Source organism: Pinus tabuliformis, chromosome 4_2, assembly GCF_031772625.1.
Source record: "Pinus tabuliformis cultivar Carrire ecotype Pingquan chromosome 4_2, CPIR1, whole genome shotgun sequence".
Taxonomy (NCBI): domain Eukaryota; kingdom Viridiplantae; phylum Streptophyta; class Pinopsida; order Pinales; family Pinaceae; genus Pinus; species Pinus tabuliformis.
Window position 1 is genome coordinate 1,074,950,716 of NC_142304.1, and position 288,358 is coordinate 1,075,239,073.

Below are 288,358 nucleotides of genomic sequence, written 5' to 3' on the forward strand. Positions count from 1 at the left end.
TTGAGAATAATTTCTTGTCTATGTTTTCATCTGAGACCCTTAGTGATCCTCAATGTTTGATATCTACCCTTTCTTTCAATTCTAAATAGAATTTAGGCAACATATTGGCAACGATACCTATAGACATCTCAGTAAACCCCAGGATAACTGAAAATATTCATATAGGAGCTTCATGTTCTTTTAAAGAGATTCAAACTTAGAAAGCCCTATTTTAGGAATACTGTGAAATCTTTTTCTGGTCGTACGAAGAAATTCCAGGAATCGAACCTAGCATAGTTGTACATGAAATAAAAACTTATCTGGATGCTAACCTAGTTAGACAATGATTGCGTCCTATACACACACGAAAATTTGTCACTATCAAAACTGAGGTTGAAAAATTGTTGAAAGGAGAATTCATTTACCCCGTTCCTTTAATCGATTGGGTATCAAATATTGTGCTCGTTAATAAAAAACAAGGAACTATTCGAGTATGCGTTGATTATCGAGATACTAATAAAGCTTGTCCCAAGGAAAATTATCCAACTCCGTATATCGACCAAATTGTCGATGACTATGCTAGAAATAAAATGTTTTCCTTCATGGATAGATTTTCTGGCTACAATCAGATAAACATACTCCCTACTAATCAATATAAAACTGCATTTATATGCCCGTGGGGAACTTTTCCTTATCACAAACTCCCATATGGCCTAAAAAATGTTGGCGCGACTTTTCAGCGAGCCATGTCTTATGCATTCCAAGATATTAATAATATTATTCGAGCTTATTTAGATGACCTATCGGCTCATTCAATGAAAAGGCGGGATCGCCATTACACTTGAAAGAAATTTTCATTAGGTGCAGACACTACAATATTCGCTTGAATCCGCACAAATGCGTTTTTTGTGTGTAATCGGGTCGGCTTTCAGGTTTCATCATTTAAAAAGAAGGAATTTGTGTCAACCCCCTCAAGGTAAAGGAAATTCTGAATTTGCCTACTCCTTCTAGCCTTACTCGACTCCAAAGTTTGCAAGAGAAAGCAAACTTTTTGCATAGATTCATCCATAATTATGCTGAAATAACCCGGGGTTTTACTCGACTATTGAAAAGGGCATTCCGTTTTTTTGGGATGAGCTTGTTGATAAATCTTTTGATGCATTAAAACATGCACTGACCAATGTGTTGTTACTACATCCACCCGATTATCATCGAGATTACTTTATGTATTTAGTTGTATCTGATGCCACCATTGGCATCGTGTTAGTCCAAGAGGATGATTCTAGAAGTGAACATGTGATTTACTATTTCGGTAGGAGTCTCACTAAAATCAAGATTAAATACACACATGTGGAGAAGCTAACCTTGGTAGTTATGCAAGTTGTTCAACGATTCCATCACTATATACTTCTCCGAAAAACAACTGTCATTTCAGATTACAACCCTATGATGTACATTCTCACTAAACAATTGCTAGGAGGCAAATACTCCAAGTGGATAGTTATCTTACACAAGTTTGATTTGGAATTTGAAAAATCTAAATCAAATAAATCTTTGATTTTCGCCGAATTATTGTGTGACTTTCCTGATACTGATATAGAAATTGTAGCAGAAGTTTCTTTTGCTGATGAATCTCTCTTTCTTATTAGTACATCAGATCCATGGTATGGAGAAATCATTATATATCACCAAACACAAACATTTAGGCCCAAAAATACAATATTATTGGCGACACTCTTTACTATCGTGGTGCCGATTCTATATTCTGACATTGTTTGACTTTTCAAGAAGCCGAAAAAACATTAAATGAATGCCACTCTGGAGCGTGTGGTGGTCACATGTTTGGGTATGTTATTTCCCAAAAGATATTACATGTTGGCTATTTTTGGTCGTCAATGTTTAAGGATTGCATTACTACATTTTGCAAATGCCATAATTCCCAAATCTATGATCGCAAAATGTGAGCACCTCTAGCTCCTCTTCACCCTATCATAGTCGTCGGTCCTTTTGCCAAATGGGGCATCGACTTCGTCACTTGTAACCCTCACTCGGCTGGGGGGCATGGGTATATTATCCTTGCAGTCGATTACTTTACAAAATGGGTCGAAGTGATGCCTACATATAGAGACGACAGTGAAACTGCAGCAATTTCATTTTCAATCATGTGGTTACTCTGTTTGGTGTCCCACGAGCCATTGTTACTGACCACGGTAGTCATTTTCGTAACTTTATTATGGTCGAACTATCCACACAACTTGGCCTTTGCCATGATATCTCTAATTTGTCTTATCCACAAGCTAATGGTCAGGTCGAAGTTGTCAATAAATTTTTAACCAATATGATTAAACGAATAGTTGGTATGCATAAAGGAAACTGGCATTCTATTCTCTTTTCAGCATTGTGGGCTTAGCATACTACTATAAAAACATCAACCGGTTTTACTCCTTTCCAAATTATTTATGGTTTGGAAGCAGTATTACCCATTAAATCTAAAATCCCATCCCTAAAACTAGCAATCGAATTATTACCTGCTACCTCTGCAGACGATGAACGCTTTGTACATTTATCTCATTTAGATGAAAATTTTCGTAATGTCATACTCACTAGCGAGGCTCACCAAAAATGTGTCAAAGCTCAGTATGATCAAAACGTTAATCCTCGTTCATATTCAAAAGGTGATCTAGTTTTGGTTTATGATCAAGTGATGAGCCTCATCATTGGGTAATTATATGGGCCTTAATTCACCTCCTATCTTAGTCAAACCAACTCTTCTCACAACTTATTACATGTTTTCATTATATTTTTCTTAATGAGATGAGTTAAAGTGAGATATTATTCCTAGTGAACTAATATGCATTGAATGCAGGTTTGGAAGAGAAAATCAAGGAATTTTGGAAAGACTAAGGTTTGAAACTCAAATGGGACAAGGGAGAGAGATTGTAGGAGGTAAATCCTACTCATTTACTCCTCCCCCATTCAAATATTCCTCCATTAATTCCACCAGCTCAGAGTGCAAGCAGCCAAGTCATGAAGATCAAAAGGTAGTCGAGCAAGTGATAGAAAAAGAGTTAGTTCATCTCGACTTTGGGAACCGAGCCTCCCTAAATTTAAGGAAGTTGTTGGGAACTTTATTTGTATAAGTAGAGAGGCCTATAGCCTCATTAGGATTCAAATTTTTGTTGTAAAAGCTCTCCTTATTTTCGAGCTCCAAACTTGTGGAAGACTTATATAATTTTTTGTTTTGGTAATAAGAATGAGATTTTTCTTGATCTAGCACTGAGTTAACTCAAAGGGATAAAGCTCTTAGGTTAGGGCCCAACCCTAGTAGAAAAGGCTCCTCTAATTATATCTGTATGCTTAGCTCAGTTTCATAGGTTCATGGTTAAACTGTCTTTAGAAGTATTTCATTGCAAGTAGTGTAGATTTGATTAATTGTTTATTAGTTTGCTTCCATTAGTGCCTTACTTCAGTAGCAGGTTAGAAGGGATAAAAGAAGCACCAAAAAGCTTTCAGTAGGTGTCCTGGCCTCACTTCTTCCTTCTGGGATCATGATTTGAGGAAAAGACCCTTATGCAGCCCCAAAAAGACAAATTTCCATTTCTTTCGTAACATTGAGATTTTACTGTACTTGAACCAGCATTTGATCAGTTTTGCAAGTGTAGGATTTCATTGCCATCTCTTCTATCTTCATTCTTACATTAGATCTCATCCATGATTCCATTTTATTCAGCAATTTCCTCATGCATAAGGTAGACAGTTAGTTCATTAAATTCTGGTTTTCTAGCTCATGAGAATTCTTCTTGTTTACATGAATTTTTGGAAATTACACGTGTGATGTAGAGCAGGTGCTTCAGAAGTATAAAGAGATCTCATAGCACCTTCCAACTTCATCCACCCATAGGCATTCCTTGTTTTCATCAAGACCTTCACCAATTTCATCATTTTACATAGAAATTCCCCCAAGCATGTTGAACAAATCCAACCATCTCCTAAACTTGATTTTGGTTTCTAAGTGATACTAGGCCTTTTCTTACTCCATTCCACCCATCAACCACCTTCCCTAAGCCTTCCATCACCTCCAACACCCATCGTTTTTCTCTCGGTCGTATCTTGTAGAGATACAGGGAATCCTATAGGTTTCTAGTACATCCTGTAGGTTTTCCTGTGGTGGCCTGTTTTGAGGCCGAATTAAGGGAAAACCTCTAGGAAGCCACCCAAGTTCACCCAAGGATCTCCCGAACCTTCCATCCTTCCACCAGAATCCCTATGCCACCCGCCACATCACCAAAAGAGATTAGCTTGCACACTTCATTTTTCATGAAAAGCATAAAAAGACAAAACAGATTTATTACAGTCCTTTACATGCGTAACAATGATGTTTGATGTTTTTGACTTCCATGCTTAGGACAATAGCATTTTGTTCATGTTAATACTAGCATTATTGGAAAGCATATATCTTAGCAGTTAATTAGGAAATAGTGTGCATTAGCATTGAATTTTAGTCTTTTTCATTATTACATAGATCAGCTCTCTCTTAGAGTAGATTTCTATTTCTTTCATCAAGGAACCAAGCTTCTTCTGAATCCATAGAAGTCTAGCTTGAAAACCCTAGTGGTCTCTTACCAGTTGAACAGTGAAAAAAGGCAGAACCATCACTTTTACTTGTGTATACAGCATTTTCACCTCCAAGTTTGTATGAACCCCAGGTTGATAAAGTAACGCTGGTAGCCCAAGAGTTGCAGCATTCTTGTTGTAATATTGGTGCTCATCACTTTTTGGCATCGTTGTCGGGGAGGTTTCTGAGTAATATGTGATTACTACTTTCTTTCTTCTATTTCTTGTTTCTAATATTCTTCCATTAGTTTCATTTCTGCAAAATTAATTTAGTTGCTTTATTTTTCATTCTACATTCTCTGCTTTCCTTTCCATTTTGCAAGTAAGATTTCAATTCAGCAAATATTTTTTCATTCAGTCAGTAGTTTTCATTCAAACTGCAATTTCAGTTCTGCAAAGTACTTCCCAAAGTTTGAAAAAACACAAAACCAAACCAAAAACATCTCCTTTCATGCCTCGTAGGAATAGGGATAACTTATAGAAATTTTTGCCAAATACCCCCATTGCATCAAACAGCCAACCTTCCCTCTTCTTCAATGGCCGTGAACTGGAGGAATCCTTAGGTGAGTAACCAGACATATTTGAAGAATCTACAGGGGAAGAAGAACAAGAAAAACCCATTCCTACCGAGCCAATGGTTGAAAACAAAAATGACAGAGGGAATAGAGAGAGAGTTGAGGGTGCATTCCCCTTCAGGGAAACCAATGGGGCCACTAAGATGAAAAATATAAGCCCCTCTGCCCTTCCACATTTCCATGGCATGACCACAGAAGATCTCGACACTTTCCTATTTGAGTTTGTTTTTATATGTAAAACTTATGACTACACAAATGATGAGAAGAAGATGAAAATATTTCCATCTACCCTCAAGGATGCAGCTTTTGTGTTGTTTCATGGGTTTACCTGGGGATAGCATCACAACTTGGGTTCAGATGCAGCAAGCCTTCAACAAAAAAGTATCATGACTATTGTAGGTCTAAAGATACTAAAGAGGAAATTTTTAGGATGACCTTAGGTAATGATGAATCCCTAGAGGATTATGAAGAAAGATTCCATCTTAGTTACAAAAGGGCCAGGTGCACAATTGACCCTGAGTCATTGAAGTTGGTCCTGCTTAGAGGAGTAAGGGAAGACCTTTTGGATACCCTACACATGTTAGCAGGAGGAGATATATAATAGTTACGCGATGAGGATATCAAGATTGTCTTTAGAAACCATTCTAGGGCAACTAGGAAAAAGGGTAGGGGAAGTCAAACTATGGTCAATACATCCTCTTCCAATTCATCCATCAAGGGTGAAATTGGAAACATGCTAGAAGATTTTAAGAGTGAGATGTTGCAAACCCTTGCCGTACATATGGACACTATGCACATTAGGATAAAGTAGGAGGAAGCAGAGAGAGCCTTGGCCATTTTCTGTCCTAGATGCACCAGGAGGCACCCTAGGAATGAATGTCCATTGAATTCTATTGAAATTTTCTCAATCTATGAAGAAAACCACTATAGAGACAAGTTCCCTTCTTTGCTTGGGCTCAAAGTTGTATATCAAGGAGATGAAGGGGTCACTGAGCAGCTCTGCTACATAAACCAAATGAGACGTCAAGGGCCTAGGCCATACTAGCAAGGCATGCAAGGGTCATCCCATGCATATTACAACCCCAACCAAACCACATCCATATCTTCTTGGGGACCCCCTACTCATCCTTCCTGGTCTACACCTCCTCCTTCGTCATTTGCATCTCATTAACATTCCCAGACAGCCAGCCAATCATTTCAACCATATGCTTTGCCACAACCTCAGTGGAATGCACTGCCCCAGGGGTGGAGTCCCTAGTACAACAATGTTCCTGCCTTATTGCCTTCACCACCTGCCCAACCACAGCTATTACACTCTGCTCCCCCTAAACAATCCTAGATTCCTGCCCAGCCAAATCCAAACCTAAACAACAGACAGGCACAACAAGTATAGGGAGGTTGAAGAAGAAAGAGAGGAAAGAATTCTTAAAGTAAATCCACCCTTTCCTGAGAGATTAACTCAACCACTCCAGCCTACCCCAGAAAAGACTGAACTTCTATGAGAATTGAAAAACCTATGTGTCAAGATTCCACTTCTCCAAGCCATTAAATATGTACCTATTTACAACAAGTCAATTAAGGAGAAGTGCTTCAAGCATCTAGGGAGGCGAAGAAGAGATGCCCCTACCATTAATGCCATTGGATAGTTGTCCAACTTAATGCTGGTACAGGAAATCTGTCCAAAGTATTTGGACCCTAGGAGCCCTGTAGTAGATGTGCACATTAATGGCACCATTGTCCCACACACTTTGATCGATCTTGGGGCTTCCATTAATGTGATGACCAAGGACTCCATGCTCAAGATCAACCTCCAAGGTTCATTGAGAAATACCACAACAGTCCTGCAACTTGCACACTGCTCCACAGTGACCCCGAGGGGATTGTAGAGGATGTGATGGTCTCCATTGACTCTTGGTAGTACCCTATCAATTTCCTAGTTCTCAAACCTAAGGCTAAGCTTACTGGTTACCCTCTCATCCTTGGGAGGCCTTGGTTGGCCACTGCCGATGCTTACATGAGCTACAGAGCTGGAAATATGACCATCAAGAATGGGCATATGTCTAAGCAGTTAGTCCTATACCCTCCTGCTCAGCCATCTCTAGAACATGATTTACCTTTATGGCTGGAAGAGGAGGAAGAAGATGAAGTTTATTCTGCCCAAATGTATACCTTAGAAACAACCATGGGAGGAGGACAACAAGATGAAGATGATTTGATTGAACACCTACTCCAAAGTCCAACTCCCAATACATTGTCCCTAGAAGTAGTAAAGGAAACCCAAAACAACCATCCAATTGATCTGTACTTGGTTGATTCCAACCCTCTCCGTGTCAAAACCATAGAATTTGGCCTTGAGAGAACTTTGAAAATCAATCCATCTCTTTATGTTCTCCAAGAGGAGAAGTTGTGCAATATGCTAAAGGAACATCTAGATGCCTTCACTTGGAGTTACAAATAAATGAAGGGAGTACACCCCTTAGTGTGTACTCACCACATTTACATCAAAGAAGGTTGCAAGCCAGTCCGGAAACCCCAAAGGAGGATGAATCCAACTCTTAAAGATATAATCAAAGAAGAACTGCAAAAATTGCTAGATGTAGAATTCATTTATCCTATCTCCGACAGTGAGTGGGTCTCTCGTTTGGTGTTAGTTCCCAATAAAAATGGTAATGGAGGATTTGTGTCAATTACAGGGAATTGAACAAAGCCACAAAGAATGACCATTTCCCTCTACCTTTCATCGACCAAGTTCTAGATGGCCTGGCAGGGAAAAAGTTTTTATCTTTCCTAGATGGATTCAATGAGTACAATCAAATCTAGATCAGCCCGGAGGACCAAGATAAAACCACATTCACTTGTCCTTGGGGCACTTTTGCCTATATGGTCCTTCCTTTTGGCATAAGCAATGCTCTTGCCACTTTCTAGAGAGCAATCCTGAGTATTTATGTCGAGTTAGTCCATGATGCAGTAGAAATTTATATGGATGATTTTACACCTTATGGATGTGATTTCCAGGAGGCTTTGTCCAACCTAGGTAAAGTACTGCACAAATGCATTGAAATGAGCTTGTCTCTCAGTCCCAAAAAATGTGAATTCTTGATGACTGCAGGGACCGTGCTGGGTCATTCAATATCTCAGCAAGGACTACAGGTGAACCCAAAAATAATAGCTATCATCCAAAGGGTCCCACCTCCTCAAAATCAAAGAGATGTTAGAAGTTTCCTAGGGTTAGTTGGATACTACCGAAGGCTCATAAAGGACTTCAGCAAGTTGGCCTCTCCGTTATTTGGGTTGTGGGCCAAAGACTCTGAGTTTATATGGTCAAAAAGATGTCAAGAGGCCTTGGACATCCTGAAGAACAAGTTAACCACTGCACCAATTCTCCAAGGACCAAATTGGGCCCTTCCTTTTCATATTCATGTTGATGCCTCACACAAAGCCATAGGAGTAGCCCTAGGTCAGATAGATGAAAATTTTCCTTATGCCATTTACTTTATCAGTAAGAATATGTCAAAGGTTGAACTGAACTACACAGTAACCGAAAAGGAGCTTCTGGCTATTGTGCATTTATTGAACAAATTTAGGCATTATATTACAGGCTATCAAACATTTGTCCATATTGACCATGCTGCAATCAAATATTTAATGAATAAACCCAATGTGAATGCTTGTATTATAAGATGGTTACTTTTATTACAGCAGTTTGATCTAACTATTGTTGATAAGCCTAGCAATGAAAATGTTGTTGCGGACTTTTTGTCCAGATTGAATATGCCTGCAGGTGAGGAGGGAATGGTTGATGACCAGTTACTGGATGAGCACTTGTTCGCCATTTCAATTCTCTCTCCATCGTTTGCTGACATAGCAAACTATTTGGTATTTGCATAGTTCCCACCGAACTTGTCCTCCAAAGAGAAAAGCAAGATTATAAGGAAGAGCACCCCCTTCACTTGGCACAAATCAAATCTTGAGAAGGTGTGTCAGGGAGGAGGAAGTCTTTGACATCCTTCTCACAAGTCATGATGGGCCTTGTGGAGGTCACTTTGTAGCAAATGAGACAGCATTCAAAGTGTTACAAGTAGGCTATTATTGTCCCACTCTTCATCAGGATGTGAAAATATATATTAGTCAGTGTGATCGGTGCCAAAGGATGGGGAAGCCTACTCCAAGGGATGAAATGCCTCTGCAACCTCAAGTGACTTTCGAGCCATTTGACAAGTGGGGCATGGACTTCATTGGACCTATTGACCCTCCTTCCAAGCAAAAATATTATATCATTGTGTGCACTAACTATTTGACTAAGTGGACTGAAACCAAGGCAATTAAGGTAGCAACAGAGAAGAAGGTAGTTGAGTTCTTAAGGGATAATGTATTTTACAAATTTGGGTACCCTAGAGAGCTGGTCACTAATCAAGGCAGCCAGTTTACCTCCAAAATGATTGAAGACTTGCTCAGCCAGCACAAGATCAAGCATAGAACCTCAACTCCCTATCACCCACAAGCTAATGGGAAAGTGGAGGTGACCAACAGAGCGTTGGAGGGCATCTTGACCAAAGTGGTTAACAACAACATGAAAAATTGGGCAGATAGACTAGTTGAGGCCACCTAGGCCTATAATACCACCTGGAAGGCCACCATTGGATTCAACTCTATGAGCTAGTTTATGGGAAAAAGGCCCTGTTGTCCATTGAGTTTTAGTATAACACATTAAAGACAGCAACCCAACTAGATCTAGATCTCAGCAGTACACAAAAAGAGAGATTTCTCCAGTTGAATAGTATAGATGAGTTCAGAATGTAGGCCCTCCAACACACAGAGGTAACCCAACTTCAAAGGAAGATTTGGCATGATAAGAACATCAAGGATAAGCAATTTCAAGAAGGTGATTGGGATTTGTTATATGATTCCAGATATAAAGACTTTAAGGGCAAGTTAAGGACAAGATAGCTAAGGCCTTATGTTATAGAAAGATGTCATGATAATGGTTCAGTGCAGATCAGAACCATAGATGCAGAGGATATTCCTTTACTTGTTAATGGACACAGATTGAAAGTTTACAAAAGACCATTGTCAAAGCAAGAGTCCATTGATGGGATCAATAAAACAATGATGGTAATGGAGCAAGTCTTAGCTCCTCCCTCATCAAGTCATTGAGAAGAAAAAATAAGGAGACTTAGTGAAAACCTCCATGAGGCACCAAAGTCCCACTATTGGGTTGAAAACCTCTTGGGGCAGCCCAATGGTGTCAAAAAAAAAAAAAAAAAAACAAAAAAAGAGAAAATGAAAAGATCTTTGGTTGAAAACCTCTCTTGGGGTGCCCAGGGCAAACAGCTAGGATGAAAACCTCTTAGAGAGAGACTAGTTGTTTTCAAAAAATAAAATAAAGAGAAAAAAACATGAAAATTTCTATCTGCAGGTGAGCAAGGAGGATGATAATAGAATAGAGGAGAATAAAAAAGGAACCTGTTCCACTCCCATGTTTATTTTCCTACCCATTGTCATTCATCACTCCACAATTTATTTCATTTTTTTCTATCATTTGCTTCAGTTTACAAGGGGACTGTGTTTTCTACAGGTTCCCCTGTACACCTACAGGATCCCTTGAAAACTGGCTTGGGAATCCTACAGAAAGTGACCCTAGGATGAGCAATTGACCTACCATGTCAAAATAATAACATCCCTACTTCACAACTCATTACCATACATGTCTCCACTTTCATCACCCCTGCATTCACTGTTAAAAAAATCAGTTTCAAATATATATATATATATATATATATTTCACAATCTTCAAGAGAAAACACAGAGAATGTAAATGAAACAAAGAGCAGAAGGGAACAACACCTGAGTATTTCTCATTCTCCACACTCCTAGTCTTCCTCTCAATCCATGTCATCATCCTCAAAATCCCAGCAGAAGAAATGATTATAAGTTTTGAGGGAGAAGTAGTTATAGGACGTCCTGTAGGAAATCCTGTAGCAGCCTATCCCACAAAATACAAATAATGATTGCAGCATGCTTCCAGCATGAAGATCCAAGGGTAGAAAAAGCTCTAGAGCAGCAGCAACACTGTAACGAATAAAATATATATAAATAATGTAAAATAATATAAATGATAATAAGCATAAATAATTATAAGTTAAGTAGTAATTAGGTTGAAGAGGCATGTCTAATTGAGACATAACTCTTCATGAAGAGACACTTGCTTGATATATAAGCAAGCTTCTCATATTTAATATAATATTTATATCCTCAATGGATAATGTCATATTCCAAGTCTTTTGGAGTAATTAATCTGTAGAAGGAACTTTATTCACTTCATTTGGTATCAGAGCAGTCGATCCTCTAGCTACTTAACCGCTGCACAAAGCCACGCTCTCCGGTCCAGGCCCTTGGCCATCAATCGTCATCAACCTTGTTGTTGTCATAATTCAAGAGTTTCACTACAATTGGGAGTTTCTCCGTCGTTCGTCAGAGGATATTAGAAAAAAAAAACTCTCTCACAGAAATTAAAAAAAAAAAGAATACAATATCGTATTCGAAAAGTCAAAAGATACTGAGTCAAATACAAGCTATAAAGCGTTTATCTACATATTCATATCCAGGGAATTAAAAGATATATATATATATATATATATATATGAAAAGTGACTTTATAAAATATATTGGGTATATTGAAATATATATAAAAAAAGAGGAAAAGGGAAGAAAATTTAAAATAAAATTAAACAAAATATATATATATATAAAAGTTTGAAAAAAATAAAATAAAAATAAAACGCAGCCTTCCGACCCGGCTCTGCCGTCGAAAAGCCTCAGTCATCGCTGCTTTCTATCTCTTCTTGGCTGCTGACAACACCTTAGCCTCTACCGCAGCCACAGTCAGCCACTGCAACAATGTGCATTTCCCCTTGCTGCCACCCTCTGAGAACCGTCTCACACCATCTGCTCCACTACCCTCACCGTAACCTTGTCAGTCAACTAGCAACACAGTCGACCAACAGGCATTTCTATTCGTCCTCAGATTCATTCTGCTGTAGTCGTTGTCGAAGTTGTAAACTCGCTGATAATTTTTGAAGTAAATCTGAGAAGGCAACAACAATCATACTACTCTGCGTGTGTTTAAATTTGAATTTTCACTAGCAGAAGTAACAACGAAAATTTATATATATTTCGTTGGGCCATAGGAACTCAGGAGTTATATATATCTTGCTGGTAGTTACAATAATTTCACCGCCTGACTGCTTTCCACCATTCGTACAACATACCCTTGTTAAAAGACCTGTGCAGTTGCGTCCATACAAATAGAGTCACGTCCTTCCATTAATCGTACGATTTCATTATTAATGTATGTGATTTAAAATATATATATATATATATTATAAATTTTATGTAATTATAATTTTATAATATATATAAATTATAATTATATAATATATATAATTTATAATTATATATTAAAAAATTATTATTATATTAAAAAAAATAAAGAGAGAGCGCTATATGTATAAAATAGAAAGAGAAATTATATAAAAAGAGAGTTAAAAAAAAATTATATATTAAAAAATAATAAAAAAAAGAATATAAAAAAATCAAATTATATTCAAAACTATACGTACGAGAATGAACAGTAAATAATATTATTTTATTAAGTGGTTTACAAGCTCGAGGTTTTAAAAACAACACATGGTAATTGCCCATGGTATTTCAAAAGTAAAAGAAAAAACAAAAGGGATACAAAATCTCTTTAAGTAAAAGGTAAGTTTTACTTTTTACTTAAAAAGTATGGTGAACATTGTGACCTTGTCATATGAAAAGATGTGACCTTTATATTTATTAAGTGTGACATCATAAAAGTTTATATTAGGTGTGACTTTTATATTAAGTGTAGTGACATCATAAAAATTTATAATAAGCTGGACTTTTATATTAAGTGGGGTGACATTAAAAAGTTATCAAGGGAGTAATTAAGTATATAAAAAAAATGACCAATTTATTATTAAAAAAATGAAGTGAAACTATTATTATTATAAGATAATAATGTTATTTTGAAAAAGGGTCTTAATATGAAATACATACATATATAGAGGGCAACAACATAAAGGAGTATTTTTTTAAAAGGGTATTCAAATTTTTAACAATCCACATTAAAGGAGAATATTTGAAAACTATATATAAAAATAAGGGATATTTTATAATAAAATAGCTCAAGTTGACATATTGTTTACGTAAAAACAACAATCGCAACATGGAGACTAGTAATGAAAGGTTTCCTAGAACCTTTAGTAAAAGAGTTGATACATTATTTAAAGTCAAAGGATCACTCGCAGGAAGAGCTATCATAATCTCTATTAGTCTTGTTGAAGAAAATAATTATGTTAGTCATAAATGTGCTAACCAATTGGTGATTCCTGCATCAAATATAATTGAAACAAATTGTTTTGGCATAGATGATTTGTTCTGGCATAGATGATAAACAATACGACATAAGCAATCTACACCTAAGTATTGGATATTACACTTTTATCTCGCAATTCACCATGAAAACCTTATTTCTTGATGATAGTGACATTGTTTTGGGCTTACCCTAGATGGAAACTCTAGGTTCCTTTATTCTAAATACAAAGAAAAAGTTTTTAACATTTTCTTACAAGAAGAAGAAAATAATGCTCCAAGATTTTACACTAAAACCAAATTCAGTAACACCAAAAGATATCTCGGATATTTCAAAAGTAATTTCTCAAGAAGATAAAAAGTATTACAAAATATGCAAAATAAAATTGACAAAATCATTGTTGACAAATGTGAAGAAGTTTCTCGACTTAAAAACCATAGTGAAAAATTACTGACGCAAATTAAGAAACTTAAGAAGGATAAGAAGTCATTAGAAAACAAGGTACAACAACTTATCAAGAAGGAAGCATCAAATGTAGGAATTCAAATTGATGACAAAATAACAAATACCGATCCAATGAATGTCACAACTCAGGAAGAAGACAAGCAAGTTGAAGAAAAGACACGTTTGGATGTTGCAGTTCAGATGATAAACACACCAAGTGAAGTTTTAGTAACAAACTCAACAACATCATCCCCTGAAGTAAATCATAAAAATTCCACACATCTAATAAGGGAAAGTAAAGTCCCATATCGGCATCCAAATCATGAGAATAGACAAATCAAACATGCTATGTATCAGGACCATTCAAAACAAAAACAACAAACTGATGTTCTAGAAAAGAGTGATGTAACCTCAATCCAGTCCTATGATGAAAGGTCGTTACAAAATTCCAGTGATCAGAATACTATACAGAAGATTAATCTAGAATGATTTGATCTCTTCTCAATGCGACAAATTTTTTTGTCACTTAGAAGATCATATCAGCTTGTGTCAACAAAGATGATTGTTCTGAGAAAGGAAGACTTTCGAAGCCAAAAAAGAGATCAAGCCTTTTTCATCGACAAGCTTTGAGTACAAAGCTTTTTGAGGAAGGAGGCAATGTAACGAATAAAATATATATAAATAATGTAAAATAATATAAATGATAATAAGCATAAATAACTATTAGTTAAGTAGTAATTAGGTTGAAGAGGCATGTCTAATTGAGACATGACTCTTCATGAAGAGACACTTGCTTGATATATAAGCAAGTTTCTCATTCTCATTATCATTCTGATCATCATTCTTATTCTTATTCACATATTTAATATAATATTTATATCCTCAATGGATAACGTCATATTCCAAGTCTTTTGGAGTAATTAATCTGTAGAAGGAACTTTGTTCACTTCAAACACCATCATCTTCAACACTAGGTACCTGCACATCAAGGGAACCATCAAAAAAAAATAAAAAATGAAAGGAGAATAACATGCAGCCAACACACAGCAAGCACCTCAGGTCTTCAACAACTGCAGCAAGGTATTAGCACCATAGGTAAGTATCTCGCTTCACTCTCTCATTTGCATAATGTAGTCAAAAGATGTAAAGGTTACGAGCAAGTTGGTTTATAAGCGAAAGGTGGCCAGTTAACTTGGCCACCTTCGTTCAGTCAACAAAGACAAAACAATTGGTCCTCCCACATGTGGTAGCAGTCAAGTCAAGAAAAGAAAGGAGAAGGAAAAAAGCAGTTAAGGCTACAGATGCATGAAGTGGGAGTTGATTACGAGGAGAGGGGAATGATGAGGTGGTAGTGGGGACCAACGGTCCAAAAATGGAAAACGTACCTTGGTTGCCAATAAACCACCTCACCCAACTCGACCATAAGAGGAAATAATCGTCAATCCCCATGCACTCATGCATTCATTTCCTCGAGGCTCACTCTAGAAAAGTCACTCTCATACCCAGGCAACCTACAGAAGAGGAAAATTCCATCTTTCTCTTGCGCAGGACTTCCTACAGGATTACACAAGAAATCCTACAGGATCGCACAGGAATCCTACAGGATACAGACAAACAGTCTATAGGATTGGCCGAGAGGAGTTTTAGAGGGGAAAACATGGGGGTTGGCTACAACAAACACTATGAGGAGGTAGGCTCTATAATTACTTCCCTTTTTCCAAGTGAATTGAACAAAAAATCACCTAGTATTGAGTGAATTTGGCAGTTGTGTAAGGGAATTGTCTCCACAGTTCTTTCAGTTATTTACTTCTGCATTCAAAAATTGTATCAACCATCTCAACTCCTCAAAATTCACCAACCAAAATGATAGGGGGGTTTAATAGAAGGGAGCCCATTAGCACTATGAGACTCCACCAACACCCTCAGGTGTTAGAAATCTTCACAAGGCATAATTGGATGGGGTATTTTGAAAAATTAAGAGGGTATGATGATGAAGTGGACCGACATTTTTCTCTCTCCCGCATTCAACTAACCAAATTCCATGCCACTGTTGTAGTGAGAGGCCTCTCCATAGCGGTCACCCCTGAACTCAAAAGCAAAATTACCACACTTCCCCTAGGAGTGCCTTGGAGAAAGGAAGACAAGGGAGATAGCCAGACTACCAAGAAGAAATTCTTTTTAGAGGGTGAGGAGCCCATTGAGGACAAGAATGGAGTAAGGAGAACAAGCCTACCATATCCCTGGAACGAAATGAGATACCACCTTATCAAATACATATCATGTGAGGGTAGGTATAGTGTGGTTTATAGATATCACTTTAGGCTTCTTGAAGAATTAAGGTTTGGAGCATAAACACCTCACCACAGGCTTAGCATACCATACTTCCTTCTGCAATCACTGATAGACACAAGCATAAAGGTGCAGGAGTGAAACCCCCAGCAATTAGCTCACCATGGATTAATTAGAATCATTATAGAAGATGCCCTCCACAACCTCAAAATTTCTATCCAATGGTCAATTTTCAGAGACTTGCAGATAGAGGAGGACATCAAAGCCCTCACATATGATGTTAGTCCTACTGTCAGTGAGAAGGATGAAGATGAGAGAGATGAGGAAGAAGAAGAGGAGGAAGATAAAGAGGATGATGAAAAAACAGAAGAGGATGACAAAGAGGAAACAGATAAACAAGATGAGGATCTACAAGGAGAAGGAGAAGGGAAATACATAGGAGGAAAGAGCACTAGGAAAGAGGGGGCAGAAGACAAGGAGCAGTCACCTAGGGTGTCTCCAGAACCCACTGAGAAAGAAGCAGCAGCTTCCCTCACTACTCTTAGCACCCCTATCAAACAAAAAAGAAAAAGACAGAGGCAGACCCCCTTATATTTCAGAACAAGGAAAAGCACAAGGATAAGGCACGAGAAACCCCAAACTCCAACCAAAATTCCCATTCTAATTGAGGACTCACCTAAACAGCGGGAGAAAATACCTCCTCCTATGAAAACTCAAGAAAGAGGATCCTCATTGCAAACCTCTCCTAAGTCTCCTATCACCTATGTGAGAAGGCATGTAACTAGATCCACCTCATCCAAAGGAAAAGAAATCCTACAGGATACACAGCAAGACCTACAGGAAGTAGAAGCAATCCTACAGGAGACTCTGCTAAACCTACAGGAGACTCAAAAATTGGATAAGGAGGGAAGCCTACAGCAACAAACTAAAGAAGAGGACCCAAAGCTAAGGGAACCTAGCCCCCAACCTAACCTTGACTCCTACTACAAATTTATTGAAGGGGACAGGGTCATTCCACAAAAATTTTCTATTCCATTATTCTTTGAGCTTGAGAAGGAGAGAGACAGAACTCATAGATGGATGCAGATTGCCAAGTCCAAGGGGGTGGAGGACATTGGTCACATGGAGGAGAATCTCAAGGAGATGGGCAGAGAACTAAGTAGCTTGAGAGACAGAGAGGCCATAATGAAAAATCAGTTAGAGACAGAAAATGCATGGTTGAAAGGACAGCTGCAAGAAAGAGAGAATCAATTGGCATCCATGGCCAGTCTCTCTTTGGAAGCAATCCAGTGCAGGATGCCAGCTAAATCATATGCCCTATACCTTAAGGAACAATGGTTGCAGTTCCAAATCAAGACCCTAGCACAGAGAGGCACTATGCCATTTCAAGATTATAGACAGTTCATTGATCTTTGTGATCAAAGTACATTGGAAGATAGGGCCAAGATGTCTAAGTTTTATTTGCATAACATGGCCTTAACAGACATGAATGTATGGGACCCTAATGCAAAGCTAGGAGATTTACAGTTGATGGATTTGACATCATGGATGAACCATGAGGAAGCAAGGGCTGCAGAAATGAAGAATATATTGGCAAGAGAACAAACATAGCCTCTTATGATCAGAGTTGAGTATTCCAATCCAATGGCCCTCATTAGTACACATAATTTAATTGCAAATGATCCTCAGCTTGCACCCAGGTATCTTGCTGCCCAAGAGCAAGCAATTACACATTTTGAGGACATGTTCAAGTTTTTAGGGGATGACAGTATGCAAGCTTGCCTAAGGAGATGGAACACATTTCCATACAGTTTAAAGATAAGAGAGTGCCACTCTCCTCAAAGAATGGGAGAAGCACTGAACAAGACACCCATGTAAAAGCAATCTATTCAAAGGCTCAAAGTCAATTTCATTGGCTTGAGACCCAGTCCACCACTACTCTTAGGGAGGCTAGAAGGAAAGAAGGAAGAAGAAGAAAGGAGGCAGTGGGAGGAGGTAGAAAAGAAGGCAGGTTTCTATGCACAAGAAGAGGAAACCATAGCAGAGGCATGGGATGTCAGGGAGGCCACTAGAGCTATGAAAGACATGGATATTGATTGAGTTTCTCATAGGATGGGCAACACTTTCAATAGGGGGTGATGATGAGCCTCATCATTGCGTAATTATATGGGCCTTAATTCACCTCCTAGATTAGTCAAACCAACTCTTCTCACAACTTATTACATGTTTTGATTATATTTTGTTTAATGAGATGAGTTAAAGTGAGATATTATGCCTAGTGAACTAATATGCATTAAATGTAGGTTTGGAAGAGAAAAGAAAGGAATTTTGGCAAGAATAAGGTTTGAAACTCGAATGGGAAAAGGGAGAGAGATTGTAGGAGGTAAATCCTCCTCATATACTCCTACCCCATTCGAATATTCCTCCATTAATCCCACCAGCTCGGAGTGCAAGCAGCCAAGTCATGAAGATCAGAAGGCAACCGAGCAAGTGATAGACAAAGAGTTAGTTCATCTCGAGTTTGGGAGTCAAGCCTCCCTAAATTTAAGGAAGTCGTTGGGGACTTCAGTTGTATAAGTAGAGAGGCCTAGAGCCTCATTAGGATTCGAATTTTTGTTGTAAAAACTCTACTTATTTCTGAGCTCCAAACTTGTGGAAGACTTTGATGTAATTTTTTGTTTTGGTAATAAGAATGAGTTTTTTCTTGATCCAACATTGAGTTAACTCAAAGGGTTGAAGCTCTTGGGTTAGGGCCCAACCCTAGCAGCAAAGGCTCCTCTTCTTGTATCTGTATGCTTAGCTTAGTTTCATAGGTTCATGGTTAAACTGTCTTTAGAAGTATTTCATTGCAAGTAGTGTAGATTTGATTAATTGTTTATTAGTTTGCTTCCATTTGTGCCTTACTTCAGTAGAAGGTTAGAAGGGATAAAATAAACACCACAAATCTGTCAATAGGTGTCCTGGCCTCACTTCTTCCTTCTAGGATCATGATTTGAGGAAAAGACCCTTATGCAGCCCCAAAAAGACAGATTTCCATTTCTTTCATAAGATTTAGAGTTTATTGTACTTGAACCAACATTTGATCAGTTTTGCAAGTGTAGGATTTCATTTCCATCTCTTTTATCTTCATTCTTGCAGTATATCTCATCCATGATTCCATTTTATTCAGCAATTTCCTCATGCATAAGGTAGACAGTTAGTTCATTAAATTCTGCTTTTCTAGCTCATGAGAATTCTTCTTGTTTACATGACTTTTTGGAAATTACACATGTTTGATGCAGAGCAGGTGCTTCAGAAGTAGAAAGAGATCTCATAGCAAGCAACCACCTTCCAACTTCATCCACCCATAGGCATTCCTTGTTTTCATCAAGACCTTCACCAATTTCATCATTTTACATAAAAATTCCCCCAAGCATGTTGAACAAATCCAACCATCTCCTAAACTTGATTTTGGGTTCTAAGTGATCCTAGGCCTTTTCTCACTCTATTCCACCCATCAACCACCTTCCCTAAGCCTTCCATCACCTCCAACACCCATTGTTTTTCTCTCGGCTATATCCTATAGAAATACAGGGAATATTGTAGGTTTCTAGTACATCCTGTAGGTTTTCCTATAGTGGCCTGTTTTGAGGCCGAATTGAGGGAAAACCTCTAGGAAGCCACCCAAGGGTCTCCCGAACCTTCCAGCCATCCACCAACATCCCTAAGCCACTTGCCACATCACCAAAAGAGATTAGCTTCCACACTTGATTTTTCACGAAAATCATAAAAAGACAAAACAAATTTATTACAGTCCTTTACATTCATAACAGTGATGTTTGATATTTTTTATTTCCATTCTTAGGATAGTAGCATTTTTTTCATGTTAATATTAGCATTATTGCAAAGCATATCTCTTAGTAGTTAATTAGGAAATGGTGTTCCTTAGCATTGAATTTCAGTCTTTTTAATTATTACAGTAGATCAACTCTCTCTTAGAGTAGATTTCTATTTATTTCATCAAGGAACCAAGCTTCTTCTGAATCCATAGAAGTCTGGCTTGAAAACCCTAGTGGTCTCTCGCCAACTAAACAGTGAAAAAAGGCAGAACCATCACTTTTACTTGTGTATACAGCACTGTCACCTCCAAGTTTTTACGAACCCCAGGTTGATAAAGTAAAGCTAGTAGCCCAATAGTTCTAGTATTCTTGCTGCAATATTGGTGCTCATCATCAAGCTCATGACAAGTTAGGTGCAGGGAAATTTGAACCCATGTGACATGGCCCTTATATCATAAAATGTGTATTAGTTAAAGGTTCCTATGAGCTGGTTGATTACGAAGGTAATCCTTTGGGAAAGCCCAGAAATGGTCTTTACCTAAAGAAATATTTTACATAAAATTTTGGTGAAGATCTGTACATTATTTATCGTTTTTCTAGGTATGTGTGACAGTTAATGTTTTTACATTTTCTACTACTTCTCCTACTTATCTCATTTTTACACTTGATTTGCAGATGTAGACGTTCTCTCAGACTTACATTAGCTGTGCTGATGGCGCTAGTTGCAGTACTTGGAATTTATCTTCCACAGTCTGGGTTTTCTATTCACCCAGTTATGACCTATTCTCTATTCATGGAATATGTCTCAGTCAAACAATAAACAACATAGCAGAATATAGCGCAGTCATTGAGCTATTAGTTGATGTTGTCACATTTGGTATCTGGCGTTTGATCATTAGGTTATATTCACAACTCATGGTATTACATTTAAACGGTGTCTATATAGTAAGGAGTCCAACCATGTTAAGAGTATTTTTACGAGTGCGTCTCTTGGAAAGGCAATTTGATTATATCAAATATCAACACATTCTAAGATATTTAAACACATTGGCAGATGCACTGGTGAATCATGTGTTAAATAGAAATTTGCAACATTTGTAAATTAAAAACAATATTCATTCATACATTGATCGAGATAAACATAGGTAAAAAGTAGTAGATATTTCATTAAAATAGAGTTTGGATAAAAGTGTGTCTCTACAAAATATTTCATCCGAGGACATAAGGCCCCATGGCCTTTTATTTTCTGAATATACTGACACCAAAAAGTCAAAATGTGGTCCTAAAAACTAGAAAAGCTAATCATGATGATGCTCATGATAACAAATGACAGCACGAGAAACTCGACTTAGCAAACGTTTGACAGGCCCTGGAACCCCAACTACAGTCTCTGATAAGCGTGTGGAATGTCATCAGTCTCAGTCTCTGGGATGTTGGAATTCAACCTCTCAAGGTTATGCTCCAACTCTGTCAAGATATACTCTGCCTCTGTGTTCGTTGCTGCAACTGCTATAGGCTTCTAACCTCGTATATCGTATCATCTCAGCCTGGTTGGTCGAGTTGGACCCACATCTGCACATGCATTTCAGATAATTAGCCTTTGAAGACCAAAAACACATAAAAATTTGAAAATTTGAAAATATGTCAAAATGATAAATTCTCACCTAGATCTCCCCACTGAGTTCCAGCTAGAAGTGGGATATCAAGATCACCTCTATAATCCATCCCAGCATACGGAAATTCCTCAATCAAAACAATCTGTTGGCCTAACCAGTCAAAACAATCTGCCATATACCTCACTACTGGTCCATCACCTCCATGGCATGCCATCAATGCAACCCACCTCATCATACGTGGATCCCTAGAACCCCCTCGTCTGCCAAAATCTATTGTGGTCAGAGGATAGGAACCCTCTCTAGGGAAAAAGCAACAAGAATGGCACCATAACCGAAATTCTTCAGTTTTCCATTCTTGCACCTAGTCAACTAGCCCTTCATATTCACCACCACTACCTCACACCAGTTGTATACCGTGGATTCCCATCATTCCACGACCATCTGCATTTGTGCCCGTGCAGTTAGATGAAGGGCATCACTTCCACACAACTTGCAAACAATGAAAGAAGTGATCCTCAAGGGTAAAATCTCGATGGTATGAATGTCAATTCTCCCATCCTTGAGTGGTGCACCCCTACAAAAGCGTCGTAGATACCCATCAGTACTATCTCCTCCTGTCCTTGATCCAAATAGTGCAAGATTAGTTCCCCGATGAGACAGCCCGGTCAAGAAGTAGATGTCATCGACATCAATGGTAACACGATGATTGGAAATCACAAAGCACCATTCCTGGACATTCTAGGTCCTTACCAACCACGTCATCAGATCCACCTAAGCTTTCATTGTAGGGCTAAGCCAGTATTTCAGGAGACCAAAAGTCCTAAGAGCTTGCATGGTGGCTAGATCTGCCAAAGCTACCAAATCATTGGCTTCATGCTCTCTTTCCCTCCACTCCATTTTGAGCAATCAAATGACCTGAAATGGCCATTTTAAAGCAATTAGAATCATTTTTAAAACTCATCTCATATTTTTTCTAGCTCAAAACTTGTTTAAAAATAAAACCACAGCACCTACGCGGCCGCCCTTTTATGGACAGGGTGCAGCTATGTGGTTTTTTACAGCAGAACTCCGTGTGGAAAATTTTATTGGCCTGTGCGGGCGGATTGAAAAAAACTCGCACAAGGCCGAGGGCACATTTTCTAACAAAGTTTTTCTCTAAAAAAATAAATGAAAGCTCGAAATGAAATTCTAAACGAATAAAAAGCTAATTTAAGGAGAGATTTTCTACCTGGAAGAAACGGTGCGCGATTTCGGCCACTAATTGGCTCAGAATCAGTCCTGGAAGTCTAGTGGTAAAAACTCCTCTCTCTACTCTCAAATGGTAAAAATGAAAATGGTGAAAATAATTTACTTTTTCCCACTTTTATAAGTTTTTTGGAGCTAAAAAATATTATTTTTTATGTTTAAAACCTTTTTGAGAGGGAAAATGACCTTTTTGAGCAGTTATGACGAGTTATTGAGTTTAAATGTGTAGGATTGGTTACAGAGCGAAGATGAATCATTTTGACATTTTAGCATAATTTTATTACATTTCACGCTCTTAAATTATGAAAAGAGAAAATCATGGAGTCTTATTTTAAGCCCTTTTCCGACTCTTTCAAAACGAAAAGATTGTTGAGTACTTTCTTATTCAAACTCGTAAAAGTAAATGAACAACCGTCCACTCAGTATAAGTTTACCCCTTTTATGGACTGAGCTAGGACTGTTTACGAAAAAGGTATATGTTGACCGAACATGGCCAATAGAGTTCTCTTGTATTATTTATCCTTTTTCAGACCTGAGAGACTAAAATGACGAAAAAGAACCTAATGGAGTCTACTTATGTTTTTCTTTTGACTCTCTAATATTGAAAAATGTCGAGCTTTACTTTCTCTGGGCTCATTAAAATTTTATGGTAAAAGCACTGAATGAGTTTTCTTTTTGTGAATTTTTCTAACTCTTAAAATAAAATGACATCAAGTTACTCCTTTACTGGACTCGTAAAAAAGTAAGCAATATAGGACCTGTTAAGCATAACAGGACCAAACCATTCCTTCTTAGGGTTTGTTAAAAACACTTCGATGGACTCATATAAAGTATGAGCTTATTGTCCAAGCATATGTTATCCTCCTCAAGCTTGTAAAAAATAAATAGGTACTTGCCCGTAATGGTGGGGTAAAATTGGGATAAGGTGTCCATTTTACTTTATGATTTTTGGAAAAGTAGCTTGTCGCTCTTGAACACGGCACTCTGTCACACTCATGTCTGGGTTGGGAAATCCATTTGCCTTACAGTTAATTGAACCTCATTGAAATTCTTCATGGTTTTGGGTATTATCGTTAAGTCAAATGTTGCCAAGTCATTGTCATGTCGTTATTTGTTCAAGAGAAGTTCAACCTCAGTTCAAAACCCCTTTGCAAATTCTATGCCTTCAATTGCGTCGGCCATACTTAAGTCAGTCCTTGCAAACTATTTTCAAAACTTGACACTATGTTTCATGTCATAGACTTTCCTACGATGGATCACTTCCTATCAAATTTAGATCTTTATCTAGGAAGTTGATTTAGAAACATTCAGTACCTTGAAGCCTACATGCCTTAATGGCAGGTTTCTCGCTTTCGACGACAGGTTCTCATCATTGGCCTTTGATCGAACGATTCTACAAGTGTTTGACTTCAAATCATGTATTCGTAATTCATAGATTGTACTAGGAGTACCTTGAGAACCATTGTCATCATTGGTGGTTTCTCTCGCACTTGTTAACGGTTCACATTATTGACCGTTAATCAAGTGGTTTCTACCATGTTCGATTTCGAAACATTCACTCGCATGGTTAGATTCGTACTATGGATTAAGAGATGGAGATCAAACAATGGATCTAGTTTCATCAATCCAGGTTGCGAGGAGATTTTATATTCATGATTATGTAGATAGATGGTTGCATCCATACTATGTCTACCATCTATATGATTTTAGTTTTTCCATGCTTGTTCATTGAGTTCGCTTTACTCTGAGTATGGGAATGCCTACCTCAAAGATGATTTTTGATATATATTTACATTATATTCCTTGAATGTTCCTTGCAAGTTTTCGGCCATTGCCTCTAATCCGATCCTTGGAATGATAAAGTGCTTCAATCTTTTAAACTTGTTTTACAGACTTCACACTTTAGGGGGAAATCTGTTACATGTCAATTTTTCACCATGACACTTGATCAGTTTATGGGTCTTTTTACCATTTGTGAACATGTTTGAACCAGCTCCCTCAGAAGTCAAACAACCCAAAATATTTTGATGTAGATGAGAAATTTGAGAAAAATAGTTGTCACACCTTGTTAAGTTCCACCTGCGCCGATTTCTCTAGAGTTTCCCACGCATGCTTTGAAATTAACTCTAAGAATAGTGCAGAGTTGCGCTTTGTCTGCCACTATAATTCAAGAAAGTAAAAATAAAAAGTATATTCTAGAAACATAGTTGGTCGAATATTTCCCAACTAAAAGCTTCCAAGTGATGATTATTCGAACTATAACCCTCAGATGATGCATCTCCATCCCTTTTCTCATGGTAACCTAATCCCTCAATGAAGGAGTCTCATCCTCCTCTTTTGGATTTGAAACTTCCTCCTCTTGGTCTATAAAATGACTAGAGGATAGAGGGATTGAGAAGGTCATAACTCAGAGAAGACAAACTTATGTTGTTGGTTTGAGATTGGAAAGCTTGTCATCTAAGGAGGAGATTGAAGGCATTTGGGAGGGACCTCACGGCATCAAGGAGAAGGTTGTAAGTCTCCTCTTAATCTTTGATTAATACAAATGAACACTTCTCCCATTGATTTCTCTTATTGGAATGATGAATCGTTTACAATTGTTTATAATGTTTATTAAGGCGAATTCAATTCCTAATTTCCTTGATTGTTAGGTTAAATTGTTTGGATTATTATATCGCATGTGATTTTGATTCTTTTATGGTTGATGTTTATAGGGCTTATCAATCATTGAAGAGTTGCATCGAATCACAACAAGGGATCTTCATCGAGCATTTTGTGAAAGAGGTAAGAGGCTCATCCATTAGCTTTAATTCTTATAATTCGAACAAGTTTGACTTAGGGAAAGAGCTAGTTCAATTGTCTTGCTTGTTTCTAGTTTCCATTAAGGATCTAGGGAGATCGCTCTTGTCTGCAAGAGGAATTTTCTGGTGCAACAACGTCTCCCCTATAATGGATTGTAGAGCGTCTCTCGACACAATTATAATGTTTGTTACATTTCTGCCCTCTTAAGTAATGCCTTTTCTTCCAATCATAATAAGTAGAATTCTCTTTTGTTGCACACATTGTTTATCTATTTCATAGGTTTGAATTCGACATGTAGGGGCTAGTGTTCTTCCTTCTAGACCCCACCTCTTTCCCCTATTTCTTATTAATTTAAATTTAAAATATATAAATACATACATTAGCTAAATTGGTCGAGTCCTCATCGTTAAAGTACCTTTGTTATTGATAGGTCACAGATTCAATTCTCTTGACACCCTCAAGGTGAGGCTATGTGGTTGAGCCAACAAGAAGTGATCCCTTTGGGTGGATTTGCTTGGTACAAATATTCCATAGATGTATTGGTCACCAATATATATATATATAGTTGTTAAACAACTAATCCTCGGGGATTGGGTGAAATATATAAATATGTAAATAGAGTAAATAGAGAAATTTGAACAAATAGAAAATATCTTGGGATTAGAATCCCAAAGGTCACCACTCTAATGTATATAATGATATTCATGTTGATGGAAATACACATTCGAAGTATAATTTGTGATTCCTTGGCCTAACATGGTACCAGAGCCATAGGTCCTCAGTTCAGGCATTTCTCTATCTATGCTCTGCCTCCCACATTTTCTCTACCTCCCATTATGGTCATCATACATTCTCTCAGTATCAATTTAGGCATTTCATTGCCTACGATTTACCCTTCACCCCAGCCCACATTTCTCTACCTCCCACTATGGTCGTCAGGCATTCTCTATTAGTGTTAGTTTAGGTGTTTCTATGCCTACGCTTTGTCTCCCACGTCTCTCTGCCTTTCACTATGGTCGTCAAGCATTCTTTGTTAATTTAGTTTTTCCTCTACGTAATGAACAAAGTTTGTTTATGCATGTTAAATAGTCCAATATATTTGGAATACAGCAAAATAATCTATTTTAGGAATAAAAAATATATTGTATAAATGTATGAATGAAAAATATGATTGGTACAAATGTGAGCCCTGCTTATATACTATGCAAGGTGCCCTTTCACAAATAGTCATGTCATTTGAGACATGTCTCTTCAATAACTAATTATTTAATTAATAATTATTATGATTATTATCATTTATAACTATGCTTTAGTGCAGAGCAGATGGCAAGACTGCAGCTTGATTGGTGGCTCGAGCAAGGCGAATAGTGACACTGCAACTCAGTTGGTGGCTCACTGCAATGGCAAGATGTTGCATACGACGGTGGAAAGGATTTTGTGTTGCACAAATGGTGTATGATAATTTCTGTATATAAAGAATAAATACATGATTCCTTAGACGTCAATTAGGATTTAGACTTTGGTTGTGCGGCCTATTAGTAGTGGCGATTGTGTGACCCGTCTAGTGGATGTTGCTGTGCAACCCACGGTTATATCTGCATGCATTTTGTTTTGTTTTTTTTGTAATTTGATTTAAATTTTTGACCTTTTTTAATATACACACACATTGACGCCTTAGATGTCAATGAGGATTTAGACTTTGGTTGTGTGGCTTGTCGAGCGGAGATTACTACCCAGCCTATGGCTAAGGCTACGTGCATTTGGTTTTGTTTTGTTTTCATATATATATATATATATATATATATATATATCTTCTTTTTTCTAATGGCCAAAGGCCTGATGGAAAAATGGAGAACCTGCAAATACTTGTGTGGCATCAAGCCAGAATCAAATGACAACGAACTTGACGAAGGATTGATAGCAAAAGGTCGGGATCGGAGAACAAGGCTATGTGCAATGGTTGAGAGGCCAAAGAGTCGAATCGCTTTGATACCACTAACGAAAAAAATTTATTTACGCACATTAAATAGTCCAAGATATTTGGAATATTGTAAAGAATTCATTTTATGAATAAAGGATATACTCTATAAATGTAAGAATGAAGAATATGGATGGTTACAAATGAGGGTCCTGCTTATATACTAGGTTACGTGCGCCTTCACGAATTGTCGTCTTTTGAGACATATCTCTTCAATAACCAATTATTATTTAATTAATAATTATTATAATTATTATTATTTATATTATTATATTCATAACATTCTACTTGATGTTTATATTGTTAAAGTGTACAATATTTCTCTAGTTAAAATTTCATTAAGACTCGCGTCAAAAATGTTTTTAGGATGAATCCACTCACAGTAGAGAAAACCTAAATCTGCTTTGCACCCCTCTCAACATATTCTCTCATTTGGACACAAGCAACTCATGCTAAAACATCAACAACCCATCTCACACGGGAAAGCTTTCACTATAATATGGTTTCCAAGTCTCTTCTCCCATAGTCTATTGACATTTTTTCAACAATAATGCTAATAATTGTGAGACCTTCCCTCCATTAATGACCCAACTCCTCATGTCCCTCCATCTTCAATCATTCTAAGGCATCTTTCATCTACTTGGATATCTTTCTAAATTTCTCATTGAAATAGTGAAGTCATGGCTGATAGTGGAAGAAATCGTAGAACAAACCTTCTTCACTATAATTAAGTCAATCCAACAAGGCTCTTCAAATTATTGGCTTTCAACCCACCTTGCACTGGATAAAACTAGCCCAAAGTCAATTTTCTCATCTTCATGAGATATTAATATAGGATCATATATGCATATGGTGTAGCACAGATGAAACAAGTTTAATACAATCGTGTCTTTTCCATACTTAAATTGTATTAGGTGTCCTATGATCCAGAAGCTTTTGGAGCCATTGTATCCATCGTGCAGAGTGAGGGATGCACAATATGTCATTATCATGTATCCAAATCGAAATTTGGTATCACTTCACCTCCTATCTAGCAATAGCAAAGAAACACGACATTACTTCAAAGAAAATGGGTACTCTATTATGTGATTGCCATGAATGTTTTTAAATGCGAGCCTGCACAAATTATTTTGATTCCATTTTTTAAGGGAAGTCTTAATTCATTCCTTTTTTTTTAAATCCCACTTATTGTCAAGAGATACACTATAGTTTGTAATTTTCAACAAAATTTGAAGGTTGGAATGTAATAAGACTCTTTGGACAAAGTTGTTGAATGGGCCCTTGCTAAGATATATTAGACTTTTCCATTAGAGATTATTATTGCTTCAGCTCGGGATTTTGTTTAAAATGAATTCCCTCATCTCCATCATTGGCATAATACTCACTGGAAAGGAGAATAACCAATATGGTCTAGAAATATTAGGCACACCCTTGTCGTCAATGATTTATGGAAAAGTCTTTGTGAAGGAGAAGGTGACAATGTGTCTGCCAAGCCCACATTAGATAAAAATCTAGCCATATGGGAGAATAAGAACAACAAAGCTTATGCATTTATTCTTGCTTGTATGAGTGAACATGTTAGTCATCATATTATTCCAATTAAAATGCTTATGATGCATTAAATAAGTTGAAATATTTATTTGAATCACACTTAATTTGAAGTAGTTCAGTTGTTGATCAAGCTCTTCAAGCTGGAGTTGAAGGATGTTGACCCCCTAGCCTTAGCCTCATAAATTAGAGCTATCATGCATGATATGAAAGACAATAGAATTAAAATAGACATCCCTCTCGCAACCTTTTTCAAAGCCCTCTATCGTACATATTCTCACTATCTTTAATCCTTACAGGTTAGTGCCCAACTCAAGGACATTACTTTTGGAATTCTTGTGGAGAAGTTTCGAGGACGCAAGAAAACTTTGGGATAGGAAGACTACTTCTCAGTCCCCTGAAGTAGTGTGCCTTCTACAGAAAGAGAAGAATCAATGACAAGATTCTTTTAGAGGAAGAGGTGATAGAAGAGGACGTGGAAGGGAGAACAATAGAGGCATGGGGGGTATATACCATCAAGGAGGAAAATATGATTTTCGTTGTATTCATTGTAATAGATGGACATGATGCATCCACATGCAAAATCCTTTGGGAATGAATCAATCAAGAACACAAATAAGACAAAATTAAAACACCATATCCAACGAAAGGTAAAGCACCTAAATCCACTCATTATATTGTTTCCATTGCAATATTGGAGTAATTGAAATATATTTCATACTTCATTTGCTTCTTGGAAATATGCATAGTTTCTTGATACAAGTGAAACCTACCATATGACCTTTTAGAAATACTTTTTTGAAGACTTTAATGACAATGTATATGGAAAAATTTACTTTGTAGACAAGTCGAGTCTCAATCAATTTGGACTTGGCACCATTAGGCTTAAATTGCCTAGACTTATTGACTTTCTTTTGCAAGATGTACTCTAACTTCCAAAGTTGTGGAGAACTCAATGTCCCTTGTTCACATTTGCCAGCAAGGACATTTATTTTATATGTTTGATGGAAAAGTTGAGCTAATAAAAGCATCAAACAACAGAGTTTTCATACTAGAATAGAGGAGTTGTTGACGTTGCAACATCTACTCGTGCACAGATCTCCGCTAATAGATATCAGTACAATGAAGGTACATTTCCATCTAGTCTTCTATGGCAGGCGATATTTGGACATCTTAATTATATGTTTGTTTGTCTAAAAGAAATGGCTTTTTGGTTTGCCAACTATTCCAAGGAAATCGAAGCAATGTGATGCTTGTATCCTAGGAAAACATAGCGAACAACCTTTTCATGATTCTATTTCTAGGGCACATAGCAAGCTTGCATTGATTCATTCTAATTTGTGTGGCCCTATGTATATTCCTTTTGCAAATGGAAATAAATATATGACGACTTTTATTTATTATTACACTAGAATGTGTTGGGTATACCTGTTTAAAAGTAAATCAAAATATTTTGAAACTTCCATAAACCTTCATGCATGGATTGAAAATGATGCACAATCACATATTGACTCTTTTCATACTGATAATGGAAAAGAATATACTTTTAATGAATTTGAAAACTATCTTCAAATGGAATTTAACATCAAACAATTGTCCCATATAATCCTCAACAAAATGGTTCAGCTGAGAGAATGAACATGGCTATCCTAAACATGGTTCCCTCAATGATGTTTTTCAAAAATGTAAAGTTGATGTTTTGGGGTGATGTAGTTCTATGTGCACTATATATCGACCTGTTATGCCTTGATTCCTAAGGAACAAATAAGAAAACTTGATGCAAGGAGTTGATGTGTATCTTCTTGGGGTACTCAAATACCACCAAAGTATATCGTCCCTATGATGAGATAAATAAAAAATTATATTGTATATAGATGTGATTTTTCTTGAATCTTCCAAGACTGGAAATATTATTGAGGGGAAACTTAGTCATTTTGATAGATTCAATCATACAAAAACTTATCATGAATTTGATACTAAGATTCCACATCTTGAAGGGGGAATTCCTATCTTGGATCAATCTATGGAATATCCTTCTGAAACACTATCATCTCCCCCTCATGAAGTTTCAGTTGCTTCTTCATACTGGGAAGAAACTTTAAAGGATGTGATTGAGAGGATTGGAAAGCTAAATCTTGATGCAAACCCATCTCAATGAACAAAACAACCTAGACCATCTTAGAAAGGTCCTCCAAAATGGCTCATTAAAACACTTGAAAGTGCTCATCCTAATGAGGTTGGAAATACGGGAACTAGAAGTTCCACTAGACAAAATGCAAGTGATGTAGTTGATTGTGATTCAATTGATGCTATGGAAGTTTCTTATGATTGCAAATTAATTTTGACTATCAATTTTGAACCAACTTCCATTAAAAAAGTTTTCATGATGAATGGAAAGTAACAATGCATAAGGAGTATGATGCTCTCATGAAGAATGGAACATGGAAGCTGGTGGAACCTCCATTTAGAACCAAACCAATTAGCTACAAGTGGGTCTTCAAAGACAAGTATAAATCAAATGTATCACTTGACAAACACAAAGAAAGACTCATCGCAAAAAAATGCACAGAAAGAAGGGGTCGATTATGAAGAGATCTTTGCTCCCACAGCAAAATGGGCCACCATTTGAATTCTCTTTTCCTTGGCAACTCAGAATGGATGGAAGTCCATCAAATGGAAGTAAATAATGCTTTCTTGAATGGATATGTGAAAGAAAATGTTTTCATGTCTCAACCAGAAGGTTTTGTTGTGAAGGAACAAAAACAAAGAGTATGCAAACTCATCAAATCCTTGGATGGCCTAAAATAAGCACCATGAACCTAGTATGAAAAATGACTAAGCATCTTTTGAGATTATATTTCAAACACTTTTATCTTGATGATGCAACTTTATAAGTCAATAGAGTTGGAAAATTTGTTGTTTATCTTGTGGTATATGTAGATGATTTGTTGATAACAGGGAACAAAGATTAATGCATTGCATCCATAAAGAAATAATTGAAGATAGGATTTGTGATGACTAATTTAGGACACCTTCATTATTAGTTGGGCATTGAAGTGACCCAACATCCAAGATATATACTCCTCTCAAAATAAGTACAATGGGGAATTGTTGAACAAGTTTGGCATGGTTGAATTCATTCATTTGTCCAATCCAATGGAACAAAATCTGAAGTTGACATCTGAAGGAGGAAATGAAATTGAGGATGCAACTAAGTATAGGCAGCATGTGGGAAGTCTTATCTAGCTCACCACTACCAGACCAAATATTTCATTTGTTGTTGGAATCCTTTCCAATTTTATGCAAAAGCCTTGTGAGGGACATTGGTCTACTGCAAAAAGAGTTCTAAAGTACTTGAAAGGAACTTAATACTTTGGTTTAAAATATTCACAATTCGATGACTTCAGCTTGATTGGATATTCTGATTAAAAATTTAATTGAGATAAGGAAAGTGGGGTGTTTACTTCAGGTTATGTTATGAGTCTTGGATCATGAGCTCTCTCCTGTAGGTCACGTAAACAGTCAGTTCCAGCAAATTCCACAACCGAAGAAAAATATATGGCAGTTGCAAAACCAACCAAAGAGATTATGTGTCTCTAGAAAATTCATGTAATTTCCATGTCATAATATGTAAACTAATCAAAATCCTTTAAATTTAAAAAGAGGTATATGTAAATATTTTGTAGGGAAAAGGAATAAACTATTTTTTTAATTGTATTTTTGGCATATCTCCATATTCTTGGCATATAGGTTTACTCACATTTCAAGTGTAGACACTTGTTGGATGAAAATTAAGTTATGCACGCAACAAGTACCCATTATGCATACTTTGAGAAAACCCACATTGATAAAAATTGAAGATACATTAAAAAATCATGTTGAACACATTTTTTTAATGTATCTTCAATTTTTATCAATGTGGGTCTTCTCAAAAGTATGCATAATGGGTACTCGTTGGATTCAGGATTTAATTTTGCATCCAATGAATGTTTACACTTGAAAATTGAGTAAACTTATAAGAAGACAAGCCAAAAATACAATTAAAAAAAATAGTTGTCTTCTTTTCCCTGCAAAATTCATAACTCCTATTTTATTGTTTTTCCTTAGGAGGTCACTTTTAGGCTAAAATTTCCTCTAATGCGGACCTAGAGTAGAAGAGTAAGTTGACCAGTCATATGTATGAGTCTGTAATATTTGATTTTTCCATCATTGAAGCCTCCAGTGTTTATCTTCTTGCCTCAACCACCATATCAGCTCTCTAGACTTGACTTAACTTGGAGATATGTACCCACGGATCTGATAAAAATGCAGCAGAGAGAATCTTGACTTTTGTAAATAGACCAGTTATGCAAACCTTACTACTCGGATCATTTCTTGATTTACGTTCACCCCAACTTTGTATAAGAATATTGTGACCCTCTTACAGTCACAAACTCGGCCTCTTATGGTGTGCGTTCGGGCCCTCTATTTTTGCATACCACATGTTCCATCTCCACAATATTTTGATCCAATACATTGAAGTATAAACTCGTTCTCTATATGGTAGTGAACTCATCCAATGGCCCAAGGAGACTCGACCCTTTTTCAAAGAATAACTCAACCCATAAACCTCAACCCACTGGAATGATATTGAAGTTGGGATTCTTCATGGTTTCCTTTAATTTGTTAAGAAATATTATAAACACAATATCAAAAGATAAAATCAACAGATAAGACCTTTTTTTTGGAAATACTAAGAGGGGGGGTGAATCAGTATTCCTTTTCAATTGTTATTTTTGCCAGTTAAATCATTTATATTTAGAACTCAAAATGAACAACATGAATAAATACTTTTATTAATATAATATTTACAATAAATCAAGTACAATGTATATAGGGCTCCAACCAGTTTCCAAGCACCAACTTGGACTTTTTGTGAGGCTTCAACCTCCAGGACACCAACCCTGTCTTGTCAAGGCACCAACCTTGGATTTAGGAGCACCAACTCCAAGGACACCAATCCTTCCAATTCTGAGGCACCAACCCCAAGGGCTCCAACCCTCTGCTATATCTTCTCTAGATATGTTTAGTAGTAATTCTTTGCTCCCAACATCTTCGTCACTGAATTCTGTCTATCTACACCTTCACTGCTACATCAATGACAGCCTGTCTTCATATGAAGGAGTCTTCACAACTCTGCAAAGTTACCTCATGATGATTTCAAATAGGCATCATGATCTCCAATAATGTTTCCAAGATTTGTTGAAGCTTTCTAACAAGATATCTGCGCTAAGCCTCAATGTATGCACAAAAACAATTCTTTGTTTTCAAGCCTCTTTTCTTATTGTCGCAGTAACTGCTTTAGGAGTGATTGTCGCAGTATCTTACTTCCAAGGAACAAACTCACAAGTACTTCAACGCTGATGTTTTCTACTGCTCCCTTCAACTGATGACTGATGAAATCTTACTTGGCTGGTTTGAGGTCAAACAGATCTTCGTCTTCCGCTGGTCGTTGAGCTTCCTCTGCACTCACTCAACCTTTGACTTCCTTCTTCTTCCGCTAAACCTTTTGGCTTCCATCTTTGCTTGCTCGACCTTCGGCTTCCACTTTTGTCCTGCTAGACATTCAGCTTCCTTCTGTCCTGCTGGACCTTTGGCTTCCTTATGTCCTGTTGGACCTTTGGCTTCTACTTCACCTTCTGCATCTACCAGACCTTCGGCTTCTATTGCACCTTCCATGTCTGCCAAACCTTCGGCTTCCTCTGTTTCTTACAGTACACCCCTTGTGAACTTTCCTTGTTCTCTGTTATAGATGCTTGATACGCCTGACTTTTGGCTTCCTTTTTCGCTGGACCTTTTGACTTCTCGATCTTCAGCTTCCTCTATCTCTTCGAGTTCACCAATACTCAAAAGACACGTTCATTGGAAGAGAGGCCGAATTACAATAGATGTTGCATATTAAAATTATATCAAAGAGACCCTTTTTTTAATATTCATACAATAGACTCATTATTTACGAAGGATTTCATAGGAGAGACTGTACCCAATGAGGTCCCACATCCACATCATCAATCGCAATCGCAACTTTCGGAGGTCCCACAATCGCAACTCTTAACATCACCGATGTAACATGGTCGATATTCATACTACCGATGAAATGGACGCAATATAATATTAAACAGTCGTCAATAGATCCGTCGGGTCCATAGCTCCATCACAATCGGCAGTTTGTCGAGTCCACAAGTCTTATCGCAATCACATTTAAATGTCATTACATTTCTTCAAGACTTGTGATATGTGACGGATACGATATTTCTTTAGAATGTATTATAATGGTGCAGCAGGTCTGCATACATATCGCAATCAGTGGATTTCAATGTGGCAAGGCTTTAAAGAGGCTTGCGATGTGGCGGATGTGATATTACCTTAGGGTTGTTACCATACTCTGATTGGGGATTTCAGTGTAACAGGGCTTCAATACTTGCGATGCAACGGATGCGATATTGTATAGGGTTGTTACCATAACACGTTTCGAGTCCGCAGTACATATCGCATCAGGGGTTTTGGGTAGTGGCACATAATAGAGCCATCGATGAATATTGTCGATATTGATTTTACCGATATTATATACTATCGAAAGGGTTCCCATGGTTTATTACTTCCTCCATATTACATATCGCAATCAACGGTTTGCGGGACTTCGACTGGCACATGGATTAAAACTGGCCTTAACCCCCACAGTTGACCATGATCTAAGGGTTGACTATGAGATCAACGGCTAGGATTGATTTGATGGCTTTCGATAAACTCTTCATCTTACTCTTTCATTTCTTGCTCCTATTGCTTTACTGGATCTACTGTGCCATTTATTGTTCAATCACTGTTCAATTGTTGTTCAATTGACCTCCTGCGTCATTTTTTGTTCAATTGTTGTTCAATTATTGTTCAATTGACCTCCTGTGTCATTTGCTATTCAATTGATGTTCAATTGTTGTTCAATTGACCTCCTGCATGATTTGTTGTTCAATCCACTTGGGTCCTCCATCTCATCATATCATCATATATCAAACTTTCATCACTATGAGCATTATGATCAATGGGCATCAATGGGCAATCATGTATCAAAGAATTTTCCATCACAAACACTACTATATTGACATCAATGACAACCTAGATTAACAATCTCCTCCTTTGTCATTGATGGAAATATTCTTCTTCTCTCCCCCTTTGACATCAATGGCAAAGGAGTGCACAAGGACTCCCCCTATCGAACTACTTCTATTCTTTATGAATAGTATATTTTTATGGGTATGTTACTCCCCCTGTCGTGGTGCTCTTCTTTTTACTCAAGATAGAAGGATTGTTGCCTCATCATCAACTAGCACATTATCCCCTCTTCATGTCTCAGAACTTCTTCATAATGCTTTCAACAATGCTTAAAGATGCTCCATTTCAATGCTTCCAAATAAGATCAAAATAGCCATACACCAAATGTTCAAGTCAAATTTTTTATGCTTCTACAATCTGAATTTTGTTGTCTTCACAGTCAGAATTAAGGAGTCTTTATAGTCTGAATCAGGAGAAGATGCCACTGAAATTGTCATTCTCGCTATCTTTCTTCAAATCAAGATTCCTTCAAAGCATCAAACCATATTTTCTTTCACATGTTCATGTAGTTTCAAGCCAGTACAACAATTTCGATGACAAATCGAAAGCATCATCATCTAAATCCGGGATTTTTGTTTTGAGATCACAAGGCTCCCATTGAGGAAAAGGATGTCAATAACTGAGTTGTGAAACTCCCGGCCAAACTTCTTCATGTGGAGTTCCGAGCAAGTTGAAGATCGCTTGAAGAATCTCGAAATCATTCCATCCCATAAAGAGAGGCTCCCTTCTATACAATTCAGAAAAATGCAGCCGAAATTCCACATGTCAACAGAAAGACAATAGGTATCTTGACCCAAGAGAAATTCGGGAGATATGTACCGGCGCACCCCTACCCTCTTCATATAAGCCTTGCAAGATAAATCGATAGCTCTTCCTAGACAAAACCTTGTGATTTTTAGTCACACAAATTCCTCGTCCTCCATTTCTATCCATATAGCTTTAGGATTCAGGCTTCTGTGCATGATGCCATGGCCATGCATAGAAGCAATGCCTTTCACAAGCTCATACATAATTTCGAGATAGCAGTGTTTGTGATAGAAAATTCTTTGGTGCATTATTGCCCATTGATGCCCATTGATCATAATGCTCATAGTGATGCAAGTTTGATATATGATGATATGATGAGATGGAGGACCCAAGTGGATTGAACAGCAAATGACGTAGGAGGTAAATTGAACAGCAAATGACGCAAGAGGTCAATTGAACAGCAAATGACCCAGTAGATCCAATAAAGCAAAAGGAGCAAGAAGCCAAAGAGTAAGATGAAGAGTTTATCGAAAGCCATCAAAGAAGCAAGTCATCGGAGCAAGAGAAGTAGGGTATCGCATATGCACAAGGGTAAGTGTTATCGAAAGAACAAAGAGCAACAATGATAACAAAGGAGTAAAGAAGAAAACAGCGGAGGAGCATAAATAGAGTTATCGAAGGTCACAGGAAGATAAGCCACAGGAGCAACAGCTATCAGAAGAGCAGAAGAGTGAAGAGAAGTCACAGTAGCAACAGCTATCGGAAGAGCGGGGGTATGAAAGTGTGGACTTCCTTGATCGTGGTTGAAGTCCTACACACAATCCTAGCCATTGATCTCATAGTCAACCCTTAGATCATGGTAAACTGCGGGGGTTAAGGCCGGTTTTAATCCATGTGCCAGTCAAAGTACTGCAAACCATCGACTGTGATATGTAAACTAGAGGAAGTAATAAACCATGGGAACCCTTTCGACAGTATAATATCGGCAGAAATAAATATCGGCAATATTCATCAACGGATTTATTATGTGCCACTACCCAAAACCCCCGATGCGATATGTACTGCAGACCCGAAACATGTTATGGTAACAGCCCTATACAATATCGCATCTGTTGCGTCGCAAGTATTGAGGCCTTGTTACATTGAAATCCTCGATTGCGATATAATATGCGAACCCGATCAGTGTATGGTAACAACCCTAAGGTAATATCACATCCGCCACATCCAAGCCTCTTTAAAGCCTTGCCACATTGAAATCCGTCGATTGCGATATGTATGCGGACCCGCTGCACCATTATAATACGTCCTAAAGAAATATTGCATCCGTCGCATATCGCAGGTCTTGAAGAAATGTAACGATGGTAAAATGTGATTGCCATAAGACTTGTGGACCCGACAAACCGCCGATTGCGATGGAGCTATGGACTCGACGGATCTATTGACGACTATTAATATTATATCGCATCCATTTCATTGGCAGTATGAATATAGACCATGTTACATCAGTGATGTTAAGAGTTGTGATTGCGAGACCTCCGAAAGTTACAATTGCGATTGATGACGTGGATGTGGGACCTCATTGGGTACGGTCTCTCCTATGAAATCCTCCGTAAATAATGAGTCTATTGTATGAATATTAAGAAAAAAAGGCCTCTTTGATATAATTTTAATATGCAACATCTATTGTAATTCGGCCTCTCTTCCAATGAACATGTATTTTGAGTATTGGTGAACTCGAAGAGATAAAGGAAGCCGAAGATCGAGAAGTCGAAGGTCGAGAAGCCGAAAGGACCAGTGAAAAAGGAAGCCAAAAGTTAGGTGTATCAGGTATCTATAACAGAGAACAAGGAAAGTTCACAATGGGTGTACTGTAAGAAATAGAGGAAGCCGAAGGTCTAGAAAATGTGGAAGAAATAAAGGAAGTCAAAGGTCTAGCAGATGCGGAAGGTGTAGTGGAAGTCGAAGGTCTAGCAAACACAGAAGGTGCAGTAGAAGTTAAAGGTCGAATGAAGAAGGAAGTCGAAGGTCCAGCAGGACAGAAGGAAGCCGAAGGTTCAGTAGGACAAAAGTGGAAGCCGAAGGTCGAGCAAGCGAAGAAGGAAGCCGAAAGGTTCAGCGGAAGAAGAAGGAAGCCGAAGGTCAAGTGAGCGCAAAGGAAGCCGAACGGCCAGCGGAAGACGAAGATCTGTTTGACCTTGAACCATCCAAGTAAGATTTCATCAGTCATAAATTGAAGGGAGTAGTAGACAACATCAGCGTTGAAGTACTTGTGACTTTTTTCCTTGGAAGTAAGATAACGTGACAATCACTCTTAAAGTAGTTACTGTGACAATAAGAACAGAGGATTAAAAAAAGAGAATTGTTTTTGTGCATACATTGAGGCTGAGCGCAAATATCTTGTTAGAAAGCTTCGACAAATCTTGGAAACATTATTAGAGATCATGATGCCTATTTGAAATCATCATGAGGTAACTTTGCAAAGTTGTGAAGACTCCTTCATATGAAGACAGGTTGTCATTGATGTAGCAGTGAAGGTGAAGATAGACATATTTCAGTGAAGAAGATGTTGGGAGCAGAGAATTACCACCAAACATATCTAGACAATATATAGCAGAGAGTTGGAGCCCTTGGGGTTGGTGCCTTAGAATTAGAAGGATTGGTGTCCTTGGAGTTGGTGCTCCTAAATCCAATGTTGGTGCCTTGACAAGACAGGGTTGGTTCTGTTATGCTCTTAACCTGCAAAGCGATACCCAAACATAGAATTTGCGGAGAAAAGATACCGAGAACACAGAATATGCGAAAAAATATACCCAGAGCACAGAATAGCAATGATTTTATTATTAAGAGAGAAATGTTCACAAGCCTCTTCGAGGGGGCAACCTCCAATAGAGCAGAGCTCGATTACAAAACAAGACACAATCCTCCTCGCAGGGAGTCTCTATCCTTTATATATGACTCATACATGCAATACCACGAGCCAATATCGTGGGTTTTATTAATACCATCTATCTAATACTACCGCCCATTTACCATCTAACTAATACTACCGCCCATTTGCAACTAACTGTGGTCCCGTAATTAATTGCGGGTTAACCACTTACAAATATTAATATGGGCTTTATTGACTCTTGACTATGACGTGATCCCATGACATAAATAAGGGGGTTAGGGTGGGACCCTAACATGCCCTCCCCCTTAAGACTAGCCTTGTCCTCAAGGCTGAAGCTGCGGAAACTGCTGAAGAATAGCGGCTGGTTCCCAAGTTGCATCTTCCGGCGAGGTATCTTTCCATTTGACAAGGACCTCCTTAATCATGCGGCCGCGTAGGTGCTTGTCTCGAGTGTCTAGAACCTGTTCAGGTTGAAGCCAGATTGATCTTTCTTCATCCAACTCAGGTAGACTGGTTTGAACTCGGCAATTGTTCCCAATCACTTTCTTGAGACACGATACATGGAAAACTGGGTGGATTTTTGCTGTAGGTGGCAAAGCCAACTTGTAAGCCACTTCTCCAATGCGCTGAAGTACTTGATATGGTCCGTAGAATTTTGGAGAGAGCTTTTGACAGCCCTTGTCTTTGAGTGATGTTTGCTTATATGGTTGCAGCTTCAAAAAGACCTGATCCCCTTCTTGAAATTGGCGCTCTGAGCGATGTTGGTCAGCCTATTGCTTCATACGGTTCTGAGCTTGATGAAGATTCTCGCGCAGGTGGGCAAGCATGGTTGCACGGTGTTGTAGGAGTTGATCCACGGCTTGTACTTTGGAGCACCCCGTGAGATAATAAGTGGGGCACGGCGGAAGTTGTCCATAGACTGCTTCATAGGGAGTCATTTTGGTGGTGGCATGATAGTTGGTGTTATACCACCATTCCGCCAGAGGTAACCACTATACCCAAAGGTGTTGTTTTTCTGAAGTGAAACACCTAAGGTAGGTTTCTAGACATTTGTTGACGGCTTCGGTTTGACCATCTGTTTGCGGATGATATGAAGTATTGAGTTTGAGTTGAGTGCCTTGTATTCTGAAGAGCTCCTGCCAAAAATTACTGGTGAAGATTGGGTCGCGGTCGGACACAATAGAAGTGGGCATGCCATGCAATTTGAAGATTTGATCCATGAAAGTTTGAGCAACCAAAGTGGGTGTGAATGGTTGGGGTAGGGCGCAGAAATGAGCATACTTCGACAGTCGGTCCACAACCACCATGATGGCTGATTTGTTCCCGGACTTTGGAAGACCTGTAATGAAATCCATGGAGACCTCCATCCAAATTGACGCCGGAATGGGCAATGGTTGTAATGTGCCTGGTGTGTTGACGGTTTCCCCTTTGTGGCATTGACAGATGTCACATTCTGCTACAAAAGTAAGGATGTCCTGTTTCATGCCAGTCCAAAAAAATGATCTTCTGGTGCGAGCGTATGTCTTCTGAAAGCCCGAATGTCCTGCAATGGGATATGAATGCAATTCTGCCAAAATGCGACTTTTGAGGGTGGATGTTGGTGATATGACGACTCTGTCCTTATAGCGAAGAATATCATTCTACCACGAGTAGCCCTTGCTGGAATTAGGATCTGCCTCTAATTGAGAAATGAGTTGGGAGAGCCCGGGATGTGAAAACCATTCCCTGCGAGCCTCTTCAATCCAGTCTGGAATGGGGAGGGATATTGCGAGCAGAGTACTTTCCTCCTCAAATTGGCGCGACAATGCATCTTCTACCCTGTTGTCTTTCCCTTTCTTGTAAATGATCTCATAATCATATCCCAGCATTTTGGCTAACCATTTATTTTGTTGGGGGGACGATAGGCGTTGCTCCAAAAAATATTTAAGACTGTGATGATCTGTGCGGATTTGGAAACGTCGCCCCAACAAGTAGGGTCGCCAGGTCTCAACTGCATGTAAGATGGCCATCATTTCCTTCTCATAGGTAGATTGGCCCAAGTTCTTCCCACTTAGTTGTTGGCTGGTGAAGGCCAATGGTCGCCCTTCCTGCATTAAGACTGCTCCAATACCTGTTCCCGAAGCATCAGATTCAATGACAAATGTTTTGGTGAAGTCCGGTAGTGCTAAGACCGGAGTGGAACACATGGCGGTTTTGAGAGCAGTAAATGCCTGTTGTGCTTCTTTGTTCCAAAAGAAGGAATTTTTCTTTAGAAGTTGCGTCAGGGGCTTCGCTATGCGGCCATAGTTGCGGACAAATTTACGATAATAGCCTGTGAGACCCAAAAATCCTCTCAAGCTTTTCAAGGTCTTAGGTTGAGGCCATTCTTGCATTGCCTGGATCTTTTTGGGATCCACCTTGACACCTTCACGCCCCACAATGTGGCCTAAATACTCAACTTCTGCCATGCCAAACGCACACTTAGACATTTTGACAAATAGTTTATGCGTGTGGAAGAGTTGCAAGAGGATATCTACATGCTGAAGATGTGCTGCCCAAGTGCCACTATAGATGAGTATGTCATCGAAGAAGACCAAGACAAATTTTCTGAGATATGGTTTGAGGAGGTGATTCATAAGGCTCTGAAAAGTAGAGGGGGCATTACAGAGACCAAATGGCATGACCAAGAACTCATAATGGCCTTCATGAGTTCTGAAAGTTGTCTTGGGAATGTCGACTTCCTTCATGCGAATTTGGTGGTAGCCTGAGCGAAGATCCAATTTAGTGAAGAATTGAGCCCCATTGAGTTCGTCCAGCAAATCGTCAACCACTGGGATGGGAAATTTATCTTTGACTGTTAACTTATTGAGGGCCCTGAAGTCTGGACACATCCGCCACTCCCCATCTTTCTTGAGGACCATGACAACTGGAGATGAATAAGGACTAATGCTAGGACGAATGACACCTGCTTCCAACAATTCCTTGATGATTTTTTCTATTTCATTCTTTTGGGTGAACGGATGTCTGTATGGCCGCACATTTGGGGGTTGGGCCCCTGGAACCAATGTGATGCTATGATCATGTTCCCCTCGCGAGGGTGGAAGTTCATGAGGTTTGTCAAAGACCATCCGATGTTTATTCAAAATCTGTTGCATCTCAGGATGAATTGGCGAAGACATGGTGTCTACTACCTGTATGGCATTAAATTGAGCTACCACTCCATGATGGCCCTTTTTTAACAATTTTTCCATCCTATGCGAGCTTATGATAGAGGGGGCTCCCGCCTGTAGTCCACGGAGGGTATGTGTGAAGTCGTTCTGCTTAAAACTCATATATAACTCCTGGAAATCCATTGTGATTGGCCCAAGAGTGCGGAGCCATTCCGCACCGAGGACAATTTCGCAACCCCCCATGTGTATTGCAAACATGTGGGTTTTCAAATGATAATCCCCCATTTGAATTTTGACATTTTCACAGCGACCTTCACATTTCATTGTGCCCCCATCTGCAATCTGGACTTGGAAGTTAGAAACTGCCCGGACAAAACAATGTGCTGCTTCAGCGATCTTTTGGTGGATGAAATTATGGGTACTTCCACTATCAATCAAGACTACTACTGGGCGATGTTTAAGAAAACCCCTGATTTTGAGAGTTTGAGGGGAAGAAATTCCTGCCAATGCATGCAGCGAAATCATTGGTTCATCAGATACCATCTCCTGTTGGTTATCTTCTTCGGTGGCCTCTGGTTCCTCAAGTGGTGGATCTTCCTCGGTGGAGCTGTAGTCAGTGGCATCTATTTGAAAAAACTTGTGCTCTTTGCATTTATGACCCGGGGAATATTTTTCATCACAGTAGTAACATAGTCCTTGCTTCCTTCTTTCGGCCATTTCTGCCGGTGACACCTTTTGAATCTTAAGTGTTTGGGTCATATTGGGAGCCTGTGAGGGACGACCTTTAGCGGGGAAGTTGGGGCGGCTGGATTGGGCTGTTAATGCACGTTCCACCTTACGGGCTACTTGGCAAGCCTCGGTCCATGTGGGGGGGTGGTGGAGTAGAACCTGAGCTTTGATGGCTTCTTTAAGACCGCTGATAAAGCATTCCATGTAGAACTCATCTGTGAGACCCTTAGTGCGGAAAGCTAAAGCTTCAAAAGCAGTCATATATTCCTCCACTGTACCCGTATGTCGAAGCTTAGTGAGACGCCCCAAAAAAGAGTCTTCCTGTTCAAAGCGACTGCGGAGAGTTTTGGCAAATTGGGCCCAATTCTGAAAATGTCCATTGCAGCGTTGATGCCATTCCTTCCATTGCCATCTTTCATTGTCCAAGTACATGGTGCCCACCATAAGCTTAGTTCCCTCATCTGTGATATGATTCAATTGGAAATACTGATCCATTTGTGCTAGCCATGTTGACATGTGAGAACCATCAAATTTCTGCATATCCAACTTGGGAGGACGCTGACTGGGTGGTGGACGGGAGTGCCAAATGTGAGGAGAGTGGCTAGACTCACCCTCATGGTAGTTATGGCCATTATACCCCTCCTCGTGGGCTGGCTCCTTGCCTTCTGGGAACGCCTGCTGTATCTGGTTACTCATTCCTTTAAGCTGAAGTTGTACGAAGCTACTCATTTCTTGAAGCTCATGTTCGATCTTGGACATAGCCGTTTCGAGGGTCTCCATATGGTTTTCAATTTTTTCGATCCGTTCATTGGCCATCGCTTGGGCGCGAGTTTCTACCATACACCAACCTGATGAAAATTTGGGACCACCTAAAAAATTTTACTAAGAAATTGAATGGTACCACCTTGCTCAGCTCGGCGTCCTGATACTGATGGGCTAGGTCACCAATAAGCGTCCCGGAAGATCTCAGACTCTTTTTTTTTTTTTTTTAGAAAACTCCTAACGGAGTTTTCCTCCTTCCTGATCAATACTGCAGTCGCCAAATCCTCAAAATGTCAATGCCGCCAAAAGTCCTGTGAAAATTATATCCAGGTACAGGAACCCTTCCCAACTACTCCGATCTGGTGAATCTGAGAGATCTGAATGGTGGAACAACTGCTGCTGCTGATCTGGAATAGATGATGTGTGATCCCCCGATAGAAAGGGAACTATGGTCTTGGGGTGTGTCAGGTGCTACAGATCGCAATATACATAAGGGTCTGACAGTAGTACTCGGCCCAATGTTTCAGCGCTCTAACTAAGGAGGATCGACCGTACCCTTAGCCGTACAACCCGACTACCCTATCGTACGGGCGAGTAATCTCTCCGAGTGCTGTTCTCGGTGTACTGTAGCCACAAGACGGCCGAAGGTTTATCTATGGCGAGGTTTCAAGGGTGCTAGGGGGCTTCCTATATACCCAGAGGGTACGTGGAAGACAGTCCGTGCGCGGTTCTGTCTAATGCGCTACTACTCGAAGGGGTACCCACAGGGGTTACAAGGGAGTCCAACAGACGTGACCACCTCTTGTATTTCCTGCGTGCATGCCTCCCCAAATCCGCAGGTTTATGCGCTTAACGACAGATCCCGTGGTTTAAAGACGCCGGAACAGGTCTCTAGCCTAAAAAAAATTTTGCTAAAATTTGGAGATCCCACCGAGCCCTGGAAAGTGCTTTGATACCACTTGTTATGCTCTTAACCTGCAAAGCGATACCCAAACATAGAATTTGCGGAGAAAAGATACCGAGAACACAGAATATGCGAAAAAATATACCCAGAGCACAAAATAGCAATGATTTTATTATTCAGAGAGAAATGTTCACAGGCCTCTTCGAGGGGGCAACCTCCAATAGAGCAGAGCTCGATTACAAAACAAGACACAATCCTCCTCGCAGGGAGTCTCTATCCTTTATATATGACTCATACATGCAATACCACGAGCCAATATCGTGGGTTTTATTAATACCATCTATCTAATACTACCGCCCATTTACCATCTAACTAATACTACCGCCCATTTGCAACTAACTGTGGTCCCGAAATTAATTGCGGGTTAACCACTTACAAATATTAATATGGGCTTTATTGACTCTTGACTATGACGTGATCCCATGACATAAATAAGGGGGTTAGGGTGGGACCCTAACAGGTTCCCTGGAGGTTGGAGCCTCATAACAAATCCAAGTTGGTGCTTGGAAACTGGTTGGAGCCCTATATACATTGTACTTGATTTATTGTAAATATTATATTAATAAAAGCATTTATTCATGTTGTTCATTTTGTGTTCTAAATATAAATGACTTAACTAGTAAAAATAACAATTGAAAAGGAATATTGATTCACCACCCCCCAGTATTTCAAAAAATTGGTATCAGAGCCAGTACCTTCACTCAAATCCTAACAGCTTGAAGGCCAATCATTAGAACACAAATGGCGAAGCCAAGGAAGAAAGTCTCCAATCCTCATAAAGATGTGTCTCCCACTACCACCGAAATAGAAGACAATCAATTTGTGGAGGCTCCATGGTTCAATGGAAAATTTGATATATGGAAAGCAAGAATGAGGAATTTCTTAAAGACTCAAGGCATTGAAATCTAGAAACTAGTGATAGTTGATAGCATGATGGATGGAGAATCCAAGGAGTACAATGAAAAAGCAATGAAGGCAATTTTGAATGGGCTACCTGATTCTATAAAGAATAATTTAGGAAAATTTTCGTCAATGAAGGGTATATGGGACAAACTTCATGACCTTCACTCAAAAGGAGAATTGACCGTGACCACCAGTCAAGAAGATGATGAACACCAAGAACGAAATCCAGAACCCATCATAGAAACTGAAAATGAGAATGATGACATCAAGGCTAAAGAAGACCTAGAAGATGAAGAGAATGAAAAAGATTGTGTAGAAGATCTCCTCATTAAACTTATGGTTGCCATGGAAGAGATTATAAATTTAAAAAAGGAAAATGAGGAACTTAAGAAGAAAGCACTAGCTGGTGACCAAGACCAAACAAGGAAGAAAGTTGACCTTGTCAAGCTTCAAGTACATGAAAGGGATGAAGAGCTTGCCAAGCTTAAGAAGGAATTTCATCAAACCAAAAGAAAGCATCATGAAGAAGTCATTTCCATGACAAATCAATTGGATAAAGCAAAGAAATGGGAATATACCTTGTCAAGTCAACTTGAACAAAGGCACAAGAGCTTGAACAAACTTGAAGAAGAGATTGGTCAGTACAAGGTAGAGGTCTCCTCTCTCAAATCTCAACTACAAGAAGCAAGAAAGTTAGCACAAGGAGCTGAGAAGACAATGGAAGCATTGGCAATCATAGAAGGACAGGCTGATGAAGCAGAAAAGGAGAGAAACACCATGATATGTCAACTAAAAGCAAAGGATGGAGAAATCTTCAAATTAAAATCTAACATCAACCTTCTCAAGGCCGAAACATGTAAAGCTACAAGGATCAAGGAAGAAATGGAGAGCAGTCTAGCAAAGGAAAATGAAGAAATCTTCAAAATGAAGTCAGATATCATCTCCCTTAAATTAGAAGCAAATGAAGCAATACGTATTAAGGAAGAGATTGAGAAACAACTTGCTAAGAAGAATAATGATTGCGAAAAATTGGAAGAAGAGATTGTCTCCCTCAAGAAAAAGGTTGAAGGGATGGACAAAACCTTGAAGAGCTCTCAAGCCTTGGATGACATGCTCAGCCATCAAAGATGTCCATTTGATAAATTGGGTCTCGGGTATGCAGGTGAATCCTCAAGCAAGAATGATAATCCTTCAAACAACAAGGATATGAGGAAGTCAGAAATAAATGTTGATGCTCCTAGTTTCAACAAAGGTAAAGATAAGAGTCAAGGTGATAATGAAGGAAGTAATCTTCCAAGAAGAAATGCAAATGTTTCAAGGATGCGAGAAGCAATAATTATCATCAAAGGATCTCAAGGCAGAAAGGCTTCAGAAGTACATCAAGGAAATCTCCATCTCATCATATCATCATATATCAAACTTTCATCACTATGAGCATTATGATAAATGGGCATCAATGGGAAATCATGTATCAAAGAATTTTCCATCACAAACGCTGCTATACTGACATCAATGACAACCTAGATTAACACTTTTTACCTCAATATCTTCTGAAAGTATTTTTCTCCATTAAAGCGCAGTGGTGAAATTTGTGTGATTCTACTCCTTGAACCTGTTAGGGTGTGTAACTTCAACACGAAAACTAGTGATGGCGGCTAGGGTTTCCCAAACCCTAAGCTTATCTCCAAAAACTCCACAAGAACTTATTTTCTCAAAAACACAAGTAAAAGAAATTGAGTCTCCTCACTTGTTCTCTTTTATAAACTTGTAGTCAAATTTGTCGCCATTTTACTCTCTTAACTTCCATAAAATCACTTTATAAAATTAAAATGACTTTTCATTTGCCTAGGATGTCTCCCCCTTTTCACCCCTTAGAATTTATAATGTTTTTCTAGGCAAATCAAGTACCCTTATTAAATTTTCCCCACCTTATCTTACAGGAACCATGTTAGGCTAACAGACTTTATCATATACTTCCCGAGAGATCGGGAACATTACAGTCTTCCCCGTCCAAGATTGCTTATCCTCGAGCAATTTTAATTCGATATGTTTGATTACCTACTCACCTTCCCAAGTGGCATCCTCCACGAGTAAATCCTTCCATTTTACTAGATAACCCTTCACTGTCATATTTCACAACTTCCTCTCCCTTGTTTTTAGGATCACCTTTAGGACCAAGACGAACTCTCCTTCCTTGTCCATTGGTGGGAGTTATGTGAAAGTGACAACCTATTGTTCCATTCCTTTTTAAGGCACGAGTCATGAAAGACGTTGTGAATCTTACATCCTTCAGGAAGCTCAAGTTCATAGCCCACCTCTCCTACTCATCTCATGATTTTGTATCGCTCGTAGAATCTAGGGTTCAAATTTTCTACCCCCTTTGTTTTGAGGGATGACTACTTGTGGAGATAAAGATGAAGGCACACCATATCTCCCACTTTAAAGTTACACTCCACTTTGTGCCTATCTACGTATAATTTCTATTGATTCTAAGCCATTTATAAATTTTCCTTGAGAACCTTTAAAATATCTTGGCTTTCCTTAATCTAGTTGTTGGCCAAAGGTTCCCGACTATCCGCAAATATCCTATATAAAAATGTTGGGGCATCATAACCATATAACGCTTTGAAGGGTGTCATGTCGATGGACATGTGGAAAGTGGTGTTGTAGAAATGTTCCCCTGGATGACCCCACTCTACTCATGCATTTTGTTGGTCAGATACATAATTTTTAGCGATATCCCTCTAGCCATTTGTTGATTGTCTTTGCTTGTCCTTCATTCTATGGGTGGTATTTAGTGCTCGTTTTCATATTGGTCCCGGAAAGTTTGAATAACCAGTAACCTACTATCCTTGTCACTAACGATGGTCTTCAACAACCCATGTAATCATAAGACCTCCTTGAAGAACAACTTAACCCCCTGTGTTGCTGAGTATTTTGATTGTATGGCAAAGAAATGAGATAATTTTGTGAGTTGATCAACCACGACATATATAAAGTCTTTTCCCAGCGTAAGAGGTAGCCCAGTGATAAATTCCATGAAAATTCCCTCCCACTTCTACTCCGTTATAGGGAGTGGTTGTAGTAAACCTACGAGATGAGCTTGTTCTACTTTTCTCTACTAGCAAGTGTTGCATTCCTTCCTGAACCTCAACACATCCATCTTTAGGTCCTAACAAGTGAACCTCTCCCTAATTTGTCTGTAGTTCTTTACACACCCTCGAGTGCCTTGCTAAGGGTGAGCTACGAGCTACCTACATAATTTTCTCCTTGAGTTGTTATTCAGGAACTAGATATATCTGGTTCTTGTAGTAAATGATGTTGAGAAATCAATGCTACTAGAATTAGGGTTTGATTCCTCTTTCTTGATAATTACTTGTGAATTATGTTGGCTTCTTTTTATTCTTTATTATATTATCTTTCATCAAGCAATTACCAAATTATATATGTATAAAGATCACAAGAACAAGAGACAAGATATAGGCACTAAGCCAAGGCAAAACCCCTATCTAGGGGAAAACCTATTTAAACCTCTTCCTTCAATAGATTCATAAGACAAGACGAGATAATCCAAGACTCTTTGACCTAGACAGAGACTTCCTTTAACCACCAAGTCAGCCCTTCCTTCTTCTTCAGATGATAATCTTCCAACAACTTCTACCTAAATCTTCGACTCTGCAGAAACAAAATTTCAACCTCCCTAGCAGAAAAAATTCAACCTCTACAGTAGCAAAACTTCGACCCCAATAGTAGCCCAGTAACTTCACACAAGTGAGAAAGAGATAGCACAAAACTTCGATCTTGTCCTTCTCCAACAATTCCCCTTCTTCTCTTGGAACTTTGCACTTTTTCTGCTCCTCCTTGTGTATCGAACTTGTTGAGTGAGTGAGCAAATGGATCGAACTACACTTATATATATAGCCTCTTCTATGGGTCAAATTTCCCTAATGTAGGCTGACTTCATCAGGCAAGGACCGACTTGGTGTGGAGGCTAAAAATGACTTGATTTACTCAATAATGATTAGTTTTACATGATTCAAAAGCCCAAGAATGGTCTTATAAAATGGACAATGACTCTAATGACTCCAGATATGTTAAGTTTAGGTATGTTCTATGCTAGAGCAATTTATTTAAATTTTCATAGTTAGCAATCACATCAACATTAAGGTAAACTGCAGATAGAACATAAATATAAATCGCAGAAGACAAGCCAAGACAAGAGGACACAAGATGTGGCGCCAGCCGGGGACAAACCCCAATGTGGGGAAACCCTTGATCAATTCTTCTTTTATGTTCTTCAAAGTTCAACAGAGAAAGTGAGAGAGATAGTACATTTACAATAGAAGTCAATATTTTGACTTTTGATATCGCATGAGATCAGTTGAAGACATATTGCTTCAACTAATTCTCTAAGGTGACTCCTTCACCTATCAGAGAGTTTCCTTTCATCCATTTGTTGTACCATACACGTTGTGCCTCTCCAAGTCCAAGATATCAATCCTCCTTTCTATTGTTGCTAAGGTCATCCTCATTCCTGCAACATTGAAGCTATTACATCATCACTAAGATCCTCATTGTTGCTTCTTTATCATATCCATGAGATCTACCTGAAAGTTTGATATCCATTATTGTACTTTAACTAAACTGTAACAGTGGAACCTTATTCCAATACAGTGAGGGCTCTGGGATTCTTTTCATCATATATGTACAGGGACTATTGAGAGATAAGTCCACTAAGACCGTGTTAACGTTCCTTTTTATGTTGGGATTGTCTCTAGGATCATGATACCCAACGAGAGGAAACAAGTTACAATTCTCACTGAGGTTTCATATTGTTGTACGTCTACTTAACCACAAGTGCTTGAGCCATTGTACTTATCACCGAGAATGTTATAATGATACCATCTAGATCTTCTCCATGACTGGTATGCCGAGACTGTAGTATGCTGGGAGAGAATGTTATGCCCAGACTACAACCATTCTTTCTTGCCATTCTTTATGCGAGAATGTCGAGACTCCAACTCACTACAACGACACCATCCACTGCTCCATGAGGTTGTGACTACACCTTAAACCCAAACTAGGTGCAGTCAAACCCTACTGCGGCTCCTTTCTTCATGATTGTGGCTCTTGCGACTTCCCTCTTTATGACTATGGCTCAGTGCGGTTCACTGTGGCTCCTCCATTTACTAACTGCGGCTTACTGCGGCTCCTTAATACAACTTCATGCCTTGACTACAGCTCCCCTTTATGACAGCGTATAAGTCCCTCATGAACAGCGTTAATACGTTTCCATGACTGTGTTGAACTGTGTGTAACTGTCACCACTACTTGTGTATATATGTCTCCATCAGCAGTGTATATATCTCTGCATGAACAGCATATGACCAACGTGTAAATAGGTCTTCATATCTGCGTTGAATATCATCTGCAACTAGGGCATCCAACGTATTCTTTAGTGTCTCTCCAAAAACCCAAGACGTGGAGAGGAGATCACATTAAGAGTGTATGTCTATTCTAAAATGACTTCAAGTCCTCTATATTTATACTAAAACGTAGAGGTTGAATAGACATGACCTTTGGGCTTCTTAAGCCTACATAAGTTGCTAGCCGACTTGACAATTAGTCTTATAATGCAAATAAATCCATAACTCCATGAATACTTATCAGAATCAGATGATCTTTAGATCAATCCTACACCTCTCGATGAGAGGGATTCAATAAAAATATTAGCGGCCATAAATAAGACGACCCACATGGAGTTTGGCCCTAGTTGCCAATTTTAACAAGATAAAACCTAGAAATCCTCAATGGGGACTTTGACCTAGAACATGATGACCCAAGCATGAAACCCATGCTTTAATAAGTCATAATAATAATAATAATAATTTATTTTTCTTTCTTTTGATAAATACATTTTATTATGACTCAAATACAATTATGAAGACCGAACCTAGCTACATTCTTCAACAAATGATATCATCCACAACCTGATACCTGTCATTGTGAATCAACCCCTTTAGAATCTCACAAGAAAAAAAATTCTTCGAATACTCCACAAGCAACAGCAACTTCCAATCATCTACCATCTCTATGAGTGAGAGAGTGGGTAGCATCCTCAAAAGAGCATCTGCCACTACATTTTTTTTGTCTTTGATATACTCTATCTCAAAGTCATATGCTTGCAATTTACTGATCCACTTTTGTTGCCTCTCACTCAGTTCCTTTTGTTCCATACGAAACCTCAGGCTGTTATGATATGTTTTTACCTTGAACCTATTTCCCCACCAGATATTGCTTGAATTTGGCCAATGTATGCATGATAGCCAACATCTCTTTGTCGTAGATCGAATAGTGTCGCTCACAATATTTTAGTTTGTGGCTCTCGGACGCTATGGAGTGAGGATTTTACATAAGAACTGCTCCTATCCCTATCCTTGAAGCATCACATTCTAGCATAAATTGTTGGGTGAAATCTGATAATGCAAGCATAGGGTAAGTACTCATTACCTCCATCTTTTCAAATGTCTCCTATGCTTTCTCTATCCAGGTGAAGGCTCCCTTCTTGGTGAGGTTTTTAAGAGGTCTTGTTAACAATGAAAACCCCTTAACAAACTTCCTATAGTAGATATAGAGACCAAGGAAGCTCTTCAATTTTGTTACGTTCTTTGGGGTGGGCCACTCAATGATTGCCCATATTTTCTCATGGTGGACCTAAACCCCATTATGCCCAATTACATGCCCCAAGTAAAGCATCTCCGTCATGCCAAACTCACACTTGGAATCATTTTTTTAGCTCATGTTCCTCTAGAATTCCCGAAACCTCGTCCAAGCGCATAAGATGGTCCTCCCAAGGCTTGTTGTACACCAATATATTATCAAAGAAAACCAACAAGTAATTCTGCAACTATTTATTGAATACATGGTTTATGCATGACTAGAAAGTTGTGTGGCCATTGGTCAACCCAAATGGCATAACCGAGAACTCGTAGTGCCCATAGTGGCACATGAATGTTGTCTTCGGGATGTCCTACTCCTGAACCCGAATCTGATGATGGCCCAAACAAAAATCGATCTTCGAAAAATATTTGGCCCCACTCAATTCATCCATCAACTTGTTTATCCTATGGATAAGATATCGGTTCTTGATTGTCCACTTGTTAAGAGCCTAACAGTCTATGCACATCCACAAGGTGTCATCCTTCTTCTTAGCCATCACTACCAAAGAAGTTGAACAGACTCGAGCTAGGTCAATTATGACCCAACCTTAACAACTCCTTGATGGCCTTCTCTATCTCATCATTGTAGAACTTGGGATATTGGTAGGGACTGGCAATAATTGTCTGTACACCCTCCTCCAATTCTATAACATGCTCAAATCCCCTATCTGGTGGTCTACCTGGAGGAATGTCATAAAAACCCTATTGACATTTATGAAGCAATACCTAAACATTGTCGAGATGTTGTCACCGTTGGTATGGCAATCAATTGTTTGTAATAAGGCACTCAACTACCCACTCAATATCACCCCACCTCGATATTTCTTCCATATGGTTGGATGACACTAGCCTAGTGGGTATTGATCCATGGCCCTCAAAACTATCCTTTTGTCGTCTACTGGATCTTTGAATTCCATCTCCTTGTTTCATTGATCCATAGTATACTTGCTAATATAGCAGAGCCACTAACATCCTGACACCACATTAGTGTCTGACACATCCACCATGAACAAATCCTCAATCACTGTGTAGTTCCCGATAGTTAGTTGCAGCTTGGGAACATATCTATTGCAGTCCATCTGATGGTTACCAAGTATGGAAACCACAAAACCATCAAACTCCTCAATAGGAATCCCTCTTCATTCTACCATGGTTGCATCTATGAAATTGTGGGAAGCTCCACTATCAATCAATATTGTCACCTTGTGTCTTGCCAAAACCCCTCTGACTCTGAAAGTATGATACTAGGGGAATCCTGACATGGATGCAATGATAGGGGCTTTTCCCTCTGCATGTGAAGTCTCACCCCCAATTGTCTAATGTATCTATCCCTATGCATGTCCCTGCACCAGCGCCTCATCTCCATCATTATTGTCACTCTCAGAGTACAAATCAATATAGTGAGCCTTGCCCACCTTTTCCTTACATGCACACATGTGCCCTGGTGCCCACAGCTGAAACAAAGATTCTTTCTTAACTTCTTCAGGGTCTCCTCATCCATCTTCGGTTTCCCGGTCCACTCCTTCTAAAAGGGCTTAACCAATTTACTATTATGAGGGAAATAGGGTTTAGGAGTGAATTTGTTTTTAGAAGCGACATCCTATATATCCCTATTCTTGTTAATTGTCACTCGAAGAGTAGTGGGTTCAAAGCCTTTGATCCATCCACGTAGAGGCTCTGACAACGCCTCTATAAATAGCATCACCGGTCTGGCCTCTACAATATCAGTGGCCAAAACTACTAGCCTTTAAAACTATAAAATGTAGGCCTACAGACTCCATATCTGTCTAAGCTAGGTCAACTTCTTAAAATGAAGCTCTATATCCTTCCTGTCAAATTGCTCAATGAGCCTCTGAGTGAGCTCAGTATTTGAAGTGATGCTGTTGCGACCCATTGTCACCAATCCATGGTACCACCACTCATGGGCTTCACCTTCCAAGTGTAATGTAGCTATCTTGATAACTTCCTCCTCTATCATCTGATGCAACTGAAAATATGTATCTAGTTTCTATACCCATGACCAATCTGAGCATTTGGATGACCCATCAAAGCAAGGGATGGTCACCTTCCCCAATGCCTCTTGCAGCTCATTATTTTGCCTCAAATATTTCTAAAATGTTTTGGGCTTGCTCTTTAACTGAAGGTGGCACAAATCAGTGAAACTTATAAAAGCCTAGCACTCTCGTCTCAATGCTTTGTATTCCTCCAAATAATCTGCATAGGAACCCCTTGACTAGACTGCTCTATTCGGTCCTCTATCGTCTCATGTAAGAACTGAGGTATATTGGGCCTGAGTTTTTTGCTAAATGAGCATGAAAAGCTTTATGTAGTAGTACAAGCACGACTACCGTCTGCATTGTTAGACCATTCTCCATTTATTGGTTATTTTCTAGTAGAATTTCCTTTGTTTTTCATCCCTCTCATCAGGTCCATCATTTCCTTTTGGCCCCTAGCCAAATCATTTATTGCATTGATAAAATTGTTAAAGGCTTCTACTCCTTGTCACCCATGTATGGTTCTTCTATTTCAGGTGTTTCTTCTACCCCTTTTCCTTTCTCTGGTGTTTTTTCACTTTCACTATCTGGAATATATTCTTCTCTAATAAGGGTGACCTCTCTATGTGTGTGCTTCCTCCTATAATTTATCCCGCAGATAGGACTCTCTGTCATGTCATCACTAACAAATTGCCCTGATACGACTATAACATTCCTGCTAAGGAAATTTCCCAAATGACCACAATTTTCTGAGTTTTTCAGTGAATCTTTCAGTTAGACATTTTATCAAACATGTCATATGCACATTGTTGTAGGTGTTTCTGAATTGTTTTTAGTCTCCCAAACAATGGTTTATAGTAAATTAATGTCACCCAAATGTTGGTCCTCAACCTCAATATATATTAGCAAATAATTTGTAAGAATGAACAACACAAATTAGATTGTAGAATGCACTTTATCTTCTTAAATATTAGTCCACAATTACATAGCACAAACCTTTGATGTTCAGCACTTCATAAAAATGTATATAGCATAAATACACTCAATATATGAGCACACAATGGGCCCTGGATTGGACGAGTAAGATGAACAGTCATTTGTACGAGTCCATAATCTCTAATTTTTCTAGCATTGAAGGCTCCATTGTTTATCTTCTTGCCTTAGCCACCATACCAGCTCTTCTAGACTCGGTGTAACTTGGAAATATGTACCCAAGGAACTGATAAAGCACGCAGCAGAGAGAATCTTGACTTTTGTGAAAGAACCAGTTGTGCAAACCTTACTACCTAGATCCTTTCTTAAAGTATGTTCACCCCAGATATGTATAGGAAGATTTTGGCCCTCTTATAGTCAGAGAATTGGCCTCTTATGGTGTGGCCTCGGCTAGAATATAGGAGAAACTCTACCCTCTATTTCTGCATACCACACATTCCCTCTCCACAGTAATTCAAACCTCGTTCCTTTGTTTTGGTTCTCATTCTTGATTTGGTATCAGAGCCCTGTTAAGTTCCTAATGGCCAATCTAATTAGATCATTTTCTACTCTTGAGCGACGTATTGTTTCTGAAGTTGATTCTAGATCTCTTGAAAAAGATATTGATTCTGAAAAACATTTGGAGATAGTAGAACATCCTGAAAATTGGAATCCTCCAACTCTTCATGCAACTGATGTCTACAAAAATCCTCTCTGTAATATTTTTCAGAAAAAGATGCTCTTAAAAGAAGTAGAAGTAAAAATAAAAATTTATGGTCTGTCTGTTCAAATCGTTTCTCTTTCCTTGTTTACTAATGAAAAAATCAAAAAATTTAGACAATATGCAAAAGACAAAAAATATTCCTATTTACATTTTGGTGGTATAAGGATAGGTTTAGCCCCCCTGTTCAGGCATGGTTTAAATACTCCTTGCATTGTTGAAGCATTTGATACTCGACACCAAAGTTATGATCATGTGAGGATAGGTACTATTGTTGGTAACCTATCTACTGGTTGTCAATATGGCACTATCTTTCCATATTATTCTATTAGTCTTACAGATCCTCATATAAAAGAATGTTAGAAACTTATGGTAGGAGTCCAAGGATTGCAAATGGTTGACAATAGTGAATATCTATCCACAATGATTCAAACATCATTTCAGTTAACCAATACTATACATCCGAAACTCAAACAGCCAGTACTCAGTTTTTGTGTGTCAGTTGGGTTGAATAATGCCTAAGTTGAAGGAGTGCCTTATGATTCTATAGGATTACCAAACGACTGGTATTTCCAGTATAAGTCATTAGCAGATGATAAGAAAATAGGAAGTTTGTCCAGAAGAGCTTCAGTATAAGATGGCCAAGTTAGAATTCTTCAAGAAAAGCCCTCTGTTCAACGTCCTATTGTTCATCCAAGAAAATATGCATTACCAGTTTCTGATCCTACAGAATCCTTGTCTCAATTAGCCAATACTTCCAGTGAACCTGTATTACCTTCTAATGAATTGTATATACCTGAAGTCCAGCCTTTTCTTGCTATAAATAAAATGTTCAAAATTTCTAATTCTCAAATTCCACCCATTGAGGAATGGCAATTCGCGAATCGCAGATATGTGAAAGGACAAAAATGGCCTCCAAAGATGAAATTCTGCACAACATCATCGTCATCAAGGCAACCTCCAACACGAGTTGATTGTGCCCCTTTGATTGAACATAATTCCTCAAATACAAATGATCTAGATCAAGTGTATCAAATTGGTAATTATCTTACTACATGGTGTTCCTATGCTGAAGAAGCCATAGATGATCTAGGTGCACAAAATGAACTCATTTTAGCAAATCTCAAGCTTTTACATGATGAACAACAAGAAGAAAGAGCTGAGAAAGAAGCTAGGATGCAGAAGAAAGAAAGAAGAAGAAAAGCAAAAGCATCCCAGAGTTCAAAATTTACCATAGATATGTCAACCCCAAATTTTTGGGATCAAGAAGAAACAGAAGCTAGCACTTCTGAAACATCTTTCAAGCCATTGAAAATAGAATCTGTTTCAGAAAAACCTAGAAAATCAAAAGCAGAAATTGTGACTCTTGAAAATGCAGCTTCTAAGTTTCCATCTTTCATTATGCCATCAATCCAGAAAGCGAACTTTGTAAAAGAAGTTCACAAATACCCTAGGATAGAAGAAGATTTGTTTGCTTCTAATTCTAGCGGTTATATTTTAGATTTGGATAAATCTACAAATCCAGCTGAATCAATCAGAGTATGGATTGGAGCTTTATATCAAATGCAAGTAACTACCAAGCTCGACAATATATCCATATTTGTTCTAGCAGAAAAAAGAATGGCCGGAATAGTATATGATTGGTGGATTGGTCCACCAGAATCAGAACGACAAGCAGTTGTTGCAGTAGGACTATCTACTTTAGAAGTACTACTGAAAACACAGTTTGTTCCAAAGCCAATTGATGAGAAAAAGCAAATCATTACAGATCTTGCTAGAATGGAATTGAAAGATTTAAAATATCTTGAATCCTTTGGTCAAGACTTTATGGCTAAAGTTTATAAAGTAAATCTTTCAAATGATTCAGTTCAAAAAAAATCATTTTTATCTAAGTTGCCAGGAAATCTAGGAGATCTGATCTCTAAAGATATTGAAGTTCAAAATAAAACAATTGATCAGATTTACTAGGTAGATCTTTTATTTCAGTGTCAAGAAAAAGTTAAATATCTCTGTTGGCAAAAGCAAGCACATGATATTACTCCCAATGCTAATGTATGACATCTTGTTTTACCTTGGACACCATTCAAGAAAAAGAAAAAGAATAAAAGGTATGGAAAATTCAAGGCTAAGAAAATTGCAAATCCAAAACAACCTTTTAAAAATTTTAGATTTATAAAGAAATGGAAACAACGAAGAACCAAAAACAATTGATGTTTCATATGTAAGCAAGAAGGACACTATGCCCGAGCATGTCCAAAAAGCACATCGAGTAAGCTAAGAGCATGTGTAGATATCGAAGAATTTTGTGATGATTGGTCTGTTGTAAATTCCAAAGAAGAAACATCAGATGTATATATGTTGATTGATGCTTCTTTAATAGAAGAAGAAGAAACGCCAAGATATGTTCAAAAAATGAATATTTGTACAGAGTGTTCTGATGATGAGTTTTCAGAAGAACAAGAAGAACTACACTACAGTGAAGAATTCACAACAGAAACAGAAAACTCTGTTACAAGTGAAACTGAGTCATTATGTTGGTCTCCAAGATCAGAAAGAGGCAAAGGACAACAAATAGTCCCTGTTCTACCGAAGTTAAACTCTTTTTGTTCATATGAGAAGAAGATAGATCAGATATCATCAATGCCAGTACCCGAGTTTGATCCCACTGCAGAGCAAAGTTTTTTAAAGAAAATGGTAAAAACAAATAATCTTTTGTATATACCAGTCTCTGTGCAGGTTAAAAATAACTGGATAGATGTTGATGCATTCATTGATACTGGTGGATCAAACAATCTCACCTGACCTTCTCTGTTCAAAGGATTATGGAAACCTCTCCAAAATATTCTGATTTCAGAAACAGTCGGAGGTACAGTTAATCTTACCCACTATGTAGATAATGTTTCTTTAAAAGTAGGTGGGAAGATTGTAAAAATATCTGCTATTCAACATCATGACCCATCAGCGAGTTTATTTTTGGGAATGCCATTTATAAATTCAGTATTGCCAGTGACAATTAGTGAAGATAAGGTTATCTTCAATTTTAAGAAACAGGCAATTTCTGTTCCAAGATTAAGATTTGCAGACTCAGAAGCCCGAAGAGAAAGTCAGAAGAAAACCAGTTCCAGAAAACCAAAAAATGATTCACGGAATTGGCAGGAGGTGCTGCAAATATATGAATCAAAAGAAGCTCTCAAAACAAAGCAGAAAGCAGCCATCGATCCACAATGGTCTCAAGATCAAGTCTCCATATGTAAACGACTACTCAAAAGTTGCTCCGAAGACCCCCAGAAGTTTTGGGAAAAAGAGTAACAATGCACACCAATGGAGTAAAAGGTAAGTTAATTCCTTGTACTCCCTCAGATGAGCAAGAAATCAAGAAACAGATTGAAGAATTGTTAAAATTAAAGTTGATCGAACCTAGTGTTTCTCACTACTCATGTTCAACATTCCTAGTTCGAAATCATTCTGAAATTGTTAGAGGCAAAGCAAGAATGGTGATAAATTATAAGCCTTTAAATGCTATTACACAAAGTTTCAATTATCCATTGCCTCGTCAAGAAGTGATCATGTAGAAAATCCAGAAGAGAAAAATCTTCAGTAAATTTGACATGAAGTCTGGTTACTACCAAATTCAAATCGAAGAAGCAGATAGACACAAAACAGCATTCACTTGTCCTGCAGGTTTTTATCAATGGAAAGTTGTTCCATTTGGTCTAAAGAACGCTCATGCCTTCTTCCAAAAGAGAATGGACTTTATTTTTGGTAAGAATGATTTCATCATAACTTACATTGATGATAAACTGATTCATAGTCCAGATTTACAAACACATTTGGCCCATCTAGAAATATTTCTCCAAGAAGTTCAGAATCATGGTATTGTCCTCCCAGAAAAGAAAATGGTGTTATTTCAAGATAACATAGATTTCCTTGGAATTCATGTAGTAGAAGGGCATATACAGATGCAACCTCATGTTCTTACAAAGCTTGCTGAGTTTCCAGATGAGCTCAAAGATACTAAAATGATTCAAAGATTTCTGGGAGTATTAAATTACATCCATAAATATATTCCCCGGTTATCAGAAAATATTGTTCCCATTAGAAGACATTTAAAATCAGGATGGTCTAGTCAAGCAACAGAAGCAGTTCAAAATCTAAAGAAAGAATGTCAATCTCTTCCAAAACTTCAGCCCCCATGAGATGGATTGCTTATCCTACAAACCGATGCATCAGATGAATTTTGGGCAGCCGTCTTTTTTGAAAAAAAGGAGGAAAGTAAGGAAGAAGAATTATGCGCCTATGCATCAGGAGAATTTCTCCCTAGCCAGAAAAATTATTTTGCCACTGAAAAAGAAACTCTTGCAATATTTAATGGCATCCAAAAATTTGAATTATATCTTCGCCTAGAAAATTATTGATTAGCACTGACTCAATGAATTTTAAATATTTCTTGTCAGCTAAACTATCAAGACAAATGGCAAGAGGAAGATTGTTAGCATGGCAAATTTGGTTTCAGCGATATGATTTTGATGTAGAATGGATCCCAGGAAATTCTAATTATATTGCAGATGCTCTTACCAGGGAGATGAATAAAGCTCATAGATTCAACCGCAGCAAGAAGGAATTCAAAGGAAGTATATTTGATATTCCTGATCAAAAAGATAATTTTGATACTTTTGTACAAAGATTTAAGATTTTAGAAAAGCATTATGAAGATCTCTATCTTGAAATAAAAAAGTTAGCTGGATTCAAATTAAGAAGAAATCAATGGATTCAAAAGTGTCAAGCTTGGCAATCAAAAAATGTTGGTACTTTGCTTGGTCTTGATCTTGAATTGGTAAAGGTATATTCTTTGCCAAACATGAAGGTCAAGCTTTATTTTAGAATGCTGGATGATCTATGGTCCATACAATATACACAATCTATGATCTGGGTTATACAACTTTTAAGTTATTATCAAATGATTGGTAGTATTGATTTTGCATTAGAAATTTTCACCAGCGCCAAGATGATGGACCTCATTGATATCAACATCAAAGAAGAAGTTGGAAAATTCTTACAATCTTTAAGAATTCCAAATTTATTTGAAGAAATGGAAGCATCCTATTTGCAAAGAGTTGATGTGGAATATATGCATTCAGATACATTTCCTCAATATGAGATATTTGAACCATTTACAAACTCGGAAATTAAAGATGGTTTCTGCAGAAAGAGAAAGGTTGAAAGGACATCCCAATGTGTAGAAAGGACTTTGCAGTATATCAAAATTTTCTCGACACCATGGGATTTTCAAAGTCCAGAAATAAGAAATGTCATTAATCCAAATCCTTTTTCGCAAGTCTTTGAAAATCATTTCTCAGAAAGTTAGCATTCGCCAACAATAAGGAAGAGGTAAAAATAATAGTTGAATGGCTAAAAGAATTTCCAAAAAACAAATTGGTAGAAAAAACCCACATTATCAAAAAATTGAAAGAATTGCAGGGAAAGCATCCAATTTTAAAGTTCTCAGTTAATCAGAAAGCATTAATTACAGTGGGAGTAACTTCAGGGAATTGGACTGCAAATACTATATGTTTAATCAGTGTACTGTTATCAACCAGGGTATGCACTTCATTTAATTTTGAATTTGGATGGCAAGAAAATGAAGGGGTTAGTGACCATTGTAAAATTTGGGTACAACACACTATAGAAACAGCAACCAATATGTTTCAAATCTTCAAGTGGGAATTATTGGACGGAATAGAGCTATCAGTGTAGCAGATGGCAACCTTCTCGACAGCTCATAAAGATTCTTTCCTAGATATAGAGATAAATCCCACCGCCTACATCAACAGATGGAGAAAAAGGGATGACCCATTCAAGCTACCCTATCAAAGTCATAATGCTTTCAGAGACGGAATAAAGCTAGAAATCGGACAGTCCTCTAAAGCAACTACAACATCTACAGCAACGGCATCTTCAAAAGGAAAGGACACTTTATTTTTAGATGTGTACCAAGATGCTCAAGACCCCACTGAGCCAGATTACGAAAACGAATATTTAAAAATCCTTAAAGAAGCATATCTACAAAAGAATCAATCATCTGACGAATTTGATGATTATGATGAAGACAACAGTCCCAAAGGACCATGGTAATAGTCCTTTGATTCCATGTAAATAGTAGTTAGGACTTGATTATTGTACAAAGTTACTTTTGCATTATTTTACAGAAATATTGAGTAGACACCATCGGACTATGGAAATGTCGACAGGACCCTCAATTATTTCTACGTTGTGTCATGTCTAGGTTAAAGTAGATTCGTTAGAGAATCTATAAAAGAAGAAATCCTCAAGAACGAAGCCGATAGATTGTTGGACTAAGTGCTTCAAACTTCTGAGATTTCTCTTGTAATGCTCTGTAAATTTTCCATTTGAGTTAATAAAAGCTTTGCGCACCCTTTTACTCTAAGTTGAGTTGTTCGCTTGATATTTTCTTTTAAGTCACAGTAAGGTTGCAAGTGAGATGTTGGTAAAATTGCCGAAGGAGTGCCCAGGGAAGAGGCCGAGTTGCAGTAGACGTATGCAGCAAGTGCTTGAAGATACCGTCTCAGGGAGCTACTTTACTAACCAATAAGAGGTTCCCGTTCCTTTGTTTTGGTTCTCATTCTTGATTTGGGTATACTGAAGTATAAATGTGTTATCTCTATGGCAGTGAACTCGTCCAATGTCCCAAGGAGACTTGACCTTTTTTTCAAAAGAACTCGACACATAAACCTTAACAAAATAGTGGTACCTTGGCACTTCAAAATGGTACAGGGACTCGTTCCCTCCAGCAGTGTGAAGTTTAGTCACTAAATCAACCCACTGGAATGATATTGACGTTGGGACTCTGTATGGGTTCCCTCAATCTTTCAAGAAATATGATAAACACAATATCAGAAGATAAAATCAACTAATAAAACCTTTTTACCTCAATAATTGATAAAATCTCCAAGCAAGCGCCTTTGGAGTCCAAATGTGTTTTAAATCTAGAGTTTTGCTTGCAAAATGTGCAAATCTCTTTGAGCACTCTCTTTTCAATTAGGATCTTCTCAATTTCTTCTCATATTCATCCCTACCATCACGTTGTTTCTATTCATGTCTCTTCTTTGCCAATTTGAGGAGAATGTTCTCTCCATCATTTTTGTTCGTTGTTATCAACTCATTTGTAAAAGAAGTTGATGCATCAGGCTCAATGAAACATGTGTGCTTGGAGATTTTATCAATTATGTCAACATGGCAGAGTGCATATTGAATTTTTCCATCAAGAGGCTCGATGATTAGTGTCTCTACATTTTCTAAACCACTAAGGGCAACAAAATCCAAACCAGTGGGAAATCTAGTGTTAAGGATAGAATTAGAACCTTCTTCAATTGGGGGTACATATGCATCATGTTCAAAACAGTTTCAAAGTTGTTTAGTAAGGATGATCCCATGCCAAACACATTTATTTGCTTCACAACCAAATAGTTATTATTAGCCAAATATAAGTTTTCAAGAATTTGTCGGAAACAATCTTCCTCGTTGTTGCTTGTATCCATTTTAACAAACCTCATAGGAACAACCTTTACTGGTTGTTGGACCTTGGTTGCCGTTTTAAGTTTTGGTTCCTCATCACTTTTACAACTTTCTTCCTCACTGTTGCTTGTATCCATTTTAACAAAATTTGCAAGTGTCTTCTTTACAGATTCTACATTCCAATCTTTTGCACATCCTTTTCTTGGTTAGAACATTCTTCATTGCTAGTTTATTTCATGTCCATGTCAACTTCTATTATAGATGTTGAATCTAGTGTTTCAAAATCCTCTAGCAATTTTGTAAGTAATCATTTTTATTTCCTGTAACAGTTCTAACTGAATCTATGAAAATCCCTTAAGCCCTTGAAATATGTTTGTGATTTCAAGATCTAAGAATATAATGGCAGCCTAATATGACTACGACCAAGTGATCAGAAAATGCGGCTCTGATACCAATATAATATACACCCTATTTCGTTTGATATTGAATAAGAAATATATTTGTAATAAATGTCTTGATAGATATGTAATCGAGAAAATTATTGATATTACAAATGGGGGGGATTATAAATACTAGATGGGGTTCCCTTTAATATGAAGGGTCGTGTCTTGTGGATAAGACACACCTTTACACATTTTCATATATATTATTATTATTATTATGTCTATTACAATTTCCTACTAAAATTATCAATTCCCACAAGATGAAGAAATTACTAAAGGGCACAAGTAGGATGTTCCACTGAATATTCCATATAAGACAAGGAACAAGGTCATATTGGAAACAAACTCCAATCTATTTTGAATAATCATAGTAGGATATTCGATGACCTTCCCACAACAATTCCTCAAACTAGACATCATGATCATGCTATCTATGGCTACCCATCCTCTAGCAATAATATCTATAATTGCAAACTTTGATCTTAAAGCTCTTAGGAGGAAGGGTATGTTATGATCCCCAAATATGTTATTCTCCTCCAAAATATAAGTGAGCAAGAAAACTACCATACCCCTCACATATTTTCTTCTAATCAATAACAAACTTCCTAATTAGGAGCATTCCTCATAGAATCTCTCTCAAATGGATGCATACACACTAGTAACATTCCTCGTAGAAACCCTCTCTTATTAGTGACATTCCTCACATTTTATCTTCTAATTAGAGACCCAACTATCTTCCTGGAAATCACATGTGTCTATCTTCCTTACCTATTCTTCTTGTTAAAACAAAATAAAATAAATAATTATTTTATTAAATATACCATGAGATATGCACAATTCATGGTAAAGAGATAGATAGTCATATTAACATTGACTGAAATCCTCGAAAAGGGATGCAGCACTTCAATGTTTAGTAACGTACTAAGAAAACATCACAAAGAAGCAAATTCTGACTTATTTTCAAATGTCATGTCCTATGGCCCATCTAAATGTCTCTTTCTTTACATAGAAAATTCCTTTGACTACATCTCAAAACCTTCGCTTCAAGAATTTTTTTAAGCAACCTCCCTTTTGTAACATTGCTCCAAACTAATTTCTTAAAAAGGAATAAAACATCTCTAAAAACATGTGAAAGTCATGCTAACATACCATTCACGCTAAAGATTTTGCACAAGGTATATTGTCTCGTAAGCATCTCTTCAAGAACAAGAATCTCAGTGATATCATAGAATCGCAAACATCTCTTTGCCAATGAACGATTATTTACTTGAAAGTTTTATATGAATTGTTCTCCTTTTCCCAAAAGATAGACAGCAACACAAGGCTTACATCTTCAAGAAAACCAGAACTCCAGTCTCACTAGGTGCATTTGAAACTGCCTTAGCATCTGAAAACTGAAAAGAATATCCACCGGTCAACTGCTACTTCAAATCTCAAAATTTCCCTAGGCAAACAAATCAACCTTGTGCATTCTACGAGTATCTTCTCTCAAATTCCTAAAATAAACTTCTCAATAGGCACCCAAATCAAGCATGTATTCATTCCTGTGCTTTCACCTTTTGGTGGGATTGAGAAAGACAGTATTCCAGGTTCATAGGTCACATCTAGCTCCACAGTAGTCAACAGCGGTAAAGGTTGGGACACTCAAATATCAGAAATCAATAGAATATGGAATATATCAGGGACAACATACGGTGGCTCAATCATTTTTCTTTGTGAAAAATATTACTTTTTTTTAAGATAATCTACACCCGGGAGTTTGCTCAACATTGCCTCCTTCAGTTGAGAAAGGACAACAATAGAAGCCTTAACAAGATCATCGACTTCTTCTTCCTTCTGCTCATATATATAAAAGGCACTGAACATGAAAATCAATCCTGCATCACAAACACCACATAACTTAGAACAAGAAGTTTAAAATTTTTCAAGAACTAAAAGATTGGGTGTTCTCTCTTACCTGCACCAAATAAGGTTGGCAAAGGAATTGCTCCAATAACCTTGAAAAAAAGGAGCAAAACCGTTGTCTAATCACAAAAGCCATGTCAACAAAATTAGTGCTTGTGGAAACTTCCATACACGGAATAAAACCAGCAGGAGAGAAAATAACAAAGAAAACAAGAACTATTTTCTTCCATGAAAATTGGGATAAACCATATAATCAGTGTTTGCTCCAGGGAAGAAAATTTCTAGGAGATAATTATTAAGCCAAATCAATAAAATCCATGAAAATTGGAATAAGCAATATAATCAGTGTTTGCTCCATGGAAGAAAATTTCTAGGATAATTATTAAGCCCAATCAATAAAATCCAGCAATTTCTAGCAGCAGATGATACATACACTTCTACGTGAACTTTATTAAATCTCTATGAAATTATGTGTTTCAAAGTGGAAAATTTGATCAGCATCATAAGCGCTATTACAAGTTACCTTCAGAAACAAGGCCCAGTCCTTTCCTTGGGATATAATCTTTAAAATAGTTACTCCCGAATTCCAGGTAGATGACACAGCTTGAGTTGCAAAATGCATTCTTTCTTCAGATATTTCAAAATAATGAGGTGGAATCCTTCTGTTAGTATAACCAAACCTGCAGAGTGAAATTTTGGTTTATGATCAAAATGTTCTAGTCAATTTATGATTGTAGTTACCAAGTGTTAACTTTAAAATTTGCTCAAGAAAAGGTTTTTGAAGTGCTAACATTGATGAAGGTAGAATACTGTGCATGAACAATATCGCAACGAACAGCAAGAGCAACTTGGCCAGGGCTGACATTAAAGTATATCCAGAGGTAAAATAACAATAAAAAACGGCAATTAAAGCCAGCATTATTGCAAACGTCTGCTTCTCGTCTCTCCATAGGAGTATATTTGCAACTGCACAAATAACAAGGTCAAATTTAAATAAATACTGATATTAGTAAACTTTTCATCATGACAACAATTTTGATTGGGGAATTACTGACCTCTTTCATTTCCAATCATTTTGTAAGCCTTGGATGGCTGATCAAAGTTCCGGCTCTTTATACTAGGCATTTCAGCTCTCAAGTGTGAATAGGATTCTATTGTCAAATTAATCCCTTCCTGCAGATTTCAATGATAATTTCTAGTTTTTAGAATGCAATCGAGTTATAGTCATGCATCAGTGAGTAAAAGTAAATATACTTCAGCTTATTGGTGAGAGTATAATGCCAACCTTGAGAGGTACCAAAGGTGTGTAACCCAGAAGCTTCTGCGCTCTTGAACAATTGAAAGTTCGGGTACAACTAAGAAGCCTAATCCTTGAAGGTGTCAACTGAGGAACTGGCATCCCATATGGACCCAGCTTTTTATAAATCCATTCAACCATGTATCCGATTGGCATCACCACTTTCACAGGAATGTGGATTTTGGGCCTGGAATGACAGGTGGCATGACACAATATAATTTTATAGCAAAGATGAAATCAGAAATCAAAAAGCAAAGTAACAGAGAACTCTAATGTAATACGAAAAGTGAGGCTCTTTATATCATTTCTGCTGTAACTGGTAGCAGGTCACATGATGAATATCCAATTTCAATTCTTCAAATCAGTATAGAGTTAACAGTTTAAGATCCTATGAATCAACAGAACCTGGGTTAAAGCCCCCCTTCTTAAAAGTTCCTTTATTACATAGCACTACATCTTGATAAAAGGTGTTAATTTTTAGGGTTACATTGTTCTCTGGTGTAGATAATTGTATTTTCAAACTTTTTCATCATTTACATATTACATTCACCTCATAACATCATAATATCATTAGCAATTATGTAGAGAGAACAATAACATCAACAATGCAGTGGAACAGAAGGAACGGCTAAAGAGAAACATACACAATAGAGACATCAGGATTTAGGTCAGAGACCAGGGTAAAACTCCAAAAAGGGGAAAACCCAACCAGATTCTTCTTCTATTAGATATTCATCAAATGTTCAGCTGAGATACAAAATACAATAATCATGAGGCATCATCATCAGTCACATTAGGCCACTTAAGGCCAATCTAGTAGCAGACTATATCATACTGTCATAAGAGCACAGTATACACCACTGTCGTTGTTACTGGCATAGAGGTTTCGCCATCACTGTCATATTATCCTCAAACCATACATCACTGTCCTAATACTACCATCCATCATTGTTATGAACACACTGTCATTCACCAAGGTCTACTGCCATATTAAGGTCACTATCAAGATCACTGTCATATAGGGTTAGGGTCAGCGTTAACAAGGTCACTGTATATCTAATTTACTGTTATGGAATAGGGTCACTATCATAGTCATCAAATGTCACTGTCAAACTAGGTCACTGATATGCCAAGGTTCACTGTCATATTAAAGTCAACACCATATCTCTCAGTCATCGTCAAACACTGTTGTCTTTTAGATCATTGTCACATTAATTAATTGTCTCTAGAACATCAACTCACTGCCATCACTGTCTCATTGTCACTTAGGTCATTGTAATAATAATTTACCGCCATATCTAGGGTTACTGTCATATCAAAGGGTATTATCATATAAGGTTATTGTCACTATCATAATAGTTCACTACCATATCTAGGTTTACTAACATAGCATCAAGATCATCTCCATATATATATATATATATATATCATCAAGAGTATTGTCTCACGGAATATAATGCCAATGAGTATAGTGTGAGCCTCAGAAGTAAAATGATCCACTTAGAATGACAAATGCAAGTTACAGAAGTAAAGTGATCCCCTGTAGAATACAAGCCACAATAATACTACAAAGATGTGTACAGAGTAGAATGCGAGTCACAGGATAAATGCTAGCCATTGTACTATAAGCGAACCACGGAGCCACAAGCCTCAGTTTGGGTCACTATAATGAGAACCACGAGCCACTATAATGTGAACTATAGGATAGAGTCTGAACCATATAAACAAGTGCGAGCTATAGGTGCAATGTGAGCTACAAGATAGAGTCTGAACCCACAGATAAAATAGTGAGCCATAGTAAGATGTGAGGTACAAGAATGATGTTAGTCACTAGAAGTGTAATGTGAGCCATTTGTGCATAATTCGAACCACAAAGATCATAGAATCAAATGCAAGCCTTAGGGATGCGAGACATAGAGAATAAAGAGAGTGAGCCATAGAGTAATATGAATCCACAAAGAAATGTGATCTAATGTGAGATGAACGAGCCACAAAAATGTCTAACCCAAGCCTAATATGTGTGAAGGATTGTTGACCACTGAAGTAGCACCCAATGATTATATGAAGACTCCATGCCCAAGGATGATCCAAAGAACACTTGTACCATCAGATATCATCAGTCAACAGAGTTTTTAACTCTACTTCTATCTTCTCATCATCTTTCTTGTACCCAGATTCCACACCCTACGAGGAATTGTAATAAGTGATACTAGTAATGATGAGTTTTGAGTCTGTAACAAGCCTATGATGTTGGGATTCGATCAGCAAATGAGTACACCTTGGAGTGTTTTTTTTATCTGGTTAATTATCCCTTCTCTTTCAAAGGCAGATAATTTTCTGGGTTTTTCTCACTCACTTTTTACCCCAAAGCTAAGGTGACAGTTTGAAGGTTGAGCCCCTAACACATCTTAGTGTCTAGAGTCTATGTATATTACCATACTAGATCACACAAAAAAATTTGTGGAATTTGGTTAGGTCTAGGTAGTCATTTTTAAATTTTTTAGATTTCTCGCAGGTCAAAAATTGCAAATAAAATTGTATTTAAATTGTTATAAATGTAGCCTAGAAAAGTTGTATGGGGTATGAGTAATCAAAATTACACCTCTCACCCTCAACTTTCCACTTTGACACATTTTGAGGGGTTAATAATGTGTTTTGGACTCTCAAAACCCACATTTCCTAAGTTTAGTGGAAATTATGGCATTTAATTAGGCTAGAATTAAATAAAATAGAGAGAAATAAATTATTCCATGTAACAGAATGACGTGGAAATGACTTGGAAATCATCCTACGTCAAAGAGTTGAGTCAATGGACATGCGGGAGATGACTGAACACACTACATCATAAATACATCATTATTTCATAAAATTGAATTTCCCAGAGATAAAGCAACAATTGCACATGTGGAGAATCGAATTTATTAGAGGAACTCATGCACTGAAGGAATATTCCATGGTATATTTGGACTAAAGATTAGGTGGGGCCTCATCTCACAGTTATCTCAGGATCTTCTACTCACTCTTGAGGACTACGAGTTGCCCCTGGAGGAATCATGCAGTTCTTGAAGGAATCACGCAGATCTTGAAGGAATCACGCAGTTCATGGAGGAACCACGCAGAACTATCTGGGGATCATCTACATATGTGGCATCACTTAGTTCGAGTTTGCATTTGTTGACTAGAGTTACCACGGTACTTAGATTCACTCATGGATGAGTTTACTATGCCATATATGGAATTTGATTTCCCTTGATGTGCACATATGGAATTCGATTTTGCTCTGATGTCTCTATCTTCTCCACATCGAACTTGACTTATCTTTCCTTGGGATTTTCTCCAAGTTCAGTTCTCACATGCATTCTTCTTTGGGATTTTCTCCCAACTCTCTATATAATGAGGCTATATACTCATATTGTATCATATAATACGAGCTATTGTGCTTGAGGAGACTCTGTGGGATTGTACTCACTACTTGCAATATAATGCAATAGTGTTTGGGGTAAAGCGTGATGGTGTTCTTCTCCTTGCATGTGTGATAAATTCTTGACTTCTTGTTATGCTTCTATTTATTTTCTCATGTCACTATTTCTTTCATGCTTGTTTCAAGTTATGTTAGTATGCATCTATCTCATATTAGCATAAGAATTAATTATTTTCTTTAGGAAAATAAATCTTCTAGTGGATAATAGATGGTATCTCTAAGAACTATTTCCACTGCACTTATTTTATTTCATGTCGATTTAATGATTTGTGGTCAAGTTTTGTAGATGTGGTCAAGTTTTTCAAGCGTGAGGGGAAATTATCGGAGGAATCTGTTGTAGCATTTTTTGGTTTTGATAAGATAGAATAAATTAGTCAAAAAATACATAAAAATATTTTGAAAAAATGTTAAGTTAGGATATGGACATGACAATATTGAATAAAATGTTTTTGAAAATATCTTGATGATGATGTCCATATCAAACAAAATGTTAGGTTAGATGTCTTAAAAAATCAAGAAAATGTTAGGATAGAAAGAAAAGAAAACAAATAAACTCTGAAAATGAGCAAGTCTAAATGCCACTATTATTTTTTCTGCAAAATAATGGTTGTGTGCAGCTTGTCATAAATGCCACAACCCATGACAGTCAAATTGTTTAATCTTGACTGCTTCATGCTTAAAATTTGATGTTATAGTTAGAGAATAAAGATCTGCCCAAACTGTTTAATCTTGGTAGATTAGTAGTTAGGTAGAGAATAATAAGGTGTTCATCAGTTTAATCTGAGCCCTTGGATGTTATAAGGTTAGAATTAGATAGTTTGTTTTAAAAAGAAAGGAAAAAAGTTTGCTAGCTTAAATGCACCCATTAAGTGAAGAAAAAATGATAGGATAAGCAAAGGGTAAGTAGAAGAAAGGTTGCAGAAGTATGATAATTCATTGGACAAAACGTACATTTATCATGTTTTACCATATGTTTCTATGTCCATGATGCAATTACACAAAGCAAATAAAGGTCTACAAGATAAATTAATTAACTTCCCTCGTCCCTATTCATCCCTATATTTACTAATTTCCCCTTCCCACCTTCATACATTTCATATTCATTCATTTTCCATAAAAATCATTTTTCCTAAGGTTAAAATCCTTTTTGCCTAGGAAAGGTGAAAAATCCATGTTAAATCCTCTTTTACCTAAAAACCCACAAAAACAAATAACTCATAAAAAGCATTATACTTAGTCTATTTCCCCTTTCCGCTCATATTTCATATTAACTCTAACTTATAGTATTAAACCCCTAAAAAGTTCCATTTTCCATATATATTAACTCCCTTTATTAAAATACCCCAAAACCATAAGTTTTATAATAAAACTATGTATTTCATAACATATCGCATAATCGCGGATCGCAAACTTTTCAACGTGCATGCACTCTCCCCGCATTGCGATATGCGATTGCGATGGACCCGGACCCAACGCAATATATATCATAATTCAATGCCATTTCGCATCTGCCTCCATCGCAAGTCCCAGCTAAAGCATTACCCTCTGCCATTGCGATCTCCAATATGCGATGGGAACCCAAACCCGACCCAGTATTAACCATGATATATTTTCCACATCGCATCCGACCCCTATCGCATTCCTTTGTGATGGGCCTTCCTTCGCTAAACCCGATTGCGATATGCGATGAACCCGGACCCGATGTCAATTATCCGTCTGAATTCATACAAATTCAAGTCTGCCATACCGTGTTTTGTGAAGGTATTCTTTGTTAAAAAGTTTTTATGATTTAAATGAAGAATCGATCTAAACCTTTATTTTACCATAAAACCCCGCTAATCTCAGTGTTAAACCATAATAAAGCCCATACTGCCATATTTAATCATTGGGCCCCTCCGTACTGCTCTTTCGCTCCACCACTGTCTGATCACGTGCATTCAAATCCAACGACCCTCAGCAATTTCGGGTTGGCTCTCTGTACGGGCATTACCCACCCGAAAAGCGGTATTCCACTGACCTCCCCTTGCTACGTGTTAGGCTCAGATTATATCAGGTGACCCCTCCCAAAACTGCCCGCGCCTCATAAGCGGTGCGATGAAAACCAAAACCACCTCCCGCATAACGACAAAATGACCACTGTTCACTTTGTGCCATATTTCAAAAAGTACATTGTTTTTCCGTTTAAACACAAAAAATCACCATTTTGCTGTGTTTTGCCTATTTTCACAATGAAACCTCCATAAGCCGTTGCGACCAATAAAACCATTGTTTTACCTTCCGATACGCTCTGGACTCCTTCCAATATCCTTTCAAGCTCAATAAAGCCATTGACGACCTTCTCTGTCACCTATGTTTTTCTTAACAGTTTTTGTGTTTTGCAGGTAAAGACTCCTGTTCCAGGCTTACAAAGAAAAAGTCTGCATACAGTTAGAAGACAAATATGAAGATCATATCAAATTACTTTACCATGTGACATAAAATCTAAAAGGATTTACTGTTGAAAAACACAGTAAAAACCTGAAATGCACAGTAAAGGTAAAAAGGAACACTAAAAAGGTCAGTGTTTTAAAAAACGGCCGTTTCGATACCGAAACGGCCGAGTTGATCCGAGTTGATGCCCTCCGGAGTGACTTGGCCTATGAAATGGCTCGTTTGGCCGAGTCATACACAGCGGCCCGTAACCCAAAATAAACAGCGATTTAACCATTTTTTAATGAATTTTTTTGGTGTTTGCTGATTGGTTTGGACTCCAAGCTGTTGTGTGAATAAGTTAAATGTCATTTGGGGTCCATTTCCCCCTCCCAAACCCTATTTAACACACTCAAATGCTCTCTACTATTGATATGCTATTCAAATTTCATGGTAATGTTAAATTCTTAAAGTAAAAGTGACATTCTCCTTAATCTTCATTTTCATCCTTTTACTTAAATTTTTAACATTACCATGAAATGACTCAGGATGTTTGAGAGTGGTTTCGGCCTCATTGGATTTCATATGGAGAAAGTAGAATTTTAGATTTCATTCAAAATCCAACAGACTTATCAGTTTTTCAGGATTTCAGGATCGCAGGATTGCAATGTTTCCATTGAATTTTGTCATGTATTAGGGTATGGAACTCGTATTTAATCAAGAGCACCACTCCCTCTATGTACCTTTATGTTAGTGACATTGGTTGTCGAACTCCTCTGGGATTCGCTCCCAAACCAGGAGCTTCTAAAAATGTCGCTCCCGCTCTCGTTTTCGTTCCTGCTCCCAAGTAACACAAAGAAGAGAAACCGTTTGGATCAAAAACAGTTAAATGATCTAGTTTATGTCCAGTACAACCTCCAGCTCAGACGAAACCATTTGTTGAACAAAAGACCTGATTCAGATCCCATTGTGTTGGAAGACATTGATCCAACATTAGATTGGGTAGTGGAGAGTCATCCAGCAGAGTTTGATCCTGATGAGGATCTTGATTTAGATTTAGATATCGAGACATCAGTTGAACTTGAACATGCTGTTCAGTTGAATGCAGATCCCAATCCACCAGCCTCAGTCTCACAACCAGCAAGGACTCCAGTTGTAGGTGCTTCCTCTGCTCAGCCACGACAGAAGCGCAACCGCATATCTACTCTATCTCAGCTTGCATCTGCTGCAGTTGCACAGCCTGCTAGTGGTACCACTTCTACAGCTGCAGTTGGAGATGATGATGATGACGAGGAGCCATGGGGCCCCTTGTCTGACTCTGATGATGATCCAGGGATTGATCGACATGATCTTGGCTCCTGTGGCAATAGCTACTAGCCAGTAGCTGTAGTACTAGTACTGGAGTCTAGTCACAGTTTACTTTTGTTGTAGAGGCCATTTCTAGCCTCCTTGGTTATGTGTTTTTTGTTTTGAGTCTTTGATCATGTATGACAGTTAACTATGTATTGCCATTGGGTACCATTTTGATATAATGGATTGGTTCATGAGCCTACTTTGATCATATGTTGTCTTCCATCTATATTATAATGCTGTGTGTTTGGAAACATGAATGAAAATCTTTAAAATTATGTTTAAAATCTTTAAAATCATGTTTTTTTATAGAAAAAATAAATATTTAATGTATTTTTTACAACGACCGAGTCATTGAAATCGAGCCGGCCGAGTCATTACCGTTTCGGAGTCGGAGTCGGAGACGATCCTCGGCCGAGTCGGAGTCGGAGTCGGAGTCGATCCTCGGCCGAGTCGGAGTCGGAGTCGATCCTCGGCCGAGTCGGAGTCGGAGTCGGAGTTTTAAAACACTGGTAAAGGTTACTCAGCAGGGTCAAAGGATATTCACAGAGTTTAAAGAGTATCAGATGAAAGATCAAATGAAAGAATTAACCAGCGTAAAAGATACAAACAATCAAGCAACTTAAAGGGCAAAATATCAAACAACAAAGCCAGCACAACCTGAATAAAAGGGACAGCAAGAAGCAATTCAATAGTTGCCCCTATCTTCTTGCATGAAGATCTTTCCTTTCCTAGAATAAATCTTAATCAGTTTTAAGATATTTTCTTAGTTTCATTATTGTATAAATAACTATCTTCTCGAGTTGTTAAAGGTTCAATGTTCAAAGCTCAGGGTTCATTACTTGTTAAGTCGTGACTGTTCATTCTACTTTGAACCTGGTTGCACCTTTCAAGGAAGCTTTTCTAGACACTTGATGTACTTAGCCTTTTTGGAACCTTAATACAAAGCAGAGGATTCTGAATTTGGTTTTACACAGTTTGTGTTATCCTATAAGTTTTTCCAGTTATCAATCATTATGTTTTTCTTCATATGCTTATGACTTATAGAGATATCTAGGTAGAAATAATTGTGTCTCAATTTATTCCTATAAGCTTCTGAACTGATCATCTATTAAGAGAATGGATTAATAAACTATCTATTTAGCTAATCCCCTCTAATCAATAAATCATCAGCATCTTTTGTAAGCTTAAGTATATTGCCTTGAATCTTTGGAACGTAGTTTAGAAGGTTTTCATACTTATGATTGTTCTGTTTTTAAAGTCTGGAAACTGTGATAATCATATTATTTTCTGTCTTCTTACCACTATTTGATCTATATCACTGTGTAAAGCTTTATAGCAGCCCTTTGCTGAGATATTAATATTATCCAAAGGATTAAGTATTTCAATTCTACATCTGTCTTCATTCATTGGTCTTCCAAAACTAAAACCAAAAACCCCAACACAATTATTTTAGATGCTCTAGCATTGGTAGCTGACCTACTACTATCTCAGAGGTACAACAAAATCAACCCATTCTTGAAAAACATTCAAGGAGAACCCGCATGTTTTGAATTCCAAAGTCTCATCTATATCTTATTTGTGTCTTGCAGGGATTCTTTCAAGTTTCTTAAAGCTTTTATTTCTTGCATCAAAATATCAAACTTGTAAAAAATTATTTTTTACGTATTGTACTTCATTTATCAATATCTGGCTATTTCAAAGAGCTAAATCATAGCTAGTCAAAGAAGAGAGCTTGCCCATACTCTCTAGCCTAGCCTCTTGTAGATTATTTTTGTAACATAGTTTGTAGTTATCTTGAGCTAACATTTGTTGTTGTAGATTTTTTTTAACCTGTTCTCTTGTAGCTACTTGCGGGATTCATCATCGGAAAATTACTTACAAGTTTGTACACAGGACCTTGGGGCTCAAATTTAGTGATTACTTCCACCTTTAGGCCAGATTCATCTTGGATAAGGTCGTGTTCTTCTTGAGGAAGGCCGAGTTCATTTTGGCCATCTTTTGCTCTCTCTTGGTCGTGGCCATAGAGGAGGTTTATCTTCTCTTCTTCTTCGAAAAATCTGCATTTTGTTGAGCCTTTGTGGGCCTCAAATTGCAGAAATCTTCAGCGAGGAAAAGTCTATGGTTTGATTCCAATTTATTAAGACTTTCATTCGATTTAAGAGAAGACTTCATCGCCTTTTCCTTCTTGGAACAACTAATAAAATTTATGATTTTGAGAGCGTGGGTTTTACACATTGGTATCCCTATCTCTCCACCTTTTGGAGAGGCTTGGCGGTTTGACTTTGTTGGTTTATTTCATTTTGCATGCATATCATCTAATTGAAAAATTAACACAACATGCATCACACTCATTTTGCATGCACTTAATTTGAACTTACTACATGTTTTAAATCCATAACAAGTTCAAATTTTTTGCATGCAAACACTTTTTATTTGACTTATTTGGCTTGAACATAGTTCCAAATTTACTTATACTTCACCATTAAGCACATTTTACATGCATAAAGTATTTGGACAAATTTTCTCCATAAAGTAACATTTTATTTCATGTCAAGCAAGTACATTTCAAGTAGAAGTTAATTCTCATTGTTTGGTTAATTTATTTACATGCCCCAAACATCACTAAAACTTACCTTCAACTTAAGTTGGTTGAATAGACTTTTAGGGAGCCTCTATCTCTATTGACTCCTCATTGTGAGATCCAAATATTTGGGTGAGAATGAAGTCTGAGGACTAAAGTTCAATTGTAACTTTGCCTTAGCACTAATCAAATAAAATGAACCAAGAAAAACATTCCATCACATTTGCTTTGGTTTAAAGTCTCACATGCAAATCTTATTTCAATAGACAGTTTGGATGCAAGCATTGTAATCTCTTTTAATTTTGCAACAAGTTTAATTTTCTTGTACTTGGAAATTGACTCATCTTTTGGTTTAATTGCTTATTGTCATTAATGGTTGATTTCACTTTCAAGTACTATTATTTTGGCTTGCAGACTTAATTGCATGTTGTCATCTTGGTCTAACATTTGAATTATTTTTGTATCCTTTTGAGGAAGATAGTTTCCATGCTTTGATTTGTAGACTTATTCATCTTGAAAGAATTTATAATATCGTGTGCTAACAATTTAGTGTTTCAGTTTTCAGGGTTATTTTGGCTTTCCATTTGAAAACATTTCACTTCATTTTAACGCAAAGGCAACGCAAAGCCTTGAGGAGGTTCGTATTTTGCTAGAGGAATCAATCTCTGAAGCCGGGGTGTGAGACCGGGAGGTGGAAATCAAAGTTCCTAGGAAGCAAATAGATTACAGAGGGAGTGATGTTGTCCCTAGATGTTGTGATGCTGGGCTGAAGTAGTGACTGCGCAGAGGCAGCAAGGGGCAAGACATTCTGTGGCCGTATCAGTCGGGATCACGTGTGATAGTGTGAGGTACTTCTCACTATTCTTTTATCAGTGATATTCTCTATACTGGAAAATAATAAAACCCTCAGTTGCTGCACCGGTTTTCCGCATTGGGTTTTTCCAGGGACTTTTGTCCAAAAATAACTATGTAGATGTGTGTGATGTTTATTTCTCTCCAATGTTGTATTTAGTTTCCGTAGTTTTTATTTGTGTAGGTTGTAGCGTATTTAGTTGGTTAATCGAATTAACAATTAGAAGAATTAACATCAATTTCCGCAGTAGGAATTGGGTAACCGATTTTTTAGAAGGCTTTGTTCAAGCTTCCTCAATTTATTAGTTTTTCTCAGTTGAATTTGAGTTGGATATTCATAAAACCACTCTTCTTCATATTTCGCCCATAGCCAACCCTATTTTGAGTTAGGTATCCATCAGCCCACTCATTGTTATATCTTGGTTGTGGCCAACCTATTTTGAGTTGGGTATCCATAAACCCACTCCCAATGGTATTAAAACCGGGTATCCAAATTCCATAAACCCATTCTCATTTGTGTTTTGACCTCAACCAACGCAATATTGAGTTGTGTATCTATAAACCCATTGGCATCTATATTCACCAATTCTCTTCATGGCCACCTATTCAACTTAAGGGTTGGTGTTGAGAATAATGCAATCTTCATATGTGGGGACATGTTGAGAATGGTGTAATCTTCACATGTGACCACAACCATCTCATAATGTCATTGATGCATTTCATTAGGCAATAATTATGGCTAAACTATCATTTATTTTAATAGTAGGTTATGATTAAGGTTGACCTAGCCAACTTTGATATGTAGGCTCAAGAACCCTCTTGGAGAGTGTGCCCTACTTATGTGGGCCCATAACCCCTATTTGGAGGATGCCCTACTTGAGTTGTGTATAAATACATAACTCAAACCTCATTTGGAATCCAACTTTATTATTGACCTATGGCTCTCTAATAGAAAGTGTTTAAGCCCATGGGCACCTACACATTTAACATTCTATTGTGGTCGGTATATTTTCTCTTTTATGTCCATTTGTGCATCGCATGTATAGCACACTCATACTTGGACCATTGGTTCATGCATAGCACACTTCTTTAGTACTGGTTTTTCTATTTTTTACCAGAGATTTTTCAATTAGTGTATTGATTCCCCTCAATCCCCTCTTTCTCTTTGCAATCTCAACACTTGATATTCCACTTGCACAAAAAACAACCTTACTAATTGAGGAACCTCAGAATGATGCAAGTCCATACACATTTTGGACGTTCATTATTTCCATAATTGTATAATCAGGTTCATGCTAGAAGAATGGCTTTAGATGTTTGTTATAGATATTCAGTCACAAGCATTTATACTATTAATTCAAGACTCTGTGCAACGTTTCCCAAAAATGAGTATGCCAAACATAGAACTCCATCCTGACCCCAAAAAATGTGATTACTTTCAAGTTATGAACAGTACCTCTGATAACCCAATCCCTCCAGTAACAATGCCATAAATTCCCAGAACCTTATTGGTTCCATATTGGTTATAAAATAGGCCTGCATATTTTGAAAATGACAATTTATTCAGCCAACAGAGCATTGATCAAGAAAAGCAACAAGCAAAAGAACCTAAAATATGAAATTTAGAAAACTATGAATACCTTCCCTGCTGCAGCATCTTTTCCATCAGACACGTTGGAATCTAATGCATGTTCTGCACATATATGTGCATGGGCCACATTCTCCACATAAGTGAAATCGTACATGTTTTCTCCATCACCAATGATGAACTGATTTCAGCATTCTTATATTAGAAATTCATTCAGAAAGAAATAATGGGATGCAAAAAAGAAGATCATAATAAAAAAGTATACTGGTAATAAAATCAATTCAAATGCTTAATAAGATTCAAACTACTGTCAATTAGGTCAAGCTCAGGTGGTTGGGAGGAATGTTGTTATCCTCCGCACAGTGACATGTTGAGCTCTTAATAAGTATATTGATGCAATGGCCTTGAGCCCTATGTTGCAAAGCCTTTAGCTTCTGACAAATCTGGTTTACCCTCGGAACCATCCTCAGAACAAGGGGAACCACCTGGCAGATTTCCTATGGATATGTATTCCATAGTAAAGTGAGAGAGAGAGAGATTTTACCTATTGCTGTTAACTAACTGAATTTATCAAGGAAATTTTCAAGCACTTTAAACAAGCAAACCATGGATTTGTTACTTTTAGATGTGCAAGTTAAGCTTTACATAGCCAAAAGGATATTGTTCGACTCTGGAGGCAGCTGAAATGTTTATCAGATAAATGTTCTCAGCCAATAGAAAATATAGGTTGTAAGATTCAATGTCTTAAAATAGCAGAATTCAAATATGCATTCAAATTGTTAGTTTCACTTGGGGATAAAATGACTTTGCTAATGCTAGATTGTGATTGAGAGGTTATCAGTGGGACAAAGCTGTCCTGACCAGTGTTGCACTAATCGCCAAAAAATCGCGATAAAATCATTTTATCGCGATTTTTTCAAAAAGAAGATAAAATCGGGGGTTTTTTTTTGCCGTTTTTAATGAAAAAATCATGATTTTTTCATAAAAATCGCAATATTTTGGGAAAAATTTGTGGAAAAATAAGTAAATAAATAAATTTTTATGAGGAGGAGGTGACCCAAGCTAACCCTGTCACAAGTAAAGGACGTGGTCTACCTCCTATAGACCCTAGTTCTTCAGCTTCTAGAGCACAGCAGAGTCTACTGCCAACTCCACCGACATCTACATCTAGAGGGACAAAGGAAATCAGTAGTATCAAACTTTAGTTATTTGGTTTATTTCATTGTATACGACATTATGACTCATGATATGAGATACATTATTATATTTTTTGTTGATATTTTGAGGTTGAGTTGGGAGTCATGAGTCAAGACTTACTATTCAGGACATGATTCATTGTTATGTGTGATGTGGCACTAGAAATGATATTAAACATCTTATATATTAGTTCTTTTATCATATTTATGTGTCAATGTATTTATTTTATGTTATGATTTTTTCCCGATTTTTACCGATTTTTTCCCGATTTTTACGATTTTTTCCGATTTTTTCCCGCACCAATAATATCCCGATAACGATTAGTGCAACATTGGTCCTGACTGAAAGTATATTGTTGGATTCTGGAGGCAGCTGAAATGTTTTTCAGATAAATATTCTCAGCCAAGAGGAAAAAGTTATATTGTCATTTCGCATAGTAAATATATGGCCCTCAAGATATCTCATACAAAAAGAATCTTAAGTATTTTGAAATCCAATATATATGCGACTCATGGAAAGCAAATAAAAATTTAAACATAAATATCAGCTTCCAAAAAATAGCATCAAGGAAAACAAAAATTTGGTGCAAAGGATAAAGGGATTGCAGAGATTGGCCATAAATTCAAGGGAATAAGCATGATAAAATTTGTAAACAAACATATATTTTGGAGTTATTCCAAGCTTTTTAGGTCCAAGCCTATGCATGCAAATATTTTCTGACATTTTCTAGTATTTTCCCCAATATTTCCAAGAAGTTTATTTTCAGGCTCTTTGCAATATATTCTATGAAACAATATTTGCAACATTGATTCATACCCAATTAAAACTAACAACTTGGAACACATATTTGATTTCTGACGTTTGAAAGTTCAAGGGAAAAAGCATCAGAAAAACTTGAAAATGCACTCATATACTTTCAGTCAGGACAGCTTTGTCCCACTGATAACCTCTCAATCACAATCTAGCATTAGCAAAGTCATTTTATCCCCAAGTGAAACTAACAATTTGAATGCATATTGAATTCTGCTATTTCAAGACATTGAATCTTACAACCCATATTTCCATATTCTGCCTTCTTTAGCTGATTTCTCTATCTCAGACAAGTACTAAATCTAGCAGCCTGAGTGGGCTTAACAGTTACGAATATATGTTTCATCCTTGGAGGTCACAGGTTCGAATCCAGAAGGGACTAGGGTATGTACACCTCTGCAGGCTAAGCAGTGAAACTGATGCACAGAGGGGGTCACTTGACCCACAAGCAAGGGAATCCAATACATCGATTTGGCATCTGACTAGGATGTGACCTTAGATTAAATTATTATTATTATTATTAGCAAACACAATGAGGTAATTTGCATTTGAGGGAACAGGTGGTCCCATGATAGGTGGTACAGCTGAATTTTTTTGAGTTCACTAGTAATTCAAAGCTACAAAGCTACAAGTCGCTATTTCGTTTAATCTTTCCCACATACAACTGTTAAATTTTACAATATCAGATCTGATTTTATTTCCTAGCAATTTATTTTGTGCCCAAAAAATATATTCACCTACTGAATTATTTTTCTGAATAGCAGCTGAATAAAAATACACTGGTATTTTAACTTAAATAATTTGCAGCGGAAATTTAAATAGAAAATCAGTCACAAAAACAGAAAAAATTTCACCCACTAAATTCTCCTTCAATTTTAATTACTCAAGAAAAGTAAGGGCTCCCTTAACAGGGAAAAAGACCCTCAGAGAATACACAGAAAATAGAGCAAATGGAATGATCTGGAATTAAAGCTTGAAATACTTTTGTATGCTAATTGTGGCTTTTTTTAACTTTATTAATAAAGTTTAATTAGCAATTAAAAAGATGTATTTGCAGAATAAATAACAATAGAAAGACCAATAAAAGCATGTTGATAACAGAGTTCACCCTTCCTAGGCTACGTCTCCAGGTCCGCTTCAAATGATGCAGAACACGTCAAATGTTTTTTTACGTTAACATTGATCTACAACCTGTTGATTTCTGGTAGCATCGGATGTGCTCTAAGCCTCAAAATTTGCAAGGAGGCTAGGACACATGTATTCCAGAATACCCAGAAATCGTTTTGGGAAATTCCACCTGGATAAGGTTTTATTAAAATAATTAATTATTTCTAATGGAGGCCTAAGTCTAAATTTAGGAAATTAAAATAATTAAAGGGTATTAGTTGAACTGGGGGTGAAACTTCTAGAAGAAGACGAGGATCAAGTCAAAATGATATGAGCCATTGATTAGAATCTAGTTTGAGTCGTTGGTTACTCAACAAGAAGATTATAAGAAAAGGCTTGATGGGCATTTGGAAGACACATCGAGTAAGAGGTCAAGAGATCGATTTCTGAAGAGAGCAGCGCAGCAGTTGCCGGAGAAGTGATCAAGGTGATTTCTTGCAGTGCGGGGCAGGGATAGTTTTCTGGTTGGAGAGTTTTCTGATCCGAAAATACTTTGCAGAGGAGGTAGAGAGAGATCCAGTAGAGGCAGCGTAGAGCCACATTGAAGCAGCATAGAGCATGAAAGGAGATTCAAAATTTGTTGGAGGGTCGAGTTCTAGAGCCAGGAGCCGGGGTGTGAGACCGGGAAGGCAGAAAATCGAAATTCCAGAAGCCAATCGATCTGCAAGAAAGGTGACGCAGAGCCTAGTAACTGTGATGCTGAGTTGCGTAGGCTGATACAGAGGCAGTGCAGAAGCAGTGTTGGGCTTGCCATCCAGAGTCTGGTTCAATATTGAATCTCCAGTGATAGTATGAGGTATCACTCACTCATCTCTTTGCCAGTGAGATTCTCTGTATTGGATAGCCAGTAAGGCATCCAAAGATTGTATTCATAAATTATTGCTTAATAATACAAACCCTCAATTGTTGCATCAGTTTTCACACATTGGGTTTTTCTGGGGACATTGGTCCAAAAATAACGGTGTCATTGTGTGTGTTATTTATTTCTTGCTCAAATTCTTGTTTCTACATATTATTTAAAGTTGTGAAGGTTGCAGTTGTATTTGCTTCGATATTTATAGTAGAACACAGTAAATAACTTGCATGGATTAACAAGTAGAAGTAATATCAGTTTGTTGCAGTAGTGATTTAGGGATTCTCAGATTTTCACACGACCTGCAATAAAAATGCCTTTTAGACCCTTCTAGGAAGACAATAGGACCACTGGAACACCCTTCCTGTCTGCTTCCTGCAAACAAAAAGGCTTTACAACCTTTATTGTCCAAAACTCTGCTGGAAAATGCACTTTAAAACAATCTATGCACGCAATACATTACAACTTCAAGCTATGGTCTAGTGGTAACGCATTTGGTTTATATGCTTGAGATCATGAGTCAAAATATCTACAACCTACTCATCTGTGGACATATACTGAAGCTTCATAGCTCCCCTATGGACCCTGTCTCAAATGAAGTGGTATTTGACCTCTATATGCTTGGACTTGTCATGCAACAATGGATTCTCCAAGAGTTTGATGCAACTCACTATCACAGTGAATCACAATGGGATCCAACTCAAGATCAAATAAACTAGTGAGCATCTTCCGAAGCCAAATGGCCTCACAACTCGCCAAACTCATTGCCATGTACTCGACCTTTGCTGAAATGAGCGCCATTAAACACTACTTCTAACCATGAAATCATTATTGATCACAAGCTATAGCAACACCCTAAGCTGCCTTTCCTGTCCACCAAACTCCCAGCCCAATCCAAGTTTGTATAGCCCTTCAATTGCACACCACCACTCCTAACATATCTCAGCCCATACTCCAGTAACTCCTAAGTACCAAAGAACATGTTGCACTTCCACCCAATGCACCATCTTTGGCTCCATTATAAATTGGCTCAGGATATTCACAAAAAAGTCTATATACGGCCTAGTGTTGACCAAATACATCAAGGAACCTATTATGTAAAAATTAGTTAGTTTAGGTTTATTATTTAATTTTCAGTTAAATTATAGGAAAGGGCACGATCATAAGATCATGCCCTTTCCCCAAAGGGTGTCCATGGCGGTATATAAGCCAAAAGCCCCATTTGTAAACACTCATCATCTGTAAATTCATCTTTTAATAAAATATATATATATATATATATATATATATATATATATATCTTCTGTATATCGAGAAGTTTCTGTCTCATCTGGTATCAGAGCCAACACGAGACTGGTAACACCCACAAATTTTGTTGGCCATCTGGCCCCCACGGGTCTTCCATAAAACAGCAGGCGTGTGGGGCTGTGCGTATTTCTCCTGGAGTGACACGTTGAGTCAACGAGAAGCCTGCGTTGTACCGGCTGTCCAACTGCGTGGGCTACGGATTATATCCCTGTCCGACTGCATGGGCTCTACGGATCCCTGTCCGATTGCCTGGGCTCTATGGGATACAGTTATATCCCTGTCTGACTGTGTGGGCTTTGCGGATCCCTATCCAATTGCGTGGCTCTGCGGTTAGAAAGTCCTGGCAATTGTCTGCGATAATAACGCGGAAAAAGAACGAGAAGGGTGAACAGTCAAACGGAACGTGACCTTTCTGTTGGACGTGACTATCCATTCCATTCGATTGATTAAGAAAAAAGTTTTTTTTTAAGCTGTGGTTCACAGTCACTGAGTGGCCGCTACATCCACGGGAAAATATCGGAGCAGATCCACCCGAAGGGATCTGCCCGTCGGCCAATCTTAACAGGCCTAACCCCGAGGGTGTCGAGGAGATTTGACCCCGTGATCTCCCAAACTGGGAAAGTGCTTTAGCAACAGGAACTCGACCATTTGAGCTATCCCTTGGGGCTAATTAAAGAAAAAAGTATTACGTATCACATTATATGTAATTAATTTAATTATATAGAATTAAAACTAAAAAAAAAAAATATTACATATATGTGAATAATATTACTTAATTAAAATTTAATTAATTTAAAATATATATATATATATATATATTATTAATTTAATAATATTTTTTGATTAATACTAAAAAAAGATTATTATTTAAGCTCGCAGATAAATACACGCCCCCACAAACCCGCTCGATGTCGACAATGACAATGAAAGATTTCCAAAAAAATTGTTGGACTCCGAGCATAAGATAAATAACAACCACGATGAGGTCAGTAAAAGATTAGATGAATTCAAGATCAAGCTTGAGGGGCAGGCTGACAATATCAAAAAATAGGCTGACAATATTAAAAATCAAGCTGACCAAATAAAAAATCTTCAGGATACGACAAATCAAATAGAAATAAAGATGGAAAATCAACATGTCCAAACAAAAGCAGACATCAGAAAGGTCTTAACAATGCTGAAAATTCTGTGTAAAAAGGCGAATTGTACACTCGAACAACTACTAAAAGAAAATGAAGAGAATCAAGAAAACATCTCATCAAATTCGACAAAGTCAACAAACTCATGAAAAAGTTGAATCCCCAAAAAAATCAGTGACACCCCACCAAGAAGAGAGTAACACAGCCTTTACAAACAAGCGACTTTGGGATACCTTTACCAATCAACACCCTTTTTTCGCTCAACCATTAGCAACATACCAGCATAGGGCAAAAGTCGAGATGCCTAAATTCGATGGAAATGAAAAAAGCAATGTTGCGTGGATAAACAAATCAAAAGAATACTTTGAGATATATGACATCAATGACGATGACGAAAAGCTCAGGCATGCATCCATGAAAATGGAAGGAGAAGCATATAATTGGTATATGTGGGGGAAAAAGACAACACACGTCATTAGCTGGCAAAAATTTAAAGATGCATTCTTTAAAAGATTCCAAGGTGTAAGAGAAGAAGAGTTCTTTTCAAAACTCATCAAGTTACGACAAAAAGGAAGTGTGGACGAATACACTCAAGAATGGGAGACCTTAGTAACACGAGTACCTGGGTTATCAGGATCTCGTCTAATTCAGTCATACGCCTTGGGACTCAAAACCCATTTACAAGCAGAACTTGAGATGCATGACATTACATCAATAGAAGTAGCATGACGAAAAGCAAAAACAGCCGAAAAGAAATCCGAACCAATATTTTGGTCAAAAGCAGAAAAAACATATTCAAGACGAAGGGTACCCCAGTATGTGGACTCAAATAATATGAGATATGTTCCACCACATCGTCGTGAAGATGAAAAATCTAATGTGGAAATGCATAGGATAAAAGAGGGTAAATGTAAACGCTATGGTGAGAAGTGGGACCCCAAACATAGATGTGCTAAAGGAAAAGAACCAAAGAACCTATATAATTGTGAAGCAACCAATGATTCAAACAGTGAAGATTTTGACATAGAAGAAATAGAAGATGCCCCAAAATTTTCACCAGAATTAGATGACGGGAGTATTCCGCAAGTGTCATTATCAGCCATGACAGGTATATCACAACCTCAGACCTTAAAGTTAAATGAACACATGAAGAAGAACAACGTATTGGTTCTCATCGACTCTGAAAGCACACACAATTTTTTAGATGCAACCGTGGCAAAGAGACTCAATATGTTTTCATTTCTCTTACCAAACATGAAAGTGATGGTAGCTAACGGTATGAAGATTGAAAAGGTGGGGAAATGCCATAAGGTCAATTTGCAGATCCAAGACTTTAATCAAGAGTCTCCGTTCTTCATGGTACCGTTAAGAGGAGTAGATGTAGTCTTAGGTATCCAATGGCTACGAACTTTAGGTACTTATGCCACCAACCATCAAGCACAATTTATAAAATTCAAGTGGGGAGGTTAGAAGTACAAACTACACGGATTCCAAGCACCAGAAAATCAAGTTGTATCATCATTTCAGATGATGACGCTGAGTCGAAAAGGAGCACCTGCTTATGTAGTACAATGTCACCAATTAGAAATGCTATCTGCAAATATGACCAGTAAAGAGTCATCAGAGATACAAGATCTAATTCGGAAGCATGAAAAAGTATTTCAAGACCGACCTATGAAAAAGCCATACCGATATCCGCGTCACCAAAAAACGGAAATTGAGAGATTAATTCAAGACCTTTTAAAGTGTGAGACCTTGATCATCTTGGAATATTTGATCAAGTGGAAGACTTACCCGAAGAAGACACTTTCTGGGAGAATGAATCATTCTTCAACAACATCCGTCATTACGTATGCTTTGAGGACAAAGCATTCTTTTGAGAGGAAGGAAATGTTATGTAAAAATTAGTTAGTTTAGGTTTATTATTTAATTTTCAGTTAAATTAGATGAAACGGCACGATCATAAAATCATGCCCTTTCCCCAAAGGGTGTCCATGGCGATATATAAGCCAGGAGCCCCATTTGTAAACACTCATCATCTGTAAATTCATCTTTTAATAAAATATATATATATATATATATATATATCTTTTGTATATCGAGAAGTTTTTGTCTCAGAACCTATCAGTTTCTTGTACAATGTGGGATCCACCAACTTTAACTCAAAAGCATTTAGCTTCTTCAAGTTGGGAATCATGGGTATAGGCATAAGTCAGCATTGTTGGAATTTGGTTGTCATTGATGTCAACTCAAGCAACAACTAGAAGAAGCCCCGCATTAGTTGAGATAAATGAATGGGAGGATCAGTAAATTTACAAGCGAGACCATCATCAGTTGATTGTACTCGTTATATAAAATAAAATAAATTGTAGTTAGTAAGCAATTAAAAAGCATGATCAAAGATCATGACCATTCACCAAGAGGCACCCAGGATTGTATTTAAGCAAGGGCCTCCCACAGTGTAATCATCATTCAAGTTTACTAATAAATATATATATATTTTGTCTAATGTTGGGTTCATCCACTTCATTTGGTATCAAAGCCACCAATGCGCTGCGTCCATCCGTTGTTCGTACAGTCTGCTACTTGTTTCCTTCCGCCCTCAACACTAGCATCTCTACACGCCAATTCCTCCACCGCCTTCATCCGTTATTTTGTCTGCTGCCCTTCTCCGCCTGTCTTCCCTGTCAAGCATATTCCTCCCTGTACCACCATTCCCTACTGTCAGTCGTTTCAACCTTACTGCATTCTTCCTGGCCCTCTGCTGTCGTCGAGCCCAGTCCACTATATCGCTCATCCCTTCCCGACCCTGTAACTACCGAAGCCATCGACTCACATCCCACGCATTGTTTCCCTGACGTTCGCTCCAGACACCCCTGCCATTGTCACATATTTTTTTTGACCACTGTCTCCCCAACCGTGACGTTCTATATTTGTGATTACGTAGTTATAATTATATTCATAGTTATATAGTTCTTTACATAACGTTAAAGTTATATATAGTTATAGTTATAAAGTTATATAACTTTAATTGTTACATAATTAATATATTTTAAATTTTAAATTTTAAAAATTATTAGAAAAATAGGATCAAGTTAAGAAAAAGAGTTAAGTTGGATAAATATACTCCACCTCGGACCCACTCGATGTCTTCATCAATGTCGATGGCCAATTTCAATAAAAGATTGTTAGATCTTGAGACTAAGGTGACCGGACAAGGCAGAGAATAAAGAAGTCAGCCTGAGCAAAAACAGAAAGAATTTAAAAGGGATCAAGTGTTGAAATTTGGTACCGGAGGACAGGTGGTTCCCTAAAGCTTTGATCTTTGGCCTAGGGAAAAGTGTCCAAAAGAATTTAATTTTTCTCCTAAAGTGACTTTATAATTTTTATAAAGTTAAATCTAATTTAAAAGTGACTTTAAGTGATAAAGTTACTAAAGTCTAATTTTAAAGTGACTTTTATAAAGTCAATGAAAAATTAAAAAGGAAAAGTGACTTTGGAAATAAATGACTAAGTGGGTCTTTATTAAAGTGGGGTGAATTAAACAATAGAAAGTGAGATTTAAATGATCATTTAATTTCAGCCATAGATCTCAATCTATTTCAGCCATTGGATTTAGGGATCACCCAAAAATCACTTAGGGTTAGATTAAAGGAGGAAAAGGTCATTCATTCTTTCATGAGCAGATTGAGAGAGAGAGAGCAAGGGAGATTTCTGGACAGGAAGGAGAAGGGGGCAGCAGCTTGGCACACATTCCAAGGCAACATTTCAGCAAATCCATACAGTTGAATGAGCAAATAGTAAAAGGCAGATTTTTTTGGGCACGATTTTCAAGGAGGCGATTTTCTGCACAAAAATCGAGGTTTGTACGTACAGTCCGTACAGCAGTTTCCAGCTTGACAGTGAGGCTCGAAAATGAGATAAGTTGTACAGTTTGCTTGCTGAAATTTACGCTGAAAATTCTCACTGTAAAAGGCATTTTTTCCAGAAATAAGAAAGAGCTCTCGAACTGGTTTTCCCCAAGAGTTGTAGGGGGTTTTTCTAGGGTCACATTGACCAAAAATTACTGTGTTTAAATGTTTTAAATGGCTGTTTGTACCTGCTCATTTTTATTTCTGCATTTTCCAGCATTCTGTAAAATTTCCAGAATTTGTGTTTTCAACAAAAAAAATATTATTTTTTTTAGTTGTTGAATGTATGGTTATGGGAAAGGGCATTTAACAACATGGGAGAAATAAGGTGAAACTGAAAACCGGGGTGGGAAACAGAAATTTTACATGGTATCAAAGCTTGAGTGTTGAAGTGCAGTTTGGAACAGCAAGGAAGAAAATTACAGCCTGCTGATTTTTCACTCAGAAAATTCCAGCAAGCTAATTTTTCACAAACAGCAGTTTTTATCTTTACTACAATAGTGTCATTTTCAGTTTTAGGACAGCAGGATGTCATTGGGATTGAGGGTGGAGGATAGGTTGGATGGGCATACAAACTACAGCGTTCGGAAGGAGAGAATGCAGAGTATCTTTGAGGAGGCAGAAGTCTGGGACATCATAGTGCATACCGCACAGAACCCTATTGTTGTGCCTACTGATGCCACTCAGTTGGCTGAGTATAATAAAAAAAACAACAAGGGTAAAAAACTGATTCTAGACGGAGTCAAAGATCATTGCATTCCTCATGTGAGAGGAAAGAGAAATGCCCATGAGATGTGGACAACATTGTCCAATCTCTACCAAAGTACCAATGAGAACCGAAAAATGGTCCTGAAGGAGAAGCTGAAGACTATTAAGATGGGTAATGATAGTGCAGCTGGATATCTCACAAAGATTACTAATGTGAGAGATGAGTTGGCAGCAATTGGAGAGGACATTCCACCCACTGAGTTGGTGCGGATTGCAGTGAATGGCCTCCCCCGTTCATGGATGAACTTTGCTGATGGGTTTTGTGCACGTGAGACCCTTCCCACATGGGAGAGGTTTTGGGATGATTGCATTCAGATAGAGATCAGGAAAGGTCAACTTGGGGCAGCCAAGCCAATTGAGCAGGATGAGGATGTAGCACTGTCGGCAGGAGGCAAGAAAGGCAAAGGGAAGAAGCAGGCTTCCACAAGCAATGGTGGGGGCAAAGGCAAAGGTAAAGGTAAAGAGAGTGACACACAGAAGGACTATTCCAAGGTGAAGTGTTGGAATTGTCAAAAGATGGGACACTATGCAGTTGTGTGTCCAGAGAAGAAGAAGAAGAAGGGGAAGAACCAGAACGTGGCAGCTTCAGCAGAGGTTGAGGACTTTGCAGTTCGTTTTGACCGAGAGTTTGGGTTCACTGCGTATGAGTCCCCTAGTGCAGGATCACCTACCACACAGGTTCAGAGGGAGCATGCTTTTCCCTTTATTAGCGGAGCATCTTCGGGTATCTGGTATGTGGACAGCGGGGCTTCACGTCACATGACAGGAGTCCAGGAGTACTTCTCAGAGCTTTCAGAGAGTGGCACTGATATAGAGATAGTACTCGGTGATGATAGAGTTGTTAGAGCAGTCGGTGTGGGGACTCTGACATTTCAGAGGGAGTCCAAACCTCCCCTGAAGGTGTCAGACGTTCTTTATGTGCCAGGGATGAGGAAGAACCTCATATCCGTCTCAGCGTTGGAGGACAGAGGATATGAGGTATTGTTAAGGGGAGGACAGGTGTTGATGTATCCCAGGGGCACTCCAGCTGATTCAGCTAGAGTGATAGGTGTACGCCATGCAAAGGTGTACAAGTTTGCATTCCAGTCCCTTGTGGCATTGAGTAGTAGTACCGACAGCATAGCTAGCAGTTCTAAGCTGTGTGAGATTTGGCACCGCGGGATGGGACATATGTATCATGGAGCCTTGAGGACATTGCGGGAGATCACTACAGGTGTGCCAGATTTCAGCACTGATCACTTTGATACTTGCAGAGGATGTGCAATGGACAAGTTTACCACATCCCCTTTTCCCAGCAGTGACAGCAGAGCGACTGGGATACTTGATTTGATTCATTCTGATGTGAGCAGTCGGATGTCTCATGTTTCCTTGAGTGGATATGAGTACTATGTTTTATTCATTGATGATCACCCCAGGAGAACCTGGATTTATTTCTTGAAGACCAAGAATGAGGTCTTCAAGCGGTTTCCGGAGTTTAGAGCTCTTGTGGAGACACAGACAGGTCGGAAGATCAAGTCCCTGAGGTCGGACAATGGAGGAGAGTACACCCTTGGAGAGTTTGTTGACTATTGTGTGGAGGCAGGCATTAGGAGGGAGTTCACTGTTCCTTACAACCCCCAACAGAACGGGGTTGCGGAGAGGAAGAACAGATCCATCGTAGGGGCTGCCAAAGCCATGTTACATGATCAGGGGTTGCCATTGTTCTTGTGGGCAGAGGCCTGCAACACTGCTGTTTATTTGCAGAACAGGAGTCCACATCGTGCCTTGGGGCACATGACTCCGAAGGAGGCTTTTTCTGGGAAGAAGCCTGATATTGGTCATCTTTGTATCTTTGGATGCATTACATACTCCTACATACTGCAGAGAAGGGTATCTTTGTGGGCTACAATGAGACCTCAAAGGCCTTTCGGATTTACATTCCTGCACAGAGGAGAGTTGTTGTCAGACGGGATGTGAAGTTCGAGGAGGATAGGGCCTTTAGGAGATCACGGGAGTTAGAGTATCTGGATCAGCCAGACCCTCAGCAGCAGTTGAGTCAGTCGCAGGGATCTAGTGAGCAGGGATCAGAAGGATCTGGAGGTACATCTATGAGGATATCAGGTCCGTCAGTGAGCAGTGGCTCACCGAGCCAGAGGGGTGGTGCTCCTGGCAGCATGCAGATCAATTCATAGAGCAGTTCACTAGGGAGTCCACTGATGGACAATTCACACGGTACCTCAACTTCTACAGGTTCAGGGGCAGGCAGGAGGACAGCAGACAGACAGTCAGGAGTTCAGGCTCCTGATGATGATGGGGAGGAGGAGTTTCATTCTCCTATGGGAGAAGTGCACTCAGGGAAGAGGAAGCCCAAGTGGCTTCAGGACACCTTGAGAGATGCCACATTTGTTGCTGAGCCTAAGAGGCCGGTCAGAGAGAGTAGACCACCTGAGAGGTTTTGTAGCTATATGGCAATGGTTACCAGCATCCTTGACTCTGAGCCTTCTAGCTATGAGGAGGCAGCTAGCCAGCAGGTCTGGAGAGAGGCCATGCAGGAGGAGTATTCTTCTATCATGAAGAATGATGTTTGGGAGGTGGTGCCGAGGCCTGAGGGCAAATCCGTGGTTACTTCCAGATGGCTTTACGAGGTAAAGCATGCTGCAGATGGCAGCATTGAGAAATTCAAAGCAAGGTTTGTGGCTAGAGGATTCTCCCAGGTAGAGGGAGTTGATTATGAGGAGACCTTCGCTCCCGTGGCTCGATATACTTCGATCCGCTCCATTATATCGATAGCAGCAGAGATGGGTTGGAAGATCCACCAGATGGATGTGAAGACTGCATTTCTCAATGGCTTCATATAGAAGGAGGTGTACATTGAGCAGCGACAGGGCTTTGAGGTGCATGGAAAGGAGTCCCATGTGTGTAGACTGAAGAAGGCCCTTTATGGCCTGAAGCAAGCTCCCAGAGCTTGGTACTCCAGGATAGATACATACTTGCAAGGGTTGGGTTTCACAAAGAGTGAGGCAGATCTGAACCTTTACTTTATTGTGATAGGTGAGGAGCCTCTCATTCTGGTGCTGTATGTGGATGACTTGGTTATTACAGGTGCAGAGAGACTCATAGAGCATTGCAAGAGAGTTCTTGCGGCGGAGTTTGAGATGAAGGACATCGGCTTGATGCATTACTTTTTGGGTTTGGAGGTGTGGCAGGAGGAGGGGCATTTCTTCCTGGGGCAGGGGAAGTATATTGTGGACATCCTTGGCAGATTCCACATGGAGGATTGTAAACCCATGTCGACACCGATGATCACCAACTGGAAGAAGCTTCATGCTTCGGATTCCGAGTTGGTGGATCTCACATTGTACAGGCAGCTGATTGGTTCCTTGATGGATTTGGTCAACACTAGACCAGATATTTGTTTTACAGTCAACACGATGAGTCAGTTTATGTGTGAGCCTAGGAAGGTTCACTGAGTGGCTGCAAAACACATTTTGCGGTACTTGCAGGGGATAGTGGATTATGGTCTGGACTACAGGCAGGGGGATGGAGTGAGATTGGCAGGTTACACTGATTCTGATTGGGCAGGTTGTGCTTCTAATAGGAAGAGCACTTCACGGTGTTGTTTTGGGTTGGGTTCGGCAGTAGTGTCATGGTTCAGCCGAAAGCAGCAGTCAGTAGCATTGAGTTCAGCAGAAGCAGAGTATATGGCAGCCAGTCTAGCTAGTTGTGAGACCATCTGGCTTCACAAGATGTTGTTTGGCTTATTTGGTCAGTCGTTGAGACCTTCAGTGATTTACTATGATAATCAGAGTTGCATTAAACTCACAGAGAATCCAGTATTTCATGACTGGTCAAAGCATATTGGGATCAAATATCATTTCATCAGAGACTGTGTTCAGAAGGGCGCTGTGAAGCTTGAGTATATTCCCACTGATGAGCAGGTTGCAGATATTCTTACCAAAGCCTTACCACAGGGCAAGCATGACTACTTCAGGAACAAGATGGGTGTGGTGAGGAACACCTTCCTCGGTAAGAGGGAGTGTTGAAATTGAGGACAAGGGGTTCCCTAAGGCTTTGATCTTTGGCCTAGGGAAAAGTGTCCAAAAGAATTTAATTTTTCTCCTAAAGTGACTTTATAATTTTTATAAAGTTAAATCTAATTTAAAAGTGACTTTAAGTGATAAAGTTACTAAAGTCTAATTTTAAAGTGACTTTTATAAAGTCAATGAAAAATTAGAAATGAAAAGTGACTTTGGAAATAAATGACTAAGTGGGTCTTTATTAAAGTGGGGTGAATTAAAAAATAGAAAGTGAGATTTAAATGAGCATTTAATGTCAGCGATAGGTCTCAATCTATTTCAGCCATTGGATTTAGGGATCACCCAAAAGTCACTTAGGGTTAGATTAAAGGAGGAAAAGGAGGAAAAGGTCATTTATTCTTTCATGAGCAGATTGAGAGAGAGAGAGCAAGGGAGATTTCTGGACAGGAAGGAGAAGGGGGCAGCAGCTTGGCACACATTCCAAGGCAGCATTTCAGCAAATCCATACAACTGAATGAGCAAACAGTGAAAGGCAGATTTTTTTGGGCACGATTTTCAAGGAGGCAATTTTATGCACAAAAATCGAGGTCTGTCTGTACAGTCCGTACGGTCGTCCGTACAGCCAGGACAGTCTGTACGGTCTGTACAGTCCGTACATCTGTACAATCCGTACATCCGTACAGCAGTTTCCAGCTTGACAATGAGGCTCGAAAATGAGATAAGTTGTACAGTTTGCTTGATGAAATTTATGCTGAAAATTTTCTCACTGTAAAAGGCATTTTTTCCAGAAATAAGAAAGAGCTCTCGAACTGGTTTTCCTCAAGAGTTGTAAGGGGTTTTTCCAGGGTCACATTGACCAAAAATTACTGTGTTTAAATGTTTTAAATGGTTGTTTGTACCTGCTGATTTTTATTTCTGCATTTTCCAGCGTTTTGTAAAATTTCCAGAATTTGTGTTTTCAGCAAAAAAATATTATTTTTTTTTAGTTGTTGAATGTATGGTTATGGGAAAGGGCATTTAACTACATGGGAGAAATAAGGTGAAACTGAAAACCGGGGTGGGAAACATAAATTTTTACATCAAGGAGTCCTTTCAGATAAGGTGGATCAAGCAATGATATTGTTGATATTATTTTTTTTAGTTGTTGAATGTATGGTTATGGGAAAGGGCATTTAACTACATGGAAGAAATAAGGTGAAACTGAAAACCGGGGTGGGAAACATAAATTTTTACATCAAGGAGTCCCTTCAGATAAGGTGGATGAAGCAATGATATTGTTGACCTGTATTTGTGACAAGATGAAGGTTACACCCAATCAAATACCCCAGAATAATGAAGCTACTCAACATCTCAATTCTCCAGGTTCGTCAAACTCACATGAGAAACCCGAGTCTCCAAAGACATCTTCCATGCCTAATCAATAAAATAGTAACACGAATTTACAAAATAGGTAGCTCTGGAATCCATACACCAATATGTCGTTTTCAAATCAATACCCCTTCTTCACTCTGTCAATAGCTACATATCAGTGAAAAGCAAAACTTGAGCCATCCAAATTTGACGGTAACAAAAAATGCAGCGTTGCTTGGTTCAATAAAGTAGAAGAATATTTCGAGATTTACGATATTGACAATGATGACAAAAAGATCAAGCATGCTTCCATGCAAATGGAATGATGAAGCAGAAAAGTGTTTTGAAGACTTGAAGGAAGTTATGTCTAATGCCCCTGTATTGGCAACTCCAAACTTTTCAAAACCATTTGTAATTGAATGTGATGCTTTAGGTTTTGGCACAGGAGCAATATTAATGCAGGACGGTCACCCAATCACATTTGCAAGCAGGAAGCTCAATAAGCAAAAATATCTCAAGTCTACATACAACAAGGAAATGCTTACTATTATGCATGCATTATCCAAATGGAGACATTATCTCTTGGGAAGTAAGTTCTTAATATGAACAGATCATAATAGTCTTTAGCATCTCCTCCAACAGAAAATGTTATCTACAGAACAACAAAAACGGATAGAAAAGATCACCACCTTTGACGTGGATATATTACATAAGAAAAGGAAAGATAACGTAGTAGTTGATGCTTTGTCAAGGCAAGACGAAGAACCATCATTACTTGCAACTTCAGTTGTTGTTCCCGAATGGTTTAATGAGATTCGAAGTGAATATGCAAAAGATCCAAAAACAAGTGCTATAATCAATAACCTGCCTCATAATTCAAAATTTGAATGGAAGAGTGATATTCTATGGTACAAGGGAAGAATTTATCTGAATTCAAATTCCAAATTTAAAGACAAGATTCTCAAAGAGTCGCATGATTCATTGTTCGATGGACATGTATGATTCTTTAAAACCTATTATAATGCATGCCAGTCATTCTTTTGAAAGGGAATGAATAATGATGTTCAAAATCATGTAGTAGAATGTGATAAATGCCAAAGGAATAAAAATGAAAACATTATGACACCCGAACTACTTCATCCCTTAAACATCCTGAATCAGAAATGGGAGGAAATATCAATGGACTTTATTGAAGGTTTACTTGTGTCTGATGGTAAGGATAAAATTCTTGTAGTAGTCGAAAGACTCACCAAGTATGCTCACTTTATTGCAATAAAGAAATCAGACTCAGCAAAACAAATCGCTAAGATATTTTGCAAAAATGTTTACAAATTACATGGATTCCCCAAGGTCATTGTGAGTGATAGAGATGCCAAATTTAAGGGTAATTTTTGGAAGGAATTTTTCAAACATATAGGAACCTACCTCAACATGAGTTCAACTTACCATCCTCAAACGGATGGCCAAACAGAGGTTGTCAATAAATGTTTAGAAGCCTACTTACGTTGTTATGCCACAGACAAACAAAATAAGTGGGTTCAGTGGTTACATCTCGCTGAATGGTGGTGTTGACCACTCTATGTCAACAACCCCATAGCAGTACACCCCCTTTTTTTCGCAAAAGGAATCTATCATGTTCGAGTGTTTGCATTATTTGGATTCATCATTATCAGCCATATGTACACTGGAGTTTTGTAAACTCATTCTGCATTTTGTAATGTAAATGATCCTAGTAAGACAAATGTATGTAACAACCTAGGTAAGTTTATCTTTCTGATGATGACTTCTATCCTAGGAGGTTTTTTGTCTCACCAATTCATGTGTGTTTCTAAACACGGATGATCGGTAGAGTTTTTCCCTCGAGCCTCGCCCCAAAGCTAGGGAGGATTTTGTCATCAGGATCTTAAACGAGTCCTAGTGTTATTTATCGAGTCTTTGTAAAAGTGATTTGGGAAAAATTCTAACTATTTGGTTGGATCATTTTATTACAAGTCACTTAATCTACTAGATCATATTTTATGTTGCAGAAATGGGTAAATATTGAAGGGTCTATAACGAATGGGTGTTCCCCCTTCATGGGTTAGAAATGTAATATTTCATGTAAATAATATTTTAACTATAATGCTAAAGTATTAGAGGGTTGGAAAAATTAATAATCCCCTCATGAGTCAATTAATTAAATTTTCTGACTAAAATAAATGAAAATGCTAAAGCCAAAAATTTAATTAATTTACGTCCTATGAAAAAATAAATCTTCCAACATTTAAAATTCGTGGGTTTTAAAGTTTTTAATTTTTGGAGGTCCCCGACGAAGGGAATATTGAAAATTTCAAGATATTTTAGACCCTTGGGCCATAGTAGTTAAGAGGGTGAGGTTCTGGTCAAAAGGTACGTTATTCATTTTGCATTCGCGTGCTACTACTTGTTTGTATTTTGGGCATTTGGCATGGATTATGGGGTACATGGAAGAAGGAAGGGTTTTGATCGTAATATTGTTCCCTCACCTTAATGGGGGGTTAATTAATAATTTTCAACCCTCATCCAGTGGGACCACCCTTAATGGCCCAATGGCTTTAGGAGGGGCACTACTTGGAAAACCCTATTGATATAGCATAGCCCCATCTCTCCCTATTCCATACTTAACACTTTCCATCTCACATTATAAGCCCTTATTCCACCTCCATACTTCGGGTTCAACTGACCATGGGTCCTTTGGGATTTAGCACTCCCCTTCCCTATCTACATACCTAGGTCAAGCATAGAACTATGCCCCGAGAGGTTGATGCAACTAAATGAAAAAGAAAAAGCATATGATGGCCACAAAAGAAAAGAAAACAAATATTAAAAAGCAAAAGATGTTTAGGACATTAAAATTAGCATGTGGGCAAAAGCCAAGCATGAGCTGTACCTCACTCATATGGCCATCACCCGGATCTTGGGCCAATGTTGCCCTATCTCATAGAAGACAAGGAACCCCTGCATGCCCTAACCCTTGATGGGCGATGAACTGCCCCATCCTTAAGGGGGTAATAACTGTTATACATCATTCAAAGAAAGCTCCAAAAAACCTTGAGCTACGAGTAGTATGAAGCATAGAACTTCTGATACGCAGAATTATATATATAAATATTTTATTAAAAAGATGGATGGACAGATGATGATCGATTACAATGGGGTTCCTGGCTTATATACTGCCATGGGCACCCTTTGGGAAAGGGCATGATCTTATGATCGTGCCCTTTCGTCTAACTAAACCTAAAATTAACTAATTTTTTACATAACATTGCCTTCCTCTCGAAAGAATGCTTTGTCCTCAAAGCATACGCAATGGCGGATGTTGTTGACAAAATGCTTCATTCTCCCAAGAAGTGTCTTCTTCGGTAAGTCCTTCCACTTGATCAGATATTCCAAGATGATCAAGCTCCCACATTTTAAAAGGTCTTGGATTAATCTTGCAATTTCCGTTTTTTGGTGATGTGGATATCGGTATGGCTTGATGTTGACGGGGTCTGATCTTGCCTTGACTTTTATTGTATGCTCAATTTCCCTATTAGGCGGCATCTTCATAGGTAGGTCTTGAATTACTTTTTCATGATTCCGAATTAGATCTTGTATCTCTGGTGACTCTTCTCTGGTCATATTTGCAGATAACATTTCTAATTGGTGACATTGTACTACATAAGCAGGTGCTCCTTTTCGACTCAACTTCATCATCTGAGATGATGATACAACTTGATTTTCTGGTGCTTCGAATCCGTGTAGTTTGTACTTTTGACCTCCCCATTTGAATTTTATAAATAGTACTTGTTGGTTGGCGGCATAAGTACCTAAAGTTCGTAGCCATTGGATACCTAAGACTACATCTACTCCTCCTAACGGTACCGTGAAGAACGGAGACTCTAGATTAAAGTCTTGAATCTGCAAATTGACCTTATGGCATTTCCCCACCTTTTCAATCTTCTTACCGTTAGCTACCATCACTTTCATATTTGGTAAGGGAAATGAAAAAATATTGAGTCTCTTTGCCACGGTTGCATCTAAAAAATTGTGTGCTACCAAAGTCGATGAGAACCACTACGTTGTTCGTCTTTATGTGTCCTTTTAACTTTAAGGTCTGAGGTTGTGATATACCTGTCATAGCAGATAGTGACACTCGTGGAATACTTCCGTCATCTAATTCTGGTGAGAATTCTGGGGCATCTTCTATTTCTTTTATGTCAGAACCTTCACTGTTTGAATCATTGGTTGCTTCACAATTATATAGGTTCTTTGGTTCTTTTCCTTTAGCACATCTATGTTTGGGGTCCCACTTCTCACCACAGCGTTTACATTTACCCTCTTTTATCCTTTGCATTTCCACATTAGATTTTTCATCTTCACGACGATGTGGTGGAACATATCTTGTATTATTTGAGTGCACATACTAGGGTATCTCTCGTCTTGAATATGTTTTTTCTGCTTTTGACCAAAATATTGGTTCGGATTTCTTTTCGGTTGTTTTTGCTTTCCGTCTTACTACTTCTATTGATGTAATGTCATGCATCTCAAGTTCTGCTTGTAAATGGGTTTTGAGTCCTGAGACATATGATTGGATCAGACGAGATTCTGATAACCCAGGTACTCATGTTACTAAGGTCTCCCATTCTTGAGTGTATTCGTCCACACTTCCTTTTTGTCGTAACTTGATGAGTTTTGAAAAAAACTCTTCTTCTCTTACACCTTGGAATCTTTTAAAGAAAGCATCTTTAAATTTTCTCCAGCTAATGAAGTGTGTTGTTTTTTCCACCACATATACCAGTTATATGCTTCTCCTTCCATTTTCATGGATGCATGCCTGAGCTTTTCGTCATCGTCATTGATGTCATATATCTCAAAGTATTCTTCTGCTTTATTTATCCATGCAACATTGTTTTTTTCGTTTCCATTGAATTTAGGCATCTCGACCTTTGCCCTTCGCTGGTATGTTGCTAATGGTTGAGCGAAAAAGGGGTGTTGATTGGTAAAGGTATCCCAGAGTTGCTTGTTTGTAAGGATTGTGTTACTCACTTCTTGGTGGGGTGTCGCTGATTTTCTTGGGGATTCAACTTTTTCATGAGAGTCTGTTGACTTTGTTGAGTCTGATGAGATGTGTTCTTGATTCTCTTCATTTTCTTTTAGTAGTTGTTCGGGTGTACAATTCATCTTTTTACAAAGAAGTTTCAGCATTGTTAAGACATCTCTGATGTTTACTTCTGTTTGGACATGTTGATTTTCCATCTTTATTTTTATTCGATTTGTCGTATCGTGAAGGTTTTTGATTTCGTCAGCTTGCTCCCCAAGCTTGATCTGGAATTCATTTAATTTTTTGCTGACCTTGTCGTGGTTGTTACTTATTTTATGCTCCGAATCCAACAATTTTTTTTGAAAATATGCCATTGTCATTGTCGACATTGAGCGGGTTTGTGGAGCGTGTATTTATCTGCCAGCTTAATTTTTTTTAATTAATTAAAATAATTTCAATTAATTAAATTAACTTTATACATATATGTATATATATATATATATATATAAATTTTAATTAATTAAAATAAATTTAATTAATTAAATTATATGTATTATATATAATATATCAAAATAATTATATATATATATATATATATATATATATATATATATATTAACGTTATATGTATATGTTTCACGTTATATATATACAAATAAATGTTATACGCTGTGTATATATTCGATAGTTTCGCTGACCGTCACGTTTGCTGGTGGGGGGTCACCTCCGTTGACCGTTCAAAGGAAAAACAAACCTCAAGCGGATATCACCGCAGAGATTACCACGATGGCAGTGGTAGGTCTTCCGGGCAGTTGCACAGCAGTTGGACAGCGGACGGGTGGTGGGCAGACGGAGCAGGTTATGGAAATGTGCGTGAGTGGTTTCTATCACGGTGTGCGGGCTGCGTTTGTAGCGCTGGACGGAGGGTTTTTAACGTACCCGTAGAGGAAATGTATGCGTGGAGTGGAATAACAGATGTAGGGATCACGATGGTGGAGTCGTGGGCGGTAGACAAGGCAGACGATGTGCGGAGAGGGCGGACAGGGTGTCAGTAGTGAATATGGCAGCGGACAGAAGTGATACGTACAGTGACAGCAGTGGATGGATGCCTGAACCAGTATAGGTGAGAGGATTCGACCGCTCTGATACCAATGAAGCATAAAACTTCTGATACGCAGAATTATATATATAAATATTTTATTAAAAAGATGGATAGACAGATGATGATCGATTACAATGGGGTTCCTGGCTTATATACCGCCATGGGCACCCTTTGGGAAAGGGCATGATCTTATGATCATGACCTTTCGTCTAACTAAACCTAAAATTAACTAATTTTTTACATAACATAGTAATACAAGGGAAGAATCAAGAAAAAGTAAAAGGCAATAAGAGGGTTGGAAAAACAAAATTTGAGTTGGTAAACCCATGCATCCATGTTTTCTCCCTCCTCACATCTATGCACTCATGATGTGAAATTTCCCATCATTGCTAGTCCCTTTGACCATGGCACTTGCCATGAAGTCTCCTCCCCTTTGTTCCATCATTATTCTTAACACCTATTGATTAAGGGTGGGCCAAGGACATGTCACTTCCCCTTAGGTGTTGGAAGCACCTAACATGGTTGTCTCTTAGCCACTCCTACCTAGGGAGGTAACACTTTTGCGAGCTTAAGACCCCAAATTTGGAAGGGAATCCTTGTATGAAATGTCAAATCAACCATTACCTACAAGTTTGGTTCACTTAGATGCAAAAATGATTAAATGTACCTAATGATATAAGTTGCAGCACTAGATATTGTGTGTGATTGGCAGGTGGTTCCATCACGAGCTGGGTAGTTTAACTACAGCCCAAGTCTAATAGAGAAGAATATTGACACCCCCGAGTGATGCATTGTGAGCCATGGGACTCTGGACAGCTGTAGAGCATCACTTGTATCCATGGGCACCTTCAGTGCCCACAGGGCTTCTGCACTTTGCCCTATATTATTTATGGGATGATGCACTTGGACCAACATGCCCCCAGTCGGCTTAGCAGTACTACGGGGTATCTTCAAAGTCCTCAACGTTGGAGCAAAGACAGAGATTTGCACCACTTGGAGACCCATGAGGCTCATTTTGTACCCCAAACCCAAAATTGGGGTCCACGGGATGATTTTGATGGAGATCTAGGGGCCAACCCCTAGACCTTGATTTTAGAGGGCCTCTACACCAAAGAAGGCACTCAAGGCCCTCAACAATTGCCCTTAGCAAGCCTACACTAGCATGACATCATCATATCGACTTGTATTTATGGAGATAAATTTAATTTCACAAACGCTACTAGGTCGACTTGTGACCTAGGCTTATGTTGCACATTATTTTATGATTATTTAGGGGCTTATAGGCTAAATAGCATTTCAACCTCCTCATATAAGTAGAGGAGAGTCTCATTCGTAAATCAGCATCATCACTTCTTGGAAATTTTGGCCTCCTTAGAGGAACTCACAGTTGTTCTCTTGAGGATGAATTGGAGATATTGGATGCATTTTGATATTTGGAGCTGATTTTTGATATTCTTTGGAGCTATTCTTTGGTCTAATGCATGGAAATATTGCACGTTATCTTGTTAACTGCTCTTAATTATTTAATGCTATTTATCTATGTCTAATGTATGGAATTATTGAATCTAGCTTATCGTAATTTGTGCCCTAATTTTGTTGAAAATTAATTGAATCATATCTAGATGAATATTGTATGCATTACTCATACATAACATGTTAAGAATTTGTCCTATTGGTGAACTCCTTGTAGCTCTCCCATAAAACTCCATTTCTCCATTGAATGGGCAAATGCTTGAAATCTTGTTGATTGGGCATCAAATTTTGACCTCCTTTGAAACAAATTTAACTAATCTCATCCTTGACTCCATATTCCCAGTGGCAAGGCACTAGTCAAGTTGATTGGTGATCATACTCAAATTTTATCCATAGATTTCTCTCTCCTAATTTGGCCATTTCAAAGCCAAGCTAGCAAACTAGGGCCTGGTGCAAATCCCTATGCAAGTGAGTTTTGGTGGTTGGAGAGCATAAACATCAAGAGGATAGTCTTGCTAACAAAATCTATCCTTTTTGGTGGACATCCACTTTAATTTCATCCATAAACTTCTTGTACTAGTTGTTTGCCTAAGAGGGAAACCCTATTTTTCCTTACTTCAACTTAAGGGCTTTCCTGAAGGTTTTATGAACCTTGGAATAGTTGATATACATTGTTGGAAACCTTTTCTCTTGGCCTTGACCTTTGGATTTTCCAACACTCATTCAATTTATCAAACCCTAGGTATTGTGCCCTCTTTTCTAGGTCCCTTCATAGAAAGTGAATTGCCTCCTCATGAAGCATTAAACTAAATTGTGTTTTTCTTGAATCACTCCTAGTGAGATCATTTCACAAATTAACCCTAGAATATAAGTGGTCTCCCATCCGTGAAAGTCTGTAAAGCGCAGGGGGTTTTTGCTGTGGTGACAGTGGGCCACTACCCCATTATTGTCCGGTTGTCTAGTTTATACCTTGTAGGCTTTCTTTCTCCAAGGCCTGCTGGATTTTGCGCAATAGGAACATTACAGATGAGGAACGCATCCGCATGTGACTGAATCTTGCACGATCCAATAAGATGGAGTATTTAAGGAGTAAGAATGAGTACTCAAGGAGGGTAAATATTCCTAAAGGGGTTTGATTAGTTTCACTCAGTTGAACAGAGTTTAAGCTGGCAGTAACATTGTTACAGTGTAATTGCAACTGTTCAAAACTTGATTTTATTAACTGAAAATGTTAGCTCTTCAAAAGCATGAAGGTTCAATTTTATATCAGTTTTGCGACACCATAGTTTAGACTTGTCACCATTATAATTGCTAGCTTTGTTTTAACTCTTTTTTATGCTAATAATGTCTTGGAGTTTTTATTTCTAATGACGGTTTTCTTCAGGTTGCAAAAGCTTGTCTTGTATCTTCTATTTGATTGATGGGTTATCAGTGATCATGTGATGTATAACTATTAATAATCAAGGTTAGCACATTGGGTTTCTACCTAAGTTGCAGGAAACGTGGGGGTAGGGGTCGTTTCCCCCCTGAAACGGAAACGAAACCAGGAAACGCGTACCGTACGGCCTGGAAACGCGTTTCCGGCCGTACTGGCACGTTTCCCGAAACGGAATTTAATGTGTTGTTTTTTAATTATTTTTTAATTGGTTTTTAAATTTTTTTAGGTTTCCGGAAAATTCTAGAAACCTATTCTAAAGTTATAAAAGAGCAGTTTGTCTCATTCTCTCATCACACTATTCAGCAAGTCGTTTCTCTTGGAGACTGGCAGTTGTTTCAGCTAGGATGTTTTGCTGCAGGAATAGATGATTATGCAGATATATCAGTTTTGGAGGAGAGAAGCACCATGAATCCAATTAGGTGGTGCATTTGTCATGGAGCAAATGGTGTACATTTGCAAAACCTTGCCATTCGTATTCTTTCACAAGTGTCAAGCTCTTCATCAGCAGAAAGGAATTGGAGCACTTATGGTTTTATTCATTCTGTGAAGCGCAATAGGTTGGGCTCACAGAAAGTAGAGGATCTTGTTTATGTGCACTCCAACCTTCGCTTTGCATCTCGTAGGGGTCCAGAATACAACAATGGTCCTTCTAAAGAATGGGATGTGGACGCAGAAAATCCTGATTTGGATCTCTCTCTTGCTACCCTGAATATTGAGGCTGAATCTGGAAGTGGAATTGGTGCATCATCTTCTTCAGCACCACCATCCACTGTTGAACATTGTGCTGCTTCTATTTTTGATGAGGATTGTTATGATGAGGATTAGTCTTTTGTGACTTGTCTTTATAGTTCTTGCAACCTTATAGTCTTTATTGTACTTGCAACCTCATATACTAATATAAATAAACGCTGATTTTGGATTTTCCTATATTTTTATTTTCATTATGTGATCATTCATGAGTCATGAGTAAATGTGATGTAAATTTAATCTTAATGTTTAAATGTAATAAATTATAATCATATAATGTAAATGTATCATTAATGCTTTACGATTGCACATATATATATATATATATATATATTAATAATTTTTAAATATTTTTAATATATATATATATATATATATATATATTATATATATATATATATTATATATATTCGCGTTTCTCTGTTTCCAAAATTTGGGGAGGTCGCGTTTCGTATCGCTTCCCGTTTTGGAAACTCGTTTCCGTTTCCCCGTTTCGTGCAACTTAGGTTTCTACCTAGCAATTGCCCCTTCTATAGCGCTTACCAGTGTATTGGGATAACTTGTAACTCAGCCTTACTTTGCAGAGTTAGATGCACTCCCCAAGCCAGGCCTTATCTAACCATTTGGTCTAAAACAAGCTGACAGACAGATCAGTAAAGTCCTTATAATAAGGTCTTCTTTGCTTGTGATTCTTATGAAAAGAATACAGTTAGCACGAGGTTAATATTTGGGATGACAAACAATAAGAGTAAAAAGACAAAATTGAGACACCTGAAAAAGCCACCCTAGGAATATTATTGCAAGAAAGATGTGTCTAATGCATAACTTATTCACTGCAAACATTAGCAAAAGTTAGATTGATGCAATTATCGATGTGGTGATTGTCCCCACCTTACTTTTTCCTGCCCTTGCTGCTGCAACTACAGCTGGCACCATAAGTTTATCTCCAGGACCAAATATGCTACTTGGACGTATGGCACATGTCAGCAGTCCTTCTCTTCCATTTGATCGCAACACTAAAGCCTCTGCCTCTGCTTTGGTCTCAGAATAAATATCATTGTGCTGCAGTAAGTAATTAACCAATATATACATTAGCCACAATAGAGTACCAGGAAACAAGAAGTCTAAAATTTTTGGGTCCTTGCTGCTTCTCTCAATAACAAAATGAGAAGGTAAGGGGCCACAAATAGTCCATTCAATAAACTGAAAAGATAAGCATATTTTCAAGGAGATTACCTTGTCAGGATATGGTAAGGTCTCATCCCCGTCATATATTCCATGAACACCATCAAATACAACACTTGGGGAGCTAGTATAAATAAGTTTCTTCACTTTACACTCAATACAAGCACTCAGTACATTCCGTGTACCTAAAAAAATTTAACTCTCATTTTGTTAATCTTCAAAGATTGAGCAAGAATGTTTCAGCAACTGTTGATGGGTCAAAACTATCAACAAATGCATATGACATAAAGTTCCTAGTAATAACCTTGGACTGTGACACTATAATGAAGATTGAAATTATTGATTGATGAGTCTGGTGCAGCCATATGGAAGACAACAGATGCCCCTTCGCAAACTGCAGAGACAAATAGGGCAAGGAGTAAAGTTAATAAACAATGTTTGAACAATAATACAATTTACCAGGTTGATGAACTCAAGGTAACATCTAAAGTATGAAAATCATTTAAGGAGATATGCAGCCTTGGACAATTTTGACACGTGATATTGGAAACTAGAACCACCCTTTGCAAAGAAAATTATTGAGGTGCACTTCGTGAGATCTAAAATGCAGTACTTTGCATAAAGTTAACAATTTCTTATTCATACATATGCTTATTTAATACAGCATTGCGGGCAATGCCAATGATACAAGTTATTGCAAGAATGGAACAAATGGAAATGGTTTCATAAACTACGCTTCAATCCATAAGACATGACAATATGTAAAATTTTCCAAATAGGACATGGTATATGAAAAAGTTACAGGTTTTGCAAGTACGGTCAGGATTCAAAAAGTGAAAGAACAAGTGTGTAGATGTGGGACCCTGATCTGAACAATGCTGAAGAGTGTTTGAGGTAACATGTAAAAAACTACCTCAAAGATCATACATACAAGTTCCAACAGATACTAGATACTAAAGACAGGAATGACCTACCATTGAATATACCAGGCTCTTGGCATCATGAAGCAAAGTGGCAAGAAATTATCTAATAAAATATCAACAAGTCTCAAGAACAGGCTTTTAAGGTTACCATTGTAGAGGCCAATATCAGCAAGAACATAATAAAACCAGTAAGAACGTAACAAAAAATCTGCATATCATGTTCTCTTTCAGTTATCTTAGAAATGAGGAGTGCAAAATCACGGTTTCAAGATTTACCTGATAAGGGATCAAAACTTGGGATCAGTTCCATGATGTTCCAATCAAAAAATTGGCATCCAAGAAAGGTGGAAGATGAGAGAGAGAGAGAGAGAATGAAAATATTCAATAATTCGATCAAAAATTTGATAGTTTGGTAAAGCTAATCCCTACAAAATTACAAACCTCAAACCTCCAGAAGCTGCTATCTTATTGGAATACAGTAATAATTTTGAGGGACAATTTGGTTTCGTACCTAGGGATAAAGGTTCTACTACTCTTGCCCAAGCTAGAGAATAAGCATTGAAGAAAACCAATTGGCTTCTAAAGTTGACCTTTTCTCTAATCCTCGAGCTAAAGTTGAAATCAAACCTTGTTAATTTTAGTTAACAATGGTATGTTTCATGCTTAGCACAATTTACTTCAATGTTCCTTTAGTAGCCCAATGACAATTTCCAATTATTTCCAGTAGCAATCACATTAAGCACTAATCACATTGACAGTAAATGCAGATAGAACATAAAACAAAATGCAGAAGACGAGCCAAGACAAGAGAACACGGGATTTGGCGGATGCCAGGGAAAAACCCCAATGTGGGGAAAACCCTTTGATCAATTCTTCTTAATATTATATCAAAAGTTCAGCAGACAGAGAAAGTACAAAAATCAGATTGACTTGCCCAAATCAAAGTCAAATCAGCGCTGTCAAATTCTGCAATCAACTGCAGTCAAACTTTAGCCCTAACGAGAAAGTCAACGCTAGTCAAAACAGCAGTGAATCTTCTTTGAAGCCGCTCCGTCTTCCTTGGTCAAACTTAGCCTGATCAGGAGGTCAATTTCAGCCCAAAACAGAGTGGTCAAACTCGGTCAAAGGAGAGAGAAAACTGCTGTAAATTTTCTGCGGTCAAACAGCAGTCAACCCTGAAGTCAACGCAAGACAACCAGCCCTGAAATCCTTGATTTTTGTGCCCAGCAATGCGGCCTAAGAAAATCAAACCTTTGACCCAAAAACCAAAATCAAACTCAGTCAAAAACACCTCAGTCAACACTGGTCAAACCTGTTTCTGAAGTCTGAAATTTGGCCTGAAATTTATATTCAGAAAATCTGTCCTCCTTGCCACGCATGTGAGAGGCTGCCCAATAGCTGTATGAACCAATCTGATGAAGAGAGAAGAATGTGTGAGTGATGACGATGCCAAATGAGGTGTGAGGTCGCTTGCATTTATACAATTCGATGTGGGTGAAGGGACATGTCCATTGGGCTTCTTGAGCTTGCATTTCGTTGAGGCCGACCTAAACAATTTGCACGTGTGGGCATAAATTCAAAATCACACTTATGCTTGTCCGAATGAGATGATCTTTAGATCAATTTTGGTCCTCTCGAAAAGAGGAATTTAATGCAGTCATCATCTCCATCAAATGAGTTGTCCCAAGGTGGAATTTGGCCCTAGTTCCCAATTTTAACACTCCCTCTCAACTAGGGAGAATTCCACTAACCAATCCATCTTCTGTCATGTATCATCTTTGTCATCTCTACTCTGCTCTGTTGAACCATGATGTAATAATATAGAAGAATTGATTGAGAATGAGTCACAAGACCTTGCCACTCTCCACTGACAAAATCAGTCCAGAAGTAGAACCTCAATTGTTCCCAGATCAAGTTGTTGAACACCATGCATCCTAGACATAGGGAGTACGGCAGTACACGATGGGTCCGTCAGTAGTGCTATGGTCCCTATCCTTGTTTCCCAACTCATTGGACAGATGACAGGTACTTCCCCTAAGTCTCGAACTACATGGGTAGGATGTATGTTGGGGCATTAGTAGGAGAAGGTGAACCATTCATCCTATGCATATGTCAATCGTAAGCGAAGGTGAACCACTCACCCTAGGTGCCTGCAATCATAGGGGAAGGTGAACCACTCACCCTATACATAGCGCACCACTAGGGGAAGGTGAACCACTCACCCTATGGTCTCTCATAGCTCCAAGAAGTACCCCAAGCCCCCAGGAGCTCCCAGAGCTCAGTGTCCAACTCATTTAGGACCCTCATAGGAGGGTCTTTCCACAACTCCAAGTCTATCATGAAAGGCTAAGAATTTGACCTTCCCTAAGGGCTCAGTGAGAATATATGTGACCTATTCATTAGTCCTGCTATGATGGAGTCTTATTGCTCCCCATTGTACCATATCCCCGATAAAGTGCTGCCTGATATTAATATGCTTGGAGCAGTCGTGGAACACAGGATTTTCTAAAAGGTGAATCCCACTTTGGTTGTCATAGTAGATCACAGTGGCATCCAGCACATGCTCAAATAGCTCACTAAAGAGCTTTCTCAACCAAACAGCTTCACAACAGGCCATACTAGCAGCTATGTATTCGGCCTCAGCGGTGCTTAAAGCAATCGATTTCTGCTTCCTGCTCATCCAAGATATTGAAGCAGACCCCAATAAGAAGCAACATCCAGATGTGCTCTTACGATCCACCACACTGCCAGCCTAGTCAGCATCATGTAGCCTCAAATTCCCGGCAGTGTATCTGAAACCATAGTTGATTGTGCCATAGACATATCTCAAGAGATTCTTGGCAGCAATCCAATGTATGTGATGAGGCTCGACCATAAATTGACTCAATGTATTCATAGCAAAGCATATGTCCGAACAGGAGTTTACCAAGAACATCAGGGCCCCCACAAGTTGTCGATACTCGGAAGGATTTGCCAATTCGGGCCCAGCAACACTTCCACATAGCTTCTTGAAATTGAGTTCCATCAGAGTAGACACTAACTTGCATTCCACCATCCCACATCTCTTAAGTAGCTTCACAATGTATTTTCCTTGTGAAAGGAAAATCTCACCTGGCTTTTACCAGACCTCCAAGCCTAGGAAGAAGTGCATCAATCCTAAGCCCTTCATCTCGAATTCAAAAGCCAACTCCCTCTTGCATTGATAAATGAGAGGGTTTGCACTTGTTAGAAAGAGATCATCCACATAAAGTACCAGAATGATTGGCATGTCCTTTTCAACCTTGAAGTATAGGTTCGGGTCAACTTCGCTCCTTTTAAATCCCAGCTTCATAAGATAGCTATCAATCTTCTCATACCAAGCCCTAAGGGCTTGCTTCAACCCATAGAGGGCTTTCTTCAACCTGCATACATGTGTCTTTCAATCTTTAACTTCAAACCCCTCAGGTTGCTCTACATAGACTTCCTCCTTAAGCGAGCCATGCAAGAAAGTAGTTTTGACATCCATTTGGTGTAAGCTCCATCCTTGAGAGGCAAGAGCAATGATAGATCGGATAGTGGTGTATTGTGCAACTGGTGCAAATATCTCGTCATAGTCCACTCCTTCCTTTTGAGAGAAGCCTCGGGCAACGAAACCTGGCCTTGAACTTTTCAACACTCCCATCAACTCCATGTTTGAATTTGTAAAGCCATTTTGAAGTGATCACTGACTTGTTCTTGGGTCTAGGAACAACATCCCAGACATCATTCTTCATGATTGATTCGTACTCCCCATTCATCGCATCCTTCCATACTTGGTGTTTCACGGCTGCTTCGAATGTACATGGCTCAAATTGAACAATGGCACTCATAGCAGCTAAGTATCCCTGGTACCTATTCGGCTTCTTGCTTTCACGAAATGTCCCCCCTTGGTGCAACATGCCTTTCAACATCTTCAAGGGTATCTTTGAACCACAAAGGTCTTTTTCTTTTGGTAGAGAGTTCACCAGGACGTGGGTTAATGGGATCCATCATGCCTTCAACATCAGGCATCGGTTCATCTGTTAGAGATTCATCTTGTTTTCCTACATTATCTTGTTTTCCTACCTAATAGGAAGATCTCTGACTTTCCCAAGGGCACAATCTTCATCGAAAGTGACATCATGACTTATTTCAACTTCTCTTTGACCAGGCACATAGATTCTATATGCCTTCGAAGTTTCATTGTAACCCACAAATGTTCCTTTCTTCCCAGATGCGTCTAGCTTGTTTCTTTCCTTTTTCGGCACATGAAAATACACGGGACAACCAAATATTCTAAAATGAGAAACATCAGGTTTCTTTCCAATGAAAACTTCTTCGGGTGTCTTGAAGTCCAATGCTTGATGCGGACACCTATTTTGAGCATATACAATAGTGTTGGCAGCGTCTCCACATACGAACTTCAGTAGGCCTTGGTCATAAAGCATAGCATGGGTAGCTTCTATGATTGTTCAATTCTTCCTTTCGGAAATTCCATTTTGCTCAGGAGTATATGCAGTAGTAGTCTCCCACTTAATATCAGTCTCACTACAATAGTCATTAAATTCATTTGATTCATATTCGGTTCCATTATCGGTCCTCAATATTTTGATCTTCTTCCCTATATGATTTTCAACCAAGGCTTTGAAAGAACGAAACCATTTGAAAACTTTGTCCTTCTTCAAAAAATAGATCCACGTTTTGCGAGAGAAGTCATCCACAAAAATTGCATAGTACAAGTATCCTCCCAGTTATGTTACGGGCAACATACCAAATAGATCAAAATGGACCAATTGAAGAATGTCAGTGGTTTGACTGTCACTTGAAGGGAATAGTCCCCTTGTATGACTATCTTCCTTAAATCAGGTAAGGCTTTGTAATGAAGGTGAGCAAATCTTCGGTGCCATAATTCGGATTGAAGAGATGTATCACAAGTAATAGCTCCCAAAGGACTTCCTCCAACCTAATAGAGACCTTCAACCCTAAATCCAAGCGTAAATGCGTCTTTCAGGTTCCTTTCCAAACACATACCTTCCCATCAACGAATGTTACCTTGAATCGTTTATCTTCCATCGCAGAAAAAGATACTAGGATCTTTTTCAAATTAAGTACATACAATTCTTCTTGTAGATGAAGGATTTGACCTTGATTTAAGTGAAGAGTAACAATCCCTATCCCTTTCACAAGGTAGGTGGCATTGTCTCCAAGTATGATATGCAAATTAGTCTTCTTTTCAATCAAATTAGAGAGGGTCTCTTTGTACCCACTGAAGTGCCTTGAGGCACCACTATCAATCAACCAATTATCCAAAGTATCCGGAGGAGAGGAAGTAGTGAGGGCAAAAATAAGATAAAATTCCTTTTGCTTTTCTACAACATTAGTTTCCTCAAACTTGGAGTTTCTCATCCTTTTGGGAGGTCGACCATTTCCATATCAAGCACCGGGAGCAGTCCTCTTTCCTTTGTTGTTGAACCTGATATTCTTTTGATTGCCATTCCCTTTGAAATTGTTGTGATTGTTGTTGTTGTCATCATCCTATGGTGTATCCTTCTTATGAAGGCACTCTCTAGCATAGTGGCCAAACCTGTTACAATTATAGCACCTTCCCTTTCTTCCTTCTTTGACTCCTTGCTTGAATCCTTGAACTTGTCTCTTTGGACCAAAATTGTTCTTCGTCTTAGCATGAGTGGAGAATGTGGTGGGCTCGTTTCCATTTGAAGGCTTGTCTCTCTCCATCATCCTCGTCCCATCTTGAGTGCATCTTGTCAATAGTTCGTCGAAACCAGGAATCCTATCATTGTTAAGAATAGTGGTGTTAAACACTTCCCATGCTCGTGGGAGACCTCCAAGAGCAATAAGAGCGAGCTCCCTGTCAACAACGACTTCTCCAATAGATAGAAGATCATTCTTGATTTCAATAATCCTCGTGAAGTAGGATTGGATAGACTCCCCTCTATGCATCTTGATGTCCTTCAGCTTGTTCTTGAGAAAGAGGATTTGGTTTCAATTGTTTGCTTTGAACATCCCAACCAACTTGTCATACATCTCCTTAGATGTGCCTAAATCAGAAATGTAAGCAACCAAATTTTTTTTAATGGAGTCTTCGATGATCTTCTTAGCTTTGACCTCACCTTTCTTATACTTTGTCTTGGTAGTCATTGGTGCATTTGAAGGAGGTTCCACCACATTTCCCTGCACATAGTCCATAACATCATTTTCTTCCAAAGTCAAGTCCAAAGACATCTTCCATGCATGATAGCCAGATATATCATTAAGCTTATTATCAGTCTTGAAGTAAGATGTAGAAGCCATTGAGGCTTGTCCTTGTCCAACAGATCCTTCTTGGTGATTGCTTTTCTCTCTCTTGCTTGGGCTTTGTCTTCATCTGGGCTCTGATACCATGTTAATTTTAGTTAACAATGGTATATTCTATGCTTAGCACAATTTACTTCAATGTTCCTTTAGTAACCCAATGACAATTTCCAATTATTTCCATAGCAATCACATTGACAGTAAATGTAGATAGAACATAAAACAAAATGCAGAAGACAAGCCAAGACAAAAGAACAAGGGATTTGGCGGATGCCAGGGAAAACCCCAATGTGAGGAAAACCCTTTGATCAATTCTTCTTATTATTCTATCAAAAGTTCAGGAGAGAGAGAGAGAGAGTACAAAATCAGATTGACTTGCCCAAATCAAATTCAAATCGGCCCTGTCAAATTCTGCAATCAACTGCAGTCAAAATTCAGCTCTTCTAGTCAAAACAGCAGCATTTCTTCCTTGAAGCAACTCGGTCTTCCTTGGTCAAACTCGGCCTAATCAGGAGGTCAATTTCAGCCCAAAACAACTCGGTCAAACTCTATCAAAGGAAAGAGAATATTGTTGTAATTTTTGTGGTCAAACAACAGTCAACCCTGAAGTCAGCACAGGTCAACCAGCCCAGAAATCCTCAGTTTTTGTCCCCAACAATGTGGCTTAAAAAAATCGAACCTTTGACCCAAAAATCGAAGTCAAACTCAATCAAAAACACCTCAATCAACGCTGGTCAAGCATGTCCCCGAAGTCTGAAATTCAGCCTGCAATTTCTACTCAAAAAATCCATCCCTCCTTGCCATACCCTTTCCTTGGTTGAGGACAGAGTAGTTAGAGTTTACCCCTTCAATTGCCCTAGCAATTTGGCGTAAGAGGGACATGTCGCATTGATTCACTATAGAAACCGCGGACCCCAGGAGGAAAGCTCGAGTGGAGATTGAATCGAAGGGAGGGTCGTTTGTGTATTGAGAAGACCGCACGCCCATTCTTTTCCCCATTCACAGATCATGAAACACATTCTCTGTTGTGTGTTGATATCTTATAATCTCATATTTGAAGGTCTTATTACAAAACAACATGTAATATAGAGAACCTGAATAATTGCAAATCTTTAGAGAGCAACCAATAACAAGGGGGTTGGAGATATCGTTGAAATCCAACTCTTTGAGAGATATTTGTTTTCCAACAGAGTAGTCATCCTTTTTATCTTTTTCAACAAAAATGAAGGGAGGAGCATCTCTCATTAGTCGATGAATGAGTGCCAATGTCCTAATATTCATCATCCAGTCATGTGTCCAACTTAAACGACCTTCCACCACGTATTTTATACGTTGTCGGCATTGGGACAATCTCGTTGAAGCCAAGATGGCGACATGATTTTCCAGAGGAATGTCGTTGTGCTTAGTGGCTTCAATGACAATGTCAACAAAACAAATCATGTTGCTCATCTTCGCAAACACTATCAATGCAACGTCCTTAAAAGCCCTTACTGTTTTTGACCACCGAAAATCCTTCACCAGTCCCTTTAACTTATTGCTATCTCTATGCAAATGGCAACCGAGTATATCTCGAGTCGCAATTTCTTGGCTAGGGATATTTCACTCCTTTGTTTTGCTTCTGCTTTTATATACCCTGTTATTATACTTATAGCTTGATGATCCATTCAAGAGAGAATTAAATTCAGATATCGTATTTTCTTTTGTTTAATATCAATTGTAATAACCCCCCAATGAGCCCCACTATCATATATGGGCAAAAATATGGCGTCATAGTTAATTAACCGATACACGAATTTTTCAGTCTTTCTCATGATCAATTCTAGGTATCCTTTGCTAAAAACTTTTGCCAACGACTCATAGAAGGATGAATTGACAAAGTGACATTTTAAGAACTTCTTGGGGTTATTGAATTCCCTTTCCTTCCACAATTGGAAGTATACATCCACTGGATCACTAGTAAGTTGGAGTCAGGTTTGAGACATTCCAAATACATTCTAGTAATATCAATGTTGGTGTGTTTTACTAGCACCTTATTCTTGTATTCCTCATTGACGGCCAATCTCACTATAAATTCTTCCTCATCAGTTGGTGGATCAAGTTTCCCAAATTCATTTAAGGAAACATGTTGCACAACTTCAAATGTTTTAAGGTCATCTTCATCATTATCATCATCATCATCTTCATAGTCATCTCCGTTTTTAAGATCATCTTCATTCTCATCATAATTTGAAATTGGCATAACCTCTTTCTGACCTTCTGCAGAATGTGGTGATTCTTCATCAAAAGTATTTCCTTCTTTTTTTTCATATTCCCAATTGGATTCGGCTTTTGAGTGGTCTTCTTCTTTAGTTTTCATATACCCACTTTGACTATCCTTCTCATCACACTCGTTGTTGAGATCATCTTCATCTCCATGCGGATCTTCTTCATCATCTTGATTGATATCATTTTCATATTCATCATTACCTCTTATATCTTCTTCTCCTGCCTCACCTTGTTTCGTTTCTTCATTGTCGCTATCATCTTCCTTATTATCGATTTCCTTTAGACGTGTTGTAACTTTTGCACATGATTTTTCTAATTGTTGAAGCTTCTCTTGAATTTTACTAAACTGCTCAATGAATTCAGGGCAAAAACTTTGATATTACCACCAAACAATTGTGATCCTATATCCTACTCAACATGTTACAGAACACAAAACATGTGGCGGCCACTAGATCTTCAACTCCCAATTTCTGTTGTGAGGCGGATAACGTTCAAGGACTCGCATGGTTATATTGTGCAGCGGATAACATTCAAAGACTCGCATGGCTCGGATTCAACTAAAGCAACAAACCTGTAGCTTGTCGACTTTAACATAAAAATACACAAAAGGTATTTGTAATAATAATTTATTAATATATATATAATGTACAAGTGATGTTGAATGTTACAATGAGGCCCTGCTTATATACCTAGGCAGGTGTCCTTTCATGATTGGGCATGTCTTTTAGACATGCCTTTTCACTTAACTAATGACTAATTAAGATAACCATCATTTGATTATTTATCATTTATATTTATTTATTTTCATTTTATTTTATATAATTTATATTCGTAACATTGCCCCTTCCTTCAAAAGGTTTGTCCTCAAAGCTTGCAACTGACGATTTTCTTCACGTTGGCGTTGGTCGTCTCAGCATGTATAATTTTTGAATGATACCCCCTTGGAATTAGGTTATTGGGACACACATGAAAATTCAAGAAGTGCATCACCATTCCGTATGAGCACGAAGGCCATTGAGTCACAAGGTTTTCAATGAAGTAGGGACTCTACAATTCCTTTTCGAGTCATTTGAAGCGTGTGGGCCATAATCGTGAAGGCTCTGAGTTCCAAAAGTCTGAACAATTTGCTGAATCCGCTACCTCCACGCTGTCGCTCCACTGTTGTCCGCACCCCCGACAACCCCCACTACATCTGTCTACCACTACCCGGTGCTTATTTCTATGTTTTGCCCCGGCGTATATCACACTCCTCTGCCCCCGACGCGCTGCCTTTCCCATGTCCACAACTGTGCCGCAAACAACACCCACGTTTTGTAGATTGTAACCACTGCCCTGACATGCCACAAAGAACTCCACTTAGTAAAGTTGTCGTCCCCTGCCGTAAAACAATGTGCCCAATCTAAAGGTCATCCATCGTGGCCTTTATTATTGGTCGATACACCATCCATCGTGGCCTTTATTATTGGTCGATACACCGGAGCATCCGTGGTCAATATACGTAATACACCAAAAATGTAAACAGTTTATACAACGTGGGCTTGGTATATATATATAAGTGGATACGCCGTGAGCAACGTATATACAGTGGGCTCAATACACATATATATATTACAATATTAAACAACGATATAACTTAATTAAAATTTTATTAATTAGTTTATATAAATTGATTAAATAATTAATTAATTTATAAATTATTTAATTAAAAATAATAATAATACTATTATTATTATTATTTTAAAAAATGGAATAATATATATATATATATATATATATATATATATATATATTATTTTTTAAAAATAGATAAACCCTAATTCCAAGGGAGTGTCACTCAAAAATTATACATGCTAAGACGACCAATGCCAACGTGAAGAAAATCGTCAGCTACCAGCTTTGTGGACAAAGCTTTTGAAGGAAGGGGCAATGTTACGAATATAAATTACATAAAATAAAATGAAAATAAATAATTATAAATAATAAATAATCAAATGATGATTATCTTAATTACTCATTAGTTAAGTGAAAAGGCAAGTCTAAAAGCCATGTTCAATCATGAAAAGACATCAGCCTAGGTATATAAGCAAGGCTTCATTGTACATTTTATATATATTAATAAATTATTATTACAAATGCCTTTTGTGTATTTTTACATTAAAATCGACAAGCTACAGGGTTTTTGCTTCACGCCCCCAAACCGAAGTCGTAAGCAAAGAACAACACCACGAAGACAAAGAAGGACATAGGGAAATGGTGTGAATTTCATAAGAGGCTCACTCATAACATGAGTGAGCGTTGAGCCAAGTAGTCAATGGTGGCCAAGCTGAAGGCTTCTAAATCATATACATGTTTTGACTCTAAGTCAGAACCTGACAAAGGCAATGACAAAGGGAAGCAGATTATTGATGCGGAGCCCAATGCCAATGTTGCCACCACCAAGGACTTGGACTAGTGCCTTGTCCTTTGGTCATATGGAGTCTTAGTATGTTCAAGATGAGATAAAACGTCCCTAAGGAGGCTCAAAATTGATGCCCTAGATGCCAATTTTGAACATTTATCTACTTCAAGAAATAATGGAGCTTCATGGAGAATTCAAAGGTATTCATCTACTAGGAACATTCATTACATGCCATACACTGAATAACATATGCAATACTCTACTATAAAGCTTTTCAAAATCAATCTTCAACAATTAGAGCACAAATTTAGCATATTCTAGAGCAGCAATTCCATACATTAACAAATTCAAGAGAAAGATTTCATCAATGTTAGGCACTCACAAGAAAGCATGCAATATATCCATTTGTTACTCAAGAAAATAGCTCCAAAGAAGAAGTGTGAATCATCTCCATACATCAAAATGCATCCAAGGAGTCTCCAGTAGCCAAAGAAACAAGTGCAAGCTCTTTACAAGAGAAAGAATCCAAGCGTGATGATGATCCAATACAAATGAAGTTGAGTTTTATTTATATGAGAGGTCGAATTTAGCATATGAGCCCCCAAACATTATAAAAATGGGCAAGATACATCCCTTCGTCACAAGCCGACCAAGTAGCTTCTACAAATAATGAAATAATCATCCAAATGGTAGCCGAATTGATGACGTCATGTTGATGTAGGGGCGTTTGAGGGGCACGATGAGTCCTCTTGGTGCCAAGATGTTTGAGAGGGCTCCATAAATCATGAACAAGGGGATGGCCCCTTAGTCTCCATGCGAGTCATCATGTGGGGCCCCAAAGTGAATTTGGGGCACAAAAACTAGTCTCATGGGTCTCCTAATGATAGAATAGCCTATAATGCTCCAATACTAAGGACTCTGACACTGGTGCTTGTGAAAATTCAATAACCCTAAATCCTACTGCAGTAACTGATAATGTTTCTTCTATTTGTTAAATTAATCAATCAAATTATTTGCAGTTTCCTACTGCAAATATCGAAACATATACACTATAGCCTTCACAAATACAATACTGCGAAGGAAATAAAAAGACTGGAAGAATAAATGCACACATACACACAAATAACACTGTTATTTTTAGACCAATGTCCCCAGAAAAACCCAACTTGGGAAAACTGGTGTAGCAACTGAGGGTTTTATTATTATGCAGTAGTAAATTTGAGTACAAATCTATGGAAGCTCAAATCTAGCTTTCCATATAGAGAAATTACTGACAAGAGATCTAGTGAGAAGAATCTCACTCCCACCAGCGATCCGACACTGACCTTGGCTCAAGATGAGCTGCCCCTTGTTGACTTTGCATTGCCTCTGCATCAGCCTACGCAAATCTTTGTCACCCCGCTAGGACCAGCGCCTCTCTCGATTGATCAGTTGCTCCCTGGAAAATCGATCCTCCTGGCCCCTGGGCTCCCACTCCGGCTTTTGGCACTGATTTTCGACTTCTCCTCGGCAAAATACAGATCTCCCTCTGAAGCTCTACACTGCCTCTCTATGGCACTCACTGCCTCTCTGCTATGCACTCACTGGACAAGAGAAACTTCGTTTCGGCCCTACTATCCCTGCCCCTCTCTCACTGCTTCGATTTCACTGAATCACTTCCGGCAACACACAGGTGCTACACTGGAAATTGATTTCCCAGCAAAATTGAATTGCACAAGTGTGTTCTCCAACCCCCATCAATATTCTTCTTATAATCTCTCGTTGAGGCTTCAACGGCCAAGATTAAAACATAATCCATGGCTAAGATTAACTAGAAATTGATCCAAGTCTTCTTCTAGAAGATTCTCACCATGACTTAATTAATACACCTTAATTAATCAGCTTTCCTAAGTTTAGACTTAGGTACCATTAGAAAAAGATTAATTATTTTAATTAAGTAGTCTCTAGGAGGAATTTCCAAAAACAATTTCTAGGTTTTGGAGAATACATGTATTCTAGCCTCTCCACAAAATTTTGTGGCTATGACACATGTGATGCTACAAAAACTAACACTCCCTCTTAGTGAGGAATGTGTTCTAGTGTTGTTGCCCCTATAGCGACACCCTGTCTCGGCATCATCTCCTGTGACGTTGTTGATATCGAGTTGTTGCCCACCAACTACTGCGCAACTCTGATATGTGTTGCATCTGTGCTGCTGCTAACCCTATTGAACTATTGTCAACTACTGCAACTCCCTCTCCATCTGTTGTTGCTGCAACTGCAACCACTGCAACAGAAAAGCATCCAAAATACTTTACCAATTGTGGTCAGTATGATGCATCTATCACTTAAGTCCTGACTGTTGCTAGACTTTGCCCTATCATTGAAGCCTCTGCGTTGCTGCTGACTCTGCTCTGTGCCATTTGCACTGTTGCCAACTCTACACTGCATTGCCCAATATCTGACCTGCTACTAGCTACTGGGTTTTTCACTCTGGCACCTAACTGAACCAATGGCCACTAATCCATCCTGCTACTGCGTGTTTTGAGCTCCCATAGCAAGGTATTGATTCATGAGGTGGACCTCCTCAAGAATCCTGCCCATCCTGTAGCTCTCTGGGGCTACAAAACCAAATCACCCCACCTCTCTCCTGGAGGTATCTCGGTGATCATGGCAAACTCTTCCTCCAATCTGGAGGACAGTCTGTCAATCTCCGTGGATGCAGCTTGTTGATCCTGCTTCTCCTCCTTGTCCTTCTTTCTGAGAGGACATTGAGTGTTGCAGTGGCCAAGCTCACCACACTTGAAGCATTTGACCTTGGAAACATCCTTCGTCCTCCTGCGCTGCTCTTGCTGCCCCTTTGATGTGAGGGCCACATCTTATTCTTCCTTTACTTGCTTCGTCCCACTGTTGCTGCTACCAGTGATGGTGGTCTTCACCAAATCTCGCCTCATCTCCTCCTATTGTAGATCAGCCCAAATACAATCCTAGTCTGAGACCTTTTCTCTACCCAAAATACTATGGACAGAGACTTGCCATTCTTCGGAAACGTTGATGAGAACAAACTACACCAATTTTGTAGGTTTAGGCGTTGACCCTACTGCAGACAGTTGATCTCGGATATCCTGAAGCCTAGTAAGGAATGGATCTTTGCACTCCCTTTTCTGCATCCTCGTGCATCTCAGCTTCTCCTCAAGATACATGTTTGTTGCTCAGAAGATCCCTCGTATAGTGTAGCAAGTGCTTCCCACATGTGTCAAGCAGTATCTTTGCTAGCTATGTGAGACACAACGTGATCTCAAATCCCATCGAGAATCAGCCTCTTTGCCTTCGCCATCTCCTTCTAGTAGGCCTTAAGCGGATTTGCATCTACTGGTACATCTACTACATTACCGATCTAAGCTTTGAGATCATACTCATTTAGAAGACAGGAAATTCTTGCCTTCCAGATCACATAATTGGAGGCTCCCTCCAATCGACCCTGATCTCTCAGCCCTGTTGATGTCATCTCTGCAAAAACCTCGAATTCCTCCTCTTATCCTTTGTGCAGCTGCTGCCCGGCTATTCGCACTCCCTTCAATAGTGAGAAAATCTGCACACAACTACCGTTGCTCTGCTAGGAAAATTCGAACGTCTTGGCTAGAAGTCCCCTGAGAAAAGAATTCCCTCAATGTGTAATCTTCCTTCCTCCTGACGCTATTTTGCACTAGCCAACCTACATAATAATTGTGTCCCAGTTGAAGATCTTCTTTGCAAGGAAAAATATTGTGTCTTCCTCTGCCTTTGCTCAGCTCTAATCTAGAAAATTTAATTTCTCTGTCGACTCTCTCAAAGAAATAAATCTGCCTCAAAAACTGACCCTCCTTGCCCAAGGGGCTGCGCTACCTCTTGAGCGTTTCAAACTGCTGTCTACCAAAAATTTGAACATCCTCCTCTTCTGATATTGAGCTCTTCGGCTTCTATCTGTGCTCTGATACCATGTGAAAATTTGGTAACCCCGAATCCTACTGCAAGAATTGATAATGTTTCTTCTATTTGTTAAATTAATCAAACAAATTATTTGCAGTTTCCTACAGAAAATATCGAAACATATACACTACATCCTTCACAAATACAATACTACACAAGACATAAAAACACTGGAAGGATAGATGCACACACACACAAATAACACTATTATTTTTGGATCAATCCCCCTGAAAAAACCCAACTTGGGAAAATCGATGCAGCAGTTGAGGGTTTTATTATTATGCAGTAGTAAATCTGAGTACAAATCTATGGAAGCTCAAATCTAGCTTTCCATATAGATAAATTATCACTGACAAGAGATCTAGTGAGAAGAATCTCACTCCCACCTGTGATCTGACACTGACCAGATGAGTTACCCCTTGCTGACTCTGTGTCAACCTACGCAGGTATGTGTCACCCAGCTGGGACCAATGTCTCTCTCGCTAATTGATCAATTGCTCCCTGTAAAATTGACCCTCCTGACCTCTAGGCTCCCATGCCGGCGTCTGGCACTGATTTTCAACTTCTCCTCAACAAAATACAGATCTCCCTCTGAAGCTCTGCACTGCCTCTCTATGGCACTCATTGCCTCTCTATTATGCACTCACCGCATTGGAGAAATTTCCTTTCGGCCTTACTATCCCTGCCTCTCTCTCACTACTTCGATTTCACTGAATCACTTCTGGCAACACACAGCTGCTACTCTAGAAATCGATTTCCCAGCAAAATCGAATTGCACAAGTGTGTTCTCCAATCCCCATCGAATTTCTTCTTATAATCTCTCATTGAGGCTTCAACGGCCAAGATTAAAACATAATCGATAGCTAAGATTAACTAGAAATCGATCCAAGTCTTCTTCTAGAAGATTCTCACCATGACTTAATTTATACCCATTAATTAATCAGTTTTCCTAAGTTTAGACTTAGGTACCATTATAAAAAGATTAATTATTTTAATCAAGTTGTCTCTAGGTGGAATTTCCATAAACGATTTTTGGGTCTTGGAGAATACATGCATTTTAGCCTCTCCACAAAATTTTGTGGCCAGAATACATCTGATGCTACAAAAACTAACAGTGCTTGCCATCCCATGTCTCAAGGGGTGAGACAAACCTCCTCTAGGCCTTGGATCATCTACTAAACCATGTGATCACTGCTAAGTTGGTTGGGGCACACTAGTCCAAGTGCATCCTCTCGTGAATAAAGTGGGGCAATGAACAGATTGTCGAGGGTGTTGAAGGTGCCCATTGCATGAAATGGTGCTCTGCACATGATGGGAATCCCATGGCTCTCAACGCATCCCCTGGGGGTATCAATATGATCCTATGGTAGACATGGGGATCAATTAAGTTTCCCAACCCATGATGAAACCGGCTACCAATTACATATAATGTCCAATGCGCATCATCACCATTAGGAACAATAATTCATTAGTGCATCTAAGTGAACCAAGCTTGATTATCAAGGGCAATTTGAGACTTCATAGTGGCTTTCCCTTCCAAATTTGAGGCTTCAAGCTCGCAATAGTGTTACCTCCCTAGGTAGGAGTGGCTAATAAACAACCCTATTAGGTGTTCCAAGCCCCTAAGGGGGTAGACAGATAACTAAGACATCCTTCATTTGATAAGTGTCATGTGAATGATGATGAATGGATGGGGACATGGGGTCTCAAAGCCAGATGTCATGGGTTCAAGGGTGGAAATGATGAGGGATGTTCAAATATTGGGTGGATAGATGTAGGAGGGAGCAATCATGGATACATGAGTTACCCCGACCTTTGTTTTTCCACCCTTCTTTATTTTACTTTTGCCCTTTTCTTGATTTTTCTTTGTATTACTGCTTAGGGATCTAGGAAATGAGAGCATGTTGTGTATGATGTAAGCATTTATTACCCCCTTAAGTTGGAGTAGTTCATCACCCACCAAGGGTCGGGACGTGGAATTTGGGGCACAAAAACTAGTCTCATGGGTCTCTTGATGATAGAATAGCCTATAATGCTCCAATACTAAGGGCTTTGAAAATGGTCCTTGCCCTCCCATGTCTCAAGGGGTGAGACAAACCTCCTCTGGGACTTGGATCAGCTGCTAAACCATGTGATCACTGCTAAGCTGGCTGGGGCACACTAGTCCAAATGCATCATCTCATGAATAAAGTGGGGCAATAAACAGACTGTCAAGGGTGCTACAAGTGCCCATCGCATGAAATGGTGCTCTCCACATGATGGGAATCCCATGGCTCTCAACGCATCCCCTGGGGTGTCAATATGATCATATGGTAGACATGGGGACCAATTAAGTTGCCCAACCCATGATGAAACCACCTGCCAATTACATATAATGTCGAAAGCACATCCTCACAATTAGGAACAATAATTCATTAGTGCATCTAAGTGAACCAACCTCATTTATCAAGGGCAATTGAGACTTCATAGTGGCCTTCCCTTCCAAATTTGAGGCTTCAAGCTCGTAATAGTGTTACCTCCCTAGATAGGAGTGGCTAATAAACAACCCCATTAGGTGTTCCCAGCCCCTAAGGGGAAAGACAGTTAACTAGTACATCCTTCATTTCATAAGTGTCATGTGAATGATGATGAATGGATGGGTACATGGAGGTCTCAAAGCCATATATCATGGGTTCAAGGGTGGAAATGATGAGGGATGTTCAAATATTGGATGGATAGATGTAGAAGGGAGCAATCATGGATACATGAGTTACCCCAACCTTGGTTTTTCCACCCTTCTTTTTTTCCCTTTTGCCCTTTTCTTGATTTGTCTTTGTATTACTACTTACTAACTTAGGGATCCAGGAAATGAGAGCATGTTGTGTATGATGTAAGAAGTTATTACCCCCTTAAGGTGGGGTAGTTCATTGCCCACCAAGGGTTGGGACGTGGAAACTGGTCTCATGGGTCTCTTGATGATAGAATAGCCTATAATGCTCCAATAATAAGGGCTTTGACAATTGTGCTTACCCTCCCATGTCTCAAGGGGTGAGACAAACCTCCTTTGGGACTTGGATCCACTGCTAAACCATGTGATCACTACTAAGCTGGTTGGGGCACACTAGTCCAAGTGCATCATCTCATGAATAAACTGGGCAATGAATAGAATGTCAAGGGTGCTACAGGTGCCCATCTCATGAAATGGCGCTCTGCACATGATGGGAATCCCATGGCTCTCAACGCATCCCCTGGGGGTGTCAATACGATCCTATGTTAAACATGAGGACCAATTAAGTTGCCCAACCCATGATGAAACCGCCTGCCAATTACATATAGTGTCCAATGCGCATCCTCACCATTAGGAACAATAATTCAGTAGTGCATCTAAGTGAACCAAGCTTGTTTATCAAGGGCAATTGGAGACTTCATAGTGGCCTTCCCTTCCAAATTTGAGGATTTAAACTCGTAATAGTGTTACCTCCCTAGGTAGGAGTGGCTAATAAACAACCCTATTAGGTGTTCGCAGCCCCTAAGGGGAAAGACAGTTAACTAGTAGATCCTTCATTTGATAAGTGTTATGAATATGATGATGAATGGATGGGGACATGGGGTCTCAAAGCCCGATATCATGGGTTTAAGGGTGGAAATGATGAGGGATATCCAAATAGATGTAGGAGGGAGAAATCATGGATACATGAGATACCCCGACCTTTATTTTCCTTTTGCCCTTTTCTTGATTTTTCTTTGTATCACTGCTTAGAGATCCAAGAAATGAGAGCATGTTGTGTATGTGATGTAAGCAATTATTACCCCCTTAAGTTGGAGTAGTTCATCGCCCACCAAGGGTTGGGGCGTGCATGGGTTCCTTAATGATGTAGGGGCACTCATGGGGCCCTAGTAACCAGGGTGATGGCCATAATAACGGGTAGAGCTCATGTTTGGCTTTTTCCCATGTGTTATATTAATGTCCAGACCATCTTTTGCATTTTATAATATTCTTTTATTTTGTTTCTTATTTGTGGCCATGATATGCTTTTAACATTCTTTTAGTTGTATCAACCTCTGGGGAAACATTTCCAGGCCTGACCCAAACATGTGGACAAGGGTAGGGGGTGTGCCAATGCCTTGTGGATCCAGTGGTCATGTAGACCCAAAAGAGGAAAATGATGAAAGAGAGCTTGTAATGTGTTGAGGGGAGTGAAAAATGTGGAATAGGAAAATAGGAACACGCAACCAAAATCGAGGTTTCCCATGTAGTGCCCTTCCTGAAACCATAGGTCAATAGGGTAGATGCCATGGGACTAGGATTGTGGATTAACCCCCCTCCCCCATTTAAGGTGAGGGATAAAAACTATGGTTAAAAACCTTCCTTCTTTCGAGTCACCCAATAATCCATGCCCAAGGAAAAACAAGCATAAACACTCGATTGCAAAATGAAAAACATACCTTTTGGGTTGGTTTTCCCACCTTTTGACATATGCTCTTGACAGATGGGTGAGAATACATATCACTGATACAAGGAGCAAAGATCAAGTGGCACAATGTATTGGCTACATTGGTGGTTGGTAGGGGCTATTAGCTGTCGACTGAAGAGAGATCTAGGAGAAAAAATTCTCCTATGGGGTCACCTAGTTTTGGTGGGGGTTGCTCCCCTTGAACTCATGGCACTCAAGAATACTTTTGACTTCTTGTCCTTTCCTTCTTTGTTGTTCCTAACGCTCTCTTGCTTGGATGAAATTTTTTTTGCTTTGCTTGGTCTAGAATGTATATGTTGTTGGGTCTTCTTGTGGTTGTTGCAACCAATTTTCCTAAGTCGTCTTCCCTCATTCCGCATTTCTGAGAAACAAACAAGAGATTATACCCTTGATCACACATTGTGCTGACACTAAGAAGATTTTGCTTCAAATCCTTAACCAGCAAAACATTTTGTGCTTTTACATGTTCACTTCCAAGATTTACTCACCTTTTCCAAGAATTTTGACAAAGGAGTTATCTCCAAACACAACACAGTCGCTTCTTCTTTTTAAGCTAACAAATTTGTTTTGATCTCCTATCATATGTGTCGAGCATCCACCATCTATGTACCATTCATCTTCTTTGACTTCAACGATAAATACTAGATTGCAATCTTCCTTCTTTTTCCTTTCCCATTTCATAGTTGGCTTCTCTATCTTTACGATTGGAGCATTTTCAAGTCTGCAGTCATGTGCCTTGTGACAAAGATTGTTGCCCATGTAATATACAATGTTTTGATTCATTAGTGGTTCAAATGCATTGTAGTTTTTGTTGGTAGATCCATGACCATTTCCTAATCTATGGTCATTTTTTGCAAATCCATAATCATTCCTACTTCTTGCATAATTTCCTCTTGTATTGGTTTTAAATGAATTGCTTTATGTCCAAAATTTCCACAAGAATAACAATGACCAAGAAAAATATTTTCATACCTGGAAGAGTAGCATGATCTTATGAAGTTGTTTTGTCTAGAAGGTGGTTCAATCCATTGTTCATTAGCAAAACTTCTTGAAGTAGTGGTATTTCTAAAATTATTTTGATTTTCTTCCTTTGGAGGCTTGGAGCTTGTGTCTTCTTTGCTTGAGGATGTCCCAACATAGCCAAGACCGGTTTTATCACCTGATCGTCTTTGACAGTTGAGAATGTTATCCAACACTAGTGATTTGTTCAAGTTCTTATTGAGCTTATCAACTTCCACCCTCAATGACACAATTTCCTCTTCAAGCTTCTTACATTCTTCTTCCTTCTTCTTCATCCAGATCTTCATTACTTCCTCAATTCTTTTTGCTTCTTCAAGATGGACCTTTAAAGAGATATTTTCTTCATCATGTTTCTCAAGTAGGTTTTTCAATTATCTATTTTTGTTTATGAGCTTGGTATTTTCTTTTTCATTATTCTTCATATTTTCTTTTAGATCTTCATCTTCTTATTCAGTTTCTGAATCATTCTTGAGTCTCCAAAAAGGATCTATTTTCATGTTTGGTTCTTCTTCATTTAAATCAATGGCCTCTTCATCATCATGATCATTATTTTGATTTTCTTGGGTTATGAAGAGAACTTCTCTTCAATTGTCTTCTTTTGTACCACTCTCATTTGAAGAGTTGTTGTCTTCTTTAGAATAAAGAATTTTCTTATTAAAGCTTTTCTTTTCCCCAAAAGGACATCTCTTAGCATAATGACCTATTCTACCACAATTGAAACATTTAAAAGGTAACTTTCCTTTGCGCTTTCCAGTTCCCCTTCTGAGCTCCCTGATGAAATTTGCTTCTTCTACATATGATTCATCGTTTGGAGTTCCTTCAACCTTGGGTTGTTTGTCTCTTGTCTTATTTGTGGCTTTAAAGGTTGCTTCTCTGTATGATTGTTTGTCTTTTGTATCTATTCTCATTCCGTATTATGTAAGAGTGCTATGTAATTCTTCCATTGTCATCTTGATCAGCTCCTTGGTTTCTTCTATGGCAAATACCTTGGCATCATATCTGAAAGAAAGTGATCTCAATACCTTTTTTACTATCAAGGGACCCTTAATTTCTTCTCCTAATCCTCTGATAAAGTTGGCAACTTCATCTACTCTGAGTAAATAAGTTGCAATTACTTCCGTTTCATCCATTTTAAGATTTTCAAACTGAACTCTATAGTTTTTAAGTTTAACTTGTTTGACCTAATCATCACCTCCATAAACAATTTTAAGTTTATTCCAAACCTCTTTGGTTGTGGTGCATGTCATCACCTTGGACTTAATGGTTCTTGATAATCCACTTGTGATGGCATGAGGAGCTCTTGAATTACAGCTAAACAACTTCTTTTCATCAGGATCAGTTGGGGGATTTTAGGAGCTTTGTAGCCATTTACAATGGAGAGCCAAACATCAACTCCTAAGGCCTTCAAGTAGGTTTCCATGCAACTTCTCCATAGTGCATAATCATTTCCATCAAATACCGGAATTGTTATTGAAGAGATGTCTTAAATAAGATGCATATTTGTTCACAATTTTCCCTCCAGTGATTATACTATCAAAGGGTTACCTGCTCTGATACCAATTGTTGGATATACAGGGGGGGAATCAATGTTTCAGTTTTTCTTACAATTTAGTATCAAAACTATTAACCAATAACATCACATCAAAGGAACACAAGATATATATATATATATAAACAATTTATTTATAACAATGTCCCAATTACAACAACATTGAAATCACTATTATTTCAATCTTCGGGTCAAAACAGTACTCATAATACCTCAACACAGGCTGAACAAAAAATATATCAAGATGGGTCTTGGTCTACTTCAGATTTGCATCAGATTGAGTTTTGTCTCATACTCGAACTGCCTTAGGATTGACTTCAGATTTGCCTCAGACTTAACTCTGTCTCAGACTCGGACTGCCTCATGATTGACTTCATATTTTCCTCAGATTTAACTCTCTCATCGATTTGGAATAGCTTCAAGGGCAACCTCGAATGAGCCTTAGACTTTGGGTTTGTCACAGGTTGGAATTAGCCTCAATGACAGCCTCAGATCAGCTTCTAAAATGACTTGGTTTTGCCTCAAGTATACCTCAGACAATGGCTTCAATCTACTTCAAAAAGCAACCTTGGAACAGGCCTTAATCAAACTCGATAGGGCAGAAATATGTCTTAGAAGTGGGCCTCAGAGCAAGCTGAAATCTTCTACTTCAGGAGGTTTGAATCAGCCTCAAGAAGGGTCGAACGAAGGCCTCAAAATCCGCCTCAAAGGGTCAAATCAAGCCTTAGAACATGCTTATAACTTCACCACAGGAACTGGATCAGTCCAGAGTTTTTCCTTCCTTAGATTTGCATCTTTCTCAGTGCTTTATGCCTCAAATCAGCAACAAATATCTTCAAACAATATTCCACAAACTTGCTCCAAATTCAGCGGTCTTCAAATGTTCAACACAGCTCATGCCTTGGACTGCTTCAGATAAGATATTACCTCAGACATGCCAAAATTAATGAGCTTGAATGACCACGACTAGGGTGAATTTATATTGGTTGGGTGGGGGGCTTATATTGGAGCCAACTTCAACCAATTAGGGTCAACTTGTCCATAAGAGAATATAAAATTTGTTATGCAGTAAATTCTCCAATAGGCCGACCAAAAAAGGAGGCGTTCTTTTAAAAATTAATATTTTGCCTCTCAAAATTCATGTTTCAAGGTTGACTTGGACAATAGATTTAGGCCAACTTAATTTTCAATTTTGACCTCCTTCTAGGGGCAGCAATGAGTAGATGCTACACCCATCCATTTGGGGCAACAAACTTCAAACTTGAATATCTCTTCACCCAAGAGGACCCACAAGGTGTTCCACCTATCAAACGAAATGGTGTGACAAGGGCTACAAATCTAGAGTGTTCTTGCATCCAAATTTGCTAACTTGTGCACACATATCATCACACAAATGTTGGCCTATTCACCCTTTGACATCAATGACAATTTCTTCCAATGACGTCCCACCATCCCCCCCAAACCTCCCTAAAATTTCAGGGTACTTCCACACGTCTCCCCTATGCATCTCCCCACACCCGTGTCTCCTTATCCTGAAGTCTTGGTGGAACACTGCAATATACATTTACTCCATAACATGTACATTCACTCCCATATATGACCCTCTTGGGATCATATTATAGTATCCTCCTTTGAAAATCTTCATCCTCAAAGATTTGTAGTTAAGGCTTTTCCATCTAATGTAATCATGTAATAGGATTTCCTTATATTCCTATTATTTTGCAGCCACCAATGATCATCCATCCATCCAAATTCAAATTTTTTGTTCCTAATCCTAGATGTAAGGTTGTTGCATAGTTTTCTTTCCTTTGATTCCATAAGTTGTTGTCACAACTTCCCCAATTATTGTAGTTTCTAGTCCCTATACTTGTTGAATAATAGCTTTGTGATGCCCTCTTCCATGATTATTGTTGATTGTTGTTGACATCTAATCATGGGGATTGGGTGAACAGTTGTAAAATAGTATAAATAATAAATAATGGAAAAGGAAGAGTCATCGGGAGATGAAACTCAAGAGTCACTCCCTCATGTATATAACTATGAGCAATCTAAATGAATAAATAGATTTCATTTGAGGAGTTACCTCCTGGCCTGACATGGTATCAAGGCCAGCGCCATTTTTGGCTTCTCTCTCTACTTTGTAACTCCCATTCTGCCTATTCTACCTATGCTTTGCATCCTTTGGAGATTGACATCGTTGTCAAAGCCCTGCGAAATTTCATGCATTATTGAATGCACTATTGCGTTAAACGTTGTGTTTCATCGTAGTTGCCAAATGACACTTGGTCGGTGACATGAGTCTAATATGCGATACCAAGGCCCGATTGAAGGTTCCATTGACCGGTCCAAATGACTCTTGGCGTTCTCTGGCCATAAGTTTCTCGGTGTTCTCCTTCAACTTTGACGAGAGTGGAGGATTATGGAGGACTGAGTTGCGATACTTGTCGAAATCTCCTCTTTGGATTGAATGGTATATCCGCTCCTTTATATATATATATATATATATATATATATATATTGATTGTGTTCTGCGTATATGGTGACTGCATTGTGTGTATATGGTGACTATGTTGGTGGTATAAGTGGTAGATAAAGTGCATATATGTTGATTGTGTTGTTTGCTGCTACGTGCATTGTATATTGAGGGCCTAACCAATTTTGAAGGCAGTGTGGAATTGTTGGAACACTAGCTGAAAACAAAGATTTGGACACATGTATAGGTTGAATGTTTTTATTTGGTTTTGAATCTGCTGTGGAAACGCTACAAGGAGGTGTGATTTCCTTCCAGTCCGCCTATTCCCAAACGCAGCCTCCAAATGCTACTCCCTCTGCGCACTATCTTGGCCCTCCTGCACAGTCGAACTCCCTCCAGCTGATGCAGTTTTATGTGTTGTATATGTAAAGAATAGATGTCCATCTAATGCTATTAGAAACAAGACTTCTTATGAAATGTGGTATGGGCACATTCCTTCGGTAAAGCATCTCAGGGTCTTTGGTTCCACCTATTATGATTGATACCAAAGGTACATAGAAACAAACTTGGTGCAAGGAGTCGTAAGTGTATCTTCTTGGGGTATTCAAACACCTCCAAAGCATACCACCTCTATGATGAAGTTAATAAAAAGTTTGTTGTATCTAGAGATGTAATCTTTCTTGAATCTTCCAAAGCTGACAATGTTGTTGAGCGGCCACTTGATCACTTGGATAGATTCGCAAATGCAAAATCATTTCAAGAATTTGATAATCAGATTCCACATCTTGAAGGGGAGATTCCTATACTGGATCAATCTGTGGAATCTTCTTCTAAAGCACTTTGTCCCACACATGAAAATCCAACGACTGATGATTCTTTGAGTGATGTGATTGACAGAATTGGGAGACTCAATCTTGATTCAGTCCCAACTCAATCAACTGAACAGCCTGGACCATCTCAGAAAGGTCCCCCCAAAGTGGCTGACAAAGACATTGGAAAGTGTTCATCCTGATGAGGTTGGAAAGATAGGAACAAGAAATTCAACCTGGCAAAATGGAGGCGATGTAGATGACTCTGATTCACCTGTTGATATGGATGATTCTTATGATTGTGAATTGAATCTATCTACATATTTTGAACCAAATTCCTTCAAAGAAGCCGCTTCTCATGATGAATGGAAAGAAGTGATGCAAAAGGAGTATGATGCCTTGATAAAGAATGGCACTTGGAAGCTGGTTGATCCTCCATTGGGAACCAAACCAATTGACTGCAAGTGGATCTACAAGAACAAGTATAAAGTTGATGGCTCACTTGACAAGCACAAAGCCAGGCTTGTGGCAAAAGGTTTTGCACAGAAGGAAGGGGTCGATTATGAGGAGACTTTTGCCCCCACAACAAAATGGGCTACTATCCGGACACTCTTTGCCCTAGCAACTCAGAACAATTGGAAAGTCCATCAAATGGATGTAAAAACTACTTTCTTGAATGGAGATCTAAAAGAGAATGTTTTTATGTCCCAGCCTGAAGGATTTGTTGTGAAAGGACATGAACATAAAGTATGCAAACTTGTCAAATCCTTGTATGGCCTCAAGCAAGCACCACGAGCCTAGTATGAAAAATTAACTGAGCATCTTCTGAAACTCAATTTCAAACATTATGATCTTGATGATGCAACTTTGTTTGTCAAGAAAGTTGGCAAAACAGTTGTATATCTTGTGGTTTATGTAGATGATCTTTTGATGATAGGGAACAATGAGCGCTACATTGCATCCATAAAGAAGGAATCGAGGAAAGGTTTTGAAATGACTAATTTGGGCTATGTTCATTACTATCTTGGTATTGAAGTAACTCAACATCCAAAGTCCATATTCCTTTCTCAAAAGAAGTACATTAGAGATCTGTTGAACAGGTTCAGCATGGTTGAATGCAATCCTCTAACTACTCCAATGGAACAAAACTTAAAGCTCACATCCATTGAAGGAAAAGAATTTGAGGATGCAACAAAGTATAGACAGCTTGTAGGAAGTCTCAACTACCCGACTACTACCAGACCAAACATTTCGTTTGTTGTTGGAATCCTCTCCAAGTTTATGCAAAAGCCTTGTGAGGGACATTGGTTTGCTGCAAAAAGAGTTCTAAAGTACTTGAAGGGAACTCAAGACTTTGGACTCAAGTATACACAGGTGGGAGACTTCAGCTTGATTGGATACTCTGATTCAGACTTCGATGGAAACAAAGAAACCGGAGTATCTACTTCTGGTTATGCTATGAGTCTTGGATCAGGAGTTGTCTCCTAAAGATCACGCAAACAATCAGTTCCAGCAAATTCCACAACAAAGGCAAAATATGTGGCAGCAGCTGAGGCAACAAAAGAAATTGTGTGGCTCAGGAAAATCTTGGAAGATTTGCAGGTAAAACAAATACATTCGACTCCACTCATGATTGACAACACCTCTGCAATAAAGTTGCCCAAGAACCCAAAGTTCCATGATTTAACAAAGCACATCAATACAAAATACCATTTGATTCGACATCATGTTGAGGCCGAGACAATCCATCTATGCCATTGTTCCACTAATGAGCAGATTATAGACATCTTCACCAAAGCACTTGGAAGAGAAAATCTTGAAAGATTCAGAACAATGCTTGGTCTCACCAACATCCCTTCAGATTAAGGGGGGGAATGTTGACACCTAATCATGGGAATTGTGTGAACAGTTGTAAAATAGTGTAAATAATAATGGAAAAGGAAGAGTCATCGGGAGATGAAACTCAAGAGTCACTCCCTCATGTATATAACTATGAGCAATCTAAATGAATAAACAGATTTCATTTGAGGAGTTACCTCCTGGCCTGACAATTATTCAATCTTCTTCCTCAGTGATGATGTAGATCTTCTTGTCTTTTTCGGAAACCTTCTTGGAAATGAGGGCGTCAATGTGGTTTGACCTCTGATGGTTTTCCTTTATTCTACAAACCTGTTATTAGTCCTATTTTGAGATACAATTTTATCCTCTATGCTTGGTCTTTGATTACTCTGGAGCCTATCCTTTAAGATAATACACATATTTGATAACAACATCCTCAAGCTAAAGCTCAACTTCTTCAAGTATTTTTTGGTGACCACCTTGAATATTATCTTCCTTCCCCTCTTGAAGATGCAATGTGATGCCATCCATAAAATTCTTATGAACTTCATTAATTTTAGTCTATCCCTATTTCGGACTTCTTCAACTTTCTTGCAACTTTCCTGCAACTTTCCTCTTCAAGTCTTTTGGTATTTTTCTCTTCAATTATTCTAGAAGTATCTTCATCCTTATTCTTTGGTTTGGATGCTTGTTACCCACACAAGTGGGTAACCCCTAGGAGAAAAAATTTATCCTCTTTGGCCAACCAACCAGCCAACAACCCTATGACGATCCACGAATAGCTTTGCTTTAAAGGACCCCACCTAGGATCTAGTCAGTGCTCTCTCTGATTCAACATACTTCTTGAAGGTGGGTCATCTATCAAAAGGTATACGAACCACATTTGTAATCAAGTGCTTTCATTTAATGTTAATGGCATTATAGTATGGATCATAGGGTGAGTTGGATGACTAACCACTTATGAATATTCTTTGCTCCCACACTTGAACTGAGAGGTTATCCTTTGCCATTAGTTCAATGTAACCTCCCCTAAGGCCTTTTCTTCAAACATTCAGGAGGGGCACGAATAGGAGGCACTAATTGATGTAGCATGCCTAAGGTAATCCATACTTGTTACTTCCATTTGTACTTGATATCCACTTCCATTCTTTGGGTTGATTGTCATTCGTCACTAGTACTGGCACCTTTTAGCCAGATCTCCGAGTCAAGGCTCGAGAACGTTGAAGTTTCTAAGTCTACTTAGTTAGAAACCCTCCATGCACTTTATCTGATTTATTCCTACCTACTTGTTATTTTACTTAACAAGTTATTTACAATGTAAATACTGAAAATAAACACCAGTGTATGCTCAACATATTACAGATCAACAACTAAAGGAAACAGAAAAAATCACACCATATGACAACATTATTTTTGAACCGATGTCCCCGGAAAAAACCAATGTGGGAAAACTGGTGCAGCTATCTGAAGGTTTTCTTATTAAGCAATATCAGAGTACAATCTGGGTGCCAAAACTGGCCTACCCAACAGAGAATTTCCTTGGCAGTAATACCTCTCAATTTCTGACAAATCTCTTGGCTGAAACCCAAGATAATCCTTTCGGTAGCTCCTCAGCACTAATCTACCCCTAAAACCCCAGCGTCAGCCTCTCTCTGGACTACGTCAGCCCCTTTCTGCCCAACACTAGCCCTGCATCACCCCAGATGGGTCTGTGTCAGCCTTGGGAGGCCCTGCATTAGCGCTCTGGCCCTCTGCGTCAACAATGCTGGCCTCTCTGAGGCTCTGCGCAGCTCCCGGCTGCCTCTGTGTGGCCCTGTGTGAGCCCTAGCTGGCTTTGCGTCACTCTCCCCTGCTATTGCACTGCTCTCCCGACACTATCTCTACCTCTTTGTCTCTCTGTACTCAATACCCCTCAGCTGCAACTCCCGATCACTAATTCTCTCTCTTAGCAAACCCCGCTCTAGAGAATAGAATGACTAATCACTTTGGTGTTTTCTCCAAGTGACCCTCAAGCCTCCTCTTATACTTTTCCTATTGACATATCAACAGCTAAGATTAGATCTGGCTTGATCCATGTCTTTTGGACCATTCTAACACAGTTTCATATTAATTCACATTAATATTTTAATTTCCCTAAGCTTAGACTTGGGGACTCCATTAAAAATATTAATTATTTTAATATCTCCTGAACTATTTAGAATCTGCCCAAACACTTTTTGGGTATTGGAGATCTCATGTGCCCCAACCTCTCCACCAAATTTCATGGCTAAAGCACATCCGATGCTACCCCAAATCAACACTCCCTCTTAGCGCGGAGTGTGCTCTAGTAATACTCCTCACTGAGTATCACCCTGATTATCTGACATCGGTCCCTGTGCTGATGCTAGGCCTGTTGCCCACCATCCTCTGCACTGTTGTATCCTGTACTGTTGGCCATGGTTCTGCCACTGCCACTGCTGCATCTGTACGACAGCTCCCTCTGCATCTGTGTTGTTGTTGGTCCTTCCTCCCAGCACTGCATCCGCACTGCACATCCTCTCATCATGTTGCATTGTGCTGCCCACTGTTGCACTGCAACTCAGTTACTGAGAAGTAAGTAACTAATCTCCCAACTCTGACCTCTCTGTTGGGCTAGAGACCCTCCTAATGTTGAAGCTCCCTCTACCACTGACAAGTGCTCCCTCTCTGACCTCTGCGCTGCTGCAATAACTCCCTGCATCAAGCACCGTTGCACACCTCTTTGTGCCATCTTGCACTAGTGCAACACTCCCGTGCTTCTCGCACTGCTGCAGCCTGCTAACCTTGCACTGTCTCGGGACTCCTACACTGTAGCTCTCTCTGCCACTCCATCTGCATCCGTCTCTACTCGACTCAATGAGTCCTGCTACTCCTCTTCGGGGCTCCCGTAGTAAGGTCTAATCCAAGAGGTTGGGTACCTTGAGCATCCTACCCCTCATCGCTTGTAGTCCGCCTGACTACAGCTCGATGTCTCCCCACTTCCACTCAAGTGGTGCGTGTGCACTCATGGCACAGTCATCATCTGCCAAAACTTCCTTTTATGCCCGTGCTAGCGCTGCCTTCGTCTCGGAAGACTCTCCCTTACTCTTCTTCCTTGGACACTGGGTCGCATAATGACCCATCTCCCCACAGTGGAAGCACTTGATCTTGGAGAGATCTTTCTTCTTCCACTTTTCCTGCTTTCCCTCAAATGCTAGGGCAACATCTTCCTCCTCTTGCTTGACTTTGATACCCTTGTTGCTGCTACCCATCTTTGACTGTCGTCTGATCTCTTCCTAGCGAAGAGTTGCCCAAATCTCGTCCCAAGGTGGGAGAGTCCCTCTACCCAGTATACTCTAGACAAATACCTCCCAATCTTCTGAGACTGCATTCAGGGCTGTCCTCACCATCAATTCCTGATCCGGAGTGGCTTCTATAGCAATCAACTGATCTCGGATCTCGTTCAGTCCTCCGAGGAAGGTGTCAATCGGCTCTCCCTTCTTCATCTGATACGCTCAATTGATTCTCAAATAGCATTCTTCTCTGCACAGAAGTATGCTGGTACAACTTCTTGAGGGCCTCCCACATCTCATATGTTGTTTCCTTCTCGGCAATGTGTGGTACTACATGGTCCTTGACCCCGTCAAGGATGATGCTCTTTGCCCTTGCCATTGCCTCCTCGTACTTGTCGTTATCATTGGGGTCTATTGGGATAGCTATAACCTTCAAGGCGGATTTCTTGACACAATTTCTGTCAAGTACAGATAAGATTTTGGCGACATTCGACGCTCCGTCCAGTCTATCCTGGTCTCTTACTCCATGTAGTGCCATGATGCTCCTCTACTTCCCTCCTGGAAGTTCTATGTTCGACTCCTCCAAGTCTCTACTTCCTGTTTGGGAGTTCTCTTATGGACTCCCTCTGAGTCCTGATTTCCCTCCTAGAAATCCTTCTGCCGCTGTTGAGATGCCCCCTACTCTGATCGTCTTGTGCAATCACACCACTGATCTGGGTTCCTCGGCTAAAAACCCTCGGTAGCAACTCCTCTTGGCCTTACTCTGTCTGGTACTGTTCTGACTACAGTACCTCACCAACTCCACTCTGCAATATTCCCACAGCCTTCTAAACCCCAGCAACCTGAAGGTGAGAGCTCCTAAGCTCTGCGCAATCTCGACACCAGCAACCCGGCCTCCTCAGCCAACTACATCAGCCCTCCCAGCTTCTACGTGAGGTTCTCTTTGCCTTCCTTAGCCTCTGCGCTACCTCTTCTTGACTCACCCTTGATGACTCAGGCACTGTGTCACCCTTCATTTGTTGCTGCTCTGCTAGAAACAGCTTCTGTCACCTCAGGGCAGTTGTTTTCTGCTGCTATTGCTCCGCTCGGCTTATGTCCTTAGTCCTCCTGTGATCTGCAATCACCCTTTGATACCATGTTGAAGTTTCTAAGTCTACTTAGTTAGAAACCCTCCATGCACTTTATCTGATTTATTCCTACCTACTTGTTATTTTACTTAACAAGTTATTTACAATGTAAATACTAAAAATAAATACTAGTGCATGCTCAACATATTACAGATCAACAACTAAAGGAAACAAAAACAATCACACCATATGACACCATTATTTTTGGACCAATGTCCCCGGAAAATCCCAATGTGGGAAAACGGTGCAGCAATCTGAGGGTTTTCTTATTAAGCAATATCAGAGTACAATCTGGGTGCTGAAACTAGCCTACCCAACAGAGAATTTCCTTTGCAGTAATACCTCTCAGCTTCTGACAAATCTCCTGGCTGAAACCCCGGATAATCCTTCCGACAGCTCCTCAACACTAATCTGCCCTGAAACCCCAGCGTCAGCCTCTCTCTAGACTGCGTCAGCGCCTCTCTGCCCAGCGCTAGCCCTGCGTCACCCCGGATGGGTCTGTGTCAGCCTTGGGAGGCCCTGCTTCAACCCTCTGGCCCTCTGCGTCAGCAACGCTGGCCTCTCTAAGGCTTTGCGCAACTCCTAGCTGCCTCTGCGTGGCCCTGCGTGAGCCCTGGCTAACTTTGCGTCACTCTCCCCAGCTACTGCGCTACTCTCCCGACACTATCTCTGCCTCTTTGTCTCTCTGTACTCAATGCCCCTCAACTGCAACTCCCGACACTATCTCTGCCTCTTTGTCTCTCTGTACTCAATGCCCCTCAACTGCAACTCCCGACACTAATTCTATCTCTCTTAACAAACCCCGCTCTAGAGAATAGAATGACTGATCACTCTGGTGTTTTCTCCAAGTGACCCTCAAGCCTCCTCTTATACTTTTCCTGTTGACATATCAACGGCCAAGATTAAGTCCCTAATCAACAACTAAATTTAGATCTGGCTTGATCCATGCCTTTTGGACCATTCTAACACAATTTCATATTAATTCACATTAATATTTTAATTTCCCTAAGTTTAGACTTAGGGACTCCATTTAAAATATTAATTATTTTAATGTCTCCTGAACTGTTTAGAATCTGCCCAAACCCTTTCTGGGTATTGAAGATCTCATGTGCCCCAACCTCTCCACCAAATTCCATGGCTAGAGCACATCCAATGCTACCCCAAATCAATAGAGAACTTTGAATTAAGAGGTTGATGCGACTAAAAGAAAAATAAAAGTGTATATAGCCACAAATAAAAGAAAATGCAAATGCAAAAGATGATTAGGACTAATAGTAAGCATGTGGGCAAAAGCCCACCCTAAGCTCTACCCCCCTCACAAGCCATCACCCAATTCTTAAGCATAGCATGCTCTCTCCAAATTAAAGGAAATAATAAATGTCCCAACCCCAATGAGTAATAAACCACTACATTTAAAGGGGTATTGAAAAAGAATTAAGCAAGATGGTCACCCAAGATATGCAAGAAACAAAAGGAAGATCGTTCAAGTAAAAGTCACATTAGAGGGATGGTAAAAATAGGACAAGGAAAGTGGTGACCCAGGACTCAATGATTGCTCCCTCTTATCATCATTACACTCAAGATATGGACCTCTTTCAACTAGCACCAAGGCAATGGCATCATCCTTGAAGTATTTCCCACTCCATGTACACATTTATCACATGCACCTATAGATTGATGGACCTACCTAGGAATTGTCCTTCCCCTTGGGACTAGAAGCACCTAATAGGGCTAATTATTTGATCATCCCTACACAAGTTTGGTAACTTGCCTAAAAATTATCAGTTAGAAAGACATTTGAAGGCAAGGCTTGTGTGAAGTATTTTTGTGCCCCTAGCATTGTATATTGTCCATTATGATACTTTAATGGTTTCTTTACGTAATGATGTTGATCTCACTTGATCTTAAGGGTATGTTTCAAGTGGTTTTCTACAGATGCATTAGATATCCCTTAAGGGATGGCTTGGCCCTTCTACAACACAATAAATAGGACATCTAGCCTAGCATGAGAGCACTTGTGACCTTCCAACCTCAACATTACCCCCCAAAAATGAGTATTAGCCCTTGAGGAGCCTCTACATGGATGTATGGCCCCTTTCGCACCTCCAAATGATGAAATGTTGAACCAAGAAGTCAGGTCATTAGCAAGATTCATGATGTGCCCCAAAGGACCCAAGACAGCCCCAAGCTAACCATGTATCTACTTGATAGGTGTTGCTTTATTCTAGAGCCTAAATGAGGATGGTAATCACTTGCAACACTTTGGGACATCTATAACACCTTTTCTTGATGATGACATCATCCTCTAGGGTTTCCACATCACCCATGCAAGCCCTAGGATGATGACATCTTGGATGAGGGGTTGTGGCTTGGAGATGCACCCATTCACTTTGTCGAGATGTCTTGTAGTGAGGAGCACTCTTGGACCAATTTTGTCACCTTGCTTGATGGAAATGCTCATTAGATAAGGATGACATCATGTTGGAGGCTTATTTCTCCCATGAATGTGGAGAAAGGATGTCATCTTATTATGTTTCATCAATATGTGAAGGTATATTTAGATTGGCATGTGACCTATTTGCCTTGTTGAATGCTTAGAGTTAATTTTTAGGCATTTTGATTGTAAATTGAGGGAAATTCAACTTGTTTACCCCCCTATAATTAGAGGGAAGTTGAATTCCCTTAAATCATTGTCACACACTAATTTATCTCTCTTGAAAAGAGTGTACACTAGTTTTCTTCTTTTCTCTTAGACGCAATGGCTAAGTAGGAGTGTGATGTTTTGGGGAGGATATGTTTTGCATGGAGAGGGCTTTCTATGGATTGATGATGTCATACTTGCTTGAATAGTGTAAGTTTAATGTTATTTTCTTCCAGTTTGCATGAAATTGCTAAAATTAGGGTTTGTCATGTGCCATATTAAAAAGTGTGATATCTTTCACAGACTCTTGTTTCTTCTTTATTTATACAAAATTTGTCATCGAGTATCCATCAAAGCGACCAGATTTGCATCCCTTGACCTTAAATCTCCTAAAGAAGAAAGTTGCTAGGGTTTTGAAAGTGAACCGAACTTTCCTTCCACCCTCTCTATCCAAGGTCCTCTTGCATAAACCTCTTCCTATTGACTCCAATGCCCAATTGACTAAAGGCACTAGTCTATGTGTGTTGATCAACCTAATTTTTCCATCTCTATTTGTTTTATGGTAAACTAGGGTTAGGGTTTAGTTAAATCTGCATTTTATAGCATAATTGACCCAGTATGTTATTGTTCTTTAGGTAGGCATTGCATCTATTAATGTTTAAAAATCAAAATCTACCATTTTATGCTTGTTTCATCCTCATTCCTAGGGCTGACATCCATGCCTTACTTACTGTTTTGTGCATTTTCAACCATCAAAAACACACTATTGACCTATACCTCGTTTACCACCTCAAATAGCCTCAAACCTTTGTTGCTCTTACCATTAATAGGTTATTTTTATTGCTATTATATGGTTTTGCATGTTGTAAATCCGCATACTCTTGAAACCCTAACCTATGACAGCATTTATTAAGTTGATGGTGGCTAGTGGAAAAATTTACTTGAACATCTATATACCTTATCTTGGCCTCCAAGGTTTTGTCGATGCTTTCCTCTATCTCATCAACTCTCCTTTACCCTGAGCCTGTCTATATTGAAGATCTTTTAAGATGTTTATTTCACAAGTTCCTAGAGAGCCATTTGGCTTGGGCCCCTAGTTCATCTAACCCCCAAGTCTTATCAAGGAAGCCTCCTTTACAAGGAGGAATTTCGACCAAAAAACGACAAGGGAGAAGCCATTGAGGTGACAGTGGTGATTGATCCCATGCCCTAAGACCTAGAGTGTCTACTGAGGCTCTGCAGTAGGATGTTAGATTTTGTGGTAACAATGCATATAGACGCTTTTCCACATTCTTAAAATTGGTAAGTAGGTCATAATCACATTGTAGCCTTTTGATTTCTATGTCTTTCTTCTTCAATTTTTCCATTCACTCATAGTTTTCCCAAGTTCCTTGCTAATCTTTTATTGTTTTAATTCATTAACCTCCTTAATGTGTGTTTCATTAAGGTCTCATATCCTGGACAGCTCATTGCACTTCTTCCTGATCTCCTCTTTTGATTCTTTTAACTTATCTTTAATTTTATACATCACCTCCATTGTTGTGTCCCTAATCCATTTATTTGAGAACATTTCTTCAAATATTTCCCATGTGGCATTTCATTTAGTATCAACATCAAGACTACCACCACTTAGAAGCTTCACCATCAACAAAAAGACTTAGTAAAAAGTTACATAATTTTCCTATGACATCTTCAATCATTCCCTAGGTTCCAATCAGCTTTATCTCCATCCCCTCTAAATATAGATATTGCCAATGGTTGAGACTATTCAAAAACTTTCAACTTCCAACCTCACTATCTAAACAGTAATGATTCAAAATAGTTATTTTCATGTTCCCAATGTATTCCTTTGTATTTCCTCTTTCCAACAACTTTTAAACCACCTCAATTAGACATTCCAATCAAAAGTGATGCTAATTTCAAGTTAGCATACCTTTTAAAACCCCAATTTAGAGACTGTCCCACTAACCTACCTTCAACCTATAACAACTTCATGAATTTTGATCCTTTGTTGCTGAATTTTTTACAGGATGTACTCTGACATGTCATCTTCAAGCTTCCACTAGTGTCTTTCAATTTGGACCATCCAAAAAAAAGTTATGCTTCCATTACCAAAACTTGTTTTTTTTCCTTATTTTAGGAGACAGCACTTGAATGAATTGCCACGTCATCAATAGTTTACTTCCAGGTCTGAAATTTGGGTCTAAAACACCCCAAACCATCTTCTTTTCAATGTTATAGGGAGGCACTCAATTTGCAGTTCACAATCTTCAAATATGATTTTCTACCAAGAATGTCTATTTGAGGATAACTTCAAGACTAGTAAAAAAGCCCATAACTCACACAACCTGCAAATCTAAAATTACAGCAAAGCAAAATGCAAAATTCTCACACAAAGTATTTCACTATGACTTGTTTTAGGGAACCAAACCCAAGGATCACCCATTTTTATACCAAATGTATGCACCAAATCCTTAAAATAGCCATATAAACCAAAGTACATGTAATGTGCACAGGACATGAAAGTGGAGCAGAACTCCAAAAGTGATAATAAAGATGAGCTACACAATAAACTCCTTTAATAACAGGAGAGCCACCTCAAAACACCTCAATACATTCATATTTCTAAATCACATGTTCCTCCCAATAATGACAATGTTGACATCTATATACTTATTCTCACTCATTGCATATGTGAACGCTTTATTACGCTGACCCCTATTACATATACATTTACCCCCATATATGCCCCTCCTTGGAGTCATATCAAAAGACTAGAGTCACACGAAATGTCTCAAGTGCCACAAGATCAGCCACCATGAATCTTAGTATCATGAGAAGAAGAAAGCCAATCAACACCAAAAGCAATTTGTTGGGAGTGCAGAAGCTTCAGGTTAAGAAAATGAGTTAGAATCCAAGCTTGAGACAGCTTTATCCATGCTATTGTGCCTCTCCACTAACAACATTTCCAACGTAGGATATCAGGAAAACAGTGGACCATCCAAACACATGACCTTCAATGAGAAGGATTTATGCAAGCTTCAAGAACAAGACAATGGCATATAAGTGGAATTGGGCGATGATGCCGCTTAGCCAGTTAGTGGAATGAGCTTTGCCTCTTTTGCATGTCTTCAAATAATGTTCTAGAGTTGCATGAAGTCTTAACTGTTCATGGTTTCATGCATAATTTCTTTCAATTTCTTGCATGACAAATATGCTACGTGCGGTTGATTTTGAAGATCCATTCATCATTAGAAACCACAAAGATGAACCTGGCCTAGGCTTGGCCTTTACAAGTTGCTAGCAAATCCAAGGAAATATAGTGCTTTAGTGCATGATAACAATAACTTGTGTGCAATCTATGGCACAAGTGTTAAAATTGGCAACTAGGGCCAAACTCCATGTGGGTCATCTTATTTATGGCAGTTGATATTTTTCTTGGATCCCTCTCATCGAAAGGTGTAAGATTGATCTAAAGATCATCCGATTTCGATAAGTATTCATGGAGATATGAATTTCTTTGTGTTATGGGACAATTTGTCAAGGTCAGCCAGCAACCAAATATACCCCACTTGTGCTCAACGTTTTAGTATAAATAAAGGAGGACTTCAAGTCATTTGATAGTCATCTCTTGTGATCTCACTCTCCACTTGTTTGGGATTTTAGTGGAAGAGGAGGTCTAGAGGAGATGCTTTCTACGCAGCACTAAAGAAGGGTCATCTAGGAGAGCCCTAGCCGCAGACTTGTAGGAGATCTAGCCGCAGATCTAAGAGGCTCTAATCCGCAGCTAGAAGAGCCCTAATCCGCAGCTAAAGTGAGCCCTAATCCGCAGCTAAAGGATGCCCTAAACCACAGTCAAAAGAGGCTTCTTAGCTGCAGCAAAGAAGGGAGATCTACCCACTGTTTAGGGGAACTTCTACACGCAGCAAGGCAGCCCTAATCTGTAGACATGAGGAGGCCTTAAAGGGCCTTAGTTGCATATATAAGGAAGGGTTAAACGTGCCCTAAATGCAGACTATACATGGCTGAACGCAGGCTTAAACGCAGTCACATTAACACTATTCTAGGTCGCATTTGTGCCCTTAGACTGTTGTGAGAAGGGATCTGAATGGTTCCTTATATGCAGTCTCATGACTGCCCTAGCCACAGGAAAAGAGAAGGTTACAGCAGTTCATTAGTGGGACTATTTAGGAGGTCTACCATATCAAGGACTGTAATGATGAAGCGTGGAGGGCAGCATCTCATTGGAGGACAACCGCAGTCATTAAGAGCAATTCTGGGCCAGCATAGATGGGCCGTTAGGGACTATGGTAGTACCCTAACTAGTCCCTAAATTGCAGCATTACAACATGTTCAAGAGTTGACATTTCTATAGAATAAATGTTGCTGCATTAATAATGATTGGACACTATCTGGGATATGTTTGGTGCTATGTGCTAGGCCACAGACCATAGCACCATAGCAAGAGTTGTTATGGGCAGTGTATCAGGGTGTGCAGCATAAGTGTACCAAGGTGCAGCATAAGTGTATCAAGATGCAGCACAAGGGGATGCAACATGATGGGCACAGTAAGGTACAGTTTGAAGATGCAGCACAAGGAGTTGCAGCATGATGATATGGTGCAACAGCATGATCTGTGCAGCATGATGATGAAGAGAAACAAGATGGGTGCAACATGATGAGGTACAGCCAATGTTGTGAAAATCGCGATTTAATGAAAAAATCGCGATTTTTTCAGCTTGCCGATCAAATCGCGATTTTTATACGAAAAAATCGCCTACTTTTTTTTTGCCGATTTTTACTGAAAAAATCGCACTTTTTTCAAAAAATCGCGATTTTTACTGAAAAAAATCATGCGGGGTCGGGGCAGCACGATTTTATAAACTTTTTTTTGGTTTTTCAGTTGCTCATTTGGACAGTGGTGCGCGCGGAGGGAAGAGGAGCTCTTGAAGAAGAGGGTTTTTACTATTTAGCCAAATCTAAGTGCTTAGAGGAGAAAATCAAGAGGAGACCACCGATTTCTCCATAGAAACAGTATGAGGATTAATTTTTTTTTGTTTTCATTGTTTAAAAACATTGTTTTTGTATGTTTTTCATTGTTTTTGGTTGGGAAACTTGGTATGGGCACTATTTTTCTTTTGTTTTCAACTTTTCATTGTTTTAAAAAAAAAATTGTATTTCTTCATTGATTTGGGATGGGTAACTTGGTATGACTATGGGAAACAATTTTTTTTTTTCATTTTTTTTAAACATTGTTTATGTTTTTTTATTGTTTTTGGCATTTGCCATTTGGTTGGGTAACTTGGGTTTGGATTCTGGAATGGTTGGGTAATTTGTGTTTGAAACTTTGAAGTTTGAACTTTGGAATGTTGTTTTAGGTTGGGTTATGGGTAACTTGGATTTTCATTATACAATCATCAATGTAAAAATTAAAAATTAAAATACTAAATTGTAATTTGTAAATTTGTAACTTGTAATTTTGTAAATGCTAAATTGTAATCCTAATCCTTATTTTCTCATAGGTTCACAACTGCACCAAAACACCATTCAAGACTTCAAGTTTGCAAATTCAAAGTTCAAAAACAAACATGCCAAGGAAATTGGATCCTTTCTGGGAATATGGTGAACCTAAAGCTCCGAATGATAGATAAAACTTGAGTTTCAAGTTGTGTGGAAAGGAGATATACGGGGGGGTGTACAGGTTGAAGTTTCACCTTGCACAAATCCCTGGACATGATGTGGGGCCCTGTATAAATACAAATGCTGAAATTATCCAAAGAGCCATGAGAGCATTGAAAGAATTAGAGCACACTAGAGAGGCCAAAGAAGAACTCAAAAGGCAACTAAAAAGGTCAGTTGAAGGAAGTGGGCCAAGTGGCACTGGTTCTACTGCAACATCAGTCAATCCGGTAGCTGCATCATCATTTTTTGTTCCTCGAACCACACCTGGTTCACAACCATCTATCGGTTCAATGCTAAAAAGAACTGATAAAGAACAAGCTGACAGGTTGATGGCAAAATTTCTCCTCTGGAGTGATATTCCTTTCAGCGTTGTAAGGAATAATCCATTTTTCCAACCTACTGTTGATGCTATTGCCAGTGTTGGCCCGGGGTACAAAATCCCTTCTTATCATGATTTCAGAGGCCGCATTCTTCAAAATGAAATGCGTGACTGCACCCAAAGATTGGAGGATTTTAGGGCATCATGGGCACAAACAGGATGCACTGTTATGTCAGATGGTTGGACTGACCAAAAGGGGAGAACCCTTATAAACTTCTTGGTTAGTTGTCCCAAGGGGACTATGTTTATCAAATCTGTTGATGCATCTCATCAAATCAAAGATGCAAAAACTTTATGTGATTTGTTGGATGTGTTTATTTTGGAGGTGGGTGAACAACATGTTGTCCAAGTCATAACGAACAATGCTGCAAATTATGTTGTTGCTGGTAGAATGCTTATGGACAGGCATCCTACTTTATTTTGGACACCTTGTGCTGCCCATTGTATTGATTTGATGTTAGAGGACATAGGGAAAATTCCCTTTGTCAAAGATAGTGTTGACTCGTCAAAAAGCATCACAAAATTTATATATAATCATACATCTGTGCTTAGCTTGATGAGAAGATTCACCAACAACAAAGAGTTGGTGCGCCCCGCCATTACACGGTTTGCCACGAGTTTCATATCCCTTCAATCCCTCTTGAATTCTATGTGGGATGTAAAGAGAATGTTTCTTTCAGAGGAGTGGCGTGCTTTGTCAATGAGCCGCAAACCAGAAGGAGAGGCCATATGCAGACTAGTTTCATACTAGGAAGACTTCTGGGCGGGAGTGCAGGAGGTGTGCGCCGTTACTGAACCTTTGGTAAAGGTTCTTCGGTTGGTTGGATGGTGAGAAGCCCGCAATGGGCTATTTGTATGAAGCCATGGACAGGGCCAAAGAAGCCATTCGGGCCTACTATGATGATAAGGGAGATGATGGGTTTTAGAAACAACTCCTATGGGGAGTGATTGATGAGCGATGGAACAACACACTCCATCGTCCCATTCATGCTGTTGGGTTTTCCCTGAACCCTGCATTTTCTTATGCATGTGGGTTTGATTTTGATGCTGAGATCATGGATGGATTCTTATCCTGTGTCCAGAAGATGGTGCGATCTCTAGAACAACGTATAGAGATCTCTAAACAAATTGAGACATATAAGATGGCAAGTGGCACATTTGGCTTTGAGATGGCTATCACTGATAGGACGATTAAAATGCCAGGTATTTTTTAGTTTGTAACTTTGTTTCAAATTTCATTGTCTCTTCAAATTCCATTTTTTTCTTATGTTTATTTAAAATTTTATTTGTAATTTTGTTGTAGATGCATGGTGGAAAATGTATGGCGATAGGGTACCCCTTTTGCAAAAGCTTGCCATTCGCATCCTCAGCCAAACATGCAGCTCCTCAGGATGTGAGCACAACTGGAGTGTATTTGAAAAAATACACAACAAGAAGCGCAACAGGTTAACACTTAAACATTTAAAATATTGCAAATTTCCAAATAAATTTTTGAATTCATTAAACAATATTTTTTTATAATATTAATTATTAATTATTATTTCATGATCTTTGTACAGGTTGGAGTCCCAGCGACTTAATGACATGGTCTACGTCTACTACAATCTTCGATTGTGGGTGAGGCAACTTGAGAGGACACCTAATGTGGATGCCATCTCATTGGATGGGATTGACACCACTGCTGCATGGAGGGTTGAAGCAGAGAGGCCTCTCATGGATTCTATTGATGATTGGTTAGTGCAAGATGTAGTGGAGGGGGAGGAGGAGGATGAGCATGAGGAGGAGGAGGAGGAGGAGGAGGAGGAACAGGAGGAGGAGGTGACACCGCCTGCCCGGGCTACCACTACCACCAGTAGAGGACGTGGTCTACCTCCTATACCTCCTACTTCTAGTTCTTCAGCTTCTAGATCACATCAGACTCCACTGCCATTTCCACCAGCACGGGCACCAGCATCTTACATCTAGAGGGAAAGGGAAAGCTGTGGCATTTTCTCGCAAGAGGGGCGGAGGAAATCAATAGGATTAGACTTTCATTTTATTGTATATGACATTATGACATGATGAGATACATTATCATATTTTTTGTTGATATTTTGAGGCTGAGTTGAGACTCAGGAGTCAGGACTTACTATTCAGGACATGATTCAATGTTATGTGTGATTTTAGCGCTAGAAATGATATTAAACATCTTATATATTAGTTTTTTTATCATATTTATGTGTCAATGTATTTATTTTATGTTGTAGATGGTTTAGATATTAAAAAAAATGAAAAAAAATGAATATTTTTGTACCAAACGATTTTTTCCCGATTTTTCCCGATTTTTTCCTGATTTTTCCGATTTTCCCCGATTCGTTCCCCGCACTGATTTAATCCCAATCGCGCTTTTCACAACACTGGGTACAGCTCAGCAGTAATGCAGCATGATGCAGCGTTATGATAGGGTAATGGAATCACACGAGTCCATATCAGTTACTTCATGAGACATCTTCTTAGAGAAGATCTATGTTCTTATCTTGTCAAGTCATAATGTTGACTTCTGTTGTAAATGTACTATCTCTCTCTCTCTGTTGAACTATTGAAGAACATATAAGAAGAATTGATCAAGGGTTTCCCCACATTAGCGTTTGTCCCTGGCTAGTGCCACATCTTGTGTCCTCTTGTCTTGGCTTGTCTTCTGCGATTTATGTTTATGTTCTATCTGCAGTTTACTTTAATGTTGATGTGATTGCTAATCTGGAAAAGATATTGAGCTAACTGCGAAAATTGAAATAAATTGCTCTAAGCATAAAACATACCTAAAATTAACAACAAGCGATCTAGTTACCTACACCGTGGAGCACTTCCACTCTTGAAAGAATGGTGCAAGGATTGTTGGACTTCAAGATCAAGAAGACAAGGGTGTTTAAGGGTTGTGCATTTGGCAAGCATGCAAAGATAACTTTCCCAAGTAGCAAGCAAAAATCAAGAATTAATCATGATTTTATTGATTCATTTGTGTGGACCAATTTCTTTAGCTTCTTTAACAAGTAGCTTGTATTATGTTTCTTTTATTAAAGACTCCTTTAGGAAAAAACAGAATTTACTTTATAGAGACTCAAAATGAAGTGTGCTCTAAGTTTTGAGTGTTTAAGGCCTTGATTGAGAATCAAATAGGTAAGAATATCAAATTGTGGAGCACCAACGATAGAAGAGAGTACACCTCTAAGGACTTTGATGCCTTTTGCAAACAATTCCTTACAACTTGAAGCAGAACGGGGTTATAGAGGAAGAATTGATCCATCATAGAATTGTTGTTAATAATAAACAATAATGTGAGATCAACATCAAAACACATAACAGATCAACATCAAATGAGCACCATAAATTTTACCTTGGAAAGCCTAAAAACCAACTCAAAATGATTGATCTATATTCCTTGGCCCAAAGGCAGACTTACGATGGAGTCTTTATGCCTTTAAATAAGCTACATTGCAAATAATACCATGGGTTATCAAAACCATTGATGGTAAATTGACTCTATGACCGAGTCAAGTTTACTTAAACTACCCTATCAATCCCCCCCTTATACTTGACTTGGGGAGATTAACCTAGTCCCTATTTAACTCTTGAAGTCCATATAAAAAGGTTACCATCCATCAGAATATATGTGTAACCAACCGTTGTATCCACCAGCTTTATAAGATACTTTTTCTCATACATAGCTCATCAACCATCTCACATCTTGAAATTTCACATTCCTCCCCTTCAAGCTAGCATATGAGTACACCTACCACCCTCATACCTATTCAAGTGGTCCATTCACAACGTGATTATACATAACTCCATGCACCACTACACTCCAACAGCTAACCTCAAGCTAGTGTACAAATGCACCTACCACCCTTGTACCTATTCATGTGGTTCATTCCACAACTAGAGACACCATGTGCTACCAGGATAAATGTATGCGTGAACATTAGCTCTTACAACAACCTTGGGGAATACAACCTACCTATGGCTAGGATTTACGACTTGGACCAAACACCTTTAGGGTGTTCACATACAATTGCAACTCTCCATAACAAACTGGCACTTTCACCAAACCTTAACACCAACAACTCCATCTACTTTATCTTGTCCATGCAACCTCTCTCTCTATCTCTCTCTCTCTCTCTCTCTCTCTCTCTGTGTTAAAATTGGCAACTAGGGCCAAACTCCACATGGGTCATCATATTTATGACAGCTGATATTTTTCTTGGATTCCTCTCTCCGAGAGGTGTAGGATTGATCTAAAGATCATCCGATTCCGACATGTACAAATGAAGTTATGAATTTATTTTGATTATGGACAAATTGTCAAGGTCGGCCAGCAAACTTATGTAGGCTCAGAAGCCCAACAGTCACATCTATTCATCCTCAACGTTTGCTATAAATACATGGTGCCTTAGCCTCATTTGGACACACTCATCTTCACACTTCTCTCTCTCTCTCCTTTCATTGATTGGGTACGGATTTCTAGACCTCTCTCTCTCCACACGTCCGAATTTCAGGAGCGAAATTTCAGGAGGCCGAAATTTCAGGACAGTTTGACCAAGCGTTGACCAGCATGCGTTGACCTCCTTTGACTGCATTTTTGTAGGCGCTGTCTCTGTTTGGGCAGGCCGCATTTCTGGGCATAGAAATCGAGGCCAAACGTTGACTTTAACCAGCGTTGACTGCAGCTAGGGCTGACTGCAAGTTGGCTATTTTAACAGATTTGACTGGGCTAATTTTTGGTTCTTTTGAGGGCTGATTCATCTTGTTGTTTGGAGGCCAAAGTTGATTGAGGTTGACCAATTTATTGAGGGTCAAATCTGCCCTGTTGACCAGCATTGACTTTTCTAGTTAGGGCTCTTTTGTTGCTGTCATAAATTATCAGATTTGTAAATTGTACTCTCTCTCTCTGCTGAACTATTGAAGAATATAAGAAGAATTGATCAAAGGGTTTCCCCACATTGGGGTTTGTCCCTGGCTGCCGCCACATCTTGTGTCCTCTTGTCTTGGCTTGTCTTCTACTGTTTATGTTTATATTTTATCTGCATTTTACTATCATATTGATGTGATTGCTATTCTGGATATTGATATTGGTCTGATAAAGAAATTGAAGTAAAATTGTTCTAAAGCATAGAACATACCATTGTTGCCTAAAATTAACACTCTCTCTCTCTCACACACACACATTATATCTCCTGCCCAAGCTGATCTATACCTTGACCTAGCAATCCAACACAGTTTTCACTCACCAGATCCACACAAACTCCCATCAATGCAGCTCTCAAAACTGATCTTACATAGATCCATCCTAACAGTCACTAAACCACTTTCTCAACTCTTTGTTTCTTAGCAACAACATTTCATTGGGCTCTAAATCTTGGGACTCAAGGTGCAATTGCACACCACTACTCACTGCTTTTGGTCTTGCTTTACAGCATCAATGTGACCTCATCCATTTGATTCACCTCTACAATAACAATGCCAACAAATATGCTTTTATGCACTTCCTTTGCTAACCCACACAAACTTCAATAGTCAATATCGGGCACTCCTTTTCAATCAACTCTCATGAGGTTTCCTTGTGTGGTATTTGCTTCCTCTTCACCTCAGTCACTGGGTTGATTCCGCCACAAATCTCTCTTATCATGGACTAGTAGGTAACAAACAATTTTTTTCACACATATTTGTTATCATGATAATTTTTCACCATGGCTCCAATACTAGTTGTTAATAATAAAACAATAATGCGATAGAAATAAACAAATATCAAAACACATAACAGATCAACATCACATGGGCACCATATTTTTACCCTGGGCACCATATTTTTACCCTGGAAACCCTTATGGGGAAACCAGCTTGAAATGATAGCCCAAAAGCAAATTTGCAATGGAGCCTTTACGCCTTTAAAAAGGCTACGTTACAAAGAATACTGTGGACAAACCCAAACACCGCCAAGAATAAATTGACTCTATGGCTGAGTCAAGAAAGGCTACATTACAAAGAATACCATGGGTTATCAGAACCTGAAGCCCAAAAACCGCCAACAATAAATTGACTGTACGACTGAGTCAAGATTATCTAAACTACCCTAACAAGGAGCTTTTTACAAGTGAGCCTCAAGTATCATAGTTTCATATATTTTGTTGTCTTGTTTATATTCATATGCTTGACAAAAAGAGCACTAAATTTGAATTGTCAAACATTAATGGTATATTTGTTGGTTATAGCAAGACCTCCAAGGCTTACCAAACCTATAGTTCAATGCATCGAAAGATAGTGTTGCGCAGAGACATTAAATTTGATGAGGATGCCTGGTCCTCTAAGTCTTTGGAACCTCTTAAAAATGTTGAGAAGGGAGAACAACAAGTTGTCCTAAAGGTTGCTTAGAAAGAAAAAGAGAAACCAGATTCAAATTAGCAAGGTTCCAGTGAAGGAGTACATGTCTCTTTACCATCTAGTTCAGCCAAGAAGCCAAGATGGTTTACACAAACTTTGCAAGAGGCACAAAACAAAGTGGGAACACCAAAATCTTCCATTCAGGTGAGTCATCCCTCTACTTTGCAAGAGGCTTACCAAATCTATTTTTTGGCACAGCAAAGGACAATGTTGAGCAGAGACATTAAATTTGATGAGGATGCTTGGTTCTCTAAGTCTTTGGAGCCTCTTGTAGAGGTTGAAGAGGGAGAACAACATGTTTTCCCAATGTCTGATTAGAAAGAAAAAGAGAAATTGGATTCAAATTAGCAAGGTTCTAATGAAGGAGTACAGGCCTCTTTACAACCTAGTTCAGTCAAGGACCCAAGATGCCTTACCCAGACTTTGCAAGAGGCACAAGACCAAGTGGGAATACCAAAATCTTCTTTTAAGTGAGTCATTCCCCTACGTATGTTGCACACTAACGTCTTCTCTCATTGATACAGATCTTTCGAGCTTTAAGGAGGGAAATGCAAATCAGGTGTCGCAGGATGCCATGATTGAAGAGTAACTCCATTATGAAGAATGACGTCTAGGAGATTGTGCAAAAACTAATGAAGATATTTCTGATAGACTTCTAGTGTTTGTTCAAGTGCATGCAAATGATGGGAGCACAGAGAAGTACAACTCCTGGAGTTTGTTCAAGATCAAGCAAGCGAGTGACAGGAGTATAGAGAAGTACTACTCCTGGTGTTTGTTCAAGATCAAGCATGTGAATGATGGGAGCACAGAGTACTAGGCCATATTTATGGTGAGATGATTCTCTCAAAAAGAGGGAGTTGGCTACAATGAGACTTTTGCTCCATTTGCAAGGTACTTCTTTTAAAGTCATTATGTCTATTCGCATCAATTTTTTATCAATCTTTATACTAAAAGAACGTAAAGACTACGTTTCTGAATTATCCAATTGAGGAGGAAGTGCACATTAATCAATCAAGGGCTCTTGAGGTGCATGGGTGAGATACCCATGTCTGCAAATTGAAGATGGCCCTTTATGGGCTGACGTAGGCACCATGTGCATGGTACTCAAGAATTGATGAGTACTTATTGAATTTAAGCTTCACCAAGATTGGTACAATTCCTAATGTGTTATTTATACGATAAATCCAATATGCTTGTCTTGGTTTTGTCTGTAATTATGAGAAGTTCCTTGCCTGGTGCAAAGAGAAGATGACCAATGAATTTGATATGAAGGGCATCAGCCTTATGCAGTACTTTTTGGGTCTCAAGGTTTGGAAGGATACAAGTGAGGTGTTTCTTGGGCAAGAGAAATACACAATGGAGACTTTGATGAGATTTCAGTTGTTGGATTACAAACCATAAGCCACTCTTTTGGTAGATCCTTTTGTGTTTAGGCAATTGGTTCGCTTGATGCATCTTATGAATACCAAGCCTCAAATATGTTTTGCAATGAACACTTCGAGATAGTTCATGGCTGAACCCACAAAAAATCATTGGAAAGTTTCCAAGCATGTGTTTTGATACTTGAAGAGCATAGTTAATTATGGCTTCAAGTATGTGGGAGATGATGTCTAGTTGTTGAATGCATTTTGATGATTATGACTAGACAAGAGGTGCAAGTGCTAATAAGAATGGTTTAGGCTTTTGTTTAGCTTGGGCACAAGTATAATTTCCTGGTCCAACAAGAAACAACAAGTTGCACTTAGCATAGTGCAAACTCCTCTGCTAGTTGTGAGGCCATATGGCTTCGCAAGTTGATAGCAGAATTGAACAATAAGATATTGAAGCATATATGTGTTTACTATGGCAATTGAATCTGCATCAAGCTCTCTCACAAACCAATGTTTCATGATCACTCCAAGCACATCAATATGTGGTACCATTTCCTCAAAGCAAGTCCAAAAGGGAGTAGTTGTTCTTGAGTACATTCCTTCATATTCGAAAGTGGTAAATGCTTTGACCAAGCCCCCCTAATTAAGGGGAAATTTGAGATGTTGAGGGAGTGGCTTTATTAAGTGGAGAACACCTTCCTCACAAAGGAGTATTAGATTTTTTACCAAATCGCTCAATAGTTCTCATTCAGCAGTGGAGTAGAGTGATAAGTAGATCCAGCCTAGCAATATATGCAATAACAGTTCGTTGATTCTTGTGTAGCAGGGTACATGTGATGGGAAGAGTGTTCTTTAAAGGATGCTTTGGGGGCACAACAATAGCTATTAAGCATCCAAGAGTGAATGAGGCACATGCATGCACATCTTTAGACTTTATATCTTCAATAATGTAGGAAGTGAATCCCAATCCATGAGTGGGGGCACGTGCATGAACTATTTGAGGAATGCGTAGATCCCTATGAATTGCATACAAAAATGTTCTTCAATTTGGAGGCATAGTGTGCATAGGTGAATGCATTCCTTCTTCCCTGATAGGGTAGACTGTTCCAAGCAACATTATCCATACAGGTGGGCATACTCATCCTTGGAACATTAGGGTAAGGGTTGCCTTTGTCTAGTAGGTGCATCACTTGATGTCCAACTACATTGTATTTGTTGAGTACGTTGTCATTGATGTCAAGCAACAAGGTGCAGCGGGAGCAGCCAGTGCAGATGCAATTGCAGCAGCAGATGCAGATGATGGTATTGCAGAAACCCTAGTTCTAGGGTTTGGATCCCTTATGCAAATTCAAGTGATGTTTTGAGGTCATGGATATTGTTGATGCTGCAATTGGATGATGCAGGGCATTGAAACCATAGCCACAGGATGAAACCCTAGATTTAGGGTTTGGGTTCCTTGGACTATGGAGACACCCCACAATAATTGGAGTTTTTGACAAAGCAGTTCAATGAATTTGTCTTGGAAACCTCTGCCATCAAATTCTCCTCGTCATGTTGATTTCATTGATGTGTGGACCATTTTGTGGTTCCTCACAGTTTGTGAGATGCTTTGTCAAAGTTGTGTACCTAATTTGTGGCTCACAACCCCAAAGTGTTGTTGATGTGGAAATTTCATTATGATTATGTGGCATACAAGAATTGAATGATGATGAAGTGGCAACAGTTGTTGATGTGGCAACTTATAGATAAAGAGGTCTCACTCAAATATTATTAAAAAACTAAGTTCTAATTGGATGAAGGGTTTTAGGCACAAGTCAAATTGAAAATACATAAGCGGCCCTAGAGGAATCTTCAATTAAATATAATACTATTATGGTACTTGGAGGAGATTGAAATTAATTTGAAGTTACATAAGCAGCCCTAATTTTTAGCTCAATTAAATTAAAAATTTAAATATATGGGTTTCCCTCTAAACCCTAAGTCGGTTGGGCCCATATGAAATCTATATAAACAAGGCATTTTTAATTCAAAAGTGCATCGAACTATCTGAGGTTTATTCACGGTGTATTTCACTCAATCTGCGGCCTTGAGAAGTTTACGAGTTCTGACAAGGAGATTCAACGATTATTACTTTGAAATCCTCTCGGACCTGTGGAGGTGGTATGTAATAGGCTTGCAGTTTGAAGCATTCCTGGAAGGGTTTTGTGTTTGGGATGAATCTTTTTTTTGTGGTTTCGCTGGCTTTTGTGAATTCTTTTTTGGGTGGATCAAATTTCTCCCACATGGATTATCTCTACGGAAGAAGCGGTATGCAAGGGCTTATTCGTTGGTCTTACCTTAGTAGAAACATCACTCTGAATCTTGCATCAAAACTGAGGCAGCATAGGACCTATCTTAAGCATTCAGCATATTATCCTCAGCCCTAACGGAACAAATCTAGTGCTCACTCATACCTAAGATGGAGTGCAAATCATGCCTAGTCGAAGTTTTGTTTGAATTCAATGGCTCTCTAAAACAAGCTTGATTGACCTATTCCATGCAGCCTTCTCTATGGTGGAAGCTTGTCAGCCTCTCTGAACAGATTTCCATATAATTAAGTCACCAAACCCTGGCAATCTCTGATCTGAAAGATCATAGTGTTCTAGCATCATCTCCAAGGTTTAGCATTGTCAAGATCATTGTAGTTTGAGGAACCAGCAAAGATTGCATTTGTGACATTCTTCAAGCAAATATACCCTGCGGTCAAGAGTTTACACTCACTCTGACTTATGAATTGCGATACAAATCATCGAGGCAGTTAAAGCCTGCAACCTAATTGTTAAAATTGGCAACTAGAGCCAAACTCCATGTGGGTCATCTTATTTATGGTAGCTGATATTTTTCTTGGATCCCTCTCATCGAGAGGTGTAGGATTGATCTAAAGATCATCCGACTTCGATAAGTATTCATGGAGTTATGAATTTATTTGTGTTATAAGATAATTCATCAAGGTCGACCAGCAACCAAATAAACCCCACATGTGCTCAATGTTTTAGTATAAAAGGAGATAACTTGAGAGTCATTTCACACACACTTCTCACTTGATTTCTCTCCACTTGTCTTGGGTTGTAGTATGAGAAAAATCTAGGAGGAAGAAGCCCTAGACATTGGAGGAAAGGAGGAAGCCCTAGACATTGGAGGAAAGAAGGATGCCCTAGCCGCAGTCCTAAAAGATGTCTAACCGCAGTTTGCCATAACCAAGAAGACGCAGTCATATAAAAAAGGAGATAGCCCTAAGCTAGAGGCAAGAGAACTTTGTCTTAGCTACAACAAAGGAGAGTTGAACAACGTGGGTATAAAGCCCTGTTTTGAAGAGGCCTAACATTGTCCTAGAAGAGGCCTAACGTTGTCCTATAAAGAGGCCTAATGCAGTCTTGAGGAGAACCTCAACGTTGTAAAGGAGGCAACCTCAATTCTATTTAGAGGAGGCCTATACAAGCCCTGGCCGCAGTCCAAACAAGTGCCACGAGCTAGTGGTTTAGAGCGACCCTAATCGTTGTCCTAAGGTTGCCCTACCCAGCAAGAGGGACAGAACAGCGTGGGTTGTTTTAGGGTCATTTTATGAAGACCGAATTGTTGTTATAAAGGGCTGAAGTACCTTCCTTGAAGGTCGAGGTAGATAAGGCCTGTTTTTGGCTTGATATGTGGGCCGTAAGCTACAAAAGTACTGTGTGCTAGGTTGCAGGCCATAGCATCATAGTGAGGACTTGCGTTAAGGTGAATTGAGGGCTCAAATATGCCCAGAATAGCCGCATGCTAGGGGAGGTATGTTTCAGTCCTTGAGGATTGTTTGTGGACTGATAGATGGGTGTGTAAGGGCTGCCAGATGCCCTAACCAGTCACAATGCAGTAAAGGCAGACTTGGAACAGCAGTGTTGAAGGGGCAGCTGGGCTACATAGTGTTGTAAAGATACATGTGACAGGTGGGCTACATAGTGCTGCAAAGATGCATGGGACAACAAGGTCACATGGTGGATAATATTGATGAAGCATTATGGTTGGCTACAGTAGTTGATGCAACATGTTAGTGTAGTGTTGCATAATGATCAAGTGCAGCCCAGTGATGGGAGCATGTGATGAAAAGCAGCTTAATGACAGTGGTGCAGCGTACAGCCATGACTAAGGCAGCATGAAGAGATGCAATATAGTGATGATTGGGTGCAGCACAGTGTCAGGTACAGCATGATGATTGAGTGCAACACAGTGAAGAGTGCATGGTGATGGAGTCACCTTGGATCAGTGGAAGTAGTATGCCTTCTACTCAACTCAGATCAGCTGCCTCTTATGCTATCTTCTTAGATAAGATCTCTGCTCTTATTTAGATAAGTCAATATGTAGAATTTTGTTGTATATGTACTATCTCTCTCTCTCTCTGTTGAACTATTGAAGAACATATAAGAAGAATTGATCAAGGGTTTCCCCACATTGGGGTTTGTCCCTGGCTAGCACCACATCTTGTGTCCTCTTGTCTTGGCTTGTCTTCTGCGATCTATGTTTATGTTCTATCTGCAATTTACTTTAATGTTGATGTGATTGCTAATCTGGAAAAGATATTGAGGTAACTATGAAAATTGAAATTTATTGCTCTAAGCATAGAACATACCTAAAATTAACATGGTATCAGAGCTGACGTGAAGACAAAGCCCAAGCAAGAGTCAAAGAGCAATCACCGAAGAGAGTTGGGAAAGGACAAAAGGCTCAATGGATTCCTCATACCTCTTCAAATCCACCAAGGGTGAAATCGACGCAGAGAATATTAAACAGAATGGCACAGCGGAAACTTCTGATGGCCTACCTAAAGAACACTTCATTGGGATGTCCAGATCTACGGGTGGAAGGAAAGGCAAATGCCTTGTTTGTAATAAGTTCAGCCATTATGCAAAGGAGTGTCTGAATGGTAGGGACACATCACTTGATGATGATAACAATAATTCCAGGGAAATCTTCAATGATTAGAGGAATGACAGGTAATGCAGGTCATCAAGGAAACGGTAGACTCTTCAAGAAAGCAAGGAACCCTAGGTATGAAGAATCAAATGTTGTTTCTGATAAGATAAAGAAGCGTTATCTTGTATTGGCCCTCTCCTTCAGACTCTTTGGGAATCTGGCTTATTGATTGTAGTGCTTCAAGGCACTTCATCGTATAGAAGGGTGTTGTCTCTAATTTGGTAGAGATGGAAACAATCGTGGGATTATACTTGGAGTCGATGCCACCTATCCCGGATAGGGTCTAGGGAATGTTACCCCTCAACTGGATGAGAGTAACTCGATTCATTTACAAGAATATCCTTATGTACCTGATCGCAAGAAGAACCTGGTGTCCATTTCGGCAATGGAAATCAAAGGTTTCACGCTGGCATTCATCGATGGAAAGGTACGTGTTTGAAAATAGAATTTTCAAGATGCTTTTACTCGTGGGTTCAGGATTGGCAATTTGTATCAAGTTGCGGGATGGTCCATTGGGGACCATGTCAGTTGACACATCTCATCTATAGCACCAAAGGTCTACTTTATGGGGCCCCACCCGATGTGAGTCAGATGGTGACAGGGATGCCTGAATTCAAAAAGAGCATGAAGGTACATGTATGAGATGTACTGAAGGAAAATCTTACAAGGGGACCATTCCCCTCATGTAGCAGGGCCACAGGTTTGGAACAACCCGAGGGGTTCATGATTGAGAATCTCATGTATGCAGGTGGAAGAAATCCCTCTATGGCTTGAAGCAAAACACCCTGGGTGTAGTATGAGAGGATTGATAGCTGTCTAATGAAGCTGAGATTCACTAGGAGTGAAGTTCATCCAAACCATTGCTTGAAGGTTGTGGATGATAGACCTCTCATACCGGCACCTTCTGAGGACGACCTCTTTCTGACAGGAGCAGCACCTCTCATTTGCAAAAGTAAGAAGGACTTGGATTCCGGATTTGGAATGGTAAACTACAAGCCCGTGACTACCTCGATGGAGCTTAACCTTCAGAATTTATGTGGTAGTGATGCCAGACCAGATTTAGGAAATGCCTCTGAGTTTCATAAACTCATTTGCATTGATGTTCTTGGTGAACTTCCGCCCAAATATATGTTTTGCAGTTAGCACGTTGGGCTCATAATTGGTTGAGCCTCACTGGATTGGTGCCAAGAATCTTTTGAGATATCTTCGGGGCACAATCTCTCATGGATTGAGATACACTGCCGAAAATGAGAAGCTGCATGATTATTCGAATGTTGATTGGGCAGGCAGTGTGGAGGATCGCAAGAGCACTTCTCAGTGTTGATTCTCTTTGGGTTCTGCTCGATATCCTGGATGAGCAGGAAGCAGAAGTCGATTTCTATAAGCACCACTGAGACCGAATACATAGCTACGAGTATGAGCTCGTGTGAAGTTGCCTGGTTGTGGAAGCTCTTCAGTGAGTTGTTTGTACACATGATGGATAACACCGTGATCTTTAGTGTCAACTGGGGGGGATTCGATTGTTGAGGAATCCTGTATTCTATGATTGCTGCAGCATATAGACATCAAATACTACCTTATCAAGGATATGGTACATCGATGAGCGAGGAAGCTCCATCGCATTGAGACTGATGTACAGGTCACAGACATTCTGTCAAAGCCCCAGGGAAGGGTCAAATTTGTGACTCTCCCGAACGACTTGGAGTCGTTGAGAGACCCTATTATGAGGGTCCTGCATGATGCATGCATTGAGCTCTGGGAGCTCCGGGGGGCTTGGGGTACTTCTTGGAGCAACAAGCGACCATAGGGCAACTCACCCTCCCCTAATGGTGCGCTGTGTACAGGGTGAATGGCTCAGCCTTCCCTTGTGATACCCCGTGGCGACTTAGGGACAGGATGAGTGGTTCTCCTGTCGAGGCATCCTACCCATGCAGTCTAGGACTCATGGGAAGTACCTCTCATCTGGCCAATAAGCAGGGAAATGGGGTTAGGGACCATAATAGTATTATCGATGGACGCATCATTGTATCTACCGTACTCCCTATGCTAGGATGACCTCCATTGATCTAGGATCAATGAAACTGATCTAGGATCAGTATGAGTGGTTTGAGACACTCTCTTGTGATATTGATCTGGGATCAATAAAACTGACTTCGAATCAGTAAGAGTGATATGACTCACTCTCTTGGAACTGATCTGGGATCAGTAAGAGTGGTATGACACACTCTCTTCATATGGAACTGACTTCGGGTCAGTAGAGAATGGTATGAGACATTCTCGATCAATTCTTCTTCTTCATGGTTCAGCAGAGCAAAGCAAAGCAGTGCAAGGCACTGATGGCAGAGATAGTACAGTCTGGCAAATGGATCAGCGGATGGAGTTCTCCTTAGTTGAGAGGGAGTGTTAAAAGTGGTAACTAGGGCCAAACTCCATATGGGTCATCTTATTTATGGCTGATATTTTTCTTGGATCCCTCTCATTGAGAGGTGTAGGATTGATCTAAAGATCATCCGATTCGGAGAAGTATTCATGGAATTATGAATTTATTTGTGTTATAAGACAATTCGTCAAGGTCGGCCAGCAACCAAATAAACCCCACATGTGCTCAACATTTTAGTATAAAAGGAGATGACTTGAGAGTCATTTCACACACACTTCTCACTTGATTTCTCTCCACTTGTCTTGGGTTTTAGTGTGAGAGAAATCTAGGAGGAAGAAGCCCTAGGCGTTGGAGGAAAGGAGGATGCCCTAGCCGCAGTCCTAAAAGATGTCTAACCGCAGTTTGCCCTAACCAAGAAGACGCGGTCATATAGAAAAGGAGATAGCCCTAAGCTAGAGGCAAGAGAACTATGTCTTAGCCGCATCAAAGGAGAGTTGAACAGCGTGGGTATAAAGGCCTGTTTTGAAGAGGCCTAACGCTGTCTAACGCAGTCTTGAAGGAAAAGCCTCAACGCTGTAAAGGAGGCTACCTCAACGTTGTTTAGAGGAGGCCTCTACAAGCCCTGGCCGCAGTCCAAACAAGTGCCACAAGTTGGTGGTTTAGAGTGACCCTTGTTGGCATTATGACACAGGTTTGGCGCTATGACACAGGTGTTGTCCTTGATGGCAACTCACTCAAATGACAGATCACAGTCGCTATGACACAGATGTTGTCCTTGATGGCAACTCACTCAAATGACAGATCACAGTTCAGGCTCTCAGAATGAAAGAAAAAGAGATATACGCAGGTTCCTCTTAACCAAGTTGCTTATACATGCGGGTTCGACGATCAAAAGGCGCGTATACGTATGCACGCACTTTCATGCACGGAAAAGTGAATACATGTGGGAAAACTTATTTTTAGTCCATGGTATTTAGTCCTTGGTATTTGGACCTATGGCTTTGGTCCATGGTATCTCGTCCAACGTGTTGAACCCAGGTATTGGGTCCATAGTATTGGTTCTAAGTGGTTTTGGACCATGGTATTGAGTAAGGCCTAAGACTATAAAAGGGGAAGGAAATCATTAGGCAAGGGCATTCACTGAAGTATTGAATACCTTATGAAGAGCAAGATCTAGAATTGGGTTATGGTGCATAGCTGGATCTGAACCAAGGAGGAACCTGAGCGCTAAAAGATGGATAAGTTCTATTGACGGGTCAAGATCTTAAGGCTTAAATAGTAGTATCTGTGTGATTTTGATATGTTACCTTTGGCGCATGATTTGATCTATAAATCTGATAATCTGGGTATAACTGATGTCTGAATAAGTGAAAAGGGTAAATTATCTTTTATAGATCTGTACGCAAGTTCGGCACATCAGAGGCATGTATACACGATGGTTCAGTAACTCAAAACAGTATATACGTTGGTTGGCCTTAATACAACAGCGTATGCATGTAGGTTTCTACATATTGAAGTAGCGGACGTCTCATGAAATATGTTTTAGCTGCTTCTGTTTATCGCTGCAGTGTTCTGGGTTCAGGATTGGTTTCTGGTTACTGTTAATGTATTCTGGTTACATCATTCAAAGAAGTAATTGTTTGATTCAGTTTTGATTGAAGAAAAAGAGATTGGTTGATGCAGATATTTTTGATGTTTGATTAAAGTTATTGATGGATCCAGTTTAAAAATTTATGAAACGTGGTCCCTGGAAGAAAGAGAAGGTTGTAGCCTTCTGTAGGTCAGCACCTACATACTAGTACATCAGCTAGTACAAGAGCTAAGGGGGTTGTAGCTCCCTTCCAGGAGAAGCTGGAGAACGAAAGAAGGTTGTAGCCTTTTGCAGGTAGAAGCCTGTGTCCTGGTATAAGACTGCACCAGTACAAAAATACTGTAAAAAGAAGTTTCTTATTAAAAGAAGATAGAGACGAATTGCAGCAGGTGGTTTTCACCCACATTGGGTTTCCACCTTATATCCTATGTCCATGTGTGTGATGATCTGTTCTGTTTTACTGCTCCTGTTTACTGTTCTTATGATTAATGAAGTTCTGATGCACTGATTAATGATCAACATTTAATGAATCTTAAGTTTTATGATATACGCTGGTTGTTTTAGACACAGTAGCGTATTTACGCAGTTTCCCATAACTGAAGTAGCGTATACAAATCTAATTGTGAAATGAAAAATAATTGATTTGATAATACTGATTCACCTCCCCTCTCAGTATTATTTCCAACAATTGGTATCGGAGCAGGTCCTTTAGAAGAAGCTTGATCGCTTGGAGGAAGATCCATCATCATGAGCAACTACAAAAAAGAGGCATCTATCAGGCCACCAATCTTTGATGGAAGCAACTTCGTCTATTGGAAGGTAAGAATCACAGCCTATCTTCAATCTCTTGGTACAGAAGTTTGGGATATCGTGGAAGCAGGATACACATTTCCATCAGATATGGCTCGTAAGAAGCAGTATGAAACAAATGCAAAGGTTGTCAATACTCTATTAGCGAGTTTATCTCAATCAGAATTTGTCAAGGTTATGCAGCTCAAAACCGCAAAAGAAATATGGGACAAGATCGTTCTGAGATATGAAGGAGACGATCAGGTAAAACGTGCAAAACTACAAACTCTCAGAATTCAATATGAAAATCTCAGAATGCACGATGATGAAAGTGTGGCTAATTATTTCTTACGTATAGATGAGATTGTTAATCGTATGAAAAACTTGGGTGAAGAAATAAAAGAAGTTACCTTGGTTGAAAAGGTTCTAAGATCTTTGTCTTCTAAGTTTGAATCAAAAGTTTATGCCATAGAAGAAAAGGAGAATCTACAGAGCATTACCATGTCACAGCTACACGGAATCCTAACTGCTTTCGAAATGAGAAAAGGGGGACCATCAGATAGGAGAGAAGCTACATTCAAAGCTTCAGGAAAAGGAGATTACAATGAGTCAGGACATATGTCAGAAGAAGAGGAAGAATCAAACTTTGTCAAGAACCTTCAACGGGGTTCTGGAAGATTCAGAGGTAAGCTACCTTTCAAATGCTTTGCTTGTGGAAGAGTCGGTCATTATGCAGCCAAGTGTCCTCATAAAGATAAGCTTGACAAAGGTAAGGAACCAGTTAGATGGAACAGAAAACAGAATGTAAGTAAGAAGAACTATTATACACATGAAGACAGTGATGGATTTTCAATTAGTGATGAAGATGAACAATGTAATGATTATAGACTTTTGATGGCTTTTGAAGATGATGATTTCTTGGATGCTATAGATGAAGATGATCTCTATGAAGAAATTTCTAAACTTAAAATCTGTTTAGAAGAAAAGAGTATGATCATAGATACTCTGACATTCCAACTTGCTGAAAGGGAAAAACACAATGAAAAGTTAGAATGTGAAATTGTGGGACTTAGAAAAGATATTGAGAAAACAAAAGCTCTTAATCTTAGATTCGCTAAAGGATCTGAACTTTAGATGAGATTATCAAAGTGCAGCGTTCTCCTCTAATCAAGACAGGTCTTGGATATTCTGAAGAAGCATCTCAAGCACAGAAGCCATCCACCTCCAAAAGTTATCTAGATGCAGCAAGGAGAAGTGAACAAGTTGACAATCGACAGCAAAGGCATAAAGCAGATCACCAGGTAAATCAGGGTCAATCTACTTCAAGGATGAACAGAGATCACCAAGTAAATCGGGGGCAATCTACTTCAAGGACGAACAGAAGTTACAACCAACCGCAGGTAAATCATTCTCAATTTGCCTATGGAAACTACAATCACCTGGACGGTAGGTTTGATAATCGTAGGAATTTCTTCAATGGCCAATGTTTCTCTTGTCATAACTTTGGACACAAAGTTGCTCAATGTGTTGCCTACAAGACCATCATGACTAGAGAAGCATGAAATCAAAGGAGTGTGACTGGGATCATGAAAAGGACCTACAATAACTTTTCTGCTCTTGAAAATGAAATAAAATGTTCTATTTGTAACAACTTCGGTCATGAAGATTCTGAATGCAGGAGTAGGTTTCGGCAAACAACTCAGAAGGAGCAAGCTTCATTGAGTCCCAAAACATGGAGAAAGAAAGAACCGCAACCAGAAAGATGTGGTATAGCCTTATATGCAGAAGGACAGGAAAATCAGTGGTACATCGACAGTGGATGCTCGAAACATATGACAGGTGATAAAGAAAAACTTCAGTCATATAGTGCCTTAGAAAAGGAAAGGAAGGTCTCATTTGGAAATGACACCCCTGCACTCATAAAAGGTAAAGGTTCTGTTCTTTTGAAAGAAAAGGTCAAAGTTGGAAATTTTATGTATGTTGATGGCTTAAGGCATAATCTATTGAGTGTTAGTCAAATGTGTGATCAAGGAAATGAAGTAATATTTCGATCAAATGGATGTATTGTTCGTGAGCTTGATACAGGAGAAAGTAGAAACAGTGATCAAAGGCATAAGAACTCCAAATTATTTATACATACTCAAGGGAGGACAACAACAATGCTATCTAAGCAATTATGATGAACATTGGCTATGGCACAGAAAATTGGAGCATCTAAGCTTCTCTCAGATAAGGAAAACATGCAAATATCAGGCGGTTCGTGATCTCCCTGACATCAGAATTCCAGACAATACAATACGCAAATCATGTCAGTTTGGCAAGCAAACCAGAACTAATTTCCCTGAAAAGGAAGGATCAACTAGTAAGCCACTTGAACTTGTCCATACTGATGTATGTGGTCCATCCAGGAAAAAGTCACCTCGAGGAGAAGAATACTTCATATTGTTCATTGACGACTTTTCCAGGATGTGTTGGATAGGACTTCTGAAGCATAAAGACGAAGCTTTCGAAAAGTTCAAAGCATTCAAAGCCTTGGTTGAAAACGAATCAGATCATCTAATCAAATGCCTCAGGTCTAATCAAGGAGGGGAATTTACCTCAGATGAATTCTTCGATTTTTGTGAAGAACATGGAATAAGAAGGGAATTCTCTACGGCAAGGACTCCTCAACAAAATGGAGTAGTAGAAAGGATGAATAGAACGGTTCAACAAATGGCTCATGCTATGCTTGATGAGTCTGGAACTCCTGCAACCTTTTGGGGTGAAGCTGCATTTGCTGCCGTTACTATTCTCAACAAGACAAACGTCCGGGTAAACAGCACTCAGACTCCTCATGAACTTTGGTATGGTAAGACTCCTACAGTAAAATACTTCAAAATTTTTGGAAGCAAATGTTACATCAAAAGGACTGATGAAAACCTTGGCAAGTTTGAACCTAGAGCAGATGAAGGCATTCTCCTTGGTTACTCTCCCCATAGCAAAGGATATAAGTGTTACAATAAAAGACTTGGAAAAATTGTTGAAAGTATTGATGTAGTGGTTGATGAAGAAGGAAATATTCCTAGGCAGGTAAAATCCGAAGATTTTGAAGATGATGAGGACTATCCTTCAACATCAAATCAGACTTATGATGAAGAAGAAACCTATGAGGCACCAAAAGAACAGATAAGGGTAGAAGAAAAGACTCCATCCACGTACGTTCAGAAGAATCATCCAGAAACTCAAATTTTGGGGCAGAAAGAGGCAGGTGTACAAACAAGAAGAGCTATTTCAGAAGCATCAAGCTATTTAGCATTGCTCTCCTCCACTAAACCACGGAATGTAAGTGAAGCATGCAAAGATGAATGCTGGGTCAAGGCCATGAATGAAGAACTTGAGCAGATTGAAAAGAATAACACTTGGGAGTTGGTTCCTAGACCAAATGATAAGAATGTCATAGGGACAAAATGGATATTCAAAAATAAGTTGAATGAAAATGGAGATGTTATTAGAAACAAGGTCAGACTTGTTTGTAAAGGGTATGCTCAACAAGAAGGTATAGACTTTGAAGAAACTTTTGCACCAGTTGCTAGACTTGAAGCCATAAGAATGTTCCTTGCTCTTTCTAGCTTTCAGAAGTTCAAAGTATTTCAAATGGATGTGAAATCTGCCTTTTTAAATGGAGACTTGGAAGAAGAAGTGTATATTGAGCAACCAGATGGATTCATCCTTGGAAATGATCCAAAACTTGTATGCAGACTTAAGAAGGCACTCTATGGTCTTAAACAGGCTCCAAGGGCTTGGTATTGTCATCTGGACAAATACCTCCATCAACAAGGTCTTTCAAAAGGATCAGCGAATAGCAATCTATATATAAAAATTGATAATGATAAATTGTTAATACTTGTCGTGTATGTTGATGATATCATCTTTGGTAGGAATGAAGAAGCCATGAGTCAAAACTTTGCTTTGGTGATGCAAAAAGAATTTGAAATGTCCTTGCTTGGTGAGCTGACATATTTTCTTGGTTTAAAAGTCCAACAAAATAAAGACGATATCTTTTTATCACAAACCAAGTACCTCAAGGAGATCTTCAAGAAATATGGCATGGAAGATTCGACACCAGTATGTACCCCTATGGTAACAGGATGCAGCCTTAGCGCAAATGACGATTCAGCAGCAGTGCATCAACCAACCTATAGATCCATGATTGGTAGTCTACTCTATCTGACAGGTACCCGACCAGACATCATGCATGCAGTGGGAATAGTTGGAAGATTCCAGGCAAATCCAAAAGAAGCACACCTTCAGGCGGTTAAAAGAATTTCAAATATCTTCAAAGAACACAAAACTATGGCTTATGGTATCCTAGAGATGTAGATCTCACACTTCATGCATATACAGATGCAGATTGGGCAGGAAGCGTGGATGACAGAAAAAACACTAGTGGTGGTGCATTCTTTATGGGTTCCAGATTAGTATCTTGGTTCAACAAGAAACAAAGTTCAACTGCTTTATCTACAGCTGAAGCAGAATATGTGGCTGTTGCATCTTGCTGCACACAACTCCTTTGGATGATGCAAATTTTGCAAGATTTTCAAATCACTTGTACTCCACCTATCTCCATTTTATGTGATAATACAAGTGCAACCAGTATTTCAAAAAATCCAGTCATGCATTCAAAGACCAAGCACATACCTATCAAGTATCATTTTATCCGAGAACAAGTGCTTGAACAAAAGGTCAAATTGGAGTATGTTCCCTCCAAGGAACAGGTTGCTGATATACTCACCAAACCACTGCCCAGGGAGACATTTGAATACCTCAAACAAACGCTGGGAGTAGTTGATGCATCATCTTGCTGTTAAAACTTGTCTGTTTTAGATAAAAGTGGTTGTACGCAAGTTTAATGAGGAGAATCCGCGTACATACGCCGGTTTATGTGGATACACTCGCGCATATGTTGGTTTGATGACAAACAGTGGGCCAGGCTCAGGATGAAAAGAGTCTGATATGGGTTTGACAGAGACCATCTGGCACAGGTTCAAGGGGAGCATATATACTTCTAATAATGCATTGTTGGCATTATCTTAGAAGATCTTGGTTCAAGTTCACAGTGTTTTTGGTTTCAGGTGGAACAAATGCAGGAGAACATGGTCACTGGTCTGAATGATGATTGACAGATGCTGTTGATGATAATCGTTGATGACTATCATAGTCTTGTTGTAGATATTTCGTCTCTATGTCATGTATTTCTTCAAGGTCATGTAATGGCCTATTTTGGTTTCCTCACTATGCCTGGGATGGATGATGTAATGTTCTTGTTTTATCATGTGTAAATTCTTGGTGTATCCCCACTTGGTTGGGTGGATGAGTCAATATTGGTATATCCCCACTTGGTTGGGAGATGGATGTATGTATGAGTCTTTGGTGATAGGAAAGTCATTTAGGATGTATAAAGTCATGTTTCTTCTTGTAAAACATCTTCTTGCAGACCTTGCCTATAGTCAAGGGGAGCATGGATAGCACAGCAGAGCAGAGATTTCAGCATGTACTCAGGGGAGCATAACCCTTTGCGCTTGATGACAAAGGGGGAGAATGACTTTGAGTGACTTGGGGTTGCCATAAAGTCCAAAGGGGGAGATTGTTGGCATTATGACACAGGTGTTGTCCTTGATGGCAACTCACTCAAATGACAGATCACAGTCACTATGACACAGGCGTTGTCCCTGATGGCAACTCACTCAAATGACAGATCACAGTTCAGGCTCTCAGAATGAAAGAAAAAGAGATATACGCAGGTTCCTCTTAACCAAGTCGCATATACACGCGGGTTCGACGATCAAAAGGTGCGTATACGTATGCACGCACTTTCATGCACGGAAAAGCGCGTACATGTGGGAAAACTTATTTTTAGTCCATGGTATTTAGTCCTTGGTATTTGGACCTATGGCTTTGGTCCATGGTATCTCGTCTGACATGTTGAACCCAGGTATTGGGTCCATAGTATTGGTTCTAAGTGGTTTTGGACCGTGGTATTGAGTAAGGCCTAAGACTATAAAAGGGGAAGGAAATCATTAGGCAAAGGCATTCACTGAAGTATTGAATATCTTATGAAGAGCAAGATCTAGAATTGGGTTATGGTGCATAGCTGGATCTGAACCAAGGAGGAACCTGAGCGCTAAAAGATGGATAAGTTCTATTGATGGGTCAAGATCTTAAGGCTTGAATAGTAGTATCTTTGTGTGATTTTGATCTGTTATATTTGGCGCATGATTTGATCTATAAATCTGATAATCTGGGTATAACTGATGTCTGAATAAGTGAAAAGGGTAAATTATCTTTTATAGATCTGTACGCAGGTTCGGCACATCAGAGGCACGTATACACACTGGTTCAATAAGTCAAAACAGCGTATACGCTGGTTGGCCTTAATACAGCAGCGTATGCACGCACATTTCTACATATTGAAGTAGTGTACATCTCATGAAATATGTTTTAGCTTCTTTTGTTTATTGCTGCAGCGTTCTAGGTTCAGGATTGGTTTCTGGTTACTGCTAATGTATTATGGTTACAGCATTCAGAGAAGTAATTGTTTGATTCAATTTTGATTGAAGAAAAGGAGATTGGTTGATGCAGATATATTTGATGTTTGATTAATGTTATTGATGGATCTAGTCTGAAAATTTATGAAACGTGGTCCCTGGAAGAAAGAGAAGGTTGTAGCCTTCTGTAGGTTAGAACCTACATACTAGTATATCAGCGAGTACAAGAGCTAAGGGGGTTGTAGCTCCCTTCCAAGAGAAGCTGAAGAACGAGAGAAGGTTGTAGCCTTTTGTAGGTAGAAGCCTGCGTACTGGTATAAGACTGCACCAATACAAAAATACTGTAAAAAGAAGTTTCTTATTAAAAGAAAATAGAGACGAATTGCAGCAGGTGGTTTTCACCCACATTGGGTTTCCACCTTATATCTTGTGTCCATGTGTGTGATGATCTGTTCTGTTTTACTGCTCCTGTTTACTGTTCTTATGATTAATGAAGTTCTAATGCACTGATTAATGATCAACATTTAATGAATCTTAAGTTTTCTGACATACGCTAGTTGCTTTAGACACAGTAGCGTATATACGCAGTTTCCCATAACTAAAGTAGAATATACAAATCTAATTGTGAAATGAAAAAAAAATTGATTTGATAATACTGATTCACCCCCCCTCTCAGTGTTATTTCCAACAACCCTAATCGTTGTCCTAAGGTTGCCCTAACCAGCAAGAGGGACAGAACAGCGTGGGTTGTTTTAGGGTCATTTTATGAAGACCGAATTTCTATTAAAAAGGGCTGAAGTACCTTCCTTGAAGGCCGAGGTAGATAAGGCCTTTTTTGGGCTTGATATGTGGGTTGCAAGCTATAGAAGTATTGTGTGCTAGGCCATAGGCCATAGCATCACAGTGAGGACTTGCATAAGGTGAATTGAGGGCTAAAATATGCCCAGAACAGCAGCGTGGTGGGGGAGGTATGTTGCAGTCCTTGAGGGTTGTTTGTGGACTGATAGATGGGTGTGTAAGGGCTACCAGATGCCCTAACCAGTCACAATATAAGCAGCAGTAAAGGCAGACTTGGAATAGTAGTGTTGAAGGGACAGCAGTACTAGTAAATGGGACAGCTAGGCAATGGAGCATAGTGCAGCAAGATACATGGGACAGCTGGGCTACATAGTGCTGTAAAGATACATGGGACAGGTGGGCTACATGGTGCTGCACAGATGCATGGGGCAGCAAGGTCACGTGGTGGATAATATTGATGAAGCATTATGGTTGGCTACAACAGTTGATGCAACATGTTAGTGTTGATCAAGTGCAGGCCGGTGATGGGAGCATGTGATGAAGAGCAGCTTAATGACAGTGGTGCAGCGTACAGCCATGACTACTAACTAGGGCAGAATGAAGAGATGCAGTATAGTGATGATTGGGTGCAACACAATGTCAGGCACAGCATGTTGATTGAGTGCAACCTAAGTAGCAAGAAACGTTGGAGAAGGGTCTATTTCCGACTGGAAACGAAACGGAAACGAGGAAACTCATACCGTACAGCCTGGAAACACGTTTCTGGCCGTGCTTGCATGTTTCTCGAGGAGGAAACGTGGCCAGTACAGCCGGAAACAAGTTTCCAGGCCGTATGGCAGAGTTTCCTCTTCTAACTTTGACTTTTTCTTGTATTTTTTTTAGTTTTTTGCTTCTAATTTTTTATTGGGCGACTAAAATATCTTTTGGATGCTTCTAGATGCCTCTCAAGTTATAAAAAAGAATATTTTTTGAGTGGGGCAGCCTAATGTTCAAGCCTATGGCCTTAGTGTTGATATGCAGTTCATGGTAATGTTAAATTCTTAAAGTAAAAGGATGAAAGTGAAAAATAAAGGAGAATGTCACTTTGAGAGTGGTTTCGCCCTCATTGGATTTCATATGGAGAAAGTAGAATTTTAGATCTCACTCAAAATCCAGCATACTTATCTGTTTTTCAGGATTTCAGGATTGGGGGGATTGCAATGTTTCCATTGGATTTTGTCATGTACTAGGGTATGGAACTTGTATTTAATCAAGAGAACCAAGCCCTCTATGCAGGGGAGACTCCCAATAATCAAGAGCACGTAGAGTACTAGGGTATGGAACTTGTATTTAATCAAGAGCACTAAAGTCATTCGACTATGTAGGAAGAGACTCCCAATCAAGCACGAGACAAGAAATTAGAAATTTCTCGTGGCTGATTTTGGATATCGCTATTTTCATTATGTGATCATTCATGAGTAAATGTGATGTAAAATTAGAGACTTGTAGTTTATGCATTGACAATTGACAATTTAATCATAATGTAATAAATTAGAATGTATCAGATATACTTTATGATTGCACATATTTCTTAAATGTCCTAATATATATATATATATATATTACGTTTCCCCGTTTCCAAAATTTCGGGGGGTCATGTTTCCTACCCATTCCTGTTTCGGAAACTCGTACCCGTTTCCCCGTTTCATGCAACTTAGAGTGCAACACAGTGAGGTGCAGCACAGTGAGGAGCGCATGGTGATGGAGTCACCTTGGATCAGTGGAAGTAGTATGCCTTCTACTCAACTCTCAAATCAGCTGCCTCTTATGCTATCTTCTTAGAGAAGATCTCTACTCTTATTTAGATAAGTCAATATGTAGACTTCTATTGTATATGTACTATCTCTCTCTCTCTTGCTGAACTATTGAAGAACGTTTAAGAAGAATTGATCAAGGGTTTCCCCACATTGGGGTTTGTCCCTGGCTAGCGCCACTTCTTGTGTCCTCTTGTCTTGGTTTGTCTTCTGCGATCTATGTTTATGTTCTATCTGCAATTTACTTTAACGCTGATGTGATTGCTAATCTGGAAAAGATATTGAGCTAACTATGAAAATTGAAATAAATTGCTCTAAGCATAGAACATACCTAAAATTAACACTAATTCTCTAAGGCATAAGGGTGTATTAATTCATCTCTGTTTTGTTCCTAAATATCATCAGGACCTACAAAGAACAGTTGGGTCACTATCAAATCTCTGTGTGGCTATTTCTTAAGACAAATTTGTGCCCTTCTGAAGTGTTCCACTTAGTTCTACAATATCTTATGTTCTGTGGCCCTATCAAGGATTAAGCAGTAGCTGTAGGAGAGCTATATATCAACAGGATTGAGATCAATCTGCCTCTTGTCCTATGTGCCCTAATCCGAGAACTTTGGATCTATTTGGTATGAGCAGAAGATGCCATTCTCATTACAACTATAAGGGGTCTAAGCTTTTAATTGACACTATTCCAGTTCTGACATGATATGATGACAGAGCTTCTTGGACTATGAAACAGTGAAACCATGACCTTGATCCTTGTATCAGAAAATTGACCCTACGTTTATTATATGGGTTCAGTTCTTCATTCACTGCCATTGACCTAGGTCTGGACATAGATCTGGCTTTGCTCTGAGTTCAGTTATTCTGCAGCTTGCATTTGAGGATGATGTGTATCTAGTTGATGCAGTTGAGGGTGGAAGCTTGCTAATGCTGGCCTGCAAGCCTGCTCTAGAATCTGTCCATCTAAAGTTAATCTTGATTGCAAACGTGACAGTGAGGCATTGTATTTTCAGTATGGGATCGATTTAAATAATGTTGTTTACATATTCACTTTATGGAGAAACAAAGGGCAGTCACTTTGATGTATGACAGAAACAGAATAATCTGTGCTATCTTCAGTGATTGATGCTGTGACTTATTGCTTGGAGTGAAAACAGTGATGTGTTTGTAACAGTGTAGTGACCTGAAGCATAACAATAACCTCATGGATGTACTGGCCTAGTTGTGACAATAAACTATCATTTGAGCTTCTCTGAAATCTTTAGGTTCAGACATCCTCGCAGTCCAAGTTGACCTGAAGCAATGTTGACAACATAAGATTTGGTCTGGCAGTTGATAAACACATCAGCCTTGCTCTTGATGAGCAAAGATACTATGGTTTGAGAAGTTGGGCAGTGCAGAAAACAAAAGACATATATGTTGGCTCTGTTTGGTTATCTACAGCAGTAGTAATTGAACAGAAGCAGATGTGATGACATGGACCGCAGTAATAACCATGATTGGCATTGCAGTGATGGTACTTGGCAGAGTTGGGCTTTAGTAGCAGCAGGTGGAAAAGCAGCACTGAATAGTGATAGCAGGATTGTTGGCAGCAGCAGTCAGGTTGGACAATGACAGTGGCAGTGACAAGAAGATAGTTGTGGTGTGATGCATTAGTGAGCAGCAGAAGGAGCAGTGGTTGCAGCAGTGAGCAGCAGTGGGAGAGAAGTGATGCTATCAACAGCAGCAGCGGAAAGTGGACAGCAGCAGTAGCAGTTGTGGTGGTAACTGTGGATAGATTGTACTTGGGCCATTATCCCCGGTATGGGATCCCAATCATTCAGAGAGCATTTGCTTCCTTCCAGCTTGCTGGTAAAACCTCTTGGAAGTCTTGTACTTCCTTCCAGACTTGTCTGGTAAATGTTGTATGTACATCAAACATAACATGACACTTGTTTGGACATTATTCTGGTGTACTGATCTTCATGTGATGTGGTTTTATGGTTTCTTTTAATGCTCTAGATGTTTTAAGTTAACAAACTAATCTAATTGTGGAAAGAAAAGGGAAATACTGATTCACCTCCCTCTCAGTATTTCCCCTTTGTCTCTTATTCTATAAAAGAGAATTGTGGCACTTCAATGTCATGTTAGACAGATAGAGTTTTGAGCTTGTTGCTTTGTACATCATTTCTTTCAAGATATCAAAAGTAATGTGATTCAGAGCTGCAAATTCTACTTGTTGTCCAAAGTTTTCTGAATTATATGTTTGTAGATCTAGCATTCCCATAACACGGTATTCAATAGAAACGTGTAGGGCATATTCAAGGGTAACTGTCTTTCATATTAGTTATAACTTACAGATTATCCTCAGAGAAAGTTCCTGCCGTCAATTATCCGTATGACTAATAGTTTGTCATGATTTTGTTTAATGACTTGATTTTGAGACACGAAAGAACTCTGCATATGAGATCACTTATATAATCGGCTCTAATTTCACTGTTTAACGTGTTGCTCAGTTATATTTGGGAGTTGTGTTTTTGACGCTATTGCTTTACATGTTACAAGTCAAATGAATTCATGGTCATAAGCTAATATACAAGTCAGTAATGTTGGAAAATAATTCAAATCAAATTGGATGAGTAGATGGTGTTGACATCCCAATACAACAGAGCAACTGATTGCGTTGATTAAGCTTGTTGAATGTTTTCTTTCAATGCAATGGCCATTAGTTCATTTTATTGCCATCAATGTTCGCATAGAGGTTCCAATTCAAAATCTTGGCCACGACTTGAATAGAGAACATGACAGTAAATGTCCAATATCCTCCAGAAGAATGCAGCAACAGCTGGATTAACCAAGAAGAAGAGGCCTACAAAAACCACAAAAAAACTGCAGATCAAGTTTGATTTCAATCTTCCAAGACAAATGAGAACACTGTGGGGGCTCAAGGTGGCTTTTTTCCAGCCAGTGACCTTATGTGTGCACTGGAACCGAAAAATTATCTTACATGCCAAAAAACAATAAAAGTAGTCATTAACCTCTGTAGCAGTAGAAAAATGAAAAGTATCCACGTTATGCTTCGTTTTTATTTATATTTTAAGATGGCAAATCTTAGGACTCAAACGGAACTCGACGCTTAACAGGCACCCACATTCTCACTGATTTGGGAAGGGTGATCCTGCTTCAAATATTGACAAAATGTGGTTGGTTTAAATGTCCCTTGTAGTTTTACTATCACTTTTCAAATTTCATACTTCATGCTTTGACAATTTAATGCAAACCTCGGTTTTGAAAATATTAGTAGACTCGTCTTAACAATATAATTGACGGTGCCGTACAGTAAGAGTTTGACAGGGGCTCAGGAAAAGCTCGGGGAGAACTCCGCAAATAAAAAATACACTAAAGTTGATGAAAAAATATATTTCCACTAATATGAAAGATTAAAATAAACATGTAATGCAAATTTTAACTCATAAATCGTTTCGACCTAGACAAATAAAAGTACATACAACAAAACACCATAGATTCTGTACAGATGAAATGTTTGCAGTTGGAAATCCATCAGAAAAAAATAAAAACAAGAGTTCATCGTTTTATGGATGTGCGGCAGAATCTGACTCGCGAGACTTAGGAATTCGATTCGTCAAGTCGTGTTTGACTTGAGACATTGAGTCAAACCCACAAGTACGACACAAGAACAAGCCAGACTCGGAATCGAGAGGACTTTGCCTGGTTTCCTCGCAGAACAGAGGCAGGCTGAGGATTCGAAGTCCACTTGGAGGAATCCACCAACAGTCGTTCTAAATGCTTCAACTTTTCACTTTCACCCAACAGATGATCAGTCATCAATTCTCCTGGACTGCCAGGATTCTCATACACAATACTACAAGAGTTCCAACCGATAGAAACAAGACTCTACAACTCTACAAGAACTGCTGAGCTTACGAGCTGAATCAAAACTTCCACAAAATGTCCTGTGAAATCAGTAAGACTCGGTTTTAGCTAATAATTTTGCCGATTACTGCATCTTTCGGAATGTACGTTCGCTGATTTGCTAGCAAAATTAGTTCAGGGAAAACAATAGAAGTAGCTAAGATTTAAAATGACCATTGATTCCAATTAAGATATCCGGTAACTGCAACATTAAGGCATTATATTGACAAAATTGCAAGATTTCTACTACGTTTTCGGAAAGAGACAAAATGCAAATAAGATTTAAAATAACCAGATTTAAGAAAAAAAAGCAAAGTTCGAGGCATTGTCTTGACATTAACCGCGATTCGGCAATTAATGCCTCAAGATCATATATATATATGGAAGCAAATCGATTCGAAAAGAAAAAAACCATTAAGCCTGCCCAAAATTGGGGAATTCTTTGAGTGATTAAATACCTTTGAGCAATTGTGACTTATCCCTGAGATCTGCACTGTAATATACTGCACGGCCCGATTGCAATGCCTGGCCCAGGGTTCCATTCTCCTCGGCCTCGTCCAATACAATTTCGGGGGCCAAATCGGCAATTCTTACAGTCCAGAGATCGGATTGGATGAGCTTCACTACCAAATGGCGAGCTGCGAAACCCCGGCCACCTGTAACCACGCAGCAGGCGCGGTCCATTTCCTCGCATTGTCCTTCAATTTGCTCCTCCGTCGCCATTGAAGCCTTTTGAAGCCGAATTGGCTGCCACTGAATGGCTCTGAAGGAGATTCAATGTTAAATAAGTTGGAGAATCTAAGGAAATTGCATGAACGTTCCAAGTGCTCTTTGTTTTCGTTTTCTTGTCGTGTGTATGTTAAAATGTCCTGAGGTTGTTAGAGGGGTTATGGTTGGTAAAAGTGTTAAATGGCTGCATGGTTTTGTAAAAGCGAGGTTGGTGTGTTATGCGGTGAAATTTTTGCTTGCAAAAGGTGTTTAGATTATTATTACTTGTTTTAACTTTGAGTGGTCTTTCTTATGTAAATTGATCAACAAAAATTTAATATATTTTCTTTTTGGATCTATCTATTTTAATTTCATTTATTAAGGAATTTTTTTAAGTTATATTTAGTTTTATATTTAACTCAGTTTAATATTTAATTAATTCAAAATTAATTTAATTTTGTTTTTCAATCTGAATCAAAAAAAAAATATATATATAAAGATAGGAATTGGAACAATTATTTTACAACAGGAAGAAGAGCCGTTAAAAAAATATAGTTGCCCTCATTGTTTGACCTAGTTGTTGCTAAGATGTGCAAAGCAGAACAAAAACTGCAAGAAAAAATGCTACAGCTTAGACCTTTATCAGGTAACACTCCCTCTTCTATCAAAGATTTTGAGTCTTTCATAGAATGGATTAAAAACCTGGAAATCAGTGACAATGATCTCCTAGTTAGCTTTGACGTAATGGATTAAAAACCTGGAAATCAGTGACAATGATCTCCTAGTTAGCTTTGACGTAGTGTCTCTCTACACGATGATTCCAGTAGATAAAGCCATAGAAGTTCTAAAGAATATTACAGACCATGAAACTGTAGAACTAGTAGACATTTGCCTAAAATCTTCATACTTCAGCTTCAAAGGTAAAATCTATGAGCAAACTCATGGAGTTGCCATGGGTTCTCCTTTATCTCCTCTGATTGCCAATTTATATATGGAACATTTTGAACAAATGGCCCTTAAATCTTTCCCCTTTACGCCTGATGAATGGAAAAGATATGTAGATGATATTTTCGCTAAATGGAGACATGGTTTAGATAAACTTAATGAATTCTTATCCCACTTAAACAGCCTCTCAGAACACATAAAATTCACTATTGAGATTGAAAAAGACAACCAGCTCCCCTTCCTAGATGTCCTCCTTACCAAGAAAAATGGCAAACTAAGCCACCAGGTCTTCAGAAAACAAACTCACACCGACAAATATCTTCACTCTAATTCCCACCACCATCCAAAGCAAAAAGTAGGAGTCATCAAAACCCTAGCTACCAGAGCTTCAAGAATCTCTGACCTTGATCATTTAGAAGAAGAACTTAACCATCTCTGCAAGGTCTTCATCAACAATGGCTATCAGAAAAACATTATCCAAAAGATATTCAAAGAATCCACAACCAATACCCAAAAAAGGAAGACTCTGGAAAACCCTAGAATCTCCTTACCCTATATTAAAGGAACCACTGACAAAATCGCTAGAATTCTCACCAAGCATAACATTATGGTTGCCTTCACACCCCCTAACACCATCAAAAACATGCTAGATTCTGCCAAGGACCTTATTGACCCAAAAAATCACAAAGGAGTATACTCAATTCCTTGCTCTTGTGGCAAAGTATATATAGGTGAAACAGGGAGATCCTTTGGCATTAGGCTAAAAGAGCATATTAATGACATCTCAAGAAATAGGTCAGAAAAATCTGGGCTCGCTGAGCATGCTTGTTCCTCCTCACATTATATTTGCATGGAACAAGCAAAATTAATTCATAAAGAAGACCATTATTTAAAAAGAAGAGTAAAAGAAGCAATTGAAATCGAAAAATCCTCCAATAATATGAATAGAGACGACGGACTAAAGTTAAGTGACACCTGGAAACCCCTATTAAATAAAATAAAAAAGCAATAAACATAATAATAAATAATAATAATAATAATAATAATAAATAAATAAATAAATAATAATAATGATAACAAAAATAATAATTAATAATAATAAAAAAATAATAGTTTTATTTTATTTGAAATTTAAATAATAAATTATATATATATAAATAAACAATAATATAATAAAATTATAACTAAATAAATAAACAATAATAATATAGAATAAATATAATAAATACCTATCTAAATAAATAGGTATTTATTAATTTATTTTTATTTATTTATAAAAAAAAAAAAAAAAATTAATAAATAATAATAATAAAAATAAATAAACAATAGATTTATTTTATTTGAAATTTAAATAATAAACTATATATATATAAATAAACAATAATATAATAAAATTATAACTAAATAAATAAATAATAATAATATATAATAAATACCTATCTAAACAAATAGGTACTTATTAAAAATAATAATAAACAAATAATAGATTTATTTTATTTGAAATATAAATAATAAATTATATATATATATAAATAAACAATAATATAATAAAATTATAACCAAATAAATGAACAATAATAATATATAATATGGAAGGAGCACAAAAAGAACACTACACTGTCGTCAAAGAAGAATACTCTAGAGAAAACTCTGAATCACAAGAAATCGGGCAAGAAAGAAACAACTCTCAAGACAAGTAGGGAGAAAATCCCGCCCAACAAATCAACAGTTATGAGGATTCGAATACCGCATTTAACAGTGAAGCAGATCTCCTAAACCAAACTTCTTCTCCAACTATCTTCAAAAGGACGAACACAATAGATCACGAAGCTAAGACACCAATGTCCCAAGAACCAGAAGAGATGAAAGAGATGCAAGATAAAGAAAGTTGGAAGACCGTACAAAAAAAAAAAAAAAAACTATAGCACCAATCTCGCCAAGAAAGACGAGGAGCCAGATAATTAAAAACTAAGAAAATTATAGGTCTGATAGACCAATTTGGTCTCAGTGGACGTTAACTACCACCATCATCACCATCATAATAAATACCTATCTAAATAAATAGGTATTTATTAAATTATTTTTTATTTATTTATAATAAATAAATAAAAATAAATCAATAAATAAATAAATAATAATGATAATAATAAAAATAAAAATAATAACAAATAGATAATAAATTTATTTTATTTGAAATTTAAATAATAAATTATATATATATATATATATATAAACAATAATATAATAAAATTATAACTAAATAAATAAATAATAATAAATACCTATTTAAATAAATAGATTAAATAAGTATTATTTAATTTACTATTTATAAGCCGACTTCTAAAGAAGCCAACAACAATATTTTTCAAATAACTATTAATAAGCTCCGTAATTTTCACTCTCTCTTCTCAAAAACAAATCTCATTGCCCTGATGATGGACTCACTAAGCTAGTCCGAAACGTTGGTTTCAAAACTGTTCACAAGTTTTTCCTCAAAATAAAAAAATAAAATAAACGTTACAGCTTGTTTTGTTGCATCATACATACAAAAAGTATCAACAAAGTACGCGGTTTTGGATAAACAACATGACTTCCAGAAAAAGAAGGAAAAAAACAGCATTTGTGCTACAAGAGTTGTCTCATCAAACTTAGTTTAAACAAAAAATATCAGCAAAGTACATGGTTTTGGATAAACAACATGACTTCCAGAAAAAGAAGGAAAAAAACAGCGTTTGTGCTACAAGAGTTGTCTCATCAAACTTAGTTTAATTTGTCTTTAATGTAAGGATAGTATGGGTTGATATTAGAATTCAATTTACAAGTGGACTTTAACATTTCTTTTTATTTCTTTTTTATACTTAAAATTTATTAATGACCTTACTTTTATCGAAACTTTTGTCTTGATTGTATGGGTTTTGACTTTTTTTACAACTTTGACATCGCCTTTGTTACTTTTGCAAAGACCAACACATTATATTACATTTGTTATGACCACAACCTTCCTTTGCATTGTATTTGTTGTTTTTCAAATCCTGTATGTAATTATTCTTCTATTTTGACCTGCATAACCTTCCACTCTTTACCTATGCCCACAATGGGCCTCTTGACAACCTTCAATTATTGTTTTTGAATCCATTGCACGTCATCCTACCAAGTTATTGAGCAAGCAACAACCTCCCATACTACATTTGTCTTCATCATTTAATGAAGACAAAAATGGAGTATGGCCCCACTTTTTAGGGGCAAAAATGAAGTTTGGCTTTGAACTAATGTCTTAACTTAGAAAAAATTCATCTAACAAATCCTAGAACCCTTCTCATATGTAATGTCCCTATTCACTTAGGAGACCAAGGAGAAGATTTCGCTAGCCTAATTAAGTTCTCGTAGGCTAGGACGAGGAAAATTAATCAAGGGAATGTAATTCACCTAGAAGAACACTTATAAAAGCAAAAGTGCAGAAAAATGGGACATGGGTTCTAGGGTAACGGAAAGTCACTTTTAAATTATAAAGTGAGAAAACCCACTAAGTGGCTTGATTAAAATAAAGGTTAAAATGGTGACAAATGGGTCAAGTGGGTTTTTAAAAAGGGAAATGGGGAGTCTCTCCTTATTCTTGCATTTGTTCACTTTAAATTTTGATTTTTGGAGAGCCCTTGAGAAGAGAGTCTAGGGTTTTGGAAACCCTCGTCCTGATTATTGGTTTTGGTGTTGAAATTATATACCCTAGATAGTATTGGAGTTAGATCACTCATATTCTAACATTGCACTTCATTGTTGACGTGAAGATGGTAGTGGAAGAAAGGGAGTAAGTTTTAAAGGTGTTATCAGTTGATTTTATAATCTATTCTATGGTATTATTATTTTTCTTCCTTTTTGGGGAAGAACCGTAGCATTTCTGAACATATTCTTCAATGTTTATCGGGTGGGGAACATCACCTGTTGGGAGTTGAACATTATCCTCACAGGATGAGTTTTTGAGATACATTCAAAGGGTCAAGTTACTATTGTTTCGCTGGAGCATTTGGGTCGAGTTTACCTTTTGTGTTGGTTAGTTGAGTACCACTCAAGTTTGGGCATAAATATTATTCTAGTGGGCAGGTCATCACCCTTTACATAAGCCCAGGGTACTTGAAGTATAGGTTGAGGGCTTAATTCATTATCAAAGCCAATAGCAGTGTTTAAAGAGGGTTGAGTTTTCCATAATCTTGAGGACCAAGTCACAATCATTTTTAGAGGTTGACTTGTTTACTTTAAAGAAGGATGAATCCCTATTCTTGGTGTTTATTCAAGCTATTGGAGATAACAGTTATCCCTTGTTGAGGATGTGTTGGGAAGACTAAGGATATTCATAGTTATGAGTCCAACCTTTCCTCTGTGAGCCAAGTTTCCAAGTCTATTCATTGTTCGATCATCTTACAACCCGACTATTTATGCAAGTCTAAAGATATTTCTTGTTATATTCCTTTTAATATTGTTATGGCTCACTTTATCAGTGGTATGTAGCTTCTTTGAAATTAATACCAATTACTTGTTGATGATTTGGAAGTACTTTTACAGTGTTTATTTGGTACTTTGCATACTTGTTTATATAAAATATAAAAAGAGTGCACCTATAGTCTTATGCAAGCAAAGTGTTTGATGAAATGACCCAATGAAAAACTCAAATAAACTCATAAATTTAATGGGAAATCTTGATATATGACAAGGGGGTATCTTACATCATACCTCACTAACTCTAAAAATTGTTTTCATCTCTTCCCTTGATCTTTTGAGCAATTTTGGCTTTTCTACAACCTTGAAAACTTGTGAAAATTTCATTTATCACATCACATTGAAATTTATTTGTGTTTGTAACACCCTCATCCCACATCTACCCAAGTAACCGACCAATCGGGGTAAATATATGATGAGAGGCCATTATAATGGGATTCAACCTCCTAGGTGACCTTAAGGAAGTGGAATCGATAGAAACCCACAACACAAACCTTCTATACTTGCTACAGGACTCCCAGAAGCCTTCCCAGTCATCCCCATGACCAGTCCCTGGGTCCCATTGAGTTTTTATACCATTAAACCCTTGGACGCTCCCTTGATATGGACAAGGGTGCGTCTGGGAGGCTCCAATCGCTCCCACAACAAGGCATGGGTGCATCTAGGGACTTTTCTCCTCAGTCTTGTGCTTGCGACTCTGGGATTTGTGCCACTTTTTCAGGCCCAGAGCCCAGGTCACTGCCCAGAACTCCATGACACTTTTAGAACTGAAAGATAACAACAAAATAATGATACAAATGCAATTACTTAAACAAGGACTTGATTGGACCCCTACTAGCCATGACAAGCATTTCGTCAAACATGTCACAATTATGTAATCTACAGGTTTAAACAACATATATGAGCATAGGGGTCTCATACTTATCTAAGAATCGCTAAGAAGCATTGTTCCCTTATATCATCAATTGCATTGTCATCTTTTAGGTCATAGATATATTATTTATTCTTTTACAAATCACAACATGAGGAGAGCCATACATCATCATTGTCATAACACGTGTTTATAACTAACATAATAACAACAGAAATATCAAGGATACATCAGCCATATAATCCACATATAAACCAGAACATTTACACATAAGATACCAAGGAAAGAACCTCTTATTAATGAATGAAAAATCCAACCCGGTATGGGACTACCATGTTCCACCCAACCATAGACTAGCTAAGCCAAGTCTCTCTTCAACCAGTCACCATCGTGTCATATTCTGAGCATGAATGTGGGACTCAAACCAAAATAACCAACCAGGGCATCCCAAGGCTAAACCACCTCACCCTCATCAATATAAACTAGGCTTTACCGCAATCCACATCGGATCACTAGGTCAAAACAATAAACATGTAATAACAAGCTTTATCGTGATCTCCACCAGATCACTAGGCTAAAACAAGCATGGATGCCACCGGATTTCTCCACCTACATCATGAGGAATTTTCTTTTCTCCTAGTCTCTAGGCTTTACCGCAATCCACACCGGATCACTAGGCCCTAACTTAGACTCCACCCTCTAGTCTTTACCGTATATCCCATCCCGGGATTATTATGCCTAATGTAGAGCACGCACCTCTAGGCTTTACCGTATATCCCGCCATTCATTGGTCGAGGATTCCTAGGCCCACCGAGGCAACACACAATCTAGCTTTACTGCAACCCACAGTCTAATTCAGGGGTTACTAGGCCATGTGTTCTTTTTTAAGAGATCCACCTCACTCACCTTTGAATCCATCCGGCAATCCAGCTCAACCAAAACATGAGAACCTCGTCACACCATGGCTATCTAGAAATGTCAAGGCTAGGTTGAAAAACAATGTTGCACCTGGAAAAATCCATGCTAATGACAGAAAGAGAATTAAGAACACACATGCAACACCATGCATGCCAAATATAGCAAGAAAACCACACATGCAAATCGATACCTACAAATAATCCTATTGTAGTTGCTTGATCCCACTCTTCCTTTCTTGATATTTGCTTCCTCTTTGCCTCATTTTCCTTTCTTGATCCAATGTTGAAATGCTCCATGTGGTGTAGGTAAATTCTCGATGCAGACAAAGACAATTCCTCTAGCCCAAGAGAGCGGGTCTAGCCACAAACAAAAAATCTAGTGAAAACTTTCTTAGGTTAGAATCAAATAAGAGGGCCTACCTCTTAGAACGGTATTCCTCTTGGTGATGATCCTGCTTCCTTACTCCAGCTACCTTTTGTTTCCTTCCTTCGAATACCTGAAACAAACAACAACAAACGTGATAGCATACAAATTACATTCAGCCTACTTAAAAGGTCAAGGAATCTTAAGCCATCAAATGTAAGCTAACACTTAATGTAGGAAATCAATCAATAGTTGTATTCATATAAGTTCAGAAAGAGATTACAACCAAATCCTTGATGTTGCAAGTCTCCTCCGACGTATCCGGGTTCCCACACCTCTGCTAGCATCTCATGGATATCCTAACAATGGAAGTTTTAAGGCTTCTTCCCTTTAGTTCCAAACCAAACCAAACACACTATTCTCCCTCCACAAACATAAACTAGAAGGCTACAAGCTATAGATATCTTGTTGGTTATTCAAGCTCCAAAAAGACTAGTTCAGCTTGGAAAAGGAGGAGTTTATATAGCTTTGATGGAGGGGAGATGGTTCCTCTTATGATGGGAGAGGGCTTATCTCTTTGGTTTGTTCCATCTTAATAGGGGAAAGGAACCCAAACTGACTTCCTCGGCTCCATCCAACCCAACCATTTACCATACTTCTGTTATGAAGCTTCTAGACCTGGAAGCTTCGACTCCATATTTAAAAAACTTGCCAAAAGAGGATCAACGCGACTGAGGAAAGGCTCATTTGCATCGTACGGTGCTAGGCTGGGTTTTAAACCCTGCAAATCGGCGTGAGGAGGGAACAGTCATTAGTGTCGGTCTTGTAAACTAGGGTAAAAGGAAGATTCTTGGGAAATGATGCAAAAGGGAAATGTTCTACTCATGAAGAGGGACATAGTGGGAGTTTCTTCATGATGGGAAAGCATGTAGGGTTCATTGTGGAGGTCCTCTAGGATCGAGGAATGGGGAGTACAGGGATAGTGACAAAATGTTGTGTAACACTCCAAGAAAACTCTAGGTGTCCAAGAGTTTGAGAGAGAGAGAATAGAGAGAAAGCTCCAAAATTGAACTGACAAAAAGGTAACACTGACAAAAGGTACCTACTGGTCCTCAAAAGTCTTTTTATCAATTAGGCCTCTATTTTCTTCATTTTCCCTTATTTTCCTTCATTTTCCTCCTCACATGCAACATGTGACCTTTCACAATCCTTTTTCTCCTAATTTCCATTATTTTGATAAAGAAAATGCCAATTAATGCCACTTTGCCTTTCCAAATGCCTTAGCCATTGTCTTTGCTAATTTCCTTAGCCATAATAAACAAAATGAACACCCACACTAGGATGTTTTGCCCAACATTCAGCTTGGAATAAGTGTCCCATAATTCGTGATTATTATTTTGCCTTTATTAATTTTTATTACATGGAATTTTCACGAGGGTTGTTATAGTGTCATAATATATCACATCAAAGAAACTGAATTTTCTAAGCTTAGAATACCACTAATGCTCTCTTAGCAATCTCAACACTGTTGCTAAATGTTCAACATGTTCTTCTTCATTTTTAGAATATACCGATATATCATCAATGAACACAATAGCAAACTTGTCCAGATAAGGATGCAACACGTTATTCATGACACACATAAAGGTGGTTGGAGCATTAGTCAAACTGAATGGAACTACAACAAACTCATAATTGTTGGTAAAATATTGTCATTGATGAAATTATACCTGTTTAGCTCTCCTATTGATTACTACACCATCACTATACTAGCTTCATGATGACATGACCCCTATGACGAAGCCATATTATTCCAAGAGAAACCATACTTTCCTAATCATCTTTTGTACTAAATAATTTGAGGGCAGACATAAAGAAAAATGTTTTTCACCACCTTAGAGGCATCTCTTCATAATAATTTCCATACCATCTGAAAGAGGATTTCTTCCTCTTTCCAATGAGCCTTTATTTGCCCCAAAACTCCAAATGGTTGATGAGAAAATGAATTTTTAAGATATAAAAATTATATTTTTATTGTGAGCCGACCTATACCTGGCCTACTCATGTTGGCCTGCTTGAAGAGACATGTCTCTTCGTTTCCACCTTGAAAAAGCCTATAAAAAGGAACTCAGCTCTCATTCTCAGATCATCAGTTCGATCACAACTTGTAGGACAACGAGCTACAGGTTCACATCTCGTGAACTTTCAAGAATAAGAATATAAAAACAAAAAGGGATTTATCTTGGTGTCTAGCTTGGATTAGTGGAATGTCTCTCAGATTGGTGTCTAGCTCGGATTGGTGGACTATCTCTCAGATTGGTGGACTATCTTTCGGATTGGTTTCTAGCTTGGATTGGTGGATTGTCTCTTGGATTGGTGGACTGTCTCTTGGATTGGTGTACTATCTCTTAACCCTCATTACAAGATTATTACAATGACAAGGCAGGGGGTGTACCTCGGTTTTGTAGCTCTATACCTTGTCTCTACACCTCAAGTCTGCCTCTACACTTTCGAATTGTGACACTACATCTTCAGACTGTGTCTACAACTTCGGATTGGGCAGCTCTCTCTATTACTCGGACTAGTGATTATAGCTTATCAACAAAACTCAGACCTTTGGTTGAGACAGTGAACTGTGATTCAGATAATTACACAATGAATCTAGACCTCGACTCTAGGACTGTGGCTTAGGCTTCAAATGCAACATTCTAACTTCATAATAATTAGTGATAAGGTTGTCACTCGGTATTCATATTAAGTGACAATAGATCTCCTTGAACTGTAAAGGACCAGACTGACGTGTCATTTGAACAATGGCACAATGGTGTTGTAGAACCCTCCTTTGGACAGTGAAGAACTCTCTCTTGGACAAGGGATTGATAAAGTGAAGCCCAATAATGAAGACAACACAATGAAGCAAAGTGATCTTGGAATTGAAGTCAACACAGTACAACAAAGTGATTAAGCAATGAATTCAACATAAGCGATTTAGCAACTGATTGTACAGTGAAGAATCATGTCAAGGACATCCAAGTAAATACTACTCACATTCTCTATTAAAAGAAGATAAAAGGATTGGTGTCCTAGGTGTTGGTGCCTCTAAACACAAGGTCAGAGCCTTGAGAAGGATAGGATTAGAGCCCTAGAGGTCGGAGCCTCACTAAAGTCCAAGTTGGTGCCCTCAAATTATTATTGTACTCAATTATTTAAAAAGAGGATTGGAGTCCTCCCTTGTTCTTAATAAAGCTATTATTATTCATTTCTTTATGATTATATTTGTGAAGATTCTAATTGGTAAAAATAACAATTGAAAAGAAATATTGATTCACCCCCCATCTCAGTATTCCCAACAATAATGCCCATGCCTGGTCCGGAAAGTTATCTTGTAAATGTCCTCTTCCTTAATGTGTACTTGATGATATCCATATCTCATATCAATCTTCGAGAACATTGTTGATCCCTTCATCTAATCAAGCAAGTCATCAATCCTCAGCAACAAATACTTGTTCTTGATGGTCACTTTGTTCATATGCCTGTAGTCGATGCATAACCTGAGAGTACCATCCTTCTCCTTCACAAACAATACCGATGCGCCCCAAGGTGATACACTTGGCCTAATGTATCCCTTGTCAAGCATTTCCTCTAACTGCAACTTCAGCTCTACCAACTATGGAGTGTTCATCCTATATGGTGCTTTTGATGCTGGCGCTGCCCTTGGTACCAACTCAATAGAAAATTATACTTCCCTGTGAGGTGGCAACTCTGAAATATCTACAAGAAATACATCCTGAAACTACTATAGAACTGGGTACTTGCTCAAAATATTTGCATCCTCAACTTCCTTACCTTTGTCACTAGAGATACGTACTGCAAATAACACACACCCTTTCTTGCGACTATGCTTTGCCAACATAACTGTCACCATCCTAACTGACGTGGCTTTCTTCTTTCCCTGTAAGACTCTTGGTTCTCCATTGTAATCAATCACTCAATGGCTTTGTCATAACAATCCACCTTGGTCCTCTGAAGGTATTTCCAGTCCATACCTAATAGCAAACTATATGATCCCAATGACAATATGTTCAAGTGCACTAATGTAGACATGCCATTCAACTCAAATGCACAAGCTCTTACCCAATGATGAACTCTTTTCTTTGTACCTATAGCCAACTACACTAACCAAGATTATGCATGCACTTCTTTATTCAAACCACACTTATCCACCAATTCAGGTTTAACATAACTATAATTAGATCCAGGATCAATCACAATAGGAACAACTTGATCACAAAGCTTACCGTCCATCTTAATGATAGATGCCTGATAGTATGCCTGCCTATTATCTAGTGCTGCATAAATATGAGGAACGCTCTGACCAACATCCTCAATAGTCTATGCCTCTTGTGCACTATATATCTGAGGCCTACCACCCTGATTTTGCTAACAATCTCCCTTGAGATGCAACATACCACATATCCAACACTCCAACCACCAAGTACCATCACCTCTATGATGTCGTTGTGACCCATGTTCCTGTCTAGCTGCATTGAACTTCTTTTGTGGTGCCACATTTTCTTTCTCTTTTGCATTCTGAGGCCTGTTTATTTTCAGCTGCCATTTACCTTTACCTTTATCTTTCCCTTTCCATCCTTGTTGAGATTCATTCTTACACTTCGACTGCTCATAACATTGCTTCAATTTCCAAATAACTTCCTCAAGTGGCCAAGGTTCATCATACTCAATCTAATCTCTAAATTCTAATGGCAAACCACTGACAAATTTATGAACTTTAGCCTTCTCATCTTTAATATATGGTACATACCTCAATAGCTCCAGGAACTTAGTCGTGTACTCTTCATTTGTCATTGATCCCATATTTAGCTCATAGAATTATTTGGCCTTAGCGTCGTAGTACCTTTCTGACAAGTACTTCTTCGTGAAAAACCTCTTAAACTCATGCCAACTCAAGTCCTTTGTCTTGATGTCTCTGACCTGCTTCACATCTTCCCACATGATATTTTCTTTACCTCTAAGGCTGAAGGTAGCTACTCTAGCCTTCATATTATCTATGTAATTATGCAACTCGAAGAACTTCTTCATCCCAAGTATCCAAGCTTCTGCATCTTCTGGCTTCTTCAAATCTCCATCAAAAGTAGGTGGCTTTTCTTTCTTAAATTCATCTAGCAAGTATCCCCTATCACTCCTTCTGTAAGGATGATAACGATGATGATCATAATGCCTATCATATCTAAGACTAGAGTAGTACTTGTGTCCATCACCTCTCTAATTTGGATTATCCTACAACTTTCCATCTCTCATTGTGTCATCTTTATATGACTTGTGACCACCACGAGACCTACTACCATATGCCCCATTATTTTTGTCCTCCTGCCCATGGTTGATCTGAAGTGGCCCCTATCACTGCAATTCTGACAAACTCTGAAGGAGTGTTGCGTTAAACTCTTCTTGTTTCTCTTGTGCCTGCATGGTTTTGTCATTGTCTGCCTTACAACTCCTTGTTTCTTCCTTAAAGCTTCTCAATGTGTCTTTTATATCAGAAGAGTGCCCAATACCATGCTGCTCATTTGATTCATAGGGTGTTCATAGGAAGAACCTTTGTAGTTTACCATCTTGCTAGTCATTTTTTATCTCTTTCCTATAAGGCATACTATGTCAGCAAAACCAAATCAAAATAAACCAACGTACCTTAGCATAATTCGAGGAGGATATCTCATCTGAAAGATCAACCAAATCAGTGTAATACATGTACAAACATAATCATAACAACATATAGACATATAACAAATAGGTGTATCAACACATAAACATCATTCTAGCTAGAGTCCAGTCATCAATGCATGACCATATCAACCACACACCATGACCTCATGCATGACAACAAAAACCATACCAATGTACACTGACAATATGCAAGCATAAACAACATGTAACCAATCATACACTCATGATGACACATTCCACGACAACACCCTCACTTTCACATGGAAACATCACTACAATCATGACTATCACCATACATATGCAACAAGCATATAGACCACAAGGATGAGTAACACATGTGCAACCGACATGAATGCATGACCAACACACATCGCCCATCCAGTCCAAGGGGTGAACCATGCTCTGATACCACTCTGTAACACCCTCATCCCACATCTACCTAAGTAACCGTAGAAACCAGGGTAAATATGCAACGAGAGGCCACTATAATGGGATTCAACCTCCTAGGTGACCTTAAGGAAGTGGAATCAATGGAAACCCACAACACAAACCTTCTATACCTGCTACAGGACTCCCATAAGCCTTCCTAGTCATCCCCATGACTAATCCCTGGGTCCCACTAAGTTTTTAGACCATTAAACCCCTAGACGCTCCCTTGATATGGAAAAGGGTGTGTCTAGGAGGCTCCATTCACTCCCATAATAAGGCATGGGTGCGTCTGGGGACTTTTCTCCTCAATTTTGTTCCTACAACTTCGAGATTTGTGCCACTTTTTCAGGCCCAAATCTCAGGTCACTGCCCATAACTCCATGACACTTTCAGGACTGAAAGATAACAACAGAATAATGATACAAATGCAATTACTTGAATAAGGACTTGACTGAACCCTTACTAGTCATGACAAGCATTGCGTCAAAGATGTCAAAAATATGTAATTTGCAGGTTTAAACAACATATCTGAGCATCGGGATCTCATACTTATCTGAGAATCACTAAGAAGCATTGTTCCCTTATATCATTAGTTGCATTATCATTTATTAGGTCATAGATACATTGTTCATTCATTTACAAATCAAAACATGAGGAAAGCCATACACCATCACTATCATAATACATGCTTATAAACAACACAATAATAACATAAATATCAAGGATACATCATCCATAGAATCCACATATAAACCAATACATTTACACATAAGATACCAAGGAAATAACCTCTTATTAATGAATGCAAAAGCCAACCCGGTATGGGACTACCATGTTCCACCTGACCATAGATTGGTTGAGCCAAATCTCTCTTCAGCCAATCACCCCCGTGCCATATTCCAAGCATGAATGTGGGACTCAAACCAAAAGAACCAACTAGGGCATCCTGAGGCTAAACCACCTCACCCTCATCAATAGAAGCCATGCTTTACTGCAATCCACATTGGATCACTGGGCCAAAACAATAAACATGTAATAACAAGCTTTACCACGATCTCCACCAGATCACTAGGCCAAAACAAGCATGGATGCCACCATATTTCTCCACCTACACCGTGAGGAATTTTCTTGTCTCCTAGTCTCTAGGCTTTACCACAATCCACACCAGATCACTAGGGCCTAACTGAGAATCCACTCTCCAGACTTTACCGTATATACCTGTTATAGACTTTTTTGGGCACTGCAACCCCAATCATACATGTCCATAAACCAAGGGCTTCTAAGTCCATAAAAGTGTTGCTTCACACCCTAAAGGAGAAAGGTCAGTTGATTACATCATCTCCCAGAAGTTCTCCAAGGAAAATTGCTCAGAACTGGTCAAATCTGGACCATACAGATTGCTCAGTGCTAAAGGTGCGATGCATCCCACCTGCTCAGTGTAAAAGGTGCGATGCATACTGGATAGCCCTTTTGTAGGGTGCGATGAGCGAGAGTAGACAAATGGCAGAGACAGTTTGCAAGGTGGATGATCATGGAATCTTCCAGAAACTTCTCCTATGACACTTGCCTCTCTGAATTCGCCCAGGGATGAGTAAGAGATCATGAATCTCCAAGTGGAACCAAGAACTATCAGAGAGAGGACACTAATCAAAAACCCAGCAGCTGACTCACCCCCCTGTAAACATCTATATATGGATCCCTCATCATAGAGATCCAGAGGCTGGAATCTTGTATTTTGTAAGGAAGTGTTGTTGGTTTCTTGGTGAAACATCATAGTGTTGGGTGATCTAAGCTTTTCATGAGGTGAAGAAGGGCTTTCATGCTGGGAGGATGACGCTGGGTCAGAACAATTGGTTGTAATCCTCTTTGTTATTCTTTCTATTAATAAAGCTATTCGAGTTTTCCTCCACATTCTTGTATGTTTGATGATATATGCATTTGTGTGGTCAATATATATCTGGTCCTATATTGTTTATGATTGTAGATCTCTGTACTTCGATAGTGTTATGCTACTTTGACTCTACAGGTGCTCTCTGAAGCAAGGAAAGAAGTGGCAAAGATCTGTCAGAAGGGAGAGGAACCAAACAAGGAATCAAGCGCAAGACTGAGGTTGGTACCTTTGTTCCCCTCTTATCTACTTCTCATAAAGGAAAACAAAAGTATTTTTAGTGTTTTTGTTTCTAAGATAGCTACCCGTCTTAGTGGGACTAGCAGCTCCGAGTGGACACTAGATTTCCCGATAACAAAATGGTGACTCCACTGGGGAGCGAATAGCTTGTTTGCTTGTCTATATTTGTTTGTTTTATAAACTTACAGATGGAGCCTGAAGTCAAGCCAGCTAACCTTCGAACTGCATTTTCTATGCAAGTGAAAAGTAGATCAATGCTGCTTCAGTCTATCTTCGAGTTTTTTTTATAAGCTGAACAATCGATTTGCAAACATCCTAATTGCCCTGGTGGTGGCTCTAGTAACCTCATTAGATCAACCCTTGTGATTTATATTTTGTTATGAAACCAGCTCACAAAAAGATAGAAAAGAGAGATCCATGCCTTAGAATTCAGCCTCTTCGAGGGGGCAACCTCCTTTACATTACATAAATGAACAATTCTTGGATGATACAAATGACAAAACCTCCTTTCTATATATAGGAGTCTAAGGAGTCACAATATAATCCAGCCGACCTAACAATAATAATATAAAGCCACAAAAATAACAATAGAGGGATTCTATGGGGCACAAAAATAACAATATGGGGGTAATAGGGGCACAACAATATAAATAAGGGGTATAACTACAATAGTAATGGGGTAATCACTAGTATTATAGGGACCCAACATGCCCCTCTCCTTCAAAAAAGTGTTGTCCTCAACGCTTGAGTAGTTCTGGATACTTCTGCATAAAATTCTCATCCTCCCATGTGGAATCTTCAGCGGATAAGTTCTTCCACTTGATAAGATACTCTGAAATTGATCGATTTCGTAGCTGTCGAGTTCTTGTTTCTGTGACTGCTTCCGGTTCCAATATAATTTTTCCTTCCTCGTCAAGTTCTGGCAATATTGTTTGAATTGGGAGCTTGTCACCTATAACCTTCTTTAAACATGAAACATGGAAAACTGGGTGCAATCGAGAAGCTGCAGGAAGCTCCAATTTGTATGCCATAGTACCAATCTTTTGCAACACCTTGTACGGACCATAATACTTTGGTGATAATTTATTATCCTTCTTAGCTTGCTTTAGGGACATTTGCTTATATGGTTGTAGCCGTAGGAATACCCAATCACCTACATCAAAACTTCTTTCACTGCGATGTTGATCTGCCTGTTGTTTCATTCTATTTTGTGCCAACACGAGGTTATCCTTTAAGAGTTGGAGGACTTGTTGTTGATGTTCGATGTGATGTTCCACTGCCTGAACCTTAGAATTTTCTCTTAAATATGATGTGATGGATGGTGGTTGATACCCATAAAGTGCCATAAATGGGGTCATTTTTGTTGCTGTATGGAAGGAAGTGTTATACCACCATTCAGCCAGAGGCAACCATTTGACCCATTGTGTCTGTTTATCAGATACAAAGCAACGAAGATATCCTTCCAAACATTTGTTTACTATCTCAGTTTGCCCATCAGATTGAGGATGATAAGATGAGCTATGAGCTAACTGAGTACCAAGACAAGAAAATAATTCTGTCCAAAAATTTCCAGTGAAAATGGGATCTCTGTCACTTACAATAATCTTTGGGTTTCCATGTAGCTTTTGAACTGTTTCCATAAATGCAGTAGAAACTGTACTGGCTTTAAATGGATGTGATAATGCACAAAAGTGTGCATACTTGGTAAGTCTGTCAACTACCACCATGATGACACTCTTTCCCTCAGACTTGGGTAAACCTGTGATAAAATCCATTGAAACCTCCTCCCAACGTTGGCTTGGAATGGATAAAGGTTGTAATAGACCCGGTGTCTTAATTGTTTCAACTTTATTTTGCTGGCAAACCAAACATTCCGCCACAAACTTTTGAATATCTGATTTAAGGCCATCCCAAAAAAATTCCTTCTTAACCCTGTGGTAAGTTTTTAAAAATCCTGAGTGCCCTCCTAAGGGAGAAGTGTGCAATTCCATAAGAATCTTTTGTTTTAGCTGGGAATTCTTACAGAGGTATAAGCGATCTTTGTACCATAACGAATCATTTTGCCAGCTAAATGTATCAGAAGTACTGGAATCTTGTTGTAGCTTTCGAATAAGTGCCCACACTTCTTCGTCATTCTTCCATTCCTCCCTTGCTTCGTTTATCCAATCTGGTTGGATAATAGAAATGGCACACAACAATGCTTCCACATCCTCATCCTTTCTTGAGAGTGCATCTGCCACCACATTTTGCTTCCCTTTTTTGTAGATGATTTCAAAGTCATAACCCAACATCTTTGTGACCCACTTTTGTTGCTCTTCAGAGGATAATCTTTGTTCTAAAAAGTATTTAAGGCTATCATGATCCGTTTTTACCTTGAAGTGTCTTCCCATTAGGTAGGGTCGCCATTTCTTAAGTGCATGGAGTATTGCCAACATTTCCTTCTCATAAATAGCTTTGCTTAAAAACTTTCCCTTGATTGGACGACTTTCAAAAGCAATGGGTCTTTCATCTTGCATTAGAACAGCACCAATTCCATTTCCTGAAGCATCACATTCCACAATAAAGGTTTTTGTGAAGTCCGGTGTAGCTAAGACCGGTGCTTGGCACATTGCCTCTTTAAGATGTTCAAAGGCCTTTGTTGCTTCCGGAGTCCATGAAAATGAATCTTTCTTCAATAATGTTGTTAGAGGTGCTGCTATTCTCCCATAATTCTTAACAAACTTGCGATAATACCCTGTCAACCCAAGAAATCCTCGCAGATGCTTTATGGATGTGGGGATTTTCCATTCCTTAATGGCTTTAATTTTGCTAGGGTCTACCTTAACTCCTTCATGAGATACAATATGACCCAAATATTCCACCTCCTGGACTCCAAAGAAACATTTGGATCTTTTTGCATATAATTGTTTCTCCTCCAATAGTTGTAGCACCCTGTCAACATGTTCAACATGATCCTTCCAAGACTTGCTGTAGATTAGTATATCATCAAAAAATACTAACACAAATTTTCTAAGGAATGGTTTGAAAATTGAATTCATCAAACCTTGAAATGTTGAAGGTGCATTGGTAAGGCCAAAAGGCATGACCAAAAATTCATAATGACCCTCATGAGTTCTAAATGCCGTTTTCGGAATGTCTTCAATCTTCATTCTGATTTGATGATATCCCGAACGAAGATCCAACTTGGTGAAGTAAATTGATCCATGCAATTCATCCAGTAATTCATCAATAACAGGAATGGGGAACTTATCTTTAATAGTGAGCTTGTTGAGCTCCCTATAATCCGGACACATGCGCCATGATCCATCCTTCTTGTGCACCAATACTACTGGAGCTGAGAAAGAACTTTGACTCGGTTGAATTATACCAGCCTCTAGCATTTCTGCAACCATACGTTCAATTTCACTTTTTTGGACATAGGGATATCTGTACGGCCTGATGTTTGGAGGAACACTTCCTGGAATCAGATGAATAGCATGATCATGATCACGCATAGGTGGGAGACCTTTGGGAGTCTCAAATACCTTGGAATGATTGTCCAGGACTTTTTGGAGATCTGGAGAAATAGATGATTCCAATGTGGAAACATCTAGCGAACATAATTGTGCAATTACACCTCTTTGCTCCTTTTTTAGAAGCTTTGTCATGCCATTAGAGCTGATTATCTTTCCTGGTTTCCCTGCAATACCCCTTAATTCAACTTCCTTTCCTTCCGTAGAAAATTTGATGAAAAGTTCTTGAAAATTAAAAGCTATTGTACCCAAGGATTGTAGCCATTGGACTCCTAGTACAACATCAGCACCTCCCATTGGAATGGAAAGCATTGGGCTAGTCAATACATATTCTCCCATGGATAGCTTGATATTATGGCACTTTCCAGAGCAATTTATTGTTCCTCCATTTGCAATCATCACTTGACACTCTGGTGCTGGATATAGGAAGCAATTCAATTCTTTTGCTACCCTACAATGAATAAAATTGTGGGTGCTTCCTGAATCAATCAACACTATTACCTTTTTCTTCTTGATTTGTCCTTCTATCTTGATGGTTTGAGGAGTGGTAATTCCCGCCAATGCATTACAAGATATGGTCGGATTTATTTGTTCTTCATCTAGGCTTTGTTCCTGGAGTATATCTTCTTCTTTTGACCTTTCTTGCTCCTTTTCTTCTTCCTCTTCACAATCTATGTAGAATAATTTCTTCTCAGCACACTTATGACCTTTAGTGTATTTGCTATCACAACTGTAACAAAGCCCTTTTGCTCTTTTTTCTTCCAATTGTTGTGGTGTCAACCTTATAGGTTGTGGAAGACTAGGGCAACAACACTTCCGTCTTTATAGTTGTGAGTGGTATGCTTCCTGGTTGCCATAATTTTGCTTTCCATTTTTCTTGCTAACCTGAATGCCTTCTCTAATGAATCAGGTTCCCAAAGGCGAACATCATGTTGGATATTATCCTTTAAAGACCCTATGAACACATCAATCCTATGCTCCTCTGGAATATCTTTTACCCTTATGTTCAATTTTTGGAACTCCTCAATGTGCTCCATTATTGAACCCTTTTGTTTGAGACTTATCAATTGGCTAAAAAAAGTGTTGCTTTTTGTATCTTCATAATGTGCTATCAATTCTTCCGTAAAAATTGCCCAAGTGATAAATTTTTTACGAGAGCAAAGCCATTGATACCATACAAACTGATTTGGTTCCAAATATACAGTTGCCATACGTACCTTTTGTGTGTTTTGCACATTATTGAGATCGAAGAATTGCTCCATCTGTAATATCCATGTGGCGGGATCCTTGCCATCAAACTTCCTCATATCGATTTTTGGAATATGGTGATTCTTCGATCCAACATTAGCGTCTATGGAATCATGATTAACATTTCTTTTGTTCTCATCATGAGTTTCCTTTACTACCTTTTCACCATTAGTGACCCTTTCTTGTAGCAACTTCTTCAATTCTTCCATGTCTGTCTTCAAATCTATCTTCAAATCTGCCATCGAATCCTCCATCTTAGCTTCCATGCCTTTTATCTTAGATTCCACGCCATTTATCTTAGATTCCACGCCACTTATCTTAGCTTCTGTTAGCTTTTGTGAGCGTGACATTTGTTGCACTTGTTCTTGTAATTTTGATATATCATGTAGCATTTCTTCCTCTTCTTCATGAGTCATGCTAGAGCTTTCAGGTTCCTTACTAGGTGTTTGCATTTTCTTTCCTCGGGGCATCAGTTACCGATAATAATGCTTTACTATGCCCTTTGAATTCCATTAAACCAAGCTTACACAAAAATTTAAAAAAAAACTACACACCTTTTTTCACTTTATAGAAGCCTGATATTGAATCTGATGTATCTCTGTAATTTCAGATCATCCAGTTCTGAAATTGCTACCTGTAGTAGCCTTCTGCGTCCTCTTTCCAATGCCACAAGTCTGAGCCAAATTGGATTCTCCAAGGAAGAGTTATGTGAAATCTCCCACAGTGACTTGCTTTTAGACTGGTTCAGTAGAGCGAACTTGTACGACGTGCCACGAGTCACTGTTTCAACCTTTGAATCTGAAACACACACACAAGAAACTACAGTCCATCCTCTTTTTGTACCTTCTTACGAAATTTCAATCCGATCCCCAGAGAGAAAGTTATGACGATTTTCCCCAGGTCACCTGTTTTGAATGTAATTCAGGAGTCTGCAAAAAGACCAACTTCCTCAGATCATATCTCCGCAAATATCACGTGAAAAGCTCTGAAATTCGGACCCAAGGTTCAGCGCGATTTCTTCTCAAATGGGTTTTTTTTGCGACTTCTGAAACGTCACAGAAAAAAGTTATAGCGAAAATGCCACGATGACCTGTTTGGAGCAGCGAAACCCTAGAATCCAAAGCTCTGATACCAAATGTTATGAAACCAGCTCACAAAAAGATAGAAAAGAGAGATCCACGCCTTAGAATTCAGCCTCTTCGAGGGGGCAACCTCCTTTACATTACATAAATGAACAATTCTTGGATGATACAAATGACAAAACCTCCTTTCTATATATAGGAGTCTAAGGAGTCACAATATAATCCAGCCGACCTAACAATAATAATATAAAGCCACAAAAATAACAATAGAGGGATTCTATGGGGCACAGAAATAACAATATGGGGGTAATAGGGGCACAACAATATAAATAAGGGGTATAACTACAATAGTAATGGGGTAATCACTAGTATTATAGGGACCCAACATATTTACTGACTATCACTTTCTCGGCCTAAATCCCTGAACTGAGCTGCAAACTGTGATCAAAAGCGTCCTAGTACCATCGCACCCTCTCTTCAAGGAAATCTGGATGCATCGCACCTCCCGTGTGCAGTAGGTGGGATGCATCCCTATTTCCCTCTATTACAGGTGCGATGATCAGAAAAGGCTAATTTTGCCTTCAGATTTTGGTTTTTCTTCACTCTCTTTAGCTCTATTCAGGAGTTTTGCTGTCTGTGATCAGTATACCACTGAAGAAACCCCCTTCCTTTCCGTCATTCCGCCTCCATCGTGCAAAGAACTGTGAATGTTTTTATGTATTGTGGCCATTTTCAGTTCTCTTTTACAAAGAAGTAGCATAATCGAACTGTAGTTTCTTGATCTGAAAGGGTCGCAAGTGTTGTTTTCAGTCAAAGAAAAGGATCCTATTGTTCTTGATGGTTGATTATACTATTACTCTTGTATTTGATTTGAATTAGTAGTTTTTCAAAGTGTCGAAAGCAATTTTCAATTCAAAATCGCAAAGTGTCGTAATTATCTTCTTGTCGTTTTGAAGAGAAATTTATTAGTACTGTCGCTTCAAAAAGATAATTTAGATTTGTACTCCACATTCTTTTTTCATTCACACATTAAGAAAGTAGAAAACAAATACATGCATGTGCATTTGCATTTAGACTGCTTGTTGGTTTGATTTAGGACAGTGCATCTAGTGTGTGCTCTCTGCTCTATGTTGAAAGAATCTCATTTCTCTTTCCCTAGTAGCTAGGATTTTCATTGCAAAAAGAAGATTAAACGATTGTTTATCATCTTAGATTGCATTTTAGGAATTGTATATCTACATCACGTGGTGAACCTGAAAGGAAAATTTCTTAAGCAAGATCAACTATAAAATAAATTCAATGAACATAAAAATGCTTTGGAACCTAATGCACAACATTTAGAAGTCTAGGCTAGAGACGTATTCCGGCGTCGTAAAGCCTGGTAACTGTTGCTTTCATTGCTGGTTGGGTGATTCCTCCACTTTGAGACGACAAGTGTCAGTACGGACTTGTGCTCCCACGTACTGTTGAGTATATATTGGGAGACCACAATAAGCTATATCCTTTATCCTTAGGAAGCTGTGTCTGCCGCCCTATCGATCGCAATGCACTGAACACAACATTCGGGAAGATTGACTGCCGTACCGTAAAAAGTAGTCAACAGTTTTGCGATTGGTTTGGTAATCCCTCTGTCTAGATTTCCAAAGTAGTCTCTTTCGTTCCTTTTCAGACTCCTTAAAGGAAAAGGTCCATTTGAGCACTTGTCACTTCAGGCTCATTAAAAATCGAAGGTGACTAGAGTCATCTTTTGTTTTTTCTCGACTCTTAAAAATTGAAAAAGCAAGTTGTGTCAAAGCATCTAAAATTCATTTAATTTGGAATCATTTTCCCCTTTATTTTGAGTTGATCGAGTAATCCGCAATTGTGGAAGAAAGTCAATCAAAACCCCGTCGTTCGCGGAGGCTTACGAGTCAACCATCTTTGACTCCGGAAACGAAACTATTCCGGACAAAGCAAACTCGTTTAACCGGATCGAAGTCCCCTGGTTTGGTTGGATCAAGTACTTCGACATCCTCAGAGACTTCGGTTACTCCAAACATTTCTGGCATCCCTGCCTCTACAGAAGAAATTCCACAGCCACAAAAGGACATTACAATTGATCCTAGTGTGACGGTAAACACCTCTATTCCTGAACCGTCTCCATCTACAGCTGATTCGGAAGGTGTTACTCCCCAGACATCTGTCGCTGCAGAACCTATACCTTCTTTGGCACCGAAAATATTTTACGGACCTGACGGTCTACCTCTTCCACCTGGATTGATTGCCATAGAAGAGATTTTGGAGGATCCTCCATCTAGCGCTCCATCGCAATTTGGAGCTGGGATCACCCTATATCCTTCTTCATCAAAAGTTAGTCTCCCGTCATCGGAAGTTCCTGAAGAGTCGCTAAGGAATCTTTTGGATAGACTAAATATGTCTGAACAACCATCGACATCTAGGACTGTGTCATCTAACACAGCAGCGGCAGAACTTCCTGCTGTTATTCCGACAATGTTCGCCAGCATACCATCTGTCCCAACTAGCTCTCAATCGCTAGATGGAGTCCGTTCAGGGGCTGTTTCGACAGTATGGTCTGTTCCTGTTTGTTCATCCCGAATAATATCTGGAATCTCTTATGTTGAGTCTCAGCAAATTGATCCTTCACAGTGTCAATTTGGGCAATCCGTTCCCCAAAGGCAAATCATTCCTTTGAGCACTAGATTACTGCCGTATGGAGGGCAGTATACCCTTTCATTGTCTCCTCCGGGAGAACAACCATACGAGAATTCACAACAGAATTCAGGTTATGATGGAATTACATCTAGCGGTTGGGTGTCAATACTGTCTCAACAACCAAGAGTTTTATACTCAATGCAACAAATTTTACCTATGTCAAATATCCCCACTACGCTAGCTATTGTGATGGTGTCGCAAGTACAAGCGTTGCCTGTTGTATGCCAACCTCAGGTTTCTCAGGTCGTAATGCAGAACCTCTTGTCCCTGTGATGCAACCACAATCATCGACTAGTGGAATGACCCAGGCCCAAACGGGTACCATTACCCCTCATCTTGGTCAAACAGCCAATATTGGACAACAACACATGGCTTCACAACCATCGCTGGTGCAATATCAACAACCGCAATTCCAACAAGCTTACCGAGGATCTGAGCAACAAATCTTTGCAAGTAATGGGCAGCCGTATATTCAAAACGGTCAATATCAATCATATCATAATGATTATGCCCATCAACCTTACCAAAGTTACCAGCATCAAATGCATTATGCTGGTATGCAAAGACCAATTGCTCAGGCAATCCCATCTTATCCTAGGTATGCTTCGTCGAACCTGAATCAACAGTTTCCCTTCGTGGCAACTTTAGAGTTATCGGATCTAAATCGGCTAAAGAATGATCCAATTGCTTATACCCCTTGGTGGCCAGCGATTCTGCATAAACTTCTGTCAGATATTCCTAAATTTAATGGAAATCTGGGTGAAGTCCCGTCGAATCACGTGATGACCTTTCATCTGTGGTGTTCATCCAACACTCTCAATGATGATTCGATTAGGCTTCACCTTTTTCAGAGAACATTAACTGGTTCGGCAGCAAAATGGTATATCGAATTGCCTAGAGCTTCATTTCATAACTTCAGCACCCTAGCCACAACCCTTTTAACCCATTTTCAATTACCCATAAGGTACGAAACGGGAACAGAGCTTCTTACCAATTTCAAACAAACGACCGCCACTCACATATCCGATCATATTCATGAGTGGCGGCGTTGTCATAGAATGGTAAAAACATATGTTCCTGATCAGCTATTGGCTGAATGGTTTAGTAAGTCGTTATTACCTTCTATTATGAAAGATGTGGCAAAGGGAGGAGTCGTCACTGAAGAGAAGGTTATTGCTCGTGCACAATATCTAGACTTGATTTATACTCAGTTTGGCATGCTCTACGATAAAATCCCTGATGCTCCTAGACCGGAATTTTCCGTTCCTCCCCCTCCTAAATCAAACAAAGACTCTCATGCTGGCGATGGCGTGATAGGTGCGACTAGCACGAAGACCATAAAGGCTACATCAAAAAAGGCCCGTACGGCTTCCAGTCAAAATGCAAATGAATAACTTCTCGCCTCGGAGGTAAATGCCGTGTCGACTGACAAAGGCAAAGAACCGAAGCAACCAGGAGGCAAGAAGAAAAAGAAAGGGAAGAAAAAACAGGAGGACTCCTCTCCCGAAAAATCTTCTGCAAAACCTTCTGGAGATAGGAAACCAAGTCATCCATGCTTTATATGTGATGAGGATCATTAGACAAAAGATTGTCCACGTAAAGCTGAGCTTAGAAAATTCTTAAAGAGTTCAAAAACCTCGGCGGTACTGACTGATTCGTTTCCAAATCCAGGAACAAATCTGGTTGCTAGCGACAATGCTTCCCCGTCCCAAGTGCTAATGTTATCTGTTTCGAAGCAGCAAAATGATGCTTTGATATAAAAAAGGAATAAAGATTACGGGAATCCACAAATGTCTAACAACAAGGATAATGATCAACCTAGTAGTTCGACAACAACTTCGACCGAAGTTGTGTCACCCATCACTCCAGAGCTAACGATAAAACCGCCAAAGGGAGTAGTACGCAAATCGACATTTAATCCTCGTGCCAGAGCGGCACAACATTATAATATAGTGGAGGATCTGGCCCAATCGCCGTCTGCTATGTCGAGACTTGAGGTACTGCAAAATTGCCCCTCCCAAAAGCAAGCTTTATTATCAGCAATAGGTGGGATTGACCCAACGGATTCCAATCTTGTGTCCTTTAATCACAAAGGATATGATCCTCAGTTACCAACTCCACTAGCTTTCCTTATTCAAGTGAAAGCCCTCAACAAAACTGTTCATCGAACAATTATTGATGAGGGGGCATCTACATGTATTATTTCGATGAGTTGTTGGAAAACTTTAGGATCTCCACCCTTGTCGCGATCGTTGACGACATTAAAATCATTTGATGGACGAACATACACCCCATATGGGATTTTAAGTAACTTGCTAATAGAACTGAGGGACAAAACAATAGAAATTGATGTTGAAGTAATCAACGGAAACCTCGATTACAACATCCTACTAGGAAGGCCCTGGATCTATGCCATGGCTGTAGTTGTGTCGACCTACTTCAGGAAGATTGCATTTCCCTTCCAAGGAGGAATTACAATCGTCGACCAACAAACATTTCTCCCCAACAGTTCACAAGTTACGGAAGCATTCCGATGATCCACGGAAGCGCTCATTCGCTTCAAAATATCGAAGTAGGCCTACTAAAATACCCTACATTAATGGGGACGTTTGCCCTACCGCCTCCAATCAATTTTGCGGAAGTGGCCATGGTGGGAACCTGCAATATGGTATCTTCTATTCAAGAGATGTCCGAAAACGATATTAGCATGGATCATCTACAGGTATTGTCTCCAAGCCTAATAGAAATATAGTAGTAATCAATGTTTTCGGCATGGGAGGCAAACCCGAATCAACGCTCATCAAGCGTTTGGATAGATAGGTCTAAGGAATATGGCACCCCTTCAGATCCTTGGTCGCAAGTACATTATATAGACGAAGGAATTGTTCAGTCAATGATGATTGACGGGGCACCATGGGAAGATTACCACCATCATTCCCATCTTCCGGATAGTAAAGGAGATAATTCCAGTGACCTTGATCATCCCTCAGTTTTTGACTTTCTATCAAATACTGTAAATACGGTGGATTCCGAGTGAAACCTGTCCAATATTGAAGAGACTATTGCCATAAATATCTCGACCAAAACAGATGTTGTAGAGAATATTCATGTCGGCAAATCTTGTTCTTCTTCAGAACTGGAAATATATTACGCTATTTTTCGTGAGTTTAGAGATGTCTTTGCCTGGTCATATGATGAAATGCCAGGCATTGACTCGAGCATAGTTGAACACGAAATTAAGATGTATTCAGATGTCAAACCAGTAAGACAACGACTATGGTAGGTGCACCCCAAGAAAGCCGCTACCATCAAAGTGGAGGTTGAAAAACTCCTCCATGTTGGTTTTATTTACCCGGTTCCTCTAACGGATTGGGTATCGAATATTGTTCCTGTAATGAAAAAATAAGGAACGATTAGAGTGTGCGTCGATTATAGGGATGTAAATCAAGCTTGTCTGGAAGACAACTACCCTACACCCTTCATTGACCAGATAATTGATGAATGCGCCGGATGTGAAATCTTTTCATTTATGGATGGATTTTCCGAGTATAATCAAATAAATATACGCCCACAGGACCAGTCAAAGACTACATTTATTTGTCCGTGGGGCACATTCGCATATCGCAAGCTACCCTTTGGTTTAAAGAACGCAGGGGCAACATTTCAGAGGGCAATGAATTATGCCTTCCATGACATCAAGAACATCGTTCAACCATATCTCGACGATCTTCCGGCTCATTCACGAAAGCGGACCGATCATCCACAGCATTTGAGAGCGATATTTCTACGTTGCCGACACTACAAGATAAGACTCAATCCGCACAAATGTGTGTTTTGTGTCAGTTTTGGTCGTTTACTTGGCTTCATGGTCTCAAAGGACGAGATTCGTCTTGACCCATGTAAGGTTCAGGCAATCATTGATTTGCCTCCACCTTCAAATTTGCTTCAGATTCAGAAACTCCAAGGGAAAGCAAACTTTTTGAGGAGGTTCATTCCAAATTACGTCAAACTTGCTAAAGGTTATACTAGTCTTTTGAAAAAGAAAGTACCCTTCATCTGGGATCAGATCGCACAAGCTTCCTTTGATGCTTTAAAGGAATTCGTAATAAAAGCATCATTAATGTATGCTCCTGATTATCAAAAGGACTTTAACCTGTATCTGGCTGTAGCGGGTACGTCGATAGCAATGGTCTTCATACAAGAAAGTGAGGGAACTAAACATCCTATCTATTATTTAAGCCGAAAGTTAAATGATACGGAAAGCAAGTACTCATACGTTTAAAAGCTAGCTCTCAAAGTTGTTCAAGCGATACAAATATTTCGACACTATGTCCTCTTTCGAAAAACTACCATTTTGTCAGATTGCAACCCCATGACTTATATATTGTCGCGACAGTTGCTGGGGGGAAAATATTCAAAATGGATAGTGATTTTACAAGAGTTTGATCTGGAATTCATAAAATCCAAATCGAAGAAAGCCTTGGTTTTCGCAGAGTTACTATGTGATCTCCCATCGTCGTCCAACGATGCAACATCCGAAGAAGCCATCGTGGACGAATCTTTGTTTATGATATCTTCAAGCAATCCGTGGTATGGAGATATAATAATCTATCTCCAAACCCAAACATATAGGTCTAATACCTCCCGCTCGGAACAAAGACGTATCTGATACCAAGCAAAAGACTACATGATCGTCGGTGATACGCTTTACCGTCGTGATATCGATACAGTTCTGAGGAGGTGCCTCACCCATGAGGAGGCCGAGAAAGTCCTGAATGATTGTCATTCAGGCGCGTGTGGGGGGCATCAATCCGGTTACGCTACGGCTCAAAAGATTTTACGAGCAGGATACTTCTGGCCAACAATGTTCAAAGATTGCATAACCGTAGTCAGAAGTTGCCATGCCTTTCAAATCTTCGATAGCAAAACCAGAATACCACTCGCACCTCTACAACCAATAGTTGCTGTTGGGCTGTTCGCCAAATGGGGCATAGATTTCATGACATGTAACCCCATCTCGGCCGGGGGGCATGGGTATATCATAGTTGCGGTAGACTATTTTACCAAATGGGCCGAGGCGATGCCTACATTAAACAACAGTGGCGAAATAACTGCCCTCTTCTTTTTCAATCATGTAGTCTCTAGATTCGGCGTTCCACAGGCCATAGTCACAGAGCATGGATCGCATTTCGCAATCACATGATGGTTGAGTTCGCTGCCAAATTAGGACTGTCCCACGACAGCTCTACTCCATATTATCCGCAAGCTAACGGACAAGTTGAGGCAATCAACAAGGTCCTGAAGCGCATGTTGCAAAGGATGATTGGAGTCCATAAACAGAGTTGGCACTTGATCCTGTACTCAGCCTTATGGGCATACCAGACGTCAGTGAGGAATGCAACCGGGTTTACATCCTTTCAATTAGTGTATGGCCTGGAAGCGATCTTGCCAGTTCAGTGTGAAATCGCGTCCCTCAAGCTCGTGGTCGACCTTCTCCCTGAAACTTCAGAAGAGGAGGCTCGTTTCTTGGGACTAATCCAATTGGATGAAACCCGTCGTGATGCCGTTTTGGCTAACGAAGCCCATAAGAAACGAGTCAAGCCGCAATTCGACAAAAATGTCAAACCCCGTGTCTTCTCAGAAGGTGACCTGGTCTTACTTTATGACCAGGAGTCCGATAAGTTGGGAGCAGGTAAGTTCAAGTCTTTATGGATGGGCCCCTATATTGTTAAGTGTGTATTAGCAAAAGAATCCTACGAGTTAGTGTATTATGATGGGATTCCACTGTCGCAACCCCGCAACGAGTTGTACCTTAAGCGTTACTATGCTTGATTCAGTGTAGTAACCCCTATGCTTTTGTTACATTTTTGTTTTTGCTAAGGGTAATTGTTTTGGTTAGGTAATCCACTTCTTGCATTTGTTGCAGATGTCGAACCTATTGGAATCATTTGTTGGATATGCCGACGGAGCGAGTTGTAGTTCGCGGAACCTATCTTTTGCGGCCTGGGCCATCTTCAATCCGAGCGACGAGTTAGTGAGTTTCAGAGGGGTATGTATTGGTCAGTCAACAAATAACATCGTTGAATACAGCGCGTTGATAGAAATCCTCTCTGATGCCATCACGCATGGCATACGCCGACTTATCGTCAGGCTAGACTCACAACTCGTCATTCTACAACTCATTGGTATCTACTCCGTACGAAATCCAGCTATCTATCGAATGTTCCTAAGGGTCAGGATTTTGGAAAGACAGTTCGATTCTATTCAATATCAACATATTTCTAGAAATTTAAACACATTAACAGACTCATTGGCAAATTATGTGTTAGATAGACATTTGCGACATTTATAAAAAGAAGCATTTCATCAATATTTGCATCAGGATCATGTAACTTAACCAAAATAAAGCTCCGAAAATAATATATATATATATATACATATATATATACATATATATATATATATATATATACATCTATATATACATCTATATATATACATATACATATATATATATATATATATATATATATATATATATATATATACATATATATATACATATATATATATATATATACATCTATATATATACATATATATATATACATATATATACATCTATATATATACATATATATATATACACACACACATATATATATATATATATAACTGTTTATGGTTTACACATAATGTTCTGTAACCAAGACAAAATCAGTCAAATGACCCAAAACTCAAATTGCTAGGGGGCTCCCTAGTCTAATGATGCTAGTGATAACAAGTCACCGCCTGTGCAATCATGTGTAAAAGCCGAGTCCATCAACTCGGCACGCCAGTGGTATGTCGCTGCAACCTCAGAGGCAGCTCTTCGGTCCTCACATCCGGAATACCAAGAGTGAGACCCTCAACCTGATCCTGCAATGCTGAAAGAGTCTCGGCCACATCAAGGTCACGAAGGATAGCCCTCCCCACAGCCTCTCTTGCCGGAGTGGCAGCTAGTGCTCTCCGGCGTACTACTGGTCGCACTGGTCCAATGTCTGCTTGAGCACATGAGTTTTGGTTAGTCTTGATCAAAGAAAGCATAAGAACATTATGAAAATAATAAATAGGGAGATGGTCAGAGAATTTACCTATGGCACCCCACTGCTCACCAGCCGGTAGCGCCAAATTCGGGTCACCCTGGAAATCCATACCAGCATATGGACACTCCGCATAAACCATCTCCTAACGATTGAACCACTCAAAGAAGGTATCAGAGAAAGAAATATGGGACTGACCACCATGTCGGGCCATGAGGTCAACCCATCTCTGCATCCGTGGCTTAGTCGGTGGAGGTAAACCAAGTGAAATGTATTGCGACTGCACCAGTGGGATCTTTTCCAAGGCGAAAGCGGTCAAAATAGAACCGTAGCCAAAATTCTTGGATCTTCAATTTTTCACCTTGGTCAATTGTTCTTTCATCACAGGGAGTACTGCATCACACCAGTTGAACATCTTTGGTTTGAGGCATTCCAAGGCATACTGCATATAGGAGCTGTTAGCCACGTGAAGAGCCGCACTACCAGCCAGTCTAGCAAAAGTGAACAGAATGGTCCTCAAAGGCCGGTCAATGACATCTCGGATGTTGATCTTGCCATCTATACTCGACTAAGATCCCTCTCTGCAGTACCGACGAATGTAATCTCTCACGGATTCGCCCCCGCGGGCAGAACCTGATAATGAGAGAGGGGCACCACGCTTCGATAAACCAGTCAAAAAATAGATGTCCACGACAGTTAAGGAGATGGATTTTCCTCTGATATGGAACACCTGGTTAGTAGGATCCCATGCATCGAGAAAATATTGCAACAAGTTGATCTGTTGCCTCATGCTAGAGATGTGGAAAAACTTGAGCAGACCATAGTCCCGCAGTGCAGTCACCGTACCTGGATCATGTAAAGCAACCATGTCTTCTTCTTCATGCTCACATTCTCGCCATGTAACAACCATTTTTCTCTGATGAATCTCTGAAAAACAAACAAGAGAAGAGTCAGGGTCCTGATTTGGCAAAAAACAGGCAAAAATTCCATGAGAAAACAGTGCAAAAGTTTCCCTCCTTGCGCCCATCGCACCCCAGCAGTATACTAGGTGAGATGCATACTGACTGGCCAATGGCCAGGCCAGTATGCATCGCACCTTTCGATATAGAAAGGGTGCGATGGAGCCAGAGCGAATTTTTCAAACCCCAGGGGCTCAGAAAAACCAGGAAACATGCTCAGAATTCAAAAAGGAAGGAATGCAATTGAAGAGCTCAAGTTTAGCTCTTACCTGGTCTAGACGGCGCCGAGAATCGTCCACAGAATCTCCCGAAATCAGCTAGTGAAAATCAAGGGGGAAAGCACCTCCAAAGCTCCAACAAACCAAAGTTCAAATGAAATGGTAAAATGAGAGGTAAAAACCACTTTTAAATTACTTTTCATGTAATTCAAGTAAGGTACTAGTGTTTTGACTCATTTTTTAAGCATGTGTTTTCATTTCTAACTGGTTTGATGAAGCAATTGAACAAGTAGTACGACTGTTAAAAGAACAAAGTGTTAACGGTGAATCAAATAATCAATGACCATTATCACGAGTAATTTTTATGTGAAGTTCAAGTTCATTAAAAATTAAACCTAAGCGATGAGCAAATGTTTCCCCCAGAGTTTAAGCTCATTAAAAAATGAACCAATCTTCGGTAAATAACCATTGTGAATGCATTATCATCAGCTTTTGAGCCTTGGTCGTGTTCTCATTATCAACTCCACTTTGCTTTTGGCTAATCATACGCCTCCATTTGATTGTTTACCCTTTTTGAGGAACATCTGCAACGAGTGATCTTGTTAGCCATCCTTGTGACACTGTTGTGATTGGAAAATTCCAAACCTTACCTAGAATTAGCTGCTACCCAAAATCATCACTCGTTCGTCAAAAGACGAGTCTCCTTTAACTTCTTTTCATCTGACTCGTAAAATATGAAAAGATTTCCGAGAAATTGGCCTCTCTAGTTCGTTAAAGCTACCGGAAGTGCTATCCCTCCTCTAGATTTTAATCTTTTTGGACCCGAGGGATTATTACACAAAACGATCGAGCACTTGTCTTGTTCGGCTCGTTAAAACTATCGAAAATTCATCCATTTCGTGTTATTTTATATTTTTTCGGACTTAAGGGATTATATGACGAAAAAGGATTATTGGAGTTTCCTTTCCGTCCATTTTCAGACTCTCTAAAATTGAAAAAGGACCGAGTTATCATTGTCATTAAACTCGTTAAAACCAATAGCGACAAACTTGTCATATAGACAAGAACGAGTTTCACTGTCGCTAGGCTCGTTAAAACATAGCGATGGGTTCGCCCGAAGCATGAATTATAGAACAAGCATATGTTATCCTCCTCAAGCTTGATAAAAATAAAGAGGTACTAGTCAGCAATGATTGGGGAAAATTGGGAAGAAAACTCGGAAAAAATTTATTGGTAGCAAGTCGCTCTTGAACATGACACTTTCACTCCATGTCTGAGTCGGGTTGGGTTATTCCGTTCACCGGTCATATTACCATTGGTCCATCGCACCATCCACCTTTGGGGTTAATGCTACCAATCCATTTCAGTGTCGCTGATATGTTCAAGAGAAGTCGCTCAGAGAATTCACCTGTGTCTCATCTGCTGCAATACGTTCACGCTCCATTCTTTCATGACCGCCACCCTGAACCTTGTATCATCAGATCGTTTTCACCTCCGCAAAAAATCATTTTCTCCGTTCTGTGTCATAGATGTGGGATACATTAAGGCCCTCCTACGACGAGTCTCTTCTTGTCGACATCAGCTCATTATCCAAGAAGTCGACCTAGGAACAACCCTTTCAGTACTTTGAAGCTTGCATGCCTCAATGGCAAGTTTCTCACTTCCGGCGACAGGTTTACATCAATGGCCTTTGACCGAAAGATTTTATGTGGTGTTCGACGCCAAGTCCCTCTTTCACACCACATCAATTGTACTGTCGTACCTTGAGGGTCATCATCATTATCGGTGATTCCTCTCGCGCCTGTTAATAGCTTACATCATTGGCTGGTAATCAAGCAATGTCTTTCCATGTTCGACTCCAGAACATCTTTCACATGGATCGACTTGTACTCTGGGCGAAGATTGAATGAGTTAGAAGACCCCAGATCTAGTTTCATCCATCTGGGCTGCGATATATTCAGGGAAATAAAGACATCAAATGTACATCATTGCCGAACAGATGATCATTCGAATCAAAGGATGATGACTCTGTCCGAATCATCAGTCTGCTACGCAGACGGTTGTCTGTCCTATGTACATGAAAATGAATTTATAAAGCTGAGCATGGGAATGCCCACCTCAGCTAGATCATGAAAATATTATGAAGATAATGTATTGTATTGTATCTTATTACAGGTCGCCTTCTAGCTTGAAAAACCTCGGATCCTCATGATAAAGCATTTCACCCGACGTCAAAAGATTAACGACCTAATGCTTTAGGGGGCAACTGTTATAGAAATTTTTGGGCACTGCAACCCCGATCATACATGTCCATAAACCAAGGGCTTCTAAGTCCCTAAAAGTGTTGCTTCACACCCTAAAGGAGCAAGGTCAACTGATTACATCATCTCCCAGAAGTTCTCCATGGAAAACTGCTCAGAACTGGTCAAATCTGGACCATATAGATTGCTCAGTGCTAAAGGTGCGATGCATCCCACCTGCTCAGTGTAAAAGGTATGATGCATACTGGATGGCCCTTCTATAGGGTGCGATGAGCGAGAGTAGACAAATGGCAGAGATAGTTTGCAAGGTGGATGATCATGGAATCTTCCAGAAACTTCTCCTATGACACTTGCCTCTCTGAATTCGCCCAGGGATGAGTAAGAGATCATGAATCTCCAAGTGGAACCAAGAACTATCAGAGAGAGGACACTAATAAAAAACCTAGCAGCTGACTCACCCCCCCTGCAAACATCTATATATGGATCCCTCATCATAGAAATCCAGAGGCTGGAATCTTGTATTTTGTAAGGAAGTGTTGTTGGTTTCTTGGTGAAACATCATAGTGTTGGGTGATCTAAGCTTTTCATGAGGTGAAGAAGGGCTTTCATGCTGGGAGGATGACGTTGGGTCAGAACAATTGGTTGTAATCCTCTTTGCTATTCTTTCTATTAATAAAGCTATTCGAGTTTTCCTCCACATTCTTGTATGTTTGATGATATATGCATTTGTGTGGTCAATATATATCTGGTCCTATATTGTTTATGATTGTAGATCTTTGTACTTAGATAGTGTTATGCTACTTTGACTCTACAAGTGCTCTCTGAAGCAAGGAAAGAAGTGGCAAAGATCTGTCAAAAGGGAGAGGAACCAAACAAGGAATCAAGCGCAAGGCTAAGGTTGGTACCTTTGTTCCCCTCTTATCTACTTCTCATAAAGGAAAACGAAAGTAGTTTTTGTGTGTTTGTTTCTAAGATAGCTACCCGTCTTAGTGGGACTAGCAGCTCCAACTGGACACTAGATTTCCCGATAACAATACCATCTTGGGATTACTAGGCTTAATGGAGAGCACCCACCTCTAGGCTTTACCGTATATCCCGCCATTCATCGGTTGAGGATTCCTAGGCCCACCGAGGCAACACAAAATCCATCTTTACCACAACCCACAGTCCAGTTTAGGGGTTACTAGGCCATGTGTTCTTTTATTCAGAGATCCACCTCACTCAGCTTCAAATCCATCTGGCAATCCAGGTCAATCAAAACATGAGAACCCCATCACACCATGGCTATCCAGAAATGGCAAGGCTAGGCTGAAAAACACTGTCACACCTAGAAAAACCCATGTCAATGATAGAAATAGAACCAAGAACACACATGCAACACCATGCATGCCAAATATAGCAAGGAAACCACACATGCAACTCGATACCTGCAAAGAATCTTGTTGTTGCTAATTGATCTCGCTCTTCCTTGCTTGATCTCTGCTTCCTCTTTGCCTCCTTTTTCTTTCTTGATCCAGTGTTGAAATGCTCTAAGAAAACTCTAGGTGTCCAAGAGTGCGAGAGAGAGAATAGAGAGAGCTCCAAAACTAAACTAACAAAAGGTACCAACTGATCCTCATAAGTCTTTTTATCAATTAGGCATCTATTTTCTTCATTTTCCATTATTTTCCTTCTGTTTCTTCCTCACATGAAAGTTGTGACCTTCACCTTCCTTTTTCTCCTAATTTACATTGTTTTCATAAATAAAATGCCAATTAATGTCACTTTCCCTTTCTAAATGTCTTAGCCATTGCCTTCGCCAATTTCCTTAGCCATAATAAACCAAACAAACACCCACACTAGGATGTTTTTCCCAACATTCAGCTTGGAATAAGTGTCCCATAATCCGTGGTTATTATTTTGCCTTTATTAATTTTTATTACATGGAATTTCACGAGGGTTGTTACAGTGTCACAATATATCATATCAAAGTTTGGCTTAGATATTATACACCACTTCACATGGAAAATTATTTTCACCACAACACAGGAAGACATGAAAATTTTTAGGAATCTTGACTTGTCACACCTATCAAAAATATTGTCCCTTGTGATGTATCACAACTTCGTAGACTACGACATATCCAACAAAAATTAACTTTCATAAACCCATATAGCTTTCATGCCAATTGTAGTAGAGCCAATTTCAAGGGGGGTTGTAGTTTGACAAATTCAAAAATATTGTAGCCCCTCAATTAAAATATGAAAACAATGTAATCCCTAAAAGGGTCGAATGCCAAACTTGTTTGATGCAATCTATATCCCATACATAAAGTTGACCTCTCCAAACAACCCTTTCCCACAAGTGATCTGTGTGCATGCTAGATTGAAACAAAAGGGGTCAATCTTTATTTCCTCATTTAAACCCCTCAAAGAGTAATTCCCCTTTTACCCTCTCCAACACAAACTTAGTGCAGATAAACCAACCTTGGTGCAAGCTATAAACAATGCAAGTTTTAAGAGATTCACTAAAGCAATATTCTCAGTGATATGTAAACTATCATGGATATTCCACTAGATAGATTGTCACAATAGATTTGATCAAAATACACTGAAATATGAAATCTATAGTGTGAGGGTTAATTTTCCTTAGATTTATTTATTAAGTTAATCTTTATTTCCTCATTTAAACCCCTCAAAGAGTAATTCCCCTTTTACCCTCTCCAACACAAACTTAGTGCAGATAAACCAACCTTGGTGCAAGCTATAAACAATGCAAGTTTTAAGAGATTCACTAAAGCAACATTCTCAGTGATATGTAAACTATCATGGATATTCCACTAGATAGATTGTCACAATAGATTTGATCAAAATACACTGAAATATGAAATCTATAGTGTGAGGGTTAATTTTCCTTAGATTTATTTATTAAGTTATTGTTTTTTGCTTATGCATGCAATCTATAAAAATATAAAAAATAGAGAACAATGAAAAACAAACTCACACCAATCAAATGAACACATATATGACATGGGAAAACCTTTTAGGAGAAAACTCAGTTAGAAGGTGAGGTTGCTTTTCTCTTTATTTCTCTAAATGGAAATGATGCAAATACAAAGAAGTCATACTTATGTCCCATGGGCTACTACAAAACACAAATCCTCTTTGTTCTTCCCTCTCTCTATCCACCCTCAGTTATTTTGTGCTACTATGGAACAAAATGCACTTGAATAGAATAGTTTTGCTCCTATTGCCCCAATTATAACACAACCCGATAGCCAACTAGTGGTTGAATTTGACCAATTCAACCCATAATATGACTTACGACTCAACCTTTCTTGATATAGGTAGTAAAAGGAATGAAAGGAAATGAAACGAACATAGAAAAATATAATAGAAAGCGTAGTCATATGGTGAAAACCCGACTTGTATTAATAGCAAAATATTGTAGAACACAAACTAGCTAGAATGGTGGTAGTTATCTTTGAACATAGAGAGATGGTGACTATTCACATTCATAGAAGCTATTACAAAAGGGTGAAAGAATGACCTTTTAACATAAATAAAACTACCCCAGAGGTCTTAAACCCTAACCCTAGAAGATGAAATGCCAAAAGGTTTGTGGGGCCCAAGGTGGTTAGTTGGTACATCAACTTCACAAGGGTGTGTTTTTTGCATAGAATATTCATTTGGAGCACACAATATGTCATTGCAAAGAACTATTTGGGGACTAAAATGTTCAATTTAGAGCCTCAAAGCAACCTTAGATGTTTGGGACATAAAATATCATAGAAAATTTGTCAAGAAGATATAGAATCATTGAGAAAGTGGAAAAGGTGGGTGGTCATTGATATCCACGTGGATCATTACTCCCCCCTTAGGAAGCAGTGGTCCCCATTATATTAAGTTCCCTCATCATATGGGGAAACTTCTATTGAATTTGGCTCTTGGTGAGAAACTTTCCTTGGCTTAGAAGTTGCCTTACTTTGACAACCTAATAGAGTTGTATATGCTATTGGTGGGTATCCTTTTTCTTAGTGTCCATCATCCAATTCACTATAGAATGTTCAATGCAATCATGATCGAGTTTTATGGGGTCCATTTGCTAGACTGCCTCTGAGGTGTCTAATAGAGGTGAAAAATAAGGGTGAAGCAACTCCACATTAAATACTAGGTGTAACCCAAGGAAAGGGGGAATACTCAATTCAAAAGCATTTTCTCCCATAGCCTTTATGATTTTGTAAAGCCCATATCAAACTGGTCCAAGCTTCTTATGGATTCCTGTGTGGTGGTCTTTCTATAGATGTTGCAAAACCTTGTCACCAACCTTAAACCTATGTGGAACCCTATGTTGTTCATGTCACTACTTTTACTTAGCATTGGTTTTTTGCGGGATATCATCCATCTTCCTCATAACATTGTTGAAGCATTAGTCAAGCCAAAGGGAATGAACAACCACTTAAAAAGGACTTCTTTAGATTTGAAGGTTGTCTTCCATACATTAGTTTGTTCAATTCAAACCTAATGGTAGCCTAACTTAAAATAATCTTACTAGAGAACTTGGTACCTTTAAGCTAGTCAAGCAGATTATTAATCATGGGGATCGAGTTCTGTTCTTGACAATGTTTTTGTTCAAGGCTCTATAATGAATACAAAGTCTCCATGTCTCATCCTTCTTTTGCACCAACCCAATCGAACTCCCACAAGGTGAGGAGCTTCGTCGAATGTGACCCTTTTATATGAACTCATTAATCTAATGTTTTATTTCATCATTCTCCAAGAGAGAGCATCTATATATTGGGTGATTAGGTAAAGGAGCACCTAGTATCAAGTTAGTTGAGTGTTTGACTTGGCAATGTAAACGCATCCCCACAGGTGGAGAGAAGATACATCTATATGTCTCTAAAATCTTGTCCACTTGTTTCTATTGGGTAGATAGGCCTTGTACTAAGGTTTTGGTGGTCACAATGACCTTCATTTCACCTTATGACCGAACCACAAAGAGGACAAACTTTGTGGTCTAAGAGATTACCTTTTGGCATTGTTTTACTGAGATTAATGAAATTGCATTAGTTATAAGTACCTATGTTACTCTATAGAGTTGACCTTTGATAGTAATAATGACACTACAAGGATGAGACTCATAAACAACGTGAAATTTCCACATAGAAGGTTGTGCAAAAGAACATCACATACTTCAAGTGGGGAAACATCACACAATACCTCATCTTTGAAGGGGTTGATGATGTAGGACATATGACATTGTTGGCAGACATGGATGTCTCATCCATGGCTCAACCAAACAATGGTGTAGGGTTGGGGGTGTGGCAATATCGACAAATTCAATCTTGCAATGACTTTGACTATATCAAGTTATTTTTGGCTCGCATTATCATTAATGAGATGAAGTGGGGTCCCCTTACCCACATCTGTGAATGGAAGAAACGCTCCTCTTTAAGCTCCTTTGGCTCTTTTGGCTAGATCCTTGTGGTTTCGATGGTAAGGTTTTGCACTAATGATATTCTTTCCTTTATCCCACTCTAAATCAAAATTAGAGGCAGAGTTTGTTCCTTTTCTTTAAGCTCTGCCAACAATGATTACTTTGAGAAAAAATCATCATTTTTGTGCCAAGGAATTTTATCAAACTCACACCACTTTCTAGTGTCTTTTTCTCGATTTCTCATTAGCCTTCTTTGTTTGTGACTTGGGCTAGCTGTATTGAGGCTAGCTCCCCTTTCTCTATCCCTTCTTTGCGAGTTTGGGTTGCTTTTCCAAGATTATGTTGTATTGAATTTGCAAACTTGAACTTCAGTTTTTTCCTCTACTTCAATTAGTGCTCAATTTTGACATCATATTGATAAGTGGCTCCTAGTGAGGAGATGTCCAAGAAATCCATCTCCGTTTGGACATACCTATGTAGACCACTAAATACTTCAGAGCTAGGTGCCACTTAGTCTCTCTAATACACATCTTTGAGCACAAGATATGGAAAATATTTGTGTACTCCAACATTATATGATCTCTTTCTTTTCGTAGGATTTTCCATCTCGTGTATTGGTCATCATAGTTCCCCATAGGGTAGAATTCATCCTTAAGGGCATCAATAAAATCTTCCCAAGTGGGTCCTTCCTTGAATATCGTTGACTCATCTTCATTTTGTCTCTTCTAGTGACATTCCCACCAATATTTGACATGGGGAAGGTCTTTTAGGAGTGCAAAGATCATCATTTTAGCATCAGAAAAATATTGGGTAGAGTAATAACCCTCTAACAAACTTGAAGACTTATCTAAAGCATCTACATCTATTTGGACTTCAAATATAGGGATATGAAAGTTAACTTGTACCTTGAATGGTGTTACACCTCCAAAATTTCCATTAGTTGAAGGTTTCTTAGTTATTATTTGAATTCGTTGAAGGATCTGGAAGAAATTTTCCATCATCTCATTCCTTTGTCACATGAATGCTTCCTCGAGTAATAACATGATAGGATCTCTCGCTTTGCACTATGACATCATTGAGGACATGCATTGAGAAATGATAAAGAGCAAATTGCTCTGATACCAATGATCCAAGTAGTACAAGGAATGAAATGAAAGGAAGGAAATGAAAAGAAAGAAACACATAGAAATATAACAAAAGCATTGTAATATGGTGAAAACCAGACTTCTATTGATAAATGAAATAACATAAAACTCTAGAACACAAACTAGCTAGAATGGTGGTAACTATCTCTAATTAGAGAGAGATGGCTACTATGTACATTTGCAAAAGCTATTACAAGAGGATGGAAGAATGACCTTTTAACACAAAGGAAAAAACCTCAGAGTTCCAAAATTCTAACCCTAGAAGAAGAAATGCCAAGAGGTTTGCAAACCCAAGGTGGATAGTTGGTACATCAACTTCCCGGAGGTGCACATACAATATTTGTTTCGGGCACACAATAGCTTGTTGTAAATAATTATTCGAGGGCTATGACTTTCAACGAGGACTAATACATGCCATGGTGACCTCTAGCCCCTCGAATTGTCAAAAAACATCATTTAGGGCCTCAAAATGTCCCCAAAATTTTGTGACCCAAAAAACCATAAAAAAAAATTCCAAAAAGATAAAACCATTGAGATAAGGGAAGAGGTGGGTGACCACTGAGATCCATGTGGATCACTTTTAGATTCTTCTTCATCTGGCCTATGCTAACATAGATTAACTTCACAATTTTTATTTATTTATTATTATTATTATTAGTTTTTTAAATAGAATGGGTGGCATTTGTATTAAAATATCTGATTGCATGGCCAGAACCATTTATAGGCTTCAATGATTTCCGTTGCTTCGATGTTCCAATATATCCACAACAAAATTATCTTGCTTCTACGAGCTTTTTGAATTACAATTTTACATTGAAATCTCCCATATATTCTATAAAATTGCCCCAAAAAAATGCCATACTTGGAGTACATAAAAACACGTTATTTAGAGAATTCTGGAGGACCTAACTTCTATTACGAATTACATATTCCCATCCTTTCCATAGGACAAACCATGTTTATATGGAGTGACACCCGCTTCCGCCACCTAGTGATCAATGTCGAATTTTGAATTTCCTCGCTTGGGGCTAGGATCACCTACATTCAACATTTCTCCACTAGCAAACAATTTCAACATAAGAAATTCAGGCTCTAAGCTTGCCATCTTCTTGTCCATATGCAGCTGCAACCACTCGCATTGCTTTTCTAATAGATTAAACCTTGCTTCCTTCTCACTCTCCACAAGCTCCAACCTTTTGGTTGAGATTTCAGCCATGGCCATTAAGACGTTGAATAAATTTTTGACAGACTGCTTCCAACAGTCACGCTTGTTATTAGGGACTTGACCTTAAGAGGCGGCCATATTCACACTTCCTAGACTCAATCTACGAAACCAGTGAAGAAATACACAAAGTAAGAGGGGGAAATGAGAATTTAACCAAGAGCCCCTATGAATTTAATGTTTATTCATCACCCCTATCTAGGTGAAACCTGAGAAGAGTCATCAATTCTGGATCAACTTGGATCTGCATATTTGTAACATGAATGAATTCTTCCATATAAAATAAAGCTGTACAAGGAGGATGGTGCGAAGCATTAAAAATTAATTCCATGGATAATTTTAGTGAGATCAACGACATTAAAATGCACATCATTTCCCATTAAAACAAGTCCTTGACCCTATCCATTTGTCCAAACTGCAATTACTAAGGAATGGAGTGAGAAACGTGGGGTACGCTTTGCCTCCATGTGAGAGAGACTCTTTGTTGCCTATGTTAGATGTACATGACACCATATTCCAAACAACACTTAAAACCATACCTTTGTGATTCATGCTTCTCCCGCAGGTCGAGGAGCGACTGAAATAATCTACCGATTCATTATAAGACATATGGATTTGAGTCATGGGATTGGGGAAAAAACCCCACCATAGTTTAGTTCTAGTATCCCTTGCCCAAGCTCTGCACCACAATTAACAAGTTTGTTCGCTTCTTTGTTTAAGTGTCTTACAATGTAGAAGAGATAGATCTCCTCAAAATTCTCTATTTGCAAGGCTATCATGTTCGCAATTATGGGGTTGGGTGGACTTCTTTCAAATTTCGATTTGGAGATATGCCTTATGACTATCAATGAATCCCCAATGAACTTTAATCTCATTATACCTTTGCTTATGGTGATATATAGACCTTTCATAATGCTACAAATTCAACCTGATTATTTGTTGTTTTACCCAGACCCCAAGCATACCTGAACACTAATTATTCGTCAAGGCAATAAATCATCCCTCCTATTCCTACCATCCTTAACTTCACAAATTTTAACCTATGGCAACTAAGCTCATCAATATAGTCCTCATTGTTAGAAAATTATATATTACGGAGCAATGGAACACATAAAATATTGCAGAAATATAAACACAGAAAATGCACAAAACAAGGGAGACACAGATATACGTGGTTCACCCAGTTTGGGCTACGTCCACCCCGAACAACCAGTCCTTCCTTTCTATTATCCAACAAAATGAAGAGACACAACCTACAGCAAATCTGCTGTAATATCCTTTGTTTTCTCTCACAGTCTCACCTCTCTATTTCTCGCTCACAGAATACACATCTATATCTCAGCCTCCAATACAATACCCTCATACAAAGAGAGGGGTTGCCTTCTAGGGAAAAAAAACCTAAACTAAACATAAGTTCTACCGTCAGATCATCTGCCTAATGAACGGCTCAGATTGACTAGAAATTACTATACTTTTACAAGGCAATTTTGCATTTGTTTTTAGCTTCGGGGGCGTTGCCCCCGAGCCCCCGCCGGGGGACCGCTGGCCCCCAGACCCCCCAGCAACGGGGGTGATCGGCCCCCCCGGACCCTTGCAGGGGGGGGGGGACAAGTCCTCCCCGCACCCCCCTGCGTGGAGGGGTGTACAAACTTCCTGGGCTATACATCCGGCTGAAACAAAGACCTCTGAACAATCATGCTCCACACACAACAATCTCCCACTTGGAGAATGATTGTAGAAACTCCACCGCTGCTTCATTTGCTGGACAATGACTCCTCTTTGGACATGGCTGTTTCTCATCTTCATCGTCATGCTTGAAGACCAATTGAAACTAAGCATATTCTCAGTTTCTCCCTGGTTACAACTTTTGTTAGCATATCTGCAGGATTCTGGCTAGTGTGTATCTTTTCCAGCTTCAACTCTCCATCTTCCAACACTGATCGTATGAAATGGTACTTGAGTTGTATGTGTTTAGTCCTGGAATGAAATGCTGAGTTCTTTGCAAGATGAATGGCACTTTGGCTATCACTGTATAATGTGCCCATATCATGCTCCTTACCCAATTCACCCATAAACCTTTGTAACCAAATCATTTCTCTACTAGCCTCTGTAGCAGCAACATACTCTGCTTCTGTTGTTGAAAGTGCAACAACACTTTGGATTTTTGAAATCCAACTGACAGCTGTTCCACCAACAGTAAATACATATCCTGTAGTGCTCCTCCTGTTATCCCTTTCACCTGCCATATCTGCATCAACATATCCCTGTAGAGAAATGTTTGCACCACCAAAGCATAATGCTTGATTTGTGGTACCTTTCAAATATCTGAGAATCCATTTCACTGCCATCCAATGTTCCTTTCTTGGATTGTTCATGTACCTGCTTACAACTCCCACTGCATGTGCAATATCAGGCCTTGTGCAGACCATTGCATACATTAAGCTTCCAACTACTGATGCATATGGAACTTTAGACATATAATCCATGTCTTCTTGGGTCTTTGGGCACATTTCCTTACTAAGTTTGAAATGGCTAGCAAAAGGTGTACTAACTGGTTTTGCATTGTGCATATTAAATCTTTTCAACACCTTTTGTATGTACTCATTCTGAGACAATGTTAATTTGCGATTTTTCCTGTCTCTAGTGATTCTCATACCAAGGATTTGTTTTGCAGCTCCCAAATCCTTCATTGCAAATTAATTTGCCAATTTTCTTTTGAGTACATTTATTTCCTGCATGTTAGATCCTACAACAAGCATGTCATCCACATACAATAACAATATAATATAGTTACCATCATTTTGCTTTTTCAGATATACACAATGATCAGAGTGACATCTAGTATAACCTTGTTCAGACATAAACTTGTCAAAATTTAGATACCACTGCCTTGGAGCCTGTTTTAAGCCATACAAGCTCTTCTTCAACCTGCACACTAGTTTCTCCTTCCCTTTCACCTCATATCCTTGTGGCTGCTGCATATATATCTCTTCCTTCAAATCCCCATGGAGAAAGGTTGTCTTTACATCTAACTTCTCAAGATGCAAATCTTCAGCTGCTACAAGACTTAAAATAGTTCTGATTGAAGTCATTTCAACAACAGGAGAAAATATTTCATCAAAATCAATACCTTTCTTCTGTGCAAACCCCTTCACCACAAGTCTAGCTTTGTACCTCTGTTTTCCTCCATCTTCTTCCTTCAGCCTGCAAACCCATTTATTCTTCAATGTAGTTTTTCCTGCAGGCAACCTGACTAAATCCCAAGTCTGGTTATGCATTAAGGAGTCCATCTCTTCTTCCATGGCTACCTCCCACTTCTTCCTGCTTTCAACCTGCATTGCTTCTTCATAACATTCGGGTTCACCAGAATCAGTCAACAATAAATAATATAATGAAGGAGAGTATCGTTTAGGGGGTCTACTTATCCTGGTAGATATTCTAACACCACTTTCAGGTGTTTGGGGTGCCTGTTGCTGTTGTGGTGGTTGCTGTTGTTGATTATTATTATTTTCAGGCACCTTTACCTTTTCAGCGATTTCATCAAGAACTACGTATTCCTTGTTTTCTTTTTCCTGTTTCTTTTCCTGCAATTGATTCTTATACAAGACCTTTTCATTGAATATTACATCTCTCCTCCTAATGATTTTGTGATTTTCGTAATCATATAAGCGATAACCAAAATCATTAACACCATATCCAATAAAGGTACATTTCTTTGACTTTGCCTCAAGCTTTGTTCTATTTTCTTTATCAATATGGACAAAGGCCTCACAACCAAAAGGCTTTAAAAAATAGTAGTTTACCTTTTTACATGTCCATGCTTCCTCCGGAACACCACTATCCAAGGAACTTGAAGGCCTTCTGTTTATTAGATAAACAACAGTATCTACAGCGTCTGCCCAAAACTGTAAAGGCAATCCTGCATGCAATCTCATGCACCTTGCACGCTCCATGATTGTTCTGTTCATCCTTTCTGACACACCATTTTCTTGTGGTGTTCTTGGAACTATCTTCTCTATGCGAATTCGATGTTCTGAACAGTACCTATCAAACTCTTTGCTGCAATATTCACCTCCATTGTCTGATCTAAGATACTTCAATTTCTTTCCTGTCTCAATCTCAACCGAAGCTTTCCATTTCTTGAAAGTATCAAATACATCAGATTTATTCTTAATACAATAAATCCAAATTTTTCTAGTTGCATCATCAATAAAAGTAACATAATAACGAGAGCAACCAAGAGATGATACCTGAGCAGGTCCCCATACATCTGTATGCACAAGCTCTAATTTTTCATTCTTCTTTTCTTTCCCAACTCTGAGAAATCTGACTCTCTTCTGTTTTCCATAAATGCAATTCTCACAGAAGTCCAAATCAACATTCTTCAAACCTGGCAACAAATTCCTTGAGTGAAGAATCTTCATCCCCTTTTCACTCATGTGTCCGAGCCTATGATGCCATAATGCTGCATCTGCTCCTTTGGAAGTTAAAGCATTAATAGAGTTAGAAATACCATTGCATAAATACAATGTACCAACCTTTTCGCCTTTTGCTATTACCAGGGCTCCTTTGGTGACCTTCCAAGATTTATCTGTGAAAGTTGCCACACAACCTTCACCGCCTAACTACCCTGTTGAAATCAGATTTTTCTTTAGATCTGGAACATGCCTTACCTCCTTTAATAACCATTGGTTTCCATTCTGCTGTTTTACAAGAACCTTACCCATTCCAACGATTTTACAGGGTTTGTCATCACCCAGACGAACTTGTCCAAAATCTCCTTGAACATAGTCATGAAAGTATTGCTTATCAGGTGTGGCATGGAATGAAGCCCCTGAATCTACCACCCAGGAATCAGTAATATTTTCGAAAGAAAGAATCAAAGCATCTTATAACACCTCACCTGTCACATTTGCTTCATGATTGTTTTCTTGTTGTGCATCTCTTTCTTTTCCGTTTCGAGATCTACAGTCTTTCTTTAGGTGTCCTTTCTTTCCACATTTCCAGCACACTATCCCCGATCTGGACTTGGATCTGCCTTTCCTTGATTTACTGCGATATCCTGAGCTCTTTCCTCTTTCCATTTTTCTTCCTCTAGACTCTGCACTCAAAGCATTTCCCGATGTCTCACCGGAGCTTTTCCGTCGCATTTCCTCACTAAGGATAGCACCGACAACATCATCAAACTTTAAAGTACTAGATCCAAAAACGGAGTTACTAATGGCCATTACCAAACCACTCCAACTGGTAATGAGCACAAGAATAACAGAGCTCTAACTTCATCATCAAAGTTTACCCCTACAGAACTTAACTGACTTGTAACTGTATTAAAATCATTTAAATGGTTTGCAACAGATCCACCTTCCGACATATTCATATTAAATAACCGTTTCATAAGAAATACCTTGTTTGAGGCCGAGGGTTTTTCATATAGCGTCGACAACGTCTGCATCAAACCCTCTGTCGTAGTTTCCTTCGAAATGTTGAAGGCGACTGATGTAGCAAGACACAACCGTATTGTTCCGAGTGCCTTTCTATCGAGAAGGTTCCATTCTTCGTCTTTCATACCCATCGAAATCTTTGTTTTTCCGCCCAATGGTAAGTATAGATCTTTCTAATACAGATAATCTTCCATCTGCATCTTCCACAGCGAGAAGTTTTGGCCGTTAAATTTCTCGACCCTAAACTTACCATCTTCCGCCATTGCTCCCACTCGAACCAGGAACCCTTCTTTCCTGCGAGTTTATCAGCCAAATAGACCTTCGGCTCTGATACCAGTTGTTAGAAAATTATATATTACGGAGCAATGGAACACATAAAATATTGCAGAAATATAAACACAGAAAACGCACAAAACAAGCGAGACACAGATATACGTGGTTCACCCAGTTTGGGCTACGTCCACCCTGAACAGCCAGTCCTTCCTTTCTATTATCCAGCAAAATGAAGAGACACAACCTACAACAAATCCACTGTAATATCCTCTGTTTTCTCTCACAGTGTCACCTATCTATTTCTCGCTCACAGAATACACATCTATATCTCAGCCTCCAATACAATACCCTCATACAAAGAGAGGGGTTGCCTTCTAGGGCAAAAAATCCTAAACTAAACATAAGTTCTACCGTCAGATCATCCGCCTAATGAACGGCTCAGATTGACTAGAAATTACTATACTTTTACAAGGCAATTTTACATTTGTTTTTAGCTTCGGGGGCACTGCCCCCGAGCCCCCGCCGGGGGACCGTTGGCCCCCGGACTCCCCAGCCGGGGGACCGCTGGCCCCCGGACTCCCCAGTCGGGGGGGATCGGCCCCCCCGGACCCCCGGGGGGGGGGGGGCAAGTCCCCCTCGCACCCCCCCACGTGGAGGGGTGTACAAATTTCCTGGGCTATACATCCGGCTGAAACAAAGACCTCTGAACAATCATGCTCCACACACAACACTCATATCCTAAGTCATTCTTTCTACACTAAATCTCATTACCCAAATCCACAATTAATTAAAGTCAAATATTATATATAATGAAAAATGCTAATTTTTTTTTTTTTGGTTGGCAAAATTGGTAATGTGTCAGCTCTCGTACTTGCGTGACATGGGGTCGATCCTCAACGACTGTCACTATAACCCCCAAGTGAAACCACATTTCCCCTAAGCACGGTGCGCGAGTAAGTTGAGGGTTAAACTTGTGACTTGCACACCTACACAAACGCCTTAGTATCATGTTCAGTGGCCAACAAGCTGCACCCTTGGGGGCCTTAAATTTGTTTTAACAAACGCACCAAGTTGGGAGCCCACAGGGTTTGACCCCTTGACTTGCCCAACCGCAACCTCCTTATACATCGTGTGCCAACCAAGCCGCCAACATGGTAGGATTTTTATAATGCACAATGTTATTTGTTAATTAAAAATAAAATAATTAATTAAATAAACAAAGGTACTTAAATTTAATAATATTTATTTAAAAAATATTAATAAAAATAAAATCATATAAAAATTAAAATTAAAAAAAGGAAACAAAACCAAACCCAATAAAAAATCAAATCATAAACCTTCGACCACCATTTTTTGTGGAGCCACCACTTTTCAAAATATAATATATTATTTACCACACCTCATGCCTATTGGTTCATCGTAGGTATGTGAATGGTTTTACAAATAATGGGAGCCCCCAGCAATGCATAAGGGCTTGCCACGTGATTAATCCGAAAGACTGTTTTCTAAACATCCAACAAACCAAGTGGTTTACCTCGTGGACCAAGTACACGTAAATTAATGCATGGGAATTAAATAATATACTAGGATTATCAATTAGCAATTGTTTAAATATAAATTAATTAAAACATAATTAATAAATAGAAATAAAATTAATTAAACATAAATAAATAAAATCAAAAAGATTTTCTAAAACATTAAAAATTGTTAGCTTCCACACAAAATGCATGTGGCTTCTATATTTCAGTCATGGATGAGAGGAAACCTCACCTATTATTGCTATTATGGGACAACAATATTTTCTAGTACATAAATTTCTCCAACACCCTCATCATTAATCTATTCAGAATGTTCAATATTATAATTGAAGGCGCTATTTCATACACATAATAAAGAGAGTTGAAGACTTGAAGAATGAGGGAGGAAATGAGTTTATATTTTAGGCACATCGAGATTTTGTTAGGTCCCTATAATACTAGTGTAGCCCCTTTATTGTTATTTTTGTGTGCATGTAGCCCCCAAAAGAGTGATATTCCAAAAGCATCATAATAACGTTTTTCTACGATTTCTCGAATCCCTAGATTATGAGTTGTTGAAAGAGCTCTAAGATGGGCCTATAGGACATTTTATTGGTGAAACTATGATGCACAAAATCATTTGAGAAGGATAATATTGGCCGTCATTTTTTAAGGATTCTCACGCATATGCGCATAAATGTCTAAACTGTTAAAAGTGCATTGGAAGAGAAAGAAGATCAGTTGCCCCATCATAGTGTATTGTAGTAGAAGAACCATTTCAAAAATGGGAATTAAATGTTATTGGATAGATCACTGCTCACTTGTCGAAGCAACACAATTATATCCTCACTGTGACACATAATCTTACGATATGGTTTGAAGCCATTCCGCTAAAATAAGTGAATGATCAAGGTGTGATAAAATTCCTCGAGCAAAATATTATCATCAAGTTCGACTTTCCAACACCAACTTTTTTTATAATGCTTCATATTTTTCATCTTTGAGATTATATAAATTTACCTTTGAAAAAGGAATTTTTCTTAAACATTCTGCTAATTATTATCCCGAAGGTAATGTATTAGTTGAATCTAGCAACAAAATCTGATTCATATTATAAAGAAAATTGTGCTAGCCCAACAGAGAAATTGGCACAACACTTTACTTAACGCTCTCTAGGTTGATCGAGTCACACCTAAGCCTTCCCTTGTAACGTCACCATAATTCCTTATGTATGGGAAGGAAGCCATTTTTCCTCCAAACCTTTACTTGCTAGCACTTCAACTTTCACAAGAATCTCGTGGTAAACTTCGTCCCATCATGCAAAGCAGGATTGACACCCTGCTGAAGCTAGAAGAAGAAAGACAAAAGGCATGTGACAAGTTTGGCTCCCATTAGTAATGCATTAAATGATGGTTCGATAAGAAGTCTACATGTGACAAGGAATTCAATGTGGGTGATGTAATATTCTCCTCCCACATATACCCGCTTTTACAATCTCTCCGTGGTAAACATGAGTTGAGTGTTACTATGACATGACCCAACATCCAAGTTCCAGTTATGGAAATGGGCTCTGCTAATCGGAAACACACTGAAACCTTTCAGGGACACTAGATCACCTAGGTATATGAAAACCATCCCTGGTGATCAATCCCTGAGTTGGAACCCCTATTTTGCAGGTTCTACACCCCAACCACACCCTTAACACATTGCGCATATGATTGAAAATCTCCAACTGCTTGCATGAGCCTTCCTCCATGTGGTTCTAATCGAATTTCCCCAGTTTTTTTCCTGTATTTGTGAGATAACCGCCACTTTTTTAAGGCTAGCCTATAGGCCACTACCCAAAACAACCCATAACTTCCGAGAACTATGTCAAAGTTGATAGTAAGTCCATACAAACAATACTAAGGCTAGATCTTGCCCATACATACCAAACATACGATAAACATTTCGTCAAACATATGGTAAACAAAAAAGATGCAGGTCATGAATGCATATTTGATCATGAATTTCTTAACTTCACCATAGAATCATCAAGAAGGCTCAATTCCTTCTCAATCTAGCTACAAGAACACTTGTAGCCCATGCATACATTAACCATTCAATAACTTATCAAATCATGAAAAAAATCCATATAAGAGCACATCATTCAACCATGCTTATAACCAACATATAACCAAAATAAAATTCATGACAAATTAGCCATAAGATCAACATAATAAATAGTACACGTGCTCATTTATCACAATAAGAAAATAAGTTATATTAACATATGCAAATTCCAACCGAGTCAACGACTTCGACATACCACCTGACCATAGATTGGGCTCAACAAAATATCTCTTTCAACCAATCACCCCCGTGGCATATTCCAAGCATGGATGTGGGATCTCATGGGATAAACCAAGACACAACCAAACAGGAATCCAAAGTTTAAACCACCTCCACCCTCAAGCTACCATGATCTCATCTAAATCGTTCTAGAGATCACAAAACCAAAACAATCTTATATCCCTAATATTTCCTTGACCATACCCAGAGGAATTTTACTGTCTCCACCCACCTGTTGAGGGCTTCCCATAGAAAACCATCTCCATCCGCAACCTTTGGGATTTTCCTGAGACCACCTCACCTAGATCCATAATCTTCTAGAAATCCAAATCTCAACCAAGAATGAACCCCATCACATCATGGTTATCCAGAAAATGGCAAGTCAAGGCTGAAACCAATGTTAATCCAAGAAAAACCCATGTCAGTGACAACAAATGAACCAAATAATCAAATGCATGCACCTTGCATTCACATACTAGCAAGTAAATTACACATGAAACCTATTATTTGCAAAATCTTCCTATTGTAGATGTTGTTCCAACTTTCTCCTTTTGCTCCCTTACTTTCCTTTGCTTGTCCTTTATTTTTCCTTTCCTTTACTTTTCTTACTTGCTTTCTCTCTCCTCTCTGAAATTGATTCAAAGTTAAAACTGACAAAAGTTGTGAATTATTTCTCTGGTGAATTTTTATCATTGATGTCTAGTCGCTTCCTTTCCTTTTTCCTTTTTCTTTCATTTTCCTTAATTTTCTCTCTAATTTCCCTTGCGTGCATATTTGTGTCTCTTCACCTTCCTTTTCTCCTATTTTCCTTTAGTTCCTTAATTAAATGTCATTTATTGCCACTTTTCCTTTGTCAATGCCTTTACCAATTTCGATAGCCACTCATAAACGACAAGTGATACCCACTATAATGTTTTCCCACCATTCAACATGGAATGTGTATCCCATGACATTGGTCTTATTTTTTCCTTTAATATCGTTTATTACATGAAAATTTAAGCTAGGGTTGTTACAAACCCCTCCCCTTGGGGGAAAACAGTCTATAGTGTTCTATGACACATATGACCAGCAAACCACCGAAAACAAAACATACTGCCTATGGAGATTTATAATATAACTCGATGCAGTATCTACAATTGCATCCTGCTAAAAAAGAAAAAAAAACATACCACTTATTGGTGGTTTATAACACAGCTCATTGTGGTATCTACAATAACAGACACACACAAACATTTTTGGGGCCTTCGTTTTTGGAGACATTAAGATGTTTTGGAGAGAAGTCAAAAGGTTGGCGATAAGTGGCAGAAACGGTCATTGGAGAGTTGCGGAAATAACAGTCGGGGAAAAGGGAAGGAACTTGCGAAAGACTGGAAGTTGCAAAGAGACGACAGGAAGAAGCAGATGCAACCGAGCGGGAAAAAGAGAAAGTACAACCAAGGAATGGAGACATTTGAGAAAGGGAGAAGGTGAAGATCCTGGAAGGAACTAGTAGTTCAGGTTGGTGCACAGAGTGAAGGAAGAAGAAGACAAGAGGAAGAAAGGAGAACTGAAAAAGGGTCATTGTTATGGTTGTGATTATTGTTGTTGATGCAGTTCCTCTTATGTTGCGGAGGTATGAGAACTGCTATGTGTCTATCATTCCATAAGTTTGTATTTTTTCTTGTTAGATCCATGTACGTTGATGAAGAGGCCTTTAGCCTGATGTAATGTATTCACCTTTCATATCAATGATGAAGTCTGCTATTAGGATCATAGTGTGTTAAATGTTTGTTATTCTGGTTCTTTAAAATTTGTATGTTTGTGCATATTTAAGTAGTCTCTTTGTTACAACATGTATGGTCTGTTGCGATCTGACTTCCTTGTAGAATGATTCAATGTTCTCTACTCTGTATTCTCTAATATGGTTCTCCCTGATACTAGATTCCAACCCACATCTAACTAAGGTTACGACATGCCTCTGGTGAGACTCCTTACCCAATTTGGGTAAGCTGAAAATGTCGACGTTGTGCTAGGCTACAACGGAGCCTTATTGGTCCCTGCGCCCGAACCCGGGGTCTTGACCCTGTTGCTATTTTTGCACCAACAAATGGTTCCATTGCTAGGACCTGAAATTCATAAAGGGGGTTTGGAATATCGTATTGAGGATCTTTAAGAAAGAACTGCAACATTGGTGGGATGAGAAAGTGAACCAGTTTGTTTGTTAGCAAGCTCAACTCCGCTAACGAACCATTAGAAATATAAAGGAGGAAATCCTGTATTCATAGCCGGCTAGTGACCAGTACAAGATCTTTTGGTGCAAGTTCCAAAAAGAACTTTACAATTGGTTGCAAAGACTTCAGGTGAAAGGAAATTCCAGTGGACAAAACCCACCTTGACACACCTGGACTTAGGTGGATATCATTGCACTGCATCGTCTTGATACGAATTTGACGAGAGAAGTATGTTTTTGGGTACAGACTACGCTGGAAGGGTATATTGTTGAATTTGCAGCAGAAAGCCATCAATTGTTTTTGAAGGCTAAAGCTATGTCATGATCGGGGTTGCGAGGGCTTGCTGGTGTTCCAGAACCCAAACATGGCAGCGTAAACACCGAGTACTAGGGGGAGGACCTAAAGGGAAGGATGCAACTGAGCGGGGAAATATGAGACTGTCACGAAGATGGACACAAATGATTCCTGAAATGCCAGGGATGATGTGAATTTAAAAAAGTTTCAGACCACTCTCAGGGAAAGGGCCTTGATATGGTTCATAGAATTACACCAAAACCCAATTGTGGGTGATGTTAAAAGAGAATTTGTACAATAATTTAAAATTCCCCGAATCAATCAGCAAGGGTTGTCAGAGTTGTGGGAGATAATAAAATGGGAGGGAGAAACAATGTAAACTTTGAAATGGGAACTATAAACTCAAAATAAGAACTCTAGCCAAAAACCCCAAAAAACATGAAAAACAGTGCTAAAAACGAAAAGTGTGTACACTGGAACGATGTTTTTTTAAGGGTTAATTTTCAACATATTTAAAAAATGGCAGTAAAACCAATTTTTTTTGTGCAAAAATTTATCGTTTTTGAGGAAAAAAACACACTAATGTTTTTGGTAGAATAACATTTTTCTTTCCCAGGTATAATTTCAACATCTTTTAGTAATGACGATAAAGATAAAATAATGGGATCTGAAACACATTACAATTCCATCAGTTTTCATCCATGTTGTTAAACATATAATAACATAACATTAAAGATCGCTAAAATTCTAATTGTTATCAACCATAACATTAATTAAAAAAAAATCATCATAATTAAAACATATAATCCAACGAAAATAAAAATTACTCATAACTTCATTTAACACCATATGGGAATCAAATTTTTTATTTCAAGATAAGATGCAAACATGAGTTATATAAATTGTCTTAGACAATTCAAAATCACTCATATTTTCTTGCACACCATCAAAATTCACATCTTCGGATGAATGACTGGATGCAGATGAAGATGTTCAATATTCTTCTCTTTCAACAACCGGTGCCCCATTTGAGTCCACATGCATGCCTACCATTATAGGTTTCAAAATTCTTTTGGATCTACGATTCTTTTCAGCAGACTCCCATCTCAACATTGTTTCTTTTAGATCTACGACTGGTTTCATCAGACTCCCATCTTAACATTGTTTCTTCTAGCAACAACCTCTTCAGAATCTCTATCGTCTTGAAGCGAAGAGTTCCTCTCTTTGTTTAATTGAAGTCATAAACAAGTATGTCAAATTCCTCCAATTTTAAGAGGTCTATGCGGCGACAATTTATATTTGTACCCTTTCTTTTTATATTTCCGCCAATTTTTTTATCATCTGCCATCTCCGACTTGTACGCACCATTGAATGGGTGTGTATTTGTGGCATACCAATGTACTTCAACACCTGAAACATCTTCATTTTTTGTAATTACCTTTATAACCTTAGCAGCCCATAATGGATAGCCATTGGGATCTCCATCTTCTAGCACTGTGATCATGAAACCCTCCTTAATATCTTGTACTGAACCCCTGTAAAGGTTTTCCATGGCTTCACGTTGTGCACGAGATATTCTAGAACCAATATACATTTCTATTTCCTCTACCTATGAAGAATTAATAATATCTTGATATTGTTGTTGTTCAACAATGTTTCTTTCCTCATGTTCATTTGACACATTTTTTGGCCAAATAAATGGAGTTTTCAAAGGTATATCTTCATTTGTTGTTCTTAAAATGATATCGCTTTGATTATTGAAAAAATACTCCCACCAAACTGAATCATCAATATCAAAGTACTCATATGTATATCTAATACATTTTTGAATTTATTCCAGGCAATCAGAATAATTTATATCTCTATTATGCATGTGTGCATTATGAACTTTAGAAACTGATTGTAATAACAATATATTTGACGCAAATATTGGATGATCTGGAATCAAATTCAAAAATGCCAAACCTGATGACGACACCCATTTTGCATTAGTTGAATACTTGTCCCATATTAGTGTTTTCCCATCATTTTTTTGATACGAAATCGATGTTGGAAGCTAATGTCATTAAGATGTTCAATGCATTTCTTCTCACCATGCGATCCTAGAATAAACCTTCGCATGTCAACAATATCTTCCAACACATCAAAAATAGGCTCTTGCATGTATGATTTCTAAATACATTCAATTAATGATGGCAAGCTCTCAACTTCCTTCCTCCTCAATGTGACTGAAAAACGAATGAACATCTGATCAATATGGTCATGAGTGTGCCCAACAAGAAGGAAACCAACCTTTACCTTCTAAAAAATTCTCAATTCAACAAGCATGTTTAGATATAAAAAAACAATCTGATTTTTGCTTTCACGACAAGTGTTGTCCAATTGTAGATACAAAACTTCAGGAAGATTACCAGACCAATGAGAAAGCACATCGTGAATTATGGTTATTTTCAGATTTGCACCATTATGAATATTTCGAGCTATGAAATATACCCTTGGCAACATTTACCCATTAAAGACCATACAATCGACCAAGTGATACTGAATAATCCTCCTGTAAATTTTTGGGTGTGCGAACAAAATGTGGTAGAAGTGTTTTCTTCTCGCCCATACCATCAAATATCAAACCCAAATATTTATTTGGATTTGTTTGAAATACTGAGAGGAGGGGTGAATCAATATTTCTTTTCAATTGTTACATTTACCAGTTAGATCACTTATATTTAGAACACAAAATGAACAATAAGAATAAATGATTTATTATTTTCTTCTTTACAATAAATCAAGTATAATATATGTAGGGCTCCAACCCTAGATGAAGACACCGATCTTCAATTCCCTGAGCTCCAACCTGTAATTTGCCAAGCACCGACTTAGAATTTCCAAGGCACCAACCTTGTCAATTTTGAGGCACCAACCCTATATCTGGTTCAGGCTCTGACTTCGTTTCTTGAGGACTCTGATCCTCTAGGGCTCCAAACTATCCACCTAGGCACCAACCTTGTCTTTTCGAGACTCCAACTCTTAGCTTACTTCATCAAGATATGTTTAGTTGTACTTCACAACTCCCAATATCTTCTTCACCAAGCCCTATCAATATTCAGTGATGCCTTCACTTAGTCTCCACGTCATGTCAGCAATGAAAACCTTGTTCTCTTAGAAGGTGTCATCATTGCTCTTCATTATATCCAACCAATTTCTCCAAGATCACTTCATGGTGGCTATTGCATCATGGTCTCCAAGGGTGTCTCCAAGTATTTAAGAATGCTCAAAAGTCCAAGAGATTGACTCCAAGGATATCTTCGATAGTGCTTCCAAAACACCCTTTACTAATGCTCAAAGTTGCTTCCAAATTAACTCCAATAATGCTTTCAAGAATGTCTCCAATAGTGTTCCAAATGTAGACAAAGATGCCTGCTCTATATTAGCTCAATAAGTTTTCAACAAATCTGCTTCAACATAGTCTTCAAGTCAACACAAAAAATTCTTCAATGATTTCTTCACAAGATACCTTTAAAACAGGTCCATAATATGAATTTGACACTGTTGTAAGACGTCTTCAACAAATGTCTTTTGATTGCTCCAAAAAATGTCTTTAGTATGCTCTAAAGATGTCAGTGGGCTGCTCCAAAAGATGTTGTTAGGCTGCTCTAAAATGATTGTAGGACAATTTCAAAATGTCACTATGATGCTCCAACATGTCTTCTTCAACAACCCTGCAAAAGGATCAACAACTCCTTTAGATATGCTCTTCAATACTTTTATTTCTACTCCAACGAAGAACAAGCTCATTTGTCACTTCACTCAAGTCTGAATTTGTCACTGTTTCAAGGTTTACATGTCACAAATCCTCTGCTATAGGTCCAAGCATTTAGATGGCACAAGTCCGAAATTTTAGGAACATGTCCAAAATTTTAGGCACATGTCTGATATTCTAGGAATAGGATTAAACCACAGGTTTTAGCTGAGATGAGTGCTTTCTGTATCCCAGTTTGATTCCTTCCACAGATCTGCAAGTTTTCCCTTCTTTACCTGATCCAAAACAGAAATAGAAACACTCTTCAAACTGTGCATCTATCTTCTTCCTTGGTGCCAAAAATGTTTGCTAAAATTTGCACCAAATTGATGATGAAAATGGAGTGTTGGACGTAATATTTATACAGGTTTTGACTTATGACGAATAGACACGTCTGCTGGGTGAAGGGGTATGAGCCTACACAAGTCGGCTCACTAGAAGTAATAATTGTCTTAACTTAAAAATTCAATTTCTCCCAATCCAGAAAGAGTTAGAAGACAAATAATAGCTCGTTGGAAAGACACAATTATGCTCTTTAAGATGGTGTGCGTCTCATCGAAGAATTCGACCTGTAAGATGGTGGAAAATCATTTTTTATGTGAATGTCCTTAATTTTTATGCATAAAACATTTAGGAAAACATGAGTAATGTTTGGGACAACATGTTCTTCATTGTTATCAATGTATGAGTGTCTCATCATGTAGGAGTGCTGCATTTATGTCATCATGAGTGTATGCAATAATGCATGTATCATCTCGTGTCATCATATGATGGTGCAATGATATGTTGTAAGCAGTATCAATAGGAAAGTCACTTTCAATCATCAGCCACGTCATCACTTAGTCTTCCAACCCTCATCATGCACCATCATTAAGTGTGGACATATAAGAGTATAACACCATCACAAGTATGACTTCATTAAGTGTAGTTCTTCACATCAAGGGCTTGTACCTAGGGACTAGATCACCAATCAGACACTTGGCAACTTCTTAGGGAAAGACATCATCATCTGAGACCAGGCTTCTCAAGGGTGTTGACACCTCAGTCAAGGCCTTATTGACATCAATGAAAACCTAGATTAACAATCTTCCCCTTTGTCATTGATGGCAATATTCTTTCCCTTCCAACATTCTCTCCCCCTTTGACATCAATGGCAAACGAGGTGTCCAAGAACTCCCCCTATCGAGCTGCTTCGTTTCTTCATGAATAGTAGTTCTTCATAGGTATGTTACTCCCCTTATCATGGTTCTCTTCTTTCTGGCAATGTGGTCCATGATAGATGTTACTTACATTCCTTCATGTGATGAACCAACTCCCCCCGTTTGCACGACCTCCTCTAGCTCATGAAAGATTACCTTCTTAGTGATCAAGTGGAAGAGATCTTCAATAGTAGTTAATGAATCAATAAGGGATCATGTCCTTCAATGGAAATGTTCCCGAGAGATGATCTATCAAATAATGAATGTCCAAGTGGCTCATCAAGGATTTCATAGGGCCCATTCATGGATAGCTTCTGCAAGAGTGCTTAATCATCATAAGCTCCCCCTAACTGTATGCATGGCCTTCTTTTTGGTAGAGTCTCCCCATCAAATATTTGGAATATTACGATGACATCATCAAGTCAACAACATGTGTTGTTGGCTGGTGAGTTCAGGAGACTTCTGAATTGTGTTTGCTTCCTTCTCCATACTTGTGTAACCTTTTTCTATGGAATGGTTCTAGCTTGTGTAGGGGCTCATGTCAATTTACAATCATGTGCCATATGTCCAATGTTATGACACTTGAAGCACTCTATATTGTTCATGTATAAAAATTCATGACTTTTTCTTGCAAAATTGCTTGTTGGAGATTGACGGGGACCATTATAATTTTATTTGTGATATGCCCTACAATCTTTTGCCATGTGCCCAAAGTTTGTACATGAATAGCAATAACCAAGAAATATACTTTGGTACCTGGGAGAAGAAGGTTTCCTTGATGTACTTCTGAAGTATTTTTGCCTTGGGATCCTTGGATGATAAACATTTCTTCTTGCATCCTTGACGCCATCTGCATTTCTTCTTGGAGGAGGGTTTCTTCCATATTTATCTTGACTCTTCTCCTTGCCTTTGTTGGAACTGGGAGCATCAACATTTCTTCCAGGCTTCTTCACATCCTTGTTGTTTGAAGCATTAGGGTTTGCTTCATTCTTTCTTGAGGATTCACCTGCATAGCCAAGACCTGATTTATTGAGGGGAGACCTTTGATGACTTAGGATGTCATCTAGGGTTTGAGAACTTTTCAAGTTCTTATTCAACAAGTCAACTTCCTTTTTAAGAAAGACAATTTTTCCTTCATTTTCTTGCATTCTTCATCCTTGTTTGATACAATGTGTTAGACTCTGTCTTATATCAGAGATTGATTCTTCTTCAAAACCGGGTTTTGAAGAAGAAATCATTAATGTTGCTTTTCAGATTATGTAATTTATCTTCAGCTCTTCTTAAGGCAGCAGCAAACTTCAAACTCCTATCTCTGCAAACGCACAAACACAATTCAGAATATCATTAGCAATCAGAGGCAAAAATCTATGTGGAGAAAATACCAATTGCCGCAATATCAATTGCACAAATTCATGGTGGTATTTTGAAAGATGGTACACGGATGGTCATAAAGATGCAACACTTGCAAATAGGGACAATGATGCGTTATGGTCTTCGTAATCTTGCTTGGATAGTTTATGGAGACACTAAAAGGGAACCTTGAAAAGAATAATTCAGACATATTGCATCACTTTCAAATTTGCCTTATGTTTCAGTGCCAAAAGCATTTATGCACCTGACTGGAAGGAAAGTACTAACAATGGAATGGATAACTGGTGATAAATCAAAAGAATTACTTTTCATATCGAAGGGATTAAATCCAGGTGGCCACATTTACTCAGACCAGCAGCGGTTGGAGGCAAGGAATCGACTTTTGAGTCTGGGGAGTAGAAGCATTTTTAGTCCAACTCTTGGATACAGGATTGCTACATGCCGATCCACATCCTGGGAATCTTGTTTACACATCAACAGGCCAGATAGGGTTCTTTGATTTTGGTTTGCTTTGTCGAATAGAGAAGAAACATAAGCTTGCCATGCTTTCATCTATAGTACATATTGCTAATGCTGATTGGCCTTCTCTTGTAATCGATTTGGTTGACATGGATATTATAAGACCAGAAACTGATCTCAGACAAGTGCAAATGGAATTGCAAGTTGCTTTAGGCGATGCAACAATGAAGGATGGCATTCCTGACATAAAGTTCAGTAAGGTTCTTGGAAAAATCTGGTCAGTAGCCCTGAACTACCAATTTAAGATGCCTCCATACCTTACTTTGGTGTTACGTTCTGTGGCTTCTTTAGAAGGTTTGGCACTAACAGTAGATCCCAATTTCAAAACATTTCAAGCAGCCTATCCATATGTTGTGCGCAGACTCCTTATTGATAATTCAACTCCTATGAGGAAGATACTTCACTCACTGGTATTTAGTGAAAGGAAGGAATTCCAGTGGTCTAAATACACATGGGCCTGGAAGAGGCGGATTGAAGGTCTGATCTTATTTTCAGAAAGTGGTTTGGAGAATATGACTGGAGGAAGTATTACATGTATTCTATGGATATCATCTACCGTGTGTTAATGAATTTTTGGTCCATAAATTCTGCTGGAAAGTGATGATTGCAAAGGAGCTGTTTGTCAAGGCATTTATTTGTTAAAAAACAGGTTAACAGGAACCGGAAGGAGCACTATAATTATGAATTGCACGTTTTTGGTGAACAAAGGAATTAATTGCAGTCAGGTGTTCGAGTTAATGTGTGGATAGTGTAACTGGTGCCGCTATGGTAGATCTACTTCGCAAATTTCAGGCTTTTTCAGGGTGCGCGACCACCTGGGAGGTGCGCGACCATTCCAGCGCAAATTCCCTTTGTAATTTTGGTCAGGCGCGACCACCTGGGAGGTGCGCGACCATTCGAAGAAGGTGCGCGATACATTTGCAAGTGCACCACTTCCAAAACGCAATATCAACCAGGCCCTTCGTGTTAGTGATCTTCAACAGAGAGCATGGCTTCTTAAGCTTCTTGCACTCGAGTTATATGCAAGTGACATGGACGTAATTACTCATCGTGAAAGTTCTCGTCATCTGTTTCACGGCTCTTTCTCCGAGATTCTCTTGATGCTAGTAATTTGCTTTCTCCATTATCTGGAATTGAACTTATTGCGATTGAAACATGTTCAGTCGAAATAGATGGCAACGTTGATAGGTATGGAGGACCTGTTCAACAAAATCAACAAAAATATATCAGTGCCAACAAAAATAACACTTCCAGTTTTTGAAACGCAGTATCCAAAATCACATAATGCAAAGCCGGTTTATGTTCTTCTCCTCATGCTTCTTGATACATCAGCAAAAACCTTTATCGAGGAACTTTTATTGGCTCCATTTGTCCGGAGGAAACTACAAATTACTGGAGACATATAGATCCAAAAAGAAAGAACAGAAACATTCAAGTGACAGAGACAAAAGGGGCTGGGGATATCTGGAAGCGCGGTCTTTGCCGTTTCTCATTCAACAAACAACACAAATGTAGGCCTAGATTCATATGTATTGTACCACGCTCAACCGATATGCCCATCATGAAAGATTCGGTGTTCTGGCAATTGAATACTCCGGCATTCAATTCGATATATGCGGTGGATTTACTCCAGATTAGCAAAGTCTTTCCCTAATTTCGGTAAAATGGCCAACGCATTGCAAGATGGCAAGATTTGGGAAGCAGTTGCACACCATTAGATTTGCCCATATCTTCAGATCGACACCTGTGCACGCACTTGTGAAAAGGATGTGTTATTCCATCTTCAGCAGCGCTTAGTGGTTATTGTTTTTGGTTTTTTTTAGTTTTATTTATTAAATAATAATAAAACAGATCCCTCATCTTGGGGTCGATTGGTTTTCCCCCAGCTGGTTTTTGTTTCATTTTTGGTAATGTGAGTTAAACTGCGCCCCTGTTTTGGGCAGCAGAGGTACTTATTGTATTAAAAATTCATTTGTAAGGGGTAGAGAGTAGAGGGAGTTTTTTCTGAGTGCTGAGTGCTGGAGAAGCAGAGAGCTTTTTATTGTACAGTTTTATGACAGAGAATTGAATGGAATTTCACAGCTCTGTTTGCTGAGATTCATGTGGTATGTTGATTTAGCATAAGTTTTTTCCCTTTGTCTCATATGTAAACTGTTTTGTTTCATTCACCTCATGATCATATCTATTTGAGCCAATGAAGTGATTAGGTAGGAATTCATAGTATTATATGCTCCTCCTATAAGTTTGTTCAATTCAATGTTTTCTTTTGTTTAAGGAGGATTCGAAGTATTATTTGCCCTCCTTAGCTCCTCACCAGTCTTGCCATCCCATTTGAAACCAGATTTGGTGTTAAATTGCATGCCTACCTTGCCTCAGTTGATAACCTGTGTAGTCATCATATTTCTCTGTTTGAAGCTGTGATTTTGCCCATGCAGCCCAGAAAAGCCCCGTCATTTAATTAAAAACCCCAAATCAAACTTCCTTATCAATTTACTAGCCTAAGATCTTTATTCTTAATTGGTCAGCCTAATCATATTGAAAGATCTATCAAATCTGACCCGAGAGAGCCTTCTCATACCTCGTAGGGCTAGCTACGAGGTGAAATGGTTTGATGTAGCCTTGATGATTTACCTTTTCAGCCTAGGGTGAAATCTCAAGCGCTAACATATTGGCGACCATACTGGGGAGAACAAAATTGTTTGTGGGTTGATGTGTGAGTTTCGCAAGTCTTAGACGGAGCCTGAAGTTACGCCAGGAGCCTTCGAAAACGCTCTTGTTTTACATCAGCGTTAGTAGATAAATGCTGCTTCAGTCAATCTCCGTGAGCTTGTGAATATAGCACTTCATTTGCTTTTTACCCCAGTACATGTATCAATTTCAGATCTGATGCTGATGGTGGACAGCAGTCAGACACTTATGCAGGCTGAACCATTCACCTGGCGACTCCAATTCGATCAGACATTCCAGTGCCTGTTGATCTGTTCATGCAATGGTAGGGTATGTGGCAGACCCTGCACTTTGTGAAGCTCTAGATGGCGTTAGAGAGTTGTTAGCGGATATTGAAACTAATGAAGAATTTTTCAGTATTTTCTTTCAATGTTTGAAATCTCCGAAGCTTCATCTTGAAGGCAAAACTAGATTTTATGAGTTAGTTGTTGAAAGAGTTGAAAATGAGATTCAGTATCTTGACGAGCAAATTCACTCTTATGATTTCCAAGACCCTAAAAAGTTTTTGGAAATCCTTCCTCCATCGAAACAAGAAATCATAGACTTGCCTATAGAGGTATACATTGACAATGTGCAGCTGGAAGCATGTGTTGCAGAGTTGGGGCAGCCAACAGAGTCCGGTGTCTGTGATCCTATTGCGGCATACATGGGCACATTTTTCAGTTTGATTGATAAATCAGGCTGTATTTTCCGTGACCGGGCTCAGTATGTGCATGAAGGGCTGCCAGCAATTGCATCTGTGACTTCGTGGCAGCATTCTCAAGCGGCTTCATTGTCAGGTTTAATTGAATGGTTAATATGGCATTTTAGCATTACCTGATCTATTGTTTGTACAGCAGATTAGAATAGGTTTTGTAAATAAATAAGCAGCCATAAGGGCAGCATCTTGTTTTAGTTTGCTTGAAGTTTGTTCGAGTTCAGTTTCAGTTTGAAAATAAGTCAAGTGTTGATTTGTTGATGATGACTCCATTGCCCAATGGTGGAGGCACGGTCTGCTCTCCCAAAGTTCTGCGGTTCTTGGCACCTCCAGGAAGCTGCAGCTGCCATCCCAAATGGAGCCGATGTTAGACTTTGTCTTATATCAGAGATTGATTCTTCTTCAAAACCGGGTTTTGAAGAAGAAATCATTAATGTTGCTTTTCAGATTATGTAATTTATCTTCAGCTCTTCTTAAGGCAGCAGCAAACTTCAAACTCCTGTCCCTGCACAAACACAATTCAGAATATCATTAGCAATCAGAGGCAAAAATCTATGTGGAGAAAATACCAATTGCAGCAGTATCAATTGCACAAATTCATGGTGGTATTTTGAAAGATGGTACACGGATGGTCATAAAGATGCAACACTTGCAAATAGGGACAATGATGCGTTACGGTCTTCGTAATCTTGCTTGGATAGTTTATGGAGACACTAAAAGGGAACCTTGAAAAGAATAATTCAGACATATTGCATCACTTTCAAATTTGCCTTATGTTTCAGTGCCAAAAGCATTTATGCACCTGACTGGAAGGAAAGTACTAACAATGGAATGGATAACTGGTGATAAATCAAAAGAATTACTTTTCATATCGAAGGGATTGAATCCAGGTGGCCACATTTACTCAGATCAGCAGCGGTTGGAGGCAAGGAATCGACTTTTGAGTCTGGGTAGTAGAAGCATTTTTAGTCCAACTCTTGGATACAGGATTGCTACATGCCGATTCACATCCTAGGAACCTTGTTTACACATCAACAGGCCAGAGAGGGTTCTTTGATTTTGGTTTGCTTTGTCGAATAGAGAAGAAACATAAGCTTGTCATGCTTTCATCTATAGTACATATTGCTAATGCTGATTGGCCTTCTCTTGTAATCGATTTGGTTGACATGGATATTATAAGACCAGAAACTGATCTCAGACAAGTGCAAATGGAATTGCAAGTTGCTTTAGGCGATGCAACAATGAAGGATGGCATTCCTGACATAAAAGTTCAGTAAGGTTCTTGGAAAAATCTGGTCAGTAGCCCTGAACTACCAATTTAAGTTGCCTCCATACCTTACTTTGGTGTTACGTTCTGTGGCTTCTTTAGAAGGTTTGGCACTAACAGTAGATCCCAATTTCAAAACATTTCAAGCAGCCTATCCATATGTTGTGCGCAGACTCCTTATTGATAATTCAACTCCTATGAGGAAGATACTTCACTCACTGGTATTTAGTGAAAGGAAGGAATTCCAGTGGTCTAAATACACATGGGCCTGGAAGAGGCGGATTGAAGGTCTGATCTTATTTTCAGAAAGTGGTTTGGAGAATATGACTGGAGGAAGTATTACATGTATTCTATGGATATCATCTACCGTGTGTTAATGAATTTTTGGTCCATAAATTCTGCTGGAAAGTGATGATTGCAAAGGAGCTGTTTGTCAAGGCATTTATTTGTTAAAAAACAGGTTAACAGGAACCGGAAGGAGCACTATAATTATGAATTGCACGTTTTTGGTGAACAAAGGAATTAATTGCAGTCAGGTGTTCGAGTTAATGTGTGGATAGTGTAACTGGTGCCGCTATGGTAGATCTACTTCGCAAATTTCAGGCTTTTTCAGGGTGCGCGACCACCTGGGAGGTGCGCGACCATTCCAGCGCAAATTCCCTTTGTAATTTTGGTCAGGCGCGACCACCTGGGAGGTGCGCGACCATTCGAAGAAGGTGCGCGATATATTTGCAAGTGCACCACTTCCAAAACGCAATATCAACCAGGCCCTTCGTGTTAGTGATCTTCAACAGAGAGCATGGCTTCTTAAGCTTCTTGCACTCGAGTTATATGCAAGTGACATGGACGTAATTACTCATCGTGAAAGTTCTCGTCGTCTGTTTCACGGCTCTTTCTCCGAGATTCTCTTGATGCTAGTAATTTGCTTTCTCCATTATCTGGAATTGAACTTATTGCGATTGAAACATGTTCAGTCGAAATAGATGGCAACGTTGATAGGTATGGAGGACCTGTTCAACAAAATCAACAAAAATATATCAGTGCCAACAAAAATAACACTTCCAGTTTTTGAAACGCAGTATCCAAAATCACATAATGCAAAGCCGGTTTATGTTCTTCTCCTCATGCTTCTTGATACATCAGCAAAACCTTTATCGAGGAACTTTTATTGGCTCCATTTGTCCGGAGGAAACTACAAATTACTGGAGACATATAGATCTAAAAAGAAAGAACAGAAACATTCAAGTGACGGAGACAAAAGGGGCTGGGGATATCTGGAAGCGCAGTCTTTGCCGTTTCTCATTCAACAAACAACACAAATGTAGGCCTAGATTCATATGTATTGTTACACGCTCAACCGATATGCCCATCATGAAAGATTCGGTGTTCTGGCAATTGAATACTCCGGCATTCAATTCAATATATGCGGTGGATTTACTCCAGATTAGCAAAGTCTTTCCTTAATTTCGGTAAAATGGCCAACGCATTGTAAGATGGCAAGATTTGGGAAGCAGTTGCGCACCATTAGATTGCCCATATCTTCAGATCGACACCTGTGAACGCACTTGTGAAAAGGATGTGTTATTCCATCTTCAGCAGCGCTTAGTGGTTATTGTTTTTGGTTTTTTTTAGTTTTATTTATTAAATAATAATAAAACAGATCCCTCATCTTGGGGTCGATTGGTTTTCCCCCAGCTGGTTTTTGTTTCATTTTTGGTAATGTGAGTAAAACTGCGCCCCTGTTTTGGGCAGCAGAGGTATTTATTGTATTAAAAATTCATTTGTAAGGGGTAGAGAGTAGAGGGAGTTTTTTCTGAGTGCTGAGTGCTGGAGAAGCAGAGAGCTTTTTATTGTACAGTTTTATGACAGAGAATTGAATGGAATTTCACAGCTCTGTTTGCTGAGATTCATGTGGTATGTTGATTTAGCATAAGTTTTTTCCCTTTGTCTCATATGTAAACTGTTTTGTTTCATTCACCTCATGATCATATCTATTTGAGCAAATGAAGTGATTAGGTAGGAATTCATAGTATTATATGCTCCTCCTATAAGTTTGTTCAATTCAATGTTTTCTTCTGTTTAAGGAGGATTCGAAGTATTATTTGCCCTCCTTAGCTCCTCACCAGTCTTGCCATCCCATTTGAAACCAGATTTGGTGTTAAATTGCATGCCTACCTTGCCTCAGTTGATAACCTGTGTAGTCATCATATTTCTCTGTTTGAAGCTGTGATTTTGCCCATGCAGCCCAGAAAAGCCCCGTCATTTAATTAAAAACCCCAAATCAAACTTCCTTATCAATTTACTAGCCTAAGATCTTTATTCTTAATTGGTCAGCCTAATCATATTGAAAGATCTATCAAATCTGACCCGAGAGAGCCTTCTCATACCTCGTAGGGCTAGCTACGAGGTGAAATGGTTTGATGTAGCCTTGATGATTTACCTTTTCAACCTAGGGTGAAATCTCAACCGCTAACACAATGATCTCCATTTCTTCCTTCATCTTGGTTGCTTCACATGATTGGGCCTTAAGAGAAGTGATTTCTGATTTTAACTTGGTGATGTCATCATCATTTTCTTCTAGTTGGCATATAATTGTGTTTCTCTCCTTTTCTGCTTCATCAACTTGTCCTTCTATGAATGTCAAAGCTTCCATCACCTTCTGAGCTTCTTGTGCTTGTTTCCTTGCTTCTTCTAGTTGATATGTAAGGGAGGAGACCTCTTCCTTGTATTGACCAATCTCTGCTTCAAGTTTGTTCAAGCTCTTGTGCCTTTGTTCAAGGTGGCTTGACAAGGTATCTTCCCATTTCTTTGCCTTATCCAATGGATTTGTCATGGATATGACTTCTTCATGATGCTTTCTCTTGTTTTGATGAAATTCTTCCTTATTCTTGGCAAGCTCCTCATCTCTTTCTTGTACTTGAAGCTTAACAAGGTCAACTTCCTTCCTTGTCTTGTCCTGGTCACCAACTTGCGCTTTCTTCTTAAGTTCCTCATTTTCCTTTTTAAAATGTTAATCTCTTCCATGGCAGCCATAATTTTAGTGAGGAGATCTTCTTCAAAATCTATTTCATTCTCTTCATCTTCTAGGTCTTCTTTAGCCTTGATGTCATCACTTTTATATTCAACTTCCTAATGGGCTCTAGATTTCCTTCTTATTTTTGATCATTTTCTTGACTATAGATCATTGTAAACACTCCTTTTGAGTGAAGATCATGAATTTTATCCCATATGCCTTTTGCTGACGATCATTTTTCGAAATTGGCCTTCATAGAATCAGTTAGCCCATTCAATATTAATTTCATTTCTCTTGTATTATGTTCCTTGGATTCTCCATCCATCATGCTATCAGCAATCATCGATTTCGAAACTTCAATTCCTTGAGTCTTTAAGAAATTCCCCATTCTTTCCTCCCATATATCAAAGTTTCCATTGATCAATGGAGCCTTCACAAATTGATTGACTTCAATTTTGGTGGTTGAGGGAGACACATATTTAGGAGGATTGGAGGCTTTCTTCCTTGGCTTCTCCATTTGTGTTCTAATGATCAACCTTCAAGCTGTTAGGCTTTGAGTGAAGGTACTGGCTCTAATAAAAATTATTGGAAATACTGGGGGGGGGGGGGGTGAATCAATATTTCTTTTCAATTGTTATTTTTACCAGTTAGATCACTTATATTTAGAACACAAAATGAATAATAAGAATAAACGTTTTTATTAATTTCTTCTTTACAATAAATCAAGTACAATATATGTAGGGCTCCAACCCTAGATGAAGACACCGATCTTCAATTTCCGAGGCTCCAACCTGTAATGTGCCAAGCACCAACTTGGACTGTCCAAGGAACCAACCTTTTCAATTTTGAGGCACCAACCTCAAGGGCTCCAACCCTATATCTGGTTGAGGCTCTGACCTGGTTTCTTGAGGACTCCGATCCTTTAGGGCTCGAACCCTATCCACCAAGGCACCAACCTTTTCTTTTTGAGGCTCCAACCCTTAGCTTACTTCGTCAAGGTATGTTTAGTTGTACTTCATGACTCCCAATATCTTCTTCACCGAACCCTGTCAATCTTCAGTGATGCCTTCACTTAGTCTCCACATCATGTCATTAATGAAAACCTTGTTCTCTTAGAAGGTGTCATCATTGCTCTTCATTGTACCCAAACAATTTCTCCAAGGTCACTTCATGATGGCTTGTGCATCATGGTCTCCAAGGGTGTCTCCAAATATTTAAGAATGCTCAAAAGTCCAAGAGATTGACTCCAAGGATATCTTCGATAGTGCTTCCAAAACACCCTTTACTAATGCTTCAAGTTACTTCCAAATTAACTCCAATAATGCTTTCAAGAGTGTCTCCAATAGTGTTCCAAATGTAGACAAAGATGTCTGCTATATATCAGCTCAATAAGTTTTCAACAAATCTGCTCCAACATAGTCTTCAAGTCAACACAAAAAATTCTTCAATTATTTCTTCAAAAGATGCCTTTAAAACAGGTCCATAATATGAATTCAACACTATTGTAAGATGTCTTCAACAAATGTCTTTAGATTGCTCCAAAAAGGTCTTTAGTTTTCTCTAAAGATGTCAGTGGGATACTCCAAAAGGTGCTATTAAGCTACTCTAAAATGATTGTAGGACTGTTTCAAAATGTCACTATGATGCTCCAAAATGTCTTCTTCAACATCCCTGCAAAAGGATCAACAACTCATGTAGATATGGTCTTCGATATTTTTGTTTCTGCTCCAACGAAGCACAAGCTAATTTGTCACTTCACACAAGTTTGAGTTTGTCATTGTTTTAAGGTTTACATCTCACATATTGTCTGCCATAGGTCCAATCATTTAGATGGTACAAGTCCGAAATTGTAGGAACAAATATGAAATTTTAGGCGTAGGTCCGAAATTCTAGGAATAGGTCTAAACCACAGGTCTGAGCTGAGATGAGTGATTTCTATATCCTAGTTTGATTCCTTCCACAGATCTACAAGTTTTTCCTTCTTTACTTGATCCAAAATAGAAATAAAAACACTCTTCAAATTGTGCATCTATCTTCTTCCTCGGTGCCAAAATTTTTCTCTGAAATTTGCACCGAATTGATGATGAAAATGGAGTGTTGGACGTCATATTTATACAGGTTTTGACTTATGACGAATAGACACGTCTGTTGGGTGAAGGGGTATGAGCCTACATAAGTTAGCTCACTAGAAGTAATAATTTTCTTAACTTAGAAATTCAATTTCTCCCAATCTAGAAAGAGATAGAAGACAAATAATAGTTGTTGGAAAGACAAAAATATTCTCTTTAAGATGGTGTACGTCTCATGGAAGAATTCTACCTCTAAGATGGTGAAAACTCATTTTGTGTCTGTCCTTAAATTTTATGCATAAAACGTTTAGGACAACATGATTAATGTTTGGGACAACGGGTTCTTCATTGTTGTTAATGTATGAGTGTGTCATCATGTAGGAGTGTTGCATTTATGTCATCATGAGTGTATGCAATAATGAGTGTATCATCTCGTGTCATCATATGATGGTGCAGTGATATGTTGTAAGCAGTGTCATTAGGAAAGTCTCTTTCAATCATCAGTCACATCACCACTTAGTCTTCCAACCCTCATTAAGCACCATCATTAAGTGTGGACATATAAGAGTAAAACACTGTTAGTCCTGAGGGTCAGTGCTATAGTTTTAAGGCAGGGCCTTCAGCGGTGGTAACAATGAGTGCATCTGAGCCGTTGGAGCTGGCTGATCAACAGCCCAGATCCATAGGCCAAGCCATATGCTACCATACTCGGACCCGAGGGGATTTGTGAAGAAAGCTGCATAACTTTTGAAATCTGGTGGGAGCCTTTTTCCTGCGGCAACGTGCACGATCGCCCACAACTGTTGATCCACCCCACCCAGATCGACGGTTATCATACATATCAGGCAAGAAAAAAGTACGAGGAATACCCACCCGATAAGGGCGGTTTTTCTCTCTCCTCCGCCACTACGTGTCAATCGTTGAGTGGCATCGGGTGGGGGGGGGTTCTGACAATTCCCGCTTACCACCTAATCCTTGCCCGATGGAAACCACTTCCGCCTCCAAAACCACCCACGGCTGTTAGCCACCATGTATCTCCTCCGCCCAATGACCATCTGATCTGCCCGTATGGGATTCAACGACCTTGATTTGGTCTGCCCCTCACCACGACTCCATGCCTCCGGTGATCAATCGCCACCATTGATTCCACCAATCCGACGACCCTCATCCACAGCCACCCTAACCTGTCCTCCGCCACCCTACCATTACTCTGTTCGTCCGATTTGGTACACCCAATGGCCCATACACCCCTGCTCGCCACTTCCCATCAGCCACTCCCTGTCAGTTGCCCGAGGAGGAGAGCCATTGGCTCTGCCAGCCTTTATGACAGTGGGACAGTTAAGCCAAATAAAGGAATGCAGGGCCGAGAAGAGGAAAGGACACCAGCACGAGGCCGCCAACTACCAGAAATGGTTACTGTTTTGGTTATGAAAGGAGACCTGTGTCCTCATTGTCTGTTGAGATATGTAATCAGGCAGTTAAAGCCAGAGGTGATGGGTTAGGACAGCTGGAGGTCTCAGAAAGCCCCAGAGCATTGTAAATGGCCTATAAATGGCCCAAAATAGGAAGAAACAAGGGTTCAACTTCTGGAGACTGTAGATACTCTGTTCCTTGCAGCTTCTCATCTTCATTCTAGTAATACAAGATTCTTTTGATGTTACATGTTCAATGTCCTTTTCTCTTCTATTCTAAGCTTGCACTTGGATAAGTCTATTCATGATTTCCTCTCTGTCTAATGCCAGATAACTATCATCTTATCTCTGTGTTGACAAATTAGATTTGCAAGTTTCATTTACTTCTTGTAGCTATCCATTCATATATGTTTTTGTATGCATCTTCTGGTACAGTCAGTATTCTCCATCTATCCATTGAATCTATAAACAATTGAACATTAGCGGTCTAAAGCCTTGTCAATCTGAGGGTGTTCATGCATGTCTGGAGTAAAACAGAGTGGAAGCGGTTATCTGGCTTGATCCGACCATCATCCATTCCAATAGTCCAAAGAACAATATTGAAGATTATATGTTACCAGGAATCTTCGAGCTACAATCTAAGAGAGTTTCCTGGAGTGATAACATAATTAGCGTCGTTGCCGGGGAGAGGAGATTGAAGCTCAGCTTCCCTGGGAGACGACACAGATGCAACTTTGATGATAGACAAAGTCTGGGCACTTTTTGGTTGTAATCATCTATCTGGCGACTCTACTGGAGGCTGAACCTCTTGGTGACTCCACTTCATAGTTCTGGCTCAGTTTAGGAGGCATACTCAGAGAAATCCTCAGAAGCCACAAGCTGATCCAGTGTCTGACCTTGAAAAAATCATCAAAGAAAGAAAGATATTGCAGAAAGGAGCATTAGGTTCAGGTAAATCTAAACAATCTTCTATATCTCTTCAAGCAAGGCCTGTAATAGAACAAATACACGTCGAGAGTATATCATCTAACACTAGTAGTGAAAAACAAAAATCTCAGAGATTTATAAAGCTCCTTATTCCTTAGGTTCTCCTTTTGTTGTAAGGCTAAAGGAAACCTCACCTATTATCCATCATACTCCTCTAGTTTTATCAGTCACTCCTCAACCTTCTGTCATTCAGACTTCCAGTACTCCTATAGCCACGACAGCTATGGCAGGCCCACAAGCACGTACCAAAATGGAAAGAATCATAGCTGCAAGGTATGGACCTCTAGTATTGCGCACTCCTTTGAATGCCATGCCTACTAGAGAATGTCAAAAGTATGTGCCTAAGTTCATTGGGACTGAAGGTGTTACAGCTGAAGAGCATCTTGAATCATTCTATAGCTATGCTGATAACCTGAACATGAGTGAAGATGATGTCTGGATGAGAGTCTTTGTCCAAAGCCTAGATGGAGAGGCTAGAAAATGGTTCAGAGAACTAACCCCAAGGTCTATAGCAGATATTGAGGCTTTAGATGATTCATTTCTAAAGCATTGGGGGGATAAGAAGGATCTACTCTACTACCACACCGAGTTTGGCAACTTAAAGAGGGAAAATGGTGAGTTGTTATCTGATTTTAATAAGAGGTTTAACCGAATGTACAACAAGATACCAGCTGAAGTAAAACCCACTACCACCTCTGCTAAACTCACCTATGCCAGTGCTTTTGACTCTGACTTCTACCTACTGTTGAGGGAGAGGCGATGTGCTACTTTGGCTAATATGCAGGATGTAGCCTTGGAAGTAGAATCAAACATCATGGCTATAGAGAAGCTCAGAGGTAATGTTGATAGAAGGAGACAGAGGGGTGAATCTTCATCATCTTCAGACCCCAAGATAGATAAAATGACCAAGATGATAGAGTCACTAGCCTCTGAAATCTCAAAATTAAAGGTTGAGCAGCACCCTAGGAAAGGAAGAGTCCCTAATACCTTTGCTCCTAGAAATCCAAATCCATATAGAAGAGCTAATGAGCAATTGCAGATTCTACAAAGAAGCAAAGATGCCAATGAAGACCAAAGGGTGAAGACCCCTTTCCAGAATGTAGTCATGGAAGAGGAGCAGTTTGAAGAAGATGATGAGATCCATTGTATGGAAGACAAAGGCAGTGCCTCCTTTTTGACCTTAGCTGCCTATGAAAAGTCATTATTCAATGACCAGATCAGCCAAGAGTGGGATGGTGAGGTTGTTCTACAAACTAAAGATCAACAAAGATATAACCTGAGGTCAAAGATGAATAATGCCAAGGAAACCCCTGTTCAAAGAGTTGTTGTCCCTGCAGAACAACAAGCTAATAAGCAGAAGCGACCAACAACTGATCCTATCATCCTCAAAGCTCCAGCTCACAAGGTAAGAGGCCTTGACAAGTCTCCTTCTCCTTTCAGTTTTCAATCAGAAATTCAGAAGCTAAGGATACCTATACCTCTGGTTGAACTAGTGAAGAATGAGTCCTTCAAGAGATCTATCCTAGAGGCCCTTGAGCCCAATGCCATCCAAGCCTCCACTGACTATGTGAACCTACAAGATGACAAACCAACTGTTGTTCTCAGCCCAATGATTGAAAACTATGATGACAACTCTCCATCATTCTATGTCTCTTTAACTATTCATGACCAAATACTTCACAACTGCCTTTTGGACACAAGAGCAAGCCATAATCTAATGCCCAAGGTTGTCATGGATGAGTTGGGCCTTGAAATTACCAAGCCTTATCATGACTTGTTTTATTTTGACTCTAGAAAAGTGAAATGTTTGGGATTAATCAAAGACCTAACCATTACCTTGTCTCAGCCGCCTATGAAGAGCATGATGATGGATATTGTGGTAGCAGATGTGCCCCCCAAGTTTGGCATGTTGCTTTCCCGAGGTTGGATCAAGAGATTAGGTGGAACATTGCAAAATGATCTGTCCTATGCTACTGTCCTAGTTTTTGGAGGTGAGAGTAGGAGATTATACAGAGAAGCTCAGTTGGATTATATCATCAGTGATGATCATCCTATCTATGTTGTTGACACTGATTTTGGAGCTTGTATTCTTCAAATTGAAGAATCACAGTTGGCCTCCATGCAGTTAAGGAAACCAGTTGGCCAGATCACAGAGGAAGAAGGCCCACAAATTTGGGACATGTTCTTTGATGGAGCTTGTTCTAAGGAAGCTACAGGGGTAGGTGTAGTCCTTATATCCCCCACCCAAGAATGCATTCATTTGTCTTTCAAGTTAACTTTTTAGGTCACCAATAACATAGCAGAGTATGAGGCTGTAATATTGGGTTTAAATACTGCTAAGGAAATGGGCATCAAAGGTCTAAAGGTGTTTGGGGATGCAAACCTTATCATTCAGCAGGTGAACAAAACGTTCCAAGCAAAGCATCCAAGGCTGAAAGCATATAGAGATGAGGTATGGAAGCTCAAGGGTTCTTTTAGTAGTTTCAGTATTTCTTACATCCCTAGAATGAAGAACCAACTTGTTGATTCCCTTGCTGTGTCTGCTAGCACGTTTATCCCCCTTTTGCCTCCTAAATTGACTTATGAAGTTCAGGTGAAATATAGACCATATTTGCCTGACTATGTCAAATACTGGAATTTTTTTGAAGATGATGATGAGATTAATAGGTTTTTACAAGTCTTTGGTGAATTTTCTGAAATGCACATTGACCAAGAAAACAAAGCCATTGAAGAATGCAACCAGACCGAGCTAAAGAACAAGATTGGCTAGGGTAACATTGTCCAGTTACCTAGTAACCATATACCCAAAGGGTTGGTGCCCCTAGAAAAGTTGTTTGATCATAATGATGTACCTTATAATCCTGCCAAAAAAGAAAATGAGTCTGTAGTTCATAGACATAGTATAGGGAGCCAAAATCATCCAAAATACATAAATCTGTCCACCCTAGATCATCCAAAATACATAAATATGTCCAGTTACCTAGTAACCATATACCCAAAGGGTTGGTGCCCCTAGAAAAGCTGTTTGATCATAATGATGTACCTTATTATCCTGCCAAAGAAGAAAATGAGTCTGCAGTTCACAGACATAGTATAGGGAGTCCAGATCATCCAAAATACATAAATTTGTCCAACCACTTGTTTGCTACCCAAAGTTCTGAGTATTGCACCTTGATGAAGCAGTTTGCTGATGTCTTTGCTTGGGAGTACAATGATCTTAAGACCTATGACACAAACATCATTCAGCATAAGATCCCACTGGAGAAGGACACTATCCCTTTTAAGCAGAAGTTAAGACCTATCAACCCTCTCTTACTGCCTTTGATTGAAAAGGAAATTAAGAAACTGTTGGATGCCAAGATCATAGTTCCCCTAAGGTATTCAAAGTGGATAGCTAATCTGGTGGTAGTCTAAAAGAAGAATGGCAAAATCAGGTTGTGCGTTGACTTCAGGAATCTAAACAAATGCTCTAGAAAAGACAATTACCCCTGGCTAAGATGGAACACTTGCTGCAAAAAGTTCCAGGGGTAGAGTCATGTCTTTCTTAGATGGATTTTCAGGTTCCAATCAGATTGTTGTACACCCAGAAGATCAGGAAAAGACCACCTTCACTACTCTTTGGGGCACTTTCATGTACTCCAAGCTTCCTTTTGGATTGATGAATGTTGGGGCTACTTTTCAGAGGGCCATGGACATAGCCTTTGTGGGAGAGAAGGACAAGTTTGTCCTTATTTACCTTGATGACATAACAGTTTTTTCCAGCAGTCACAAGGACCATTTGCAGCACTTGAAGAAGGTGTTTCTAAAGTGCAGACAGTTTGGAATTTCTGTGAACCCAAAGAAATCACAGTTTGCTCTAGAAGAAGGCAAACTTCTGGGACATATTGTTTTTGCTGAAGGTGTGAAGATTGATCCAGCCAGAGTTCAAGAAATTCAGACATTGTCCATCCCAAGGTCAAAAAAGGATATTCAATCTTTCCTTGGTAAGATTAACTTTGCCATAAGTTTCATTCCAAACTTTGCAAAGTTAGTGAAGCACATCACTTCCATGCTGAAGAAAGGATCATAAACAAAATGGACAGATGCTGCAAGAAGCTCTTTTGAGGCCATTAAGCAAGCTATCATGGAAGCTCCCACTCTAATTAGTCCAGATTACAACAAAGAGTTTTATATCTTCTCTTTTGCCTCTTATGATACACTTGCAACAATTATTTTGCAGAAAAATTATGCAGGTATAGAGCACCTGGTGGCCTTTTTTAGCAAAACTCTGAGGGATGTTGAACTAAGGCATGACCTTATTGAAAAACAAGCTTATGCTCTCATAAAATATTTGAATGCCTTTAGAATTTATATTCTGCATTCCAAAGTGATTGCATATGTACCTTTAGCCTCAATAAAAGATGTCCTAACTCAGCCAGATATTGATGGAAAGAGAGCTAAATGGATTGCAAAGTTCATAGAGTTCAACATAGAGGTGAAGCCCACCAAGCTGGTCAAAGGCCAAGGCTTGGCTAAGCTCATGGCTAAGGAAAATTGCAGTTTGCTGGACATAAATTGCATGGGTTCAATTTCAGGTAGTGAGCAGACAGAGGAAGCAGCAGAAGAGCAAGAGCAGAATCAGTCTTTGGCTGAAAATCTAGCCACCTGTGAATGGTATTCCAGCATAGTTTATTTTTTGAAGAAGCTAGAAGTCCCTCCAGGGTTTAGCTTAAGTCAAGCCCGAGCCATTAAGCTCATATAAGCCAAATTCTGCATTAATAAAAACCTTCTTTATTGGAAAGACCCATCAGGAATCCTCTTGAGATGTCTGGATAAAAAAAAATCTGTGGAAGTCATGCACCAGTTCCACTCTAGCATCTGTGGAGGGCATGATTGTTGGAAAACCACAACCCAGAAGATCTTGAGAGTTGGGTATTATTGGCCTACTTTGTTCTCTGATGTATTTTCTTTTGTGAAATCTTGTGACAAATTTCAGAAGTTTGTAGGAAGACAACAGCTAAAATCTCTGCCTTTGAAGTTAGTGCATGTCAATGGTCCCTTCCAGTAGTGGGGCTTGGACTTCATAGGTGAGATTAATCCACATTCCAGTGGTCAGCATAAATGGATCTTGGTAGCCATTGATTATTTCACCAAATGGATTGAGGCTATACCCACTAAGAATGCTAATCACCAGGTTGTCATAAAGTTTTTGAATGAGAATATTTTCACTAGATTTGGTTGCCCAACCAAACTAGTCACTGATAATGCAACAACTTTCAAGGCAAAAGAATTGGTAGACATGTGTGAATCCATGGGCATTCAGTTGGTGCATTCTACCTCATATTATCCTCAAGGCAATGGCCTGGAAGAATCATCTAACAAGAGTCTTGTGAGGATAATCAAAAAGTTGTTGGAAGACAATAAAAAGAGTTGGGATTCCAAGTTGAAGTTTGCACTATGGGCTGACAGGGTTACCAACAAGAAGTCCATAGGAAATTCTCTATTCAAGCTGGTTTATGGCACTGATGGTATTTTTCCTATCCATCTGTAAGAATACCAAGATGAAGAGAATGACATGGTAAGGAGGATGAATAACCTGGTTGAATTACAGTAGATCAAAGAGCAGCTGGGTGAGAAGTCAAAAGCTCATTAGAAGAAAATCAAAGAAACCTTTGACAGAAAGGCAAAAGTGGACAATTTCCAGGTTGGTGACTGGGTTCTCAAATGGGATGCATTTAAGGAAAAGAAAGGTAATCATGGTAAGTTTGACTCCTTATGGACATGTTCGTTTGTCATTTCTCAGGACCAGAGGAACAATACTTTCATTTTGCACAATTTGGAGGGGGAAGATGTTTTTGGTAGCCCAGTCAATGGGTGGTTTTTGAAACTTTATTTCATTTAAGGTTGTAAAGCCTTGGTATTGTAAATATGTTTTTCAGTTTTTATTTTTGCAAAATAGACTCCATGCCCAATGGAACACTAGGAGGAAGATTTGATTTTGGTTTTACAGGAAAGGCATTGTTCTGTAGTTCTTGAAACCTCACAAGGAGGCTTTCATCCCCAGAAGGAGCCAGTGTTAGTCCTGAGGGTCAGTGCTATAGTTTTAAGGCAGGGCCTTCAGCGGTGGTAACAGTGAGTGCATCTGAGCCATTGGAGTTAGCTGATCAACGGCCCAGATCCATAGGCCAAGCCATATGCTACAGTACCTGGACCCGACGGGATTTGTGAAGAAAGCTGCATAACTTTTGAAATCCGGCGGGAGCCTTTTTCCCGCGGCAACGTGCATGATCACCCACAACCATTGATCCGCCCTACCTAGATCGACGGTTATCATACATATCGGGTGAGAAAAAAGTACGAGGAATACCCGCCCGATGAGGGCGGTTTCCTCTCTCTCCTCCACCGCTACGTGTCAATCGCTGAGTGGCATCGGGGGGGGGGGGGGGGGGGGTTTTGATAATTCCCGCTTACCACCCGATGGAAACCGCTTCCGCCTCCAAAACTGCCCACGGCTGTTAACCACCACATATCTCCTCCGCCCGATGACCGTCTGATCTGCCCATAGGCGATCCAACGGCCCTGATCTGGTCCGCCCCTCGCCACGACTCCATGCCTCCGGTGATCAATCGCCACCGTTGATTCCACCAATCCGACGACCCTCGTCCACAACCACCCTAACCTGTCCTCCGCCACCCTGCCATTACTCTGTTCATTTGATTTGGTACACCCAACGACCCATACACCCCTGCTCGCCACTTCCCGTCAGCCACTCCCTCTCAGTTGCCTGAGGAGGAGAGCCATTGGCTCTGCCAGCCTTTATGACAGTGGGACAGTTAAGCTAAATAAAGGAGTGCAAGGCCAAGAAGAGGAAAGAACACCAACACAAGGCCACCAACTACCAGAAATGGTTACTGTTTTGGTTACGGAAGGAGATCTATGTCCTCATTGTCTGTTGAGATATGTAATCAGGCAGTTAAAGCCAGAGGCAATGGGTTAGGACAGCTGCAGGTCTCTGAAAGCCCCAAAGCATTGTAAATGGCCTATAAATGGCCCAAAATAGGAAGAAACAAGGGTTCAACTTCTGGAGACTGTAGATACTTTGTTCCTTGCAGCTTCTCATCTTCATTCTAGTAATACAAGCTTCTTTTGCTGTTACATGTTCAATGTCCTTTTCTCTTCTGTTCTAAGCTTGCACTTGGATAAGTCTATTCATGATTTCCTCTATGTCTAATGCCAGATAACTATCATCTTATCTCTGCTTTGATAAATTAGATTTGCAAGTTTCATTTACTTCATGTAGCTAGCCATTCATATATGTTTATGTATGCATCTACTGGTACAATCAGTGTTCTCCATCTATCCATTGAATCTATAAACTATTGAACATTAGTGGTCTAAAGCCTTGTCAATTTGAGGGTGTTCATGCATTTCTAGAGTAAAACAGAGTGGAAGCGGTTATCTGGCTTGATCCAAACCATCATGCATTCCAATAGTCTAGAGAACAATATTGAATATTATATGTTACCAGGCATCTCCGAGCTACAACCTAGGAGAGTTTCCTAGAGTGATAACAAACACCATCACAAGTATGGCGTGATTAAGTGTAGTTATTCACATCAAGGGCTTGTACCTAGCGACTAGATCACCAATTAGACACTTGGCAACTTCTTAGGGCAAGACATCATCATCTGGAACCAAGCTTCTCAAGAGTATTGACACCTCAGTCAATGCCATATTGACATCAATGACAACCTATATTAACAATCTCCCCCTTTGTCATTGATGGCAATATTCTTGCCCTTCCAACATTCTCTCCCCCTTTGACATCAATGGCAAACAGGGTATCCAAGAACTCCCCTTGTTGAGCTGCTTCCTTTCTTCATAAATAGTAGTTCTTCATAGGTAAGTTACTCCCCATGTCATGGTTCTATTCTTTCTGGAAATGTGGTCCATGACATATGTTACTTACATTCCTTCAGGTGATGAACCAACTCCCCTTATCTGCACGACCTCCTCTAGCTCATGAAAAATTACCTGCTTAGTGATCAATCCGGAAGATATCTTCAATAGTAGTTCATGGGTGAATAAGGGATCATGTTCTTCAATGGAAATGTTCTCGAAAGATGATCTATCAAAGAATGAATGTCCAAGTCGCTCATCAAGGATTTCATAGGGCCCATTCATGGATAGCTTTTGCAAGAGTGCTTAATCATCATAAGCTCCCCCTAACTGTATGCATGGCCTTCTTTTTGGCAGAGTCTCCCCATCAAATATTTGGAATATTTACGATGACATCATCAAGTTAACAACATGTGTTGTTAGCTAGTGAGTTCAAGAGACTTCTGAATTGTGTTTGCTTCCTTCTCCATACTTGTGTAACCTTTTTCTATGGCATGGTTCTAGCTTGTGTAGGGGCCCAAGTCAAGTTACAATCATGTGACATATTTCCAATGTTATGACACTTGAAGCACTCTATATTGTTCATGTACAAAAATTCATGACTTCTTCTTGCAAAATTGCTTGTTGGAGATTGACGGGGACCATTATAATTTTATTTGTGATATGCCCTACAATCTTTTGCCATGTGCCCAAAGTTTGTACATGAATAACAATAACCAAAAAATATACTTTGGTACCTAGGAGAAGAAGGTTTCCTTGATGTACTTCTGAAGTCTTTTTGTCTTGGGATCCTTGGATGATAAAAATTTCTTATGGCATCCTTGACACCATCTGCATTTCTTCTTGGAAGAGGGTTTCTTCCATATTTGTCTTGACTCTTCTCCTTGCCTTTGTTGGAACTGGGAGCATCAACATTTCTACCAGGATTCCTCACATCCTTGTTGTTTGAAGCATTAGGGTTTGCATCATTCTTTCTTGAGGATTCACCTGCATAGCCAAGACCTGATTTATTGAGGGGAGACCTTTGATGACTTAGGATGTCATCTAGGGTTTGAGAACTTTTCAAGTTCTTATTCAACAAGTCAACTTCCTTTTTAAGAAAGACAATTTCTTCCTTCATTTTCTTGCATTCTTCATCCTTCTTTGATACAATGATCTCCATTTCTTCCTTCATCTTGGTTGCTTCACATGATTGGGCCTTAAGAGAAGTGATTTCTAATTTTAACTTGGTGATGTCATCATCCTTTTCTTCTAGTTGGAATATCATTGTGTTTCTCTCCTTTTCTGCTTCATCAACTTGTCCTTCTACGAATGTCAAAGCTTCCATCACCTTCTGAGCTCCTTGTGCTTGTTTCCTTGCTTCTTCTAGTTGATATGTAAGGGAGGAGACCTCTTCCTTGTATTTACCAATCTCTGCTTCAAGTTTGTTCAAGCTCTTGTGCTTTTGTTCAAGGTGGCTTGACAAGGTATCTTCCCATTTCTTTGCCTTATCTAATGGATTTGTCATGGATATGACTTCTTCATGATGCTTTCTCTTGTTTTGATGAAATTCTTCCTTATTCTTGGCAAGCTCCTCATCTCTTTCTTGTACTTGAATCTTAACAAGGTCAACTTCCTTCCTTGTCTTGTCCTGGTCACCAACTTGCGCTTTCTTCTTAAGTTCCTCATTTTCCTTTTTCAAATGTTAATCTCTTCCATGGCAGCCATAATTTTAGTGAGGAGATATTCTTCAAAATCTATTTCATTCTCTTCATCTTCTAGGTCTTCTTTAGCCTTGACATCATCACTGTTATATTCAGCTTCCTTGATGGGCTCTAGATTTCCTTCTTGTTTTCGATCATTTTCTTGACTATAAATCATTGTCAACACTCCTTTTGAGTGAAGATCATGAATTTTATCCCATATGCCTTTTGTTGACGAACATGTTTCAAAATTGGCCTTCATAGAATTAGGTAGCCCATTCAAGATTACTTTCATTGCTCTTGTATTATGTTCCTTGGATTCTCCATCGATCATGCTATCAACAATCATTGATTTCCAAACTTCAATGCCTTGAGTCTTTAATAAATTCCTCATTCTTGCCTCCCATATATCAAAGTTTCCATTGAAAAATGGAGCCTTCACAAATTGATTGACTTCAATTTTGGTGGTTGAGGGAGACACATATTTAGGAGGATTGGAGGCTTTCTTCATTGGCTTCACCATTTGTGTTCTAATGATCAACCTTCAAGCTGTTAGGCTTTGAGTGAAGGTATTGGCTCTAATACCAATTGTTGGAAATACTGGGGGGGTGAATCAATATTTCTTTTCAATTGTTACTTTTACCAGTTAGATCACTTATATTTAGAACACAAAATGAACAATAAGAATAAATGCTTTTATTAATTTCTTCTTTACAATAAATCAAGTACAATATATGTAGGGCTCCAACCCTAGATGAAGACACCAATCTTCAATTCCCCAGGCTCCAACTTGTAATGTGCCAAGAACTAACTTGGACTTTCCAAGGCACCAACCTTGTCAATTTTGAGGCACCAAACTTAAGGGCTCCAACCCTATATTTGGTCGAGGCTCCGACCTAGTTTCTTGAGGACTCCAATCCTTTAGGGCTCCAACCCTATCCACCAAGGCACCAATCTTGTATTTTTGAGGCTCCAACCCTTAGCTTACTTTGTCAAGGTATGTTTAGTTGTACTTCACGGCTCCCAATATATTATCCACTAAGCCCTGTCAATCTTCAGTGATGCCTTCACTTAGTCTCCACGTCACGTCATCAATGAAAACATTGTTCTCTTAGAAGGTGTCATCATTGCTCTTCGTTGTACCCAAACAATTTCTCTAGGGTCACTTCATGATGGTAGTGCATCATGGTCTCCAAGGGTGTCTCCAAGTATTTAAGAATGCTCAAAAGTCCAAGAGATTGACTCCAAGGATATATTCGATAATGCTTCCAAAACACCCTTTACTAATGCTCCAAGTTGCTTCCAAATTAACTCCAATAATGCTTTCAAGATTGTCTCCAATAGTGTTCCAAATGTAGACAAAGATGCCTGCTCTATATCAGCTCAATAAGTTTTCAACAAATCTACTCCAACGCAGTCTTCAAGTCAACACAAAAAATTCTTAAATTATTTCTTCACAAGATGCCTTTAAAACAGGTCCATAATATAAATTCAACACTGTTGTAAGATGTCTTTAGATTGCTCCAAAAAATGTCTCTAGTATGCTCTAAAGATGTTAGTGGGCTGCTCCAAAATATGTTGTTAGGCTGCTCTAAAATGATTGTAGGACTGTTTCAAAATGTCACTATGATGCTCCAAAATGTATTCTTCAACAGCCTTGCAAAAGGATCAACAACTCCTCTAGGTCTGCTCTTCGATACTTTTATTTCTGCACCAACGAAGAACAAGCTGATTTGTCACTTCACACAAGTATGAATTTGTCATTGTTTCAAGGTTTACATGTCACAGATCCTCTGCCACAGGTCCAAGCATTTAGATGGCACAAGTTCGAAATTTTAGGAATAGGTCTGAAATTTTAGGCACAGGTCCGAAATTCTAGGAACAGGTCTAAACCAAAAATATGAACTGAGATGAGTGCTTTCTGTATCCTAGTTTGATTCCTTCCACAGATCTGCAAGTTTTTCCTTCTTTACTTGATCCAAAACAGAAATAAAAACACTCTTCAAACTGTGCATCTATCTTCTTCCTCGATGCCAAAAATGTTCTCTGAAATTTGCACCGAATTGATGATGAAAATGGAGTGTTGGACGTCATATTTATACAGGTTTTGACTTATGATGAATAGACATGTTTGTTGGGTGAAGGGGTATGAGCCTACACAAGTCGGCTCACTAGAAGTAATACTTTTCTTAACTTAAAAATTCAATTTCTCCCAATCTAGAAAGAGTTAGAAGATAAATAATAGCTCATTGGAAAGACAAAATTATGCTCTTTAAGGTGGTGTACATCTCATGGAATAATTCCGCCTCTAAGATGGTGAAAAACCATTTTTATGTGATTGTCCTTAAATTTTATGCATAAAAAGTTTAGTACAACATGAGTAATGTTTGGGACAGCGGGTTCTTCATTGTTATGAATTTATGAGTGTGTCATCATGTAGGAATTCTGCATTTATGTCATCATGAGTGTATGCAATAATGAGTGTATCATCTCATGTCATCATATGATGGTGCATTGATATGTTGTAAGCAATATCATTAGGAAAGTCTCTTTCAATCATCAGTCATGTCATCACTTAGTCTTCCAACCCTCATCAAGCACCATCATTAAGTGTGGACATATAAGAGTATAACACCATCACAAGTATGGCTTCATTAAGTGTATTCTTCACATCAAGGGCTTGTACCTAGGGACTAGATCACCAATAAAACACTTGGAAACTTTCTAGGGCAAGATATCATCATCTGGAACCAAGCTTCTCAAGAGTATTGACACCTCAGTCAATGCCATATTGACATCAATGACAACCTATATTAACAAGATTATCATAACACTTCTTTCGATGCTTGTACAACTTTTTCCTTTCACTTGTTTTTTGTTCGCAATGCTCTTGAAGCACATTGAGAATGGAATCTACACAACATAAAAGAAAGTCATTAATAAATACGTTTTCATAGTTGATGACTATACAGTTTTAAAAAATAATGTTATGAATGCTTACCTCTTTCTGCCCCTTCACATTTATCCCTTTTCTTATTTAAGCGAAGCACATGTACTGCAAATCCCCATCCTTGTCTTCTTAGGAATATGGACATTGTTGAATTATTTCTTCCATATCTTCAAAAAATATTGATATGTAATAATTGACCATTTCCTTCAGCACCTTCTGCGTATTCTTTGTATAAGTTGTAGATTTCTCGTCTTGAGAAATTATCGGGAATATGCATTATCTCTCTATTTGGGATACACTCTCCATGCTTTGAAAAGAAGTCTTTCATCCATAACCTTGTAGTATTTCATAATGCCCCAAATTGTCATTTATGACCTACTTCTAAATAAAATGTGGGATCCTTTTCCAAATTTTCTTGGATTCTTGACAGACGAAAATTACCCATTGAATGAAACATTTTGAAATCCTTTCTACAGATAAATAAAGACCCAATATGATAATCATAACCTGAAAATGTAGATTGCATGCACCCCACTAAATATGAATTTTGAATTTTTTTATTCATTGACAAATATATCTTCCTTTTCTCCAATGCAAATTTGAAATCCACATGTTTCAAGCAATCTTTTTGATAACATTCACTTGAAATGAGAGCACTGATAGAACTTCTTCTTGTGATATATTATGCTCTACCCCTTGTATAACTAGAACATCTTGGATTGATACGAAAAGGTTTGCTCCAATTCCTTGATACAATATTTGTTGTAAACATCTCCATCGTTGGATCATCATGTGTATAAGCATTTTCATCATCATTATGAGGAATATTATCCTCACTATGATCATCTATGCTTTTGAAATACTGACTTGGAGGATATTCTTCATCTTCCCCTTCTTCAGTGCTACCCTCATAGTCCTTAGAATTAGGACTAAAAGGAAAATTTTACTCAATGTTTATTGGATGTTCTTCATCATATGCATTGTCAGTGTTGCTCTCATAGTCCATAGGATTAGGACTGTGTCGAAAATGTGTCTCTTTACTTACTAGAAATTCCTCATCTTGCCCTTCGTCACTAATGCTCTCATATTCCTTAGGATTAGGACTACGTACTTCATCCTTCCCTTCGTCACTGCTGCTCTCATAGTTCTTAGTATTAGGACTAAGTGCTTCATCCTGCCCTTCGTTACTACTTCTCTAATAGTCCTTAGGATTAGGACTAGGTGGAAAATGCGACTCTCAATTTATTGGAAATTCTTCATCTCGACCTTCATCATTGCTGCTCTCATAGTCCATAGGATTAGGACTAAGTGGAAACCGTGACTTTCTATTAATTTGAAATTGTTCATCATGCTCTTCATCACTACTGCCCTCATAATCCATAGTATTAGGAATAAGTGGAAACCATGACTCTTTATTTATTTGAAATTCTTCATCATGCTCTTCATCACCGTTGATCCTCCCACCCCACCCCCGCGGCCCATTGGGCCTATGGGGGTGGGGCGGGAGGGGGCTGATTTTTTTATTTTTATTTTAAAGGTTATGTTTTACAAAATTATTTATGATTTATGATTATTTATCGTCTTTAGATTTTGTTTGTTTATTTAAGCTATTTTTTGTTTTGTTTTTGTAATTCACTGATTTATATACATGTGATATTTTTTGCAGGAAAATGGCATCAAAGAAGATTTATGTGAATCTTTCTAGACCAAAGACTGCTAAAATTAAAGGTGGATCCTCAAAAAACATAGTTGAACGAACCAAACCCGAGCTAATAATTACAAATCTACCAAGTGCCTCAAATGAGAAGAAGATGATTTCATACTGGAAGAAATCAAAATAAGTGAAGCTTACATAAAATGTATGGTATGTGAAAGATAGAGAAGGTGAACAACATCTGCAGATATATCTATATGTTGATATCCCTAACGATAGTGGAATTTATGAGGTGCTGGGAAAATTCATAGACATATGTTTGATACTGGACACTGAAGTTGTTTATGTACTTACAAAAACACCCAAGTCACATGACAAGATTAAATATCAGTTGTAATTGTCAATGTATGACAGGAGAGAGGAATCTACAAAGATGTGTAAACAAATCATAAATGACATTGCATGACAAATCATAAATCATTACATTTTTATAACTTAGTTTCTATTGACATATGATATTTTGTTTCATGAAATTTTATTGAAAATATTTCAATTATGTTGGGAGGCGTTCATTTCATAGGGCAAGATATTATCAATGTTGTCAGCAGTTTCTACTCAGGGCCAGAAGAAGATATGGCAAACAAGCAAAAAATAGTAATTCATGATGCTACAAAACTACATCCAAGGGATCAACAAAGAATGTCTATAGTGGATAAATCTAGCAAAGGTAGATAGGTTACTTTTGAAGATGAGGAAGTTGAAACTGACGCTGAAGAATATGTTTCCATTACTGAGGATGACATTAGAACTGATGTTAGAAAGGAGAAGAGCCATAAAAGACCAAAATTAAAACTGCCCAAGAATGTCTCTGATCCGGATTTAAATAGGAACGCAACAAATTACAGAGATAACCATAAATACAGATATGCAGCGGAAATAATACTTCATTTCATTACTGTAAAATACTGAAATATGTTTACGAATAGAAATGGAAATAAACCAGCTAGGGCGATGGTAGCTTATCTCTGAGAAGAGATGTGGTGGCTACATGCCTCTAAACTGTGTTACAACGAGGCTCGAAGGCCTATTTATTGTTGAGAAACAATGGAAAACCCTAAATATCCAAAAACCTAACCCTAGGAGATGAAACACCAAATTATGTGCCCCGTTTTGGGTAAATTGGTACATCAACTTCTCGGGGTCGGAACTTTGGCATATGATCTTCGTTTGACATGCATAATAGCTCGTTAGAAAGATCTGTCTAAGGAATACAACTTTGGGAAGAGAAACATCGGTCCATGGACCCATGTTGCTCCCAAATTTCCCAAAATACGTCGTTTAGGGCCTCAAAACGACTCTGGAAGTTCAGGACTCGAAAAACTGTTAAAAATAGTAAATTGTGCTACAATTAAGGCAAATGAAAAACTGAAAGAGACAGTTATGGGGGTCCAAGTGGGATAGGTGGGTGGCCACCAAAATCCACCTGGATCAGTCTCTGTTCTGGTTAATGATGAGAATGTTAGGAGGAAGAAAATGAAAGTTGATCATTCTCAAATAGTCAAGGCCAATAGTGAAGATCCTAATGAAAAGTCAAAAGAAAGTAGAGAAATCATTACACCAGGAGCTGATTTACAATATGACATTATTAAAACAAAACAAAATGCCATTCGACATAACTTGACAAAGACAAACTTAATTGATGGTGGTCTTACATTTCAACTTAATGTGAGACAAATCTACAAGCCAAGTGAAGGACAATTTAAATATCAAATCAGAAAGCCAAACCACCTGCATGTTCACAACTTGAAGACATTGATGAGGTACAATCCATATGCCCATGTGGTTAATTATGTGCTTCTTGTTGATCCAGTTCAAGTTCCAAATAAAGAAGCGTTTGATAAGTCAAAATGTTTTGAATACAATTATTATGTGCTTGGGGGGAACCATTCTATAGAATCTCAAAGGCAATTGATGGAGGAATATCCCAATAACCCACATTTTGAAACAATGAAATGTATCATTTATGCTAGTTTATCAAATATAGAAGCAAAGTTATTGGCATGAAATCATAATACAAATAATGAATATACGATATATATGGCTTTCATCCAAAGGGTTAGATTTATTCATAATGAATTTGAATAAAAATGTGGTGGGGATAAGATAAATTTTACTCTAGAATTTCGAAAGGAATGTTGGATGGGAATAGGATACCAAATTGAGGAAAAAATCAATTCAAAAGGCGACAAAGTAAATTCTGATATATTCAGAAGTATTGATAACATTTTCCAATTGGCATTCAGAACTAGAGAGATATGGGAATTGATTAATGATATTTTTAACATGTGGGAGAACATTGGCATTAAAAACCAGAAGGTCAAAAAGTCGAAACCATTGATATGTAGCAGCAGTAAATCAGCGCCTGAAATGAAGCAGCTTCCAGAAGATATGAATATCACACCTTGGAGAGAATTGCAAGGAGTGAAGGATGAAAAACTTGTCAAATCAATATTATCTCGTGTGAAGTCGGGGGAATTATCATTGGATGAAATGTGTGAGGAATTTCAAAAGTAAGTTTGTTGAATTATTTTTACTTATTTTTAGATTATAATTTTATTTTTAAAATAACATATTGTTCTTGGTAGTATTTGTTATACATATCATTATATTAACTTTTTTTACTTTATCTATTCAATCACAAAGTTTACATGAAAATACAAGAACAAATGGTTAAATTGTTGAATGAAGATAGTTGGGATGATGTTGTATGCAACTACCTAGATTCAAGTTCTACATCAACACTAAAAGATTTTTATCTTGCATTTAAAAAGGTATGTTGATTTATACATTCATTTTTATTCATCTGTATAATATTTTGATTTTATAACTTATACATATATTTGTTTATTTCATAGACGAGGAAGGATGCAAATGGAGCACCAAATAGTTTCAGAAGCTTTATTGAAAAAATTAATATCGAAAGACTGAGAAAGCAGTGTCTTAGGAATGTTGAACTTGATCCAAATCTTACTCATTTCATTTGGAATGGGCTTGACACTATTAAATATCAAGTAATACAAGGTAACTGTGAAGACATTGCTAAACTTATACCTAAAATGTATTATTCCCTAGTTATTGCAGATATTCCCCATGGTTTCAAAATCCCAAACATTGACTATGATAGTGACCCTCATACTTATCAAGCTCTTAGTAAAGTTGTTGCAGGATTTGTAGAAGTCACATCATCACCATTATGGAGATTTGTGACATTTCATTCAGACACACAATTGGCAATGTTATTGACAAGCTTCAAGGGGAAAACAAACTCAAGGATGCAGCTTACATGGTAAGACGTTGAAATTGTATGTTTGATTAATGTTAAAAAAATCATTTATGTACAAGTTAATTGAACTTTTACTATTTCATGTTACAGGCAAAAGTCAAATCTTCTTAACCGTGAAGATCAACCAATTATAAATGATTGTGAGTTCATCCATATTGATAGTTGGATAAAAGATGATAGTTATAAGTCTATGCTTCTTAATCGGGTAGATGGAAAGAGTCATAGCCAAGTACTGGTTTATGATGTTGTTGTGAAAAAACTAACATATGAAGATAAAGAATGATCCAAAATGGATCCAAAACACCCTCTAAGTCTTCAAAATAAAAAACTATCGCATAAGGAAAAACCTTACAAAAGGCGGAAAACACTATCAGGAGAGAAAAACATGAAGAAATGGCCAAAAACAGAGTTATCGGAGGCTTGGACAGCGATGCATAGGAGCCGTCGGATCTGGCCAATCAACGGTCCAGATCCAATCAGCATATCGCAATCAACGAAGGCAGGCGGAGGCTATCATATGACTGTTGTGACAACATTTAACATGAGCCAACTAGGATCGTCGATCAAGCGCGCAGATCGATGGCCCAAGTTAACTCGCAATATCACATCGGCACAATACAAAGGATTGCTTACTATGTGATGTGCGATTGCGATATCACAATATCGCATCGGAGCAATGCAAGGGAGCGGGGCCGATAACAAATGCGACTGTGATAGCCGGACCCGATAAGATTATGGATGATATTTGATATATTTTGAGATCCAGAAACAAGGCTTTTTCTATGTAAAATCGCATTTTCGTTAAATAAACGAAAAACAAAGGAAATGTGAATAAAGCGATAAAACGGACCCGAAAGGGTTTATACATGCAGATATATATATATATATATATATATATATATATATATATATATATATATATATATATATATATATAGATATATTGAGTTCCGTAATGAGTGGGATTTCAGGCGGGCCTTAGGCGGTAAGTGGTATTGGACAGGCTTCGCTCGATCCCATCCACTGGCCGACACATGGCTTGAGAAAACCGCCTTTTCAGGCAGGTAATCTCCGTACGCCTTAGCCGCCCGAAATGAATCTCAACCATTGGATCAAGATCACTCAGATCAATGGTGGATATGTGATAGCGATATAAAGGTGGACCTAATGGAGTTCTAGGGTGGAATTGATAATATTTCAGGTCTGATAAACGACAGTTTGGCGAATTTTCCCGTGTTTTTGTGTGTTTCTCTATGTAAATAGAGAATGACTATTCTGGGGATTTCAAAGGCGCCGATGGTCCATTCCATTACAAAACAGGTGGCCACCATACCCAAAGACGTTTAACAGTGATTGTTTAATGCTCAGAGGGAATTTGAGCGGACAGAGGCCGGGAGCCAGAGAGCCCAGAAGAGGAAATGAACAAACAACGCCAATTGGCTTAAAAGCCACAAAATGACAGAGATAGAGGCAAGCAGTACTGAGACAGAGAGAAAGAAAAGACAGAGAGTGAGAGGGAGAGTCTATGTACTCAGAGAGACTTAAAGGATTCAAGAACAACTCCTGCTGTTTTGTATCTGTTGTGTTGAGACTCAATTTGAGCTCACATTTTGTAAAACTCTGCTCTTGAAGACATAATAGAGAGGTCACCACTGAAGGCTGGACCAGGAGACGTAGCCCAAGATTTTTGGGTGAACTCCATATTAAACTTGCTGTGTTTATGTGTGTTTGTCTATTATGTTTCTCTAACTGCTCAATTGTCTATATTATTCGCAATCTTATCGATCCGTTGCACTAAGTAATATAGGAAAATCCATGCACATGAGTCTGTAATACCTTAAAAGTAATCTAAGATCTTCATTTTCAGATCAAGTGGTATCAGAGCTTTAGGTTTTCTAAGGTTAGACAAGCTTGTGCTGAATTTTTTTGAATGCTAACTAGGTCAAAACTCAAAGAGAGAAAAGGAGAACTTGTTGAGGCCAATTTAGAAATTGGAAGAGTCTATCCTCGGAGGAAAATGGCAGAAGAGATTCCCTTGGGAGCAGAACCTCAGTTCATGGACAGTTTCATGACCATGAGAGCCATGGTGGAAGAGATGTATCGGGAATTTAAGAAAGGCTGAGGTGAAAGCACTTCAGCATCTCAAACAGATAAAGGAGCAGAGGAACCTCTTCTAGATGGACATCGAGAAGGTAAAGGAATAGAAGAGAGGCCTTCTCTACCATCTACTCCATCATCACCATCCTCATCATCTTCTTCACATAAAACTAGCCTTGAAAAGAAAAAGAAGAAAACTGCTGTGATTAAATTAGATGTGAAATTTGATTTGCCAATTTATGATGGTGAATTAAATGCAGAAAAGCTAGATAACTGGATTAGACAGATTGATGTATATTGCAGGGTGCAGAACATTAATTCAGAAAGGAGAAAGATTCAGCTAGCTAGCCTTCGCCTTGGAGGAACTGCCCTAGTGTGGTGGGAAGGCAAGACACAAGCTGATCTGAAGAGACATGGTAAAATTCTTTCTACCTGGAATGAATTTGTTTCTGCCATTAAAAAACAATTCTATCCACTAGCTTATATGTAGCAAGCAATGATGAGTTGGAAAAACCAATGAAAAGAACCATGATAAAACCAATGTATTTGAAGGTTGTGATGCTAAAAAGAAAGCTGATTTAGTTAAAGTTGTTTCAGAATATGATATCCTATTTCAAGAACCTAAAGGTCTTCCACCCAAAAGGGAAATAGTACATGATATTCATTTGCAGCAAGATGCTCCATTGCCTAACATCGGAATGTACAGGTTATTCGCTTTAGAGAATGCAGAGATCACGAAGCAGGTACATGAGCTACTCAATAAAGGGTTCATCAGACCAAGCACATCACCATGTGGATCTCCAATTGTACTGGTGAGAAAGAAAGATGGTTCGTGGAGGATGTGCATTGATTACGGAGCACTGAATAAAATAATGATCAAGAATCGGTTATTGATTCTTATGTGCAACGTGCTTACAACCGTGCCAAGCACTCTTCTACTCAGAGATCTCCTTTTGAGACTTGTTTTGGTTTTACACCAAGGTCTCCCTTGGATTTTGTCTTTAGTAAAGACATAGTACTTGATGGACACAATGATGTGGAAAAAGCAACCAAGTTCATTGAACAGATCTAAAAAATTCACTAAGCAGTGCAGGAACAACTGGAAAGAAGCCAGGCCAAGTATAAGGCAAGGCATGAGAAGCATCAAATTGAGCATAACTTCTAGGTTGGTGATCAAGTCTGGCTATACATCAGCAAAGACAGAATGTAAGGTGAAGGTAAGAAGCTGAAGCCAATAAGGTATGGGCCTTTCAAGATATTCGAGAAAATTGTTGAAAATACTTTTTGCCTTGATTTTCCAGCTTATATGCAAATCTATTCAGTCATTAATGCAGAGAACTTGAGACTATATGAACCTTCATTGATTGAATATCCCGAAGAGAAAAGTCAGTTTCCTTCTATTGATGATATGTTGCCTGAATATCTCAATGAGTTGTAGGAAGACACAATTCTGGACAGGAAGGTGAGAACTATGCACAAAGGGGATGTTGAGTACTTGAGAATCAGACTCAAAGGTTCAAAACCAAGCAGTGTAAGATGGATAGAGATTGGACAAGTGAGGAAGCTGTATCCTCACTTGATCGATGCTTAAAAACCAACTTTTGGTGGTCCAAAAGCTTTTTCAGTGGGAAGGCATGATCCAAAATGGATCCAAAACACCCTCTAAGTCTTCAAAATAAAAAACTATCACATAAGGAAAAACCTTACAAAAGGTAGAAAACACTATCGGGAGAGAAAAACATGAAGAAATGGCCAAAAACAGAGTTATCGAAGGCTTGGACAGCGATGCATAGGAGCCGTTGGATCTGGCCGATCAACGGTCTAGATCCGATCGGCATATCACAATTGGCGAAGGCAGGCAAAGGCTATCAGAGGCTATCATATGACTGTTGCGACAACGATTAGCGCGAGCCAACGAGGACCGTCGATCAAGTGCGTAGATCAATGGCCCAAGTTAACTCGCAATATCGCATCGACACAATACAAAGGATAGCTTACTATGCGATGTGCGATTGCGATATCGCAACATCGCATCGAGCAATGCAAGGGAGCGGGGCGGATAACAAATGCGACTACGATAGCCGGACTCAATAAGATTATGGATGATATTTGATATATTTTGAGATTTGGAAACAAGGCTTCTTCTATGTAAAATTGCATTTTCGTTAAATAAACGAAAAACAAAGGAAATGCGAATAAAGCGATAAAACGGACTCGAAAGGGTTTATACATACATACATATATATATATATATATATATATATATATATATATATATATATATATAGATATATATATATATATATATATATATAGATATATATTGAGTTCTGTAATGAGTGGGATTTCGGGCGGGCCTTAGGTAGTAAGTGGTAGTGGACGGGCTCTGCCCAATCCCATCCACTGGCCGACACGTGGCTTGAGAAAATTGCCTTTTCGGGTGGGTAATCTTCGTACGCCTTAGCCACCCAAAATGAATCTCAACCGTTGGATCAATATCATTCAGATCAATGGTGGATATGAGATAGTGATATAAAGGCAGACCCAATGGAGTTCTAGGTTCGATAAATTACAGTTTGGCAGATTTTCCCATGTTTTTGTGTGTTTCTCTGTGTAAACATAGAACGACTATTTCGGGGATGTCAAAGGTGCCGATGGCCCATTCTGTTACAAAACAGGTGGCCACCATACCCAAAGACGTTTAACAGTGATATTTCAATGCTTAGAGGGAATTTGAGCGGACAAAGACCGGGAGCTAGAAAGCCCAGAAGAGGAAATGAATAGACAGCGCCGATTGGCTTAAAAGCCACAGAATGACAAAGACAGAGGCAAGTAGTACTGAGACATAGAGAAAGCAGAGACAAAGAGTGAGAGGGAGAGTCTTTGTACTTAGAGAGACTTGAGGGATTCAAGAACAACTCCTACTGTTTTGTATCTATTGTGTTGAGACTCAATTTGAGCTCACATTTTGTAAAACTCTGCTCTTGAAGACATAATAGAGAGGTCACCACTGAAGGCTAGACTAGGAGACGTAGCCCAAGAGTTTTTTGTGAACTCCATATTAAACTTGCTGTGTTTATGTGTGTTTGTCTATTATGTTTCTCTAACTGCTCAATTTTCTATATTATTCGCAATCTTATCGATTCGTTGCACTAATTATATAGGAAAATCCATGCACATGAGTCTATAATACCTTAAAAGTAATCTAAGATCTTCATTTTCAGATCAAAGAAGCAAAAGGAGAGACAATTAACATTTATAAAAAACCACAGTCATTTATTAACTATCTTATAGACTTATGTTCAAATGAAGGAGATTGGGTTCTGGATTTATTTTTAGGCTCAGGTAAGTTTTATTATATAGAATTGAATTTCAATATCTTATTTCTTAATTTATATGTCCTTATACTAATTTAATTCATTATTTCTTTTGTGCTTGATAATTAGGTACAACACTAGCATGTTGCCTGCAAAGAGGAAATTACATTGCCATTGAAAAAGATCCAGTATAGTGAAAATTTATTCAACAAAGAATTAATGCTCTTCAGTTTCTTCCAGATGCAATGCAAGAAACTGGGTTGAGGAAAGGGGATTTTAATGAATCACGTGTGGCAAAAAAGGCAAAGGAACCTCAACCACCATTAGATGGAATGATTGAAAATACATACATTGGGAGATTCGTAGACATCAAAGATCCATCAGAAGAGGAAAATGAGCAAAATGAAGTAGAAAATATTGTGGAAGAAGACAATGATGAAACTATAGAGGATGAAGAGTTTGGATTACGTGATATTGTTGATTAAATTTAAGTTATGCTTGGAAATCAAGCTCATTTTTTGTAACTATTAATTAGTTATACTTGTAATGTTTTGACTTTGACATTTTATGAGAAGAATAAGTATTCAGTTAATGTTGTTATATGTTCAATATTTGTATTATGTGATTTTTGCTTTAATTTTTATGTGAATCATTATTTTTTGAAAAAAACTATGATTATTATTATTATTTGACATGAAATTCATAAAAAAAAACTATTATTTAACCATTTTTTGTTAAATTTTTCCTATAAAAATTGTGATTTGACATGTCATTTCTAGCAAAAAATTATCAAAATGTGTAATTTTTTTGTTATATTTATGTTCAAAATGTTTATTTTTATGTCAATTGTTAAAAATTATTGTTTTTTTAGAGACAATTATTTGATGTGCATTGAAAAATTAATAACAATATATAAATATGGAATATAGAAACTTTAAAATATCGGCCTTCTTCTTTAACTATGCAGAAAAAAGAAGACCTCACTACAATTTTATTTATTTATTTATTTTCTTAATAAAAACAAGAAAATATGAAGACGAAGACCACTTCTAAAATTGTTAAATTTAGAAAATAATTATTCACATTTAATACATTAGAAAATTTAGAGTAAAAAAATAAGCCTTTTAAAAAAAGGGCCTGATGCAGAATCAACACTTTTTAAAATCAGCACGCAAATCACTAACATTCTAAAAACTAATGCACAAAAAAAAATTATAAGTGTAAAAAACTATGCTAAAAATATATATATATATATATATGTATTCTGCATCACCACTTTTCAAAATCGGTTGATTTTTTTACTACCTCAACGAAACGGGTAATCGTATCAGTTCTTGTTTCAAAGTTTACGTTGTTGAGAGGCTACATGGGGACGCAATCGGTAAAATGAGTTACCTGATAGATCTGAATCATCAGAGGGACTGGTTCATCAAAGCATTATTGCCTCTCACTCGTACACCATTGAAAAAAAATAAATTGATACACTACAAGAAGCTCCTGAGCAAGCAACTCAAATAGAAACTATGGCAGGATACCCACTAGAGTACCAGGGGGCGACACCACATGATCCATCCATTTTGGGTCTCCAACATCAAATTGAAAGTCTAACAAATAAGTTGAAGGATCTACAACTATCCTGCCTGGTTCGACCAAATGTATGGTGTACAACCTGCTTAGTGGAAGGTCATGTTACTACAGAATGTTCGAGGTGGCGAGGCGCAAGAACCATGTCTACACCAGTAGAACCACCTGGGCCTAAACCCGCAACAAGAGTCATGCAAACAGTATCGCAAGGTTTATATCCTTGGCGCAACCAACCGGAGTACTGTGAGGTATGTAGGGGGTATGGACATCGCCCTCGTTTGTGCCCAATACTACTAAAATACTCCAATATTCCATACAAATAACAATTATTGTGAATTATGTGGTTCAACGACTCACCAAACTGAGTAGTGTAGGGAACTAGATGCTCTAGCTGATGGGTTAGATCGCTCAACCCTCCAAGTCAATGAGACTCCTCGTCAGGAGGAGGAGGAACAATAGGGGGAAGGATATGAGGCAAAGGTCCAATTCATTGTTACAACTGTGATCAAGAAGGGAATGTTACACAGGATTTCCCACTACCAAGAATACCATGGTGCTCTTAGTGTAGGGTCAATGCACATGCAATAGAGGACTGTCTAGAACTGATTGCAAGATGGGAAGAGCGGAACCGACAGAGGGGAGAAAATTTAATTAATGCAGAGCCAAGGGTATCAAAGGAAGCCCCCCATCAAATATTAATATAGTCAACCCGGGAGGTAAAAAGACCGGGGTTGATTGAGGATCCACAGACTAGCCCACGGTTATCAGACTGGCCTCCCCAAAGCACTCATATCACCCTTAGTAGCAAAATAAGTATTACAAGGAAGCAACAAAATATTTTGACAATTTGACTGGAGGTGGAGGGTCATAAAAAGAGCAGCCAAAATCTCATAAAGGTAAGATCCTGGACCTATCACAGTCCACAATAGTTCGACCCATCGAAGACTGGTTCAGATTATTTCTGCAGATCATGAATGACGACCAGATGTTGGGGCAGTTTTAGAAGAGTCTGAAAGCAACCATCCTAGAAGAGGAGGTTGAGGAAAGGGTCATCTCTGCTAACTTACCTACAAAACACTCTAGGAGGGCACAAAGGAACAAGAAGAGATTAGGAAGAGAGTTCAGGATTGATGCTCAGATTGTGGGGTTCCATATTAAGGACATTATGTTGGATCTAGGCTCATATGTTATCATGTTGCTGAGGAAAACATGGGAAGAACTAGGAAAACCTCAATTGACATTTTCACCTATCCTATTGTGGGTGGCGAATCAATATTGTATCCTTTGAATTGCATGACTAGAGGATGTGGATGTGGATGTAGCATGGGTGAAGACAAATGCATATTTTGAGGTAATAGACACCATGGGAGACAAGGACCCCTACCCAGCTTTGCCTGGGATAGAATGGGCCTTTGAGAACTATGCCATAATGGACTTGAATAAGGAACTTATGACTTTTGAGGTAGAAGGGGTTAGGGTGATTCAACCTCTAGATCCATATCAAGGACTGAGATTCACAGAATCAACAGATGACAGAGAAGAGCTAGGATTGTTGGATTAACTGTATAGACTAATATAAGGAAGAAGGGAGGACTACATTAAACCTGGGGTTGAAGGGTCTATCAGCTGGCGGAGTATTCTGAGTTCAAATGTTGGCTTAGAGGTCACTTGGGATGATTGGCAGAAGATTGGATATGAGATCAACACTAGACGTTGTGCCACAATCTGTCAAGTCAATTGGATCGACACTGAGGTACGAGACTTCCTTTTCTTTAACGGTGTAGATTCAGTAAATTCATTTATCAAATAGATTGATGCAACTCTTATTTAAGAACACAAAGTACCTTTACTAAATGTCACTTTACAAACGACATTGAAAAGGTGGTGGGGATTTCATTGAAACTACCTCTGAGAATGGGGTAAGATCAAAATATCCATGGAAGTAAGATTCAGACAAGTGGGGGAGTACCCTCAAGATTTCGCCAAATACAGGGGGGACTCTGACCCTCGATAACATTTGAAAAATTGTAAGTACAGATGGAATTGAGAAGGAGTTCCAAAGGAGTTGTGGGTGCATGGTTTTATACACACCCTGGGAACTTTTCCAAAAGCTTGGTATGTACAAGAATAAATAAGGAGACAAACAGGGGACTGGGATAGTTTGGCTGATCAGTTTGTCAGCATCTTTTCTTTCTCAGACAATGACAAGAGGTTGACTGAGGAATTGCAGTCTATCAAGCGGATTCTGCTCGCAAAGGGTCAGTTAATGGATGATTTCATAGATCATAAAACCTTAGAGAATATTACGAGTCTGGGTATCATGAAGCAATGTCATGTGGGAAGGTGGACATGGAGCCAGATGAGGATGATCTAGAGGAACTATGACATCTGTCATTCCACGAAACTGAAGGGGAAAGAGACATCAAGGATGGGACTGTAATCAATTATCCACACTTACTCCCACTAAATTTACGAAAACATAACATCGGGACCGATGACAAACAAAAGCTAGCCTCAATTGGAGATTATTGGGATGAGAAGACTATAAAATATATTTTTTGAATTCTTGAGAGAATATGAAGATTTTTTCCCTTCATCAGTTGTGGAACTGAAATATATCAAGGTGAACCTAGGGGAGATGAAAATCGTGCTAAAACCATATGCAAATCTAGTAAAGTATCGACCATAGAGATTGAACCCGATGTTTAAGGAGAAAATGAAGAAAGAGACATACAAGATGTTAGCATCAGGGCTTATAGTTTTGGTGGATGAGGTAGAATGGGTGAGTCTAATTGTGATACGAAATAACAAAGACACTACAAAGATATGAGTCTGTGTGGACTACCGCAGTTTGAACAATGCTTGTGTGCATGACCTGTTTCCTACACCATTCAGTGATGAAGTTCTAGATAATGTAGTGGGGAATGAAGCCTACTCTTTTACAGATGGATTCTCTGGTTATCACCAAGTCATAATCGCTGAGGAGGATAAGAAGAAAACTACATTTACTACATAATGGGGATCCTACACCTAACATGTTATGCCATTCAGTCTTAAGAATGCACCCACAGTGTTCTCAAGAATTGTAATTGCCTCCTTTAGAGATTACATCCATGGGTTCTTAGAAGTCTATATGGATGACTAAACAGTCTATAGTCTGCTAAAGAAACACTTCATTCTACTTAGGATCATGTTTGATCGATGTAGACAGTTGCATATCTCGTTGAATTTGAAGAAATGCATGTTTGCAATCCCTTTTGGCACACTTTTGGGCCACATATTGTGCAAAGAAGGAGTATGCGTAGATCCTACCAAGGTTATGGAAATATTGAATATGGACCCACCCACAAGTGTAAAACAACTCAAATCCACCTTGGGACATACCGGGCACTACACAATGTTTTACACAACTATGCCTTCATTACTGCACTGATGGAGAAATTGTTGATGACGATTGAGCGATTCATGTGGTTGGAGGAATTCCAGGTTGCACTCAACATACTGAAAGAAAAAATAGTAAGTGTGTCGATTCTAGTCTACCCCGACTAGAACAAACAACTCCATGTCGACATTGATGCATCAGGCATTGCTATGGCGGTTGTTCTGGCTCAACCAGGGGAGGGGAGCCTCGACCACCCAATTTAATTTTCCAGCAAAAAGTTGTCCACAACATAAAAGAACTATAACACAACTGAGTGGGAGGCATCGACGATGGTATATTCACTTCAAAATTCAGACATTATTTGTACGTGGCTATTGTTATTCCAGGAATTCACTTTTCAGGTAAGTGTTAATCTTGTTCGATCAAATGTGGGACCTGATCACCTCCAATGGCTGGAATCATGAGAAAGTGGAGGATCACTAGATGACCAACTACTAGACGTCGATATATTATGGATTGAAGCAGTACTAGGTTAGCTAGAAGACATTGCGGCCTTTTTAGCTACAGACAAATTTCCAGATGGGTACACAACCACACAAAGGAGACATATGTTCGTTTGAGTTGTCGATTATCAATTGATTGTGGGTAAAATGTATAAATTGGTTCTTGATCAAGTGTTGCACAGATGCATCCTTCACCATGAGAGACATGATGTTTTACGAGAATGTCATTCAGGAGTAGGGTGGCCATGTTGGAGGAAAAGCTATTGCAAGGAAAGTGTTGCAGATAGGACTATGGTGGCCGACGGTTTTCAAAGATGCGAAGGAATATGCCAGAGGCTGTGATGTTTGATATCATATCCATCTTTGGGTTCCCTAGGAGTCTCGCCAGTGATCAGGGGACCCACTTCATAAATGAGACAGTTTCCTCCTTACTTTAAAACTTCATAATACAACACCACAAAAGAAACCTGTATCACCCTCAGGCTAATGGTATCGTAGATGCCTTCAATAAGATATTAGATAAGGTTTTGACCAAGATATGATCAGTCAACCGGGATGATTGGGACGGGAGAATGCCAATGACTCTATGGGAACACCACACAAATGTTAAGCGATTACACAAGCATACACCTTTCCAGCTTATGTATGGGCGAGAAGTTGTGATACCAGCTGAATTTTTTATTTCCATCCTTTTCATAGCCCAGGATACTCATATGAAAGAGGAGGAATCAATTCAACAAAGGCTACATGAACTCTCAAATCTTGATGAAAAAAGGTTTATGGTAGATTTCCATGAAAGGGTCAAGAAGCAAAGGTAGAAGGCATGGCATGACTGAAATATTAAGAGGAATTCATTCACAGTTGGAGGGCATGTTCTATTGTACGACAACAAATTCTTGAAGTTTCTGAGAGATCTACAAATGCATTGGTTAGGACAGTTCGTTGTTGTGGAAGTAAGGGAGTTAGGAGTTGTTAAGCTTATGCAACTGGACGGGGTATTTCTACCAGGTTGGGTGAATGGTGCACACCTGAAACCCTTCCACAAATCAAACAATGTTACTCATAATTGATTGGATCTCTGAAAGGAGACCATAGGTAGGAGTAGGTAAGAGTAGGTAGGAGTCATTTAGTTGCATCGTCATTAGTCACGTTAGTCATTTTTTTTTCTTTGGTCAGTCAGTTCTTTACATTTCCAAATAAAATTCCCACCAAGTCATTCCCAGTTGTGGATGTTATTCCACCACACCGCAACTGATTGTGGTAGGGGGGAGTCACATGTGTTAAGAGTCCTTTCCGTAATAATTAGACAATAATTATGGTGTTAGCCCAGATTCCCGTTAAATCTTTCCCATTATAGAAATAATCAATTCCTAAGTGTCTTCCATCATGATAACATAATTACCCATCAACTCCACCTTTCCTTTTTCATTATTGCATCATCTGAGTCAGGTCCAACTCAGTCAACGACATGATTAACACGATTGAGTATGCATAGGGAAAGTTGTCATAGTAATTAGTTAAGAGGTCTCGTCAGAAATGTCATGTCAAGCTGGTCTACTTAATCTGCATGGAAATGTTGAATTCTTCAGAGTTTGAAGCCAAGGTGGTAGAGTTGCTTAGTTTGCAGTCTGGTTCTAAGTTTCATTGTTCTAAAATTAGATAACAATCCCCTGTAATTTGTGTTTATAAGGCTCTATACGCTTCATCTTGTCTCCTCTTGATCTACATGGTATCCATTTGCAAAGAAAAGGTATGCAACATTTCACTTTTAAAGTCCTCCAACATGTTTCCAATTTCATTCTTGATGGATGTTGTGGAGGGAGAGGAACTGACCAAAGCTTGACTAGCCCTACCCTTCTTCCTAGCAGCCCTAGAATGGTTTTTGAACACTGTTTTGATGTCTTAATAGGGTAATTGATAGATGAATCCCCCAGATAGCATGTTGAGGGTTTCCAACATGTCCTCTCCGATTCCTTGGATAAGGACTAACTTGAATGATTCATGATCAAGGGTGCATATGGCCCTCCTATAACTGAGCTGGAATATTTCTTCATAATCTTCTAGGGATTCATCAGGTCCAAGAGTCATTCTAAAAATTTCCTCTTTGGTTTCTTTGGACCTATAATAGTCCATGTACTTTTTTTTAAAGGCTTGTTGCATCTAAGCCCAGGTAGTGATGTTATCCCCAGGTAGACCCATAAACCAGTGCAAGGCTACATCCTTAAGGGTAGATGGGAATAAATTCAGCTTCTGGTCATCAGAAGTATAGTCATAAGTTCTACAGACAACAACAAACTCAAACATAAAAGTATCAGGGTCCTCAGAGGTTAATCCATGGAAGTGAGGAAGGGCAGTAGGGCTTATATTCTTCATTTTATTATCTCCATTAGTTTCTTTGATAGGGAAAGCCTCCTCATTCATGTTTTCATCCATGGTGTGGGTATGTGGAATGGGTTCTTCTTCTTCCCCAATAGGTTCTTCAAATATCTCAAGTTGTTCACCTAAGGGGTCTTCTAACTCCCCTGTAGTCAGAGAGGGAAGTTGACAGTCACCGAAGAAGAGTGAAGGTTGACTATTTGATGGTGTGGGGGTGTTTGGCAAGAATTTTCCTAGAGTGTCTCTACTCCTATGAGGCATGAAAGAAAACTTTTTTTCTTTTATATGATTTTTTTTTAATTGAATGCAAAACAGAAAGAAAAGCATAAATAACATCTACCTAGACACCTCCTCAGAAATGGCGCCAAAAAGTGGTGAGCCCTGGTATTGCACCAAGAGTGCTGAAACTCTGAGAGGCTCAACTCTATTTATCAACCTGGGTTTCATACAAACTTCGAGGTGACAATGTTATATACAAAGTATATGGAATTCTACTCATGCCACCCTCAACTAGGTCATTTGATCATTAGGGCTCCAATATCATTCTTCCACTAGACTAGGGGATATTAACTACTGAAAGCATAATGCAAAAGCTAGTCCTAGTGTATAAAAAGTAAATTATTTAAACTCTAACTTGTAAATGTTGTCAACTTGTAAATGCTAATGAATCAATCCATGAAAGAACACAAGAATTATGTTACCTGCAGAAAGGAAACTACACTAATTGCAATCAACCATCTAGCTATCAAATTCACTTGAAAACAAAAGGTTATTCTACTAACTAGCAACTTAAGGATTTATGCATCATTTATCTATTTCACACTTGCAGATTAAGTAATGCCCTGATCTAGGTGGATATTCAAACACCATGGCATGGAAACGCTCGAAAATCAAAGTGTTTGGAATGATGGTGACACAAGACCATATCGTAGATCTCGTCATCCTGATCATGACGATGTGAATGGCACTTCAATCTGAGTTCGAATGATGAAGTTATCACTAAAAGAAGGATGCTATGTTCCTTAAGAAAATAAGGATTTTCCTTTAAAAATTGGATTTAAGCCTTTATAAGGCAAATCGCAATCCGAGGCAGGGCGAGGGCCGATATCGGCACTATACAGGCAGCAATTGGCGATATCGGCGATGGAGTGTCGGATCGGCGAATCAGGTCGGTGGAACCCAAAGGTTGAGGACCAGGACCCCTGGATACCAGCAAATGCGATTAGCGACCGCTGATATCGATGATCGAAATGATCGGCGTCAGTAGATTCCGAAGGAAGGACCCTGGGCCGAAGCGATTAGGCACAGACCCGATGGGCATTATAAGCCCGATTTTATAAAATTTGAAATCCGAACTTTCAGACTTTTCAATGTTTTTCAGTGTTTTTCGGGTTTTTGTATTATCGCTTTAAAATGATAAAAAGGCTATTTTTTAAGGTTGTTGTGCCTGTCGATTGTTCTATACAAACGACTTCTATTCTTAAGCAACAGACCTCCGATTTTGAAGCAGCCTTGTCCCAAACGTGTTATAAAACACGATGGGTGACAGAGAGCTGAGGCTGAAGGAGGGAGAGAGAGCCTGCATGCCAGAGAGTGCCCGAGAGCCCGAAAGCCTGTGCTAGAGTGCCGAGAGCATGGATGCAAAGAGCTGAGAGTGGCAAAAGGCTGCGTGACAGAGGGTGAGAGTAGTGTGGCAGAGAGCCTGAGAGGTTGCGTGGAGAGAGGCCTGAGAGCCTGAGTACGCAGAGAAGCATGAAGCCAAAGCAGCGCTTCAAATCCATAGAGCCACAAAGCTACAGAGAAGCATGAAAGTTAGAGAGCACTTGAAGTTTTGACAGATCGCAAAGCTGTAGTGACATGAGCTAGAGCGCTACAGAGCCAAATAGCCAGCGAGTTGCAGAACGAGAAAGTCCAGAGTAGTTCTTCTCTTTTACCATTGATTCTTCTTTTTGGATCGATTCTGCTTCTTTTGATTGATTATTCTCTGTGATCGATTCTTCTTGCAATCGATGCTGTGAAATCGATATTCAGCAAGCTTCAGTATTGAACAACTATGTTTCAGATGTCCACATTCTTGTGCGAAGTAGCCATCTTCATACGATCGTCACCTTGAGATCGATGGTCTGAGCGGCTTCAGCAGTGAGGCATCCACTTCTTTAGATGGACCGTGGTGTGAGGTATATGATTTTTTTATATACTTCTTCTTTTACATTATGCTGCACAGATCCTTGATTGATATTGATGCAAGATCTTATTTATTCCACGTTGTCATGATTTCTTGCTTCATGTTATGCGGAATCTTTTATATGATGTACTTGCTGTCATAACTCTTCATGTTATGCTTTGATATCCCTTGTTGTATGTTGCTGGGATGCTCTTGTTGTCGGCATGCATATGTTTTTCTTCGACATCCCTTTTGTGCCATGTTGGCGGGATTCACACCATGCTTGTTTTTGTGTCATACTGATAGGAGTCTTTTGTTTGAGAGTTCTATTTGTGGAACATCTCTTAGAGCCACTCCTGCGTGAGGGAATTCTTCCTTGTATGGTCGAGACATCATCTCTTGTGTACATCATCTTTATTGACAACATTTAATGCAGCGGCCTACACCATCTTGACACAGGGCCCGGAGACGTAGTCCCTATTGGACGAACTCCGTTATCAACGGCTTTTGTTTTCATGTGCTAATGATTGTTATGTTCATCTTCTTTTCCGCATACATATGTATTCATTAATGTTCTTTTAAAATGAAATTTTAACACATCACGAAAGTAAAAGGTCTTGGAAAGGTCCTTCTTCACACCTGTACCTGGATCATGCCCTAATTTCCAAATCTGTGATGAAGAAACTAATTTTATTTTCTCTTGCAGTAAAGAAAAGGAATGGAGGGAATTGCCTAGGTGGTACCTCTGATCATGGAGTCCAAGCTGGGGGGTTAACCTACTCCTATACTAAGCTACACTGGCATTACAGGTCAAAACAAGGGAAAAACAGGCTACTATAGGTGTGCTACAAGAAGTTGCTATAGGATTCATGTATTTCTATAGGAAGTCCTAAAATGCTACAGGAAGGGTGTTGAGAGGGTTTGGAAGGTAAGAATTATGGAATCAAGGGATGGAAAGATGGATGAAGGTTGTGGTGGATGGGTGGAAGGTGACCAACACCCCTAGCCAAGCTCAACACTTCAAGAAGGCCAATTTTGGACTAGGAGGTTGCTCATGGTGACCTAAAAATAGAGATCAAGAACATCGGTTGGCATTCATCAAAAGAGAGTGGAGAAGTCCTGGATGGAGATGGTGAAAATATCCCTTGCCTGCAGGTCCAACAGTCCTACAACATCACATGCACCTGTTCTTCTTTTCATTTACAAAATATTACAACCAATGGTGGAAAATATGAGT

At 38.8% G+C, this 288,358-nt stretch overlaps 1 protein-coding gene across 1 annotated transcript; it reads right to left on the reverse strand.

The window, feature by feature from the left end:
• Positions 1 to 66,196: 66,196 nt before the first annotated feature.
• Positions 66,197 to 180,483, reverse strand: LOC149173369 (3beta-hydroxysteroid-dehydrogenase/decarboxylase-like). Its single transcript, XM_089424577.1, is given in 13 exon segments — positions 66,197 to 66,852; positions 66,933 to 66,969; positions 66,972 to 66,999; positions 67,404 to 67,560; positions 67,672 to 67,846; positions 67,936 to 68,053; positions 68,166 to 68,364; positions 80,310 to 80,389; positions 80,494 to 80,622; positions 107,653 to 107,823; positions 107,998 to 108,131; positions 108,251 to 108,340; positions 180,073 to 180,483. Coding segments are annotated over 13 exon segments (1,620 nt in total). The 5' UTR covers positions 180,338 to 180,483; the 3' UTR covers positions 66,197 to 66,815.
• Between the last annotated feature and the right edge of the window lie 107,875 nt (positions 180,484 to 288,358).